This window comes from Meles meles, chromosome 7 (assembly GCF_922984935.1).
Source record: "Meles meles chromosome 7, mMelMel3.1 paternal haplotype, whole genome shotgun sequence".
Lineage (NCBI taxonomy): Eukaryota > Metazoa > Chordata > Mammalia > Carnivora > Mustelidae > Meles > Meles meles.
This window is the reverse complement of record NC_060072.1, coordinates 59294926-59583283: the sequence shown is the minus strand read 5'-3', so window position 1 is coordinate 59583283 and position 288358 is coordinate 59294926. Positions and strand designations below refer to the sequence as shown.

Genomic DNA, 288358 nt, shown 5'->3' with positions numbered 1-288358 from the left:
CATCCTTTTCCCAAGCCTCTCTTACATGAGTTAAAGCTCTCTGACCAGTTTCCACGGTGTCTCCAGAAATGCAGACTTTTGTTTCCTGTGCAGCTTGTGCAGCTCTGCCTTATTTCACTGCAGCCAACCGTGCCTGAAAGACAGGAGCAAACAAGATGGACAAGTGTGGCAGTGAATGAACCATTTTACTGCAATTAGAAGTTCACGGAGAATAAATTATCCTCTAGTTCAAGCTGTCCAGCAGTAATCCTCATTAATAATAACACTTCAACAACAGTCTGCTTCCCACCACGGCAGCGAGTGCTACAAACTTCAGCATTACTCTTGAAGCAGGAGTCACATCCCAGACGGCTAGCCCAGATCGCCATATGCAGCACACAAGAGAAGGCTTAAATTACAAAGAAGCTTGAATGCATAACTGTCCATGAAGTTCACTGGCTAGATGAGCAGGTGGAAAAAATCCAAGGGCTTCTCTCCTTCCAGCTTTCTCTTCTAATTCATGCTAAATTGTAAATGATTTTTCACATTAATGAGTAAATCTATCTAAAAGGATGCTTTCCTCTATTGTGGCTGCACTGAAGACATCTCTTTTACTACAGTATCCTTTTTTCCTACACACAGCCACAGGCTATAGGGAATATATGGTTCATGAAGGCAGAGATTTCTGTGCAGATATATTTTGTGGAGATATATTATCTCCACATATATACGTGCATACATATATGATTGCTATACATATGTACACATCATCTTTCTATATATTGTATCTTGATCTCTATATATCTGTATATAGAGAATATATAGAGAGACTATATATATATACACACATATATATGTCTGTGTGTATATATGTATACACAGAGAGAGAGAGAGAGAGAGAGAGAGATTGAGATCCAGCCCTCAGTGGATGCTAGCTATTGGCTAAGAGCCTCTCTTCCTCTCCATGTGGCCTTCTTCATATTATCTCTCTACATGGACTACTTTGGAGCCTGGTGATTGATATCCTAGAGCAAGTATCCCCCACCCCCAACAAATACACAAACAAAAGGAAAGCCAAGTGTAAACCCTATTGCCTTTTAAGACCCCAGGGTCTACACAGCATCACCTACGCTGCTTCAGTTTGTTGAGGATGTCAGCAAGTGATGTCTAGATTTAATAAGAAAAGTACTAGGCTCCATCTCTTGGTGAGAAGTAGAAAGATCCTAGAAATTCATTCTGGGACCAGAAATGTCACTGTGGACATTTTAAGTTTAAAAATGATCAGATATGCGTTAGACACACAAAGGGCAGTGGTTGGAGCATTTCAGGTAACATTAGAAAGTGGCACAAGCAAATTACCAAAGTGTGAAACAGCACAGCCTATTCTGGAAACTACAAGTCATTTGGATTTTGGCTGGAATAGTTGTTTGACTGGAGTGCAAGACTCAAGGGCAGAATCAGATGACAGATTTGTGATTAAAAAGAGTACTCAGAACCACTCTGGAAAGCAGTATGGAGGTTCTTGAAAAAATTGAAAATAGAGCTACTCTACGACCCAGCAATTGCACTACTGGGTAGCTAGCATCCACTGAGGGCTGGATCTCAATCTCTCTCTCTCTCTCTCTCTGTGTATACATATATGCACTACTGGGTATTTACCTTAAAGATACAAACGTAATGATCCAAAGGGTCACATGCACCGAATGTTTATAGCAGTAATGTCCACAATAGCCAAACTATGGAAAGAACCTAGATGTCTGTCAACAGAAGAATGGATAAAGAAGAGGTGGTACATATATACAATGGAAGACTATGTAGCCATCTAAAGAAACAAAATCTTGCCATTTGCAACGATGTGGATGGAACTAGAGGGTATTATGCTTATCGAAATAAGTCAATCAGAGAAAGATAATTTTCATATGATCTCCCTGATATGAAGAATTTGAGAGGTAATGTGGGAGGTTTGTGGGGTAGGGAAGGAAAAAATGAAACAAGATGGAATCAGGAGGGAGACAAACCATAAGAGACTCTTAATCTCACAAAACAAACTGAGGGAGAGGGTTGTTGGGTTATGGACATTGGGGAGGGTAGGTGCTATGGTGAGTTCTGTGAAGTTTGTAAACCTGGCAATTCATAGACCTGTACCCCTGAGGCTAATAATGCATTATATGTTAATTTTAAAAAAATTTAAAAAATACAGTGCTCAGTCAGAAATACAGAAGAAAATTGGTGGGAACGAGACAAGAGTTAGCCCAAATTGGTGACTACCTGTAAGTGAATATTGGTAAAGTAATGAGGTCTGAGGTTATAGTGGCAGTAGTGGGCATGGAGAAGAGGGCAAGAACAGAAGAAATTCAAAGGCGGTATACTAGGAAGAACCCGTTTATTGGATTTCTACCGTACATTTAATTATCTCATGTATTTTTGGCAAAAATTATATGAACTTGGAATTATTATTGTTCATTTTTATTACACAAGAAAACTGAGACACAGGGAAATAAAGTTACATGCCCATTTTCCTACAACCAGAACTGGGAGTTCTAGAGTCTAACACTGAAGCCCACACATTTAATTGCCACATTTAATACTGACTGGATGTGGTGATGACAAAGGAAAAGGAGTCCAGGATCATCAACAGGTTTCTGACAAGCAACTAAGTGACTATTAATGCCCCTTAATAAAATTGGGAAATAAAGAAATACAAGAGGATGGGAGAACAGGAAAGAAACATGTTTGTACATAATGAATTTTAGGAGTCCTGTAGAAAATTGAGTGGAGATTTCAGACACCATGCTGATGATCTACACAAGGCACAATGGATTTTGTTCCTGTTAGAAATGAATCAAAGTCATCAATCATTTATACTTTAAAAAGACCTTATGAAGTATCTGGACAATTTTTTATTTCATAAATGAGGAAATCCAGGCTCAAAGAGGTGATCCAACTTACCCATAGAAAAACACCTGGTTAACTAGTGAAGCTTCCATGACTTTTGATTCTTAACCTAGCTCAGTAAACTATGGATTCTCCAAATACTTATTATGAAAGAACAAAAGTGTCTACAGTCAAATGCTAGATTTAGCAAACAATTTAGTTTAATTTCCTCAGGACTTCTCAGAAGCTTTATTACTTACGTTGGGAATTGCTAAGAAACAAATTCCCTATCCAGAGTTTTCTAAATTCATGTAGTCACACAGTCTTTTACTCAGAGAATACTTCTTGGCATTGATCTTCTTTGCTACACACTTGAAATGCTGGTAGGGTAAAATATACATAGGCTTTGAAATCAGGACTGGAACTGAATTAAGTCTCCCCATGCTAGTAGCTGCACAGTCTTTGACAATTCATTTAATTCTCTGAGCCTTAGTTTCTACATCTGCAAAATAGGGTAAGAACATATTCTTCACAATACTTTGTACGTCAGCATGTATAATGCATGTGGCAAAGACCCTCAGACATAGAGATGATGGGTAAAAATGAGTCAGCTACTATTTTTTTTCTCCTCTTTAATCCGCAATTATTCACTGGACATCTTCTATATCCCCCCAAACCATTCACAGATATATATTAATTAATATGATTTTCCTCACCATTATTTCAGGAAAACTAAAAAGATTCTGTCCCTCCTATTTATTTGACTCCAGATAAAATTGTTACCTATTAATACTAATCACCTTGACACCAGACCCGGAATTCTTCCAATTTGAGGCTAGAAGAGATGGAGAAGTAGAAATCTCATTTATCAGAACAAAAAGTCCCTGTTGATTCATCATAACAAGACTTCACTTTATGGAATTTGGAATTTCTCCAGATACACAATTAGCAAGCCTTCACTTCCTTGGTACTCATAATTGAATTATAAATGGAGTTAGAAATTCATGCATAGGGGCACCTGGGTGGCTCAGTGGGTTAAAGCCTCTGCCTTCAGCTCAGGTCATGATCCCAGGGTCCTGGGATCGAGCCCCACATAGGGCTCTTTGCTCAGCAGGGAGCCTGCTTCCCCCTCTCTCTGTCTTTGCCTGCCTCTTTGCCCACTTGTGATCTCTGTCTGTCAAATAAATAAATAAAATCTTTAAAAAAAAAAAGAAATTCATACATATAATCAGTATATAAGATGGAAAGAAACTGTGATGGTTAATTTCATGTGTCAACTTGACTGGGCCACAAAGTGCCCAGATTAAACATTATTGCCAGGTGTGTCTATGAGGATGTCTCCAGATGAGATTAGCATTTAAATCAGTGGGCTCTGTAACGTATATTTTCTTCCCTGCATGAGCAGACATCATTCAATCCATGGAGGGCTTGCATAAAGCAAAAAGCAAAGGAAGGGAGGATTCCTTCCCTTCCTACCTGCCTGCTGAGCTGGGCCATTGGTCTTCTGCCCTCAGACAGAGATTTATACCATTGCTCCTCTGGTTCCCAGGACTTTGGACTTGGACTAGAATCATTCCACTGGCTTTCCTTGGTCTCCAACTTACGGACAACAGGTTGGGAGATTTCTCATCTTCCCTAATTGCGTGAGCCAGTTCTTCATAATAAATCTCCATATGAATATCCTATTGGTTCTGTTTCTCTAGAGAACCTTGACTAATACAGATTTTGGTACTAAAAGTGGTTCTAGAGGAACAGGATGTTAAGAATGAGTTTTCTGAATTGGTTCCAGAGTTTCTGGAATTGGCTCTCTAACCTGACTAGATGCAAAGATACTAATGACTCTGTTTCCAATAATAAAGAGAATACAGATAGTCCACAGCATGACCTAGCCAAAACATCTGCATGGGATATTCCTAATCAACCACTTACAAGAATCAAGAAACTAGGTAACTCTGTAATGATATTTTTGAGTATTTTTTAAAAACTAATGAATATAGTGACATTGGCTGGTTACTCCTAACATTGCTAGACAAAGTAGTGCAAGAAAAAGATGAGCCAAGGGCTTGAATTCCCATTCCAAGCACCCCATAAAGGACCTAAGAACTTCTTTATGTTCCCCAAAGGAGACCCCTATCTTCTGTACCTGCAAAGATGAAATTGCTGAAAATCAAATGCAGGACCATCCTGTGATTTTGGTGACTGAGTTATAATCCAGTTGAAATCAGAACCTTGCAGGGTATCCACTATTAAAGTGAGGACATTGATTGGAAAAGAATGGGATCCTGTAGGCTGAAAGAGGGACGTGTGGGAAGACTTTGATGAAACTGGGGACATTGATACTAAATTCTGAGGAGTCTTTGCCAGCTTGAAAAGTGTATGAAAACTCCATAAAAAACTTTTAGAACTGATAAACGAATTCAGTAAATTTGCAGGATACAAAATCAACAAATGAAAATTAGTTCTGTTTCCATATACTAACAACAAACTATCTGAAAAGGAAATTTAAAAAAAATCTCATTTACAATAACAAAAAGAGTAAGATACTTAGTAATAAACTTAATTAAGGAGTGAAAGACTTGTATACTAGAAACAAAACATTGATAAAAGAAATTAAATAAAACAAATGGACAGAAATGCCATATTTGTGGATTGAAGACTTAATATTATCAACTGTAATACCAATCAAAATTCCAATGGCAATCTTTTATAGAAATAGAGAAAAATTATAAAATGTACTAACACAAAAGACCATGAATAGCCAAATCAAGCTTGAAAAAGAACAAAGACAGAGACATCACACTTCCTGATTTCAAAATATATCACAAAACTACAGTAGTCCCACCAACAAAATTGAATAGAGAGGCCTGAAATAAATCCACAGATCTAGGGTCAACTGATCTTTGACAAGGGCGCCAATAACACATGATGGTAAAAGGATAGTGTCTTCAACAAATGATGTTAGGAAAACTGGGTATACATTCAAAAGAATGAAGTTAGACCCTTATCTAACACCATACACAAAAATCAGCTCAAAATGCATAAACATTTAAATGTAAGACCTGGATCTGTGAAATTCCTAAGAGAAAAACAGGATAACAGTTTAAATGTCTGTTTTGGCAATGATTTTATGGATATGACATGAACCACAGGCAACAAAAACAAAAATAAATAAGTAGGACCACATTCAACTAAAAAGTTTTCTACACAGCAAAAGAAACTATCAACAGAATGAAAAGGCAACCTACAGAATGGGAGAAAATATCAAAAATAGTCAAACTCATAGAATCAAAGAATGGAGTGGTGATGACCAGGGGCTGAGAGAAGGGGAAATGGGAAGTTACTAATCAGCATAAGGTTTCAGTTAGACACATGTATATGCTCTGGATATCTGCTATAAGACCGTGCCCCTATAGTCAACAATCATGTACTGTACACTCAAAAATTTGTCAAGAGGTTTGGTCTCGTGTAAATGTTCTTACTATAATGAAGTAAAAGTTTTTTTAAAAAAGTTAAAAATCATATCAATTCCAATGTTTGAACTTATTTAGATCCTGATTCAATATACAGATGTGGAGGGGGGATGAGGTATATTGAACACTGGTAATATTTAATAATATAGTAATTATTATTAATTTTTAAAGATAATTTGTATCATTTTGAATATCTATATAGAAATACAGATGGATGAAATGCTATGATGTCTAATATTCTCTTCAACATAATTTAAGGTGAGGGAAAATGGTAAAAATCGAGATCAGTCAAATTTGCCTGTGAGTTAATAAATTCTGGAGCTGGGATTGGGTGCATAAGATGTATATTGGAAGATCCACTAGCAAAACTAAGGGAAAGGAAATAAGAAAGAAAAATTGAATGCATGTTTGCCCCAGTGAAAGAAGCTCCAGATTTCAAAACCATAGTTCAATAATCTTTCACAAATTTAAGTTAGAGGACTGATGGCTTCTAACTCCCACCCTTCATGTTGGCTGTGCTGTCTCATTGTGATTAATCCAAGGTAACAAAGATGGGATACTGCATGCACAATGATAAATATTTGTCTTGACTCTGAGGATGCATAATAACTCTCTGTCTTTGGTAACTGATAAAAGGAAGGCATATGTCCAGAGGAAATCCTAGACGACTGGTATTTTTCTTGAAATGAATTCTTTAAACTTAAAGAATTTTAGTTCATATGTATGCACAGCTGAATTAGACACAGTTTAAATAAATGGAAATAAGCACTGTTCTCTCCCCCATATGTGCTGATCATAGTAGAATTACTTCTGTGCAAATATAGTTAACTATATTTGCACAGAATAAAGACAGGATGGCTAGAAATGTAAAAAGGGAAATAAAAATAAAGAACAAGGGAACAAACAAAAGAAGAAATGGAGAGAGGGAGGGAAGCAGGAAGAAAGGAAAGAAGAAAAAGAGAAGGAAGGAAGACAAAAGTTGACCCTTCTTAGCAGAATGCAGAACATTTCAATTTAGTAAGCTTGGTGCAGCTGTTCTCATAAACCCATGAAGAGTGGAGCCAATTGTCCATTAAAGATTTACCAGCCATTCCTAATCTTCACTGTGCAAAGTGTCCATTGGAGATTTCCCTGTACTAGTTGGTGAGGATTACTCTTCCTTTCAAAGTCATTTATGGTCACTGAGGAATCTAGAGTATAAGAAATGGATTGTTGGTTATATAACCAAAAATTTACATATGATTACTGACTTTGTCAAATCTCAAGTTGTCCCAAAGCATTCTAATAGGACCTTAAATGTGTGCAAAAATAATTTTTTTTTTATTTGACAGAGAGAAATCACAACTAGGCAGAGAGAGAGAAGGAAGCAGGCTCCCTGCGGAGCAGAGAGCCCGATGCGGGGCTCGATCCCAGGACCCTGGGATCATGTCATGAACAGAAGGCAGAGGCTTTAACCCACTGAGCCACCCAGGCGCCCCCAAAAATATATTTTTTAACTAACTATGTAAAAAGTTAAATAGGTGGTATCTTAAAACCAGATCGTGTCCTTGAGTTTTGGGCTCAATAAGTAGTATTAACTTGGAAATAGTGACATTTCCCTCTTAACCCACTATCTCCAGATTTGTAAAGATGCAGCCAGGACTAAGACAATAATTCCAGTCATCTGAGATAACTGAACCACCAAAACCCTCTGAAATGTCCAAATACACTGGTTCGGATGGCTCAGTTATTACACTCACATTAACTATTTCAAAGACACATATTGGCTGCATATATGACAAGTACATTACCTGGTAATACGAAGGTGATAGAAACAGAGAAGACTATTCATGGAACACACAGTCCAGAGGAGAGTTAAGGGTAGGTCTCATCTAGACCCTAAAAGATAAGTATAATTTAACCAAAGAAGGTGGGACATTCGGCAGCCTCCTCAAGTGACTACATTGATACACGAATCCTTGGAGATCTAGAAGTGTTCTTGCCAGGTTTCTTAGAATGCCCCTCATCCTTTTCCCTCCATTCCCACTTCAGGAATAGTTTCAAAGAGAGTGCAGAAAAGAAACTCTTTTCTTGGCTTGGGGAATCCAAAAGAGAAAACTATTCCCTACTTCCCTTCTGGAAGTCTGGGGAACAGTATCTGCATTCATTCAGTCTGTAGTTCAACAAATATTCATAGGGATCCTTTTTATGCACCAAACACATCTTTATATAGTTTTTTTTCCCCACACCACCAAAGCAAGGCAGCAAAGGAGCTGAATGGCTTTGTGAGATGCCTAGGGTACAGGGTCCAAGATTTTTCCCAGTCTGCAGCACTCCAAAAGGAATGGGAGGTACACTGACTCTTTCTCTTTCCTCACCTTTTCAGGATGCAGCTGTTAGCTCTGAAAGAGAGAAATAGAATAAGTGCCCAAATGGACCCTACAATCATGATGAGGGGGGCACAGAAGTATGAAGCAGCATAGAGGACCAAATGAGACAAGTACTTATCCCAGGAGAGACCAGTGCAGGACAGATAAAGACCAAGGAGTAGATACTGTCTCTTCACTATTGCTATGAGACTATGAAAACACCACAGCTTAGATTAGACCTAGGAAGAAGCAGAAATTTTGACTTGATGGTGCTTAAACCAGAAATTGAGAAAACTCAGAAGTGACTTAGTTTGTAATGTTTATAACCAGGGAGTAATGGTCTTGTGGAATGTATATTTTGCTGAATCATATAAAGTTATATATTTTTTACACGACCAAGACAACTGAAAATAGTACAACCTGTATGAAAGCTCTGTGCGTATTCGTATGTATACATATGTGTTTGCAAAAAGAACCAGATGTACTTGAATATGAGACCCTTCATAATAACCACCTTCAGAAGTTCTATTTAAGGTGCTGTCATTGTTCAACTCTTTCTTAACCCGTCAGCATCACTTTATAAACAATACAAGAAAATCAGTTCCATTAGTTCATATTGACTCTCCATGTTTGATTAGCAACTGTACAATAAAGGGAAAAAAAAAAAGAAGAAAGATGACTTGCTTAAAAAATGGCTTTATTCACCAAACTTGGCACTTCCAATCTTCTGGCAGTTTCCAGAAATCAGCAGACACATGTTTACTAGCTCTGAAAATAAAGGCAATCCCAAGATGTTTTAAGCAATGCCTACTGTATTGTAATACACGCATTGTCAAGGTGACTGTTTTGAATAAAAACATTTATTTGGATGTATTAGCATATTTGTGGAAACCAGAATAAAGCCAAAACAAACAAACAAAACAAAACAAAAAACAAAAACAAACAAACAAAAAAACCCACCCAGCCAAATTACTTTAAAGTCAGAGGTATTTAGGACAGTGACAAATATCTCAACTTTGACCAAATGGTCATTTCCCTTGAAATCACATTCTATCACTGTCTCAATTTCTACAATGCCTTATATTTTCCCCACACTTTAAAAATAGCTTTTTAAAGGAGGCCACAGCATCAGCTCTGTCATGCAAGAAGAGAGGGGAGCCTGAGAGAGTCCGTCACCCAGCCTCTACTGTCTCTCAAACAGGTATCTTAGCATTTTTACAAACATTACTCTTAATCTCATTTTTCATTCCCATCTTGCAACTTTATGCCTTCCTATTGATCTAAGTGCTGCTGCTTAGAGACACCAATGAGAAATGCTGAGAACATTCAATAAATAAAAAATATCCATCCACCCCGTACGTGATTCCTCTTTAGAAAATTGTGCAAGTAAAATAGTGTTTTTCTGCTCCCTGTTCGTTCTTGAGACCAAAGCCTATGCCCTGCATGTAGAATTAACTCCAGGGGATGAGTAGAGGATATTCTAAATTTCAAACCTCAATCCTGGTTCTGCAGCCCAATATTGCCTTAGAGAAGTTGCCTTCTATAATTATTGATTACCTTGCACATACTGTAATTGAAGTCACATCTACAAAGATCTCAGTTTAGATTGTAGCATTTGTGATTTTTCCTGAATGAGAAACGCATGCATTTGCATTACTTCTATAAAAGAAGTTGTTTGAAAATGAGAAAACACTCTTCTGTTGCACATATTTTGCTAGTTTGAATTTAGCCAGGGATCTTGGTACATTTTTGTACACTGCGTACATTTTTCATTCAAATGATCATTTGTTTAAAAAAAAATTGCAAAGACCACCTGAGAGATGAGGTTTTTATCAAACAAGTGAGCCAATTCAGGATCGGAATTGTGCACTTCATTTCAGTACCGGGTATGGGCATTGGGGGTAAGTATTACTGAATAGAATGGAAAGAATCCTGACCTTGATATCAGATGTGGGCTATCGTATTTGCTTACCCAGCTATCCAGATTTCATTTGACTTCCCCAAGCTCTCATTCTACCATCTACATTCTCATTCTCATGCTCATGTTCTACTATCTACAGAATGCAGGAGCTGATACCCGATCTCTTCTACCACTAATATTTTCTGAGCTTCATGCACAAAATGTGAAGGTATATTTTCACAAACAGCTGGTTGCATCTTATGGCAACATTGTCTGCCTTTCTTCCCTCATTCCCAAGTCTCTTAAGAGCATCAACAATATTTTGTCTGCAGAGAACAGAATACTAAGGTGTAGAAGCCGAGAGGTTGCACTGGGAAGCGGTCTCAATCAGACTCTTTCAAGTTCTAGGTGAAAAAAACCTCCTCACAGAAACCTCCATTGATGGGATGAGAAAACAGCTATTTTACTGCATTAGGCATTTACTGTATGACCTGCTAATGCTGAGAGTCTGGACATTCAGATTAAGGACCTGAACTTAGGATTCCCACCACAAGTTCTTGCTTTGGTTTTCCCAGGGCATCTGCTGAAATAACCACTGTGGTTGAGGCCACGAAAAGTTAGTGACCTCTGCCCTTACCACCTTAAAAGTAATAGGTGTTTGCTTCTCTGCTCTCTGTCTCCTGCTCGCTCAAGACCTGGGATGGAGGTCTGCCCTCCCCTGGGCTCATTACACTCTGCCCCATTTCTGGGATTTCTGTGGAATAAATCTTGTGACTTTATTTCTTTTGAATGAGTGTATTGAAACTGCACCTTAAATCAAAATGACTCTGGGGTTACTTCCCCCAACGTGGAAGCTGAAATGCTGAGGAAGTGAACTGCCACCCCACGTGTGTAGCTGATGCCCCCTCATTCGGCAGGTCATGTGCTCTATACATTTTTCATTTAATACACCAGCTAAAAGACTCCCAACACACTTGACATTTAAAAAAGGAAATTTATGCCTCATGCCATTGAAAAGCCTAGTTATGGACTAAATCATAGTCCCTCAAAATTCATATGTTGAAGCCTTCACCCTTGGTGTCTCAAAATGTGACTATATTTGGAGAGGTACTTTAAACAGGTAGTTAAGGTTAAATGAGGTCATTAAGTTAGTGGGTCTTAATACAGTTTGACTGGTGTCCTTATGAGAAGAGGAAACTTGGACAAAGAGACACACCAGGGGTACACATGAACAGAGAGCCAACAGTGTGTGTAGAGGCAGCAAGATGGTGGCCAACTGCAAGCCAAGGAGAAGGCCTCAGAAGAAGCCAATTGTGACAGCACCTTGACCTTGGCATTTAGCCCTCAGAACCAGGAGAAAATAACCTCTATTGTTTTAGCCACGGAGTCTGGAGTTTTGTTATAGGAGCCCTAATAAACTCATACCAGTCCCTCGCAAGGCTGGATATAATTTCCAAAGCCTAGTGAAAAATGAAACTGTGGTGCCCGTGGTTCAAAAAGTAACAACAACAATAAGAACAAAATACCACAAATGCTACTAGAACATTGGGTTTTTTTTTCCCTCTCTTAGTCTCCCTCCAACTTATCATGGTGGTTTTATTGTTTAGGTTTGGGGGGCATTTTTGCTTTTACTTTTTGCTATTTAAGTCATTCTAAGAGAAGAAAAATTAAATGCTAAATTATTAGCTTGAATTTTACCATTCATCTCTATATTGTGCAGTGCCCGTTTTAGATACAAATATAAGAGCATTGAACTCACATGCAGGATCACCACAATGGCACAACTCATATTTCATAGCCCGTATATGCATATCTGTATCAATCTTACAAGAACAGTGGGAAAAATGGAACATGGAACAATGGAACATGTGTGTGAACACAGGAATATACGTAAATATGTCTACTCTCCTTGCCACCCCACCTGCATATAGCATTCACGATGAACCAGAAACATGGAATTCCAGGAAACTCCACAACATGTAGAGGCTCTGGAAGATTCCAAGAGAGCACACGGAAAGCCTGCCGTGTCTGTGACTGAGTAGGCAGGGGTGTTGGCGGTCCAGAGAGGTGTGCCTTCCCTCTGAATCAGAATTGACTCGGAATGCAGCATTCTAAAAAAACCACAAAAAAACAAGCAGCCCGGTGAGGACTTTTCTTGCTTGTGTGTTACTTTCCTGCATTAGTTAACCATTAGTCTGAAAATGATCACTGGCAGGAAAGGGAAAGAAAGAGCAACTTTTAGTTGCTTTTCCTTTCAGTCGTTCCATGCTCATCAATAATTGTAGGATGGAGTGTTAGTAGAATTTATGTGTCTCAAGAAGTGAAATAGAAAGAGTTGAGTTAGTTTCTGCAGTGTTTCCACTATCCCAGAGCCCATCTCTGAAGCTGGAGTTTGCAAGTACTCAGAAGTGAAGGATGGGAACAGAAAGTCAGGAAAAGTGTAGTTTGCCAGAGGAAAATTGGGGTATAGTCACCCAAAATAGGGTAAATGGATGCAAAAAAGCAAAAATAAAATAAAGGTCAGAGATCATTTAGTTATGCTGATCCAAGATGTCAGGGTAGAGAGATCAGTGCAATTAAGAAATTGTACATGATTTTGAACATGGCAAAGTCACAAAAACTAGGCTGATGATTTTTCTGTTCCAAGCTAGGATCACCAGGTAAGGTTGTGTAGCTCACCATATGCTATGGCTTTCCAAGCATAACTTTCCAAGAAGTTATGGTATGTGTACAAGTTCTATTCCAGGATATTCCATTTGGATACTTCTTTTAGCATTTCCCCTGCATTTTACCATTATCATCTGAAATTTACAATCAAATGATCTTAACCCCCCTGAAGCATTTCTATTTCTGACTATTATATAAGAACTGCTTTCAAACATGCAGTAACTAGCACTGCAACTACTTAACTCAGTTCTGTTCAGACTTCCCATGAGATTTCACCTCCGACTGAGTGGTTTTCAGCACAGGGAACGGGGGTGGTTAGAGGGAGGAGGCTGGTGTGGATGGGTGCTGTCAGAGGAGGAAGAGGGTGAGTGAAAACAGGGGGTCACATTTACACTTATGCACCACGTTTGTCCAATTGTCCCCTGGACCTGTGATTGGTGGAGCTCCTGCCCCAATCAAAGTCCTCCAGAAGGGGATCTTCACAGGTTCTCATGGAAGAACCGTGTCCACCTCATGTGGACTACTCATTGGTGTGTGACATCTTCTCCATACACATATACTCCCTAGAAAGCCACTCAAGGGGATCTCACTGGCACAGCTGCAGCTTGTACCCACAGGGAGGCCACCAACCATAAGGATCGTCCTTCCCAGAGTCCCCAAGACCACTCCAGGTAGCACCACTGCTAATGCCCTCATCAGAGCCCCTGGGTACTTTGAGAGCTCCTGACTGTGTAACTCTGCTACAGCCTTCCAGATTCTGTATTCTGATGACCTCATTCTCAGAAGCCCCAGTTCTGTTCCCCACCAAAGTGTTTGCCCATTTTGTGTTCCACCCTGTCACACAAATACCAAAGCTGAGCAGCCAGGCACCCTTACATCTCATGGAATTGTTAGTGGGAACAGGAAGATGAAAATAACAGACACCACTCTGTATTTAAAACCTTTTCAACTACCAAGGCCAGGAGAGCAAGCGTGGGTGCCTACAACTCTGTTCTCCAAGAATTTCTACCATGGGCAGAGAATACATAATGTTGACAGGCCTCTAGGCAAATAAGCTTCTAGTGAGGCAGTGACCTCATTGGCTTGGTTTTGCCAAAAGGAAGGGATATGTCCTACTGCCTGGAGTGACAGCAGCTTAGACTCAAGCCTTGGACTCACTAGCAGTAAATAATTCTGATGATGACTTCAGCCAGGAGAAAGGCCAAACTGGAGATTTTGTTCAAAATTGGGGAGTCCCAGGGGTATGGATTACAGAAGTGTTATTCTATTTATCTTAGAAACTTCTCTCTCTCTGTTTTTAAAGATTTTATTTATTTATTTGTCCAAGAGAGTGGGAGAGAGAACACAAGCAGGGGTAATGGCAGGCAGAAGTACGCTCCTAGCTGAGCAAGGAGCCAGAGATGGGTCTCGATCCCAGTACCCTGGGATCATGACCTGAGCTGAAGGCAGAGGCTTAACTGACTCAGCCACGCAGGATACCTCTCACAGAAACGTCTGTCATAGAAAGTCATCTGGGATTTTTCTTGGCATAAAAAGAACTTTTTTTTTTTTCCCAGCTAGTGAGTGGCAAAGCTGGAACTAGAATCCAGACAATTCTTTCTTTTCTCTCCTCATGGAAAAATCACAAGAACAACAGGGCAAAGATTACTGACACTCTTACAGCTTTGGTATCTACCACATTTGTCCCAGATTATGGAAACCTTGCCCTAATACAATCCAGAGGACTTCTTATTCTCTACTCTCATGAGAAATGTTAGAAAGAAACTGTCAAAATTCTGTGAACTTTGATTGGCATCTATCCCCCACGTTTATATGACAAAGCCAAAGTCTTACATCTTATTTTCCATGGCAGGTACCCTGGTTCTTTCAGGGTTTTTTTTCCACTGAATTTTTCCTCATCTGTGATCCAATTAAAAGGATGTCCTCATCATCTGAATGATTTTATCTCCCACACTTACTCTATATCCCCCAGAAAACCGAGATAGGACTCTAGAATGCTAATGATTTCATGTCTCTGTAAACTTCACAGCTCTCTCTGATGTTAGCCTCCCCTCCAAACACCTCCAGAGATACAGGAGAGTTTTCACAGAACAGAAAACAATAAAGGTTTAGGTCATTTTAATAATAGAGAAACTGAAGGAAAGTTAAGGAAGAGTCACACAAAGACACTCTAGGGACAAGACTGGGACACATGTGATCTTGTCCCCAGGCTACTAGACAGAACCTATTTATTATTCAAAGAAAAATCCTGCTGACCCTCTGATCTCTGTGTATAATTAGGTAGAGCTCAGATTCTCCTTAAGTGTGTGTGTGTGTGTGTGTGTGTGTGTGTGTGCATGTCTGTGTGTTGTGTCGTGTTTGGCTCATGGCATTTAGTCCAAATAAACTGTTTTCCAATTGCTTACAATAAATGCAATGCTTCCTGAAAACTAACAATAATCTCATTCAATTCTGCCTTCCTCTTCTTCAATCATGTGACTAAACAAGGACCTATGAGACTATTCCCCAGGTCACCACCATGAGTGATTGAGTTGTCAGCCTTTCTACTAAAGCTCTTACCTGGATCTCAATTAGTGCTAATTATTATCGGGACTCCATTACCCAAGTAAGGAAATGCCTCCCCTGATAAAAGCAATGCTATATAAAAAAAAAAAAAGAAAAAGAAATTTAAATTTGCCTGCTTCTGAATCAGAAGTGATCCCAATACCTCACCTGTGAGCAGGGTAAGTGGTAAGACAACTTGGCAAGAGTGTACCCCAACAGTTCCAAGCCATGAAGACCCAAACAGAGTGTTGGTAGGAATATTCTGTAGATAAACAAAGATTACTGCCATTGGCATCTGGCACTGTGCTGATAGGAAGCCCATCCTATTGTTAAAGGAACAGCTCAAAAGGAAAGGAGTGGCGATCTCCCTTGTTCCCAACTCTGCTGCTTCTCACTTAGTACCCAGGTTTACCAGGCCTGCCTCCAGTCCCCAGCTGCACTTCTACGGATCTTACTTCTAGGACAAGATTTCTCCATCTTGACACAATTGATACTTCAGATCCTATAATTCTTTGTTGTGAGTGGCTGCCTATGCATTGTAGCATATTTTGCAACATTCCTGACTTCTACCCACTGGATGTTAGTAGCATCCACTACTCGTAAAATCAAAAATATCTCAAGACTTTGCCACATGCCCCCAGAGCAAGGAGCAAAGCTGCCCTTGACAACCACTCACCTAGGGTCATAGAGAGTGGGGTAAGGAAGAGGGCACAGATAAGTTTGTTCTCAGAGGATGAATTGTTAACCTTTCTGGTATCCCAGTACTCTCCCAGATTTTGTGGGGAACATTTCTTTTTTTTTTTTTTAAAAGATTGTATTTATTTGACACAGAGAGAGAGACACACACAGCAAGAGTGGGAACACAAGCAGGGGGAGTAAGAGAAGGGAAGCAGGCTTCCTGCCGAGCAGGAAGCCCGATGTGGGACTCGATCCTAGGACCCTGGGATCATGACCTGAGCAGAAGGCAGATGCCTAATGACTGAGCCATCCAGGCACCCCAAGTAGAGAAAAAATTCTTAACCAGTGTCCACCAAATCACGTAAGTATGTATAGGTAAAATTTTGTATCAGAGACTCCCTCAAGCCCAAGAATTAATCACTCTCTTTACATCAACATTAGAATCTTTTCATACAGGACTTTCCCAAAAAGCAAAGCAAAACCAAAATAAAAAACAAATACTGCAAATGTAGTTCAAATACAGACAAGTTTACAAGATAGAGATGTCTTATCTTAAAATAACTGAAATCTAGTCACAAAATGGTTTGGCACAATTTAAGAGCTCATAAGCTCTAGATTTTTTTTTTCTTCTATTCTGGGTCAGTTTGTTTTCCCAGCTCCACCTGCATCTCCTTTCCTTCCCAGAAAAGCACTGAATTAAAAGCAAGAGTAGTATTAGCTAACTTTTATCTAGCACTTACTAAGGGGCAGGCTTTAGCTCTGAGCACTATTCTGAGCACTTTTCCTGATACTTTTCCACGTCCTCTTATGGGATGAGTACTATCCTCCAAACTATGTGTGGTCCACAGTCCTAAGTGGACAGTGGGAGGTAGTTATCTAATGAAAAAGGAAAGCCATGCATTTCCAGGCTGTATGACTTTCACAGTCAATACTACGGACATCTAACCAACTACATTTCCTCTCTGTCCCCTTTCTCCCTCAGTTTTCCCGCCCTTAGGAGGGAGGTAAATCTTTGTTTCTTCATTACATCCTGACTAGTTTCCAGTGAATTCACATGATTTGGGTATCATCTATCATTGTTCCTCAAATTCTGGCCCAAGAACCATCTGAGGATGAATCACAGTAGTCCTTACTAAAAAATGCAAATTCTTGGGTCCTACCATAGATCCACTGAATTAAAATTTTGGAGGATGATGCCCAAGGCTGTGCTTTAAACAAGCTGTTTAGATGATTCTGATACATACAAAAGTTTGAGCTCAGTTTAGACTTTATGATTGGTTAGCTCAGCTAGTTAGAGCTAATTAGACTGCAGTTCAATTCTCAGACAGAAGAGCCAACTTCGCTTGGCAGTTCTACTTCTACCCTTGCCTTCTTTATTCAGCATTCTTCCCAACTAAAAACAGCTAAACAATATGGGGAATTGGGGGAAACAGTCTGGAGAGTTAAAGTCAAGTTTATTACCCAAACTGGAAAACTAATTACAAGGGCATCATTTGTATTCACAAAAGGCAATATATCCCCCCCCCCATTGGTATTTCTTGAATTCCTAACTAATAATCAAGACGTAGTACTAGTTTCCAAAAAAGGAAAACATCCGTGAGACTTCCCCTAGGTCTTGGTTAACGCATGTCTGGGTCTTAGGTTCGAAGATCTTAAGGGCAGCAGAGCCTGTAATTCATTCCGTGGAGCATTCTGCAAGGTTACATTGTAGATGGAGTCTTTCTATAAAATATGGTCCATAAAAGTTCTCAGTGGAGGGGCACCCGGATGGCTGCCTCTGTTGGTTCTGATCAGGTCATGATCTCAGTGTCCTAGGATCAAGCCCTGCTTCAGGTTCCCTTCTCGGTGGGGAGCTGCTTCTCTCACTGCCTGTGTTCTCTCTCTCTCTCTTTTTTTTAAGACTTTATTTATTTATTTGACAGATAGAGATCACAAGTAGGCAGAGAGGCTAGCAGAGAGAGAGAGGAGGAAACAGGCTTCCCGCTGAGCAGAGAGCCCGATGTGGGGCTTGATCCCAGGACCCTGGGACCATGACCTGAGCAGAAGGCAGAGGCTTCAACCCACTGAGCCACCCAGGCGCCCCCTGTGTTCTCTCTTTTGCCCACTCTCTCGCTCTCAAATAAATAAAATCTTAAAAAGAGAGAGAGAGAGAGAGAGAGAGCTCTCAATGGGATAACCAAAGGCAATTTACAAAGTTGTGCCATGGCCATAAACCCTGAGTAGTAGTATTTCTTCACCCACCTAACTCCTGAACTCCCAAACCTCTCAGCAGTTTACAATCACTCTCAACCAAACCAAAGCTAATAAAAGCCTTTGAATCTTACTTTCAGTCATTCAAATCAAACAGTATCTCTGAAATAACTTTTACTTACCGTGCCAATGACAGAAATACTATCTGATTTTTTTTTTTTTTGGCCAAACTATATAGAAACATTGGTATTATTGTAGAGAATACATAACCAAAAAAAGGAGTCAGCTTCTTCCTTTGAGAAATACTAATTAGTAGCCTGGTAGTCAGTGCTTGGAAGGGAGCACAAGGAAGTGTCTCCCAGTAGAGGAGCTCCAATCCTGTTTTCCCAGCAGGAACTGTGTGCCAGGACTGCTCCTTAGTTACAAGCAAGTTTTATTGTTTTCCCTAAACGAAAATAAAATAGTCTGGTGGTAGAATGGAATTAGAGAAACGGGACTTCATTTGGGAGCCTTACCAACACTGTTCAGAGAGGGGAAATTCCCAGCTTTCCATAATTCTCTGAATGTTTCAGACCACGGTTCCAAGACAAATGTCGCAAATTCCACCGCATTTCATCCCTTCAGTTTGACTTCGACACGGTCACGTGAGGAACGGTGCAAACTCCTTCCTTGACTGTTCTCAGCTTTCTGTGCTTAGGCTTCTCCTCAGTAAAAACGAAACAAAACGAAACAAAACAAAACACCTCATTTCACTTGCACGGCCCTTCCCTCTCTATAAAATCCTAAGAAGTAATGAAGTATTTACGGCACTTTTTTTTTTTTTTTTAAGAGGGTTCTACTTTCCAAAGCCCTTTTTTAGGTGAAGCATTAAGTAGCTTGCATTCGTCTCCCTCCCTGACACTTTAAAGGGAGAGTTGATGTGGTTAAACAAATTTTCATTAATTCCAAGTAGATCATAAAGTATATTGGAAGTAAAACTAAATCCTTCTCTTTTTCATTTTCGCTAGACCTAGATGTCTTGAAGATGTAAAGTCCTTTTTTAACTTTTAATTGCATCTCAGATTTCTAATATATTTGACATTTATTCTGTAACCATTATGTCCTGGGCTCCTTCATATATATGAAATATCATTTAAGTTTCTTAACAACTCTGAAGACAGGACTCCTGTATCCGTTTTACAAACAAGGGCCAGAGGTTTGGAGAAACAAAGCAAATTTGTCCAATGGCACAGAGCCAGATTCAAAGCCTGGTCTCTTAGCTCCAAATTTAAAGTTCAGTCCGTTGTCTGAGAGCCATTACCTGGGTAGGTACAACTGCTCAGGATAAATGAGTGATCAAAATTCAGTTTCCACTGCGCTAAAAAAAATCTCTTAATGCTTTCTATCCTGCACTCCCAGGAGTCAGTTTTTCATGTATTTCTCAAGGTTGACACACTCCCATGTTCTCGCCCTTCCCTCGTCATACCTGTTTCACCTGCGTGAATTATAAGAGAAGTATCCACAGACATACTTCTTTTTTAAAGATTTTTAGAAAAGCGAGTCGTTGGAGAGGATATGGAAGTAAATATGCATGACACAGTGACGTGACCCAGAGAATTCCTTCCACTCAACTCAGTCTCTAAGTCACCATTTCTAGGCCACCCTACTGTTGCCAGGGGCACACATTGCTGCGCTGAGCACACCAGAACTCTTGAGCGATCTTTCTAAAGGTTCCCCGAAAAATGCATTGTTTTTATAACTGCCCGTTAAGTGATGCCTTGGCCGCATTTGAGGAAGAGTGGGGACATCCAGTGGCCACCTAGGTTGATAACAACTGAATTATCACCACAATGATACGTTAGGATTTGACATAAACCCTTGTGCTGCGGAAATGCTGAAAGATTTTTGGTTTTAACAATTTTTAAACTATAGTGGGATTCTTTGGTACCCAGCTACTTGTGTTTAGAGCTCAATGGGCAAGTATATCTCCGTCAAATAAATTCATTTTTGGATACCGGGATCATAGTCCACTGCTCAAAATGACCTACCACATTAAACCAAAGTACATGATGACATTAACTGTCAAAAAAAAAAAAAAATTCTGAACATCGTAAGCTGTTGGACTCAATCCATTTACATGGATGACCTTTTGGCCTCAGGGTGTGCACGTTATACCAATATTGATGAAGTCTTCCTTTTGGCAGTAGGAAAAGGAATAAAAAAGTTGGAGGGGACAAGAGGTCTCATTGACCAGCTAGTGCAATTTGGGAATTGAAATGTTTTCAGTAAGGAAAGAACACATGTGTCTTTTAAGTTCTCCAGAATAATATTATTGAAAGGTGTTTGGTGTTACTCCGCCATGAGATGAAAGAGTTTGGCCAATAAAAAATATCATGTTATATTGTTCTCCTGGAATGTAGTTTAGTTATTTTTTTTAAAAGATTTTATTTATTTATTTGACAGACAGAGATCACAAGCAGACAGAGAGGCAGGCAGAGAGAGAGAGAGGGAAGCAGGCTCGCCGCCAAGCAGAGAGCCCGATGCGGGACTCGATCCCAGGACCCTGAGATCATGACCTGAGCCGAAGGCAGCGGCTTAAACCACTGAGCCACCCAGGCGCCCCTGTAGTTTAGTTATTATGCTTATAATTTTTCCTGCTGTCACATGCAAAATTTTAAAACCATTCAAAACTCAACATTCCTATCCTTATCTGAATAGAACAGGTAAAGTTGGAGGACAAGGTAGAGAGATCAAGGACAAGGACAAGGGAACTCCTAAGTCATAATCTTTGGAGCACACATCATTGTATCTGCCCTCCGAAGGGCTTAACGCAGGGGCAGTCACCCTCAAAAAAGCTGCAAATAGATGCATGTAGCTTTGGGGTTTCCTTAGTGTTGGTCCATCCCCTGGCTTTCCACAATAGTCTCTACAGGTTTTAACAGGCTTGGCCTGTAAGCAGTTCTCCAGCCTTCCTTAACTTTCTGATTGATCAACAACACAACCGTGGTGTACAATCACAGGACTCTGCTCCCAGTGAGATGTTCCTAATCAGGAAGGAAATTAATGAATCTTTGAAAATCTAAGGGTAAAAGACAGATGCTGGCTCACAGTGTTAGTGCTCCAAAAGATTTTTTCCCTAATAGAAGACAATGTTTTATTCCATAAAAATAACTTGCAGTGTTGGAATTTCAAACATAATGGCAGGTGTTCCAACTCTCCATCTCAGAGTTTTAGTTATCCTGCCATGTAGACTCTCAGCTATAAATAAAACCAATCCTAATTCTTATCCATTAAGAAGTAATGCAGTAAAAGTAAGCAGAAGAAATGCCAGAAGGTACCCTCATAAAGCTCTAGATTTTTGCTTGACAACAACAAAAAATACAGGTACACACTGTACTTAACCCCACGTCACCCACATTCACCTTAAATACAAAGCTCATGTACGCAGACCTAACGGCTCTTCCAGATACTCCCCTTTTGAAGTCTGTCATCTCTGCTTCATAGTAACACGGTTTTGTATTTTAGAATTGCCTTGCAAAGATTGAGGACCAAGAGTGTTCCCACTCAGACTCTCCCAATTTTATCCGTGACTCCACACTAGTCAGTGCACATTTCGAGCTCGGCTTTCCCATCTGTGAAATGAATGAAACATGAAACATCCTGTCCTACCATTTCCTTGTGTGTCACCGATCCATTTGTCCGGTGTCAGGAAGTTACAAAAATCATCAGACACCTTCAGGTGTCTTTGTAGAAATCTTTGTAGTAGATTTCCTCCTTCCAAAAGAAAGAAACCACCGAAGTCTCACTACCACATAGAAACTCTGACCTTGGTTAATTACATACCAACACTGAGACTGAGTGATGTGTGGCACAGAAACTCCCCTCAGATCCTCCTGCAAACTCCCAGAGTACTTTATTGCACCTCCTATTTCTGTGCCATGTAGCAAAGGGGAGGATGAAATGAGAACCCAGGACCCTTCCATCTCACTTTCTGCTCCAAACAATCATTATAATGATTTCTGAAGAAAGCAGAAAAAATGAGCAGTGTTGCCGCTCACGCCGTGGTTCTCAACAGTTGGCCATAAGCGCATTTGAAGATCTTTCTTATTTTTTTTTTTCTGCCAACACAGGAATAGGAGGCAGATCGGCGGTGAGGGATATCACAGGAATTCGCTTTCTCCGTCTTAAGAAGAGCCATTCCGTTTCTTGCCTGAAGTTTAACTTGATTATGCATTCATTAAGGACGAGTGATGGCAATGATTAAACAAAAACATCTTTAAAATGCAGAGTTCATTTCAGCCCATTTGGTTTTGTTACACACAAATTGGATTTGCCTTGCATCTAGCACAGCAGGTACTCCACTTGAAATCAAAGACAGATGCTTTTATGGGATTAAAAAGAAAACCTAGGGGGAGGGGAGAGGGGTAGATATTGAGATAGTTTGCATTTCGGTAATAATGGCTCCAAAATGAAATAGCGATCGCATTGCCGCTTTGTCCGTGTAAGTGTTTGGGCTATAATTAAAAGGAAACAGGAACCCCCCCATCATAACTTGAACTGTTGTCACAGAAGAACATTTAATTTGCAGGGAAAAAAATGATTTTTCCTATAAATGTCTAATAATACCTTAGCATATTTGAAATTTAATCATAAGTGGCTTAGAATTAAACCATTTGAATTATTACTGAAACATTTCAAGTGGTGACATTAAATGCTTTGTTTGAAATTAGCCATTAATTCAAAAGTCTTCTCTGGTGCTGCTGTGAGAGTTTAACTCCTTGTCTGTAAACAGAAGTCCCTGGTTCTCACACTGTGTAATTAATTGGCATACCTCTAGAACATTCGCATCGCTGGCTCTTTACTCTGGCACCTCCGGTTAAATTACTCTGGACACTCTAATTTTATAATTGATATCGTTTGCTGTTTTAACATTTTTAGGTATTTGTCAGCTTCTTGGACATCTGTTGGGAATGCTGTCTGAGTAAAATAATGTCAGGCAGGCAGAGCCCCAGTGTGGCTTACCTTTCCATTAGTTGTGAGAAGCTTTGTACAGTGAATATGGTTAATCTCTTACACTGTCTTGCAGAGTGTCTGACTCTATATCAGGGTTATAGTAACATTTCTCATCTATTTGATGGTTGCATCTTGTAGTGGGTTGTTTGCACAGATGGCCTGAATGACTGACCTCCCTTCTATCTATGCTCTTTGCAATGTGAATTTCTAGATCTGCCCATGAAGAGATGGGACCTGTTTCCTCAAGTCTTGAATCTGGACTGATCTTGGAATTTGCTTTGGTCGGTAGAATTTGGTGAAAAGGATGATGTTCTAAGCCGACTTTGGAGTCTTTCTCTTGAACCCCTGGTTCTGCAGGGAAAACAAGCCCAGGTTTGTCTGAAGAAAAATGAGAGATACCTGGCCCAGTCACCCACAGCTCCTGCCAACACCCAACAACAACCAGAAGCAGAGATATTCCTAGCCAAGACAAAGCTCACCCCAGTTACAAGAAGAACTGCTTGGCTGAGTCCAAGACAAAAAAAAAAAAAATCATTAATTTGGAGGTGCTTGGTAACACAGCCATGGGTAATGGCTACACATCTGGGTCAGATTTTTTATACGTAGTATTTAACTTGGACTTTAAATGATGTTTAACTTGGACTTTAAATGTGTTTCCAAAGCTTCACACAATGTTTATGTCATAGCATGCATTCTTACGTACTTACTAACTCATAGTTGAGTGGAGGTTTCTTTACTTTTTTAAAGATTTTATTTATTTATTTGACAGAGAGAAAGAGCACAAGTAGGCAGAGAGGCAGGCAGAGAGAGAGGAGGAAGCAGGCTCCCCACTGAGCAGAGAACCCAATGCAGGGCTCGATTCCAGGACCCTGAGATCACGACCTGAGATGAAGGCAGAGGCTTTAACTCACTGAGCCACCCAGGTGCCCCTATATTTTATTTTTTTAAAGATTTTATTTATTTGAGAGAGAGAGAGAGAGCACGAGCAAGAGGGAGGGTCAGAGGAAGAGGGAGAAGCAGGCTCTCTGCTGAGCCAAGAGACCCATGGAGGACTCGATCCCAGGATCTTGGGATCATGCCCTGAGCTGAAGGCAGGCAATTAACCAACTGAGCCACCCAGGTGCCCCAGATTTCTCTGTTTTAGATTGTTCGTCAATATGTTCTAATAAACTGTCATAGCATGGAACTATGCCCTTTTGTACAATGCTTGGGAAACAGCAGAAAGAGGCATTGTGTCCCACTTTTTTTCTCACACATGAAAAGTGACCCAGGAACAATAGATCAAGGAGTTGGAGAGAAAAGCCAGTCTCATGTGCAAGTATTTTAACTAGCCTAAAAAGTCATGCGAAATCGTACCAGATGGGCTTACTGTTTCAAAATCTTCGTGGAAGAGAATTCCACATTCAAGGCTGGATGTCATTTTCCAATGATATGTAAACCTCTAAAACAATGTGCTGAATCTACAGAAACACAGAATTGGAAGAAATTTTTGAGATCATCTTGCCCAGCCTCCTACTTCACACAGAAATCTCTACCTCAGTCCTCCAGAAATTATAATTATATAGTTATAATTAGTAGTTAGCATTTAGTTTACATTTACCAAATGCTAGATCCTGTTCTAAGTACCATTTGTGCATTAGTTCTTCACAAAAGTATTAGAAGGTAAGAGCCATATGAAAGTTGGGGAAAATGAGCTCCAGAAGATGAAGTAACATGTCCAAAGTCATATAGCTAGTACATGTCAGAGACAGAATTCAAACTCAAGAGTCTACTTTCTTAACTATGAACTGGTACTTTATGTTAACAACTAGAGCCATTCATTGAAGACTGAGCTACCCTGTGGTGAGGTGAGTTCTCTCCCTTCCCTAGAAATACCCCAGCAGAAGCAAAACATCTGAAAACTATGTAATGTAATGGTTTAAGCCCAAACTTCCCACACTGTAATTTCTACCCATTGGCTTTGCTTCCAGCCTTGAGTGCTACAAAGAAAAATTCTGTATTCTTTTCTACATGACAGACTTTCAAATATTTCTCTTATCTCTTTTCAAGCATTCTTCTCCCAAAATACTTTTCATGTTCTTCACTAACCTTTGAATGGAATTTCTATAGCTGTCCCAGTCATTTTAGTGCAGAAACTATTATCTTTGCAGTCTAAGATAGTATCTAGATTTTATATTGTGGTTGGCTGGTGTGTGGTTGATTAATTAAATGATTTTAACTAGAAAAATTAACTCAAAATATATCAAACATTGAACTATTAAAACTACAAATGTTTTTCAAGCCATCCTATAAACATTTTGTACATTTGTGCTCTTTGCCTAAATCTAGGATCTCAGTTGGTACTTGGAAAGGTACATGAGTCAAGTCCATTACCAGATTCAGAACAATTTTATTCTTAGCCTGTCATAAACATACAGAACCCAGAAGGTGGTACAGATCCATTACTCTATTTTTCTGGACAGACCTTTCTAATTCACTCAGAGGCTGTCTCAGAAATGTGTCCAGCATCACTTCCTACTACTGACCCACTTCCAGGTTTCCACCTTCATTTTGGTGGTCCATCTCTCCCTGAGGTAATAATACTCATTCACTTAATGTGGTTATGGCACCAATGCATAGTAAAGGATGTCTTCCAGATTCTTCAAAGTGAAGCATCTAACAGAAAAATAATATGATCAATTAATCTTCAACAAAGAAGAAAAGTACATCCAATGGGGAAAAGACAGTGTCTTCAACAAATGGTGTTGGGAAAACTGATCAGCAACATGCAAAAGAATGAAACTCAACACCTTCTTAAACCATACACAAAAATAAATTCAAAATGGATTAAAGACCTAAATGTGAGACCTGAAACCATAAATATCCTAGAAGAGAGCACTGGCAGAAATGTCTTTGACATCAGCTGTAGCATCATTTTTTAGATATGTTTCCTGAAGCAAAGGAACGAAAAGCAAAAAAAAAACTATTGGGACTACTTCAAAATAAAAAGCATCTTCACAGTGAAGGAAACAATCAATAAAAACTAACGGGCGACCTACCAAATGGGAGAAGATATTTGCGAATGACCTATCCAAAAAGGGTTAGTATCCAAAATATATAAAGAACTTATATAACTTAACATCTTTAAATAATCCAATTATGGATGGCTCAGATGGTTAAGTGTCTGACTCTTGGTTTCAGCTCAAGTCATGATCACAGGGTCATGAGAGCAAGCCCCAAAACAGGCTCCCTGCTCAGCAGGAATTCTGGTCGAGACTCTCGTCCTCTGTCCCTCCCTGCTATTCATGCATGCATGTTCTCTCTCAAATAAATAAATCTTTTTTAAAAATTCACAGAAAACATGAACAATATTTCCCCAAAGCAGACATCTGATGGACACATGAAAAGATACTCAACATCATTCATCAGAACAATGCAAATCAAAACTACAATGAGCTATCACCTCACACTTGTCAGAATGGCTAAAATAAAAAATACAAGAAACAACAAATGTTGACAGGGATGTGCAGAAAAAGGAACCCTCTTGCACTGTTGGTGAGAATGCAAACTGGGGCAACCACTGTGGAAAACAGTATCATGATCCCTCAAAAGGTAAAAACAAAACTACCCCATAATCCAGTAATCACACTATTGGGTATTTACAGAAAACACTAATTCAAAGGGATAGAGATACCCCTATATTTATAGCAGCATTATTTACAAATAGCCAAACTATGGAAGCAACACAAATGTCCAGCGACAGATGAATGGAAAAAGAAATTGTAGTGTGTCTGTGTGTGTGTGTGTGTGTGTGTGTGTGTACATGTACATATATACATACATGATGGGGATTAAGGAGATTAAGGAGTGCACCTGTTATGATGAGTACTGGGTGATGTGTGGAATTGTCGAGTCACTATACTGTACATCTGAAATTAATAATAATCTAAATTAATAATAATAATAATCTAAATTAATAATAATCTGTATGTTAACTTTACTGGAATAATATAAAATTTTAAAAGGGCAACTAAACTTTTTTTCTTGCTAATGTAGACCAACTTTCAGTGAAGAACTTAAATAAATATTGTTATCAAAAAGAAGTATCTGCTTCTTCATTTGTGTGGGGTTTTGTTTGTTTGTTTGTTTTACCAAAGGCTGTCTCTAAATTGCTGGCACTTTATAATGATCATAGCTTATATTCTTACATTTCATTCAGAGTGTCCTGATGACAACTGTTTGAGAATAGATGAAATATACTTCTATTTATTCATTTTTATATGCAAGACACTTGTTATATAATATATTTATATTATACTACATGTGTATAATTTTTTTCTCACAGCAATATGAGGCAGGCTTTTTTTGAAGTCAACTATTCTGAGATATAATTTTAAACAATAATATGCATTCATTTGAAGTATAGAGTTTGATATGTTTCAATAAATGAATACATTATGTAACCACCATCTAAATCAAAATACAGAACATCTCAAAATATTTCCTTGGACCCCTTTTAAGTCAATTCTTTCCCCCCTTCCCCATCCAAAGCAATTGCTGATCTGATTTTTGCTGCATGGGTCACTTTTTGCCTGTTCTAGAATTTCACTTAAATGGAAACATATAGTACAAACTCTTTTGTGTCTGTTTTCTTTTTCTCAGTATTATCTTTTAAGATTCATCAGTGTGGCTGTATGAGTAGTTTATTCCTTTTGGTTGTTGAGTACTAGCCCATTGTATGGCTGGAGCACAATTATTTTTCCATTCACCTGTGGAGAGGTATTTGAGTAGTTTCCAATTTGGGTCTGTTACCAAAAAAGCTAATATGAGCATTTATGATGAGCATTTTGTGGACATCTGTTTTTATTTTTCTTGGACATATACCTAGGAGTGAGCTTTTAGAGTATATGGTCAGTGTACATTTAACCTTGTAAAAAAAACATCAAACTGTTTTCCAAGGTGGATGTATCATTTTATATTCCCACAGCAAAATAAGAGGTTAGGGTTTTTAGTTTTGTTTTTGTTTTTGTTTCCTGGTTTTATTTTTTCTGTTGTTGCACATCCTCACGAACACTAGGAATTACCAGTCTTTTTAGCAGTCTTTACCCCCCATTTTTACCACTGGTATGGGTGTGAAATCATATTAATTTCAGTTTTAATTTGAATTTCCCTAATACATAACAATGTTCAGCACCTCTTCATGTGTTTATTGGCCATTCTACATCTTCCTTTTAAAAGCTTTTGTTCAGGGCCCCCTGGGTGGCTCAGTTGTTAAGCATCTGCCTTCAGCTCAGGTCATGATCCCAGGGTCCTGGGATCGAGCCCCCTTCAGCAAAAGGCAAGGCCTGTTTCTCCCTCTCCCATTCCCCCTGCTTGTATTCCCTCTCTCGCTGTCTCTGTCAAATAAATAAATAAGATCTTAAAAAAAAAAAAAAGCTTTCGTTCCAATCTTTTGCTCATTTTGGAGGGTTGTTTTTCTCTTAGTGAGTTTTATGAAAGTAATTGATCAATTCTGGATTCAAGTTCTTTGTTAGATATTACAAATATTTTCCCTCTTTTCATTGCTTTCCTCTTCACTCATTAATGTCTTTTGAAAAGCAGAAACTTTTAATTTTGATGTGGTCCAATTTATTAAATATTTTCTTATATTTTTAGTGTCCTAAGAAATCTTTGTCTACCCAATGTTTAAAAGATTTTTTTCTATGTTTTCTTCTAGGTGTTTTACAGTTTTACCACTTGTCTTTAGATCTATGCTCCATCTCCAGTTTATTTTACTATACGTTGTGAAATAAGAGCAGAGATTCATGTTTTCCCCCATACAGACAACCACCCTTTCCAGCACCATTTGTTAAAAAGACTGCCTTTCTCCCCATTGAATTATCTTGGCACCTTTGTCAAAAATCAATTGATAATATATGTCTGGACTCTATGCTGCTCCACTGATCTATATGGCCTTATGCCAAGATCACACTGTATTAGTTACTACAGTTTTATAGTAAGCCTTAAAATCAGGTAACGTAAATTCTCCATCTTCCTTTCTCTTTTTCAAAATTGTTTTTGCCTATTCCAGATCCTTTGCGTCTTCTTACAAATTCTAGAATCAATTTGTCATTTTCTATAAAAATCATACTCAAAATGAGATTTTTTTATTAACACTAGAGTGACTATATTAATTTGAGAAGAATTACTCTTAACTGCATAAAGCCTTCCACTCTATGGATGTGATATGTCTTTTCTCTTATTCAGGTTTTAATTTCTTTTATCAGTGTACTTTAGTTTTTACCAGACAGGTCTAGCACACATTTCAGCAAAATTTGTCTAAGTATTTCAGGAATTATTAACTACAGTTTTCAAATGAGGGAATAAAATGATCAGAGAGATAGGTTATATAGCTCAATCAAAGCCACAGATCTAGTTGGGTGCCTTCGTGCCTCCGTTGGGTAAGTGTCTGCCTTCAGCTCAGGTCATTGCCCCACTAGACATTCTGGTAACTCATTAGAGAGATGAAAAGTGGGCCAGATGGGTTGCAAAGCTCCCAAGATGTTTCTGTTATAATCTGCTGGTCAAGAACTACCAAGTCTTCAATCTTGGCATAGCCAGTTTCAGTTGGCCCCTTTTGAAGCCCATCCCACTTGGTTTCTAAAAAGATTAGGCCAGGGGAGAAAGAGTCTGGTATGACTGGAAAGCCAGATAGATCCTACACTACTACCAGAAGCAGATGCATATACAACAAAAATAGGCGTTGAACCTACATTTTGGTCTCACCTAAGCTTCCATTCTATGAACAAGTTTATAGTCTTTAATGATGAGACACACAATTTAATTTTAAATACAAGTAATGTTTTAAAATCTGACAATTATTTAATTTGTTTCACTTTACTCATTCCACTTTAACCTTCCACTTTCCATTTCTGTCTATCCTTCTTTAATAAGCTAAATATTTAGTTTTGAAATATGAATTTTGAAGAATATGAAGAATGGAGAAACTAACAAGAAAAAGAAATGGGATAGTGTATGGCAGATTAGATGAACCACAGGCTACGTAGAGAGAAAAGAGAATCATGGCCATGGGCAACAAGTCAGCAAGGAGCCACACTCAGGAACTTCCCTGCCTGAAGAGTTTTGCCATGATTCGCTGGTTGTAGGATCCAGCAGAGAGATCTAGCAGCATGAAAAAGATATGGGTTTAGTAGTGAAATCTGCATATGTCTATTAGAGAGGGAAGAAATGGCAGCAATTCATGAATTAGCTATTTGAATGGAAAGCAAATTTTAATAGATTTTAGTAGATATTTTTTACTGAAATACTAATAATGACTAAATGTACTTATCTCATCTAGCAGATATGAATACTATCCTTGGAGCTACAGCAATGAAAAGGGAGAATAAGTTTATTGCCTTCGAGGAGTTTTTCACTTCCTAAAGAAGAAAACACATATATGTAAAAAAAAATTCAAGGCATCCTGTAGTAAATGCTATTGACTATCCAGAAATAATTTCTGCTCCCCCAGACCACCCTGCACAGCACGCTGATATCGTGGGACCGTGACATAAAGGGTTAATCATCTTATATGAAGTGCCATCTGATGTGGATTCCCAGGAGCTGAGTCAATTTCCTTGAAATATGGCCTTAGACTAGTGACTTGATTCATCATCTTTTGTCTGTAAAATGGAATGAGAATCAGTGCTTTATAATTTTCTAATGAGTATTAACAGAGATAATGGGGAATACTCTGCAAACGATCAACATACACTTATTGGTGCTAGTGGTGGCAGTTCTTGTAGTCATAGTATCATCATCCCTGTCATTGAGCCCACCGTCTATGAGCCCAACCTCAATTCAATTACTTCTGTCTTCCCATATTTTTAGCAACATCCATGATAACCCTTTATCTGTACACTCACCCAGCTCCTTAGCTTCCATCCGATGAAGCTCCAAGCGTCGTCAGAATACCAGAACCAAAATTCAGATGCCTGAAATGTGACTGCTAGGACCATTCATTGACCTTGGAACAGGTGTGCTTGCTGCTGGTCAGATTTAGAACCCCATACCTTCAATTACAACTACTTGGGATCTGCCCTACCTCCAAGTCACAGTACTTCCACTCCCCTTTGGTTCACCTATCTATACAGAGGCTTCTGTCTCAACCTATGATTCTAGTCACTGGTGTAATTTGCCTCAGGGTACCTGGCATTTTGCCATGACTATCACTCTTGATTTACCCATTCTGGAAAGTCTATATTGCTTTACTCCTGATGGAGCCATTTATTGTTAAATGTTGCTCTATAATGTAGAATATTGGGATCATATTTGTAATAACGACTAGCATCTAAATAGCATTTAATATTAGAAACCACTTTCACATCCATCCCCATAGAAGCTTATAAGAGATATATTATTTATGCCCACAGTAAGAAAAATTGAGACTGGAAAGGTTAAGTGAATTTCCCAGTATCCTACTATATATCTAAGCTAAAAACTTAAAACCAGGGCTTCCGACTCCAGCCCTATGAATTTATCATGCCCAAACTTCTATTCAGTAAAGGAACTGTTTATTTGCCAACTTGACCAATACACACATTCATTTATTCATCAGCAAACATTTGCCAAACTATACACTATAAGCATATATATATATATGTATATATATATATATATATATATATATATGCTATAATACCTTTTCCTTCAAAAGTGTTTCCAGTCAAAGGAGGGCCACATGCACCCCAATGTTCATAGCAATAAGATCCACAATAGCCAAAATGTGGAAAGAGCCGAGAGGCTCTGCAACAGAAGAATGGATAATATATACAATGGAGTATTATGCCTCCATCAGAAAGGATGAATACCCAACTTTTGTATCAACATGGATGGGACTGGAGGAGATTATGCTGAGTGAAATAAGTCAAGCAGAGAGAGCCAATTATCATATGGTTTTGTTTACTTGTGGAACGTAAAGAATAACATGGGGGACATTAGGAACAGGAAGGGGAAAATGAAGGGGGGTGGAAACAGAGTGGAAGACAAACTTTGAGAGACTGTGGACTCCAAGAAACAAACTGAGGGTTTTAGAGGGAGAGGGATGGGGGGGGCGGTGAGCCTGGTGGGTATTAAGGAGGGCATGTATTGCATGGAGCACTGGGTGTTAATGCACAAACGATGAATCATGGAACACTACATCAAAAACTAATGATGTACTGTATGGGGACTAACGTAATAAAAATAAATAAATAAAATTAAATAGGTGTTCACAGTCTAGCAAGAATACAATTCTATGAACACAGAGGCAGTTCCTTATTCATCTTGGAATTATCAACCCCTGACAGAGTATCTGGCACAGAGCATATTTACTGAGTGAATGAATGGTATATGAATGAATATATTAAAAATTAAATTACCTTTTAAAGCAAATGCTAATACAATGAGAAATTACTCTGTAAAGCACAAAGTGTTACATAAATTTTAAGCATTATAACTGTAGTCAATTTTAGGTGGAATTTTAATTTCAATTAGAATGCCACAGTGAGTTCTTAGATAATGTTAATAATGTCTTTTTTTATCCTATTTAACATTATTTCCTTCATACTCAACATACCATCAGTAGGAAGACTGTTTTAAGTCCCTACTTCAAGAGTTCTTTCATTCTCTGACCTGATTGCAATCACTTCAGCAAATTCACCCACACCCTGATTCTGTCATTGCCAAAATTCCCATATGGAAGGGGAGGAGCCCTCTCAGAGGACTTGGCACAAATCCTTATAATAGCACTTATCACATTTTATTGTAATTATCTGTTGACATGTCTTTTTCGCCCTCAAATCAATGCCACTTGATTATTCACCTACTGAAAGTTTTCAAGATCTCAAAACACGACTCAGAATTTTTTGAGAGGAATTTTCTCCTTAAGAAATTAACCCCGAAGAGAGTTCCTTTATATTTAGAAAATATTTAAGAGTGCCCCACCGTGTGATTCAGTTTCCTTAATATGCGCCTTTCACTAAAGCCTTAAATTAATATGCAATATCCTAAAATGAATATTTAATTTTTGAAATACACACAAGCTAATTTGAGAGGGTAGTTTTGAACTAGAAGGTCCTCTGTTTCCAATTGACGGTCATGTTGGCCAGGTTGATAGGTTTCGTTATTAAAGGTCGGTCTACTCAGTTATTACTGAGTTGCTGGTTAAAATCAGTATTGTGTGGCTAAGAATTCCACAAGGCACTTCTCAAACAGAAGTCATGAACCTTGTGCAGATTTTTACGGTCAGATCAATTTAAAGCAGCTTCCTTTAGCTTAAGAAAAATGTTGAAAGATGGGTAAAATCACTGTTTTAATAACAGATGGTCATTACTTCAAATCCTTTTTCTCATGTGTTACATTTGCTTCTCATTTTATGTAATATTTGTGTACACATGCTCAGAGACTCCAAATTTTGCTAGGATCTGATTGCTATCAGTTCCTCAGAAGAGAAGTGGCAATGTTTTGGAAGCTCGGTATCTGAGATAGTTGGAAGAGTTCCTGGAGCGATCTGTTACTGAGACCCTTGGAAGGCCAAGATTTTTCTGCTTCACATAAATATGCCACAAGCAGAAGTTTAGAGTTTATGCTGTGTACTAGCACCACCAGACATTTAGATTTGCGTCAGGCCGATGAGAGGGACAAGACCAGAAACAGGGGCGCCTGGGTGGCTCAGAGGATTAAAGCCTCTGCCTTCTTCGGCTCAGGTCATGATCCCAGGATGGATCGAGCCCCACATATGGCTGTCTGCTCCTCAGGGAGCCTGCTTCCACCTCTCTCTCTCTCTCTCTCTCTGCCTGCCTCTCTGCCTACTTGTGATCTCTGTCTGTCAAATAAATAAATAAAATCTTTAAAAAAAAAAAAAAGACCAGAAACAACATTTGACTCCCAGAACTGAGCTAAGTCAGAGTGGATCATTAATTTTAAGGAAAACTTGGAACAGCATTTTACATAAGTTCCATTGTGCACTACCTATGTACTCTTTCTTTATAGAAATTCTAAAGCCTATTGCTTCAATACATTACTTCCCAAAATCATTTTCAGAAAAGGAAGTCATTCCGGGCTATGATGTGGAGAAAGTTTATCTTAATGTTAAAGACCATCATAGACGTAAAACGTTCACGTCCAAGTTAAGGACAAAATTTAGAGTTGGAATATTCTGTCAAAAGAATTCCAGCCACATTGGCGATAGCTCAGTGACAGCGGTGACTCCCGATAGCCTCCTGTCGAAGGCAGGGTTGCTGGGAAATGACTGACACATTTCATCAAAGCTTCCGCTCAGCTGCCTTAGCCAAATGTCTCTGGTAAATGACTTAATCTTTGCTAAACTTTCATGCTGCAAAAGCCGAGCAGTTGAAATGCACCCACATATAGACCTGAAACTCTAATGAGATCATTTGACATTCTGATTGATACGAAATCTACACTGTGTTTTGACTTGCCTGCCACCATTGATATGGTGTATTTCCAGTTTGAAAGGTTCCAAAGTGATAGTTATTTTACAATATATCCCGACTGGAAGGGAGAATGGAGAAATGTGGAAATGAATTAGTTAATTGCCAGTTATTTGTTACAAGGTAAATTTTTAATCACATTTCATATGTACTTTTTTTTTTCCGAAGGGAAAGTAATTGGTTAGGAGGACAGAGGGACATAAATATTTTATGTAATCTCCTCCAAATAAAGAGTCGTGTGGGTTCTTTTATGAAAGTGTGTTTATATTCCTTAGGTTGAGGGAATTTATCCATGACTGTTGAAATGCAAGATAATGCCAGTTGCCACATCTGCCGAACTCAAACGTGGATCAGCTCCCCCCACTCTAAGACATCCATGACTTTCTTAAGAGGACATCAGATCAGTTTGTATTTTAGGGTAAACCCAGAGGTGTTAGTGTGGCAGTGACTTTTTCCGATTCGTGCCGATCTTTTCTCCAGACCTATGCGGTAGTCTTCATGAGCCAGGGTGGGAATCCAAATGAATTCTGGTTCTGTGCTGCTAAGTCAGAGAAATCCTATTATAACATTTACATGTGAGGTGGGCAGAGAGGTCCGGCATCTGCATTCATGTACACTCCTCCGTTTCCACCATGGCTTGAAAAAGATAAATGACTATTACCAGGAGAATTAAGAGGGAAAATGTTTGGCTTATGTCATCCAAAGCTTCTTTACCAGGGGAAATCGGCCTAAGCTTGTTAGGCACCCAACATACGAAGGCTCCGTGATCAAAGGCAACAACCTCCAAATTGCATTCTGCCAATCACTGTTTTCCCTTTGTTTTCCCTTCCACCTCTGAAGACATCAGTCCATCTGTTTCTGATTCTTTACAGTTAACTCTGTGAGTTGGCGTGCTCTCCCCCTCCCCCCTTCCCCCCCTCCTTCTCTCAGTCTTGAGGACCGATTTTCCTTTAACTAGGAAATTTTATCTTGCCAGCAATCAGAGCTCAAATACAGACATACACAAGTTTCAGTTGAAACTCTCAATACGTAAAATTTGAATTGCTTCTAAATTTGGCAAAATGCCTTGCTTTCTCCAAATTCATAAGACAGATGAGACACAAAAGTGAGAGCTGTGATGCGGTCCTGCTATTTCAAATGCCATATTGATATAGTCATTATTTGTGCCAATAAGGCTCACTGTCATCTAATTTTAACCTGTTTCTGTGTTAATTATGCAGAATTTTTGTCTCTCCTCTCTTTTGATATATTATGTTCTTCATCGAGTAGAATCTAAGTTTGTGAACAACTGAATCTTTCCAACAACTCACTGAGTGCCTGTCAGGTGCAAAATACTTACTTGTTATCTTAGGCAGGGGTTGGGAAGTTTTAAAAAATGAACCAGACATGCCTGGCATGTATTATGGGCTCAATAAAACATGTGAAGAACAGAAAGAAGAAAAGGACAGCAAGAGAGATGGGGGGAGGAAAGATAAAACAGTCTAATAATTCATTCCATATAGGAAAGTGTATCCTCCGTCCCATCATTCCATTATAATTTCTTCATAGCAGATCTTATTACCTGATATTGTCTTGGTTACTTGTGTGGTTATCTTTCTCCCTTAGCCAAAAAGTAAGGACGATAAAAACAAACTTGTTGGTCCGGCTCACGGTTTCAAGAAAGTGTTTGAGCCTAGAACCTGACACATACCAAAGAAATGTGAAATTGAAGAAAAAAATGAATAAATCCCCTGCCTTTAGAATGGCAAGAACACTTTTCCATTTTGCCCATTTATCCCCAGTGAACAGCCTTCCTTCCGGAATCTGTCGTCCCCACCACAGTGAGGAAACTGACTCTGAGTGATCTTGGCGCAGTAATCAACCACAGTGTGTAAACAAATTAGCAGCTAAATTTGTCCCCATTGAGTGAGGGATTTTTTTTTTCTTTTTTTAATGAAGTCCAGCTTGGAAACTGATATCTTGGGATTAGATTCCCCTAGCATGTTAGAGATGGGATCCCTATCCCTCCTTTTTTAGCGCTGCTTTTCCACCTACCCTTTTCTCCCATTTCATTTTTATTTGGGTCTTTCTTTTCTTTAATTCTTCTCCATTTGGCTTCCAAAACTCCCCCACCTCTTCCTGGCTCAGGAATTCTTACAGCTACTTTCTTGGAGTCTTATCTCTCTTCTTTCCCACTCTGTTGTATGCCCCCCCTTTTTTTTTCATACACAGTTGATTTACCACAAATAGTAATCTATGTCCTCCTGGGGAAAGTGTGGTTGCCTCGGAGAACACACTGCTAGAATAATGGAAAGTTCATAGTTGATTATTTGTGCTTAATTTTAGTTCAGATACTTATGAAAATTTCTTTACTCCTCTTTGCAATTAGGTGTAGTGATTAGAAAACCCTATATATCACTCTCCAGTTATCCTTTAAAAGCCCTCCTCTGCTTGACGGTGGTATTATTGGCTCTTAATTTTATATCGCGTAGGTAGATTAAAAAGAGGCAGCTTACCCTTGAGAGATCTGGATGAATCAGTTAAAAAAAAAAAAGCGGATAAAGGAATTAAGACCACACTGCCTGTCGCCCCAAATAGGTCTGGGGTCTCCTAATGATGACTAAATAAATAGCTCCAAAGCAAACTTGAGCAAGTGCCTTTGGCAGTGTTCCTGACTGCAAGCTCATTAATTACAACCTCATTTACAGTCCTATAGGTGAAGAATGACGCTTATTATTATTATTTATTTATTTATTTGCCTAAATAAGATCCTATATCTTGCTGAAAACTGTCATTTTGTAAAAATATTGCCGTAAGGCGGGCCCCTCCTGAGAAATGGAAGGCTTGTGCACTTCACACATCGTTGTGAAATGCAAGTGCCTGTGAACTCTGACAGGCTGTAATTACTGGCAGGCAGAGTTGGCTGTCAGTTACCAGTAGGATTTTCGTGGGCTAAATGTTTCATGCCTCAGATCTCTTCCTGTGTGGCCTTCAGCAGATACCTGATGTGCCCCTATTAGGCATTTATATGTTTAGGTCAACGATTCCCAAGAAGGTGGGAGTGGGGAGGCATGGAGGCAAGGAGGGAGAAAGGCGAGACGAGAATCTTCATGTAGTTTGGGAAACATATCTAAAAGGTCATTGTTTGCTTGCACAGATACTAGAACTCAATCTCTTGGCTTTATCTTTCTGAGCTTAGAAAATAGAGAAGACCAGCGCTGAAAGACACTGGAATTTGACAATGTTGAAGGTAACAGTTGAGGTGGCAACTAAGAGTAAATGGGGGGGCGCGTGGGTGGCTCAGTGGATTAGGCCGCTGCCTTCGACTCAGGTCATGATCTCAGGGTCCTGGGATCGAGCCCCGCATCGGGCTCTCTGCTCCGCGGGGAGCCTGCTTCCTCCTCTCTCTCTGCCTGCCTCTCTGCCTACTTGTGATCTCTCTCTCTGTCAAATAAATAAATAAAATCTTTTAAAAAAAAAGAGAAAATGGGAATGCCTTGGGGTAATGAGTTTACGGGCTTACTTTCTGCAACAGGATCAGCTAGGAGAGCTTTAAAGGATTTGGGAAAGCGGCATCATCGCAGATCACATTTGCCGCACCTAGTACCTTCTCACGGCTCTTCTGCAGTCCCGCTCGGTCCTCTGGTGCATTCCAGGGCCTCGGCAAACAGTAGGGCAGGTCACGCCCTGCTCACCTCTGCATAGTCATTCCCCCCGCACCGCCTACAGTGTGCGATGGCCTTCATCCCACTTCTTTTTACTGTCCTCTCTTCCCTCCTTTTCCAGATGAGATTCCATGATTCATTATCGTAATCATTCTCTGGTGTACATTCTCTGATGTTCTCGCCCCCTCTCCGTCTGCCGTGGGTTCACTTGGCTGTGCCAGTTACTGCTGTTGCCTTCCAGCTCCAAACCCACCCTTCTTTGCTTAGCTTTGTGATACCGGAGCTTCATTCTGCAGACCTCATGTCCTCTTTGCTGGCTACTTGAGGATGGGCTTTGCCAGTTGAGGGTGCTGGAGGGAGACTGCAAGGCCAAGGTGAAAGAAGGTGCCTTTTCTTCTGGTGGTGTGCCTACCCACAGACACAAGTGGATTGGCATATTGGCGTCATGCAGCCTTTCTCGGTTCACCAGCAGGTGTCGCTGTTCAGCACACAACTGCGACGGCCAGGGGCCTCCCCAGAGACCAGACTCTCCCTCCTGCATGGCCCTCCTCCAAGTTTCCAGATACCTTCCCTTCTTCGTGTTTCCTTCCTCCAGAGAACTGGAAGCCACTCTCTGCAGTCGCTACCTCTGTGTACCTTAGAGAGTTGTCCTTTACCCCTTTTCAGTGGTTAGCCATCGTTCACCTCGGTATTTATATTGAATTTTCTCCATTCTAGTTCCACTTATGGTTTCTCTTCTGACTCAACGTTGACCCCAGTGCTGGTTAAACCAACTCTTGTCTACTTTGACCTAGAACCTCAAAGGTGAAGTAAAACATTGAATTCTTTTTATTACCTCACTCTAAATCCATACTCACTAATATTAAGCAACAATTCCACATTGGCAAGCTGCATGTACACCCCTCATCTTCTAGGGGACTATTTCACATCTTCCTATTTCTCCTCAACCTCCAATGTCTTTCTCCTGGTCCTCACTCTTAGCTGATGAGCCTGCTTCCTTCTCTGCTAAGGGAGAAGCTATCAGAAGAGAATGGCCACACACTTCTACTGTCATGTCCATCAGCTTACTTGCATCTAAACCCATTTAGATTCAGATGCAATCCTGCGTCTTTCCCTATTACAGTGGATGAATTTTTTTTCCATTTTTTCAGAGAGAGAGAGAGAGTTCCTGCAAGCAGCAGGGGGAGGGGCCAAGGAAGAGAGAGACAGAGAATCTTAAGCAGGCTCCCTCCCCAACATGCAGCCCAACACGGGGCTTGATCTCACAACCCTAAGATCATGGCCCTAGTCAAAATCAAGAGCCCAAAGCTTAACTGACTGAGCCACCCAGGCACCCCAAACTGCATTCCTACTTAAAACCAAGATCTAGGTCTCACCTTCTAGGGCTACTCCAACAATTCTCTCTCTTATCGTCCTGATAGTTTTCTTGCTCTACTGAACTGTTCCCACCAACATAAAACCTGTTTGAGTATCTCTCATATTACAAGATCCCTCTCATGTTCCCACAGTCTTCCTCCAGTTACTACTCCAGTTCACTACTCCCCTTTATATTCCAACTCCCTGAACTTTGTCCGTGTTTGGTCTTTGCTTCCACTTCTCTCATTCTCTCTTCAACTCACTCCAGTGCAATGAAACAGCTTTGTCAAGGTCACCAGTGCTCTCCACATTGCCAGTCAGTGTCAGTTTCCACTTCACTGATCTATCAGCAACATCTGACATAGTCTGCCACTTTTCCCTTTGCTTTAGCAGTAGGCATCATCCTTGTATCCGCTTGCTAGAGCTGCCATAATACAACACCACACTGAGTGACTTAAACCAAAGAAATTTCTTTTCTCACAGTCCTGGAGGTTAGAAGTTCAAGTTCAAAGTGGCATCAGAGTTGATTTTTGGTGAGGCCCCTCCCCCTGGCTTGTAGAAGCATGCCTTCTTGCTGTGTCCTCATATAGTCTTTCCACTATGCCCATGTGGAGACAGAGAGGTTTCGTGTGTCTCTTCCTCTTCTGATAAGAACACTCATCCTCAGCACCCACTCTTATGACCTCATTTAACTTTAATTACCTTCCTAAAAACCCTATCTCCAAATACAGTCACACTGGGGGCTAGGACTTCAGTGTATGAATTTGGAGTCCATAACAGCTTTAAAACTATAGTCTATTTTCCACAGACTTTTCAGAGTATTCCTTTAAGAAATTAGTCAGATTAATTCATTTCTTGGCTGGAAGTTCTCCGGTGGATTCTCATCTCACTCCAAAAAAGCCAAAACTTTACAGTGCTCTCCCCTGATCTGATCCCACCCTACCCCCTTATTTCCTCTGATCTCATTTTCTACCATTATGCCCCTTGCTCCCCCTACTCTAGCTGCAAGGGACTCCTTGTTATTCTTTGCACATACTCTCAGCTCTGTACTTCGTGGTAGTTCATAAATTTAATCTCATTTTACCCCAATATCTACATCACTGGCTCCTTCACGTCCTTAAACTCTTTGGTCAAATACTATTTTATTAAAGAAACTTTCAATGACTACCCTACAGAAAAAAGTAATTCCCCACTCCCAAATTTTATCAACCCTTTACTTGTCTTATTTACATGTGTGTGTATAAAGATAGATAGATAGATAGATAGATATAGATATAGTTTCTCTCTTCCCACTAAAACATAATCTTTATAAGAGAAGGACCTTTAAAAACAACAAAAAACAAAACAAATAAACAAAAAAGAGGGAGAGAGAGAGAGAGAGGGACCTTTGTTTTGTTCACTGTAGTATCCCCAGCACCACAAACAGACCTGGCACATAAAAGGTGACTTAAATAAATATTCAAGTAAGAAACCTATAAAAGATGGTTTGAAAGTTGCATGGAAATCAATAGGGGGAGGGGAGTTTATCACTTGAGTAATTGGGTTAATGATAGTATAGTAAACCAAGATAGAGAACACAGTAATAATGAATATAATGATTACAATATTAAAATAATGGGCTTGAGATGCCAGTAAAAATTAAATTATAGCTTGAATCTAGAAAATCAACCTCATCTGGAGAAAGATGTGAGTAATATCTATCCACATGTGGCTTTATTCGAAGTCTTAAAGAAAGAAGTCTTAGAAGTAGATGATCTCCTGTCACACAAAGACCAAGAAAGGGCTTTAGAAACCAATTGTTTAATGACATTGGTGCCAGATTAATGGTGTTTCTTGTGCCTAAAACTGGCTCTATGATGATATCATGCTTAACTTAGCTCCAACTCTGACTCTGAAACCAGGATAACTCACTCCAATGGACAACAACCCCGTAAGGTAATGCCAAGCCTTCAACTTTCATGATAACTACAAAACAAAAAGAAAAAAGGAAAAGTGGTTATAGGAAATGATAGTGTTTCATACATGCATTTCTTTTGAGGTCCGCAGCCCATTTCCCAGAGGAGAGATTTCTGTTTTCCAAGGGGCTGGCAAGGAAAGATCTTCCAATTACTGCCATGAGGTATGGGCACCAGTGAATAACTTAGTTGGCTAATTCCTATTCTAGTTAAATCTGTGTCTTTTGCCTTTCAAGGGAGCTGGGCTTCATGATCTTTTCAATAGGCCTACATAACTGTGTACTACACGTTGTAGACTTTTGGCCATGCATCATCTACTCTCTTTCTGTGATATCTGTGTATCCCCATTTCTTTTACTTCGTTCCCTTCTCTATTCTCTGAGTATGGAACTCAAAGTAGTTGACCTCACCCACCACGCCCAGGGATGAGCATGTGGATCAGACTACACAGGAAGAAAATTCCATTCTCCTGGCCACAGTGTTTCATTTGGGTATGAGATTATGACCCTATCTGGGCTGGTAAGTGATAGTCCCAACACTTGTGTCTAGTTTATTTAGTGAATGGAGTTCTATTTCTTCATGAGACATGAGCCTTAGAAGATGCTGAGCTACAGCTGCCAGTTTCCCACTGGCTTCCAAAAAGAACTGTGAATGAAGTCAACAAAGAAGGTAGAGTGAAGAAATGCTGGGAGAATCAGTCCTGGTGGCACTATTTTCGCTCCTGGATCAAGGCATATCAAGAGTTAATTTTAGCCTGACATTTTGTAGTTCCCAAGCCAATAAACTTTTTTTTTTCTTCTGTATAAGCTGACTTGAATTAGGTTTCCTGTTATTTATGTATCAAGGAGTCTGATACATAAAAGATGGTCGAATGCAGATACTCACAGGAAGAAAAATCCAGGCCCCAATCTGTAGGTGGTCTGTGGGGGGATCAAACCCCTGCATCATGCCCATAGGCCCATCTGTAACAGGGCTACCCGTGAACTCTGAATCTGCCTTCAGTCTCTTCAGGGTTAAGCTGATGGAGGAAGTCATCTTATTGTTTTTCAGGTGCAATTAGCCCTTCAGTCTGCCCTCATCTAGCAGAGGCAAGATTTGTTCAGCTCTCACAGGCCCAGGGAGTACAAGATCAGGATTTCCTTAGAGATGGGAAGACAATTTGAATCAGGTTGTCCAGCTCTGTTTTGCTCCTTAGAATAATTTGTAGCTATGAGCAATGCCATTGCAATTCCAAGACCTAGGTTTATCTAAGCAAACCTAATAAACTTCTCCCCAGGTTTCCTGCTTCTCAGCTTGGGGGTTTGATTAGTGTCATAATCAATTTATCAATGATCTGGGGCCAAAGGGATTCTGATCTCAATATTATCCTTCTTCAGCCTCCTCTTATTTAGGCAGAAAATTAAGGAAATGTATTGATTAAGTCGGCTTTTAAAATAAATCTATTATCTTTATATACAGATCAATTAATAGCAGGCCAACTGAACTTTTACTATACCCATATGGCAAACTACCAGAAGAGGTAACTTTTTTTTTTTTTTTTTTTGGCTTATTTGTTTGTTTTTGCTTTTTTGATGGGAATAGGAGCTGGCAGTGCCTATATAAACCTTGTTCTTTTCATCCTCTGACAAGGATTCCCAAAGGAAGACCCTGGGGGACACTATCTATCCCAGCCGGAAAACAAACAAAAGCCCATCCTGCTTTTGAAGATTATCACTTTTAAAATATTGCTATTATGATGATAAGCCCTTTTGAGATTGGCTTTTTTTTTTCTTTTTTCCCCTCATGGATATTCTGATAGTGCTCAAATCGGAGGCAAAACAAAGTCACCTTTGGATTTCTTTTTCTGAGGAGTGTACTTCACTGAAAACTAAACACCTCAGTTCAAGAAGAGACCAACGAGGTAGTCTAGCATTTAGCGCCGAAATCAGGTAGCCCTGGGTAGAGTTTGGTGGTCTCCATAATAAGGTCTGTCCAAACTTTAGTGTGCCGTTAGACACAATCCCAAGCATAATCTACCAGCAGTGCCTTCCCTCCACTCCGGCTCTTTAGAAAAACGTATGTTATAGCTCAGCCCACTGAGAAAATGTTCATTTTCTTCTGAGCCCTCCTGACTAATTTGAAAAGGAGAGATAATGCTTCAGGGGGAAGTTGGTAGAGAAGGAATTTCTTACTGCTATTGGAATGTACGTGGGATATTCCTAGCCTCGTCCTAGCAAAAGGCACCCAGAAGAATCAAAGTAGCCTTCTCATACATTGAACAAATAATTGTGGGAGACCCACAATGGTACACACATTCATTAGCCCTCATCCACAAGAAAGAACATCAGGAGTAGTATTATTGCCTGAATCTTATTTATCCCTTACAAATCCCGTTCCTGTGTGGACATGAGAAAAATCTGCTTTGTCCTGTTCCCATATAGCCCAGTTGCAATATTTCCATGTAAGATGTGAATGTCAGTGGAACAAGATCTGAGTGGATAATTCATGGAAGAAAAATTGAACAGCCAAAAAAATTAAAAACCATATGAAAAAATGTTCAGCCTCATAACTAATAAAAAAATCCAACTTTAAGCATCAATGATATATAACCCAATTTAGTCTTCACAGGGGAAAGCCTAAATCCTTCCTAATGCCTTTGAAATTCTTCAGAATCACTTACAATTCTTTATAAATCTCATTCCACTTTGGCTCCCTGAGTTTAGTGCATGGATGGAGCTTCTTGCTGTTTCATAATGCCGTCCTTTTTGCAAACAATGTGCCAGCCATAGATCGTATCCTCTTTTCTTAATTTTCACATAAAGAACAGATTTACCAAAGGTTTGTAGGACCAGAGAGGTTGTGAGTCACTATTTTTCTAAGCCTTACCTCCTCCCTTGATTTTCAGAATCCCTATCCGCAGACTCGACCCACCCCTCCCCTGCTCCTCAACCCATACCCCTCCACCCCTGCCCTGAATCTCCTACCTACATACATCAAAACTTAACTTCCCTCAATTTTTCCTGCAGTTGTTCATCCCCTACTCGGTTCAAGGCATCCTCAGTCACTGACTTTTTTCCTAAATAATAAATCTCTATTCTGTGTCCCCCGCCTTCAGCACAGAAAAACCGACTGCCAGAGACTTTGAAATTTCCTGCCTTGCCTTACAGTCAACTCCACAAGGTTCTTTGAAAAGAAGGAAAGATTTAGACATGCGTTTTCTCGTCAATTTGAATTATGCCACCCCTTTTAAAAAGCAAGACCTGCTGCAATCGGTTTTGGCTTTAAGTTACATTTTTTTTCTCTTTCATATTAAACTAAGTAAGATTTTCCCCATAATCTTCCCCAAAATACTCAGTTCCAGTGAGGGTACAGTGGTATGGTCACATTCACACATAGGTACTAGCTGTGCAAATTGATAAAAAAAATTTTTTTTCAGCCAAACAATATAAAAAGAATATTAAAGTCAAGATATTTTAAAGAATCCACACTTTTGAGCCTAGTAATTTCACTTCTAGAAATTTATGCTAGAAATAGCAATTAACAAATTAAGTCTTTTATGGAAGGATGTTTCTTGTGGTATGGTTTATAATAAGAAAAAAAGTCCAATGACAAACAAATAATCAAATAAATCACAGTATATTCATATAAAATACAACCACTAAACATTTTTCTTCTGAGGAAACTATAACGCAGGGGAAAATGTGTTATTCCTGTTGCCGGACTTGAGCTCTCTATAAACATGATTAGTTGATGACTAATTTACATTTGCACCTCCCCAATTCCAGCACAGAGCCTTCCGTGTGCTCCCTGCATGACAGATATTTGTGAAATGATGAATAAATGAATGAATAAACAAGTGAATTTCGACTTGGTGAAATTCCCTTTCTTTTCCTCTAACACTTTATGATTCTACATGATCTCTTCTGTTCCAGAGCATACAATTTAAATGCGGAGACAAGATAAACCCTGTGAGTGAACAGTGAACCAAAGAACACTCGGCAATGAAGTAAATCCTGACTCCTGGCTTCCATCCCCGCACGTAAACAGCTTGAAAGTTGCCAGCCCGTCAGAACACAAAGTAAAAAGCTGAACAGACTGAAAAATCAACAACTTTTCTCGAATCTGTTAGAGAGGGGAGGACACAGGGCAAACAGCTTTCCCAAGATTGCCAAGACAGATAGGTAAATAGAGGGGGTCACAGCTTCCCAGAACATAGGCTCACAAGCAGAAATCATGGGAATGAGTGCCAGGAAGCAAAATTTGAACTGTAATTGATAAATTGCTGGAGGCTCAGTGCAGACAACTCTGAGAGTTATAATAAAGTACTGAATTATGTTCGTACTGTGGGGAGATGGGAGGGGGCAAGAAAATGTCTTGGTGAAAACTCATAAACCCATCTCCACTGTTTGGATAAACAGACCCAAGTATATTAGCTACTAACCCTTCAATAGTTGTATCGTATTCGCAATCAAAGGATAGCACATTTGTCCAAAACTGTGATCACTGTCCTCCATTCCCATTCCTCTTCACTCCAACAGTTTGAGGAGTTACATAGCTAAGAAATCCATGAAGAAGTCAGACTTAACACCTGTAAGCCTCCACAAAGTCTTTTTGTTGTTGTTGTTCAGCTGTTAATGTTGAAACCAAGTTTTCAACAAAACATGGTCTTTGTGAAGTTACCTAGTTGAATGTCCTCAAATACAACTATTCAGCAAAGAAAAATTTCAATAGTTCAGGGGAAATTAAAATAAAAGGTAGACACTGGATATCTATGTAGGTCCGATAGCCCTTAGGAGGATCATAAACTATAATAAGATCCAATATTTTTTGGCCTCCCCCAAGACAATTCTGGCTCCCTTGGGGGTAATATCATCCCCACTGAGAATGAAAAGTGTGCACCATTCCTATGGAAAACAAACAAACAAACAAACGCAATTTAAAGTGAAATGCTCTTAAAATGCAATGCTGGATCTGTAGGGTTATCTTTGTACCGAAGATTTACAGCGTATATAAAAGGAAGCACGTTATTTTCTTAAGCTTTTGATTCAATCAGTTCATTGTTTTTTTCTTTTTTCCCCAATCGTTCCTATTTCTTTGAAACTTGGAGGAGGTGGAGTGACAAGTAACGCTTAAAAAGAAAACCAAACCTTGAGAACCGAAAAATAACAAATGATTAAATTAGAGATAAAATCCGCCATCTATGCTAGCACTCCTGACATGCCTTTGATAGACTGCTATTGGCAGTTCTATACATAGTGGCTTGCTTTCTCCCTCTGCCCCCTCCCCATCCTCTCTCCATCATTCATTCTGCATATAACATATACAGCCACATATCTATATTACTGAGAAAGGATCAATCATTTTTCCCCCTATGCTGTGGAGACATACAATATTTATCACAGGTTATAGAAAAGAAGAAAAGAAAATCTAAGAATATTCCCTTCAGCGGTGTTTCTGTTGTGGAACCAGGAGCGTCCCAGTCCTCCTCGTTTGGCTTAGTTGTCAGCTCGGTCCAGAACAATCTGTATTGCAACAAAGCTGATAAAGTTACGTACCCACTGGCCATTGGAAAGAAAAACAGACCTGGCTATTGGTGATCTTCCTCGCTATATTAAACACATCCCCCATTAGGCAAACTCTCTTCCATTGCTTTAAACCTCTCAATACCTTGTAAATCAAATATTTATCAACTGAGAACCTCTTTTCTAGCTGTCTGATGTTTCCACTCTGACAAAGTTGGACACTAGCCAATTGGTGAAGAAACCTGTGAAAGGGAATCAGCCACAAGAAAAAAGAAAACTCTATTTCATTTTTATTTCACGGGAACAAACCGCCAACAACTCTGTGCCCCCACTTTTTCCTTTAAAATTTCCCTTATAAAAATGCTTGCCTGAAATCAGCAGGACTGGCCATTCATTCAGTCAACACATATTTACTGAAGGTGGACTAGTTGGGCCATACATTTCCGGGCCCTTGTCCTCCATTTTAAGAAGTTGCTGAACTGCTAGGAAGGTAGACGTTGCGACTTGTAAGCAACTCACGGAAGCCTGAGCGCAAGACATGGCTACTTACAAAGGTCGATCAGGATCAGTGTGACAGACCATATGCTCAAGGAGCTATTTATGGAAATCTCTCTGAACAGGGCAAGTCCTGAACCCTGACTTAAAACAGGAGAAGAAATCCATATGGCGAGTGGGCAGAGAGAGGTGACAAATCGACATGAAGGCACAACTGGCCTACTTCCAGGAAAAGTAATCATTCCCACAAAGTTACCACGTAGATGGACCGCATTTAAAATAAGCCCAAACCATTCTCAGAACTGTTCTTTAGTCCATTTAGACCGGAGCCTAAAGTAACACTACCCGAGATTATCTACACAATATCTTCAATTAAGAAAGTTAAATAGTGGGCATAATCTTGCATCAATGGCAGTTACAGGCTTATTGGCTTTCCAGAGGACACACTCCACACACTGAACACAAATTTGGTTATCCAGGACCGAAGTTCTCTCCCTATTTTGTTCTAAATTCTGGTACGTGACAGAATGACAAGTGGCAATGTTTAAACATATAGACTCGAGGAACCCTCACGGGAGTTTCTGATCCAATGGCTCCAGGGTCAGAACCAGAATATCTCTGTTTTTCGAAAACTCGACAGGTGATCTTAAATTGCACAACAGCAGCAAACTAGGGCTCAGCACAGTTTCTTGTGCAACCAAGTTCCAAAATACCTGCCCTCAGCTTGTTACTTGAGCAATGTTTATATACTGTTTGCAAAGTCGGGTCTTTAGCTTACTGTGAGTTTTCCATTTTTGAAATCTACATTCCTATTGGGAGAGGAAGTACAGTGACTTCTACTTCCCAGATGCTCCAGCTAATGCTTTCGGCATAATTGTAGTAGTCTCTTGCCCCTAACACTAACATGAGAACTTCTATGTGGACTGAGTATTCAACACTATGAAAAACCTAACGGTCAAAGCCACCGAGGCTTTTAGGTAAACATTGTTGCTGGTTTATAGCAGGAATGTGTGTACGTGTGTGCATGCACACAACCACGTGTGTGTCTAACTAAAGAAGAAAAAAGAGAAAGTTCTGGCTCCAGCTGTTAGGGCGAGTGCCAACTTGGTATCAGACACCTTGCTGGGCACGGGGCACGGGGTGATCTCCAGTTCCATCCCCAACCTTGCCCTTGTGAGTCTTACCGTGCAGCAGAAAAGGCAGAAAATGAACATATAGTTCACTGCATATTACAACTCACCAGTAGGTACTGGGAAGAAAATCGAGAAGGTAACAGTCACGGGGGAAGGACAAAGAGCCTTCCCAGACACGAGAGTCAGAGAATGTCTTTTTAATGTGATGACATTTAACATTACAGCTTTCAGCTAACGGGTAACAGGACAATACCCATATAAAGAATGAGGGGGAAATGTTTCCAGCGTGTGAGAAAACATGAGGCTGGAAAGAACCTAACTGTCCTGGGCCATCTACAGAATGATGAAATTGAGCTACGTGGTTTTAAATGATACTTCCTGCTCTAAAATTCTATAAAGAACAGACTCAAGTAATTAGTGGGTAAGTAGGGAAATGAAAAGCATTAAACCAAGCATTTTATTCCAATCTGATAGACAGACTAAAGTTAGAGATGGAAAAGATCTGTTTGTCTAATTCCAATTCCACCAATTGGTTTAATGACCCAGAAATAAGGTTACTCACCCTTTCATATTAGTATAACCAGGAACCTCTACTCACAGATCATCTATATGGCATTTCTTGAAAACATCACTTTAAAAGGGAAAGCTTAATGGACAAAAATACATAAATGGATAATGTAAAAAGAAGACAGGAATCAATTATTCTCATTACTCAAGAAGACAGAACAAGAACTAATGGCTTTTAAGCTATAGTAGACAAAACTTGAGTTAAATAGAGCAGAACCTCACTAATTCTCACTTCAACAGTTTTCAACCCTATAATCTCCAGAAAGAAAACTAGTAGACTTAGTTATATTTCAATAAGCATTTAATAGCACAAAGGTAGATGGAACGTTCTTGTGAATTAGGTCCCATCACTCTCCAAAATCTGCCACAAAACCATTTGCTAGAGTTCCATGTAATAAGTCTAATAAACGAAGTCCTTTGTCAAAAGTAATAAGCTAAATATAAACTTGGTTATGGCAGTCTTCTGTTCTTAGAGAACTGTCCCTCTCGTTGAGATCTTATTCTCAAAATCAATAAATCATCAGGCAGTTTTCCATACAACAGTATGAATTAAAAATCAGATAGTCTTCTTTCCATGAGGACTTCCATGAGGAAGAATAAGGTTTGTTTCATCATGTTTTCCATTGCTTATTTTGTATTGCTACATAGTTCCCATAGAAAGATGAAAATCGTCCTACAAATGAAAATTGCCATCTTGCCTATACAGTCAGAATACAAAGAAAAACGCCAGCTAAAAATGAAACAAAAATTAAATAATTCATGTCTATTTTAGCACTGAAGAGGCTAACCAACTAGAAAGTTCTTGCCTACGTTGGGGCTGCGGGGTTATTCACCACGAGATCGGGGTTCCTGAGTCAGTCTTCCGCCACACACGGAGGGCCTGCCAACCCTCCATAGGCATAACAACAATCTGTGATCCCAGTGTTAGAAGCATCTGTGTTAAAACTGAGGTTATATACTGTTGTGTGACAAGCAATGTCTTGTCAGATAAAATGCCATAGTGAGGGGACTACTGGGAGTAAAAAAAAAACAAAAGGCACAGCATAATAGCAAAGTAGGTAATGCCAAACAAATACCACTAGTCACGTCGGCCAACATGTACTGAGCAATCACTGTGTGCCTGGTGCCCTTGAAACCCTTATTTACTTCCTTGAATCTTCACAATAATCCTCAGGGGGTTGTTTGTATTATTACTTTTTCAAGACCAGTGAATAGAGACTCATAACAAGCAACCTTCCCAAATTCAAAACAGAAAGTGGCAGAGCCAAGGATTGACCCCAGGCAGTCTCACACAAAAACCTATTCTTTTAACTTATACATTTTAATTCAAGTTATTAGCACGTAAGATTTTTTTGTCATATGAAGCCAGTCTACTTGGTTATCTTCGGTTATGCTCCATTCAAAGACATATTAAGACATATTAAGGCCCCCATGTTAAACCCATGTCTGGAAGACACAAATCCTTCTAAAATGGAAAGGGCATACACCTTTCTCCGTTCTCAACTGTCAGTAAGTCTTATTGTCCTAAGGTAGAAGGCTCATTTGACACACAAGAAAAACAAGGCCTGTCCCTTTCATCCTAAGGACCTGTGGGAAAAATTTGGAAGACTCTGGTAGAATAAGAAGACAGGTATCAAAACACTTTATTATATTCTTCCCCTACCCGTGCCTTCTCCAAACCCTGTAGAAGTAGCAGGCTAAGTTGAGGGAACAATGGAGAAACCTATAGTTAGCTATGTAAGAACACAAGCGTCTCCTATTTGTAAGTCTGGAAAGAAACTGCCTAAGCATTTCCTTTTATCTGTGAGTGGCTACAGTAATGTAATCTCCATGACTCATCATATTTCGGCAAAAGGAAAACCAGAATTCAGTTCTCCTGAGTGTTCTCAGTCTCTGATGACGAGACAGGGTTGAGAAGTTGGACAGCAAATTTCCCACATGCTCCCAAAGGAAGGCCAGGATATTAGTGGAGTTTTGACCACAGAGAGAATGGGTCACACCAATATCACACTTCAGCAGAGGACACCACTAGGACAAGAATAGGCAAAGTTGCTGGGGCGCCTGGGTGGCTCAGTGGGTTAAGCCACTGCCTTCGGCTCAGGTCATGATCTCAGGGTCCTGGGATCGAGTCCCTCATGGGGCTCTCTGCTCAGCAGGGAGCCTGCTTCCCTCTCCCTCTCTCTCTGCCTGCCTCTCTGCCTACTTGTGATCTCTCTGTCAAACAAATAAATAAAATCTTAAAAAAAAAAAAAAAGAATAGGCAAAGTTGCACATTAGCACACAGGCCCACAGGCAACTCAGGGTAGCCGCCTCTCAGCAGAGACCAGCAAGCATGCAAAAAATAGCGACCCAGGGCCAAGTAAACAATTACCTTGCTTCATACACCTCAGTTCCACCTTCAAGAAAAGATGGGTATTACGGTTTCCGTTGTGTGCCCCCCAAAAATATGTTGAATTCCTACCCCCCAGTACCCCAGAATATGACCTTACTTGGAAATAAGGTCATTGTAGATATAATTGGTTAAGATGAAATGATGCTGGGGGCGCCTGGTTGGCTCAGTCGGTTAAGTGTTCGACTCTTGATTTCAGTTCAGGTCATGATGCCAGGGGTGTGAGATCAAGCCCGGCGTGGGGCTCTGTGCTGAGCACAGAGTCTGCTTAAGATTCTCTCTCTCTCTCTGCCCTTTCCCCTGCTTGCAAGTGCGTGCTCTCTCTTCTGTCTCTTTTACTCTCTGTCTCTCGAAATAAATAAATAAAATCTTTAAAAAAAAAAAAAAGATGAAGTGCTATTGGCTAAGAATGGGCTCCTGTCACAATTTGACTGGTGATCGTGTAAGATGACAGCCACGGGATGACAGAGACACACAGGGAGAACACAATGTGATGGTGAAGCAGAGATGGGAATTATGCAGCTAAGCTAAGGAACACCAAAGGTTAACATAAGACCAGAAGTCAGGAGTAGGCAAGGAAGGAGTCCCCTAAAACTTCAGATGCCAGCCCCTCGAGTTTGGACTTCTGGACTTCAGAACTGTGAGCCAATACATCTCTATGTTTTAAACCACCCAGTTTGTGGTTATTTGTTATGGAAACTAACCCCACTGGGAAACTAATATTACAGGTACGGGGATGGGATTCCAAGACGGAGCTTTTTTTTTTTTAAGATTTTATTTATTTATTTGACAGAGATCAGAAGTAAGCAGGGGCAGGTGGGGGATGGGAGGGGCAGGCTCCCCACTGAGCAGAGAGTCCAATGTGGGACTCGATCACAGGACCCTGAGACTATGACCCAAGGTGAAGGCAGAGGCTTAACCCACTGAGTCACCCAGGGGCCCCAAGACTGAGCATTTTATTTGAGTCTCTACACAAAGGCCAACTTACATGAAGAGACTATTTAAAAGCACTAGACTAAAGTACATGTGGGTTTTTCAAAAAATAAATCTAAAAAAAAAAAGTGGCATGCCTGGGTGGCTCAGTCAGTTAAACGCCCAATTCTAAGTTTTGGCTCAGGTCATGATCTCAGGGTCATGAGATTGAGCCCTGGGTCAGGATCCGTGCTCAGCAGGGAGTCAGCTTGAGTTTCTCTCTCCCTCTGCCCTTTCTCTCCCCCTGTCCCTCCGCACCCTGTATCTCAAATAAATAAATAAATATTTTTTAAAAGATAAAACAAGATAAAAATAAAATATAGGTGGGTCCTCCTCCCCTATGAGGGTAGAAAGCTTGTGAGGAACAGATTACTATTGAAAAATTAAGGGGCGCTTGGGTGGCTCAGTTGGTTAAACGACTGCTTTCTGGCTCCGGTCATGATCCCAGGGTCCTAGGATTGAACCCTGTGTTGGGTTCCTTACTCAGCGGGGAACCTGCTTCTCCCTCTCTCTCTGCCTGCTCCTCTGCCCACTTGTGGTCTCTCTTCTGTCAAATAAATAAATTAAATATTTTTTAAAAATTTAAGAATTTACATTTTCTTTGCATATCTGAATATATCTGTGATCCCGCATCATGTGACTACTAAAATTGTCAGACATTGCTTCATAAATAAATAAACAAGAAAACATGGTCTGGGCAGTGAATAGTCAGTCCTGTGTTGTTGAATGGCAGCAAGGGAATAGCATGATCACAATGAACATTTTTTTCTCAGTTTTCCCAATTTGCTTATTTAACCAACTTTTGTGTTTTAATCCCTTTAAGTGTGTTGCCAGAAATTCTAGTGTTGCAAAAGGTGTTGACACACAGATATCTGAGAGCCTCTGCTCATTATTTTCTCCTCTGTCAACCAGACTCATTTATTAAACACACACTATGGGTTGGGCACTACAGATATAAAATCAGAAAGTTATAATCACTTTGTTCCAGAAACAGTCAAGCAAATCATAGACTATAGGAAAGTGTGTTAATCATATGGCAGGATATTACTTTTTTAAATAAATTCGCCAAACTGAAGCACAATGCAGGAGGAGAGAAGAGAGACAGTGAAATCCAGTAGAAATAAGAAAGATTTCCTACCTAGCAAGGCATGGTAGCAGCAGGGGCCTGAAGGGCCCACATGGTTGATGGAGTAGATCCATTTCCCAGGGACTCTATAACTATACACCACAAACTAGATGACTTAAAACAACGGAAATGCATTCTCTCATAATTCTGGAGACTAGAAGCCCAAAACCAAAGTCTCAGTAGGTCAATGGTTCCTCTGAAGGCTCTAAGGAAGGATCTGGTCTGTGTTCTCTCCTAGCTTCTGGTGGTTGCCAGCAATCCCATGTAGGCACATCACTACCATCTCTGCCTCTATCTTCACAGAGCTCTCCTTTCTGTGTCTTCAAATTTCTCTCTTTCTATAAAGGTACCAGTCATTGGATTTTAGGACCTATCCTAATTCAGTATGACCTCATTTTAATTGGCTTTATATTGGCAAAGATCCTATTGCCAAATAAGGTCATGCTTACAGGGACTGAAGGTTAGGACTTTGACATATTTTTTGAGGGCCACAACTCAACCCAGAACATGGGATGATAGAGATTTAGTAGATGCTGGTTTTTAGAGAAAACATCAAGGATCCTTTCTTCTCCCTCCCCAGGTTCTCCCCTCTGAAAGGATCCTTGATGTTTTCTCTAAAAACCAGCATCTACTAAATCTCTATCTTAGCACTATGCAAGCCCCTAAAATTCAGCCTCTGAATTTTACTCCAGAAAAAAACAAAAACCAAAAAACAAAAACAAAAACAGAATAAACCTCAACTTAACAGATATGAAGTGCCCATCTCCCTTGGAAGAACGGGGCTTAACATATAAATTAAGGTGTAGCAAAAAAGTTTATTTATACTTCTTCCTTCCCTAGGTTGGGAACAGAAATTCAGATTATGCAATACATGTGATGAGGTATAAAAAGTATTTTTGGACCACAATGATCAGGGAAACCAGAGCGATGGTCTAGGGAGTATTTATCAGAAGCAGTCTTGAGTTAAGCCCCACAGGAAGAATAAGAATTAATTACATAACAACAAAGGACACGAAAAATCCAAGAGGATTCCAGGCAGAGAACAACGTGAGCTTAGGCACAGAGGTAAGAAAGAGTATCCAGGGACTGGCATTCTTTTAGTGCGACTGATGGAAATGTTGTACGAGGAACAGTAGAAGGAGATGGGGTCCGAGAGCTGGGCTGGGGCCAGACCATGCGCCAGAAGGATGGCGCCAACAAATGCATGAAGGATGATGGGAGAAAAGCACCACTGGAGACAGAGACTAGTGGTAGGTTACTGCTGTAAATCTCAATAAAACAGTGGAGACCTGAATGAAAGCAGTAGTGGAAAGGACGGAAAGGAAATATATCTAATCAGAAGAAGAAAGTTAATGTGACTCCCAGATTTCTCAGCTGGATAACAACTAGATAAAGAAGAGCAGCTCTCAGAAAGTTTTTTTTGTTTTTGTTTTCTTTTGTTATACTGTGATCCACCAAGAAACACTTTACATTGAGACCCAGGGTATGCACATACATACACACGTATGTAGAACAGATACTGGAGTTTTCTGGAACAACATTTAACCTCACGACATGCAATGCGCTATGGTGTGTTCTTTCCTGGCTGTCTTTTTTCATGCTGGTCACAACCCACCCATTTGGTTTTACAGTCCATGAATGGGTCACAATTTAGAAAGTGCTTGGGAAAATACTTCCTGAGGGGTGGTGATGCTATCACAGGGAAGTAAATACGAGAAGAGGAGAAGTTGAAGGGAAAATGGGAAGGTGAAAAATCGAGTTTTAGATATGTTGCTTGTCAGGGACCAAGACTTGCCCAGGCTGTTCTTGTTGCAATACAGCTGTCTGATGGCCTAAACTATGGCTTCTATAGCTGACCTTCCAGGGAGGTCTATCTGTAGAGGGATGCCAAGAACATGCTGGCCCCAGTCAGCCAGCCATGCTGTAGCTCGGGTGCCCCGGAGACTCCCCCGGCCCCCTCAGCCCTACCCCAGAGGAAGCCCCGGAAGCAGTCAAAGCCCCACCCAGGCACTGAGAAAGTGGACCCCCGCTTCGAGGGGGTGACCCTGAAGTTTCAGCTAAAGCCGGATTGCAGCCTACAGATCACACCCAGCTACAGCCTGGCCTGCAGTAGCCGCTCTCAGGGTCCCTCTCCAGGCCCTGCAAGAGGTCCTGCGGCCAACTAGGGAGGCTGTGAGGCCCTCGGGCCCCAGTGCTGTGCTTCCTGTAGGACCCAAAGGACCCCCTCTGGAGAGATGCTGAAGATGGGACCCCTCTCTGCAATGTCTGTGGTATCAGGTACAAGAAATATGGCACCCGCTGCTCCAGCTACTGGCTGGTGCCCAGGAAAAGTGTGCAGCCCAAGAAGTTATGTGGCAGATGCGGGCTGTGCCTGGGCCCCCACCAAGGCCCGACTCAGGAAGGGGATCCCAGGTGGAAGACCCAGGCCTCGGGCTCCAGAGTCCCGTCTCAGGGGGCCACTGTCCCCCTCTCTGGCCCCTGGTCCCATCAGGTTGGGCTGAGCCTCCCCTCTGAAAATGTTCTCAGCAGTGACACTCCTACTGTGGACAGCAACAGCAATAAAGAACCAAACAACTCTGGAAAAAAAAAAAATTATTTCCTCCACTTGTTGCCCTACAAGTGGAGGAAATAATTTTCCCTGATCTTGTATATGTTTATATAAATGTTAGACAAAAGTGAAGTCAATTAATGTTTGATGAATACATTTGAAAATTAATAAATGAACCCAAGGAGACAATGCGCACTCATATTTTTGAATTTCTTAAATTGTAAATACACATTGTTGGCAGAGATTAACTGTTGGAAGCATAATTTTAAACTTCGTAGTAATGCTTTTCTTAGGTAGCGGATGCAGGTGGTCAAAGAGTCAAGTACATAATCAGTTATTTTTAGAGTACATTTCTGTTCACAGTATTAGCTCATTTATAAATGACTGCTAAACACAAGGATACTCACTGAATATTCGGCAGCTCAAACTGAGTACACGCGCGCACACACACACACACACACACCCCCCTCTGCATTGCCCTCCTTTTCAGCATCTTCTCTACCTCTCTCATTTCCCCACACTCTGATCTGCTGGCTCCCGCACACACAAATTTCTATGCATTCTTGGACTCTGAAAGATTCTGTGTTTTGCCACCAGCCACCCCTAATTGGACCATCCATCTCAGAGTATAATTTATGAAGACAGCTGAAAAGTTATCATCATGGCTTAGACCAGCAGAACATTTCCATTTCATTTCCAGTTGGGAACCATGTGTTCTGGTGCTGATTTTCTTTTTTTTTTTTTTTTTTTTAAAGATTTTATTTATTTGACAGAGAGAGATCATAAGTAGGCAGAGAGGCAGGCAGAGAGAGTGAGAGGGAAGCAGGCTCCCTGCCGAGCAGAGAGCCCGATGTGGGACTCGATCCCAGGACCCTGAGATCATGACCTGAGCCGAAGGCAGCGGCTTAAACCACTGAGCCACCCAGGCGCTCTCTGGTGCTGATTTTCTTGTAGTGATTTTCTTTTGAACACCACCACACAAGAATTCGGTATTGCCTCCACAGTCCCACCCTCGGTTCCATTTCTCATTTTATGCATCAGTGGCCATGACAGTGTCAATTACCAACTACGCCTATAAGAGCCACATCTCTATCTGTCGCCCATAGCTCTCTTCTGGGTTCCAGACCTATTTCTTAACCCATCTCTTAGGTATCTGTACATGGAGACCTTCAATTGTCCAGATAGAATTCATTTTTCATTCCCCTCTCCCAACCCACTCCTCCCTAAACTGGTTCCATCTTTGGCATTCTTCATCTTAGTTAATTGGAGGGGAGAGCTGTTTTACAGTAAAGAGATGGAAAGTCAAAATAGCCACTGTCCCAGAACTCTATTGTTCTAAAAGAAGAGCTGCTCATCCGCATATGAAATGGGGGGATTGGGGACTTTTTATCCAGAGAGTTGGCTGTATCAGACACTTAAAACAGCAGATCACGTGGACCACCATGCAAAAGCACCTCGCCATGCTTACTGAAGGAAATCCTGTTGACTGCCAAATTCAGCATGATCCCTGTCTTTGTTTCCCCTGTTTTTCTATGAGTTCTATGAATTGGTCTGCAAATTCCAGCAGGCCAGATGAATCAAGTCTCTCTGAAATGTGGAAAATGTAAAGTTTTACTGAAGACTTCAAATCCCCTTCACCTGAAGATAAGACTCTTAAAAAGAAAAAAGAAGGCAAGAAAGAAAAAAAAAAGCAAGTATTTCATCAACCCTGGAAAGAATCAGATCTGTAATCCCAGTGTGTTCACCTAAAAAACACACATTTTCAGCATGTATGTTCTCCACGAAACACCTTGTAGGCTGCACTCAAGGAAAGCTTTTGTTTGACTGTCACAGTCTGATTAGATAAGGCACATCTAGCCTGTTAATTGGTCTCTAGGCTTTATTCATCTGTCTCTTATCACTAAACTTGCTGTTCCTAAGGAGGCAACACAGAAAAATTCTCAAGAGCTAGTGAGTAGCTTCATCAGACTTTCAGCTTTCTGTCTGAGTCTATGACACTCAGCTGCCGGGCTGCACCATAGAGTACCAATGTCTGGCTTAAAAGTATAGGATTATGCCTGTCTATTTAGTGAGGCGGCAGGCATTTGTTTTTCCCCATCTGTTCCTGACTGAAAGTTTGTGACCCACCACCAATTCATATGTGGAAATCCTAGCTCCCCAACCTAATGGCTTAAGGAAGTAGGGCCTATGGGAGGTGATGTGTGGAACCTTCTAAAATGGGTTTACTGCTGAGAGAGAAGAGACCCCAAGGAGCTATCCCCTACTTCCACTTGTGAGGACACAGCAAGAAGATGGCTGCCCATGAGCCAGGAAGCAGGCTATCAGCAGATAACAAATCTACCAACTCCTTGATCTTAGACTTCTCTGGCTGCAGAACTGTGAGAAATGTGTTTGTTGTTAAAGCTATCTATTCTATGGTATTTTCATTGGAGCAGTCCAAACTGACTATAACACCACCTAAAGATACCACCTGGCTCAGGGGAATAAAAGTAGTTTTTCACCGAATCCTTACCACTTAATCTGGAAACAGTAACTTAGTCTCAATGTCCAATAGTCACTGGAGTTGGCAAAGAAAATACTAGACTATATGGTTTAATTTTCTAAAATGTAAAATGTCTGATGCAGTGTTTGACAAAGAGCAGATGCCCAATACACATTGGTCCTGTCCTTTCTCTCCCCTTCCTTTGCTGCTCCTTCTTTTTCCTCCCCTTCCCATCTGTTTCTTTTACCACCTTATTGTACATGTACATGTACAGGCATAAAAATAGGCAGATGTGTATCTTATAAACCCAATTACTTTAGTAAAATAGGAAATCCTATTCAAGACATGAATACTTAGAAGTCTTCATTTTTGGGTTCCCCCCCCCCAAAATGTTGGAAGGCTAAGGGAAGGGGCATGGTTTGCTGGCCAGGTAGTCCTTTATACATCCTACAGGAGAAAATATTTCTGTACCTCATGTAGATGCCACTCCTAAATCTGAAAACCCTAAGATCTGTTTTTGCTTCAATAGACTGAATGTAAATGGCCCTATCAGATGAGAGTAAGGATTAAATACTAGACAAAGCCTGAGCAAAACTGAAAGTGAGAAAAACTTATACTTTGCCTTTTTAACCCTCCTCTTAGAGTCACCTTACCCATTCCACCCACCTTATCCCATGATTCTATCCTGCTCCCTTTGTTCTCCATAAAATAACAACTGTCCTATCTTCATTCTTTAAAATCACTGATGTTTGGGGATACCTGGGTGGCTCGGTAGGTTAAGTTGGATCACCCAAGTTGGGCCTTATGCTCCGCATGGAGTCCACTTGGGATTCTTCCCCACCCCCCTCCCCTTCCACTCGTCCCTGCTCTGCCCCTCCCCCTCTGCATGCTCACGCACTAGCATTTGTGCACATGATCTCTCTCCCACCCCACCTCCCAGAATAAATAAATAAATAAAATCTTAACACACACACACACACACACACATACACACACACACACACACACTCTGATGTTTGCCACAGTACTACTGTCTTGCATCAGCATAAAAATTTGGGGTTTGACCAGGATTGTAACTAATATTTACCACCCTTAGGCTTCACAACTCTGCAAAGCAAATAAAGTGGTTGTCTCATTTTATGAATAAACTGAAACTCAGGGTTTCAAGGTCATATGGCCAGAAAGTAAAAATGTAAAGCAGCCTTCCTATTGACCTTAATCAAGACAACAGCATGAGAGGAGCTCTATTTGGAAGGGTCTCTACTGAACAGAGAGAAAGAATGAGACATGGCTCCAAAATGAAAGTTCTACTCTTTGAATATTAATCTTTCCTGGAACTTTCTGGTTGACCTTCATGACTTACCTGCACAGCACTAATGTACTGAATTTTGAAAAATTTTTAAACTGTTCCAAAAAATAGACTAGTCCGCGATTTAAGTTGGGAACTTGGATTTGTTTTGTTAAAATATCTTCTTAAGCTTTCTCTGAGGTTTATGCCCAGATTCTAACTGAGGAAGTTAATGAAAAGTGACTATTCAAATAAAATGACATTACTCACACATACGCTATCTCTTCTCGATCTCAACAATCTAGAAGGAAATCTGGAAGAGAAGAAGGAAAGGAGAGAGGGAGGGAGAGAATAAGAGAAGGAAAGAAAGAGGGAGATTGGGAGGGAGATACGGAGGGAAGGAAGGAAAGGAAAGAAAGAAATCTTCAGCCTTTATCTAAATACTCAGTATTAAATAAGCCATTTCAAGTACTAGATAGCAAAGTCAAATCGCTTTTTTGGGTCTTGAAGTAAATTATCAGCCTAGTACAGACCCAGGCTAAGACAGATACAGCATTTAACTTCACGGGTGGCTGTAATTTCTGGATTTGTGAGAGAGTGATTCCTGCTTAGTATATTCCAAAAAGGACATGAAGTTTCTTAAAGGCCCTGTATAAATCAATTCACAATCATACTGAGGTAGTTTGACTGTGACTCCAAAATGTCTGAGTTTCATTTTCTCCCTGTTAGAGATGAAACCACTGACATTCATCTTTTATGGACATTTCCAGCTAAAGACTTTTTTTGGTAAGTTAAAATTTGAAGAGCATGAAAGAGAAATTATTCTGATTTATGATGACTTCCAATCAGGACCAATTAAGAGAAAATGAACCAGGGAAATTGGAGTGGGAAAGGAAATAAGATCCAGCAAAGTGAAAGTATTTAAACCCAAGTTTTCTTTCACTCTGATCCCCTGGGTAGAATCAAGCAAAGGCAGCTCCAGGATCAAGGGTCCCTGTGCCCCCAGGCCTCGCCCACATCAGGCTTTTCTACTTGTAATCTTGCTCTAGGCACAAACAACTTTGCCTGGGATTAGTCTACACATGCTCTCCCCTTTACTCACGGGTCTATCAGATGTACAGAAATGCTTGTCCTTTATTACAGTATTCAAGTAAAAATGTAAAACAAAATTTAATATCACCGTAGGCTCCATTCATTTCTGACTAGGTTCTCACCTAAATACCTTGTGGTTTCAAGCTGAAAATCCAAGGCCTCAAATTCCACACTTTTTTTTTTTTTTTTTAAGTATTAATGCTAGTACTCCCCTTAGATGTGAACCTAAGGGTCTCTGTGCTGCACAGGTGCTTTAGAGGGTCCCCATAGCACACTGAGCTCACACACAAATAAATGTCTTAAGGACCACACAGGTACCTCTGTCCCTTGGGATCTGGCCCTGGCACAGAGCCTTTTATAGTCTAAACATCCAGCCTTATGACCAAGACTGTTAAGACCCCAGAGAAACACCCTTTTCCCCATGCCCCATATCCAGCACACATACAGTGACTTCATTCGCTTGCTGGAAAAGTTTGTGGGTGGTGTCACGCTGATGAATGGGACTTGCTCTGGCGTATGAAGAAGATCTCAGTGGCAGAGGTGCTCAAGAGACAAGACAAATTGATTAACCTGCCAAATGTTTCCTCAGAGGGAGCATGAACACCAAAGATTATTGCACAATTATTTCCCAGCCATGTAAATGTTTCCCAGCCATGTAAATGTTTCCTTGACTTTCTTTGTGTTCCAATTCATGGTACTCACAAATTAATACAATGGGTGCCGCCATTATGCTCAATCGCTAAGGAACATTTTACAATCTTAAATGATTCATACTACCCTTACATTTGTGTGTGTGCAACTAATACCCATAGGCACATACACACACATACACATACATAGAGTTACAGCAGGATTTCTCAACCCCTGAGCTATTTACATTTGGGGTAGGATAGTTCTTCACGTTGTTTTTGGTCTTCTGTTTTGTTTTTTGGTGGAGAGGGGGTGCCCCCCTGGACACTGCGAGATACACAGATTTGGCAGCATTGTAGGTTTCCACCCACTAGGAGTCAAGAGTTTCTCCCCAGCCCTGCTCGTGACAATCAAAAACGTCCGCAGACATTGTCAAATCTCCTCAGTTGAGAAGCCCTAGGCTAGACATTACATACGTGGAACAGGACACTGCTTCATTACATTTGCAACCTGATGGATACTGAACTCTCAGACTGTGAATAGTTCTGCCTAAAAATATTCAATAAGATTTAATTATCTTAAAAATTAAATTTAAAATGTCGGCCCTACTAAATAATATTTTAAATTTTGATATCCATTCATTATAATTTGTATTTTGCCTTTTAATTTTAATAGATTTTTTTAATATTTTAGGAGAATATAACTTTTTTTGCAAGCACATAAGAAAAAAGTTTTAATCTTTTGTTTTATATGTGCATTTGAATTTACATTTTTTGACAAAAATATATTGCAGTGTGCTTTATGGGGATTACATTTTTTTAATCTTTTAAATTAAGAGAATGATAGAAAATGCCAAAGCAAATCTCACAAAACAAAACAAAAAGCCTAAAAACATAAATAGAAAATCTTTAAAGAGTGGACTGCTAAAATTTTTAAAAACCAGGAACAATGAAAGTGAATAGACATCTGTTAAGTATCACTCACTGGTTTAACCATATCACCTTGAGGGAGATACAGTAAGACCAGACGCAGATCAAGAGAGAGAAATTGAAAAGAGCTTACAGTTTGGTTGTGCAGTTCCTTGAGGAGAACATAACAGGCCACAAAGGACCACAAAAGGGAAGCAACCAGGTCAATCATGAGACAAAAGAAGGATGTGGGGAACAAGCACCTTTATTGTGGTTTCTGTGGGAAGGAAAGCATGAGGCAGAGTAAGCAGGTTTGGTATTCACTAATTTGAATAAATTCTTCAGGCTGTGGGGCAAGTAGGCTGGCTGTCTCTGGTTGTCAGGCATTTGGCCCTGGGGTAATCAAAGCAGGCATATACTGTCCTCAAGTATGACTGGCCTATATAAAGCAAGTGGTTTTGAGTGTGAACTTAGCTCCTCAAGAGGGGGAAGGATCAGCCTCGAGCCAGGGCTTCAAACCAAAGTCAAGACAGAATTTTTAAAAACTATATTACACCACACATAGAATTCGGAAACAGGGGCTTACAAATTCTTTATTTGATAAAGATGTAATTACTGATCATAACAAGTAAATGAGCAAGAAAGTTTTTTTTTTTTTCTTCAAAAGACAATACATGGAACAGACCATATGAAATCCTTGCAACTTTATCTTCTTTAAGAAGTGAGGATTTCATTACTGGTTCAAACAATGTGAAAGAATGTAGGCCTCCTTATGAACTCTTGTTCTGGCTTGGAAAATGTTAGGTATGGATCTAATTTAACTAGATTCGAACAGGATTTGAAATGACTGACAGAAATGCATATATACTAGTGAATAAATGATAAATGAGGAAATCACGATAAAGGGAAAATGAAGACAGAAATATCTAGAGATAGATCCCTGTTCCCCAGATAACTGACTACCTAAAAGTTCATGTTTCCAGCGCTTAGGATTTGTGAGATGGACTACAAATGCGACTTTTTAGTGACCAAAATAAAGAGTGAATCATTATTTGTATAGGGGCCAAGGGTAGGCTGCCCCAAGATGGTCCACTTTGGCATGAACATTATTTTGAGTCGAAATTAATCAAAACCCAGAAGTTGCAGGAAAAGCTCTCTTCCTGGTCCTCAACTGCCTAAATTTACATTGGAAAGGAGAGCCTATACCAGGAAGAGAAGTATTAACAGATATATCCTCCCCCCACTCCCGCCTTTACCTAAAAAACTTACAGGCATAATGGGGCAACCTTGTTTTTCTAAACATCTCCTTCTACCTTCCTGCTAATGGTCTTCTTCCCCTTTGTATCCTCAGCCCTCTCCCCTTCTACTTAGCTCATATAAGTTTCCTGTGGCCTCATTGTCTTTAGGATTTCTGGGTTTGTGTGGATTTCTGATATATACACTTATTAAATTTGACTTTCTCCTTTCATCTGCCTCATGCCAATTTGATTTCACATCTAGCTAGAAGGACCTTGAAGGGCAGAGGAGTCTTCCTTCCTGACATCTGTTTCAAAGTTCACAAAATATCTATCAGAAAATAAAAACAACTAGTTGCTAAGAAATGCACTTTTGCTAAGAACTGGGAACATGAAAAGAATTGTCTAGATTCTTGGAGCTGAATATCATCTGTTATGTATTTATCACAACTAACATTTGTAGGGTTTTTTTTTTTTTCACTTTTTAAAAAATTTCTTTTCAGTGTAACAGTATTCATTGTTTTTGCACCACACCCAGTGCTCCATGCAATATGTGCCCTCCCTATTACCCACCACCTGGTTTCCCCAACCTCCCACGCCCCGCCCCTTCAAAACCCTCAGGTTGTTTTTCAGAGTCCATAGTCTCTCATGGTTCATCTCCCCTTCCAGTTTCCCTCAACTCCCTTCTCCTCTCCATCTCCCCATGTCCTCCATGTTCTTTGTTATGCTCCACAAATAAATGAAACCATATGATACTTGACTCCCTCTGCTTGACTTATTTCACTCAGCATAATCTCTTCCAGTCCCGTCCATGTTGTTACAAAAGTTGGGTATTCATCCTTTCTGATGGAGGCATAATACTCCATCGTGTATATGGACCACATCTTCCTTATCCATTCGTCCGTTGAAGGGCATCTTGGTTCTTTCCACAGTTTGGCAACTTTGTCCATTGCTGCTATAAACATTAGGGTAGAGGTGGCTCTTCTTTTCACTGCATCTGTATCTTTGGGATAAATACCCAGTAGTGCAATTGCAGGGTCATAGGGAAGCTCTATTTTTAATTTCTTGAGACATCTCCACACTGTTCTCCAAAGTGGCTGCACCAACTTGCATTCCCACCCACAGTGTGAGAGGGTTCCCCTTTTTCCACATCCTCTCCAACACGTGTTGTTTCCTGTCTTGCTAATTTTGGCCATTCTAACTGGTGTAAGGTGATATCCAATGTGGTTTTAATTTGAATCTCCCTGATGGCTAGTGATGATGAGCATTTTTTCATGTGTCTGATAGCCATTTGTATGTCTTCATTGGAGAAGTGTCTGTTCATATCTTCTGCCCATTTTTTGATTGTAGTAGGTTTTTTACAGTTAACATCAGCTAACTGATTCTTTTCACATTATGATTTTCTTTCACAGAAGACACTGGAGGCAACTGCCCATTGGCTCTCACCCATGTTTATTGTCAACACTACTGGACTTCCCAGGTGGTTTTGAGGAGAGAAGTGGGGGGAAGAGCTGAGCCAGGAAGGCAGGTACACAGATGCAATCACTAATCAGCAGGAATGTACCTCAACTGGCAACACTGCCTGAAGTACTATGTGATTTCTTTTGCAATATATGCACTATACCCAACTTTCTCTATCCTTTCCAGGTCTGGACACAGAAAATGACCTCTGTGTTGGCCTCTGTGTTTTAACAGGCATTTTATCCTTGAGCAAATGATGTTACTGTCATAAATTAGAGAAGGAGCCCTCACATGTGTACATTTCAAATCTTATATTCTGGTCAGTAAAATTAAATACTTCTATTATCTCTACAGCAAATGTCACAAAATAACAAACCTAGTGGGAGAGGGTAGGGTGTATTACCTTATCCAAAAAGAACCACATTTTTATATCCAGTTAAACTCATTGCAGGTGAATATTCCAACAATTCTCACCAATGCATATTTCAAGTTACCACTTCAGTATAATTTGTTTAAATTATCAGTGCTACAAATGGCTTTCCAAATCATGTCCTGGGGAGGCCTGACAAAGTTTTCTATCAAATACATACTGGTCCAGTGGGTCAATTTCCAATTTGGCCCCACAACATTACAGGAAGTCAATTTCCAAGTGATACCTGTTGGGGAGGAAGAAATCTTTCTTCCCTTTAAGGTCCTTCTAGCTGAATTTAGAATCAAATTGACATGAGACAAAATAAGAGGAAAAAGTCACATTTAATAGGTATACAAAGAGGGAATCCACACAGGCATGGAAATTCTAAAGACAAGGAGGCAATATGATGCCTATATGAGCTAAGGAGAGGGGTAGGGTCTAAGGTTACAAAGGGGAGAAAACTCATTAGCAAGAAGATGAAAGGAGATGTTTATAAAAGCAAAGATTACCCCATTGTGCAGATAAGTTTCTTAGGTAAAGGCTCTCTGTTAATAGCTCTCTTCCTGGTACAAACTCTCTTTTCAACGTAAATATAAGCAGTTGAGTTTTAATGTAATTCAAACTTAAATTTGAATTTACAAATTTAAATTTTGTAATTTAAATTTCAATGTAAATTTAAGCAGTTCCCTGCAACTTCTGGATTTTGTACTTTTGTACTTCTTGTTTCTGTACTTTCCACTCAATATAATGTTCATGCCAAAGTGGCCCATCTTGGGGCAGGCTGCCCTTGGCCCCTACACATCAAAGATCTCGACTGTACATGCTTTTTATGTCATGTATGAATGTGTAAGTCTACACTGGACCACCTTCTCTAAGGCTACTTGCTTAAACTCTTGTTTCTCCCAGTTGTGAGAAAATCTTTTAAAGGCATTCATTGATCTTTGATAACTAAAAATCCTCCCCTCTGAAACAAACAAGAAATCCATCTAAAAGCTTGATATGATACATAATTTATTTTCAGGATGGCTATAATCCTCCCTCTACTTCCCTTAACCAAGCCTAGTTTATTTATTGTTTTTTTGTGTTAACAACTATTCATATTTAGTGAGTGCTCTTTCTTTCTGGGCACTGTTGTGATTGCTTTGCTTCCTGTACATTACATCATTTTATATTCAGAACAACTATAGGAAATGATCCCCATTTTACATATAAGGAAATTGAATTTTGGGGCACCTGTGTGGCTCAGTTGTTAAACATCTGCCTTGGGCTTGTGTCCTGGGATTGAGCCCTGCATCAGGCTCCCTGCTTGGCAGGAAGCCTGCTTCTCCCTCTCCCACTCGGCCTCCTTGTGTTCCCTCTCTTGCTGTTTCTCTCTCTCTGTGTCAAATAAATAAATAAATCTTAAAAAAAAAAAAAGGAAACTGAATTTTGAATGGGCTGAAAAATTTGACCAAGGTAACTGAAATAAGATAAAGATTTAGAATTCAAACTGATGTTTCTCTGAACATAAATCTTATATCTTTGACCCTTATGCATCTAAATAATTATGCTAAAACTTAATATTGCAGATGCATGATTTGTTGCTTTAATCAAATGTGTGTATATATACATATTTATATATTTACATATACATGTATACACATATTTGCACTGTATTTCAGGTACATCATGGGTTAAGTAAACTTTTGAGACTAGCCAAGGAATCTTCAACTACGCTCATTTCGATTTTTAAAATAAAGTGTGTCAGAGTCTTTAATTTGAACATAATCTATACTCATTAGAGAAGTTTGGGGATGTACACAAAAGAAAAGGATTATCCCATTCTTATGCTTAAAGATGCACATTTTCCACTGTCAGGCCCTACAAAATATGCATGTTCTGATTTGACCAGGCTAACACTGCCACATGAAGTTTTAAAAGGAAGATTGTTGTAAAACACACATGTAAATCTTCCTTTCATTTGAAATATCCTCCAGGAACTAGTGGTGCTGCGGTATCATCTGGTGAACATCAATTGTTAAAAAGCTAGAATAAGACAGCAGGTGATCTGAATGTATTGATTGTGTTGATTATAGATGTTAAGACTTCAACAACAACAAAAAATTAGAAGGAAAATAATGTTTCTAATGACTTTCCACACTTTCCATGTGCCAATTACTGTTTAATATTTTAGACATGATTTTTTTATTTAATCTTCATAAAACTATGTGGTAGCTATTACCTCCATTAACGGTCTATGGATACTATATTTAAGAAAGCTGAAATATAGTATCTTTAAAATATCATACCATTTATAAGTCATAAACCCAGATTTCTCTGCCTCTAAAGTTATTTCCCTTCCGAAATAACTGACTGCCACCTCAGCACCTAATACAAATCATGTCCTTTTTTTTTTTTAAGATTTTATTTATTTATTTGACAGAGGGAAAGAGATCACAAGTAGGCAGAGTAGCAGGCAGAGAGAGGGGGAAGCAGGCTCCCTGCTGAGCAGAGAGCCCTATGCAGGGCTCCATCCCAGGACCCTGAGATCATGACCTGGGCCGAAGGCAGAGGCTTAACCCACTGAGCCACCCACGCACCCCACAGATCATGTTCTTAAGTTTAACAGGACTCCGTGTAGTTTAGATTTAAAGAATAATTCCAGAATTAAACTTGACTTGGATTTTGAATGTACTAAGAATAGTTAATGGGCATAAATAAACACCAAGACTATGAGATCAAAGATAACTAAGGCGAACTACCCAATTCCTCTTTGGGCAGAAATGTGAAAATGAGGAGCTGTGATGGAACTAGGGAAATAAATGGAGATATTGGGGACTGAAGAAATGGAGAGGGAAAAATATAGTGAAGAGGAAGCATTATATACTTCTATGCTGAATTTCTATGGCATATGGGGAATAACCCTGGGATTTGAAGGCTGAAGATTAAGGTTCAAGGGAAGTAATTGTGCTTTACCTAAGGTCCTGTTGTCCTCTCTGAGCCTGCTTCCTCTTTAGTATAATGGAAATGATACAAATTTCATAGACCAACCGTAAGGAGGTTTTAATGCTATTTGAATCGACCAACAAATGTTAGTTCTTCCTGCCTATGTAGATACAATTGCATTACTGTAGAATTAAATTTTATAAATTATTGTTGCTCAAAAAAAAAAGATGCAAATATTTTCTTAACCATTAATTACAACCACTTCATTAGGAAAACAGTCTATGGAAATGTATGTTTTAAATTTTAAAGAACCAATTTAAAAATCTTTTTTTTTTTTTTTTTTGACCTGACCTGAAGGCAGAGGCTTAACCCACTGAGCCACCCAGGCACCCCCAGTCTGAGTTTTCTTATGTGTGAAATAAGAAAAATAATTATTCCCACCTCACTGGGACATCCTGAAAATTGAATGAGTCAATATATATAGAGTGTTTGGCAAATGCTTAGTGCTAGGGAGTAGATGATGGTGGATGATATAGGAAAGGTGATGTTGGGGCTCAAAGTTGAAGGCCAAGAAAGAATTCTTGAGAGTCTTTTGTGCAAAAAGTGATTTTAGTAAAGCACGGGGACAGGACCCTTGTGCAGAAAGCATTGCACCGGGGTCATGAGGAGTGGTCCATTTTATGCTTTCAAGTTGCGAGGGGGTTAAGGATAGCATAAGTCTCTAAGGAATTTTGGAAGCAAGGTTTCAGGACCTTGAGAGGGCTAGCTATTGTTGAAAAAATGTCATTTATTACCATCTAGCAAAACCTTAGTCATGAGGCCCTTCAGATGTAAATTTGTGGACCATATGCTTAGGGGATGATTGCCAACACATATCTTGGAAGGGGTTAGAGATAAAGGAAATATCCAAAGCAATTTTTTATACATTAAAGTAGACTTACAGGTTCTTGGAGGGCCTTAGTCTAGGATTGTCTTTTACCCTTAGCAAAGTATTAACATTGAAACAGTTGAGGCCCTAGAGGGATGTCACTGTTTCAAGGACTGTCAATGGGCTGTAGGTAGTGAGGAAATTTAATAATTTTTATAAATTTTAATAATTTTTCTTCTGCCTTTGTATCCCACATCAGTGGACATCGTATATTTTTCTTTTATATCTACATTAAAACACATAAATCAATTAAATAGCAAACCAAAATGCATGGTCAACATTTACAATGAACTAGATGATTAGATTTCTTTATAAACCTCGGAATACCGGCCAGTGAGGATAAACTACCACAGTCACAACACCAGTAAGCCTACTATCAGGGTCTGTGCAGAAGAAAGTAGAGAGAAATAAAGACAAAGCACCATGTACCCATTTGGCAATAGCCACTGAATCTAAGGTTTTAGCTAATCCAGTAAGGGGTGAGTGCAAAGAGGGTTCTCAAGCTATCTTCCAGGACAAGTCTTCCTTTTGGGAAAGGGCTCTGTACTACAGAGAAATTGCTGGAATGCAATAAAAATTGAACAGAATAGGCCCAATAGAGACAAGAAAACAAAGATACAAATCAAAGTGCAGAAGGAAAACAGAAGCTTTGGGAAATACTTGGAAGTCTTAGAAAACAACAGAAAAGGGAACTCTCTTGAGTTAGAAAAGCTACCCTGAACCAGGCCTTTAAAATTTCAGAAACAGAAGTTCTGGAAAACAACAGAAGAGGAAACTCTGTGAAGTTAGAAAAGCTATTCTGAACCAGGCCTCTAAAATTTCAGCAATCTGATTTCACATAAAAATGAGCAGCAGAAAAGTATCGAAGTCAAGTCCTATGCAAAGTTATTAGAAGATAAAAGAGAATAAAGAGCAGAATAACATCACTACAGATAATAAAAGCATATCAAAAAGACAGGGACAGATCAAAACTGTAACCTATTTCAAAATGAGCTAAAACATTAAGAAATGATGCAAGATGTATAAGAACAATATAAATCAGAATTAGAAAAACTCAGAAATGAGGTGACAGAGCATAGGAAAGAATTATAAATAAATGAAAAGACGTTTCAGAAATGAAGACTACATTAGAAGAAACACAAAAGCAAATAAGCACAAAATACGCCTCCAGAAAATAGAAGGTGAAAAGTACAAAGATTTTAAAAATCAAATAGAAATAAAGAAAGAGATAAAAAGGATTAAAAAGAAGGTAACAAGGAAAAGAGAGGGAAAGAAGATTCAAATTCCATAATACAGAAATTCTCAAGGAAGAAAACCAAAGCAAGGAAGAGAACAGACACTAAAATAATAGTTCAAGAAAACTCCCCTAAAATTGAAAAAGAACTGAGAAAATATATTGGAAGAGCACACTACCCACCTGTGTGTATCAACTCAGAATGACCAATGCCAAAGCATATTTTAAAAAATGTATATGGTTTTAAAAAGAAAAAAAATTACTTGAACATCTAGGGGAGAGGTAAGTGATTTGTAAGGGAAAAAAATTAAGCTACCATCATACTTAACAACAGCAATGTTTTATGATAGAAAAAAATATACAGCAACCTAATTAACATACTCAAGGAATGTCTAAAGGAAACACAAAGAAAAAGATTTTTTATCCAGCAAAACTGACTTTCAGTTACGAAGAGCATAAACAAACTGTTATCAACATGTAAGAATTCAAGGAATGTTATTCCCATGAGCCCTTCCTGAGGAATCTACTGTAAATGGTCTTCAGAATATACTATAAAGGAGAATGAAAATCACTAGAAAGACATAGACACAAGGGCTGATGGTAAGAACTAAATATATAAAATATATAGTTCTTACAGAACTAAGATCAAATGAGCATTAAAAGGGGAAGTATAGGATTAATGGCTGCATTCTTAGGCAATGCAGATATAATACAGCTATTAAAATTAATATGAGATGAGGAAAGTATATGCAAAAAACATTTTAGTTACTTTCAGTGATCATATTGTCAGTATTTGTATATATAATATTGGAACTGCGTAAATGAACAACAGTGCGGTATTCTGATTCTGTCATCCCTTGTGTCCTCAAGAACTAAGATTTTTGGTATGGAAGAAAAAAATAGAAATGTAATTCAGAAGTTTAGTAAAAAAATAAAATCCTGAATCTAAATCAAGCCTATGGATAGGATCTCATAAAGTAACTCTGTCCACTGAGGAGACCTGGAAACAAGCACCGTTCCCAGCAAACACACTGTGGTTTTGAAGTCCTACCACCACCACTGCCACATCACCCCACACCACCCAATGCTTCCTAGAGAAATAACTATTTCCATGTCTGGGGCTGTAACATCAACAAGATGAGCCTGGAAACCTTGTTATACCAAATAACAAGGAAGTTATCAAGGAGCCACTTAAAAGGACTCAGAAGTCACATGTAGAGGCTCCTACTAGCCAAATACAGGGCAATCTGAGCTTCAATAAAGACATTTGAATGATGGAATGGGACTAAATTTCCTTTCTTTGCAAAAGGGATCAAACACAAATCTTGCCAAGTGTCTGGATCCAGCTGCCAATTTGTAGGGATACAGAGGAGAGACGGAATGTTAAAGGGAAAAACCTAGACCATGAGAAACTGCAGATCTGATGCCTCAGGTTCTCCAACAGAGAATTTGTGAGAAAAACAAAGGGATGGAAGGGGAACTGCAGATTTAAAGAGATTTAAAAGACCTACATTTGAAAAATAGGCAAGACAAAATTACAGTTTAGAGATGCATTACTTTTTGAGAAAACTATAAAGTAATGCAAAGAAGCCATTTTTATAGACTCAAGGTGGTGACTAGTTTGGGGAGAAGGAATGCTGAGATTGGGTTGGGGTACATGGAGGGGTTTCTGGCGAGCTGGAAAAGTCCTATTCCGTAGCTCACTAATCTACATATTTTTGTGTGATTTTCTGTATGTGTTTTCTTTTAAATAGAAATGCCACACAAATAAATAAGTGCTGAATAAATATTACCAATACTTAAAATTAGATGGAAACCATCTTTAATTGTCTTAACATTTTAATAAGCAACCAAGTGATAGAAAAAAGAGATTCAAAATTAAGGTGTTCTAAGAGTCTCAGGAAATACCTAGATTTGGCTCTAGTCTTGGGAAGAGACTCTAGTGAAGATAAGAAATTAAAGAGCTTTAGTTTTCTCCTGGATCAGAAAGAGAAGTTGCTTATTCACTCAGAATTAGAGCTCTCCTAAGAATAAAGAAATTAATTCTAACTGCTAAGAACAACCAAAACAAAAGGGGAATAACCTTTGGAGGAACTAGGATAAGGAAATGAGAACCCTAGCGAAGCATGTTCTGGTGCTGAATGGCACTGACGTATAGCTTCAAGCCGTTGTGCGCTACACGAGTGAGGAATTGACCTTCTCCACATAAGAAGGCAAGGACACTCATTCAGACCCATGCGAGCCAAATCAGCCCTCCCGGATTCTCTGGCCACCATTTTTAATTTTTCCAAACACCTGGGAGTCTAGCACTGAACCAGAACCCGGCACTTAGACCAGTTCTCCCTGGAACCTTACAGCTCTTCAAAGAGAGCCCTCTTCTCTATCCAGAAGCATAAAGTGACACAGAACGTATCCAGTCAGGCTCCACAGCAGGCCAACTCTGACAGAGAACTGCATGTACGAGGTTGATAGGTTGTGTTCATGGGGACCAATGGCTGAGAAGGAGTGAACCAACTGGGTAGAGCAAAGAATGGAACTGTGGCAAAACACAGGCCTCAGGCAATCTTAGGGAAAGCTCTAGAGCTGGGATAGCCATTCAGAGTTGTCTCACCTTGAGTCTAGGCAGGGGTGCTTGATCACCACCACCACTGCCCAGTTAGTGAATGTGGGCTGCTCCTGGAGAAGCAGTGGGGCCTTAGGCTAAATAGCTCTCTCTTCCCTGAGGGTCCCTCAGCTAAGAGCTGTCAGCCATCAAGGTTCCCACGTGTTAGGACTGGCATGCCTCAGTCTTCAGGGGAACTGGACAGGGCACCAGAGCCTCCACTACACCTCACTTCTCTTCCGTCAAGCCATGTATCAGGCAAACTTTGTTTCCACAGGCTTGCATCTCACCTTGTGCCTTCAGGACCTTTTGGTCTTTGGTGTTGAAGAAGAGTTTTGCATCAGAGTTCCAAAGATGCCTAGGAATTGGCCTTTGAGGAATTTTCTTTGTATGTTGAAATCCAATTTAAGTGAAGACTTCGAACACTTTTCTAAGATCACAACATTCTCATTCACTCATTCAACCAATATTTATTAAATGCCTTCTAGGTGCCAAGCCTTGGAAGACAGTGATGAATAGAAGAGAGTGCCCTTTTGGCTAAAGCTTACTGTCAGTCAGTCAATCAGTGTTGTTCAATCCTGCATAATGATGACATTCTGCATCTGTACAGAGTAATCTCTCATTTCACTTCCATTCTGGGGTTGAATGCTACAGAAGATAATTATGTCATTCTTGAAAAATCTCTAACACTTCAAGATTTTTCTGTGACATTTCTTCTCTGAGCTTAGTAGCTTCTTTGACTTGATATCTGTTTGAGATTATAGCCAGAGGAATTAGGCAGGGGCTTTTAGATAGCAATTCAAGATAGTGTTCCTGACACCTTTATAATGATCAGGTTTCACACCCTGGGGCAGTTGAAAAGAAAAATCCTACCACCTATGTTTGTAATCATTTGATAGTACTCATTTTCTTGCATAAATGCATGGAAGATGTATTGGGATATAACTCTATGGATCTTTCACATCTCTGAATGTTTAAAGCTTAAACCTAGTACTCGAGCAATGGAACGTGTTTCTCACTTTATATTATTATTATTATTATCATCATCATTGGGTTGCTTTATTTTCTAATTATTTGCATTTAAACCTTATTCTTTCTGGCCTTCCTCAATATTCTGCCCTATCAATTATTTCTTCTTTTCATGTGTCACTTCAATCATTTGCTCTTCACAAGTGCCTGTCTCAGCCAATAAATATTAAACACACTCAAATTTCCTTCACCTTAAGAAAAAAAAAAATCTCCTCAACTTATGTTCCTCTTGAATTTATAGCTTTTCTCTCTTTTCTTCCTTGTCCATCAGCTAACTTTCTTGGATGGGAAGTACACACTCCCCTGTTTATTTCTCAATCCTTTGATATCTAGATATCACTAGAGCCACTCAACTAGAATTCTTTTTGTAAGTTTGCTGGTCACTAGTTATTTTTCACTGCTGTGATAGTTAATTCTATGTATCGGCTTGCCTGGGCTATGAGGTGTCTGGATATTTGGTTCAACATTATCCTGGATATGTCTGTGAGGTCGTTTCTGGATAAGATTAACATCTGAATTTGTAGGCTGAGAGTAAAGCAGATTGCCCTCCCCAAGTGGCTGGGCCTCATCCAAACCACTGAAGGCCTGAATAGAACAAAAAGGCCCAGTAAGAAAGAACTCTCTCTCTTTCTCTGCCTGACTGTCTTTGAACTGGGACATCCATCTTCTCCTGCCTTCAGACTCAGACTGGATCTATACCATCAGCTGGCCTGGGTCTCCAGCTTGCTAATTACTGATCTTAGTACTTCTCAGCCTCTATAGCTACATCAACCAATTCAATATAACATATTTCTTCATACTTATTTATATATAAATGTTTTACATTTATTTATTTTTATTTATTTACAAATATCTTTATATATTTCCTAGTAGTTCTGTGTTTCTGGAGAACACCGACTAAGACAATCATTAGGTGCAACTTTTTTGTATTTCCCCTACTTATAGCATAGGTGGTTTTCACCAAACTCTTCCTCTTCAAACTCTTTCTTCCCTTAACCTTTCCACACACCTTTCTGCTAGTTCTCTTACCTTTCTGACTCTAATTCATCGGCTCTCCTCCTCTCAAGTGTTCACTAAATTTGATATTTTAAAGCAATTTTTTTCCATTCATCCCTACTAGATACCCCTGGGGAGTTTTACCCCCATATTCAGGGAGGTGTCTCTACCTGGACATTTTTACCTACTCCAGACTCAGTACATTCAAGGCTATGCACACTATTCTCGTAATTGTCATCATAATCATCCATCCAGTCACCTAACCCAAATCTCCAAGTGACTTCAACCCTTCTTTTCTTTACCATTACCCTACACTGAGTGGTTACCAAATCTCACTACTTCACTCAAAGGTATCAAATAGGTTCATCCCTTCTTCCCTACCCTTCTGCCTGATTTCTGATATTTTATGACAATAACCTCCTAGTATACCTTCTTACCTCCTCTCTCTCTCTAGTCACAACACTGCCAACAGAGGTGTTACTCTAAACAAACATATGAGAGTGTTCCTCCTCTGCTTGAATGTCTTCTAAATATTCCCCCCCAGTCAAAAGAACGAAAGATGCATTCTGACTCAAACTTGCTTTTCCAACTCAAGTCTTCTCACTCCACTCCACCAGAACCCCCACATGCAGCCATATCAGGTCCTCAGAACCATTGTTCTTTCATGGTGACTCTGGAATCCCTCTGCCAAGTTATTCCCCACTAGGTGAACATCTACTTATCCTTCAAGGTCCTCACTAAAATGTCATTTTATCTGAGTAGATTTTCTCAAGATCTTCAGGCATAAGCAGTCACTGCCTTCTTAACTGCTCACATACTTGATACACTCTCTGGCTCTTTTGTCACGATTGACTTACATGTCAGCCTCCTCCATTCTATTAGGTGCTCCTTCTTAGGGACTAACTACATTGTATTTACTTTTTTGCCTCCAACCTTAAAGTGGTCCTTTGAACCACAATTAATGGAAGGGCCTCAATAAGTGTGTTAAATTTTAGTGTGTTAAATAAGTGTGTGAAAATGAATTAAGCCTGAGGATCTGGAACTGCATTATAATGGTAACAGCTATAAGGTTTTTATATACTTCAACACAGCAAAGTCACATCTAAGAATTTATCTTAAATAGCCTTAATTGTATACAAATGTGTAGCCAAAATGATGTTTGAGTTTTTGCTTTTGTTTCTATCTTTAGTGCTCTTAGAAACTTGGATAATCCCTGTTCTCTTTAGTCACTGCTCTTCCTGTAATTTAGAGAATATATTTTATATAGAAAAGGGTTTCTAGGATGCCTCAAATTTCCTTGTCTAAACTCAAAAAGAAACAAAACAAAACAAAAAACTTGAACTTTTAGCAAAAAGGTTAGATATTTGTTTAAGTTACTTATGTGTTTTAGTTGTTATCAATACACAGAGATTTTAGGAATCGTAGTCACCGTGTTAATGAACACTTTAAGATGTAATTTTGATCCTTTATGGCACCGGTCTCCTAGTGTACCTAATATACCTTCCTGCATCCTGTCCTTCCCACCTCTAGTCATAACATCCTTAGGTGCACATTCTTATTTGGTCTGTATACCTGTTGGAAGATAAAATTTGTTCTCTTTGATAAGAAGCAAAAATTTTGTCAAACTTAAGGAGGTACAGGAGGTAGTCTGAAATTGTTCTGTGATACCACTTTACTAGAGCAAGATGGCAGGAGAGATGCAGAGTAGGGCCCCTTGGGGAGTCTCTCCGCACTAATGAGGGAGAGATGGAAGATTAGAAGAAGGATTGGACAAGCTGGGAATCTTTGTGGACTTCTTGGTGCTCTATGGGTGCCTACTGGCTGCTTTACTCTTCTAGCTGCCATCTAACTATAGAGAAGTGGATCAGCAAAGACTCTCCTAAGATTTCCTGGAAGAGTCCTCTTCCCCTTCCTGGCTTTCTATCCAGTGGATGCCAACAAGGCTATCTAAATATTTTGAATCTGAGTCAGGTTTAACTGTGTATCAACCCCAATCTCCATTACTACCACCACATGGAACACTTAACCCTAGGTAGAGCTTATGTGAAGACCACATTTGCCACACCCTCTGCATGCTTTAGTGGCATAGTCATAGCCCTAGTAGGAGTGGTGCACGGCTTTCGTGTCATCGGCTACTTCATGATTCTATGAGGCGGTCATCCTTAGTCTCACTTAAGAGCAAATTAGTCCAAATTTCAAAATGGCTTCCCATTGCAGAGAAGCAAAATTCTTCTAAGGAATTTATTTTAGAACAGTGTTAATTAATCTCTAGAGCTAGACAAGGGTGTTAGTTCATGCTATTCCTGAGAGACAGCCTAACTCAGGGCACTAGCATTTCCCTTCCAGCCTCTGAAATTCAAAGGCTTTCTGGAGGAGGCCTGCATGGTTGCGTGCTGACTTCCCCCTCTGGGCAGAGCCTGAGGAAGCATTCTCTCTACTTCTCTTAAGTAGCTCAGCAGATACCCCCAAAATGGATAGAAATGTAATAGGGGCAGAACAGAAGGTAGATAGAACAGTTTGGGAATTCTAGAACTTGAGAAAGGTGAACAATTTTACAGGCTCTGAATAAATCAATGCATGTATGCCTAACTTCGATTCTTTTTTCTTTATCCCATGGAACTAGGGGAGGACATTCTATAGTTACAGAGGGTACAAAATCTCACAGTCATAGCCTTAGGGATAAGTGCACAAGTTTCCTTTGTGTTTCACACTATTGCAGTACAGAGGCCCCCTGTAGTTATTGCCATATTCAGCTGGCCGGGGGTCTCTCTCGGGGAGGAGACAGAAGATAAGAATCGCTTAACATCGCTATTTGTAGGAAAAAGACAAGAGAACATGAGGAAAACTAATAAAGCCAAAAATATCAGCTCATGCCAACCAATACTATTTGCAAGTCAGAAAAAGAGGAAGTGGTCATGGAGTTAAATTTTGAGAGATGAACAGGTATGGAGATGAGGAAGAGCACTTGGGACCAAAAGAACAGCATGAGGGAAGGTGGAGAAGGGTGAGTGAACGAGCAGAGTTCAGGACACCAGGAGCACTCATACTCATATTGGTGAATAGGGACAGTTACTGAGAATGAGTTACCAGGGGAGACAAGCCAGGGCCAAGTCACCAAGGGTTTCTTTGCCATACTGAAGTCTTCCCTTTGCCTTGACAACTCAAACAGTGGGAACTCAGACCATCTATGACAGCCTGAGCTGAAACGGAACTAGTAGTTACAGAAATTTAAAAATAATCAAACTGGAGAAAGCCACATCCTCACAAGGGAGTGTACAAAAACCCACCTCTCCACTGCCTAAGCCCCAGCCTGTGTTCAGAGGCTCCAGTCCCAAAACTGACATTTATTCACTACACAAGCAAATCCCCTAATTTCTCTGAAACTTTTTCATCCTTCAAAGTGAGGCTATTTATATATGTTTTACAACATTATCATGACAATGAAATGAGCCTAAATCATAGGTAAAGTCATATATAACAAGACCTGGCATATAATTACACAGTAAATGCTATTTTCTTGTTTCCCTTCTTCTTTTCTCCTTGTACATTTTTATACGTTAGCATACCCCCACTAAAATGAATTTCTACTCCTCTGCCCATTCAAATCTTACTTGACTTGTTTATTCATTTATTCATTAGTCCATTCATTCAGCAATGGTTATTGAGTGCTTGTCATGTACTAAAAAATGTGATGAAGTTGAAGATGAATATGGCAGTGCATACTCTACTGGAAAGGAGAAATAAATAAATACACAAAGGCAATGTAAGAATAATATGAAATCTTCCTTGACTACTCCAGCTGTAAGTGATCAATCATTTCTCTGATTCCTTATGCCATTTTCATCACTTACGACAAAATTACCTTGTAATGTAGTTAACTTTTCAAATGGCTATGATTCATCTCCCCAACCAGATGTAAGTTCCATAAGGATGGGCACCGTATCTCATCATTTTTGCCATCTCTTCAGTGCCTTGGTCACAAGAATTTAATAAACACACATTAATGATGGTGAGGAGCTAGAGAGATGGGCCCTTACCCACTCACGCACTTGTACAGGTAAATTCCTATCATGAACACATTAACACTCTACTCCCTTTTTTTTTTTTGTCTTACCATGGAATTGACATGAAAGGAAACAAGGCACGCACTGTAAATTTTCATTCATAAGACTGTTGTGCCATTTCCCATCCCTTACAAATGGTCCTATTCCTAAACTTCAGCCTTTCTCAAAAGTCTTCAGTCCTGCAGTGCCCCATTTACAGTCGGCAGATGGATGATCTAGCTTTTTCTTTCACAGAAAAAGTAAAGCTCCTTGAATGAACATTTCTCAAACTTTCTCTCTCCTGTCCCCCACCTACATGCTTTTATATATCCCCACCAATTATCTCCTTCCCTGCCTATCTTCATTCTTGCTTAACATTACACTCTTCATCTCTTCACTAGATCTAATTTTCTCTCAATTTCAGGTGAATCTTGCTTCCCTGCTTATTCATCCCTAACCCATCCATGCCCAGTCCTCAGTACAGTAAGCCTTTCTCTACTGTCCCCTTCCTCTAAGCTAATAAGCATGTTCCAATGTCTCCAATTAAAGAGTAAGAAGGAGGATAGAGAGAGGATGATGAAGAAAACAAAACATTCCTTGACTGATCCTTCCACTAACTACCTTATCTCTGCCCTGCCTTCATAGCCAGACTTAGTTTGGATATAGATGGAAATTTTTTTCTTTCTTTTTTTTTTTAAGCATAACAGTATTCATTGTTTTTGCACCACACCCAGTGCTCCATGCAATATGTGCCCTCCCTATTACCCACCACCTGGTTCCCCCAAGCTCCCACGCCCCGCCCCTTCAAAACCCTCAGGTTGTTTTTCAGAGTCCATAGTCTCTCATGGTTCATCTCCCCTTCCAATTTCCCTCAACTCCCTTCTCCTCTCCATCTCCCCATGTCCTCCATGTTATTTCTTATGCTCCACAAATAAGTGAAACCATGATACTTGACTCTCTGCTTGACTTATTTCACTCAGCATAATCTCTTCCAGTCCCATCCATGTTGCTACAAAAGTTGGGTATTCATCCTTTCTGATGGAGGCATAATACTCCATCATGTATATAGACCACATCTTCCTTATCCATTCGTCCGTTGAAGGGCATATTGGTTCTTTCCACAGTTTGGTGACCATGGCCATTGCTGCTATAAACATTGGGGTACAGATGGCCCTTCTTTTCACTACATCTGTATCTTTGGGGTAAATGCACTGTAGTGCAATTGCAGGGTCATAGGGAAGCTCTATTTTTAATTTCTTGAGGCATCTCCACACTGCTCTCCAAAGTGGCTGCACCAACTTGCATTCCCACCAACAGTGTAAGAGGGTTCCCCCTTTCTCCACATCCTCTCCAACACGTGTTGTTTCCTGTCTTGTTAATTTTGGCCATTCTAACTGGTGTAAGGTGGTATCTCAATGTGGCTTTAATTTGAATCTCCCTGCTGGCTAGTGAAGATGAACATTTTTTCATGTGTCTGAATTTTTAATGACTTTCCCCAAAATTAAAAAAAATGAATGCTTAAGTCTTAGAAAACATACTATATAAGCTTTTTTTTTAATGTGTATGTATTTCCTTCAATATAACTTTAGGGGAGGAATTTTTTTTATCCTATGACTGAATCATGAATTACCTAACTAGTGCCTTATAACTGAACATCAAGGGTATTTCCAATTTTTTATCATTATAAATAATGTTGTGATTAGCATTCATATGTATACATTTTTGTGTATATCTCTGTTAATTTTTTTAGTAACAAAGTGTGATTTTGGGGGCCAGAGACCACATTTTGGAGGGACTTAATAGACTCACAGACAACTTGCCTTCAGAGAGTGCATTTAGCATTTACACTTCTCTCCCTGACATTCACCCTTCAACCCACTGAAGTCTGATTCATCCTCCAACTTCCAATTTCTAGATTGACTGCACTAACCCAAAGCATTTGACACCACTGTCAATTCCCTCCCACCTCCAAGAAATTTTCTCCTCTCTTGGTTTCTGTCACATCACATCCCTTGGTTTCTTTCTTGCCTTTCTGTGCCCCTACCTCCCAGTTCAGTTTTCTCTGCATTGCTTATGTTGCCCATTAAAGTTATCATACTGTTTTTGAAATTCTTTTCAGTGTATTTGATCTTCCTGGTCAATCCCATAAAACAACATATCCAACTTTAGAGACCGGTAACTCCAAAATCTCTACCTCTAGTTTAGAAATGTCTCTCCTTAGCTCCAGGCCTAGTATATCCAACCACCAACAGGATGTTGCCTTCAAACTTGATGGTTCCAAGATTGAACTAATGATCTTTCCCCAGATGTGCTCCTTTGTATGTCTTCTGTATCTCAGTTATGATGATTCTTTCTTGCCCAGACTAGAAATCTTAGGGCCATCCTCACGAAATCCTACAGTTTTTCCTAGAGTTCTCCTTTCTTCTGAACCGTGCCTGCTATAATCTGATACGTTCATTTATAGAGCACTTTGTACTTTGAACTATGGTCAGTCTTTTTTTTTTTCCTATAACTTGTTATTCTGTAGTTTTGGGGTCTATGTCATATCTCCATGGAGAACTGGCTTTGTGCTATGAGTCCCTAACACAAAAGTTCCTTTTCAGCAAGAAGGAGGGCAAAAAATAACAAATTGTTTACACTCAGTAAATGCTTGATAATTGGATAAGTAAACAAATGAATAAAGGCATTACTGCCCCTTACCAAAATGCTAAGGCAGGAGGTTTATCTTTGGATCCTGTCTCCCTCTCCTGCAACCCTTCTATTATTCCTTCCTTTCCCGAGGTTTTCAGATCTTTCATCTTGACAAATCTTTTCTGTGAAAGAGGGGGAAAAAATGATCTGATAAAAACTTTCACTGTGAGATGCATGATATCTCTCCCAGGAATATTTGCAAGTTGAGAGGTCAATGGGATAACACAGCTTAATAAAAGCAAACAAATGAGAAGTGGATGAAAATTTGGGATTCATCGGAGGATACTTGCAACCACGTCCTGTTGCTTGGGTATAACAGAGACAGAATTTTCACGTGATGTAGAATTTGGCTTGAAAAATATGTCAGTGTAGATTCTAGGATTTTTTACGCACCATATAGCAACCACAGTCTTAGCTCATCTTCCCAGTTGCCACCTTGGTGACCTAGGCTGTGTTGTGGAAGTCAGTGGAGAGGCAGCCTCCTCCCTGAGGGATAAAAACAAAGCCATATTCCCACTGTCTTAAATGGTCCCTGTGATACATGGTTTTTATGTCAATATGTCACATATCTCAATCTCAAAAACTATCATCCTTTATTCAAAAGTTTAAAGGAAAAAAAATTTAGACATGCTAATTCTATGCACAGTTCTTATATTAAGTCATTAAAAATCCCTTCTTAATGCTTTTTGGGATTTAAGTGTATTTAAAAGAAAAGTTCAGGGCAGTTTGTATCCCAAGATTTGTATAATACTGAGTTGGCTTAGTTTGCACCTCTTTTTTTTTTTCTTTTCAAACTACAGCAGCCCCCAGCTCTATGTGGGGAACAACGTGCTCACAGTAATGCTGGTAGGCACAGCGGTCTCCCATTTTTTCAGACTGCAGGATTCCTCATTACACACAGCTAAAATGATGTTTTACATTGACACACTGGGCTCTCCCAAACATGCCCACATTCACACAATCCATGGTTTCACTGGTGCAGAAGGAAGCAATTTCAGGGTGGGATCAGGACAGCAAGAGACTGGTCTTTGAAGAGCTTTGACATTATTTCACAAACTGCACATCTCAATCCAAAGATATTTTACACTGCCAACACTATAAATCTCAGCCCACTTCTTTTAGTATCTGCTAAAATAATATTTTCTTTTATTCCTATGAACATATTACCATGAAAAATTGAAGTGTTCCCATTCTGCTAAATAGTAATGCTTCATTTCACTGGCATCTACAGCTGCCACCATTGCTTTCTAAACCAGTAATACCTGACAAATGGCTCAACTGAAGGTTTATTTCTGTTATCCCCACCAACATGTGGTATGAAGAAAGCAAACATGATTCTGCTTCTTTTCCTCCTTTTTATTTCTCCTCAGAAGTATCTTTTCCAAACACAGTACTTCATTTATTTACCTGTGTAACATTGGTTAAGTATCAATTATGTGTAAGACATTTATGTCCTTCACCATTATTCAGTGTTCTGACAGGGCCTTTTTTTTTTTTCTTTTGGTGGTGATAGTAGGGGTGGTCATAGTGAAATTCTAAGGGGTGCTCAAGAATGACATAGAGATAGCCACTTCCAGCCAAGATGAACAGTGACCAGACTTACCCTTCTGCTTAAAACAATTTAAAAAAAAAAAGCCAGACAAAATATACTAAAGGAGTGGTTTTCAAGGAATCAACATCAGAAAATTAAGGACAAGGATCACTGAGAGACAAGAAAGAAATGAGGTGAGCCTTAGGAATGCCCCAGCTCGAATTCACAGGAAAGAGGGAGCTGTGAGGAGCATTATGGAGATCTACAGTGGGTCTTCCTGGAGTATAAAAGAATTAGACCCACAATAGAATTTGCCCCAGAAATCACACGGGTGATGGGATTAGTGGACAATGATACTGCAACAGTTATTGTAACCACTTGCTATGCTTACTACGTTAGAGAAAAGATTGAACATGTTAATTAGAGACATGAAAATATATAAAAGATGCAAATTCAAACTTCCAGGAATGAAACTACAGTGTCTGAAATGAAAAATGCCCCTTATGGGAACAGCAATGGATCAGATACTGCAGATTAAAATATTACTGAATTTTCAGACATAGAATTAGAAACCATCCAAAAAGAAATACAGAAAGAAAAACACTGGAAAAAATAAAGGAACAGATCTTCCATGAATTGTAGACATCTTCAAATGGTACCCATAAAAGAGAAGGGACAGATAAAATATCGAAAGGTATAATATCAATTCTTTTCCAAATTTGATGAAAGCTATAAACCCATAAATACTAGAAGCCAAACAAGTCCCAAGAACAATACAACACACAAAGAAAACTACACCAAGAAACATCATAACTAAAAGGCTTAAAACCAGTAGTAAACAGAAAAATTGTTTAGGGAGCAAGAAGAAAAAAGTCACATTATGTACAGAAGAACAAAGATAGGGTGGATAACGGACTTCTCATTGGAAACAAGACAACTGAGAAGACAGTGGAGCTGCTTCTTGAAAGTACTGGAAGCATAAAAGCATCAACCTCAAGTTTTATGTCCAGTAAAAACCCTTTCAAAAATGAAGTCAAAATATTTTTTAAAGGCACAAGCAGAAATAATGCATTAGAAACTATGAATAATAAAAGAATCTTTTTTCTTTTTTATTTAACTCCCCCCAAAGGATAATTAGTATGTAAAGCAAAAATAATACACATGTATTGAATAGATTTTAAACATCATTTGTAGTTAGGGAAATGTAAATTAAAACCCCAATGAAATACCATTACACATGTATTAAAATCTCTAAAATTAAAAATGATGATGGTATGAAGCAGCTAGAACTCTCATGTACTGCTGGAAGGAATGGAAAATGGAACAACCACTATAAAAAACAGTTCAACAATTTCTCAAAAACTTAAACACACATCTAGCAGCCCCCGTGAGCAGCCAATGTTTTGGTAAATGAAAATGTTCCAAACAATCATCCAGTAGACCTGCAACCATCCATAGTGGGACCTGAGTCATAGAAGTTGAGGAAAATTAGTCATTCTCTTCTGATGCAGAGTAAAATGCTTAGAGAGATACCAACTGAGAGAAATCCAGTTTTGCTCATAAAACAGATTCCATACCTGGCAGTAACATTACCTTTGGAAGATAAGCACAAATTCTCATGATAAAAAAAAAGATATTATTTTGGATTCTACTGTAAAAATCTTACAGAAATAGTTATAACACAACTGTATAATAATAAACCTAAAGTTGTATGATAATCATACATTGTATGGGAGGTCTTTCAAGTTCAACATCTGAAGCAATAATCATTTTTAATTACTATGACTTATTTTACATCTAAATAAGCAATTTTAACAGCAAAACATTTTTTTAACTAGTCACATACAGAACTATACAAATTAGCTTAAGCCCCTATTTCCCCAAACTCAAGAGATTTCTGAAAGCCTTGCCAAAGCTCAGACATGGCCTTTGATAGGTTCAACATTTTACCTTCCCTTTCCTCACATTGAAAAATCAGTCACTGGCCCTAGCAGAAACAAGCTGCTCTAAAATATCATTTCTTTGCTCTCTTTTAATTGTTTAAGCACAAGGTATATGGAAAACATTCACAAATAGGAAGTTCTCAATGGGAAAACAGTCATGTAACTACTTCCCAAGTTAAGAATTGGTACAGTCCTAGACCTCAGTTCACATGTGTCCCCACCCAATCATAATCCCTATGCAGCCCTTTCCTGAAGTAATGGATATCCTGACATCTAACACCATAAATTAGTTTTGTCTATTCTTGAACTTTATATAAACGGAAAATCATACCCTATGTTTTGTTTGTTCTCCCAACTTTTTATTTGAAAACTTTTAAACCTCCAGAAAAGTTATAAGAATGTATTAAAAAATACCCATATATCATTAACCTAGATTTATAAGGTGCAAATATTTGGCCACTCTTCTCAGTATATCTTTCTCTCTTTAAATAGATAGATCACTGATTAATAGATGGTAGATAGATAGATAGATAGATAGATAGATAAATGATTAGAAACTAAATTACAGACTATGGACAAGACCACTCATTTTTAAATACTTCACCATGGATGTCCTAAGAACAAAACCATTCTGCTATATAACCATAATATGATCACACTTAAGAAAATTAACATCCAGTTCATATTTAATTTTCCTCAATTTTGTCAAAAATGACTTTTGTAAACTCTTTTTCTAAGAAGTATTCAATCAGGTCTTACTTAGTACATTTGGTTGTTAATTATTTCTTTAGTCTCTCATAATCTCCGTGGCATTCCTTTTTTGGAAAATCCACATTTTTGGAAAATCTGTTTCTCTATGGCATCATTTAACTTATGTATCTATTGCCATATTTCTCCCAACCTTACAGATTAGATCTACAGCCTCACTGAATTCAGGTTAAATATTTTGGGCAAGAAGACTTCAGAGAAGTATACCCATCTACCCAATACACTCTCATATTCCTTCCTTGCATATAATTTGCCTCCCAATTCTCTGTGGCTATTTCCAAGAAGAGCAGCAGGTAAGCCCCAGGAACCACTCAGTAAAACTACAGAAGTTAACAGAAAATGTGGAAGAAAAGTAGGTCAATGTGCATGGCAGTTTGGCTTAGATGGCTGCAGCATCATTTTCATTGAGGTTCAGCTCCCTAACCCTCATGATGACAAAATCATATCTTAAATTTTCATGTGAAAGGGACAGTATACTTTTTCTTGCTATTATCTCAGAGAGGAGTAGCCAAGTCTGTTTTTGCAGATACCATTTATTACAGACAAATATTTCCTAGTGCACTTCATGTCTATCAGCATCAAAAAAGGCAGAGAGAGAGAAGTAAAATGGAATTAGAGACTCAGCAGGGGAACGATGATAGTATTAGAGAGTTGGCTTTGAAACATTTTAGATAATGACAACACCACATATACATAAGCAGATATAAAGTAAAAAAAAAATCATAAAACAATATTTACCCTTCCTATGTGTGAAGGAACCCCAATATTTTCTATCTTTGTCTAACTTTTTTTTTTTAAATACAAGGATTTGTGTCTTATCTATAAAATTTTTTTAACCCCCAATTGTTTGAGTCTTGGGGTTGATGGAAAATGCATTAGGTTAAGTGCTTAACAAAGAAATGAGGAGGGGAAGAGGAGCAAGATAACAGAGGTATAGGAGACCTCAATATCATCAGGTCCCAGGAGTTCAGCTAGAGAGTTATCAAATCATTCTGAACAGCTACAGACTCAACAGGAGAGAGAAGAGAAGAAGAGCAGCAATTCTAGGAACAGAAAATCGACCACCTTCCAGAAGGTAGGACCTGCGGAGAAGTGAATCTGAGACAACATATGGGAAGATAGACCACGGCAGGAGGAGCTGGCTCCCGGCAAGTGGTAGAGCCACGGAGCAGAAAATTGGAACTTTTAGAAATCTGCTAGACTGAGGAATGTCACTCCAGAGGCTAAGCAGGGAGTGGAGCCCTCAGGGGGACAGTGTGGTCTCAGGACCTGTGGGGTCACAAAAAGACCTGGGGTGTCTGAGTGTGGCAGAACTCCCAGGCATTGGAGAGGGGAAGCCAGCTGGAGAGACAGAATGGAGCAGTGGGCTCTCAGCTCAGGCTTACGTTAAACCATGATCCATGGCACAGCTGGGGCACTGCTCTTTGAGAAGAAACCCCACATGTGGCAGAACCAGGGAGACTCACCTTCCTCCTCCAGAGCAAGCCATGCAGGAGCACACTGGGGGAATCTGCTGGGTTTGGAGATGCCAAACAGGGCCATGTGCCAGAGATAGAAATGCTTAGTCACAGGCCGGGTGAGCTCGGAGCACAGCCAGAGACCAAGGAGAGGGGAGTGACTGACTGCTTTTCTCTGAGGGCACACTGAGGAACAGCCCCGCCCCAAGCTCTCAGGTCCTCTGGGCAGAGACTGGGCGGCCGCCATTTTCATTCCTGTCCTCCAGAGCTCTACGGAAAGCATTCAGGGAACAAAAGCTCCTGAGAGTGAACCCGAGCAGATTACTTAGCCTGGCTCCTGCCAAGGGAGGTGCAATTCCACCTAGGGCAAAGACATTTGAGAATCACAGCAACAGGCCCCTCTCCCAGAATGTCAGCAAGAACATCCAATCAAGATGAGGTTCACTGATCAATGAGAACTATGGAACTCCAGAGCTAGGGGAAAGCGACATACAGAATTCATGCCTTTTTCCCCATGATCCTTTAGTCTTTCAAAGTTAAATTTTTTTTTAATTTTATTTTTTTCTTATTCTCTTTTTTCATTTTTCCTCTTTCTAATTTTAATGTTTTTTAACTATTTTATCTTATCAATACCTTTTTAAAAATCTTTTAAAATTTTTACCATTATAGACATATTTGATCCCTGCATTGCATTTGACCTTATTTTTTGTATACATATAGGTTTGGGTTTTTTTTTTTAAATTTTGGGGTACACTTCTTCTAATAGATTAAAATATACCCGAAATCTAGTGCATGGTTTTGTCTTAGTCTCCAGCCTGATTACATTCTTTCCTCTTTTTTTTTTCCTTTTCTTTTTCAACCAACTTCTTATCCTATCAACTCCTTTTTTAGAATCTTTTTAAATTTTCATCTTTACAGTCATATTCCATCCCTTCATTGTGTTTACCTTATTTTTGTATATATATAAGGTTTTCTTTCTTTAAAATTTTGGGAGGTAGTTTCTTCTAATAGACCAAAATACACACAAATTCAAGTGTGTGGCTCTATTCTATTCACCAGTCTAATATATATATATATATATATATATATATATATATATATATATATTTCTTTTTTTTCCCCTTTTCTTCTCCCCCCAGTTTCAGGTCTCTTCTGATTTAGTTAGTGTATATTTCTCTGGGGTCATTGCTGCCCTTGAGTATTTTGTTCTCTCATTCATCTATTCTTACCTGGATAAAATGACAAGGTGGAAAATCACCACAAAAAAAAAAAAAAAAAAGAACAACAGGTAGGGCAAACAGCTAAAACCTAACCAATATGGATATTGGTAATATGTCAGAACTAGAATTCAGAATGATGATTATGGGGGTGCTAGTTGAACTCGAAAAAACCGTGGAAGATATTAGAGAATCCCCTTCTGGAGAAATAAAATCTCTTTCTGGAGAAATAAAAGAATTAAAATCTAACCAAGTTGAAATTTAAAAAAAAAACTATTAAGAGGTATAATAAAAAATGAAGGCTCTTACTGAAAGGATAAATGAGGCAGAATAGAGAATTAGTGATATAGAAGACCAAATGATGGAGAATAAAGAAGTTGAGCAAAAGAGAGACAAACAACTCCTGGACCATGTGGGGAGAATTTGAGAAATAAGGAATACCATAAGACGAAAAAATATTAGAAAAATTGGGATCCCAGAAGAAGAAGAAACAGAGAGAGGGGCAGATGGTATATTGGAGCAAATTATAACAGAGAATTTCCCTAATTTGGTGAAGGGAAAAAGCATCAAAATCCAGGAGGCACAGAGAATACTCCCAAAAATAAATAAAAATGGGTACACACCCCGTCATCTAATAGCAAAACTTACAAATCTCAGTGAGAAAGAGAAAATCCGGAAAGCAACTCAGGACAAGAGGTCTGTAACATATAATAGTAGAAAATTAAACTGGCAGCACACCTATCCACAGAGATCTGGCAGGCCAGAAAGAACTGGTGTGATATATTCAGAGCATTAAATGAGAAAAATAGGGGTGCTTGGGTGGCTCGGTGGGTTAAAGCCTCTGCCTTCAGCTCAGGTCATGATCCCAGGTTCCTGGGATTGAGCCCTGAATTGGGCTCTCTGCTCAGCGGAGAGCCTGCTTCCCCCCTTCTCTCTCTCTGCCTGCCTCTCTGCTTACTTGTGATCTCTGTATGTCAAATAAATAAATAAAATATTTAAAAAAAAAAAAGAAATGAGAAAAATATACAGCCAAGAATACTATATCCAGTGAGGCTGTCACTGAAAATAGGAGAGATAAAAAGCTTCCAGGACAATAAATAAATAAATAAATAAATAAATAAATAAATAAATAAAAATAAACTAGAAGAATTTGCAAACACCAAATCAACCTTACAGGAAATATTGAAAGGGGCCCTCTAAGCAAAGAGAGAGCCTAAAAGTCACAGAGCAGAAAGGAACAGAGACAATATACAGTAACAGTCACCTTACAGGCGATACAGTGATACTAAATTCATATCTTTCAATAGTTGCCCAGAATCTACACATTTAATGCAATCCCTATCAAAATACCATCATTTTTTTTTGAAGAAACAGAACAAATAATCCTAAAATTTATATGGTACCAGAAAAGACCATGAATAGCCAGAGGAATGTTGAAAAAGAAAATCAAAGTTGGCGACATCACAATTCTAGACTTCAAGCTCTATTACAAAGTTGTAATACATAAAGACATAAAGTCTTTTTTACATAAAGACATAAAATACATAAAGACATAAAGACAGCATGGTACTGCCACAAACACAAGCACATAGACCCATGGAATGGAATAGAAAGCCCAGAAATGGACCTTCAACTATATGGCTAACTAATCTTTGACAATGCAGGAAAGAATGTCCAATGGAAAAAAAGACAGTCTCTTCAACAAATGGCATTGATAAAACTGGACAGCCACATGCAGAAGAATGAAACTGGGCCATTTCCTTACACCATACACAAAAATAGACTCAAAATGGATGAAAGACCTCAGTGTGAGGCAGGAATCCGTCAAAATCCTTGAGGAGAACACAGGTAGCAACCTCTTCGACCTCAGCTGCAGCAACTTCTCCCCAAAAATATTACCAAAGCAAGGGAAGGAAGGGGAGAAATGAACTATTGGGACTTCAAGATCAAAAGCTTTTGCACAGCAAAGGAAACAATTAACAAAACCAAAATATGACTGACAGAATGGGAGAAGATATTTGCAAATGGCATACCCAAAATCTATAAAGAACTTCTCAAACTCAACACCCAAAGAACAAATAATCCAATCAAGAAATGGGCAGAAGACATGAACAGACATTTCTGCAAAAAAGACATCCAGATGGCCAACAGACACATGAAAAAGTGCTCAGTATCACTCGGAATCAGGGAAATACAAATCAAAACCACAGTGAGATACCACCTCTCACACCAGTCAGAGTGGCTAAAATTAACAAGTCATGAAATGACAGATGTTGGTGAGGATGTGGAGAAAGGGGAACCCTCTTACACTGTTGGTGGGAATGCAAGCTGGTGTAGCTACCCTGGGAAAGAGTATGGAGGTTCCTCAAAAAGTTGAAAATAGAGCTACCCTATGACCCAGCAATTGCACTACTGGGTATTTACCCTAAATATACAAATGTAGTGATTTGAAGGGGCACGTACATCTGAATGTTTACAGCAGCAATGTCCACAATAGCCAAACTATGGAAAGAACCTAGATGTCCATCAACAGATGAATGGGTAAAGAAGCTGTGATATATATACACACACACACACACACACACACATATATATATACACACACACAGAGAGACAGACAGACAGACAGACACACATACACACACACACTGGAATACTATGAAGGCATCAAAAAAACCTGAAAGCTTGCAACAACATGGATGGAACTAGAGGGTATTATGCTCTGCGAAATAAGTCAATCACAGAAAGACAATTATCATATGACCTCTCTGATATGAGGAATTTGAGAAGCAGGGCAGGGGGTTTTGGAGGGTGGGAGGGAAAAAAATGAAACAAGATGGGATTTGAGAGAGACACAACCTTAAGAGACTCTTAATCTCATGAAACAAACTGAGGGTTGTTGGGGTGAGGGGGTAGGGATAGGGTGGCTGGGTATTGGACATTGGGGAGAGTATGTGCTATGGTGAGTGCTGTGAAATATGTAAGCCTGATGATTCACAGACCTGAACCCCTGGGGCAAATAATACATTATATGCTAATATTTAAAAAAATTTTAAATAGTAGAAAAATAAAATAATTTTTTTTTAAAAAATGAGGAGGAATTGGATTAATGGTAACAGCCTACCAAAGTAGAGAATTGTCTTTTAAAGTTTAATTGTTCAAACCAATTGTCTCCTTCAGTGATAGAATTATATAAAGATCAATTGGAGTCAAAAAGCACTTGAGTTTGAATTCTTGCTTAACTATTTTCAGCCATATTACCTTGAGTAGGTCCCTTAGACTTTTCTGGGTCTATATTCATCCCCTGTGATAGGAAGGTAGTATCAACAAGTCCCCGGAGTCATTGTAGAGGTTGAGGGAGAGAGGGGATGTGAAAGACCTGGAACAAAGCAACAAGTGAACACCGTGTTATGGTTCCAGGGAGTGAGCACAAAGGCCACAGCACAATTTCCCTTTCGCTTGAAGAAATCAGAGTTAAGCAAATCACGTGAGCTTTTGGAATCATCTTAGAGTGCCCCCATTGCCCTGATAAACCATCAGTTCTATGTTTCAGATCCTCTGCAGAAGAGTAGGTCAGACAGTGAGAAGCATGGGACAAAAGAAAGATCTCAGTCTGTACCTACGTCCTTTCAGAGTGACACATTTTTTGGACCAAGAAATGGTGGAAATTGGCACAAATGACCAGCACAGATGATGCGAACTTCCTCCCAGGCAAAGAGTGCCTAAAAACCAGTAAAATGGTTTAAATTTGTGCTGGTTATTCCTCTAAGCGGATGTGTCTCGCTTATCATTTGTTTTAATTATTCCTGATGTGTTGCCTATCACATCACAGGCTTCTTCAAAGGGAAAGGAATAAGCAGTTGTCATAACAACAAAGCTCTTCATTACCCTGGGAACCTTCGACAGCTTTATTTAAAATGAAGGAGAAAAAAGAACCCTAACCAATTAGCTTTATCAGTCTGATTCATGTTCTTAAACTGATAACAGTGTTTCCTGAAGAACTTACAATTTGATGGGGAATGTGTCATGAATATTTATGGTAACATAAAACTCGGGAAAAAATTGGCTAGCTAATTATCACTTGGAAGGTGTTTCTGGTCAAATTCCTGCCCAGTGATCCATTTGATTTTTTTTTAAATGACTTTTATTAAACAAATCAAAGAATTAGTGGGACTTTTGCCAACAACTATCCATTGGTTCAAGAACAGCAGTGAGACCTATTTAGGTTTAAACTTTAAAGCCAAGGCTTCACCCTCAGCTAATTTGATTTGTGTTAATTTTGCATTCAGTTAAACCAGAAATGTTCTTGCCTGCCTCTACTCTTCCTTCTCTGTGCCAGAGATATAGCCCAAGTCCCTAGAGAGTTTTAATTCTGCCCTTCTCTGCAGAATTAAAAAAGCAGATATTTTCTTCTGGCTGCAGGAGATAAGACTGAGAAGTAATTATTGTTCTGGTCCCAAATCCCACAGGTGTTTTCATTCCTGCCCTGTGACCACAGGAAAAATAAACAGTAAATCTGAGAAGGTCTAGTTGGGGGTGCTCTTCAAGTTCAGATCTGAAGCCAAATGTCTGAATATCTCCTGCAAATGAAAAACTGCAGAAGTAGGCAAACTTTTTTGTAAAGAACTAAATATTAAGTATTTTTTACTTTGTGGGACCAAAGGTTTCTGTGGTGATTACTCAGCATTGCTACAGTTGAGCAAAGCAGCCATAAAACAAGAGGTAACAATTGGGCTTGGCCCGATTTGATCCAGCCATTGTTTGCTGTCTCAGAAGGGTTTCCAAGAAATTAAATATCTACCACCGAAGAAACAAATGCATAAGTCCTTTAAATAAACAAAAACGGAACACTTGGAAAGCATGTTCACAAAGGGTTTTAACATACAATATTTTCATTTAATCCTGAAATAAGGATTACACTAAGAGGCAGGCACATCATCATTTTATCTTACACATGAGAAAAGTAGACTGAGGGTGCTCAGGTAACTTGCTTGCTTTTCAAGATCAAACAGCTGATCTCTTGTTTTCAGTTTCAAGGATCTTTCTACCACATACCCAACTGTCTCATAAACAATGCACTCCAAACAGATCAAACAGGAAGAATTTTGAGTTGTAAAAATTTCTAAATAATGCTCTATGGGTAAGTGTAGTTAGTGCTCGAGATCCTGAAAAAAGAATTCATCAACACTCCTCGAGTTCTGTTGTGTCCTCCATGATACTCACTCGAGCATTATGCCAAGCTGTGAATAACCAAAAAGCCAGAAAATTCTGTGACCCAGGTCATTTCAGGAATTAACCGTACAGGCCCAGTTCACTCTAAACTGCCTGTTTTCCCAAACTGAAACCAAAAAGAACTTCATCAAAGAAGGATATCTCAATATCTCAAAGGATATTGAACTTGGTCAAAGAAGGATATCCAATCAGACACAGTCCATACTGAATCAAATGCAGGAGCAGTTATCGATCAAGACTGGAACATAATGGAAGTCCACATCTAGGAAAGGTTCTTGTTACCAAAGATTGTGCAGGCAGCTATTATTTAATTATGACAACTATACACAATCAGGGTACTGCATTAGGAAACACAGATGCACCATCTGTTAAGGAAACGTGATTTAACTGCTTTTTTTTTCACTAGACGCTAGCATTAGAAATATTAACTCTACATTGTTCAGCTCAAGTGAAAGTCTCCATGAAAAATACTATTGATGGGGCATCTCTAAATGATAGCCACCATCTCCAATTCAATTTAATTCTGTAAGCATTTACTGAACGTCTCCTAAGTGCCAAGAATACTAAAATAACCTGTGCCTTCAGGGAGTTTATACTGTTAGCAGTAATAATAAAAGACATTGAGATACAAGGCAGAATTTGGGGTAGAAAAGATTTATTATGACACAGATTCAGAGAAAAAAAGGAGATCTGAAGATAGAGGAGAGAGATCTCAAAGAAGAGGATCAAGGGAAGTTTCAGAGTGAAGTGATGGGAAAAGAGGGAAGGCAGTTCTTGGCTCACGAGATGTCATGAACAAGGAGACTGGGGCAGAAAATTGAATTAGGGGCTGGGGATTCAGTTGGTTTAGAGTTTGTCACAAAGGTTACAACTAGCAGTCCATAGGCCATATTTGGCCTGGAAACTTTTTTATTTTCTTTTGGGGTCTACAGCATTTTTAAAAAAATTCCAATCAATTCCCAAGTGGGAATTTTCATATTCTCAAGCGGGAGGTTTCACATGAGAGTCATTTCTGGCTCCTCTCAAAGAATTGGAAGAGCTGGCAACCAAGGACACCACTAATGCATGTCAACAATCAAAATTGTGTAGAGGCTGACCCTTAGGGTTTGTTTTATATCCATTGGTCTGTCTTCTCCAGATCCACTGACCTTATTTATGTTACCTTGGTAGACATTTGAGTTTGCAACAACCAATCCAGAAGAAACACACGAAATCTCTTCTAAGAACTTGAAACAATGTCAATATGATTAAGAAAGAGCTTAAAATCATTCTGTTCACTTCAAAAAGAAGTAACCAACTATTAAGTTATAAGTCATGAATTATGAGAACAGAAGAGTAGATTGAGTCATCCACACTGCGGAGAAGACTGGAAAAGATCATTGTTGCCCATAAGCTGAAAATTGTTCATTTAATTCAATAAACAATGGTGAGCAATCAGAATTTTTACATAGAGCAGTGATAGGATTGTAGCTACTTCTGGCTTTTTCAAAAGATGGTAATTCTGACTAAAATAAAATGTAAAATGTATATGCTTTATTTCAGGAAATAAACAGGTTATTTTATGAACTATGTTGGAAATAAATGTACTGTGAAGTACATTTATATTTTTATTTGTAACTTGGTTGACCTCAGCTTGAATCATTTGTCTTATAACTTGTTTTTTCAGTGCTCTATATGAATTTCAAAACACTTCTCATAAACTCCAGCATAAATATATGTGGAACCACAATCATTAAAATACTTTAGTTTTACAAATTGTGTGTTTGCCTATAATTTTCCTTTTCTTTATATCACTTACAGGCAATTATTTCCAAATGGAAAGTAATTCATAGTGAATATATTCTAGAGTCTATTTATAAATAAAAGGTAATCATTTCTGAGATCTATGTATACTAAAATTCGCCACGTTTTGCTATTGTTTTTTCTTTTTTTTTTTGCAGTTCACTTGAAAATGTCAAAACGTCAGTTGATTACATAAAGAATGTAAAGTTATTGCTTTTGTAACGTTTCTATATGTGTAGTCAGCCTTTTGAATAAATAGGATTTGCAACAAGGACGGTTTTTATCTTATAGTTAAAACATGCATGTGTTTTAATATATTCATATAATAATACATTCAGTAATTTGTGCCTTATAATATTGTTCTGTATAATTGTATAATATTCTGTATGACTTTGTTCTGTATAATTGTTCTGTATAATATTGTGCCTTATAATATTGTTCTCTCTTTTTTTTTTCAAGTGAACAAGATAAATTTATGCACTTCCTGGTGATAATTCAATTAGTTCAGACTCTCTCACCTTTTCTAAGAAACTATGTCACTGAATGGACACATCTCGGCCTTTGGCCTTTTTTATTTTCCCCCATTTCTTTCTTCCATTCTATTAGCTCTCCCCTCCCAAGGTTATTAGTCACCTCTGCCTTTAAGATAATATATTTATAAAATTTCAAACCCTGCATGTGGGCTTGGCCAGCAATAAGTTCAGCAGCGAGTACTAGTTATCTATCACCTAGGGTTATTTTTCATTTCTATTGCCACGAGAACCATTTGTTTTTAGAACATAGTCTCCTTAGTTTATTACAAATGAGCTTGAAAATGACAATTGTATGTGAATTGCACACATTTTTATTTCCTGGAGAGGGCTGGCCTGATGAGAAATTTTAAAATAATCTCCTTTTCAAGGTAATGGATTTTACTTAAGCCAACAAATGCTTATCCCTGACAATAGAACGACGAAAGGAGACTATAATTATTTTGATAATCATTGGGTTTCTGGAAGAGATACTCACATATATGCACATATTTAGGTGGTCGTTGTGCCATTCATCCCTCATAAATCAATCTGGCAGGTCCTTATAATCACTTGTGCTTTTCACATCTGAATCTCTTTTGTTTTTCAACGTCTTCCTTGTGTTGAAATCCAGAGATCTTGTGTATTATTCCAAAAGTGTTTCACCAAGAAGATATAAAAAGACTTGTCTACATTTTTCTTGATCTATAATGGGATTTCTTTGTCTAGTCTACCTAAAGTCATATTGCTTTTTTTTCCTGCACCCCCTTGCATTACATGCACATATAAATTTGCTGCTGGTTATCACCCAGTCCATTTAGCATTACTACTTTTCAAGTTTTTCCTCCTGTGTGAGTGTCTGTGTTTCATTGCACATTTCCCAAAGACTTTGGCTCCATTCATCAAAACATTTGATATGTTTGGAACAATTCTCTGTGTATCATTAGTCAGCAAATTTTCTTTTAATGTTTTATGCTCATACACACACACCCGTAGGAATTTGGTGATGATTTTGACAGCCGCTCTAAAAATAATGCATCAAATTTCAAAAATGTTACCGATAAACTGAATTTCTTTCGTATAGTCATCTGGATCTCTAACTTGCTCCTGCTTAAGGTACTAAGTTCATCCAGTATCATTGAAATAACATGATTTCACATTGTGATCTATAGACTAAAGCTATCTCTAGGTGAAAGAAGGAATAAAAAACTAAATCACAACAGAGATTGATAATGTGGTGTGCTAAATGTGTAAGGGATATATATCACTGATCACATATCATCAACAGCTTTAATATGTATCTCACGATAGTGTCTTGTATTGCCATTCACCTCTCTTGAGAGCAAGGACTCTGTGTGTGTGTGTGTGTGTGTGTGTGTGTGTGTGGTGTGTGTATTTGTTTCTTGGGACTTTCCACAGGTTCTAGCACTACACAATACACACGATAGAGGCTTAGAAATAAATTAAGAAGGAAAGAAGAGAAGGAAAGGGAGAGGAAGTGGACCATAAACATAAGAGTCCTTAAATAACACTCCCAGAATGGGAAAAGCAGGAGACCCAAGGCTTATTGATCATCCCACCAACTCACTTGTCACTAAAATCTCTTTAGGGAAGGGGAGAGGTAGCCCAATTATATACCGTTTATGCTTTTTGGAATGAAAAAATGGCTACTATGGTAGAGAAAGGGAAAATTATCAGCTCTTAAAGAGACTGAAATTAACCCGAAATATAAAGCATGATAGGACAGCGGTAGCAGGCTATTCCATGCATTTTCGACAGGCACTTAGTACACAGCAGGGACTCAGCACATGTTTGCAAGACCCATTAACAGTACTATCTCACCATTTGTATAAACTCAATCATATGCCAATCACAATGCAAGGGCTTTATGTGAATCATCTATTTCAGAAAATTCATCGGATTTATGTAAATGGGTAATAATTCATTTCATATACTTAGTGTGTATGATTCCCCTTATTGAATTCTTGCTACAGCTCTATGACGTAAGGACTATTACAGTCTATCTGTACTTGTACGTGTCTACAGATGAGGGCACTGAAGCTCAAAAGGATGAGTAACTAACCTGAGCTTTTACAACTAGCTAGTAAACGGCCCGGCAGAGTTCAAAACCAGGTGCTCCAACTCGTGCCTTATTCAGGCACTGCTCGGTTAGAACTCCAGGGATTCTCTTACTTAAGTAATATGTCTTATTAAGACAGGATTATGCGATTCTGTTTGGATGTTCTTATGCACACGAGGTGCCACGATCCTAACAGGAATAGTCAAGGGCTATATATAACAATGCCCCAAAGAATAATGCAGCCTGGGGACTTCATTAAGGGATTTCTGGAGAATGCCTGAAGCCATACATGGGAATGAGACCCACGTACATTTTACTATTCTTAGGTCTGGTTATAGACGACCGCACCATACACTGGAGAGGACATACCAATTCCTCGTAGGAACCTTAACCTCATTTGAGCAAAAGAATAGATCATCTCTGTTTTGTTCTGGTCCCAATTCTTTTTCTCTGTGCGTTGCCCCAGTTCTTCTACACTCTTGGGCTCTAGGACTGTCTTCTCTTTGTTTTGAAGTATCTGGGATAAAATCTTTGCCTTTTCCTTTGCAAATGCTTGTAGTTCTCTTTAGGTACTCCTAAAGCACCCCCAGGAGCTTACACTCCTCATTTGTGTTTGGCTAACGTCTGTCCAGCAGGAGGTCACTCTGCCAGTCACTGTCTGTTTCACAGACTGGATCAAAGTGTAGATTTGAAAGTACGCTTTTGTTGGCAACAAGAAGGGTTTCCTGTTTTGAAGACGCATTTCCCAGCATCCCATGCCACGATACTTTCTGTCAGTCTACACATCCTGTTAGAAACAGTGGCTCAGAGACATTACTCTTTGATTATTTCACACCCAGTATCCTGTGAGCTCCTTATCTCCTATGTGACCCACCTTTCGCATATTCAAATCCTTTCTTTGTGTTCCTTAGGACTAGTTTTTGCTACTGGCCCACAACAGAGTCCTTTGTTCCTTCTCCATCCTTTGAGAATTCCGGTACTGTGGTCCTAGGCTCAGGAACAAGCCTTAGACAAGCCTACATTCCAATCCCAGGCACAACATGCTGTCAATCTCCACTGTGAATAATTCAATGATTCCGTGGTTCCAGTCCTTTCATTTACATTGAGATCATCTTTCATTAATCTTTTGGGTGTTAGAAAAATAGGAAGTGCCCCAAATGCTTTATTCTAAGATGTGAGTGAGAATACAAATGATCTGAACTAGAGAAGCTGTAACTTCAGTCATTCCACAGATGTTTTTAAGAACCTCTATGTACGAGAGAAATGGCAGCGAATGAGACACAGAAGGACTCTGTTCTCACGGAATTTACATTTTATGACTTTGTCGTTATTTAATATTTATCAACTACATTTGATATGAAAAACATATGTTAGGTGTTTTGGCCAGCCAGTAAATAACATCTCTCTTCCCCAATTGAATTCAGAACCAATTTGAAGATCGAAGAGATAGACAGATGGAGATCAAACCACCAGCTTTACTACTGTTAAAGCTGATTGGAGAAGGTGGGTTTAGATCTGCCATTATCACTGAATTGAAAAGACTTGTTTCCTTATTCACTGGTATAGTTTGACAGCCACAGGCCATTTCCTTCCTAGAAACAGAGCCCTTACCACGTGGAAGAGGGGCCATAGGGTTGCATAAATTCGGTGGACATGCTCACTCTGAAAAAGAGAAGTCCAGAAGGTGCCGGGTCCAGCATGTTTGGTTTCTTCTCTTGAATTCACAAATCAGAGAGCTGAAGGGAGAGGCCGAGAGGCTCATTCTGGCAGAAATCCCATTGCATGGAAACAGAATGACTTTTTATACAAATAACAATTGAGACTCTGAAAACTAGTTGAGTCAGGGAAAACTTATTCTTCCTCAGAGCACTAAAGATTTATGGGGACTTAGGAAAACTCCCCCAAAGTCATGGATCCATGGGTTAATTAACACCGATTTTGAGAATTTGTACCATGTAATGGTTTCAGTAAAAAGTCATAGTGCTAATGATGACTTTCATTTTGAAAGCAAAAATTGCAGGTGAGATCAGGAATTGCAAGCTTTCCATTCACATCTGAATTAAAGTAAACAGCAACTTAAAATACAGTCTATGTAACAGTGAAGAGTAATTATGACAGTAATTGGAAGAAATATTTTTAAAGAAGCATTACATGTAGAGACAAGTTGTTTGAATAAGCTTATCATTGAAAATTCAGTATCACCTTCTTGCAGGTTTGGGCTTATTAAACTATTTTCCACTATAATCTAAGAAGAAACAAATGGTTTTGAGCCATAACAAGTAGAGTAATCTCCAGTAAGACCTCAAGTAACTTGGGACGATGGTTCTCTCACTCTGGAGGCTACTGCAAACACAACAGTCAGTCATATTCCAAAGCTGTTGCTTGTTCGGAAGAGATCAGGTCACACTGTTGAGTCTCCCAATTTATTTAAATCTGTTATTTTATTTCAAGTGCTAATTGTCTCTCACAACAAACAGAGACTCCTCTCAGCTGCAATTATTGGCATTACAATAGATAATCAACAGGAAAGCCTGAACACGAGCGGGAGGAGTTGCCTTGGTTACAAACCTGAGATGCTTTGGGAATTAAGAGTTCGAACTGTGTTTCGAAATTTCCTAAAACACCCCAAGAGCAAAGGGTTCCTTCTTTTCTTCTTTGTGGCCCCTGTAAATTAGTTTTAGCCAATATGGAGTCACAGTCTTATACAGATATTTTTATGAGGTCTCTTCAATAAATAACCTTGAAACACAGGGCTTTCATTCAGAACATTTGTATTGTGCGTTCATGCACTTAAAGAATAATGAGAAGGAATCAGTTATTATTTTGTGTTAGAGAAGCATATTATTATATTTGCTCTATCCACAATCACACAATGCAGCCATTACTCTACATTATACTCTCATCTCTCTTTTTTTTCTAAAGCAAACAGAAAAATAAATCACCTTACAGCCCATCAGTATTCCAGTCCCAAAGTGGTGTTTTCCCTCTTGAGTGCGGATTGAGTAGGGCTAGCAGGGCAGGCCGAAAGGTAGAGCTCCATAATAGGGCTCTGCTAGTAATTGCTCTGTTTTGTTGCTTCCTCATTTATTTAGGAAATTGAGATTTTAAAAGTTAAGACAATTTTTCTGATAATGATCTTAATATAAGTAGCCATTTAGAAAGTACATAATCAAATCCATGCTCTCCTTTATAGAACAGCTTGCTGTTTATCAGGCTGTATTAGTGGCCGGTGTGACTATTCCCTTCCCTCATTAATCTTGGTTTCAGGCGATATTTTTATTTGTTTCCAAAATATCACATGCACCCATAGACGACTTACAGTTCACCTCTCTCAATCATGATATTCAGAAGTACAAAGGATAGCTACCATGTATTATGGACTTAATGCATGACAGACCCTGTACTAATAGTTTTCTCAAATATTATACTATCTAATCTTTACACAAATCCCATTCTGCAGGAATGAATAACCATATTTACAGAGAAGGAAACTAAGGCTTATAATACAACTTGAAGGGATTTTTTAAATCTTTTTTTTTTTTTACTAACAATTCAGAATACTGGAATAAAATCCTGCTGTTTCTTCCCCTTAAGGCTATGGGATTATTGGCAAATAACTTCTCTCTATCACAGTTTTTTGTTGTTTTTGTTTTTTACTCTATAAAATGGGAAAATAAAAGAAATAGTTACAGTAAGAACTAAGTGAGTTAACACAGAGAAAGCACTTAAACTACTGCCAGTCACATGTTAATTATCCAGCGTTAACTCTTTAAATATTTGGAATGTTGTATGTAATTTCCTAAAGTGATCATGTTTCTAACAAGATTTTATTTATCTATTTTAGAGAGAGCAGGAGCTGGGGGAAGAGCAGAAGGAGAGAGAGAGAGAATCTTAAACCAACTCCGCGCTGAGCCCCGAGCCTGTTGCAGAGCTCCATCCCATCACCCAGAGATCATGACTTGAGCTGAAATCAAGAGCTTAATACTTGGAGTTCCTGGGTGGCTCAGTGGGTTAAGCCTCTGCCTTCAGCTCGGGTCATGATCTCAGAGTCCTGGGATCGAGCCCCACATTGAGCTCCCCAACAGGCTCTCTGCCCAGTAGGGAGCCTGCTTCCCTCTCTCTCTCTGCCTGCTTCTCTGCCTACTTGTGATCTCTCTCTGTGTCAAATAAATAAAATTAAAAAAAAAAAAAAGAGCCCAAAGCTTAACTGACTGAGCCACCCAGGCGCCCCGCAAAGTGATTATGTTTTAATGTTCAATTATGTTACTGCAGTTATTTCTTGTATCTATAATAAGTTTAATCACTTTTACAAGGTTATTGAAGATTACAAAATACCCATGTGGACATAAAGTGTTTCCATACCATGCCCTGCATAGTTGGATAGGCAATATAGATTATAAGCACAGATGTATATTATTATCTTGTTATTTACATACCTGCTAATATTTACAACTAGCTTTAACCTTTCCATGTTAACATTATTATCTAGAGACATCAAATATCTCAAAGCTGACACTACAAAAGGATAACTTCCTGTTCTCTGTTTACCCTGCTAGAAATTTCATTCATATTCCCTTCTACTTCCATTAGAATCTATCTCCCTAGGTTTTCTTCTCTATCAAAACCAGTTTTCAAATCTTTCTGTTCACAATAAACTTGCCGATTATTAAGCTACTGTCTTTTAGACCAAAACCCATCCCTCTCTACTCTGTAATGCTAGGGCTCAGTTGTGGCGAAAACTATCTACAGGGATGTGTTACAAGATCCCCAGTGAGTGCCCAAAAGCACAGATAGTACTGAACCCTATATGTACTATGTTGTTAGACATAAGTAACTATGATAAAGTTTCATTTATAAATTAGGCACAGTAAGAGACTAACAACAATGATAATAAAATAAAGCAATTATAAAAATATACTGTAATAAACGTTATATTATGTGGTCTCTCACTGTCTCAAAATATCTTATTGAACTGTACTCATCCTTCCTTTTTGTGATGATGTCAGGTAATAAAACACCTACATTATGAGATGAAGTGAGGCAAATGACGTAGGCATTGTGACATAACTGTAGGCTACCACTGACCTTCTGATGATAAGAAGAATATCTACTCCCAAACCAAGGCTGACCACAGGTAACTGAAACCACAGAAAACAAAACCGAAACCCGAGACAATGGGGGACTAGTACTATAGTTCTCTTAGCTCTGTTAGAGATGACCAATAGAGGGCAGTAGAGAGAAAGAGCATGGAGACGGGCTTTTTATACGCCAGTTGTTCCCATCTTGGCAACAATAGCCTAGTGGTAGCAGTGGTCCCCTTTCCAGCTCTCTTCCTCACTCCCAGATACCTAGAAGCACCAGCTGGGAATCATCTTTCCTCCAAGCTCTGAGTCCTAAATACAGGGGGCCACTCCTCTGATTTCCCGAAGTGCTAGAAGCTGCTGAATAGCTCCCCTTTCTGAGAAGCCTGAATTCTAACCTTGCAAAGGCCTCTTCCTTAAGCTTCTGGGTTTAAATAACTCCAATCTCTTTCCTTTGTTCCAGGGCCCAGAGTGGTGGCTACTTCCTGTAATTACTGTCTCTGTGTTACCTAATGTTCACATTTGGCTTTTTCATTTTTCCAGCATTTGTTTAAGTAATGCTTTATTTTAAATTCCTTCTGCGGAAATACCTAATGTGGTTTCTGATTTCCTCTCAGGATCCCAGCTGATTCAAAAATGCTAAAAAATAACTGTTTGAAATGTTGTATTCTTTTCTTTTTAAGATTTTATTTATTTATTTATTTGAGAGAGAGAGAGAGCAGGAGCAGGGAGGAGAGGCAGAGGGAGAAGGAGAAGCAGACTCTCTAATGAGCAGAGAGCCCCAAACAGGGCTCAGTCCCAGGACCCTGAGATCATGACCTGAGCCAAGGGTTGATATTTAACCCCTGAGCCCCCCAGGGACCCCTGAAAATGCTAGAAATATATCAAGAAAAAAAGAATGAGGGAGGGGGCGCCTGGGTGGCTCAGTGGTTTAAGCCGCTGCCTTCGGCTCAGGTCATGATCTCAGGGTCCTGGGATCGAGTTCCGCATCGGGTTCTCTGTTCAGCAGGGAGCCTGCTTCCCTCTCACTCTCTCTGCCTGCCTCTCTGCCTACTTGTGATCTCTCTCTGTCAAATAAATAAATAAATAATCTTTAAAAAAAAAAAAAAGAATGAGGGAGAATTTTGAGCACCTTCCATGAAATAGAGAAGACTTTTGTAACGTTAGAAAGAGACGTTTTTCCTGTCCCATCCCGCCCCAAAATAATTATACTCTACCGAGGCAGCCAGTTCTGCCCACAAGCAGAAGGAATTTTCTTTTACTTGGGAGACGGTCAGCCTTTTTGGTCTAGTCAGGCCTTCAATTGACTGGATGAGTCCCACCCATATTAAGGAGGAAAATCTGCTTTACTCATTCTACCAACTTAAATGTTAATCTTATCCAAAAACACCTTCATAGAAATATTCAGAATAATGCTTGACTACGTATCTGTGCCAGTTAAGTCGACCCACCAAATTAACTATTGGATTTGCTAACAAACTAACTGACCAACTGAGATTTTGTCCACAGTCAACTCAAATAGCTGGAACTGAGGAAGAGAACTTTGGGGTCAGTTAGCACCCTCTATCCTGCCCTTGCCTTGTGAACTCTGCTGCCTCTCTCCTGTTTGGGGGTTCTGCCCCAGTCAGCCAGGGTTTCCTGTATCTCTATCAGCTGCTGGGAAGGTTCCTCAGTGCTTGGACCTCTACAGATCATGAGTGGTAAAAGTCAGTAGCAAAGCACTGAGAAAACATATAAGGAACCAAGAAATATCTCAGAGTAGACTGAATAAGGAGGTAGAAGGTTCCAAGGTAAACTCTAAAAATAGATTTTATTTCTTTTAAATGGATGATGAATTTTAAAAGTGTATGAGCATTTCCTAAGAGCTATACTTGTTCAGTTATGGAACTTCTGGGAAAAAATTAGGCCAGGAATCAGCAATATGGACTTCCTCTTCATTAAGAGTTTTTTAATGACTCTTCCCTTTGTTATCTAACTATGCCAGTAGCAAGCAAAACACAGGGTTTAGTAGTACACTAAATTTTAAATTATTCAGAGACTGATTATATATCTTGTGATTTACTATATCTCTTTTCATATCTCACACTCCCCACATCCATTAGCATCTCCAATAAGAGTACAGCTTTGAAAAGTGAAATTTATAAAATGGGATCTTTTCAATGTGCCAGAGACGTAAAGGCTACCATGCCTATTCCTTAGCTTGGTGGGTTAGCCAATGGTCTTAAGAAAGGAAGGCAAAGCACCAAGGCATGGGAATGAGTGCATGGAAGAGACTAAAATTAGGCCATTTCTTACATGCAAACTGACTTGCTTACACCTCTGAAGTTTGTCAAGAGAAGAATATTACAGTAGTAATAAAAAGTAAGATTGGAGTATCATGTAAGGATTTTAATTTTCTGTCTTATTCCTATTCCTTCTTTTATGGAAAGCTGGAAATTAGATTTAACAGATTGGTTCTGTTCCTGGAAGAGACAGATAATGCTTCCTAATCCAGGGTCCCAGGACTGGTGTGTGTGTGTGTGTGTGTGTGTGTGTGTGTGTGTGTGGTGTGTGTGTGTGTTTGCATAGTTGTCTTTCACCTTTGAAAATGCTAATGTTGGGGTTCCTGGGTGGCTTAGTCAGTAATCATCCAATTCTTGATTTCAGTTCAGGTCATGATCTCAGGGTCATGGGATCAAGCCCCGAGTCAGGCTCTATGCTTAGCATGGAGTTTGCTTAAGATTCTCTCTCCCTCTCCTCTGCCCCTCCTTCCCGCTCACTCACTCTCTCTCTCTCTCAAAAACATAAAATAAAATTTTAAAAATCAAAACAAAGAAAATGCTAATGTCAACAGCATTATTTTTCTTGCTTATGATTATAGCTGAAAAACCTGCCACATTGACACATATAAAATGTCCTTCAAAGCAATGATGTCGGGGTGCCTGGGTGGCTCAGTGGGTTAGAGCCTCTTCCTTCGGCTCAGGTCATGATCCCAGGGTCCTGGGATCGAGCCCTGCATCGGGCTCTCTGCTCAGTGGGGAGCCTGCTTCCACCTCTCTCTCTACCTGCCTCTCTGCCTACTTGTGGTCTCTGTCTGTCAAATAAATAAATAAAATCTTTAAAAAAAAAAGTCTTAAAAAAAAAAAAGCAATGATGTCCCTTGGCTCAACCACTGTCACTGACTAAGGCTGATCTCTCTTGATGTATTTTCAACCAGAGTCCCTTGCAACACCCACAGCTCAGTAGCAGGTCTTTTTTTTTTTTTTAAGATTTTATTTTTATTTATTTGACAGAGAGAAAGAGATCACAGGTAGGCAAAGAGACAGACAGAGAGAGGGCGAAGCAGGCTCCCCACTGAAAAGAGAGCCCGATGCGGGGCTTGATCCCAGGACCCTGAGATCATGGCCTGAGCCAAAGGCAGAGGCTTAACCCACTGAGCTGCCCAGGCGCCCCTCAGCAGCAGGTCTTTAAAGGAAACTTCCGAGGATTGATGGAGAAATCTGAAATACAACTTCTCAATTTATCCTGGCCATACCCCTTATGCTTCAGATGTGTTTAAGGAGAAGAACACTGGAGAAGGAACAAAGAAGAAAGCAGGAAGTCCACACTGAAGGCATCTGACTCTCCTCCTAAGAAGAGTTGGAAATTAACACTGTATTAGAATCTGGGTGCCTTCCTTCTGAGATACACATATTTGGAAACATAATGCTGATTAAAACTGGCTCATAATTACCCATCTCCTCTGAGCAAAATGTCAAACAGTTCCTTCGTGATTTTACCGATGGTTTATCCAGACTCATTTCTCCCTGTATTTGCCCAGTACCACCCTCCTAATCTCAAAACACTGAATCCTACCGCAGAGTGGTACTAGAACACCTGCCATTACCTTTTCATCTTGTCATACCCTTACACACACTCATAGCTCTGCCCGGAAAACCCTTCTACTCTACATCCTTGCTAGCAAAGCCCTTCAAACTCAGCTCCAGTGTTCTCTCCCGCAGGAAGCTTTCTGCCCCCCAGCTTGTTCTGAGAAATCTGCAGTAGCCAGAGGGTATGATGGCCCACAGTGATCTTACCTCCTGACCCTCATACTCCTGTGTGCTCCTTCTGACTGAATAAAGTTGTCCTGTGTAACATGGAGGGCATGGCTAAATGTGTGACTTTTGAGGCTAAGTCATTATAAAAATAATCAATCCCACTTTGCTCTCTTTTATCACTTACTCTGGTGGAAGCCCATTTTTACATCTTGAAATCATTCAACCGGCCCTCAGAAAGCTCAGTGTGGTGAAGCCCTGTGCCAACAGCTGTGTCAGCTGCTCATCATGCGAGTGAGCGATCTTCAAAGCCTGTCCTGCAGCCCTAGGTGCCCCTTCCAATGTCTGACCCCGGCTGACACCTTGACCATAACCTTGGAGATCCCAAGCCGGAATCAATCCACTAAGCTACTCCTAAATTCCTGACGTATAGATGCTATGTAAGACAATAAATATTTATTGTTTTTTCGTGTTTTGGACAAATTAGTTATGCAGCAATAGAAACAGGGTCTCTGTCCTACACTTCTCCACGGTACCCTGTGTTGCTGCCCAACAAAGCCTACTCCCCATTGTCTATTTACCTGTCTGTCTCTTCCCGTATCCTGAGGACATCTTGAGAGCTGAGACAACACAGCAATTCATCTTCATCTCAGATGGAGTTCCAGTATCACTAGCAGGGCGATGAAGAGGGGATTTGTGGTTGAGGGGCCAGAGATGATTAACGGGCCCAACCAACTAGAAAGCAGCCTTCTTCTCATGTGTCCACCTATAGGAACGCTTTGTTCACTCTCACAAAGGCATTCTGTGGACGTGGTTGTTTGTTAGGGTCATGAAAACCTGGTTTGAAGTACTTATTTAGTATTCAAGGGTCATTATTAGTCTGGTTTGCTTTTGGCAACCGTTGTGTTCCCATGGCTGCTTCTCAGAAACAATTCGTACTACTGTAATCTTGGAGTGATTTGCACTGGCCATGCCTTCAAGCTGAACTTGGTAGCTTCCTGGCACTCCTTTATGTCTCACACCAGACTACGTTCCCCTGCGAGGCCATCGATGCCCTATCCCAGTGGCTTCCTTCCCCACGATGCAGCAGCCCATATCCTCAGAGCATTATGTCAGTCGAACACCTACACACCTTGTTATTAAAAATGTGGGCCCTGCAATTGATGTTACGTCCATCAATTAAGTGTGACAGATGAAAGATGAAACTTTTCTTAACACTGGATCTGATGGGACACAGGACTTCTGTCATTTTGAGGCTGACTGGCTCTTGTAAGCAGCTTGGCTTATAATATCTGTCAGAGAAGGGTAATGTTTTGTGACATCGAATCACAATAGCATCTCTACTAATAAGGATATAATAGTAATAGATAATTGCCTAGAGTTACCCAGCATGAAACTACGACTTACCTTCTCCTTCTCTTTGTATTATTTCTCTATAAAATGAAATGATAGCATTGTTATAAACACCTAGCAGTCTCTGTTTATCCTGCTGCTCTGAAGAAATACGCTAATTATATGTTGAAGGAAAAGTTCTGTTTCTAATGTATGAAGGGCAGAATCCATGACTGTTAGTTCAGTCAACATTTATTAAGTCTGGTGAAGCTACAAAGAATGAAGAAGATATTATAACCTTGCCCTAAAGTAACATACAATCTAATATTTCCTGTCATGATTTTCTGCTGGATTCTGTATACCACACTTTTTTTTTTTTTTACATTATTTCTCCTTTTTTCTATGATACTTTGATATTAAATGAAAGCAGAACACTGGAGAGCTGCACCGTATGACTATCTGGATTTTGTTGAGCATTAATATCAACAGCCATCTCCTTTATCTCAAGATGTATACCCTCATTTACGAAAGAAACTTGGAAACGGTAAACAGTTGGGAAGTAAATTTAAATCTAGTTCTATTAAAATGTCTTCGGTAAGCAATTCTTTATCTGCTCGGAAGGTGTCACACAAAACAAAAATCTATAGAGGCTTTGAATGTTTTGCCATATTTCTTGGAGAAGTACGGAAAAACTAAAATTTGCAAGCAAATAAGATGGAGTGGGCCTAATAACCATTACTTTTAAGAAAAGAAACAGACAGCTTCTATAAATCAAATTTACTCACCAGTGATGTCTTTCTACAGAATTTTGAAAATAACTTGGTTAGTACTAATCCAAAGATTGTAGGAATGATGCCACTGGTAAAGGAAAGGTGTCAGAGGTATAATGATGATAATAAAAATGACAATGTGAACATTCCCGGAACTCTTTTGGTGAGCCAGGCACTGTTCTAAGCCCTTAGGTAGTGTATTTAATCAGAGTTCCCCAGAGAAACAGAACCAACATGATGACTGATAAATAGGTAGGTAGGAAGGTAGAGATTTATTCTAGGAATTAGCTCACATGGTTAATGAGACTCAGAAATTGCACGCCAGCTGTCTACAAGCTGGAGACCCAAAAAAGCTGGTGGTCGAGTTCAATCCTAGTTTGGAGGCATCATTTTAAGTCACTCACACTTCTTCTGCACTCTTGAGGCATGCAATTAAATTAAAACTTTGTGGCTGGTAACAGGAAATGTTTTTGAATTCCAAGGAAGAGTATGGGGCAGTGGTCCTCAGGGCAGCTGGCTGAACTACTGTGATGGAACCGGCCAGTCGATCACTTCCAGTAACAAATCTCACTGGCTTTTCATGTCACTGACTGGTGGCTTCAGCATTGTGTAGAAACGCTGTGGGATGTGAACTTTATGGAACACAGCAAAACTAAGGGACCCATTAATTCAGGCTACAATGAAGACCTGGGATTCTGCCACAGGCTGGTCTTAAGTAAGCTGCCCCATTTTGAATGGCAGAGGTTTTCCTTTCAAATCTTTATCATTTGGAGTTATTTTGTACTTTCCGGTGTAGCTATAATTTCGGCACCATTCTCTATCCCTTGAAACAATCTCCCCTCCATTTCTAAGCTTCTGTGTGGCCGAGTTGACGACTATTCTAATTCCAGTCAGTTTCTTAATTCTTATTCTTGCTCTGAAATCTGACATTATCCACTCTGTTTTAAGAATTTAGATAACTTCCTGGTTTGTTCTATAAAAGGGAAAACAGCTTCTTTTTTTTTTCCCCTTTGCTAGATGGGTGCCTTTATCCCACCACCTCCCTGAATTAACTTAGCATTCACTTTGTACTGCTTTCTCACTGTCCAAAAAAAAAAAGAAAAAGAAGCTATTTTTTTTAGTCATTTCCCTCTGTACTGTCACTTCACATTCACAGTTGCTAAGTGTTCCAGGAGCCCACCAGAGGGACTTTCTCATGGTGTGATTTGCAAACTTTGAAATCACACCCACCAGCAGAAGTACCATATGCTCTGGAGTTATACAGTAAACTGACAGGAGCATCTCATTTGTCATTTGAAATTCAGAAAATGTCAGCAATTTTCATACCCAGCAATTGCCTAAATGCCTCTCTGGTTAGCAAAGGGTAACATTTACTATAAATGTACATAAAAATATGAAATTTTATATTGTGATTCTAGAGGAATAATAATAGCAAAGCCAGTATGAAAGACCCACACAAGTCAGTGAGCAAAGGGACAGACAGATCAAATTTCTGCACTCATTCTGTATCATCTGTGTGATCTCTAGGTGAATGGCTTTATCTATAAAGTTTATGGCATTTGTACATTTCACATTCTATGACACTGGTGATTCAAATGTGCCTTTTTATGATAAAATATAGTACCAAAGCACGTCTTTTAGTCCATCGAAGGCAAATTTAACACAAGACATGAGATATTCCCTTTGTGATTAAGTGGAATTTTCATCTAGCTGCCCAAAGCCAAGAGAGAAAACTACTTGGCAATTCTTCCTCATTAAAAGATGTTAATTACTGCTAAATACTCTATACTTTCTATGTTATAAAGGTTCATCTAAATCAATGTTATTACAATATTAAAGAAATTAATAATGATTTCAAATCTAGTAAGGGTGGTCAAATTAGACATTAGTGAGTACACATTAGTTCATATTTTTAAATGACTTGCAATGAAATTTCTGAACTGGTATCATACAAAGACTGGGATGTCCATAGTCTTGCACATTAAGCATATCTTTAATGCATTAACCACAGACATGGTGGTGTGTCTTCCTCATACCTAAATAATGATGACATGATACATTCAGAGTCAGAGATCATGGGAAGGTGAAGAATGGAACCTAAGACTCTAGGTGTTTTTCATTTTGAACTCATCTCTGACCAGAATAACCTCCTCGAAATAAAAGGATATTGGACTGAGTTCTCTGTATCTGTAGAGTAGTAGATTCTGAGTGGTAGGGACAGAAAAACTAACTGTTACTGAACTCCAGAAGTTTTCTTATTTGATACAATAGTCTTCTGATGTCCTATAAATACCTTTTTTTTGCAAATGAGAATCTGGGGGCTTAGAAGTGGAAATTTCCAAGTTTCTTCAATTAATAAGTGGCAGCCATGAAGTCCAGCCTCTCTGAGCTCAGTTCACAGGTTTGCCCACTAAATCATGCTCCCCGTTATGTAAAGGAAATCTGAAAACCTCATTTTGTTTTTTGAGCCAATATTTTCCCTTCCTTTACCATCTGTCCACAGTCTTGTTACGTTTGAGTTTTAACTCAAGAGGTGACTTGGAAAGGGAAGAACTCCAGCCTTGATAGAAAGAGTAGCCTAAAAAAGTCATTTCATATATTTGAGCCCTGATTTCCTCACCTACAAAGTGAGTAACAACTCCAAGTCATTCTTGGGATTGTGGTGACGATAAAATAAGGTAATGTATTGGGAAAGAATGTATTTAGAAAATACAAAGTACAATAGGAGGTAAGGTACTTTGGCTAAGTGCTACATGGGAGAAAGAGTAGAGAGGGTTCACCAGTTTGGGACTCTTCATAGCCCACACAGTGATCATTATTTTTAGATTTCTAAAATCCACAAATGGTTATAGGAAGTTGCATAGCTGAGTTTTTAGAGTACGAATAGTTAGAAATATGAGCTCTAGGATTAGACAGATAAGCCAGAGTTCCAATCAAGGCTCTTCCTGTTTCTGTTTGTTTGAACTGAATTATATTACTTTTTTTTTAAGATTTTATTTATCTGATAGAGAGAGAGAGTGCACGAGGCAGAGGGAAGGACAGAAGAAGAGAGAATCTCAAGCAGATTGTCTGCAGTGTGTGGAACCCGATCTCACGACCCTGAGATCATGACCTGACCCAGAGGCTTAACTGATGAAATCAAAGTTGGAGGCTTAACTGACGGAGCCATCCAAGTGCCCCTTAAGAATGAATATTACTTCTCCCACCATCACTATCTCATCTGAAAATTATTTTAAAAAATTAGGTACTATCTCATAGCCAGGGCCAACTTCATGAACATGCAACCAGAGAACTAACACAGAAGGGCCCCACACTTGGCGGAAAGTTCTGCTGTCACTAACTTGAAATTCTTCATCGTTTCATCACAGAGTTCGTGTGTTGTCAGTGAAGCGCAGTGTGACAGTGGCGCCTGCGCGGGGGGAGGCGATGTGCACAGTATGCGCCTCGGTGAGTTCCTTGTTCACTCCACAAGAAGATAATATTCAGGATGCCCATGAGCACAGGATTCCAGGGGACCCATCGTGTACAAGGGCGCAGTCAGATTCAAAGCAAGAATCAGGTACACGCAATAGGTCTCTAACTGAGTAAATGGGGGCATGGACGGACGGACTGAGAGGTATTCCTTCCCTTCGCAACCAGAACCTGTCAGAAAGAAAGAAAATAGATGTTCTAGTTGCAAGGAAAAAAAATGTAATTATGTATGGTGATGGGTTTTGACTTATTGTGGTGATCATTTCACAATATATTCAAACACTGAATCATTATGTTGCCCATCTGAAACTACTGGAATGTTATAGGTCGGCTCTCTCTCCATTAAAGGAAAGAAGGCGGGTTTGCAAAGAGCAGGAACAACCAAGGAACCCACCACACCCTTTCTTACTGCATGTCACTTCCTGCATTAGGCAACCACTTACGCTGAAAATTATGAGGGTAAAGGAAAGGGAAATATAGGGTAGCCCCAGTTCTTCTTGCAGCCCTTCCTTACTCAGCAATCAACCAAATGTAAAGAGTATTGGTAGAATGTGCACTTCTCAAGAAGTGAAATAGAACCCTTGAGCGAGTTTCTCACAGCATTCCACTACGCCGACAGGAACAAAAACGACAAAATAAAAAGCACAAAAGACACAAGCAACCTGAGTCGTGTAATTTTAGTGGTTTGGCAGGTAAGTTAAATATTATGTTTCTGCTTAAAATCAGCACACATAAATATGAAGATAAAAGATAAATTTCACACTAGTAATCAGTAAAAAAAATTGAACCACAAATAAGGAGCAAAGGGAAAAACACTGTGACCAAGTCAAGAGAGAGACCACGGAAGAAAGGGAAAAAGCTTTATATTTTAGTACCTTTTTGAATAAAGGAATCCCCCCCAATTTTGTTTTGCACTCAGTCACACAAATTGTGTAGCCAATCTTTGTGAAATCATTTGGCAGAATATCTCAGCCATATTCAATACCCAGCAGAGATTGGCTACTAAAGTTGTGATCTTTCCTGAAGTTTTAGGCTGTTAATAGTGTAAAGAGGATGCTGTGGAGGGCCCAGATTAATGCTTGGTGATACATGGTAACTAGACTTCTTGTGAGGATTATTTCTTAACATATAAAAATGCTGAATCTCTATGATGTACACCTGAAACTAACAAGATACTGTAACAAATACACTTCAACAAAAAAATATTAACAGGGGTGCCTGGGTGGCTCAGTGGATTAAAGCCTCTGCCTTCAGCTCGGGTCGTGGTCTCGGGGTCCTGGGATCAAGCCCCAAGTCGGGCTTTCTGCTCAGCGGGGAGCCTGCTTCCCCCTACCCCTTCTCTCTGCCGGCCCCTCTGCCTACTTGTGATCTCTGTCAAATAAATAAATAAAATCTTTAAAAAAAATAACAACAGGGGCGCCTGGGTGGCTCAGTGGATTAAGCCGCTGCCTTCGGTTCAGGTCATGATCTCAGGGTCCTGGGATCGAGCCCCGCATTGGGCTCTCTGCTCTGCGGGGAGCCTGCTTCCTCCTCTCTCTCTGCCTGCCTCTCTGCCTGCTTGTGATCTCTCTCTGTCAAATAAATAAATAAAATCTTTAAAAAAAATAACAACAATAAAAAAATAAAGTCTGGAGGCACACTGCTGCTGTATAGGTTAAAATTCACATTCTTCAACTTTGTAGCTGTGTGATCCTGGTCAAGTCATGCAACTGGTCTGGGTATCAGAACATGACAGTGCAGACATCACAAGGTTGTTGTAGGGAATCGGTGGGTCAATGAATAATGCCAAGAGAACATGTAAATGTTCATGAAACTTTTGCAACTATTTTGTTGTTGTTGGGATACAAAGGAGGGAGAAATTAACTCATTCTTGCCAAAATTCAGGAAAGCTTTACAGAGAAGATATTTGAGATTTCCCTTATGAACTGCCCATTTCTAAGTAAAGTGAGTAGAAAAAAAAGGCCAGCCATGTAGACAGCTTGGAAGGGTCTACCCCATTTAACGACTTTGGTGGCCAAGCCACATTACTCAGAGCCATCTCCACACTCTCAAACAACTTCTGTAGAGCTATTTAGGCTAGCATGCTATTCTCTTTACATGTTGATTTATACTCCTAGAAAGACCACAATAAGAAAAAATAAAACTTTAAAACACATAGTTGTCAGAAACAATCCAAGAGCCCCTCACTGGAAGACTGCGTAAGAGAATCTCTTAGCAGAATCAAATTGCTCCTAATGTACAGGCGAACCCGGGAATCAATCAGCAGCAGCTCCTGTCTGTTCACTTTATATAGTTGCCCAGTTTGACAAGAAATCCAGAGAAGGGCTGAGGAGTGTTGTCAGCATAAAGATGGGGGAGAAGTGATGTACTAGGCTAATAAAAGGACTCACAAAGGTCCCTGAAGTCATAAATCCTTCTTGCGGCTTTTAAAATCTGTTTCCTTTGTAGGATTTCGATGATGGAGCTTTGACAGAGTGCCTTTTCTATCCTCTCCCCTGCATGTCGGGAACCGAACTATGTGCGTGGACAGAAGACAAAATGCAATATAACTTCCCGCCTTAACTACTCTGCTTCTCTTCCATGAGGAGATGTGGCAGTCTCGCTTATGGAGACAAGAACAGAGAGGCGCTGGCCTCCCCTCCCCCGCAGACCCCTTCCTGGGTTCCCCTGCCCTCCTCTCCGCATAAACTCCTGACTACTTCCTTCCCACGCGTGCTTACAGACAGATTCTCTTAGGCACAATCTATATCCTGACACGAATCCGTAGTGCCTTCAATAAGTAGGTGGGTTTCTTTTTAGTTTTAAGTCAGACTCGTCAGGTAAATCTGGCATGGGAAATATCGCCAAGTACGCACTGGGTTTTGACTTACCCCATCCTATGAGCAGTATCTACGGATTCCACAAACTGGTCATCTTGGAGCAGGAGCCATGACCGCAGTGTTGGAGGAGGCCCTTGAAGGGCACAGGATGTCCGGCTGCCCTGAGCACTGTCCCTGGGCAATCGGGCAATCAGAGGCTCCCCAGACCCTTCTCTATCTTTGGAATGTACGCTCCGCCCACCATTCTCAGGGCCCTGGAGATTTCAAGGATACAACATTGGCTGTAAAGTGTAGCCGAGTCCACACGGGCCATCTACCTGACCGAGCCTCATTAAGACCGCTATGTAAAGTTTTGCAAGCCCCCTCCTTTTTTTTTTTTTTTTTTGAATTTGTTTATTTGACAGAGATCACAAGTAGGCAGAGCAGCAGGCAGAGAGGAGGAAGCAGGCTCCCTGCTGAGCAGAGCAGCAGAGAGCTGGATGCGGGACTCTATCCCAAGAGACTGGGATCATGAACTGAGCGCGAAGGCAGAGGCTTTAACCCAGTGAGCCCCTTGCGCCCCTCCTTGCAAGCCTCTTGTGTAAGTTTCCTTGCTTATCAAAGCTGCTACCCGCTGGGAGGCCTGGGGCGGGGGGGACTCCCTCAGTTAAGTGGTCAACTCTTGATTTCAGCTCAGGTGGTGATCTCTGGGTGATGAGATCAATCGAGCCCCTCTTTGGTCTCTGTGCTGGGCCTGGTGCCTCCTTGAAATTCTTTCTCTCCTTCTCCTTCAGCCCCTTCCTCCCACCACCCCCACAAACAGAAACTGTCCCCTACCAATTGGGAATGGTTTCCCTCTTTCTTTGGTCTCTCCTTGCCCTCTGGGTCTGGGGCCAGTTTCATATTTCTCTTTGAGAACTCCCGGAGTTGCCAACAAATAGAGCATCCCTGTTTCTGTATTTGAGATAATCTGCTTTCCTGCAATTTGAAAATACTTCCTGTGTTTATATTAATTCAGGTAAAATGCAATTAGGAAAATAAACTGGTAAATGCCACTATAAACTGTACTATCCAAAAGAAAATACTAATGTACTTTTATTGTTGGTGTTTCCATTTACCTATCTGTTGCTTTTGCTTGTACAGTGTAAATAGTTTCAAGTTGCTGGAAATATATAGGAACATAAATGCCCTCCCCACAATAAAGATATTTAAAACAAACAATAATAAATACAATATAATAAAATAATAAAAAAAATTTAAAAATTCTACCTTTAAAAAATAAATCTGAATTAGTTTTCCCTTCAACCAACAACAGCAAGCAGTACATTTATTGTAATCCTGCTGTCAGCACCCTGAATGTGAGGGCATGTTTCACTATGTTTCATTTTCCTGTATCAAGAGACGGGTCTCATCAGTGCAGGTCCCAGAGAGAAGGCATGGAGCAGAGCCACAGCTCAACCCAATATGGTGGGAGCCAGACACGAACTCGAGCTTCCCCTGAAAGCAGCATTCCTTCTTCTAGTGGGAGAGTCAATGTAGCATTCAGATTTATAGCATAAATCCCGTCCCACCACTTCATAGCCATTTTGCAACTTTTATTTTCCTGATGCATCTTGAACCTACATGGCATCCACTATATGTCTGTCATTGGTACCAAATGACTGTGGGCCATTTTACCAGGTTAGTTTTGCTCTTAGAGGATGAGAATTACTGCCACTAGATCTCTGTCTACTGCTCCTGGGAATGACGGGGGCATTGGATGTGTGTTCCTATATACCTTGGGGTTGGGCAAGAAAATTGTTCCTGGTGTGAGGCTGGACCAAGAGAGTTTTTACATGGAACTACTACTTGTAGCAACTCAGGCAGAAAAAAAAAAAAAAAAAGAATCCAGATCGTGGTCAAGAAGAGAAGTGAGGGTTGCAGTTAAAATTGTGGAGCTAACTGTCATGTCTGAATGTCAAGATGCTTAACAGGAGACCCAAGATAAGGAGCCTAAGACTTAAGACAATAAAGTGTGAAAGAATATTTGAGGGGTGCTTTTTTTTACAGGGCCACAGAATCCCAAAGACATTCAAAAGAATGTTCCTAAGGCTCTGAAGACAATTCCAAAATAGCAATTCCAAAAATGTTTTCATCAGTGACAAAGTGACATTGAAGAAAGTGTATAAACATCCCTAGATGCCTACTTTGGAGAAAAAAGCGCCTATTTGGGTGTGTGGATTCTGGCATATTTGTTAAACATCACACATATTACTTTAGAGTGACTCTTTAAATATGCAATATGTTCAGATGTTGGAAAAACCAACCCGGAACACTGGTGTGTTTTATTTCTTTATTGCTAGAGGTCCAATCCTTTTCTTTGTTGTTTTTTTCAAAACAGTCTTCTTATTTGAAAATATTTATGTGCGTACGAGAGGATAGGAGATTTTTGTACATTGTTCTTTGAAACTTTTTTTTCCTACATTACTGCATTCTCACACATCTTTTTCCATGGGGCAGAATGACTCTGGTTTTCTTTATAACCATCAGCTCACAAATCCACAGGGACTCTCCATGGCACGGCTTATGATAACTTTCCAGTTCTCAAAGATTTGGGGGGAAAACTATATTAACTTTATATCAGCAGATGAAGCAACTTGACTTTATTTGAAATCTTTTTTTTTTTTAAGATTTTTATTTATTTATTTGACAGAGAGAGAGATCTCAAGTAGGCAGAGAGGCTGGCAGAGAGAAAGGGGGAAGCAGGGGAGCAGAAAGCCCAATTTGGGGCTTGATCCCAGGACTCTGAGATCATGACCTGAGCCGAAGGCAGAGACTTAACCCACTGAGAAACCCAGATACCCCTATTCGAAACCTTTATCAGCCTGACCCCATAAGGAGACATAATAACTTGGTTTATGGGGTGTCAGTAGATCTGGCGATAGAGCTGACGACTGTGATTCAAGTTACAGCCTAAATTTCACCAGTTCGCTTGGAGATTTGGGCTAAGTCTCTTTGCCTTCTGAAATTTCAGTTTCTTTTCCCAGTGCTTCCCACCCACTTCATAAAGATGCTGTGAATATTAACTTCAAAGGGCTTTGAGCACTCCTGAAGAAAGGGACGCCTCCAAATACAAGGTATTAAGTAATCTGAAAGGCTCCACTTCATGATTATCATATAGATAATCAGGAGGCTTTTACCAAGAGAACAGTTACTTTGTGCTAAAACTGGCTAGATAACAATAGTAATAATAAAAATGCACAGAAAATGCAGAAACTAACACATGTTCTAGAGGTGGATACATGGTAACCACTTCATTCAGCTGGGGTATGAATAAAGGTTAATCAATAAGCAAACTGTAGGAGGTATTTTATACTGCGGTGTGATTGATCTTTGATTATTGTCATTTCCATTTGACTGAGAACACAAAATTAGCACAGAGGACAAAAATCTGGCAAAATGCTCAACATTGTCATTCAACAGAGAAACGCAAACAAAACCACAAAGAGATAGGTACACAATCAGTCAGATGAATAAAAGTAAAAAGATTGGTGTTACCAAAGATTGGTGAAGATTTAAAGCAATCAGAACACAAATAAATTGCTGGGGTGGGGGGTGTTCAGTGGTGGAACTCCTTTGGAAATGGGTATGGGAGTTTCTTAAAAAGTTAAACATAACTTGTACAATAACCCCACAATTCCACTTCTAGGTATCTACCCAATAAAAGTGAAAACAGATGTGTACTACAATGTATAAGAAAGTTCATAGCAAGTTTATTCATAGAAATTTAATCTGGAAATAACCCAGATGTCCATCCATAGGTGAAAATACTGTGGTATAGTCATAGAATTGGATAAAATAACCCAGATGTCCATCCATAGGTGAAAATACTGTGGTATAGTCATAGAATTGGATACCACTTCTCAGTAAAAAGGAGAAAAGTCCTGATATAGCACCAATATGGATATATCTCACAGACATTATCTTGCATGAAAGAAACCAGATGGCAGGCATATCAACAGCTTGGCAATGACTCTTCTGCTATTATATCCACAAAGACTGGTTCTCATTTCCATAGCACGATTATTGTCACACAAACGCACGCATTCACACACACGCGTGCAGACACAATTTCTGGCTCGCAAGAATGTAAAATCATTACATTAAGTCCATAAAAATAATTATAAATTTAGGGGCACCTGGGTAGCACAACTGGTTAAGAGACCGACTTTTGGTTTAGGTTCAGGTGGTGATCTCAGGGTTGTGAGATGAGCCCTGTATTGGGTTCCATGCTCATGGCGTCTGTTTGAGATTCTCTCTCCCTCTCCCTCTGCCCACCCCCAGCCAACCCTGCTAGCTTGTGCTCTTTCTCTCTCAAAAATAAATTAATTAATGCAAAAAATAATTTTAAATTTTTGAATGCTTTCTGTATGTGGTAGGTGTTTATATTCATTGTATCATTTAATGGGTATGGTTCTATTATTATCCCCAATTTATGGACAAGAAAACTAAGGTCTGGTGAGGGCAACTGCTATCACATGGCTAAAAATGAAGAGTTGAGACTTGCACTCCCACCCATCTGAGTCCAAATCCTGTAGAAGAAACCAGTGACCTCAGCTGTTAAGTGCTAGGCTTTGCTTTGACAAAATATGAAACCTAATTCATCAGCACTTACTAACCTAGGGTGATTTATCACACTGTAATAAAGAAGAAATGAATCATGGAGCATGGATTATTTACTATATGTCTACATTTATCAGGACCTTGTTGTCAAGAAGGAAGAGAAAACCTTATCCAACCTGGAAGCAAGAACACAGGTCACTTGCAAGGAAGGGTCCACTGCATAGAGGCGGGCACAGGACAGTTTCCTGCCGTAGTCACACATAGGGACTGGATTCAGGTCATGGACTTCCAGTTTCCAGGATTCATGCGCTTACTTCTGTTCCTGACTTCTGCCTGCCCCAGAATCCCCAAGTTAAACATTTCTCTTATTCCTCACACCATACCGCCAAGTCACATCATCTTTGCTCCCACATCACACACAAGGACTCAGATCTCACTTCTTCCGGGAATGAAGGCAAGATGTGAGTATTTAAATAGTCTCAACTCACTCCTCCCACAACACATACACATGCCTATTCATGTACACACGTGTGTACATGTGCGTACACGTATGTTGAGGAGGACTTAATATCAGTCATTCTCCCATGTACTCTGATGCTGACCAACGGGCTTCCTGAGTCCCTTCCCTGATACCAAGTCCGGGGGTCTGGTGGCCAAAAGGTGATCACTGGCATCCCCCATACTACAGCCTGGGATATATCAGCTCTCAGGAATAGGTTGCCACTTGGATCACACCTGTTCCATTCTGCTCTTCCTGGTCCCCCTTCTTGGGGGGACTAACACCTTGCCTCTTAGCCTCATAAAGGGGCCCAAGCCCTGCTCTACCACAGAGACACCCCTAGTTAGCCACACCTTCTGCTCCCTGACCATAAACCTCACAAACCAGATTCTTTCCCAGGGATCTTTATGCATGGTAGGATACTCTCTTTGATTGAGGGTACTCAATCAAAATGTTCTTATAAGCTTTAAAAATGGATTCTTCTGGGGGGACTGGCTGGCTCAGTCAGCAGAGCATGTGACTCTTGATCTCAGGGTTGTGGGTTGGAGCCCCATATTGGGTGTAGAGATTATATAAAAATAAAATCTTAAAGAATAATAAAATATTTAAAAAGCAAAAAAAAAAAAAAAAAATCAACCGGGGGCAGGGGGGACAACTACCCTGATTTATGGTGTTTATTGACTTCTGTGGTAAAGACACTTCCACCAGGACCAAACTCAGGCTACCAACACAACAGTCACTTATTGGAAGCTGGAACAGATGGGCAGCGGTGCTGGGTATGAATATTTCTACTGTGCGGACACCAAGGGATAAAGAACCTCCAAAGCATCCATGATGGTAAAATGCAAGGGAATTGGGAAGTGATATATTTGAGTGTTTATTACCTTTATTTGTCATATAATTTATTTTATTCATAAAGTCATATAATTTAACTTTTTGCAATGGCTCTGCTTAACGAGATTCCTAAAAACTTAACAGTTAACTCTCACAAGTAACGGTGGCTAGCTCCAGCCCACTGCTGCTGGAGGACAGGGCTCACCCTGTTATTCATGACTGTAGGCCAACTTTCAGGCACATGTAGGCATCGAGTAACTCTATTATAGTCAATGAGTGAAAACAATGAATAAATACCGTACTTCTGACCCGGGCAATAAAAAGAAGAAGTTGTATGAACAAGCACTCCACATGAATAAATACTGTAATATAACATTTGTTGGTTCCATAAATATTCAGTGAGCACCTACCAGGGGCCAAGCACTGTTCTAGGAGCTAAGATAGAAGAGGAACTGGACGGACATGTGGCTGTCCTCAAGAAGCATAAATCTAGGGGGACAGTAAGAAATATTTTAGCGGGTTTCCCATTTCCCCTTCCACTACGATCCCTCCCCACCCCCAATCAGAAGCAGCACTTCGCTCAGGGGGTAGCTCTCTTCTCTTTCCGTCTTTGTGGGTGCCTTCTTTCTCCCCCACAGCCCCGCCCCACCCTATCTAACTCCACCGGAATAATCTAGGACCTCTCCGCTCTTCGCTGTGTTTTTACTTTTCTCTTTACAAACTTTCCGAGACCTACTTCTTTTATTACCACAGCTCTCTTTGGGAAAAGAAACTCCTAATATTCTTTATGTTAGGCATCTATGTATCGATTACTTCTCATTATAGCTCAGATGATGTAATATTACTATCCTCATTCTTAGATGAGAAAACTGAGCTATTTGGTTTTTTCTTTCAAATCATAAAGGTAGGACCTAAAGCTGGATCTAAGTGCCAAGTTCACGTTCTTTTCTTTACAGATTTCCTCTTAGCTCTCCAAAGAGCGTTACTTGACTTATGCTTGTTTAGGTGTTCCTACCATCTTAGCTTAGCTTAGCTTTGAGATTATAAGCTTTAAAAATATAAAAGAGTATTGTTCCTGTATACTTAGAGTTATCAGAGTTTAATAAATTTGGTTGACAAATTTTATTTAAGTCTGTTTGATTTTATAAAAGTAATACATGATTGGGGTACCTGGCTGGCTCAGTCAGTACAGCATGTGATTCTTGGTCTCCGGGTTGTGAGTTCAAGTCCCATATTGGATGTAGACATTGCTTAAAAACAAAATCTTAAAAAGAATAAATGATCAATATTTTAAAATACAACTTATACAACTGCAAGGAAGAAAACAAATCATCTATGCTTCTACTACCCTGGGACATTCAATTATTACTATTTATTTCCACGTTTTTCTCTCTATGTATAACCTTTGTAAATATAATTGACATAATACTTTATATATACTTTGATTTTCTTACACTATTAATAGTACCAAACTAGTAACAGTACAAATATATGGATACTACATTTTATTATATGCATACGATTAAATACAGCTATGAAAATTAATATATTATTTTTGCATGCAACATGGATAAAATGCAAAACTATAAATTTGAATGATGAAAACCATACACAGTTATATGTATATAGTTTGAATGTATTTAAAGTTTAGCAAAACTAAGATATACTATTAGAAGATAGTGGTTGCATTTGGGGAAGAGGTGTTGGTAGTGACCTAATGGAGGCATGAAAGGAGCCTTTGGAAAATATCCTCTCATGTTTTTAAATTTGGTTTTTTGTAGCAGACATCATTTTCCCATACCATTTAACACTCTTCCACAATGATGAGAGCCCTTGTATTTAATCATTTTCTTGTTATTGTTCCTTAAGATTTCTTATTATAAATAAGGCTTGAGGAACACATTTTAAGATTTAAAAAAAATTTTTTTTATTTATTCATTTGAGAGAGAGGGAGCATGAGAGCAGGGGAAGGAGCAGAGGGTAAGGAAGAGTCCCAAACAGACTTCCCACTGAGCACGGAGCCCAACACAGGGATTGATACTAGGACCCCAGGATCACAACCTGAGCCAAAATCAAGAGCCAGACACTCAACCGACTGAGCCACCCAGGTGCCCCCCAAAATATTCTTACTAATGTATCTGTATATATCCTTACTTCCTTAAATAAATCCCTGTATATTAATTTCAACTTTTTGTGGCTGCGTGTGTTATCAAATTGGCTTCCTACAAAATTGTGCCAACTTACCTTTCTACTAGCCGTAGATGGAGTGCCCACCTACCCAGACAGCTGGCACATTTGGTATTATTACACCCACTGTTAACATTACTAGGCTGATCAATAGAAAGTGGTAAGTCTTCCATTTGCTGTTTCTTGACTATTAGTGAGTTTGAACAACTTTTTAAAAATTTAGCTACCTATGTTTTGCAAAATACCTCTTTATGACTTTTATCCACTTTTCTACTAGAATGTATTTTTTCATTGGTAAGCTTTTTATATATCAAGGCTTTGAATTTTTTCTCTTCTTGTGCTAACTTCGTTTTACTTTAAGAACTTTATTTTCAAATATTTATGGATTCACAGGAAGTTGCAAAATACACTACAGAGTTCCGGTGTCCAAGTTTCCTGCATTGATAACATCTTTACATTAACTGTAATGTATTATCAAAACCAAGAAACTGCAGTTGGTAGAAAAATGGTTAAATGGGTTACAGACCTATATGGATTTCTTCATTTATTTTTAAATCTATTAATGTAGATCTTAAACATCAATTTGAATGCATTCCTTCTTTTAGTCATTTACACTTCTAGTTTCTAGTTCCACATATAAGAGCTTGGATGTTATCACTCCACCTTAAGAACAAGGAAGAAGCTGGAGAGACTGAAAAAATCGATAACTTCTTGGATCTGCAAGAGAAAGGAGGACCCAGGGCAAACCACCACCTCCAATACTGGAGAGACAGACAGGCAAAAACAAAGAGCTGTAGTTTAGGAGAGCAGAGACTCACAAGCAGAAACCACTATGGGAAGCAGTGCCAGGGTAGGAAAATCCGAACTTAACTGATGAACTGCCAGAGGCTCAGTGCAGACAAGTCTGACTAAGTTAAAAATTCCAAAGGGACCCAGTCAGAGGGGAGCCCTAACAATATTGTGAAATTCACCCCTTAGGAGCGCAACCACATTCCCACAGTAAATATAAGAGAAAAATCCCCCTGGGCTTCCGGAGGGGGAGAGGAAAGGAATTACTTTGAAGTACCTCAGAGGATTCCCCTTTTAATAAGACCTACCGTCAGGGGAAAGAGTTAACCAGATTCTAACCTAGTCAGGTATTATCAAAGTGTAACTAACCTGAGGAAGGGAAATACCCAACTCCAGCTCGCTCTAGCGATCCTGTCCTACTTAAGGAGGGAGAGAAAAACTTAGAAACACTTGTGAAGTTCGCAGTCCACAGTCACAGTCTCACTAAAAAACTGAGACCTAATCATAGGACCATAGAAGGCTTCCCTGCCCCTACACCTCATCACAGCATTACTAATTACTATTCATAACAGTTCCTTTTACCCAGTAGATCATGTTTAGTTATCAAGAAACAATTAGAGGGCATCAGAAAAGGCAAAAATCACAATATGAAGAGACAGATTAAGCATCAGAAGCAGACAAGGCAGAGATGTTAGAACTGAATTATTATAGATGGGGAATTTAAAACAACTATGAGGGGTGCCTTGGTGGTTCAGTTGATGAAGCCTCTGCCTTCAGCTCAGGTCATGATCCTGGGGTCCTGGGATCAAGCTCCATGTTAGGCTCCCTGCTCAGTGGGGCGTTTGCTTCTCCTTCTGCCCCTCTCCCTGCTTGTGCATGCTCTGTCTCTCAAATAAATAATTCTTTTAAAAAATAAATAAAACAATATGATTGGTATGCTAAGGGTGCTAATAGATAAAGTAGACAACATGAAAGAATAGATGGGCAATATAAGCAGAGAGAAATACCAAGGGGGGGGGACAAAATAAAATGCTAGAGATAAAAAAACACTGCAACAGAAATGAGGTATGACTTTGAGGGTATTGTTCTGGACACCACTGAAGAAAGAACTTCTGAGCACCTGAGTACTATTGGTATATATTGAAATAGCCTCTAATATTGATGACATTTTGAGGATTAAAATGCTGAAAGATGTATTAAACTAATAAAAACCCAACAACTGGATTTCAACATTCAATGTATTGTAATGAAGAGACAAAAATCAAAGTATTTCTAAGCCACCTGTCACAACATGTAAAAATGGTAAAAGAAAAATTGGGCTAGAATTAGAAACCTGAAATGTGCACTTTCTCAGAAAGGATATCTACAAATGTGGATTTCTGATTGTAATAGGGAGGTAACACTCTGTGCTTTCCTTTCTATACGGGAGTGAAAAATTGCAGGTTAGAATTAGGGGAAAATATTAAAACCTATCAACCATCTGCAAAAGGATTAGGATAAGGAAAAATAAAAAATATTACCCTATCCCCCATCTGTAAAATGGGGCAGTAAACTGGACTTCGTAAGACTGTTTGAATACAGGTGTTTGCACATTATCCACCCACCTTCACCGACACTGCCACCCCTCTAGCCCTAAGCACTAATATTCCTTAGTGGTCAGTTGATTGCAATGGTCCCTTAACTGGCTGCCCTTGCTGCAGCCTGCTCCACTACAATCCACTCTCAATACAGGAAGAGTAATCATCTTAAAAACCTAATTCGGATTGTGTCACTCCTCTGCTTAAGTTCTTATGGGCTTCCCATTCCCTTACCTACTTGAGATAGGTAGAAGAGTCCAACCCCCATACTATAGCCTACAAGGTCCTCCACTCACCTCTTCAATCTCCTTTCTCTCTCAAAACCCTTTCTCCCTTATCCTCCTGCTCCAGTTAAAGCCCTACGCAGGGGCTTTGTTTGCTGTTCTTTCTGGAACACCTTTCCTGTGGACCTTCTAGGCCACCTCCTTCTTTTCATCCAGGTCTTTAGATAATATACCAATAGCATCCTTGAAAACCAAACAGCAGAGAGCATAAAGTCTGAGAAAAACAACAGAATATCCAAGACAACTATACACAGTGTAAAATACACATAATGAGAATACCAGAGGAGAAGAAAGAGGAAGGAACAAATGAAATATTTGAAATAATAATGACTGAGAATATCCTCAAGTGATTATCAGACAGCAAACCACATATCCAGGAAGCTCAGAGAATACCAAACAGGATAAATTCCAAAAACAGAATGCCTAGGCATATCAATTTCAAACCAGAGAAAGTCAAAGGAAAAAAATTCCGAAAGAAACCAAAGGGTTTCTGGGGCACTTGGGTTGCTCAGTCGTTAAGTGGCTGCCTTCAGCCCAGCTCAGGTCATGATCCCAAGGTACTGGGATCAAGCCCCACATTGGGCTCCCAGCTCAGCGGGAAGCCTTCTCCCTCTCCTGATCCCCCTGCTGGTGTTCCCTCTCTTGCTGTGTCTGTCAAATAAATAAATAAAATCTTAAAAAAAGAAAAGAAAGAAAGGAAGGAAGGAAGGAAGGAAGGAAGGAAGGAAGGAAGGAAGGAGCCAAAGGGTTTCCAAAACCAAAATCTTACCTATAGAGGCACAAAGATAAGAAGTACATCTTACTTGGGGTGCCTGGGTGGCTCAGCCAGTTGAGGCACCAACTCTTGCTTTTGGCCGAGGGCATGAACTCATGGTTAATGGGATTGAGAACAACAACAGGCTCCACGCTCAGAAAGGAGACTGCTTAAGATTCTCTCCCTCTGCCCCTCCCCCGACTCCTGTGTCTGTGCGCTCTCATATTCTATCTCTAAAAGAAATAAATCTTTAAAAAAAAAAAAACCAGAAGTACATCTTTCTTCATTCTTGAGGTTACTAGTAGTCTTTCCATACCAGAATTTTACAAATTGCATATTGTAGGATTACTGCTGGGTTTTCTTTTCTTTTTTTTTTTTTTTAAGATTATTTATTTATTTATTTGACAGAGAGAGAGAGATCACAAGTAGGCAGAGAGGCAGGCAGAGAGAGAGGAGGAAGCAGGCTCCCTGCAGAGCATAGAGCCCAATGTGGGGCTTGATCCCAGGACCCCAAGATCATGACCCGAGCAGAAGGCAGTGGCTCAATCCACTGAGCTATCCGGGCACCCCACTGCTGGGATTTCTTAAGGAAATTCTAAATGGGCTTGAAAATTCTGGTGTCAACCATGCACGTTTCCTTTTCTTCTTGTGAGAGCAAATCTAATATTGTCAAGGGTCATTATACTCTCACACTAAGAAATCTGTGTATTTGCACTGTTGTAAACGGGGTCACATCAGTGAATCCTTTGATTAGAACTTGTGTAGTCTATGAACTGTGTTCCTTTATTAAAAAAAAAAAAGTACTTTGTGAAAAACTCATATTTGGGGGCACGTAGGTGGCTCAGATGGTTAAGCATCTGTCTTCAGCTCAGGTCACATTCTCCAGGTCCTGGGATTGAGTCCCATGTCCCATGTCAGGCTCCCAGCTCAGCAGGGAGTCTGCTACTCCCTCTCCCTCTGCTACTCCCCTTGCTTATGCTCTGTCTCTCTCTCTCTCTCTCTCAAATGAATAAATACAATCTTAAAAAACAACAACAACAACAAAAAAATCTCGTATTTTTACATCCTACACAGGGCAACAGGAAGATGTAAAATAATTTTATTGTGGGTTTACACAATATTTTGCCCTAGAAAAGGTAGCCCAGTAAAATCTGTGGATGTAGAACTGTGTACTATTTCTATTCCTGCTGCCTTGCGGCCCTGGGGAAATGATGCCAGCCCTGATTGTCTGGACTCCCTGGACTTCTAAGTCTCTCTCTCACCTCGGGGGGAGATGGCTGAAGGCAGTGCAGTTGCATTTGGAACATTATTTGAGCACCGAGTTTGACTGAGGATAAAGGGCACATGCAAACTTTTCATGAGCCTCTGCCTCTTGAAATGTAGAAGTCTCCATCTCATTATAATTAAAAAAGGAATCAAGGCTTCGTCTGGCCCATGCAGTGGAGATTTCCAAAATTGGCAGAACCTAAAACATGAGCACTTAAATAGTTTTATTTACTTTTTAAAAAGATTTTATTTATTTATTTGAGAGAGAGAGTGAGCATGTGCACAAGCAGGGGGAGGGGCAGAGGGAGAAGCAGACTCTCTGCTGAGCTGGGAGCCCGATGTGGGGCTTGATCCCAGGACCCTGGGATCATGACCTGAGCTGAAGGCAGACACTTAACTGACTGAGCCACCCAAGTGCCCGTTTTTTAAAAAAATTTTTTAATCATTATAAATGATACTACAATATTAATATATGGTGTTTCTATCTTTAACATTTGTTCAGTTATTTCCTTAGGATAAATCGCTAAAAGTAGAATTTCTAAGCCAAAGAATGTGCTCATTTACAATCATTAGGTATATATTGCCAAAATTTTGAAGGCTGCACCAATTCATATTCTTACCAATGGAACATAAGAATATTCATTTCCTACATCTTTACCAACACTGGTCATGGACATCCTTTGTAACTATTGAAGAATTTAATGTCTAATATAAAACAGATCATGTTGCTCCTCTATTTTAAAACCTCCAAAATTTCTTCAATGTCCATAGGAGTCACTCTCAACCTTTTTGGTAGCAGGACCTCTTCATGGTTGGAAAAAATTATTAAGGGCCCCAAAGAGCTTGTATTTACACGGGTTACACTTATTAATATTTGCTGCATTATAAATTAATGTTACTGTAAGTTAACATAAACAAAAACTTGAATTTTTTATTTAATACATTAAAAAAATAAACCCATTATGTGTTAACACAAATAACATGTTTATGAGAGATAAACTATTTAAAAAAAAAAACCCACTAGTGAGACATATGGCATTGCTTTACATTTTTGCAAATCTCTTTAATTACTGGCTTAAAAGATATTCTATTATAGTAGAAGCAGAAGTCTCGTATCTGTTTTGGCATATAATTTGTTGCAATACTGCACATCATGTAGCCTTTGGAAAACTATCCTGTACACTCAGGAGAGAAACAGAATGAAACAAGTAAACAATGTCTTAGTATTATTGTGAATGTAGTTTTGGCCTCTTGGACTCCCTGAAAGGTTCTTGGAGACCTCAGAGGTCTGCAGACAGTACTTAGACAACCATAAAGTCCAAAGGATCAAGTCCAACTCTAGCATGACATGAGTCCTTTCTTGATTCAACCCTAAACTTTCATCAGTTATTCTATCATGCTCATTCTTACAGCCATACAGAAGTCCCAAATATATTATGCATTTTCAGTCCTATATGCTTTTATAAATACTATTCTCACTTCCAGGAATGCCTGTCCCTGGTGACTATATTGAGATTTGAGGGAACTCAATAAATTATTACCCTCTCCAAGCTCTGAATAAACTGAGAAAACAAAAAAACAAGCAGAGAGAGAACCAAGTATCACTTTCATTACCGACCTGGCTGATTGTGAAGGACAGAGCTAGCTTATATTTGGCAGCAATGGGCTTACAGGGGGTAGGGGCAGAGGGAGAAGCAGACTTCCTGCCGAGCAGGGAGCCCAATGTGAGACTAGATCCCAGGACCTTGGGATCATGACCTCAGCTGACGACAGACGCTCAACCAACTGAGCCACCCAAGTGCCCCTCCATTATTAAATTTTGAGAAAGAGGAAAAGGGCTTACTCCCAAGAGGAGAAAGGAGGAGAGACTTGAGCTACACGCAATCCTGAGTTCTTTATCCCAGAGTCAACAAGTAGGTACATCGCGCCATCTTTCCGGAAGGCAGATGACTGCGGGGAAAAGCCAGGAGAAACTGAGGGGAATGGTTTTCCCCTCAGTGGCTTTCATTCCCATGACAGAAAACAGGAATGGGAATGTAACATACCCTCCATCCCACTTCCACACACACACACACACACACACACACACACACACACCCCACAAACAAGATCCCTTATCTACAAACCTCCTTATCATACTCAAATGTTACCTATTGGATGACACTTTAACTTCCTGATGTATTCTCCCCTCTGCTTACATAACATTTGTACACTTAAGTTCAACAAGTGATACTCAGACTATTACATGAAGACATGAAGAACACAAATACAAATAATGGACTATTTCTGCCTTCCAAAACTTGGGGAAATGATATTTATGACAGCGTCTCTGATATAGCTCTCAGATTCTTAGTCCCTACGTTTATTCCAAATAAACATATTTGGAAGCACTAAGGACACAGGCTCCCTTTTTCTATGAAATAATTTATGTGTGTCATTGCACCATCTGAAATCTGTCTACATCATTTGACCCTCACAAATCTGTACTCAACTTGTGTGATGCCCCTGAAATCTTTCCAAATGACTCTCATTTCCTATCAAGATCTAGCCAGACCAGTGCCACCAGTAATAATCCCTCCAACCTAACAATTCATTTTTTTTTTATCCTTCCCATTTCCCTAGTAATTTTATACTTGGGTGCATGCCTTTGTGTGTTTGTGTGTTTTGTATTTATAGCTATAATGGTAGAAACCTGCAGTAGCACAGCTCATTATATAAGGATTTGGAAATAACATGGGCCAAATCCCAGATCCTAAGACCCAGCAGTAAATATAATAAAAGCTTGATATAACATGTTTAACCTATAAGGAGGGCAATGTTTCTGTCCCTGAACAGCTCATTATAGAGATTCCACTGTATTGTTATTTCTCCCCATCTCCATGGCAGCCTGCAGACTCCTTGAGAGCACAATCATCAGCAGAACGGTTAGATTAAATGACCTTTTGGCGGGGGGGGGGGGGGGTCTGGTTTTACCCCTGATATACTATAATTCTGGTGAGTTTCCCCTTCTTGGAAATATGGCACAAAGGCTCCATTTTACCAAGCTCCTGGCACGTAGTCTGTCACAGTGGTTAGAAGTACAGATGTTGAAACCAAGAGTAACTGGCCTCAAGCCCTGGCTATCTGTGTGGCTTTAAAACAAATTACTTCCTTTCTTTTATTTTATTTTTATATATTTTTTAAATATTTTATTTATTTGCCAGAGAGAGGGAGAGAGAGCACAAGCAGTGGGGAGCAGCAGGCAGAGGAAGAAGCAGGCTCCCCCTCAAGCAGAGAGCCCAATCTGGGACTGGATCCCAGGACCCTGGGATCATACCTGAGTGAAAGGCAGACAGACGCCCAACTGACTGAGCCACCCAGATGTCCCAAATCACTTCCTTTCTCTATGCCTCCATCAACTCATCTATAAAATGATAAGAATCATACCTGTCTCATAGGCATGTTGTGAAGGCTGAACAGTTAATATACATAATGTACTTAGAACAGTAGCCGCGACATACTTAGTGTATGATGAAGTATCAATTACTAGTTACTACTGGCAAGTATGTGTTTAGAGAATGCTACAACAGCATGAATTCTCGTAACTTAAAATATACATTGAATAGGCACTCAGAAAGTTCTATAGACTGATCTTGGCTCTGATTTTATAGGCTTATCCAAATCCTTTAAAATACCTTGTCTCATCAAAATAAAAGCATTTCAAATTAGAAAGGCAGTTAGTCTTTACTGAGAACTAATTCCCTGTATATATACAGGTATATACATGCTGAGTCTACCAACAAAATCCTATTTTAAGACCATGTTTGTATAGTTCTATTATATTTAAAAATACTCCTATCCATTTTTAGAGCTTCAGCCAAGCCTTTACACAATATTTGTAGTATCTCTTCTTTGCAAAATCTTGCTATAAGTGTGTCAGATGGTCTAATCACAGGTACAGACACTGACTGCAGTTTAAAAGATACTATCAAGGAACATATTAAATAGTTCCATAAAACTCAGGAAGCAAAGCTAACTTTCATCCACAGGACGGCTCAAGAAGTGGGTAAATTTGGTACATTTGCTCTTAAGTCATTTTAAAAGCATTAAAACATATTTCAAAGGTTTCAAACATGCAATTATTTTTTCTGCCACTCAAAACACGAAATAAACATTGCTTTAGAAAGATGTGTGCTTTTTTATCTATCAAAACAAACAACTTAATGAATAAAAATTGTTTTCCCAAACCATTTTTCATACATTTGCAACTCATCCAGCAAATCCCAGGTCTGAAATTACAGAAACCATTGGTGAAATGTATCATTGTTCCCCCAGATTAAAATGCATCAAACTCAAGGTGTGGTTATTCTATGAAAAACTACTCTAAAAACATTTACTTTAAAATTGCATTCACTAGCGAAATTGCACTTTTGTCTCCTTGGATAGCACTGATATTTTGTTATCTTATAGATGGGTATTATTTTATAATCACATCTTCCCCCATATTTATCCGAAGTGATAATTATCTTTTAAATTAGTAAATAACTCTGGGTCACCTATTCTTTATGCGGTATTTAGCTGGATATTATAAAGGGGGGATCCAGCTGGTGACAACGGGCTTATCCCTCAGGGTTCCCAATTAGAGAAGGCAGAAAGGTAATGCAAAGGAATAAATGAAATATAAGATTATCTGCTCTGTCCCTGTCCTTTACAAGTTCTAGGCCTACTGTGTCATCATGATGAAGATCGAGAACTCTGTCCTAGACCACTTCTGCTTGACTTGTTTGCCATTTGCTTCCAACTTCTTATTCTATGATCTCTTAGTTTATGCCCACCCCAGGTTGATGCATTTGTTAACAGACACATTTGGAGCCTCCTTGCTGACTTGGAGCTTTCTCCACTCTTGAGCCCCATACTTGCACAGCCCCAGGTAAGAGATCTGCCTGCTGGTCCTGCAGTGTAAGACTGGCCCTACTTAGCTGAGACCCCCCTCCATCACTTGCTTCCACTTCTCCTCACAACCTGCCTGCCACAGAGGGGAAATCAGAAAAAAATACTAGACAATAATTTTAGTATAACAATGACATACAGAATGATAGAAACCAGTCATTACATTAAGTTGGAAGAGTGAGAAAGGGCTTCTGATTTTGAATCTTCTTTTTTGATGCTGCTTAGGGATGGGCTTCAAGGATCCCAGTAGGACAAACTAGAGCAGAGGCCTGTTTACACTCATAAAATGATTAGATTTTTATTACCAAATAGTACAGTTTTACATGTGTGATTTCTCTACCTTCTTAAAAATAATGTCATGATGATGGTGGAAAGAACTAGAACTTTTTGAACAGTTTCTACATGCCAGGCACTTTCCAAGTCCAGTTTTATTTATTATTCCTCTCCATATTCAAATTGGGAAGATGGTTTTGTTTTTGTTTGTTTGTTTGTTTAAGATTTTATTTGTTAATTTGACAGAGATCACAAATAGGCAGAGAGGCAGGCAGAGAGAGTGGGGAAGCAGGCTCCCTGCCGAGCAGAGAGCACGATGCGGGGCTCTCTCCCAGGACCCTGGGATCATGCCCTGAGCTGAAGGCAGAGGCTTAACCCACTGAGCCACCCAGGCACCCCAGCAAGATGTTTTATCTGAGAGTGAGATACTGAGTAATGTCAGCTGCCTTGGGCACTACAACCTCAGCCCCCATTTCTTGGCACTTGTTATTTTGGAATTGCTGTTGCTTCTGCTCCTGATTTCAAAGTAAGTCAGAATTTATATTCACCCCAAACACAATTAACAACTTTTCCTATTTAAATGGAAAATTGTTACAAATTCCAACTAGTGGCCTCAGACAAAGGCAGCAGATCAAAGCAGGTGGCCCACCTTACAAGGAGAGAACCAGAATTTCTGTGGATTGACTGGGATAGGTGGTGCATGGACTGGCAGCAGCGGTTTCCCTGTGCCCAGTTTGGCATCAAAGAAAAGCAGGGAAGATAAGGTTAAAAGAAAAATCATGTAGCAACCTAAAATTTGCAAGCAGTAGCCTGTGGTTGAGAGAGGGCCAGATGACAAGACTGCTCTGTGAGTAGCCCTAAAGCCAGTGATCTCTGGTTGTGAGGGAAAAAGAATTCAAACACAGAGTTTTGTGTCATAAGGAACTTAGGCATCTGGAAACAGCAAGAACACCTGCTAGTGGAAAACATGGACGTGGCATCTCTCCCTCACAAAGCTCCCGCCAGTAGCTGGTCCAGAAAAAAAAGTGACCTCATTCAAAAATATGCATCCGTGCAAACTTACTATAGGAAAATAAAAGAAATAGAGATAAAATGGAAGTCAAAAAATATACAACAGAAATGTTTTCTTCCCATAGAACAAATGAACATTTGGGCCAAAAATATTGCCAAAAACTTGAAAGGTAAAAGACCTAAATAGAGCTCCTGTACCTATAAAGCAAGAGCTCATATCGGATATACAAGAGCTTGGGGAAGATACTGCAAGTCAATTGGAAATGAAATACAATTTGGCAGGGCCCAGGAATCAAACATTTCATTGGCAGCAACCAGATTCTGTTAAAAACATGGAAAGAAACAAGTATGTGAGGAATAGAAAAAGAGTGTAATTCAATGAAGTAGAAAAAAAATTCGAAAGAATTATGACAGAAGAATAGCTAGACAAGACAGATAAAAAAAGGCCTTAACATATGCAGTAACTAATATCCTGAAGAGATTGAAAAATAATAAAATAGGAAAAAATTTAAAGATATGCTTCAAAGTAGCTTTTCAGAAATATAATTCATGACTCTATAGACTGAGAGGATTCACTGAACCCTGGGGAAAATGTATGCAAAACATTCAACCCTGAATCATGTTTTAATAAAGTTGCTGGAATTCCAAGAAAAAAAGCTGTTGTACATTAAGGCAAAAAGTTTAAGTCTGATAGTTACTTTGCACAAAAATGTTGAGTGCCGGAAGACACCGGAGCAATAGTATAATGGCAAAGTCTGCAGGAAATAAAGTACATGATCCAAGAATTATACACAGCCAAAAAGTCATTCAAGTATAATGAAAATGCACATTTTTTGAGCTTGCAAAAACTCAGGCAAAATACACCAAGCCCTTCCTGAAGAAACTAATACAGGCCAAATTCTGAAAAGTAAAGAGATAAGTGGTGTACTGATCCTAAGTATTGACTTCATTTAACTGTAGGACTAAAACTAAAATAATTGTGGAGGTTATGGTCACAGAGCAGAATTTAAATGTGATAAACTCTAATGATGTAGAAATAATCTAGCAAAGGTTTGGAGGGGAAGAGGACAGATGGTGGGTAGTAATGTCAATATGCTGATTTTCTCATCTGCTAGAGCAGAGGATAGAAAGATTATTGAAGCTGATAAATCATGTAAAAAAGCTATAAGTACATTTCAAAGTGCAAAGAATATGATATGAAAAATTATATGATCATCAAGAATCAGGTGTGCTGGGGAGGAAGATAGGGGGAGGAAGTGGAAAAACTAATTTCATCATTACTCATGGTAGGAAATCATGGATATGCTATCTATGCATATGCATAGCTATCATAGCTATCATAGATAGCTATCTAGCTATCCAGAGATATAGAAGTTTAAATATAAGGGTATAAATATAAGATATAGAAGTTTAATATAAGGGTATAAATATAAATATAAATATAAGGGTATAAATATAAATATAAGGGGCACTGTCATATATAGCTAATGAGAGTGACTAGAGGAAGGACTTCATAGGACTTCTCCAGCCCTGTTGTGTGGGATCAAGAGAGAAAGGGCAGCTCTTGCAGAAGTCAACTGGAGGGACTCATAAGAAGTGGAAAGACAGCTGAGGGGCAATGAACTCTTTCCTAGCACAAAACATGAACAATCTCTCCAGTACTACCTTATTATATTGTGGTTGAGAACCGCCATGATGAGTAACCACCCAGCACCTTTGGAATACCATGTGTCACTTTCCCCCAAGAAGGCCAAACTTGCTTTCCAAGATTCCTTTATAGCTAGAGTGCAGGCATGTAACTGAGGTTCCAACAATCAGACATAACCACACAGGACTTTGACACCCAAGAGAGCAATGGGAAGAATCCATATTTGGCTACCATGGTAAGTCAGGGCTCCAACTTCCAGGGACAGCAAAGGCAGAGCTTCTGGTATCAAGCACCCAGCGATGGTAACATTGTCAGAAGAGGGGAGCAGCTCTCAAGAATGGTTTGGGCATTATTCCTAGCTGGCTGCCTTGTAGATAGAGGGGAGTTCTGTTATTTGCAACAATGAACCATGCCTGATAACGCATCATGGGGGCAGAACACACACTTAAAAAGCCAGAAACAAATTTAAAACATCCTTTCATGTTCAAAAGACCAAGCACCTAATGTTTTCATTAGCTCTGAGCTTAGAGATCACTTACACAGTAGCTTCAAATTAAGAAGCCAAGTATCTGTGAAAAGTCCCTTCCCTACAACATGTTATCTACTTTAAATATAAGTTAAAGAATGGGCTCTGTTACAATAGGTCTTAGTTTTAAGTGCAATTATACTGGAATCACCGAAGTCAAAGCATTCCAAATAGGGAAGATCGAATACAGCTGAAATTTACTCTTAGCTTGCTAAAAGCCTTGGGAAGACTTTATGGATAATGATCCTAAACTCATCAAAATGTTTATTTGAGGCTCCAAAGTTTGCATTTGAGTCCCCAAGTGTGGTCAAGTTCACTGCCTACTGTGAATGGGTTAAGGGATAATGTCATTTCCATTGCTCCCTCTCTGGTCCGTGGCTATGAAAAGCAGCAAAATACACACATTCACTCTGCAGGTTCAAGATAAAGAAGTACCATAGCTTGCAGATTTTACCAACAAAGAGATGCACTTAGTTTATAGACTAGGTATTGAGTACAAGGCATTCTAGTCCAGTGGTTCTCACAGTGTGGTTCCTAAGCATCAACATCATTTGGGAACTTCCTGGGAATGCAAATTCTTAAGACCCACAGACAATTTACTAACTTTGAGGCCCAGAATTCAGTGTTTTATTAAAACAAACAAACAAACAAAACTCGGGTGCCTGGGTGGCTCAGTCGGTTAAGTGTCCACTCTTGGTTTTGGCTCAGGTCATGATCTCCGAGTCCTGGGATTGAGCCCCACATTAGACTCCATGGTCAGCGGGGTCTGCTTGAGGATTCTCTGCCTCTCTCTCCCTGCCTCTCTCCTGCCTCCTGTCCGTCTCTTTCTAAAATAAATACATAAATCTTCAAAAAAAAAAAAAAACCCTCCTGGTGATTTTCATGTACACTAAAGTTTGAGAACCACTTTCTTTGGAAGCACAACCAAACCACTCTAATCAAAGGACAATCTACTTCTGAGAATGGAAGAGAAAGATGTACCTATTAAAGGAGTTCTGCCCTAGAATTAACCTAATTCTTATATAACATACACTCATTTCTTCTGCTACAGAGGGGATATAGGACTCTTGGTTACTATGAGCCAACAGAAAACTTTTCTTGAACCATTAGACATCAAGTACTCTTCAATCTTCTCCTTGGGATAAATAATCCTAGTTCTTCTTACCTTTATTAATAATCACTTAAAAGTCTTTGTAATCCTTGTCAATCTCCAGAATAAAGTATGACCTCATTTTACCATTCAAATAGATTAAAACACGCTTTCTTTCATTGGACCATAGAAAATAATGCCCCCAAATCTGGGTCTCTTATATTCCATCTGTTTTAAAGTACAACATGTACTTCTAAAAAAAAAAAAAAATCAAATTTTAGGTCTGTCACTTCAAGATATTCTGATTCTTCCCTTTCATCCCTGCTCTTCCTTAAAAAAAAAAAAAAAAAGTTTTAGTTCATTGTAAGGTCACTAAGTGTTTCACATACATTGCATTAAACATTCTGATCCTCATTTGCCCTATTAAGTAAGAATTGACCAGATGGATATTCCTCTGACTCTCTCTCCTGAGCAGGTTTTAGTTAATTAAAAATGATTATTTTTACTACATGTATTATATATTGGCCAGATGTTACCAGTGGTCATTTCTGGAAAGGATCATTTGGTGGTGGTTATAAAATACATATTTTCCTTTGGGAAGCCAGACTCTTGAGCACAATCAGGAAAACAAATGTAGAAATTGATTTCCCCTCATACCTTTTTCTCAGTGCCAAAATGGCCATAATGCTTCATTTCCTTTGAAAGTATGGTCTATTCAAATTCTTTCTTCTGTCTCCACTCTGGCCCTATTTATGTTGCATCAAAAAATTATCAGGTCAGTAGAAGGAAAATTAATATTGGTTTCTCTCTATACTAGAACTATAAGTTGTTTTTTCCCCAAAAAAACTAATTTGATTTCTCTAGATGTGGTTTATGTAGGATATCTATGTATGGCCTGGCAAACTGTTCTGCTCTGTCAAGACAGAGACTCTGGGCACAGAGAATGAGACTTCCAGATAGGATGTCTAACAGTTCCTGCTTTTATACAGGTCTCCTTAGAAGCTATTTTTCATGCAAACTAATTTGCCTAAATTTCCTGTTAGTACTGAAATAAACTAAAATGAGGCAAAGATACTGTAATTATGAAATTGTTTTGTGATTGCACTAGTCATTTTTTCTACATTTGTAGACAAACCAGAATCCAAACAAGCCCCTTCTCATTTTTGTCCTTAAAAAAATAACAAACACAATAAAGCAACATTCAACTTTCTCTTTTTTAAAAAAAATCAGTTTTTGAGGTCACCCCAAATTTGCGAAGTCTAATGGATGGAATTAACCACACCATCATCTGGGCTAGATTTAGATGTTTGGTCTCTAAAACACCACTTAGAAGACTTTCTTTTTTTCTTTTTTTTAAGATTTTATTTATTTATTTATTTTGAGAGAGAGAGAGCATGAGCTGGAGGCAGGGGTGGGCAGAGGGAGAGGGACAGACTCTGTGCTGAGTGTAGAGCCCAACACAGGGCTTGATTCCACGACCCTGAGACCGAGACCTGAGCCATAATCAAGAGTCAGACACTTAACTGACTAAGCCACCCAGGCGCCCCCGAATACTCATAAGAGGCCAAAGTGGGTCTTTTTCAAAGTCTGAATTTCACACACTGACAATTTTAATGTTAGATGTGATGGAGTGTATGAACAAGAAAGAAACTTCCAATTCCAAAGCCCTGGCTGCTTTGTAAACTGTTTCACAGCCAAAATATGGACCCAAGTTCTGGTCTCAGCTCTGACTTTCTACATGGTCTTACATAAGTGACCTCCCCATTTGACTCTCTTCTTTCATAAAGAGTGATAGTGATAGTTAGAAATACATATTCTCTAAAGTCTCTTTAAGCCTCCAAATTATATGATTTGTTTAAAAAGTAACTTTAAGGCCTCATATACTTTAACGAGCAATGGGGACAACTGGTATGGGGTTGCTTTACTGACTCAGCTTTAAACACAGGACACGGACCTCATTTTCAGATGGCCTAGGCATTTGCTGCTTATGTTCTGAAGTACACAGATCGGCTTGTAGTAAATCACAGTCACCTCAAAAATGACCTCTTCCTCTTATGTTTTCATAGCAATCAACATTTACTAGGGTCTTCCTATTAGAGCCATCTGTGTTACATTTGATTTCAAGAGTCAGGTAAGGGGCAGACATTCCTGATGAAGAGCCTGATAGTCCTTGAATAAATTGTCCCCCAAAATATAAGATTGCATACCTTCAGATCAGGCCATGCTCATCAGCCTCTAATAGGTTGGAAGGACTCAGAGTCTTAATTTCCTATGTGAATCTATAATTGTCCGCAGGGGTCAATTTCAGTGGATGCCTCATATAAATCAGAATTGAAGATAATGATGCCTGTTCACTTGATCAACTAAAATGACCAGCTGGGTTTAATGGGAGGAAAACAGAAACCCCTGTGAAATTGGAATTGCTTCAAAGGTGATAGAATGCAATTATTTTTCTGCAAAGTTTCTTCTCTAAAGGTGACTGGCCATTGTGCTGTGGGCACCTGGGCTGCCATGTTATGAGGGTGGAGGTGGCATTCGGAGCTACTGACCGTATCCAAAGGTGTAAGTCAAGAGTCAGCTTTCTACCAAGGCAATGGGGGAAAGCAGGATTTCTTCTCCTTTCTTATTTTAGTCATTTCCTTTACAGTTGGAGAGGAACTTTGGGGACTTGCCTAATTGATTCCCGAGAGGCAAATTCTAATTTAGATTGCTACAAAAGTGTTTCTCTTTATAGCCATAAAACATTTTCTAGAATTTGCTATAATTATCCTTAGGGTAATATAATTTTAGGTCTGAAAGGACCTTGATAGCACCTGCCCAACCTCTCTCTTCTACAGATGAAGCAGCTGAGGTTCAGAGATGTGAATTGACTGGACCAAGGTCATAGGGCTAGAATGAGGGAGAGGCTGGCTACCATCCCACAATCAGAAGGTGAAACCAAAATGGACGCCCAGGCTGGGGTTTCCTGCTTAGAAGTAGCTGGAGACTCGCTCCACGAAAATCCCCACTTAAGAAAACGTGGGTTCTATCACACAGGAGAGGGGCTAGCAAGCAAAAAATGGCAGACGGGGAAAACTGGGAGGGACAGGGAGCCAAGAAACAAGAAGCCACAAAGCAGATGACCCTTCCTCAGAGTAGACAGTGAGCGCTGATGATGAGCCTGTGTGTGCTGAGGGACAGTGGTTCCCCCCACCAGGTGACGGTACACACTCGGGAGTCCGACTGTCAGCCTGGGCTCAATTCTTGACTCTGCCGATCGTGAGCTCTGTGATCTCTGACCAGTTGCTTCAACTCTCTGTGCCTCAGTCCCTCGTCTGTATAAAAGGGCGATAACATCAGCACTGACTGTCACAAAGATTAAATAAGGATTAAATATATTGATTTATGTAAAGAGCTTAGCATGTATTAAGTGCTATATTAGTGTTGGCTATTTTTGCCCCTATTCACTATGCCAGAAAATCTTAAAAGTTTCAGGATATCGTTGTATTCATTAATAGTGTTACTGAGGTGCCTTTTGATATAAATACGCAGACTCTATTAGACAGATTCAGAAAGACATTGCTAAAATCTCTATGTTTAATGGATTCATTTTTTAGTAGGTATTGTTACAATTCAAAGTGGTTTTTTTTTCAAAAAAATAAACTACAGAGATTTTATACTTTAAAAATGCAATAGCCATAATATCATGAAACGACGACAGAGGTTTCATTAGCAAAACAATTAATAAAAGAGTGTATCTGTTGCAAAAATCAAAAGACAGATTTTCTTGGCAGGAAATTAGTGCCAAGTCAGTGACCCCTGAATTATTAGAGTACGGCCAGCAGCTCAGGATGCCATGCTTTTTTTCACTAAGGCACGTTTCTTGGGCAGTTTAACATTTTTTTCTCCTTAGAATTTAATGTTGTCAAAGCTATCGTTAATATTTCACTCCAAATTTTTAAGAGAAAATCTTCACAAAATTAACAATACAGATCTTCAAGTAATATAGGACTACTTCAGTGTTGCCTGAAAAGAATACCATGTACGGATTAGTTGTTGTTTTTTTTTCTTTCACTCTTTGAATTAAATTCAGTGAAAGTTTTAAGGGAAAAAAAGTCAGTTACCTATCCATTCCCTCACATTTTAATCAAACAATTTTCGCAATTACATAGAAAAACACATTTTAAACATTACTATAAAGAACTTTCCTGGAACTGGTCACTGATTTAGGACATGGGAAGATCATGATAGGCCGCATATCTTCCAGTCACGTGATGGTAAATCTGTGAGGAAAATCAGAGTTTGGCTAATTAATAATTATCATGCGTCATATATATCAATTAATAATTATACTATTAAATAATCAATAATTGTAATTCATGCTTCATTATAAAGCCCCATATTACTTTGCATTTCAGCAGATTCTCCATTCAACCTGCTTCCGGTGGAAGTTTGCTTGGATGAAAGCAGACGTTTGGGTGCAATGAGGTAAATCAGATGAGTTTTTTTTCTCTAGTTCTCATAGCCCAACAGGGAATTTTTCATTTCTTTCTCAAAAACACACTTCTTGATTTCTCACAAGGACAATGGATTACTACACACCTGTCTCTCAATGTCCGAAAGGAGAGTACTGGCACCTATTCGAAAGAGTTCTGGCGTCAGCCATTCATCGCCCAGCTCTTCCTTCACGAGAGAGAGCCAAGCCAGGGAATCCTTGGCATTGCGGATGCCTCCCGCTGGTTTAAAGCCTACCTACAAGGGAAGGTGGGAAAGAGAACAAGGTTTATTATCACTAGAATACTTCAAAAAATCGTACTGCCTGGGTGCACCTGGGTGGCTTAGTTGGTTGAGCTTCCGACTCTTTGTTTCGGCTCAGGTCATGATCTCAGGGTTCTGGGATCCATACCCTCGTCAGGCTCCACACTCAGCAAAGAGTTTGCAGGAGATTCTCTCCCTCTGCTCCTCCCTCTGCTCATGCACACTCTTGCTTTCACTCCCTATCAAAACTAAACAAAATCCTTAACAACAAAAGAAATGGTACTGCGTTAATACAGGATCTCAATTCTCTCTCTCTCTTTTCAAAGATTTTATTTATTTATTTGACAGAGAGAGAGACATAGCAAGAGAGGGAACACAAGTAAGGGGAGTGGGAGATGGAGAAGCACATTTCCTGCGGAGCAGGGAGCCCGATGCGGGGCTCAATCCCAGGACCCTGGGATCATGACCTGAGCCGAAGGCAGACGCTTAATAAGTGAGTCACCCAGGCACCCCAACTCTCCCTTTTTTTAAAGTCTATTTCACTTCACCCAGCACAAGAGCTTAGATCACTGACTCACGCCCATTCACACTACAAAATGACTTTTCCAAGATTAATGGAAAGAATGTCACTGCTTCTAAGGAGACATTAATGAGCGTTAATAACCCTCATTAACATTGCACTTATTGGAAAGTCATAAACTTCAACCATCTAGACTATAGCTGTGAACTGGGGATAAACAAGAGAGGTGTCAATAAATAAGGAAAACAGAGATCACAAAAGCCCATTCATCCTACATTTCTACAAGTAAGCCTGTCTAGTCACCTCTCAGCCCTTCATCCCGAGATGCAAAAGACACACTCATGTACTGAAAATAAGAGAAGAGAATCAGGGGCGCCTGGGTGGCTCAGTGGGTTAAGCCGCTGCCTTCGGCTCAGGTCATGATCTCAGGATCCTGGATCGAGTCCCGCATCGGGCTCTCTGCTCGGCAGCAAGCCTGCTTTCCTCTCTCTCTGCCTGCCTCTCTGTCTACTTGTGCTCTCTCTCTGTCAAGTAAATAAATAAAATCTTTAAAAAAAAAAAAAAAAAGAGAGAAGAGAATCAGGGAGACCACACGAACCAAACTGGCAGCAATCAGGAAGGAGAGTTGACAGTTATTTTCACCAACTTCAGTGTAGCGACTTTTTTCTAAGTCGTAAGTGGAAAGAGTTCTATGAAGCAGCCAGAGCAGTCAAATAAGCACAGTAGAAAAAGACAGTGTAGGAGCTCTTCACAGTTCAGTAGTCTTTGAAGGTGAACATAAAACAGCACGACTCAGCCAATATCTGATGTTTACAAATGATGTCCCTGAGTCCATTAGAAATGGATAAATGTGTTCTATAAACAGTAAAACCTGCTTATCTGGATTTACTGGTCTCAAGAACTTGAATCCAGTAGAGGAGAGAATCTACAGACAGGAACAATCGAGAAAACACAGCATAGCCCAAGAACTAAAGCTCAGGCTTTAGTTGAACCCTGAGAGCCATTGATTTGATAGGTAGCTCCAACACAGGGTTAATGGCTAAAAGAATGCTAAATAAGAGAGACAATAAATGAACGGTCCCATACATGCTGGAAAACTCAGGGTTAACCTGGATGCAGCCATTTTCCCCACCACACCACACCCAATCAATCAACGGTCAAGTCCTCCCAATCTTTCCTCCTTAACTTCTGTATGTTGCCCCACCCCCCACACACTTCCTTCATCCTCTCACTTCTGCTGATTTAGTTTAGACCCTCATTAGTTCTCACTGACATTGGTCAGTCTCTCGTTTGGTCTCCCTGCCTCCGTCACTCATTGCCACACATCTAAGCAGCAGCCGTCCACTGATCCTAACCCTATCTGCCTATTACCGAGGAGCCCAGGAGGTTCTGAAAGACTGCAGGGACATGGGGTGAGTAGGGGAGATATATAGGATGAGACTAGTGCAAAGAGGCCCCAAAAATCAATTAGCTGGCATTAGCATACATGTTAATCATAAGAGCATTTCTGTCAATTAGGCTGTGCTGTATATAGATTTTTCCATACAGTTCAGTTTTGTCAGCAAGTCTGTTTGACAACATTTCTAAAGAGAGGTTCTAGCACAAGTTTATCTTTTTTTTTTTTTTTTAATGGAGAGAATATGGAAAACATAAATCTGCAATGAAATCAGTTATGAAATATTAAGCCTCTGCTGCTCAGAGTGACACTAATCATGGTCTGGAAGACGGCCCATCACATTTTAAAACACCCCTTAAATCAATGATGTAGAAAGTTTACATTGTAAGTGCTGCCCAGGCAACTTGTCAACAACCTGAGAGGATGCTCCTGATTTGCAGATACATACACAGGTCCTCACTGTGTGAAATCAAATGTTGACTCAAATGAATGGGATTTGACTTGCATCTGTCTGTTTCCTAATAAAACTGGGATGAACTTTGTTTATTACCTGAAGAAAAGGCCCATACAATTAAAAACAAGCACTTAGAGGCAGCAAAGAGTCCCTTCTTACTACACTCTGGCCTAGAACATGGAGCACTTAAAACTTTTATTGAAATTCTTTGCTTGTTGTTATGAGCTCTCCTGGGAAGGGCCTTGTTCATTTTGCATCCCTGTTAACAGAGGGTAACACGGCACACAGTTAACTACTCAGAACATGTTTTGCTGAGAACACAGCAGGACTGTGTCTCCAATGGTGAGTTTTAACCCTGACTACAGAGCTTCTGAAACATATAGATGCCTGAGGATTACTTCTCTTCTGGAAGTGCGAGGGATGAGGGGCCCAGGCATCTACAAGCATAAAAAGCTTTAATTTATTTCATTGTACTTTCTCAGAAAATAAGAACCACCAGTCTAAACGAATGGTGGTGGTCTCAGCTAAGGGGACCAAAGATAGAGTCTCTTTTTTAATGGTTAAACATTTTTTTACTTGGGTCAGTGCAGAAAGGCTAACCGAAAGAAGAGGTTACTCAAATGGAGTCAACTGTCATATGTAAGATCACAGTAGCTATCTTCCTATTTGTGCTTTTTAAAGATAGGACGTTTTTCTGAAGGAGAAAATTCTGGAAGGAGTTCACTTCCTCTCAAACCCAGTACATTCTAAAAACGGTCTCCAGTTCCAAAACGAACCGAAGATAGTGTCACATATGAAGTCATCACATCTAGTTGGCAAAGGATTAAAGGTCTTTTTCGGGTTTCCATTTGGCAGAAATCCAGACTGGTTTTAAAAGATGCCTTCCGAGGAAGGACAGTCTCATTAAACAAAACAAAACAAAAACAAAAACAAAAGAAAACTAAACTACCTTTCTCACCAGTGATGTTTAAAAAAAAAAAAATCCTTTGAGATAATTTGCAGCTAAACAAGCAACTTGAAGTGAAAAGGAAAATCCAAACTCACTTTTTAAAAAACCTCATACGCATTTTTCTTTTTACCTTCATATGTTTCAAAAAATATGTATTATTTTTCGAAAAGCTGACAAAAGCTAGCACATACCCTCCTCAGCTTAACAGTCTTCCAAAGAGCACATCCAACTGCCATAAAACGCAAAAATGGATATTTAATTCAAGAGCTATATAACGTCTAGCTACCTTTTCCCTGCTGTTTCACAGCATTTCATTATTTTGTTTAATAAGTTCATCTCCTCGAGAATTTTCTCTTCACCTCATATTATTAAAAGTAATAAGTTTTTCTGGACCGGGGGTTTCCCAACAGAAAAACCAATTTATGTGTGTCCTTCAATAATGACAGGAAAAGATTATTTCCCATTATATTGCATACTTTTCATATCACCACCACAGCTTATCATTCAATAAATGTTACTCTGCAATTCTTTCCATTCCTCAAGGAAGTTTAATTTCTGCATTAACCTGTTTTCGCTGGCCAACGCCTTACCAGAAAGCCTCTGTGTTGTAGCAGAATTAGTTCGTTAAAGAACCCATTTAGGAATCTCTTGTCAGTGATAAAATTGTCTTCAGTTAATAAAAGCACATAAAGTGAGTTTACATCTTGATCACACATACTTACTCCCACACTCACACTCACTTTCTGTTAATCGCACATTTTTCTCCAGTGAATGTGTTCTTTTGTAATAAAAGGTAAATTAAACATTTATCTTCATAAAGGTAACTCATTCACACCTTCTGCATATAAAGACAGTTTTTGTGGCTGTAACTAGTATTATAAATAACATTCTCTTTACTCTAAAGAAAGATTTGCTGGCAATAATATACCTTGTTTCCAGTTTTCCAGAAGAAATCTCTAATGGCCCGTAGCATTACTATAGCTACCGGGAAAGTGGCATTTACTGTTTCTTTTCCAGTAGAGGTCTTAATAAAATCTGATCCTAAAACAAAAGGGAAGAAGAAAAAAACCCTCCATGTTAATTAAAAACTTATTTTTACACTTTTTAGTCAGTGAACGAAATGAGTTATGTAAATTTTTTTTCCTGAGGAACACAACTTTATTTTTTGTTAGTTATTTGAAAAAGGAAAAACAAAATCTCTTTGAAATAATTCTGTCCACACTTCCCACCCCCCCATTACTAGAAAATGAATGAAATTAAGTACCAATCGGGTTCTCACAGATTCTTGGGGCCCCTGCCTCCATACTTCCATATCATCAATGAAAATCAAGGTAGTTTATTTAATGCATAACTGAGATGAATAGAACAATGTTATGCTCTATGCTTAATATCATATATCATGACACTTTACCACAAAACCAGTGCCCACACATTTTCCCCTCATTTTCTTGCGCTTGATGGGAAGTAAGAGTCCAGCTGTGACAACACCAGAAGAATGATTTGTACTGCACTGTTCATTAAGGAAAGCACTGTCTTCCAATGAGATTAGGAGTTTCACGAAAGACATCATGCTATTTCATAACCCCCAAACAGCTTAAACAACTTTCTGTCTCTTGTCTCTCACATGTGTTCTAAACCTATTGATGTAGTTTAACAGAACAGCACAAGGAGACAAAGAAATGAAGATAACCATGTGCTATGCTCTGTTCTAGGTGCTTAACAAGTAATAACTCAGCCACTCCTCACATCTGTATAAGGTAAGTACTAATATCCCCATTTTAAAGGATGAAATGGAGATACAGAGAGGTTAAATAACCTGCTTGGGGTAACGGGTAAGTGAGGGAGGTAGAATTCTAACCAAAGTAATACAGCTGAACAAACAAGCTATAGTGTCTCCAAGAAACTTACCTAGGATGACAAAGTCAGGTAGCCAAACAGAAATTCCATCTTCTATGTGGTTACCTATCCCTGAAACATTCCAAAATGCGGACCACAGAGCACAGTATGGGCACCACCAGGCTACCTGCTAAAAATGCAGACTGTCGGGTCCTATACTAGTCCACTGAATCAGAATCTGAATATAAACAAGGTTCCCAAGTGAGTCCTGTGCAATTCACAGCCCTAGCCCACTGACTCTGTGGGACTATAGGTAAGGCTGACCTCTGAGATTCTCCCCAGAGCCATCAAAGAAGTGGCCAATAGAAGTGGGGGAAAGACGTGGCTAAAACTTTCCCCATTAGTTTCAAATGGAAAAAATACTTCCACAGTTATTCTGTGGATGGAAGATTCAAATCAACCTACCTTTAAGTAAATACACTGTGTGTAAGGCACAGTGGAAAATAAAAGGACAAATAAGCCAGGCCCTTAACCTCGAAAGCATATATTCTGGGTGCAGGTGGAGAAGGAACATAAATCCCGAGCAATCACTTGATGAGCTAGAAGTCAGAAGATCTGGTTTCATCTCCCAAACTTTCATGTCTGTAAAATTCATCTGAAAATTCTTAGTTGCTTCATAGCTTTAATTCCTATAGGGAATTAAAAGCTACAATCTATGTGAAAGCACTTTGAAAACTCTCAAGCATTCATAAATATAAATGGATTGAGGACCTAGGTGGGGTTTCAATCTGTAAATACATGACAGAAATTAGGATTTATGAAAGCAAGTCAGCAGAAGCCTTGGGAGGAGGGGCGTCTGCAGGCCCGCTGAAGAATTGGAGACGTTATCTGTCTCACATACATCCACTGAGTGCTTACTATGTCCTAGACTGTTGTTGATATTGAGAAGAGACCACTAAACAAAATAATAAAGCCCCCACCCTTGTAAGCAGATTTTCTAGAAGAGAAAGACAATGAAGAAATAAATACATAATAAATGTCAGGCGGAGAGAAGTGTTATGGAAAAAAGCAATGCAATGAGTTAGAGAGTGATGGAGTTGGGGATAGGGTAGCTACAGTTAAACAGTTACCAAAAAGGCATCTCTCAAGACAAATTCAAATAGAGACTGAATGAAAGGCATCTATGAAAATAACCACAAGCAGGGAAATGCCAAGTACAAAGGCCCTGAAGTAGGCATGTGCTAAACTGATTGAGGAATGAATGAGTGAATGAATGAGACCACAGAAGCAAGGCCTGATCCCCACAGCACCAGAAATAACACAATCAAGGGGATGAGAGCAAAGCCTCCAAACAGATGTTAAGAGGGAGGGGAACATCCCCAAAGAATTCACAATGAGACCAAGATGTGCTTTCCTAAGGTGTGACACTGTCTTCTGAATCATTAGAAAGCTTTTGGGTACAATACCAGCTATCATCTAAATTCTTCCACGCATCTTAGAAGATTATTACAAGACTAAGGCTACATTTGGAGGCCACGAAAAAGGTACGGTCACTTAAAAAACCACACAATTTAAAGTTAACCAAAAGAGCCAAACTCCTTTCAAAGAGTCCAAAGTTAGGGTAAGAGAGGAGACTCACCTAACATATTTGGGAGGAGCAGAGCAGAACCCCTATCGTGAGAGCAATAAGAGCCCGGGGTAGTAACAACAGCCTGCACATCATGTGCTTGTCCTCCCTTCTTAATGTATTTTAAGAACATTTCAGGGCAGGTTCTTTCTAGGAACCACGTATCTTTCTAGGAACTCTGCATCCCCAGAGCATGACATACATTCAAGCCTCAATATATGAATTCTGGATGGATGGGTGGATGGATGGATGGATGGGATGGATGGATGCATCAAGTCGATAGATGGATGGCCACAGTTACCAAGAAAAAGCAAACTACAATATTTCCCATCTTTAACTGACCAATGAGAAAGGGAAGGCAGTTTTGAGTTTCATTCCAGTTCAGGTAACAAAACTGGACAGGTGGCTCAGAAGAATATATCATTTTACTTTTCTTAAAATAAATTGTAAATTTTAGAACAGATGTAAAGCTACAGAAACATCAAGCAAGTACAGTTTGCACATGCCCTACACCCAGTTTCCCCTATTATTAACAACATTTGTACATTTGTTACGATTAATGAGCCAAGATAGAAATATTACTATTAACCCAAATCCATACTTTATTTAGATTTCCTTAGTTTTACTTAGAAGCCAATCGCATCCAGGATACTCTGATATGTACATTTATAATACTGCCATGGGTTCCTCTTGGTTGTGTCAGTTTCTTGGACGGGCCTTATTTTTATGACCTTAACCGTTTGAGGAGTACCAGTCAAGTATTTTGTAAAAGCTCCCTCAGTTGGGACTTGTCTGACATTTTTCTCATGATTTAACTGGGGTTTGGGGTTTCTGGGGAGGAAGACCATAGAGGGAAAGTGCCATTCTCACCATATCATATCAAGCATACCTTCCATCAACATGAGTTACCACTAGTGATGTTGACTGTAAGCACCTGGGAGGTCGTGTTTGCTGGGTTTCTCTATTGCAAAGTCACTCTCTTTTCCCTACTTTTTACACTGTCCGCCTTGGGAAGAAGCCCTTATGTGTATCCTACACTTAAGGAATGAGGAATTATAATTTACCACCTTTTAGGGGGAATAACATCATAAATTATGTGGGCTTTTTTTGCATGGAGATTTGTCTCCTCTCATTTGCTTATTTACAATCATTTATATCAGTACAGACTCAAAGATATTTATTTTATACTTGGCTTTATAATCCAATATTACTTTATCTCATTGCTCAAATTGTTCTAGCTTTGACCACTCGGGGCTCTTTCAGTTCCTTCCTATATCCCTTTGACAGATCTCCATCACGTAGAATTTTTGTTTTTTAAAGCACTTCCTTTGGTATTGCCAAATGCTCTGGGTTTATCTTTCATGCTTTCAGCTCTAGTCCTAGAAAAAGCCATTTCTCTAAGGAGTCCTAGTTCCTCTTCTTAGAGGATGGTATTAGAACCCAAAATCTTGGTACTAGGTGGACTCACTGCTACTGTGGGGTCCTGTTTCCAGCGCTCTCTGCTGCCTAGCAAGGAATCCACGTACGTACACTAACCCATTTATACACACGCATCTTTTAATAATTCCACATTTAGCAACCTATATTTGTATTAAACTAAACATGCATAATACTGACGACTCCAACTCTAACCCATTACCGCACGGATCATTCCAGCTCCCTCCCCTTCTTTGCCTGTAAACTTCCACTTCAACAATGAGAAACCAAGCACCGATATCTGTTACCCATTTCATTGTTCACATTCAGTATCCACACATAGCGCTCTCAGAACTGTTACCTACACCATGGGAAACAACTTTATCAACGCTTATACAGTGCTCATGTGCATCTTCCTGTGTCTTTAGCTTTACAGCCTACGCTCGCTTACAGATTATTTTTTTGAGAGAGAGAGAGAGAGAGGGAGCAAGGTAAGGAGCAGAGGAGGGGGAGAAGCAGACTCCCCGCTGAGCAGGGAGCCTGACTTGGGGATCAATCCCAAGACCCTGGGATCATGACCCCAGCCGAAGGCAGATGTTTAACCAACTGAGCTACCCAAACACCCAGCCGACCCTCATTTATAATGTTATGTAGGTCAGCACCTTTCTTCCTACCTCCCTCAGGGAGGCTGTTTCATATATTTGTAATACAGTTAAAGATTTTTATTAAAAATAAAGGGATGGAAAAAGATATAACGTTAATCAAAGTAAAGCAGAGTACCCATATTAATTTCGGACAAAGCAGACTTCAGAAAAAGGAATATTATCAGGGATAAAAAAGGGTCTTTACATTATCATAAAGGGGTCATTTCTCCAAGGAGACACAACAATCCTAAACATGTAGGCAACTAATAATAGAGCATCAAAATACGTGAGGCAAAATTTGATAGAACTGAAAAAAGAAACAGACAAATCTATCACTATAGCTAGAGACTTCAAAACCCCTCTCTCAGTAATTGATAAACAGGTAGAACATGAGCAAAGATATATTTAACTTTAACAGAATTATCAGTTATCAAGATCAAACTGGTATTTATAGAAAGTTTTAAAAACAAAAACAACAGGGGCACCTGGGTGGCTCAGTGGGTTAAACCTCTGCCTTCAGCTCAGGTCATGATCTTAGGGTCCTGGGACCGAGCCCCGCATCGGGCTCTCTGCTCAGCAGGGAGCCTGCTTCCCCCCCTCTCTCTCTGCCTGCCTCTCTGCCTACTTGTGATCTCTCTCTGTTAAATAAATAAATAAAATCTTTAAAAAAAAAAAACACAACAGCAAACTACATATTCTCAAGTTCACAGGGGACATTCACCAAGATAGGGCTTTTTGTCTTATTTTTCTTTCTTAGTATTTATACCTCTTTTTCTGGTTTCCCTGGCTTTAACTGAACATTTTACATGGTTTCATTTTATCTCCTCTCAGCATATCAATTATACTTTCTTCTTTACATTTTCTTTACTGGTTGCCCTAGAGTTTTCAAAATACATTTTTAACAAATTTAAGTCTACCTTCAAATAATACTCTACCACAACACAGGTACTGCAGGTACCTTGAACAAAGTATTCCCAATTCTTCCCTCCTAATCCCATCCATGTGGTATTAATTACCCAGTACACTATTGCTATTATTTTAAACAGTTATCTTTTAGGTCAATTGAAAAAGAAAAGTAATTTATTTTTATTCTTCATGTATTCCTTCTCTGATATTCTTCCTTTTTTAATGAGATGAGAGTTTCTGATATACATCATTTTCCTGCTCCTTACAGAACTTTTTTTTAACATTTCTTAGAGGGCAGGTCTGCTGGCAACATATTCCCTGAGTTACATAAGTCCGAGTGCTTTCACTTTTGAAGGATAATTTCACTGGATATAGATCTTTTGCTTGGGATTTTTTTTTCTTTGAACATTTAAGTACTTCATTCTACTCACTCCTTGCTGACATGGTTTCCAGTGAAAAGTCTATTGTAATTACTTCCTTTGTTTTCTATAGGTACGGTGTTTTCTTTCTCTGGCTTTTTTCAAGATTTTCTATTTGTCTTTGGTTTCCTTCAGGTTGATTTTATATATTTAGGTGTAGTTTTTTTTTTTTTGCTTGGCTTGGTTTTTTCCATATTTATCCTGTGGTGTTCTCTGAGCTTCCTGGATCCATGGTTTGGTTTTCTGTCATTAATTTTGGAAAATTCTCAGCTATTAATTCAAACATGTTGTCTGTTCCATTTTCTCTTTCTTCTTCTGCTATTTCAATTACCCATGTGTTACACCTTTTGAAACTGTCCCTCAGTTTTTGTTCTGTTTTTCTCATCCTTTTATCTCTTTATTTATGTTTCAGTTTTGGAGGTTTCTTTGGATTTCTCTTCATGGTCACTGATTCTATCCAGTCTTCTAATGAGCCTGTCAAGGCATTCTTCAGTTCTGCTGCAGTGTTTTTGATTTCTAGCTTTTCCTATTGTGTATTTCTTAGAATTTCTATCTCTCTACTTACCTGGCCTATCATCCTTTCATGTTGTCTATTTTTTCCATTAGAATTATTAACATATTAGTCACAATTATTTTAATTTTCTCTTTCTGATAATACCAACATCTATGTCATGTCTGAACCTGGTTCTGATGCTTGTTTTGTCTCCACAGACTGTGTTTTTTCTTGCCTTTTAACATCTCTTGTAACTTGTTGTTGGAAGCCAGACATGACATATTAGGAACAGAGATAAAAAGGCCTTTTGTGTGACATTTTATGCTAATCTGGCCAGGAGCTTGGCTGTGTTTTATATTTGCTATAGTCACCAGTGCCAAAGTCTTCAAGGCTATAGTATCCTTATTTTTTGTCTGCCCTGTTTACTCTAGGCTTCCTACGTCTTCCTCCTGAGAGAGAGTCCCTGTGTTTAAGCTTTGTTAGCTGTAATCCCTTAGATTACTGGAGTCCTGTTGGTGTGGTATTAACGTATAGGGGAGAAAAAGCATTTCATTAATTCTATGATTAAACTTCAGTCTTTCAGTGGACCCATATCTTTAGGTTATAATCTTCACAAATGTGTCTTAGCTTTTCTATCCCACCTTGATGAGGCAGGAAGAGTGAAAGGGAAATGCTCTCCCAGGCGAGATATGATTCTAGCAAGTTCTTTTGCCTTGGGGAGCAGGCCTTTGTTAAGGAGAAGGTGCTTTGTACGTATTTTGCAAAGATTATCCCCCCCCCCCCCGCCCCCGCTAGAGAGCCAAGAGAAGATCTTTCTCGGCTCTTCACTGTGAGAACCTGGGGTACCTGGAGGTAAGACCCGCAAAAGTGCTGGCATCACACTCAGCTTCCAACAAGTTGCTACAATTATCACTTAAGTGTTTTTACCAGTTTGTGGCTCCAGCAGATCTTGGTTGACTCTCGGGAGTCACCATCTCTCCAGACTTCGATGTGGCAGCTTGCCCTGAGACCTAAGTTCTTGAGGAAACATAAAGTCTGACCACTTGATATTAGTGTTTAAAGACAGTAAATTTGGTGTGTTTTGGATTGGCTGAAGATAACTGAGAGCCAGGGACCACACAAGGGATTAAAACAGCCGTTCAGACATACAGCTATTTCTTTATGTCCAGGAATAAAACTTAGCTTTAATTACTTCAGAAAGTACATTAGTAGTTTACTACTGTCAAAAGAACAATGGATTTTCCAGTGGGACTAAGTGGGCACACATTTTGTTTTACTTCTTATCTTAATATTGCTTCGCTTGCCCCTCTGCTAAAACAAAATTACCTTAGAGAAATAAATGCTAGATTTCAAATTACCAATATCACAGAGCACTATAAACTCTCCTCAGAGGTCATGTAAATCCAACACTGACCAAGCTCACCTCTGCTCAGCTTCGAAAAAAACCTTCTGAGAAAATATCTCACAATTAAAACAACTATCCATATAAATGTTCCTCCATCAGTGCCCACAATCTCAAGGAAATGACTAAACTAGGAGATAAAAGGCCTGAAAAGTCCAAAGTAACACATTAAATGGACCAGAATTCAAATGTGGTTAGTGGAAATTAACATGAATAATAAATTTATAGTATTATATTCAATTGTATGTTTTTAATTTTCTTAATCTGAAATCTCTAGCACAATACTTTTTTTGTGGTCTAAAGCAACTCAAAGCTTTTCTAAGGCCTATAATTACAAGTCTCCATGGTACAGTTTCATTAAAAACTTTCATTAAACAACAGCTGCCCTTGTATATGGTCTTCTAATCAATTTGGTCAAACAGAATGACTTCTAATCAGCTGTTGATAAAAATAGAAGATGAAATTTTAATTCTAATAGATTAACCACAAACTCAAGACAGTCTTCAAAATCCATCTAGCTCTATTCTCCAGTGGATTTAATGACTATTCAGCAACTCATTACTAAATAGAACAAGATGAACATTTTCCAGTTCATTAAAGAAATGTACTATGTATTTTTGCATTGTCCTCATGATTCGTTACAGGGAGTCTTAATTACAAGATAATGGATAATGGTTATTAAATGCAGACTGCAGTAATGAAGCTCTATTCATTTGCGAACCTCAGAGACTGCAAAGGGAGGAAAATAAAATTACTAGCTTCAAAAGATTAACGGATCAAATTATTATTCAATTTTGAAAATCTCATTCAGACTTCATAGAAACAAGAAGAGATTAAAAACTAGTATTAAGACCACAGTAGTACATTAAAAAAAATAATATCTTAAGGCTATTACTGCATAATAAGCTTCAGATGTGATTATTAGAAAAACATATAGCTAACAATGGGAAAACATACATTTTTATTTCCCGAACAAATCTTATTTATGAGATAGGAAGTTACTAGCAGGATCTTAAAGACGGTTGTGGCGAACATGGAAGATCCATGTGCCTCTAGTACAAAAGAACAGCACAATGGAAGGTATTATTAACATTTTATACTTTGCTAATGAAAAATAGGATTTAAAATCAACTGCTGCTTGAGAAAGCTTGTCATTAAGCGGAATTCATGCCAACCCTATAATAAGAGCTTCTGGGCACATTATTCATTAGCACCATGTTTTCTATCGCTCTCTAAGAAATTACCGATTAAAGTTAGCAAGAGAGTTTTGCTTGGTGATTCTGATACTAATTTATACTTGCAATCAGCAATGGGCCACTTTTTTTTTTAAACAAATATAATGCGCAGAAATATGAAGCCCCAGATGAAAACATTTTCTTTGAGACTATGTTCTTCCACTCAACATAGACTTGACAATAATTTGGGGTGAGATAGAAAGATCCAGTGTTAGGGCTGAAGAACTGGCCAGACTAAAGATGGAAGCAGAGGACCCCGGGGGAGGTACTGGTATGGTGCTAATACTCAATCTAGAGACAATTAAACCACAACGACATCCTTACATGGTCCAGGGATAACAACTAACCTTGTGAAAGGGGAAGTTTTTTAAAAGAGGGAGGAAAAGCTTAAGAAGGAAAGAAAAAACCAAAACACCTGCTTTCTCCGTTCTTTCCTTCAATCTAGAGCGTGAGCTCTGAAAATACTCCTCAGTTGGTCTAGTCCGTCGTGTGAGCAAGGCAACAGAGCATCATAATTAAGCAGCAAGGCATGTTCAAGCAGAATGGCAATCAGAAAGCAATCACAATCTCGGAGTTAGAAAATATCTCAAATACCCCAAGGGTAAGATTAGTTCATGATAACCACATTCCTTGCAGTTGCCTTCCCCTCAATAAAAATAAAAACGTGGCCATTTAAAATAATGCAGAACAGTATGATTCAAATGGAAAACAAGGTGGGGACTCTGACTATGTAATCCTTGGTAATTGACAGTAATGACCCTGGAAGAATATTCTAAACCATTACGCTAACCATACAAAGATATGTGTTAGAACTGCTTGATGCAAACAAGAGTCTCTGAGTTATGTCCAATGTGACAAGTTTCCCTTCACTTCTAAAACTCAGGTGATTTGAAATGAGTTTCAGAACTGTAATAATGCTAGAGATGGGAGTTTCCAGTCAATGCAAACAACATCTCTTCTAGAGGAGATGTAAATTGTTTACTCTTTCAAACAACTCTAAATGTTTTGTTTTTCATTTGTTTTTTTTTTTAACAAATTTGGAAAAAGAAAAGGATTATTGAACTCAACTGTTTACAAGGCCATACCATCATCAAACTGAGACGCAAAAGAATGTTTCCTAAACCTCGCTCGTCTCTTCCTCTAATTTTAAAACCCCCTGAACTGCACACTTTCAAGGTGAACTTTATCTTATGGGAATTACATCTCAACTTAAAATAAAAAAGCAAAAGAGAATGTATTCATGAGAAAGAGGGAGAAAAAAAAAACTATCTAATAAAATTAACTCTAGAGGCACCTGGGTGGCTCAGTCGTTAAGAGGCTGCCTCCAGCTTGCACCACGATCCTGGGGATCCTGGGATAGAGCCCCACACTGGGCTCCCTGCTCAGCAGGAAGCCTGCTTCTCCCTCTCTCTCTGTCCCGGCTTGTGTTCCCTCTCTCGCTGTCTCTGTTGAATAAATAAATAAAATCTATAAAAAATAAAACAAAATAATAAAACTAACTCTAAGTAAAATTATCAATAAGTTGACAAATCAAGTATGTATAATCAACTGTATCCTCACCCCTTTCTTGAACTCATGTTTAAAGGTAACGCCTAGTCCTCTCTGTAAGTGGTTCCCACCAGCTCCCAAATAGGACATCCACAATCCAGGCTTCCTCTCTAATTGTCATCAACCATTACAACATAACATGTAGCTGTCATTGCTTGAAATAGATATGCTACCTATTGGCAATGTTTTGCTCAGTAGATAGAAGTTAACAAATGAACAGCACTCATATTCAAAGCACTAACCAACTTGAAGCACTACTTTTGAAGAAAAAATACTTCAACACACTTAACATTATCGTTCCTTGAAAAGGTTCTGAAAGAGTGGCACCAACGCTGATAATTTCATGCTGGTCAAAGAGAGAGAATTTTAATGAAAGGACCTTTGAGGACCAACTCAATGATGCCTTCTGTGATTCAGAGAGCACCCTGGGCACAGTCTGGGGCCACACTGTTCAAGATGGTAGTCACTCACCAATACAGCTACTGAGTGTTGTTGTTCCCAACTGGGATGTGCCAGAAGAGCAAAAGGCACAAAGGGATTTAAAGATTTAGCATAAAAAATGTAATGTCAAATTCTTCAGGGGCACCTGGGTGGCTCAATGGGTTAAAGCTTCTGCCTTCGGCTCAGGTCATGATCCCAGGGTCCTGGGATGGAGCCTCACGTCGGGCTCTCTGCTCAGCAGGGAGCCTGCTCCCTCCTCTCTCTCTGCCTGCTTGTGATCTCTGTCAAATAAATAAATAAAATCTTAGAAAAAAGTTTCATAAATAAGTTTAGATTGATTACGCACTGAAATGATATATATTAGGTTAAATAACATACATTATTATAATTACTTCCACCTGTTTCTTTTTACTTTACTAATGTAGTTATTACAATTTTTTAAATTATATATCTCTATTAGACAGCACTAGTCTAGAGCTTCAATGAGACACCAAAGTCTGTAATCACTTTGTGTAAGCTACAATTTGATGTCCTTTTAAATTAACATCCTTTACATGTTGGTTTAAATTTATTTAGGAAAAAAAGGTTTAATTCTGCCTTAGAGGGAGAGTAAGAAGGTCCCTGGTGATAGCACTTAACTATTCGCTTATCCAAGCAATTCAGCTCTGCCCCCAAATCTGAATCCTTCACTCAGCCAAACAAAAGCTCTGTAATTAACCAGACCCGCCTTTCTTGAAAAGTGTAGACTATCCATCTGGAGAACTAAGAGCATGTCCCTGGAATGTCTCATACCCAATCCCATTCATATACTGTAGAGGAATTCTAGTAACTGCAGAGAAAACCACCATTTTCAATGGTTTCGAAATGTTTTAAGGCTTAGCACCCTAGGAAATTGGCCAGCTGACCATCCCTTAATCCTGTCTAGAATTGGCCTTGCTTTCAGTTTTCAAACAGACAGGACTAAGCCTAAAACTGCATTGACCATATATGCCTTGTGCTTACAGCTCTGTGCTCAACCCAACCACTCTCCTTCTCAACCCTTCCATATCCACTCAACTAATACTTACTGACCATCTACTAAGTACCAGTATCATTGTTCCACATGTAGACACAGCAGCGTGTATAAGCCAAGGCTTTCCTTTACAGGACTCTGTACCATTAGAGGCAACAATGACTTAGTTATAGACGTTATATTCACTTTCTCTTAGTCTGGCTACTTAAATTAAAAAAAAAAAAAATCTTTATCTGTCTCCATCACATTATCCTCAGTTTTTCAGAGAGCACTGTGGCAGTGCTGAGAAGAAAAAAATGAGATTCTTGAGATTAGGCTAGTACCCTATGATCAAACAAAAATGCCAGAAATACCCACAGGCATTGTTATTGTATAGGTGTAATGGTTTGGATAAAGTAGTAAAGTGTTTCAGATGCAATATAAAGTGAAAACATCAATCTGTACATCAAGTTACTGATGCCAAATGCCTCAAAATCAAAATGCTTTCCTTTTTAGCCAGCCCCTGCAGCCGAACTTACTGATGTAGGGATTTACTATGTTAAGCAAATGTCCTCTATTGATATGTAGTTTTAAAGTCATCTTATCTTAAAATGACACAAGCATATCTAACATATTCTTTTTTTCCTCCGCATTTGATGGGAGGAAAAAGGGAGATGGAACCCCAGTACAAGGTAAAATGTGATTTGGTATCACTATACTTTGGCAAAGAAGAGTATAATGAAGAAGCATTTTAACAAAATAACAAGCCAGATATGCTTCAAACAACTGAATTTCATTTTGATTGTGCTTTCTATTGTCACTAGCAAGTTTGGAATGTATAGTATATATTAACATTAAAAGTCAGGTATGCTTGTGTGGAATCTATTAACTTGAGAGAAAATTACTCAAATTGAAGAAATAGCTGCTTAAAATGAATTTAGAAATACATTTTACTGAACAAAGCAAGCTAGAAAATTAGGCTACTTTATCAGGATTAGAAAGTGCTATGAATTTTAAACACAAAGCTTTTAAAAACAATGCAGAGTATATTTGAGATTATCATACCTCAATGTCATCATAAATCTTTTTTTTTTTCCCAACAATGGATGCTAAGTGTGTAGAGTTACTTTCGACAGTGACCTGTCTTTCATAAAAGAAGTTGTGTTAGTTTTTCTGTGGGGAGTTTATCTCTAGGTGATTGTTTCACTGTACCTGGAGACTCCTATCGTATGCTTCTCATTAGCAGATCTACAGATGGGTACACCTTGAAAAGGCTCAGAGCAGAAAGTATTTGCCATGTGGAGCCTTGGAGTTGGCCCCTGGGGTCACCACAGTTAGCACTCGCCAACCCCTTCCAAAGACAATGCTGCCTCTTTCATATGGTTCACAGTTTCCACGTTAGAATTCTGTCTCTATTTCTCAAGGAGGCATGCCTTCATTTTTAGCTTTCTTCCTCCTTTTCACTCCGCCAACACCAGAGGCCTTGAGTCCTCCACCAAAAGAGGTATGTATGTGCTGGAGAAGGAGAAAGTGCTAGAAACCCACACAGTTCCTCTACGGGGGGAGGGGAGAGCATCTCTAATCAGAAAGTGTCACCACCATTTCTGCCAAGTCGTGTGCCTCACTGGGATATCAGAATCCCTCACGAATTCCTGAAAACACAGGAGGCAAGGAGAAAGGAGGGAAAGGGAAGTCTGTGAACTAGGCAGGGAGAACGGTCCCGACCTAGACTCTGCAAAAGTCATGGACTAATACAACAGGCGTGCAAGCTAGATCCATTTTGCATATTCACTCAAACTCATCTAGGATCTCCCTGGATGTCACACATTTTTTTTTTTTTTTAAAGCACTGCCTTGCCAATGAATATATATGCCTGAATTTCCCTCATAGCAGAAAGGCTATGGGTTCCTTTCCCGGAACTAAATAGAAATAGAAATAACATATAACCATACTGTAATGATGTATATTTCAGACAAATAGCTTACACTACACACTTAATAAGGAGGTTTTATCTGTCTCTCACAGAACTTCCTATTACAAAACTAATAGGTTTGATTAAAAGGCTATTCATTTTTAGGAGATTTCCCCCTACCAGAAAACAGAATATAAATAGTTTCTTAACGTGTATAAGTTAGGTCTTTACCTACCTCCCTTTTAAACCTACATTTAAAATTCTCGATACATATTTAATATTTTTAATATTACCTATATAATTGCTTTGACTGTGGCATTTACTTCCTTCCTCGGAAGTACACGTTATATCACAGATATAATTTCTCCCAGGTATTTCAGGGAGCCATTAAATGTCAAAATCCAAAGTGAACACAGAGGTAACTAAAAAATGTAAAACCTCAGTGAAGAAAAAATTTCAACTGTTAAGTTTATTACCAAAAATAGGAAATGGGATTCACAACGATAACCTATAAGGTAAAATAGCATTTAAAAAACTGGGTTAGAGACAGTTCACAGTGTCAACTTAAGTTGGAGATCCATTTACTTGTGTTTCTGTCAGAAATACCATAAATTTACTCTTGAGAAAGAAGATTTTCTGAGTTGAGCTGGCCCACTTTTTTTTTTATATCTTACACATGGAAACTCAAGAGCACAACATTTTTTAAGTATGAGAAGCTAAAAAGTGTTGTAATATGGAAAGGACAGATAAGACAGGTTTGATCATGGCATTTTTTTCATCTCCAACCTTCAACTGCTTAAAGAAAAACACTTTAGGATTTCCACTTGCTAGGATCTGAATCTAATCTAGTATTCCACTGTTCTCCTGCTACTCACTCACAAGCGTCTCAGACGCCAGGCAACTCTGATGCGGATGATGCCACAGCAGTAACAGTGGTAGGAGTGAAGGAGTAGGTCCCCCTTTCTGAGAACCCACCAGGTGCTTGGCTCCAGCTAAACCCTTCATACATCTACCCTCATTTAATCTTTAGGATAACTTCAAAGACAGGTGCTTTTAGGATCTCCACTGACTAATGAAAAAAACAGGGTTACAGATATTGACCTATGACCACAGTTTTTAAATGTCATGAATGGAATGTAACACAGCTTTTTCTAAGTCCAGCCTCTTAACCACAACACACCCCTGCCTCCTAACCTAGATGAGTTACTGTTTGGCAAAACACCCTCTGACTTATCAACTTTCTACTCTTTATTCTTTCTCTCTCAGTCAAAATCTTGTCTGGCCGAGTTGAAATGTTCCCTTCAATAGGAAGTGGCACCATCATTGCTTTCTTCCTGTTTTGAATGTAATGTGATGACTGGAGCTTGGCAGCCATTTTCAACCATGAGGGAAACGCCAAGAGAATAACAGGCATCAATCCTGGTCTGATGATGAGCTAATAGCTAATAGCAGGTGACTGGTTACACCTCCAGACTTCTTATGTAAGAAAAATAATTCCATATTTATTTAAGTCACTGTTGTCAAGTTCCATGTAATTTGCAGCTATATGCAAACCTAATTGATGCGGTCTCTGATTATTCACTTTCTGCTGATCTAGAAATCCAGTGGTACACAACATCTGTTAATTTCCCAGGGCATCCCTCTCTACAACCATGACACAAAGTATCATTCCCCCCCCACACTCTCTCACACACATGTTCTGCTCTACCCAGCTGAGACCCCTACAATACTACCAACTACGCTTATCCAGGCCTCTAACTCCCCACTCCACCCACGTTCGTTAATCAGACAGGAGTCTGAGTCCAGCTAAATAAAATGTGGATGGAAAAGTAGCAAATGAAAGGCGATCCAAGAAAGCTGTCAGGAATCATTAGGAAAAGCTAAAAGTGAAACGCCACAGAATAACAGAGATTTCTGCTAGAATCTGAGCTACAGTCAATGAAGCATCTACATACCAGTTGTATGAACAAGTTACGGAAGAAACTGAGAGAAAGGAACTGTCTTACCAACGAACAGAGAATATGGAGAGCTCTAGCAATAGTAGAAAATGCAGGAAGAAACTGAGGCACAAGTCTTAAAAAAAAAAAAAGCAAGTTGGAGAAGATACGGGGCCTGAATAAGTTGAGAAATTTCTATGTATATCTGCCCTCACTCCTCAGCCAGTGAAGACATACTCTTTGAGGGCCATAACTAGCTCATTCATCTTCATGATATTGGTCATATACAACTAGCACAATGGTCAGAACATAAACTCAATAATGACACAATCCACATGAATTCCCTATCAGTCAAGCTTTAGTGAAACTTCATGATCATACTGAACACAAATGAACTCTTCAATGATTCCACAGCTGCCTACTTGTATAAACAAATGATTTTTATTTCATTAATTCTCTTTAATCAACACTTAACACCGCACTTAGCATGTGCCGGACACTGCCCTAAGAGCTTTAAAAATAACCTGACAAATCATTACAAATAAAGCAGTTGTTGGACGCTTCCGGCTGGGAGTGACAGAGGGGGAAGACATATCTTTAAGGCTAACGTGCTCAAGAGGAAATCTTGAGAAATCCTTGATGGCAACGCAGGATGATGCTTCCTGGCTGTGGGGGATCTTTCCTCGACTTATTCTGTCCTAACACAAGTATTTGTGGATGACTGCTGTGTGCTCTGCAATGACTAAGAAGCTTCCCTGACTGGAAGTGGCTCCATTTTGAGAGCTAAGTGCCTGCACAGAGTGCTGGAGGGGGAGAGACAGTTGGCAAGTACAACTGGGTGCAACGACAGATTGGAGTCCACAAGATGTGATGTGAGGGTGTGAGTGGCTGAGGTTTCTCCTAAGCCAGAGGAACCGGAGGAACAGTGGATGGAGAAAGAACAATTGAGTTCCAGGACATCTTAAATTAGGGTTCCCACTAATTGGTACAGTTTGGGTTTCAATTATCTGATTTTAGTCCTCGTTTCTGTCAGTTTAATACAGCAAATTTATACTAAATTTCTTCTGTTCTCCTTTTCTTTTTTTGTTTTTTAAGATTTTATTTATTTATTTCACAGACAGAGATCACAAGTAGGCAGAGAGGCAAGCAGAGAGAGGGGGGAAGCAGGCTCCCTGCTGAGCAGAGAGCCTGATATGGAGCTCAATCCCAGGATCCTGGGATCATGACCTGAGGCAAAGGCAGAGGCTTTAACCCACTGAGCCACCCAGGCGCCCCCTGTTCTCCTTTTCTGAGTTACTTAATTATAACATGAACTTAAAATATCTTGATTGGCAAGGCTGCTTTCAGCCTAGAGAGAAATTTTTCTCTTCTTTTGGAAGAGTTTCTGATTAGGGTTGGGCAAACGTCCTAACTTCAGTGGTGCGGAGGGAGGACAGGGTGAGGAAGTGTTTGTAACCTATGGTTTCAGCTCAACGGATTTTCTTTAATCAAATATTTTCAAGAAGTCCACACCTAGTTCTTGTCACCTATCAACTAGTTTCGCACAAGTAATGTCACAAAGTTACTGAAGGTACTACTTTCACAGAGATTTAAATTTTAAAAGGCTTAAACTAAAGAATGAGGATCTAACAGTGGAATTTCATATAGTATTTTTTTAAAGATTTTATTTATTCATTTGACAGACAGAGATCACAAGTAGGCAGAGAGGCAGGTGGTGGTCGGGGGGAAGCAGGCTCCTGCTGAGCAGAGAGCCCAATGTGGGGCTTGATCCCAGGACCCCGAGATCATGACCAAGCCAAAGGCAGAGGCCCCAACACACTGAGCCACCCAGGTGCCCCTGGAATTTCAGATATGAGCCACAGGAACGGGAACGTGGGGGCAGTGTTAACAGAGATCGCAAGGGAGGTTTTCTGCAAATGGTCCCTTACAATGAATGGCATGCTTATGCCTCTGTAGCTGTGTGTTGACTGTAATCTTGCCTGCTTCAAAAGTTACATTTCCACAGACCGCAATCCTCTATGTCTACAGGACGTGACAGAAGCTAATGAGTATTCTTTTACTCTATTCTTTGGTTCAATATTAATAATGGTACATGAGAAAAACTTGGCCTTACTTTGAAATGTTGGCTATGATGGGCTTAAACAAAAATACACAATTTTCCTTTTTGTAAGCCTTCAGGGTCTTTTCTAAATACATGTGCACTAGGAGTGTCTTACTGGAGTATACATGACACAGTATCCCCAAAGCTGTATGACCAGGAGACCCTTTTGTCAGAGAAGTTTTCACTGAAACATTGTTTCACAGAACATAATTTTGAAATCACAGTTGTAGCTGAAAAACTGTCCCCTAATACACAACCTTCCTTTATTCATTTGGTGGGAGGCAAGCCAGTCTTTAGAATAACCTTTCAGTTCTGACTCTACTTTTCCGGTATTCCAAATCATCCAAGGCCATGTGTTGTCAAGTTCGTTATCTGCTTAGCTAATGAAAATGTGCTTTGAAGTAGACTGCATGAAAAGAAAGAAAATAATCTTTCAAACTTCTAAAACTCTTTTTTTTTTTTTTTTTTTTTAGTAAAATTTTACTTGAGCTCTATAGGACATGAAACCAAATCATCATTGCTGTTTCTTCTTTATCTAGTTATTCACAGACTAATTCTTAAAACACAGTCCTAAATCCCCTTAAATTACCAAAAGGTTTCTAACTCGTTGCACCAAGTCACACACATACGCAGATGATCTTTATAAATCAGTAGTTCCTAACTTTGATTTGAAAACTCCCAAGGGGGGCTCCTGGGTGGCTCAGTGGGTTAAAGGCTCTGCCTTTGACTCGGGTCATGATCCCAGGGTCCTGGGATTGAGCCCCGTATCGGGCTCTCTGCTCAGCAGAGGGCCTGCTTCCTCTTCTCTCTCTGCCTGCCTCTCTGCCTACTTGTGATCTCTGTCTGTCAAATAAATAAATAAAATCTTAAAAAAAAAAAAAAAAGAAAACTCCCAAGGTATCGCCATCTTAATTTATAGTAGGATTTTCTTTAATTCCTAAAAAACATTTTTCATAAATATAACCAATGTTAATTTGGGGGCGGGGAAGAATGCAACAAAGAACCAAAGTCCCACTAAGTGATTTGTTGCCATTGTATAAAGACTACATTTGCAAACACCTTCTTTTTTTTTTTTAAGAAGACAGCATACAATTTCATAAGTTACAGTGATTGCTAATAAAAATTTAAGAAGGTGGCTCGTTCTCTTCTTATATCAGAAAATAATGCTCCCCTCTTCCTCATTAGCTTCATTTTTTTTCATTTCATTAACAAAAATTGAGAATTGTTGCACTTAAAAGTTATCTTTTATTATTCTAGATTGATACATTAAAGAAAAGAAACAAGATTTGGTTGGGGAACGGCTATCAGGGAGCGGATAAAGCTTTTTTGGTTTAGTTTTGCCTCATGTAAGGTCTCTGGAGGAAGTATGAGTGTTTTTAATTTTTTTTTCTCTGTATTTGTATTGTGAATGGCTGGTTTTAGATTTTAATGGCTGGTTTCAGATTTAAATGATCTGCATACATAAACAGTTAGTTGACTACACTGATAAACCAGTTATACTTTTCTACCTTTTAGTAAATTGAAAGGTTTCATACACAATTCTCCAATCTAGATATGGATTACATTCCATAAAGTTTGTAAATTCATGGCTGCCTGGAAATCAATCCATGCTTCTCCATATAAACAATGTTTTCCCTGATAGTAAGTCCCAGGTCAGCCCCCAAAAGCATGAACCTGAGTTCTACTAACCCCTCCTAAGCATTCTGCAGAGCAATTCCTCTAAGAAGGAAAGGCTTGGGTACCTCTGACTGTCCATCTCTATAACCAAGCCCATATATCATCAGCCAGCTGGGGATGAGTCACTCAAAGCTTTAAATTACCAACAGGGTTTGCATTTTCACAAGGAATCTCACGATGACAAGGCAGAGAAGGGCTGGGTATCCAGGTCTGTGGGGGAGTGGGTAGTGAGGGCAGCTCTGAGGAGCATGGGCATTCCCAAGTTCTCTGCCAATGTTCTTCCTAGTCCCTAGTCATGAAGAAGAGTCACATTTAAGTCAAGGTTATTAACATTGGGTCCTACCTGGTATTTCTTTCTACACCTGCAATTTCTCTAACAGTTTATGCAGTTTATAATCTTGCTGTTTAAAGTGCCTAGTAAACCATCCTAATTTTATTTAATTGGACCTATTTGGGGCACTAAGGAAAGGGATGTTTGGGCTGAAAAGTCCACATTGAGATCTCCTTTCTAAGCTCCCAGAACACCTACACTCTCAACAACTTTGTAGCCAAATGCCTCCCCCTCCAACGTCCCAGCCATGACCTTCTCTGGGGCCTACAGGCAGAGCGGTCAGCATTATGTTCTCTCATGACCCTGCCCTCTTAGGAAGTTCTTCCTCTAATACCATTGCATTCCTCACTGCATTCCCCACCCAACAGACAGAAACTCAGGCAGAGCCTCCAGTGACCGCATCCCTGTCTGGATTACTTGAACACAGCATCCCTTAGGAGCAGCAAACACAACATCGCACAAGACCGTGAGCCTATGGTTTCACAAGCGCCTGTCACTCTCTTTGTTTCTGAGCATGACTCTCGTTCCCGTCCCTATGGAGTCACTCTTTTCTCTGAGCCAATTGTCTGGAATTAAAACCCTCAACTTTTCCAGTCTAGCCCTGAAAGACCAAACAAAGAAAACAGTTACTGGAAAGGGATGGGTTTAACTGAAAATTGTACTGTGTTATAAGGAGTACTGAATCACTTCACAGGAGTCTGGTTAAAAAGCCAGCAGGAAGAAATCCAGCATCAGCCATGGCTGGGCGTGTGCTTACGGACAGGAGATGAAAATGAGAAACATACTTCAAAAATACTTTCAGTAGGAGAATATACTTAATAACCACTCAATTTAGAGAATACCATCTATAATGAAAATGTCTCAGCTGTTTTAAGGATTTTTTGGTTTATGTTTTTGAAAGGCCTTATAATATTGAATGCTCTAAAATGAGAACACCAAGAAAGGAAGAGGAAAATCTGCTTTTTAATTGCCTAAATTACCTAATCTACAATCCTGGGCAGAAACCGCAAAGTCTGCGAATGCAACTAGAGGTAACACTATAAACTCTGAGGTAATTTATATGCTTTTGCTTTTTATTAAAAAATAAACAGGAATATTTTAATTATTCACTAGAATGTTAATATCAAACCAGTGTGATAGCAGCTAACATTCTACAAACAGCCTTTTGCAGGCTTTGTGTGACATGGATGATCTAAATTCTTTCCAATTTCATTGACTATTCAGTGCCTCTTCTGTTGTCCCTGCCCAATTTAGCAGTTTTGTAGCACAGGAAACTTCCTTTCGATGCCCCAGCTGATGATAAATTTTTTACAAAAAGCATACTATAACATTCATTCTTGTGCCACTAGCAAAACAAAGTATCACCCCAATAATTCAAGTAAAAGCACGAATTTCCTTTTTTCTCCTCTCCGTTTCACTTTATATGCCCTGTCTTGTTCATGTGTTCTCAATAGAAAAATAGCCTCTCTCTTTTTCACCGCCACAGCCTTAATCAGATTTCCTTAAAAACACCAAATATTTTTCTCCTCGTTACAAGAACAGAAAAGTAGAGGAAAAGGGGTAAGACTTTTGTGCATTCTGCAGTAAGCCAGCAAAGCAATGAACCGGTGGAGGTCTTATCAAAGGGCAGCCAAGACTCGGGTTCCAGGGCTAGGAAGAAGCCTCATTTGTCTTGAACTCCCTGCCCTGGGGAAATGGCACACCATTAGGAGTGACTACAGTGAAGGTGTGGACAAATGGAACCATCATGAGTTGGTTTGTCCTGTCCCTCCCCTGCTCAGCCTAGAATCATTCATCAAACCCTAGTCGTGCTGTCCCCTGAGTATCTCCCCTAGCTGTCCACTCCTCTTCATCCTCACCCTACTCCCCTAACTCAGCCCCACATGATGTCAACTAGCCTGCAATAACAGCTTCCCAACAGGTTCCCTGTTCTCCATTCTAAACACATGGCGCAAAGGCCATTCCTAAAATGAAAACTGGGTACTGCTCCACTACCATAAAGTATCTGGAGTAAGGGTATCTTACTGGTCTTTACCCTGGGGGTGGGGGGAGGGAGGCTAACCCAGAAAGCCTTCAATAAACCCCAGTGATGAAGAGCTGGATGCATGAGTTTCTCAGGCTAGAAACTTTCAAGGGTTGAAAAACTTTCCCTACCTGCAAACAGGAAACCCAAATTCTTTGGTGGGGCGGTAAGCCACCAGCAACCTAGCAACTTCCCCTCCGCCCCTCCTGCCATTTATCCATTGATCCTCCATCCCAACCATCGCTTCCTCTACATCTATGTGCACCCAAGGACACCTCCACAAATGTCACTTGCTTTGCGAACCCTTCTGTGCCTCTCCAGAGGGTAGCCCTGCTCGTGCAGCACTTGGCCAAAGTGTCGCTGTGGCTCCTAACATGTTGCCAATGAGGCGAGCGTAAATCTGACCTTTCACTCTCTCATCAGACGAAGAGGTACAGTCAGTGTTTTAAAGGGAGGGGTTCTGTCTGATTTTTCTTTCCCCTTTCTCTCCTCTTACACCTCTCCCATGTGCAGAACAGCATCTGATAAACATTAGATGCTCACTAAATACTTGCCTATAGCATAAGCATATTCAAAAGAAAGGAATGTCCCCGGCATCAAGATGGCAGAACACCTTGGCCCTTCTTGACTAGCCTCCTTCCCTCTCCTCTGGCTCCTCAGTCCTCACTGCAGCCTCACCACCCCCCCCCCCCCAGCCCTCTTTTTCCTTCCTGGCACAACCTGGAACTGGGGGAGTCCCCACTCAAACCCTACATCTAATATGTTAAAGGCAGAAGGAGGAGAAACCAAGATATTTCTATCGAGGAGATGAAAGGGTTAAACATCTTTAATCCTTAAGTTCTTGGAGACTTAATTAAAAATATGAATTCATGTCTTTCCAAAACCACTATTTCATGTGTTGGTTAGGACCTACAGAACTACCGATGTACAGCTGACCATTTACGATCTTGTTTCTATGGGCGTGCAGGCTTAGTGTTCCAAACAAGCAATCTGGAATGAACCAATCACCAGGACAATCAGATTTGTTAACTGTGAGCTGTCTAGGCTCACGAAATTTTGGAAACCCCTAGAATTTGAAATTCTCTCTCTAAATAATTTCGAAAATACCAGGGTGAGTGGGAAGAACTCTTGTCTTAACCTTAGGAAACCTGGATTCCGAACCTCCTCCCTAGAAAGTAGGAACACTCAAGAAAGTTTTTAAAAGTACCAACTCTCTTGGCTCCAGTTAGTACCAATTAAAATCAGGATCTTTGGCGGTGGGATCTTTTAAACAGGTAATTTAAAAAGCTCTTCAGGAAATCCTAACATGCAGCCTGGGCTGAGAACCTCCTTCTAGACTGTTTTGACTTTAGAATATTTGTCCCTGGGTAAATTCCTTGTGAATTTGACCCTTCTGGATCTTGGTTTTCTCACCTGTAAAATGAAAGCTTTGAAGTTAATGAGGCTTCTTTATACCTTATAAGCCTTTCTGGGTTTCAAAGCATTTGCAACTTTTATAAGTTAACTTTTTAAATGTTTAGTGGCTCTGTTTCTCTCGGCTCCTCTGACAATGTACAAATCAAGAAAAAACAGAGATGAATTTGTAAAGACCTTTTCATGACTGAGACAAAAGGAGCTGCAAGCAAAATTCCAATTTTACAAGTGTGCTTTCCACCTACTTAACTAGTTCCTGGGAGGACACAAGTTACCTACACAATCACTGAATTTTATGGATTGTTTTGAGCCATTATGTTAAAAATTTTTAAATGGAAATGAAGAGAGGAACGTTCCATACTAGAATATTTCACTGCCTCAGATACATAGCTTCTCATCATCCTAACAATGACTTTTTTGTATATGCTTCCATTAAAGTCATGACTGCAGAATAAGCTGATGATTTCCAGAACGCCCCCTCACTCCTTAAGTCTTTTTACTGAATAGCTTGCTGAGCAATTTAACACACAGGGTCCCTAATTTCTTTATACTAGTGATGGCAATATAACCTTTGTCTTGCTTCAACCAATTTTTCTCTCAGCTAGCACATCTTCCCAAGTTTAAAAAATATATTTTTTTCATTTATTTGGCTTATAAAGTAAACCTAGAAATCTGCAAATACTTTTTTAAAAGCAAATAAAGAAATATTCACCCATGCAGAAGAAAACAGAACACAGGAGAATCGCTTGCTCCATTTTATAATATTATGGTACATTGTGTAGTCTTGTGTCAGTATTTATTATCAGTCATTTAGTTTATGATAGAGAATAACTTTTGATTACTGATGCTTGTAGTATTACTCACTCTGTCTTGGACTGTTTGAAGATCTGTATTTTTATTACAAAGTCCAATAAAAATAAAGTGAAAAACCCATAGGTCCCAAAACTGATTCCTGGCTTGTGCTGTATGTCACTCCTTTCCAATCTAAAAAGTATTTCCTTCTACTGTTAGTCTCTGTCTCTTGCTCATAAGCAAATTTATCTCCTAATGCCTCATTCTTTATTTTAGCCATTAATCTCCCATTGAGAACCTTACCAAATGCTTTTTGCAGATAAAAATATTTAATATCTACTAGATTTCCCCTATCCACAAAACCATCCAACATTGCTTAGAGGGAAAAATCAATCTTTTGCACCTGAATTTAAGTTTGCTGGTTTGACTCAAAGTATTTTTTCTAACATCTTCAGGTCTTTACAGGAAACAACAGAAACACAGCACAAGAACCCTATTTCTCTTTGTTATGGGTTGAATCTTGCCCCCTGAAAAGGTATGTTGAAATTCCAATCCCTGGTGCCTTAGAAAGTGACCTGTATGGAAACAGGGTCATTGCAGACATAATTAGTTGAATAAAGACAAGGTCTTGCTGAGTAAAGTGGGGCCATTAAGTGACTTGTGTCCTTGTAAAGAAGGAAGAGACACAGACGGAAATGCACAGGACCACGTGTTGATGGAAACAGAGAATGGAGTGTTACATCTACAAGCCAAGGAATGCCAAGGATTGCCAGCAAACGCCAGAAGCTAGAAAAGGCAGGCAAGGATTCTATCCTGCAGATTACAATAGGAGAGTGGCCCTGCAGGTACCTGGATTTCAGGCCTCTACCCTCCAGAACCATAATACATCTCTGTTGTTTCAAGTCACCCAACTTGAGGTGGAAACTGAGGAAACTAATACACCCCTCTTTTCTCATTATTTCCATATTTGGGGCCCTGCCTACACTGGATTATAATCTACACTGAAATATCTCACGTACATGTAACGGTGTGTGTGTGTGTGTGTGTGTGTGTGTGTGTGTGTGTGTGTGTGTGAGTGATGTGTGTGTGAGAGAGAGAGAAAGAGAGAGAGAGAGATGATTTTTCTCTCCCGTAGAGGATCCCACCGCGCTGTGAAAGGGCCAGTCTCTCTAGTGCACGCTGAGTGTCACGTAGAACAGCAGCTCCATCGGGCTACTATCCAGCCTGTGCTTCCAACACCTCCCATCTCCTGTGGCAGCCCATCCAATTTCTGGAAAATCTGGACCCTCACTGAACTCTGCCTTATAGCAAGGCCAAAATCCATCCTCCCGTAACTTCTACGAGCTGGGTCCCAGTCCTCCTACCATGGGTTCATCAAGAACAATCATCCTTTTTCATCCTTTTTGGATGCGTGTATACAAGTATTTGAATACAACACCACAACCCCAGCGACTGCCATTTTCCCAACTAAGGTGTCTACTTTCTTCCCGATCGCTCTTCACAGGAAGTTTTCCATGCCCCTCATCCTATGCTAGGACATTCCTCCACATAGGTTCCAATGCCATTACCATGGTCCCAAACCCTTTTATGTCACCCCTGTGCTCCTTCATTCTCAGACTGCCCCCATCAGGTGGATAAGAGAAAAGTCCACTTTCCAGATCACTTCCTAGCTATCCTCTCAGCACTCAGGAAGGGAATCTGGAAAAAACCCAAGAACTTCAGTGCAGAAATCAAGCAGCGACTGTGAAGTCATGACCCCACAGAAGTTCCCAGAGTGTCATCATGGGATCGTCAGCAGAGCAGGTAAACACCACACACACACAAACAGTGCGATCTACCTGAGGCGAGGGTGCTCTTGGCACCCTTCCTTTTCATTCCAACAAGGATTTACTGCAAGCCTATCACACATGGGCCCCTGGCCTTGCTTTCACTATTCTCTTTCATGTTTATTTCAAGTCTGCCACTCCCTATAGTTTTTCTCCAAATACCGTGTCTCTCTATTGTCCTTACTTCCTCTATATTGTCCCCACTTTGCTTGTCAATAAAAAATTATAGGTCAACATATAAATCTCATTCAGAGACTCTAGAAATACATCTGTGCCCCCAAAGATTACACAAAGCTTATATAATATTTTAAATACAGAGCAATTACAGGGTGAAGAACAAGACTGTGTATAGAATCTAGAGTCAAGGGGCGCCTGGGTGGCTCAGATGGTTAGGCGTCCACCTTCAGCTCAGGTCATGATCCCAGGGTCCTGGGATCAAACCCTGCATCGGGCTCCCTGCTCAGCGAGGAGCCTGCTTCTCCCTCTCTTTCTCCACTGTTCCCTCTGCTTGTGCTCTCTCGCTCTCTCTGTTGAATAAATAAATAAAATCTTAAAAAAAAAAAAAAAAGAATTTAGAGTCAAGAAGTGCTTCACAATGTTGCCACTTCCTCAGTGCACAGCCTTGGTCTCACTTGGTCACTTAACTTCCGAGCGTCAGGTTTTCATCCCTTTGAAGGTGATAAGGTACCTCCCCTAGTTCCCTCATAAGACAGTAGCAAGAAGAATCCATGAACTAGTAACCTCACGTGATTTATTAATCTTATTCATTTGCTCATTCAACAAAATGTGTATCAAGTATCCACCCCGTGCGATATGCTGAGAGACCCATTCAAGGATTCCACTTTCCCAGCATTTAAGAGTTTGCTAATAGATCTGTAACTATCCAGCACAGACATTAAAGAATAAATAATGAACATGTTAGAAATCAAAGACAAATGAGTCACAGAATCTCAGAAACATGACCCAATAGCTAACAGGTCTGGCCTCTATGTCACGTATCAGAATTTCACCGAGACATGAAAATAAAAAGTCCCTTAATGTTTCTTTTAAAGCAAAATATTCATTTAAAAAACTGAATTTTACATATGTTGTTTATGAATATATCTGTTGATGCCCCATACCTGACAATTGAACACTTCAACAAGCACTTCCTAGGCCCTTACATGTGTTAGCCTCTGTGCCCATAAATTCCTCTGAGCAATCTAGGTCTGGAGAAGGTGTTGAAAGATTTTAGAATAAGGTGGGTTATATTTTCAAAAATCTCACACAGTAAAATTTTATGCATACTAGTACACACCACATACAAAACTATGTTTACAAGCTGCTTCTTTTTTTCCCTGGAAGTCCAGCCATGAAGAGGCAAAGAAAACACTCTGTGTTTAAATGTATAATGATTTTCTTAAGAACAATATACTAGGGGCACCTGGGTGGCTCAGTGGCTTAAAGCCTCTGCCTTCAGCTCAGGTCATGATCCCAGGGTCCTGGGATCGAGCCCCACATCGGGCTCTCTGCTCAGCGGGGAACCTCCTTCCCCCTCTCTCTCTTCCTGCCTCTCTGCCTACTTGTGATCTCTCTCTGTCAAATAAATAAATAAAATCTTTAAAAAAAAAAAAAAAGAACAATATACCATATACCAAAATGGACCATCAGAGGTTCCTGTAGGGCTGGGAGGCCAGAAAACATGGCAGCTTCTCTCTCCAACTAAGCCCTCTATTTTGCACAAAACAAAGGATGGGCAAGAGGGTAGATGAGGACTGCAGGTTGGGTGGGTGTGACGGGGTAAATTTTCTGAAAGTTTTGCTCCCATGGTGGTGGGCAGGGGCTAAATTTAAATTTGCTCCCTGAATGAAATGGCAAGTTAATTAGTTTTTACCCTAGAAGTGGTTTGATTCTCAGGGCTAGTTTAAGGAACTGTAAATCAATTTATGCTTTAGATCCATTAACTCTTACCCCAATACACATCTGTATTCTTATGCCTTCCCCAGTGGTGAACTTCCAACTGTAACATACCTTTTCATAAATTAAATGTTCTTCCTATGAAAGGTAAGATCTTATTTTTAAACTCCCCCCAAATGAGAAAAACCAGGCTGGATCACCACAGGGGTCTAGATGTGCCATCTGGATCACTACTTCTTCAGTATACAAAGATTCGAGCCCAAGATGAAGGATTCAGTGTGACTGGTGACAATCTTTTGAAAAATAAATCTACACTGTCATTTACTCTACCATTTGACTCCTATTTAAATTTTTAAAAATGGTTTTTTAAAAGTCTTAGATGTTAATTTGCTACTAATCACAGCATTTCTTTTAGACCTTTATTTCCTTCAGTCACAACATTTTCCCACTGTTTATTTTCTGCCCTTTGTTTTATTGTTTTTAATGGCTTCCCTTCTATTTTCTTTTATTTCTCTGCTTCATCTTACTGTTTCTGAATTACTCGGATCTTATTGGGTTGAATTTCAAATATCCCCTCCCCGGGTTCCTACTTTTTTCATTTTTGATTTCCTATACATTACAAAATTCCAGCCAAGTTCAAAACTCATTTTGCATTCCTTCAAGGTCTGCTTTTCTCAAGCCCCATATTTTTGTGTTCGTACTCTACCCACAGATCTTCATCAGCAATTCAAACCTGATGACATTATGATTGCATCTTTAGTGCTTTTCTACTCCAACCTTATTTATCATGCCTGCATTATTTCCAAAGATAAGGTCTAGAATAACTTCAGAGTGGAGCTTGTTAGCTGTTGCGTGTGTGTGAACAGTCCACCGCTACTGAAAGATAAGGCCACTTTTCTACATTCTGGCATTATTCTTAATGTGTGCGTTTGCGGGGCTAAAATCCCTTAGCAGGAGATGGACCTGCCTTAGACTTCTCTTTTCTCTAAGCATGTTTTCCGTTCTATCTTACTTCCTATCACCTTGTTCTTGGATTGTGTGATGAAAAAATATGGCTCTCGTTTCTCTCTCCCGATTATATTCCCTTCAAATTGCTTACCCCTACCTGTTCCTTACAGGAACATGAAAGTCAGATCCATTTTCTTTAACCGAAAAGCCAAGGCAGAAAGTTTTCTTTAGTTCCTTCTTAGCCCTAGAGCCACTTCAGAATTCTCACAAACCTTTTATATGCCATACCACTGCTTAGGTTATCCAAACAATGCCTCAATACATAATCTCCTTGGCAATGGTATAAACTATCTATCGTTTTGTTCAACTGAAATAAAATTTTGCTCTCAACATAACAGTCCAAACTCTACAAGTTCGTGACTCATTTGGAAAGATGAGTCTAGGTCTTCACCATTTACTTTGCCTGTTTTTGCTTTTCTTTATCTCTTTCTTTCTCATTTATCCATCCATCCTTCCATCCACTCATTCATTCACTTGTGTATTTCAAGATATTTTCTTAGGCTCTCTTAGATAGCAAGCGTAGTAGTAATTACAGAGAAATATAAATAAGTTAGATACAGTCCTTGGCTCAGAGAGGTTCACAGTTTCGCAAAAGACTCAACAGGTAAAACAGTGAATGATGATACTGTATGACAAATGCTAGGTATTTACAACTGTCCTAGGAGCACAACAGTATGAACAATTAACTAAGTCTGCCTCTGGAAGATCATGGAGAGATTTGACAAAGGATGAAAATTATATTTAAATCTTTAAGAACAGCTAAGAGGAGAAAAAGCTGTAACAGACAGAGGAAATGATGTAACAAAGACAAAAGTATCTAGAATGTTTCCAAATATCAATAATGACCATGGAGAATTGCAGCAAAATATCCTTTTTAACTGATGTCCTCACTTTGTAGTAGGAAAGTACCCACCTCAGACAGTCACTATGAAGGTTAAATGTAAATATACATGAAGCCCTAAAAATAGCACCTGTCACATAGTAAATACTCAAGAAATGTTATGGTCTATCACTACTGTTTACTATAGATTATATTATGTATACTTCACCTCTTTGAAATGTTTCCTTACTTTTTTTCCTCCTGGTTCCTGGCTTGGTTCCGGATCACTATGGTTGCTGAGTAAGTGATCTCCAGTTAAATATTTTATTCTGATACCCATCTAAAGAGCTAAGGTGGCTGCAATACTTTCCAGAGTAAAAGAACTAGGAGATATAACAAATAACCATAGCTGAGAAGTGTGGCATAAAAAAATTAACTGGGCCACATCTAACGTGATTCTCAACTAATCAACTAAAGATTCTTTTGAAACTTTTATTTTTTTAAGACAGCCAAAAGTTGGCAAAAACAGTTCCTAAGATTCACAAAACAATCCTACTAACATATTAATAAGCTTTGAGATCAGTACGGAAAGGAATCCAGCTCAATATAGTCTATCTCCTGGGGCGCCTGGGTGGCTCAGGGGTTTAAGCTGCTGCCTTCGGCTCAGGTCATGATCTGAGGGTCCTGGGATCGAGTCCCACATTGGGCTCTCTGCTCAGCAGGGAGCCTGCTTCCCTCTCACTCTCTCTGTCTGCCTCTCTGCCTGCTTGTGATCTCACTCTGTCAAATAAATAAAATAAAATCTTAAAAAAAAATATATAGTCTATCTCCTGCAGCTACACCAGATGGTTCTAAAAAGTGATAGTCTGAATAATGCCTTGTAATAGTCTAGAAAAAAAAAAGATTCAATTATGGATCCTTCCTGACTGAGGTAGGATGGCGTAGGAAGGTATGCGATGTTTTTTAATAACTTGCAGAGTACTTATTTTATACTTTATAAATAAGCCACACACATTACTTCTTTGAATTGATAACCAGATTAACTCATCCACTTAAAGTCATAAACTGTGCAAGAGTGAATAGGAATCCTAGTCTTCTAATGCCCATGACCTATGGCTCCTTCCCCTAAAACATTCTGAAAGATTCCTAAAGAAAATTAAACCAAAAGTAAGCTAGCTAGTAAACATTTAGTTGACCAAAAAATGCAAATACCTAGGTTAACTTTTTACTTACAATGATATGTGATATCAGACTAATACTAGCTTACTCTCCAGAGAATTGTCTTGCAATAACCTAAATGCCTATCAATATTACAAGACAGCTATTATGAATGTAAATGTAAAACACTTTCCTTTTCAGATTTTCATGCTAAATTAATAAGAAAACAAAAGCCACAAAGACACAACAGAATAAATGCACCAGATTTACCCTCCTGCTACAAACAACCATAGAGCTGAACAAAATATAAAAGGCAACTGTTTTCAGGCACTTGAAAACTGGCAGCTCAAGAGACAGACCCCAAGGTAATCCAGATATATAAATGAGCAGATAAAGACTTTTAATCAACTACGATAGACACGTTCAAAGACTTATAAGAAATATGAGCTCAATGAGTGAAAAATGTTGATCAGCAGAGAAATAAAAAAACTGTAAAAAAAGAATCAAATGGAAATTCTAAAACTAAAAATGTATAATAGCATAAATATAATAGCATAATATATAATAAATAGATGGGCTTAAGAGCAAATTTGAGATGGAAAATAAGGGTCAATGAACTTGAAGATCCGTGTAAATTAACCAATCAGAAGAACAGAGAGAGGAAAAGTGATTAAAATTAAAATGAACAGGGGATGCCTGTGTAGTGCAGTCGGTTGAGCATCAGACCCTTGGTTTCAACTCAGGTCGTGAGATCAAGCCTGGTGTCAGGGTCCGCACTCAGGGAGGAGTCTGCTTGAAATTCTCTCTCCCTCTCCCTCTGCTCCTTGCACTGACGCTCTCTCTCTCCCTCTCCCTCTGCTCCTTGCACTTACATGCTCTCCCTCTCTCTCTCTCTTCAATCAACAAATAAATCTTTAAAAAAAAATAAAAAAATAAACAGGACCTCAGTAACCTGTGGGACATTATCTAACACTCATGTACTTGGAATCCTAGAAAGGACAGATAAAATGTGGTAGAAAATATATTTGAAAAAATAGTTATAAAATGTCCCAAACTGGAAAACATCAACCTACAAATCCAAGAAGCTCAGCAAACTCAAAGCAGAATAAATACAAAGAAAACCATGGTTCAGCAAATCATGGTCAAATTAGTGAAAAACAAAGATAAAGAGAAATATTGATTGACCACAGCCAGAGTAAGATGAAACATTACTTATAGGAAAACAAGAACAAGCAGAATTCCAAGAAATGGAATAACATGTTTAAAGTACTGAAATAAGAATAAAACTATTACCTAGAACACCATATTCAGCAAACAATACTTGAAACATGAGTGTAAAATGAAGACATTTTCAGATGAACAAAATCTAAGAGAATTAGTCGCCAGCAGACTTACAAGAGGGAATAAAGAAGGAAATGATGTACATGTGAGAAAATACAGACGACTAGTTTTGCTTAGTTTTCTTTCAATTTCTTTAAAAGACAAATGACTGTTAAAACAAAAATCACCTCATATTAAGGAGTTTATACATAGGTAGAAAAAAACAGTAAAATAATTCAAAGGTCTAAGAAAGACGTAAATGCAACTGTTGTTAAGGTTTTTACTTTCATGACACATGAATAATATGAAATCTATGTAAATCATGGTAAGCTAAAGATGCATATTATAACTGAGAAACTTCTTGAAAAGTACAAAGAGGCTGTAGATAAAAAGTCAACGGACAAAAAAAATAAAATGAAGTGCTCTCAAATATTTAATGAACCCAAAGGGTAGCAGGAAAAAACAAAACAAAAAATGGATCAGAACAAATAGGGAACTAACTATAAGATGACAGACTTAACTTCTATCATATCAAAAACTGTGTGAAATGAAAATGAACAAAACATTCTAATTAAAAAGTACAGATTCTCACAATTTGATTTTAAAAAGCCTACGAGAGAGCTTTAAATATACAAACAAAGATGGGTTATAGACTGCATATATATATGTATATATATATATATATATATATATATATATTCATAAAAAGGGATGGAAAAAAGATATGCCAAGTGTACATACTTAAAAATCAAAGCTCCAAAATACATTTAGAAAAAACTGACAAAACTAAAGGGATAAGGAGACAAATCTACAATCATTTTTGGAGACTTTAACATTCTTGTCTCTTGGTAATAAATAGAACAAGTAGACCAAAACAAAATAAAACAAAACCGGATCTAAAAAATATGATCAACCAACTTGACCTACTTGATATTCGCAGAATACTACCACTAATATCTTACATGACAGTCTAAGATGTCAAATACTAACATGACGTTCTTTTTTTTTTTTTTTTAAGATTTTATTTATTTATTTGAGAGAAGAGAGTATGAGAAGGGGAGGGTCAGAGGGAGAAGCAGACTCCCTGCCAAGCAGGGGGCCCGATGCGTGACTCAATCCCGGGACTCCAGGATCATGACCTGAGCCGAAGGCAGTCACTCAACTAACTGAGCCACCCAGGCACCCTAATATGACATTCTTTTCAAGTGCCCCTGAAGTGTATACTTAAAGATAGCATAAAAATGGGCTACAAATCTCTTTAATTTCAAAAGACAAAATATTCTTACAGTGGATATTCCCTGAGCTTAACAGAATTTTAAATTATAAGTCAATAGTAATAAGATATCCAAGAAGCAAAGAATACTTTGAAATTAAACATTCTGTTGATTTCTCTTTATGTCCATTAACATTTGCTTTATGTATTTAGGTGCTCCAGTGTAAAGGTTTATTCTAAATAATACTCTAATAACATTCTAAACATCAAGAGATATTACAAGGGAAATTGAAAGTATTTTTTAACTCAATGACAATGAAAAAACAACCAAGCAAAAAATTGGCTCTTTGAAAAGATTAATAAAATTGGCAGACTTCTAACAAAACTCTTTCCACAGAAAGAAAGAAAGAAAGAAAGAAAGAACAGGAAACAAAACAAAAATGACCACAGAAGTAAAAAAAAGGAGGTATAACTACAGACCCTATAGACATCAGAATATTACAAACTTTTTATAAGTAAGTTTGGCAACTCAGTATATTTGTACAATAGAATACCCCTAAGCAAACTCCTTATACATAGAACAACATGGATAGATCTCACAGCTATTATCTTGGGGGTAGAGGGAAAACAAACACAAAAGAGTATCTACTGTATAACTTAAAAACTGGTAAAGCCAATCTATGGTGATAAAATCAGAGCACTGATTGCAGCTGGGGCAGAAGTTAAAAACAGTAGAACTAAAAGCAAAGGGACACAAAGGATGGTTCATGGGATGATGGAAAATACACATTGTAAAAAGTCATCACATTGGACACTTAACACCTCAATGTGTATAAATTTACCTCAATGAAGTTGATTTTTAAGGAATAAAATCAATAAAAATGCCAAAGTAGAGCTGTAACTTATATTGTAAGTGTAAACATAGTTCAAAATTTTAAAACAATTCTTCAAAACATACCTTATTTCTATTATATACCTTCTTAAGAGAATAGGAACCAGAAACTATGGGTCAGGAAGTATGCTGGATGCTTTCACTTATTATACCTTGCACAGACTGTGTATGCCTTTAACTCATTATAAGGTCAAGCACAGTGCCCTGGGAGACAGTGGTGTTACAGCTGAGAAAGCAATAAATAACTCTGGAGCCAGAAGGCTTGGGTTCAAATAATGACTCTATGTGATCCATTAGCTTTGTGACCTTACAAAAGTCACCTTTTAAGTTTCTTCGTCAACCACAGGATTGATGTGAAGATTAAGGAATATTATTTTAAAGAATCTGGGAAAGCACACCACAAAAACAAATTTTATTATCCAGAGCATGTACTCAACAGACACTGCTTAAGTGAAGAAACGCAAGAGGTAAGCATGGACAGGGATACAAGCAGATAGGAGAGATGGGGAGAGCATGTTCCTACTCACATTTTTCTTCTGCGGATGGATGGGGTGGAGGATAGAACAGGGGCTTCTTGGCATGATGACTTAATACCATGTTCCTATGATGAGCAGTAGGTGCAGTGAGGACGATAGGGTTGGCCGACCTCCCAGAATGAATGTACTTTCACTGTGATCTGGATCACAGCACTCTAGGCTAACAATCCCTTGTCCTGGAGAGGAGCATGAAAAGGGAATTACCCGGGTACTTAGGACTCCAAGGGGCTTCGCCCAGGCTCGTAAGAGCTACAGCGAGGCTTCTATTATTGCAGGACTTTGAAATGCCAACATAACAGATGACCCGCTGTTTAATGTGTTCCATTCCTCCTTATCCTCAGGTTTTCAGAGATTATGCTTGAAAAGAGACAACCAGAGCAGAGATCATCTGGATACAGGAGCAATGAGCAGAGCAATAGCTCCATGAATGCCTAGCCGGCTGAATTTCAGTAGAGCTCCAGGGACTGATGCTCGGTCTGACAATACTCAAAAAGTACACGAGTCTAAAAATCTAGACGGGAGGGAGTGCTTGTCTAAAAATCTAGAGGGAGTGCTTGCTTCAGCAGCACATACACTAAAAGTCTAGAGGGGGGACTACACTAGAGGCCCAGACTGAAGATCCGACAAGTCATCTATCTTCAGCCACGTATGGAGCCACTGGTAGGACACCTCAAAATTCAATACTTGATCACACGATGGTGTGCTACGTTACCTGACAGAGGTTACAACAGAATGCTGTGGGGGCACACAGAAGAGAAATGGAACCAAGTGGTGAGGAGGGGAGCTGTATTGGGGAAATACTCTTGAAAGAAGTGCTGAAGCCAAAGAGGTGAAGGAATTACTCAGGCAAAAGGTATTCCAGGCAGGGGGCGCAGCAGGTAGCAAGCCCTGAAAGGTCCGGATGGTGCCATCTGCAGAGAACTACAGGGAATTCCATAGAGCTGGAGCATATGGTAAGAAGGGAAAATGGGGAGACACAGGCAGGGTGTTAAGAAGGACCTTTTCTTAACATCAGGCTGAAGGAATTTACATTTTACCTTGACGATGAAGGGAAGCCACTTAAGGATATATATATATATATATATATATATATATTTTTTTTTTTTTTTTGAGTGGGCAGGCCCTGAGAGAGAGGGGGTGACCCGGACTCTGACAGTGATGGGAGTATGGGGGGTATTGGAGGGTGGAGAGTGCAGCTTCTGGTGAAGACTTTGTGTGTGTGTTTTGTTTCTTGTTCATGGAAATGAATTATATTTCCCTCACATCTTGCTGAAGAGAAGGTCACTCCCTCCGTCACCTCTCTCCTCATAGGTCCTATGCCTTCACATTTTCTTATGTTTTAAAAGAATCATTAGGTGGCAAGATTACATAAAGCCCACCTGCTTCTGAGGTGCCCTGCTGGCAAATATCAGCTCGAGTGGACAGATGCACAGGTATGTTCCCTTGTTTCCGACTGGGTCTGGAGGCAGGGTAAGCCACCAAAGGATTTTAAACAAGCAGGACCAAAACCCAATTAGCATTTTTAAGGGACCATTCTGGCAACAGTATGGGAAACAGACTGGAAGGGGACAAAAGTGGAGACAGGGAGAGTAGCGAGGAGACTGAAGTGATCCGTGTGGGGTACGGCAATGGCCGGAGACGGCTGTACGCAGGACGGAGAGATGCGTTAGAGACAGTAAAGAGGAGGTAGAGTTCTCTGGACTCGTTCACTGGTTTACAGGAAGGTGAGGAAAAGAAGGAATCCAGCCTGACTCCCAGGTTTCAGGCTTGGATGTCTGAATGGACAGGTCTGCTGTTCAAGGAGATGAAGAGGAAGTCAACTGCTTTTGAAAGCATAAAAAGCAACATACAGCGCTACCGTTAAAAAGAAAAATTAACACAAACAAAAGCACAGGCTGCCTGAGCCGGTACAGATGCACATCTCTGAGAAAAATCAAACACTTAAATTCACAGAGAGGAATAAGTCAGAGTTAAAGAAATTCCTGTCTAACATATGTTGATGAATGAATAATCAAAGAAGAAGAAGGCAATTCGCTAACAAGAGAGCCATCTACTGCCTTACAAGGATAGTGCAGCGAGGAAATGCCACCAAAAACGTGCGAGGAAGCCAAGTTTGTGACCAATGCACACTGCAGTATATTCACAAAATAGCTGAGTCCTCCCACCCAAATTTCCAAGTGGTTAGCCCGTTTTCACTAAAAGCCAAATCTTTTAGCTTACTTATTTCTCCAAAAAACATCAATTCCATAGCTATCATCATGTGAATATAAACACTTACCTGCCATCATTGCTATCATACTGGCTTTATAGACATTAGTAAGAGATCCAAGTTCTCCTGTTGCTAAGATGGTTTTCAGATGAGCCTCCCCACAGGCCTTGCGAAACTGACGGATCTCATCATACAGGGCTGGGGGAGGAAATAATTGAAGCAGTTACAAAGCAGGCAAGTGATAACATAACTTGGCAGCCATGTGCAGCTGATAGAACCCATCTCGGATTTAGGAAACATAAAACATTTGTCACTTTCTAAAAATCACCCCAATTTAATATCGCCTAAAGCGTTCTGCTGCCGTTCGCATCCTGTTACAAGAAGTGCTTGGTTAGCTACCGTGGAACTTTCCACACCCCTGCCCAAGGTCCAGAGCCACGCAGCTTTTTAAATATCATTATAATGAAATGCAAATGACGAATAATTTCTACCTCTCCCATATGTTGGTTACTTACAAGAAAAAAGACATTTATCTACCATATACGGGGGTGTACCATTTTGCAAACTAAAGAAGAAAAATCCTCAGGTCCTTATTAGTTCTTCCATTCACACATAGTAAGTTCTCTTGCGAGATTATAAAGCAGGCCCTTCCTGAGAGCTCTGCTAATGACAATAAAGACATAACCACCTTCCCCAAGATCTGTCAGGGCATGTCTCTAAATACCTGACAAGAAAGCGTTGAGCCCAGTCTGGTATGCTGGATGTACGTGCACAAAGCCAGTTGGAGAGAGACTCACAGGTGCAGTCTTGACTCTATTAACCCCTGAACCCAGTGGCAAATCTGGTTTTTGAGGGCTCCAAACAGCACCCCGAAAGCAGCTTGGTTAAAAATACACATATACAGGGGCACCTGGGTGGCTCAGTGGGTCAAACCTCTGCCTTCGGCTCGGGTCTGGGATCGAGCTCCGCATCGGGCTCTCTGATAGGCAGGGAGCCTGCTTCCCCCTCTCTCTCTGCCTGCCTCTCTGCCTACTTGTGATTTCTCTGTCAAATAAGTAAATACAATCTTTAAAAAAAAAAACAAAACTCTGGTCATTTAAAAATATATATACATATACAAAAAAAAAAACCGAAAAACCATAAACCTACACTCAACAACAAAAGAATCAAGGGGGGAGAAACATTTCATATTGAATTGACAGACTTTTAATAAACAAAATTCCTATAATGAGTATGAAATTTTTGAAAAATTACATAACACAGTCTTCTGTCATGATACCAGTGATTTTGGCTTTGACTCTGCATCAGGCCAGCTGCTCTTACTCCTTGAACTTGGGCTATTACCACATTAACAGGACTATGGGGCTTTTTTGCTCCTCCACATACATGTGTATTTTGTAGGATATAAACATATGGACAAAACCAAGCAGGAAAGAAACATTCATAATAAGGGTTAGGGTTAGGGTAAGGAGTTTTCAATGCAGACATGAGACTTCCTGAATTCATACGCTTCCTAAAGTACATGTAAAAGACGAAAAATTAGTTACAAGTCAGCAAATGCAGGCAAAACCATGAAAACTGTAACAAGGTGAAGAAAACCTGGCTTCCCAATCCTGGAAAACCTGAACGTAACTTGCAGCTCAAAGTGAAAACACAAATAAAAGCAAATATTCTCTTACAGGATGCTTGGTAAATTTTAGTGTTTGTCACTGTCATGAGCTGGCACCCACAGAAAGTTTTTCAAGAAAGGACTGAATATTTTCACAAATCCCTAATAATCAGTGGTTTGGAACATTAGAGATGATCTGAGATCCTACACTGCCTACCTCACCCTGCCCATCCTCCAAAAATCGTGAGAAGTCATCTCACCCATATATCCAATAAGACAACATGTGTGGGAATGGTATAGACAGCAAAGACGAAGTGGCAATAGCAATTTATATTCTTTTAACTCAGGGAACGAATCTTGGATGGAATGACATTTCTCAAGTTACTGAATCTAAAAACAGAAAGTTGTTTGCTAAGAACCAGTGACAAGGAAATCTCTTGATCTGAAAATTCAAGAATGCTAACCCAGAGTTAACTCGCGACTTAATTAATGATTTTTCTTGCACAGAACGGCGTTGCCATCAAAATCAGGCTCGAGCGTCAGACAAATGCAGATTTAAAACCCAGCTCCACCCCTTCCCGCACAACCTTGGGCAAGTTAGTCTCTCAGCCTCAGTTCCCTCCTTGAAGTGTCAATAATAATACTTACTTTGTAGGGTTATTACGGTAATTAAAAGGGAAGATATATACAAAATACTCTACACATTGTCTGGCTGATTGTAAGCGCTCAGAAAGTTAACCATGATACTTAAGCTCAGAAGTCTAGTAAAGTGAGTTTCAAGTAAGTGTAATAAAAGCCAAATCTTAATCATGGCCTGACCCAACTTCTTCTTTTTTGAAATTTCAGGTAGACTTTTATTTTTTTTATAATTTTTTTATTAACATATAATGTATCATTAGCCCCAGGGGTACAGGTCTGTGAATCTCCAGGTTTACACACTTCACAGCACTCACCATAGCACATACCTTCCCCAATGTCCATAAACCCACCACCCTCTCCCTATCCCCCTCCCCTGACCCAACTTCTTGTACTGTACCAAAACCTCCTTCTATGGATTAGTGCTCACAACCAGTGTGTCATCATATAAGGCTCGAAAATGTTTTATTACAACATTTGTTGAGGTGAAGTCTGATCTCTACAAAATTCTTAAAACAGTGATCCCGACCATATTTATGAATGAAATTACCAGCGTTTTTCTAAAGAGTATTACCTTTAATATCTGGTCAATTTTTTCCCCTACTGTGAAAATAACCCTCCCCCCCCCAAAGAAAAAAGAAAGAAAGAAAGAAAGAGGAAAGGAAAGGAAAGGAAAAGAAGAGATGAATTTTATGACTCAATCATCAGCCTCCTGGAAGTGATGTTCTGTAATCCATGATCCAAACTGGCCACTCAGAGCATAATTGGATTTAAATGAATACATAACCCAGTGCCTTCTCATTCTCTAACTGCCAACTCCTTAAATCATTTTACTGACCTATTTCACCACATAACAGTATCCAGTTTTTCTGAGCAAGTACTTTAATCTTCAGGATTCCACACTGGGAAGTTGGTCATTTTTTTTTCTGTTACTATTCTGCCTAGAATATAATATGCCAGAGCAATTTAATCAAAGAGCATACCAAACCTGTCCTTTGTATAATGTGACCTGGGCTCCATCAAGCAAATGCTTCTACCTGGGCCTCTGGATCTTCCCAAGCAATGCAAAGGTGACAATGTAGGCAGCATGTTCCTTAGTGTTACTACTTAAGCATCACCAATGGCAGCACATCCAAGAGCCCCATGACCCAGGGCCACCCACCATCAGTGGCAGCACCAGAAGTGGCCCCAGAAGTCCTCTTCCCATGGCACATCTGGCTGTATTCTCTGCTTCCCACTCTTTCATGGTCCTGCTGGTTTACCAAGCCTGGTTCTCCAGGCTTCTTTTTTTTTTTTTTTTCCAGTGTTCCAAGATTGATTGTTTATGCACCACACCCAGTGCTCCATGCAATACATACCCTTCTTCATACCCACCACCAGGCTCACCCATCCCCCCCCCCCCCCCCAACGCCTCTCCTCTAAAACCCTCAGTTTGATTCCTGGAGTCCACGATCTCTCATGGTTTGTCTTCCCCTCCGACTTCCCTCCCTTCACTTTTCCTCTTCTTCTCCTAATGTCCTCCGTGTTATTCATTATGCTCCACAAGTAAGTGAAACTGTATGATAATTGACTTTCTCTGCTTGACTTATTTCACTCAGCATAATCCCCTCCAGTCCCATGCAAAAGTTGGGTATTCACCCTTTCCGATGGCTGCGTAATATTCCACTGTATATATGTCCAGGCTTCTTACCGACTCAGGGAGCTACTCTATGTCCTCCCAACAGATGCCTTTCCCATTTAACTTAATCTGAATAGGTTTCATTAGTTTCCAGCTCAGAATTTTAATATAAAAAATATTTACTGAGAAGTCTGCTACAGTGTGGGACAACAGTAAGGGTGCCCCACCACCTGAGTTCATACCTCAGTGCCAAAACTCATTTGTTGTTTGATCTAGACAATTAACTCTTAAACTTTGTCTCTGTCTCCTCTTCAATAAAATGGGGATGATAGAGGTATGCACACCTCAAGGAGTTATTCGAAGGATTAAATAGGCTCATACGTATAAAGTGCTAAGGACAGTTTCTGGTACATAGGTTAATGCTCAAGGAATGTCAGCTACTAGCTTTCCTGCTGCTGGCCTTGGTGGTCATTACTGCTGAGTGCTTCTTATGTTCCAACAGAGAGGGACTTACAAAAGCAAGGGATACTGTGACTTACGTTTCTTGAAGAATATAAACACAACCTCTTTGGGGCCTAGAAAGCAGGCTGGGGGGAAAATGTTTACTAAATTGAAACATTTTTAACTTGGAGCCCATGTTCCCAGATTTCTGGGATAAAAGTTTTGCTATTTGCTAGTTATGCAAATTTATAAGAATCATTCAATTTTCCTAAGCCTGATCACTTAGAGAGCCTCAGTTTGCTCACATATTTTTGTGAAAATTAGATACAATAATATATATGGCTAGAACAGAACAAGGCAGTTAGTAGGTATTAATCCTTCAATACTAGATTTCCAAACTTTTCCTTATATACTTCCAGAAATGCAAAAGTAACTTTGAAAAACAAAATGGAACAAGCACTATCTTAATACTCATGAAAGCATAATTAGAATTGACAAATTTAACATGTAAGGAAAACAGACCACTTCACTCCACCACAAACCATGAAAGCCACAAATAAGCATTATTAGTGTCCAGGTAGTTTTAAGCACCTTGATATCACAGTGATAAATGACATATGCAAATCCAAGTGACCTGGTGGCTGAAATGTAACCTAGACAATCTCAGATCATAATGTCCTCTAATGTACTCAACTGTCACTTTCCTTCCGATATAGATGAGCAAAACAATAGAAAAACAAATGGATGAATTTTCCTCCACATCTGTAGGAAAGGACAGCAGCGGGATGTGGATTTATATCATTGCTACTGGAATACACATGTGAAGGAAATTACGTGGAATCAACAGGTTCAACAGATCCTCTTTCCAAAAAACTCTTCATAAGGAGCAACTACTGAAAAGAATGAGAAACCCCCTAAGTCTTCAAAGCATCTTCCTTCAAAAATGCTCAGTGTTTTCTATGCCTCAGTTAAATATCCCCGTGGGGTGGCTGGCACTTACCTCCACATTTCATAAGCAAAAAGGTGAAATGTAGAGAGATGAATGACTTGCCTAAAATTTCCTCACACTTTTCTCTCTCTATCCCACCACAAACATACATGCAGGCAGGCACACACATGCTGTCGTTAAAATACATTCTCAAGAAAATAAACTGAAGAACTTAGTATAATAGTATAATCGAAACCTAGAACCTAAAGGGATATCAACTCCCATTGAGTTCAAATCACTAGCATCACAGATGAGCATCACAACCCTAGCACCTGATTTTCATTCTTCCAGGGAAAACAAAGCAGAGGAAATTGAGATGTTCCAGAATAATTCAGAAACATAAAATAACTTAATTTTGTATGATTTGATAAACTAAAAAAAAAAAATCTATGAATTGTTCTATGAGCCTTCTGGATGGGATGAGAAGAGCACATTTGTTGTAGTGAAGTTCACTTGTCTGAATCAGGACTTTCAGCACTTGTTTGCCCAATAATTAGTTGTGTGTCACTTGGGAAAGTTACTGAACTTCACCAAGCATCATTTTTCTACTCAAGATTGGATAGGAGATCTTTACTTTTGGAGCTCAAAGACATCTCAAATCCAGGGGATAAATGTAAAAATTATTTAAATGATAATGAAGGTAATCAATTAACTTTTTCTCTTGGATCCACCTTTAATAAGAAGCAGTTATAAAAATGAAGGTAAACTTTGATTGGTTATAAAACATTACGTTGGTACAATTAAGACCAAACAGCTTCTTGTTATTGGTTTAGAAAGACAATTTGGAACTCTACTTTGTGGGAGCTCTCAGCCAGAGAGAGGTGGGGGAGCTGAAATACTCCCAGGTGCACACTGCCATGAAGAGGGAGGTAAACTTTGAAATGGCATGTCACGGGGACCTTGGGAAACTCTGGACTCACGTGCTGCCAGATTAGGGTTGGGGGTGATATCCTCATCAGTGAGGGTTGGGAGTTCTGGAGGACTTGTGAGCTCAACCAGCCTGAGTGCACAGTACTAGACCAGGGAGACAGGCTGTCTGGTCAAGAGACTGTTACATACAAGACAACTGATCAAATAAATAAGTATATTGAGGATAATGGGGAAAAGATTTCTTGTGGGGGAAAAAATTCCACATACAAGTGAAATTATAAAAAAAAAATTTCTTGTGACAAGAAAGAGGGGCATATAGAAAGAGAAAGGGCAAGAATAACCATGTGATATCAGCTTGTAAGGAAGTCATCAGTGTGAACTCATAGTTTCTGATACAGATAGATGACAGAAAGACAGATGGACAAACAGATATAAATGCATGTGTGTTTATGTGTTCATCGTGTATTTGTGAACGTGCATCTGTTTCCTAGATCTATCCATTGAGAAGGTCGAGAAACCACATCCTTGCAGCAATGAGCACACTGAGAGCCCAGATCTTGGTTTCTAAATACCAGTCTTCAATAAAAGGAAGCAGAGCTCCATGGAAAAATGGCTGATTCCAGAGCTCGGGCAGAAAAATTCAAGGAAGTTCTCAATGAATACTGCAAACATGTTAGAAGGGCAGAAGAGCCATCCGAAGCAGCTCCCACTAGCCAAATCTGGAATAATCTGAGTACCAAAATAATAATGATAGCAATAGATTATAACCAACTGAGTAAAAAAGAACTCCAGGAGTTCTTACAGAGAGGAAGAAAGTGGGGGAGGAGAACGTAATGCTAACTAATAAGTATGGAAGAAATAAAAGAATTAGAAAAATCACTATTTGACAACTACCAGAGTAATAACAGAAGAATTAGGAATGAATGCTAAAACTACTGAATAAAAATTAGATGAGGAACAGGATATTAACATAATCTTGAGATACCTTCATTCATATACTGTATTAATTACTTCTTAAAACACAAAATACTTACTAATTTTACAATGAAGAAACTTGCCAGACAGCATTTTAGCCATTTAAAAATTAACATCATCCATAATGGGAAAAGTCAAGATCTTATAACTCCTAAAATAATGCACTGAGGAAAACAGAGAAATATTTCCGTGGTATTTCTCCCCCAAATATATAACTTAAATCTAATCATGAGAAAAACACCAAACAAACCCAAATGAAGCATGTTTTACAAAATAATAGGCATCTACTCTTCAAACTAAAGGAAAGATTGAGGACTGTTTCAGATTGAAGAAGACTACAGAGACTTGTAGCAACTGATCCCAAAACTAATAAACAACATTACTGAGACAATCTGGAGAATGAACAAAGTCTATGGATTTAATGGTAGTATGGTATCAATGTTAATTTCCTGATTTTGATGGTGTACTGTGGCTTGGTACAACTGTTCTTGTTTTTAGAAAATACATACTGAAATGTTTATGAGTAATGGATTGAGAGGCCAGCAACTTAATCTCAAATAATTAAACAATTACATGTACATAATTTTATATGTATGCACATGCACACACACACATATATACATACACACAAAGAGACAATGAAAAGGCAAACGGTAAATGGGGCAGAATTTAATAACTATGGAATCTCAGTGAAGAGTAAACTGTTGAATATATGATTTTTGCAACTTCTCCATAAGTTTAAAATTATTCAAAATGTTAAAAAGACACATTTCACATACGCTGCTATAATTTATTTAGCATCTAGGAATTTTCTTACAAAAGGGTTTTTGAGATTATCATCATTCTGTTTTTTAAGCAAAAAAAAATGTGACTGTATATGGTACATACTATTTGGTAACCTGCTTTTTTCCCTTCAAAATATCACAGATATCTTTCCATATTAATAAACACACGCTTGTAACACAATTTTTAATGGCTGCACAATCTCCCACTACATGGTTATAAATATTCAATCATGTGTATCCAATAATACTTAAGGTTTCAGATTTTTTGCTATTACAAACAATACTTCAGTAAACGTCCTACCCTTACAGCTTTTCGTACATCATGACCTTATTCCCTAGAACCTTTATTAATTTTTCTGCTCCCATACTCACGTTGTCCATGTTCACCGTTAAAAATTCAAACATTACAGAAACTAAAAACTCCATTTAAAAAAAAGAAAGACGAATTCTTGCACATAACAGAAAAATAATAATCTGGAAGGCCATTATAAAAATGACTGACAAACGAAAATGGAATTCAAACACCATGACCGCAAATTAGTCAGAATAATGCAAAATATAACAAAACACATACACCAGAGAAGTGGCTGGCATCGTGATGTCACATTAAAAACCTGATAATAAATGTTTTGACTTATAATGAGGTTTTCAGGAGTAGCAAAAGTGGGTGTACTAGAAACCCAGGATACATGACATGGTAGATGCGTAATCAATAGGGTAGCAGCCAGCAGAGGAGCTGTCTCCTGTCTCTCCCCCTAGCATCCCTCCTACTAGTGCCACACTGAGCAGGAGAAATGGAGGTCATAGCCTGACCTTCTGCTCGTCATTCCCAGCTAAAAAACAAGGGAGGCTGTATTTATGGAGTGTGTTCACTGACATGAATCAGAGAACCTAGCCACACTGGGAAAGACCTGTGTGATGAGTATGTAGATCCAAGAAGCAGAGGGGGCCACACTGCCCCTGTTCTGGACAGCATCCCAAACGGTTGACAACCGGCCCTACCTTCTGCCTCCCTGTGTCAGCAGACACTTGCTTCTATAGCGTCTCACTTTTCTCTATTCAAAATTATCTTATTTCTTTCCAGCTTCCACCCCTAAAGAAAGTATATTCTTAATTGTGAGGCTCCTGGCAATCAGTTAGGTTTTTCTGGAAAAGCACTGCTGTAGACAAAGAAAACTATGTAATTAGTAAAGCTTTCATGAATACAAATTATGATTTTAGTAAAAATTCCAGTGTTTAAAGACCATGTTTCCTATCTAAAAGTCAAAAAGTAGATTTCCTTTTTATATTTCATGCTATTCAAAGACACTTAAAAAATAACTGTTAATGAATATATCTAAGCAATTATTTTTTGAGTACCAGAAAGATGTTCAACACTGCACAAGAATGGCCTGAAAAGATAATTATATGTACAGTAAAACACTTAATATAAATTGTACAGCAACCTTTGAAACTTAAAAAGTCACAAAATGTTCAAGAACGGTTTTCATCCACCATGGTAACTAATTAATCTTGTAAGACTAAAACAGAGAAGAGCTAAAACACCAGGTAGTAAAATAACCTACAAGAGATAAAACACACACATTTTGGTCAATAGTATTTGAAGTTTTAAAGAATCATAGCCTAAAAACAAAAACTACAAAAGCCTACAGCTGCCATAAGTATCTCCAGAATTTTTCTGTTATAAACAACCCCCCAAACAGAGAAAGCACAGATTATAGATTATGTGATTCCTCCCCAAACAGTGTCTATAGATTTAGAGTTTGCTTTTCTCATATTATGAGTAACAGCTCTACAAAATAAAGAAAAATTCTAATTTCTTTTAAGAGATGTTCCTTCTACCATCCTTCCTATGCAAAAATAAGCAAACAAGAAAAATAAACTTTTGCCCAGATGCAAGATTTTCAGGATCCACTTCCTAAGACACAATAACAGACACGGTTGCATTGGCCCAAATATTTCATTCTCTCACCCTGAAACTCTTAATAGTGTGAGGCACGTACTCCACAAACGAAGTTTAGGAGAGCAAGTCAGGGCTGAGGAACTGAAGAGGATAAACTAGGGCTCTGGATACAGGACACAAACAATATTCCCAAGTGTGACACGGAACACACTATGCTGGAAAATGTCACAGAAGAAGCCACCTTTGGGGTCACGTCTGATGGCGCTCCGGTACGGAATGGGTTTCCAAAGACTAGTAAAGTCAGTTCTAGGTCCTGAGCTCGAAGAACTGGGAGAATCTTCATTTTTTTTTTTTTTAAGATTTTATTTATTTATTTGAGAGAGAGAAAGCATAAGAGGGGAGAAAGTCAAGAGGGAGAAGCAGACTCTCCAAGGAGCAGGGAGCCCGATGTGGGACTCGATCCCAGGACTCTGGGATCATGACCTGAGCTGAAGGCAGTTGCTTAACCAACTGAGCCACCCAGGCGCCCCAGAACTGGGAGAATCTTGAACGAGGCAGAATCTGATACCATTTCCATGTCACTGGTAATATATTAAGGTAAATGTATGCAGCAGAGAGAGGTCATAAAAAAGTAGGAAACGAACACCTCTGTATTTACAGAGCATGGGATGTATTTAATTTTCAAAACCTGTTCAATAAGATTTATGAGATGATGAACCCCTTCTGGTGAATGCTTTCTTCAAAGAGCTGTTTAAGAAATGCAACTCAGATGTCGACTTTAATATCATCATGAAAAAATACTGTATTACAGGTCCTTATCAAGGGAATAATACTCCCACACAATGAAAACACCAAATATAAAATCACAGGCCATTATAGCTCTAAAGGACTATAGAAATCATTAAGTTTTATTCCCTCACTGGTAGCTTATTTAAATGGAGGCAGAGAGAAGTGAAGTGTTTGCCCAAGGACTAGGTATAAATTATCAAAATTACAAAGACTAAAATCCAAGTCTTTTAGAGTTCTACTTCATTTACTCAATACATGTCCTATTATGCTTACTTCCCTTGACAACATACTATCGCACCAGAAGGAGGAGAGGGAAAGAGAAGAAACTGCAGCTGGCATGGAGGGATTCATCTGAGCCAAGCAACAGGATGATCGATTTACATATATTATCTAATTGAATCCCCATTATAACCCTGGGAAGCGGATGCCATTATTCTTATTTTGCAGAGAAGGAACAGAAGACACAGAGAAACTTGCCTAAGAGAAAACAGCTACTAATGGTAGCACCTGGATTCCAACCAAGGTCTGTCTGATGCAAAGATGTGCTTTCAGCCTTCTAGTTTCCCAGAGTTATGCTCCCTTCTAATAATGGTGTACATTTCTGTGCCCAAATAGAAAAGACGGAGGGAAGTACAGGCAGGGAAGGACAGTGTGCCATAATGAGCAAATCAGGATCTGGTGGTAAAAAGCTTAACAGCAAAGGGCCAGGCAAAACAACACTAACAAAAATGCTTAAATAAAAAGGCATATGAAGTCAAAAGGCACAGCAGCCTGAACTGTTAGCCGGGGGCGGGTCATGTCAGAGATTTCCGCAGCCCGGGGAGCGTTACTGTGCTCCAGAATAATGCCGTCGCTGATACCACGGTTCTGAAATTAAACTGTATTTAAGAGAAAGTGTTCAAGTCAAATATTTTTTTAATTTTTTTAAATTTTTATTTATTATTTGACAGAGAGAGATCACAAGTAGGCAGAGAAGCAGGCAGAGAGACAGAAGAGGAAGCAGAGAGCTGAGCAGAGAGCCCTATGTGGGGCTCGATCCCAGAACCCTGAGATCATGACCTGAGCCGAAGGCAGAGGCTTTAACCCACTGAGCCACCCAGGCGCCCTAATCAAATATTTTTTTTATAGATTTCCTTCTAAAATGGCTAGATTCTCTGATTTGATCAAGAGTCACCGGTCTATGTACGTAAAAATGATGCATGAGGGGCACATGGGTGGCTCAGTCGGTTAAGCAATTGCTTTCCAGCTCAGGTCATGAGCTTGGGGTCCTGGGACCCAGCCCTGCATTGGCTCGGGTTCCAGGCTCAGCGGAGAGTCTGCTTCTTTCTCCCTCTCCCTCTCCTCCTCCCCACTGCTTGTGCTTGCTCTCTCAAATAAATAAAAAAAACCTTTTTAAAAAATTATAAAATGATGCATGAAAAAGCAACATGGTTTAGCGGGGAAACAGAGCACGCATTCCGGAGTCTGGTGGATGTTGGTTCCGGTGCTCAGGAGGTTTTGTAGTCATTAGCACACGGTGTGGCTGAAATCGGTGAAGACAGAACATTACCAAGGGAGAATGTGCAGGGTCTGAGGAGAAGTTTGAGAGTTTGCTGGGACAGGAGCTAAGGACAACCAACACTTCAGGGATGTTGGGGGAGGCAGAATAGCTTACAAACAAGACACAGGGACATAGGAGTAATGAGAAACATGGAGGAAAACCTCCATGAAATGAAAATTTAGGGTCACCAACGCCATGACAGGAAAGTATCTCTAGAAGGAAGACAGTGCACTGTGTCAAATGCTGAACAGTAAAGCTAAACAAAGAAATGAAGAAAATTCCCTGGGCACAGAAAAATAAGAGGTCATTAGCATCCTGGTTAGTGCAGATTCAGGAGAAAAAGTAAATATGACTCTTTTAAGAACTTTAGCCATGAAAGAAAGAACAGAAAGGGAGACTTAGCTGGAGATGAGGGGGAATGTTGGCGTGTGAGTTTGTGTGTGTGTGTGTGTGTGTGTGTGTGTTTAATGGATAAGAAGAGCTTACATATGTTTAGATGCTGATGGGAATGAGCTAGTAGAGACAGAAACTAAAGACACAGCAGAAAAAAACGGCCGACAAATGGAGTAAGGTCTCTGGAAATGTGGGAGGAGATGGGAGCTGCCGCAAAGGGACCAGACTTAGGAGGAAGGAGAAAAGAAGAAACAAAGGAAAACAGAGCCTGCTGTAAGGACCCTGAGGGAGTTCCCGTCTAGTGGTATCTGTTTTCTCTGAGAAGTAGCAGCTCCGTCTTCCACTAAAAGGGAAGGAGCATCCAGGTGGGTGGGCAGAAGATTTAGAAGCTCAAGTAGTAGAGATTTCAAAATTGTCACCACGGAGAATTCAAGAAGAGGAGTACAAGCCCCTCTTCCAGTCTTCTCTTTGAGTTCACCCCTGAAATTGTGGACCCTGTGACCACGAGACATGGTTAGGATACACTCTGAATGGTCAGTTTTAAAACTGGGATCCTTTCTTTCATGCTTTAGCCACTGTTCTACACTCCTCAGTGCACAGATGAGAGGGACCTGCATTTGGATGTGTATTAGCCTGACGGACATTTCTGTCTGCACATTCCAAGAAATCAATTTTAGGCTCGTATTTTAGTAAACAGCTAATATGAAAGCGTGACACTGAAAAATGTAATATGTAATCAAATTGAGACAAATTAGGAAAAATACTGCAGTGAAAAAAAAAGGCTTCAGTCATTTCAGGTTTCTATTTAGAATTAAATTTCTAGTATTAAATGTTCCTTTTCAATTTGTTTTGGGTCAAGAGGTTATTAACACCATAAAAAAGTTAATAGAAAAGTATGGTCTACGACAAAGATGTGTTATTATATTTTGCATGAATGTCTGTTATTAGGAAATTATCAGTTCCTAAAAACAACCATTCCTAGTTCATTAAGGGACAATTACATCAAAACCCATCTCTTATTATATTTTATTTCCCAATTAGTATTCTAGAGACAAGTGCACAAGTTATAATAGAAACTATACTTCTATGTCTACAACTGTTTAATAAAAGACATACAGGGCATATAGATTTTTTTTTAATTTAACTAAATCACATAGTCTATTTCCAAATTTGTTTTCAATATCATGCATATTCATTTTTTCCCTTTAATTCTGGCCTGAAATCCTAACTGAAATCTATGACTGGAAGGAAACAAGAATCAATATATAGGGATAAAGGGTACCCATTTAAAATACGCCTTTTAAGAATGATTGCAATCAGCCAAAGCTCACATGAACCATAAAAAAAAGGGAACAAAAATCAAAAGCACAAAAAGATATTTGTGGACTGTCAAGAATTTAAACTGGGTAAGGATTAAAAATGCTGCTGAGTACAGTTGGGAGTGGGGCAACAGGAACGGCTTCAACATTTTCTTCTAGATCATTCAGAACTGTGGTATCGGTGATCGTGATGCTCTCAGAGCTGCTGAAATCTCTGGGGTGACCCGCCCCACAGCTAACAGCTGGGCCTTCTGACTTCCTAGCTCTTCTCACTTAAATACTTCTGTTATTGTGGCTTCACAAGGCCCTTTGCTATTAAGCTTTTTACTGTCAGACCCCACTTAGCTCTTTATGGCACACTGTCCTTCCGTGCAAGAACTCCCCTCAGTCCTTTTCATCTGGGCACAGATATGTACACCATCTAATTTACTGAGAATGTACAGGAACATAGTTAATATTCTAAACTAAAAAACTACATTTTCTGGCCTTACTTGCAGCCACGGTGGCCACATAACTTAGTCTGAGCCAAAGAGGTGGAAGCAAAAATACTGTGGGAGGTTTTTAGGATAGGATAGCCCTTCTTTCCTGTTATTTGGGAGATGGCTGGAAAGGCTGGAGCATCAGAAGCGACCTCAGACAATGGAGTGCCTGTAAGTACAGGGACAGAAGCCACACACTTTGGGAGTGGAAGATCCAAGTAGTGTAAGTGACCAAGGACTTTGTGGGGCTGCCAAAGTACCCCTGAAATATCTACCTCCAGACTTAGTAGAAGAACATAAATCCTTGAGGTTTAAACTACTGACTAAATAAATAAACTACTGACTAAATCGTTGCTATTCTGTAACCAAAAGCAATTCTTAATGGATAAACAATGGAATTAGGATTTATATTTGACAATCTAGATGGATTGATGAATGAGAGTCACAGAAAGATACCTATGAAATATTGGCAAGTGCAATAAATAGATGAAGAAAAAAAATACATTAAGCATAATCTTACTTTTTATTTAAACTTTTAAAAAGGGGCATCAGTTGCATGTGTGTGTATATGAAGAGAAAAAAGTCTGAAAAGTTGTGTATTATATTGTTATTGAGGTTATTTCTAGCTGATGAGTTTATGTGGGACATCTACTTCCTTTATTACTGATTAGAATTTTTGTTTTTAACAGCAAGCAGGTATAACATCTGTAATTAGAATAAAATATACCATGCATTTGACATTCACATGTCTAAAGAGATAACATATTATTCTGGCTTTATCTTATGATTTGATTAAAAAATTTTTAGTTGAACTACTTTTATACTGATTTTTTAAAGTAGAAAATTGTACTTATTTTAGCTATCAACAATCTCTAATATACAAAATATATTTAAGGCACCAGTCGAATCTATTTTTTAATATCTAATTATAAAACAATAGCTAGTTATTGAAATGGGTAATGTTTTCTCATAATCAGTATGATAGTAAATCATGAATCTCAAAGGTAAATATAAAATAGTATCCATAGGAATTATGTGTAAGAACGGCAGGAGTAAAAATAGACTTAGCAGACTTATTACTAATCCCACATTCTCAAAATCCACAAAGATTAACATTAAAAAGGGGAAGTTTCCTCCACCTATTAAAATAAACTTTGCATAAATGACTTGCCTAGAGTGATTTATGCATTGAGTCATAAAATAGTAGAGAACAGAAAAATTAATAATCTAGTGCGTAGAAATAGCCACTCACCTAAGCACTCAAAGGGATCTAAAAAGTTCACGTGTGTGGACAACTGCCAAGGATTGATGAGGGGAACAAGCCATGATCAATAACAGCCACGTTTTCTCTGAAATTTACCCTCTGATCTGGTGACGTGTAACCTAGAACAATGACTTCCAAAACATACTGCCTATTTTCCAGTCCTCGCCATTGATTCACACAGGTAGCACGACGTCCCCCTTTTAAGTAAGGACTTGCACATACCTTCCCACTGGCCTGTCAGCACCAACGTCCTGTTAATCACCACATCGATTTCTGTAGCTCCATCTTCCACAGCCAATCTGATCTCTTCTAATCGTGTTTTTAAACGAGTCTGTCCAGCTGGAAAGCCAGTGGCCACTAGTAGAGAGAAAAGAAAGGAGGGAAGGAAAGAAGAAAAGGACAGGGGGAGGGAAGGAGGAAGACAAATTTCAGTCGGTGAGTATCTCAATAAGGAACCTCATACAAAAAAACAAAAATGAAAACAAAAACAAAACAGCATTTTGACCAAAGCATTAATGACACTAAAGAGCTTCATGCCTGTCTTACAGAGTGAAGTGTGAAGAAACAGAATGTCACCTCATATGGTCTTGGTGTTAGGACGAATATTAGTATTTTATAGTTTGAAAACTTGAAATTAAGTTTCTGCAGAGATGCTCATAAGAGGGCTTTAAGTAAACAGAAACTAAGAAAATATGTATCATCACAGTGACAGTCCTAAAACAGTAGCTAGAGCCCTGTCTTGATGGACTGGTTAATTACGGACTCTGCTCTTAATCAAATTGGTTACCACTGTAGCCTTGATTTACTCACTCACATTTATGGCCGTTGCAACCAAATTGCAATATAGGTTCTTCCCATTGCCTATCTTAAAATGAAGAGCCAGGCAGATGAGAATAAAGGGAGGAGACTGCAGGAGGAAAAAGGACCTAATATGGTCCACAAAACTAGGGCAGGGGCAAGTTGGGAAGAGCAAGGCCAAGTGGAAATTTAAAAAAAAAAATTACAGCTAGGGGCGCCTGGGTGGCTCAGTGGTTTAAGTCACTGCCTTCGGCTCAGGTCATGATCTCAGGGTCCTAGGATCGAGTCCCGCATCGGGCTCTCTGCTCAGCAGGGAACCTGCTTCCCTCTCACTCTCTCTGCCTGCCTCTCTGCCTACTTGTGATCTCTCTCTGTCAAATAAATAAATAAAATCTTTTAAAAAAAATTACAGCTATACTTCTGAAAAATCATTAATATTTTTTCCACTTGCATCATTAATTCCATTTCCATTACTAAAGATAACCTTTTGTATTTCCTTGATGTTATCAAATTCCTTGGGTCTGCTATCTTAGAGGAAAGATGTTTCTCTGTTGTGCAAAAGAAAAGCTGAACTGAATGAGGCTGATGAAAAATTTAAGGTAGCTGCCAAACACTTTCGGAATCTTCACAAATAGCTTGTATATCAAACTATGTGTTTCTTTGATGTCTCCCTAACAAAATAAATTAATCTTCTTTTTAGACTCCTCTTCTAAAGCACCAAGATATTCTTCTTAACATCTTCTAAAAGTACAATCTAGTTTTATATCTATCCCTCCACATACACACACACTCACTCACTCACATTACACACATTCACACCCTCACTTATACAGAAGCTTTAAATACTCTTCTTTCTTTCATGCCCAGTCCAGTCCTCCTGAGTCTATCTCAAGTGAATGACTCCTGACATACCCTCTCGTCTTTACTAAACTCCCAGGTTTTAGGGTGGCACTCCTCACCTCTCATGTGGACTGTGGTAAGTCTTCCTAACTCCCTGTCACCCCACCCTACTGGACCCACAACCACCCCCCAACTCCCAATATCATGCAGCTGATCATGACATGTCTCTGCTAAAAACCTTGCAGTATGTTCCCCAACACCAGCATAGACCCTGAATGCCCTCACCGGGCCATTTTCCCCTATGGGATCTGGCCCAGATCTACCATCTCTAGCTTCAACTCCCAGGGCACCCCCTGCCCCAACTTCATCCCAATTTAGATCTGACAATGACAAACCACTTGTGGTTCGGTTCCCTGAACGTGCTTCTGTGCCTTCCCACAGGCTCGTTCCTCTGTTTAAAAGGTCATTCCCTGTCTCAACACCACCACCAACTCCCCCTTCCCCACTAAGACCCCCCCCAACAGTATCATCTCCCCTGTGAATACCGTTACTCTCTGAGCATCACCAACCTCTGCAAAATAAATCACTCTCCACTCTGAGTTACAACTGTACCTTCTGTGTGTCTTTATTATCATCTTTTACATATATATACTACTACATATCCTGCATTATGACATTTTAAACTTGCTTATTCCTCCTAAACAACCAAGTTTCTGTAAGGGCAGAGACACGGTTTTGTATTCTGGGGGATGAATGTGGTCTGCTACTTAGGAGGCAAGTAGATATGGAGAGAATGAGTAAATAGAAATCATTAAATATATAACGCTAATTAAAATCATAGTATAAAACTGTATACAAAACCCTCAGGTGTCTGAGTTGAAAACTAGAAACAGGCTGCAAGGCAAGAGCAAAAGCCACAATAATCTTACCTGAAGCCACAGGGATGGTACAGCCTGCCGCCTTCAGCGCTTTAACCGCATCACACACCCTCGCGGGATAAACACAAACAGCCGCTGTCGTGAGGCCTGGGAAAAAAGAGATAGTAACAGCCTGCTTCATAGGAAGTTCAACTTGCACAATAGGCTTTTCATGATTTACACCACACCCTGGCAGAACTCAAAATGAGAGGAGAAATAACTGCCCTAAGACAATGCACCAAATGAAAAAGTTTTGACTCCCCACATTCCCTTCCAGTCCTTGACAACAGGAATCATTTGCTCCTTGTTCAAGTCACGGAATAAAATAATTGTGACGCACCGGTCTTTGAGGTCAACATAATGCCACTCTTTAAAGATTCCTAAGCGGTGAACATAATGGGCTTGACTCAATGAGAATATCTTATTTCATATAGGTTACATAATCCAGATTTGTACAGCTAACAGACAGTGGATGAAGAAAGTGGATGAGAACCTGACAGGATAGTATAGCAAAATGATATTTAACTAATCCTCTTCCCTCTCTTACAAGAAATAATACAATCTGGATCTGGAACCCTCATTCAGAGGAATAAGCTCTTAAATTTAAAGAAATCAAATAAAAATCAAACAGCCACTATAAAACAAAGCAAGAACATAGACTCCTACACAGTGGCCCCATTTTTCCCCAGCCTCTCTTCCAAAGTTGTTACTTGAAACAATTTTGTATAACAATGCCTATACGTAGGTGGTGTTTTTATTGTCAACCCCAAAGACACATATTTTCCAAAAGCTGTGGAGTTGTTTAGGTCTATAAATTATCTTCAAATTATTTGGGATAAAATACCTGCATTGGGCCGATGCCACGTTTCCAGTTGTATATTCATTACCGATAGGCACTTTGGAATCATGAAGCATCCCTCCGCCAAAAGATGTGGCTCCTAAAATCAGCCCAGTGAGTACTACGGCACATGGTCTTAGAAATACCCTTTAGGGGGCGCCTGGGTGGCTCAGTGGATTAAGCCGCTGCCTTCGGCTCAGGTCATGATCTCAGGGTCCTGGGATCGAGCCCCGCATCAGGCTCTCTGCTCCACAGGGAGCCTGCTTCCTCCTCTCTCTCTGCCTGCCTCTCTGCCTGCTTGTGATCTCTCTCTCCGTCAAATAAATAAATAAAATCTTTAAAAAAAAAAAAAAAGAAATACCCTTTAGCCTTCCAGACCTTGGTTTCCTCATTTAGAAAAAGGGGATCAACTCTCAAAGGTCTCCTCCATTCCTAAGATGTTAAGATTCTAAACTTATGGCAACTTTAGAAAGTCCTTTCTTTCATGTGTACTAAGAGAGTGAATATAACTTTTTTTCAAAAGATCTAACCTAATATACAGCATGCAATATTCCCCATTTGCATTTTATTCTCAAAAGTATTTCATTTACTCACAGAAAATACTTTATGTATGAGATGTGATTATTAAGTAATGAGACTGGCTTTTGCACGTGTGGCTAGGGAATGAGAATCAGTATTTTAGAGTCACTAGACAGAAAATTTCCCACACTGAAGAACTGGAAAGAAAAATAAAGAAACTCTCTACCAGCAACTTTAATCCAGGATGGGAAGAACTGACCTAAAAATGAGACTCAGATTCTCTCCCTGCTGTTTTTCAGAGAAGAATCTCAATTATTTGCCTATGTATACAATTCTCCCGTGGGTTTTATTGCTGTTATCATTTTAGCAGCTGAATCTTGTCTTAAGTCCTCTTAGATTTAGTAATTAGTAATGTAAAGAGGTAAACAGAGACAGATTATACACAACAATGTTACCTTTATCATGCATGTTTAAAGTTTTTAAGAGATCTTCCCGGATTGGATACTTGGCTTTATAACAGAGCCTTTGAACGTTGGAAGACGTGTCGTCGCCTGCAAGTGTAGTAAGATCTATAAAGGTAACAGCTTTCAGGAGCCAAGCAGCCTGGTTTAAGAAAAGTAAAAACAAGATTAAAAAAAAATCATCTCCAACCCAGTTAACTAGTAGGAAATCATTAGACAAACATAGGTGCTGAAGTCTGACATCTATACTGTTCTAAGGCATGTCCTTCTCACATGTGATAGAAACATTGCTTAAGAGTGACCAACAAGAGGAACACTGCGTAGAACAAAATAAAAGAGGATTACAGAGTAGCCTTAAAAATTATTTTTCCCAGGGGCGCCTGGGTGGCTCAGTGGGTTAAAGCCTCTGCCTTCGGCTCGGGTCATGATCCCAGAGTCCTGGGATGGAGCCCTGCATCAGGCTCTCTGCTCCGCAGGGAGCCTGCTTCCTTCTCTCTCTCTGCCTGCCTCTCTGCCTAGTTGTGATTTCTCTCTGTCAAATAAATAAAATATTAAAAAAAAAAAATTATTTTTCCCGGGTGCCCAGGTGGCTCAGTCAGTTAAGCATCCCACTCTTGATTTCAGCTCAGGTCATGATCTCAGGGTTGTGAGACTGAGCCCCAAGCTGGGCTCTGGCTCAGGACAGATTCTGCTTGAGATTCTCTCTTTCCCTCTGCCCCTCCCCCATGCACGTGCGTGTGGGCTCTCTCTCAAATAAATAAAATCTTTTAAAAAAAATGTTTTTCCTTCCGTTGGTATCCCAAAGTGAAATCCTAATAGATTAAGCCTCCCCACACCAGACCTCTCCATCTCCTCCACTAGGAGCCCCTGAAAGCTACCATATGACAGAACTTGGGAAGAAGAGGATTTCTGTCTGATATTTTACCTCCAGCCTTGGGATCTGGGATAAGACATTTAAAAAAGAGTCTTTAATTTCTTTGATGTTGTTTTCACTCTAATTCAATTCCATTTCTAAAATAATACTCATACTTCCTAACTCATTCTAATGAATCTCCTTTTATCTTTCCATTGGAATATTCCCAAGGATGAGCAAAATGTAAAATGTCATCCTAAAGGATTCAATCACACTATTTTGCTTCACTTGTGACATGAACTCTGAATTCCTCTTAGTCCTGTGACGCACAGCTCACCGTTGGTCAGTATACACTGAAGGGTATGCTGACCACTAGTCCCTATGAAACATCACTTTTCGAGTTTTGGAAAATGCTTTGTGAAAATTAATAGTAAGATAAACACAATGGTCAAAGAAGGTCAACGCTTACGCCTAAGGGTCTCAACAGCAGACACATCAGGTTTCGATGTTACGGCTTAAAAATTAAAATAGAAGACAACCAAATAAGGTATGTCTAAGGAGCTGAATAAATGTGTTGAGGAAATGTGCCATTTAATTCACTCATGAATAAAGATGCCTCAAATTCATTTGCGGCTTTGCCACTCAAGAGTGATAAGATTTTTAACTTGTTTGGATAAATGTGTTATCTTTCTCCAACCCATCATCATCATATATGAATTATTAAAATAAGTCATGGACAGCTGCAATCTTTTAAGTTTAGATGCATCTTGAGCGAAATTCAATATTGTGGCCTTGAGGGAAGAGACCAGGCATTGTACACTACAGGGACAGAATGCTCAAGAAGAAACCTTACTTGCCACTCCTTTTTCACGGTTCTGCGAGCCTGGATTTGGTCTGCACGCCTCAGAACTGCGGGTTGATTCACCTGTACTTTGGAGATCCAGCTAAGGTCTAAAGGGGAAAGAAAAACACTTCTTATTAAATATATTCACCTATACATGGTCCTTGAAAAGATACATCATTTTGCATCAAAGCTCTTTTTTAAAGCTTATGCTTCTTTTTTGCACAATTACAAATAAAGAACCTTGTTGAAAGAAACCCAGTCATAGAAAGGCACTCTTCATGTAAAACCGAGTAGTACACTGGGAACCAGAAGCATACATAGCTATGTCTAATGGGAGGAAAATATTATATTACCTGTGCTGTGTGCCTCACTTCTGACAGCAAAGACTTATTTGTAAGTGTCCAGCCCAGGAAAACAAATGATTAATAAATACTTAAGTGAATTAATGTTGGGGCTTAAAGGAATCCTTGATCACTACCCCCCTTACTGACAAGATTTATATCTACTAGAAGCGAGTATGATGTAGCCCATTCTTTCCTCAAAGGGGACATTTCAGAATGTATTAGAAGTTACAACATTTCAACTTGAGTTGTAATATATTTTGGGGAATCAGTTCACTACAAACTGTGACTGTAAACATTGTACGGTAAATGTTTTGTAGTTTTCCCCCAATAAAATTTTTGGGAAAAAGAAAAAAAAAAAAGGAAGAAGAAGAAGAAGTTACAACATTGACAGAAGTTAGAAAAAAGGGAACGGAAAAAAAAAAAAACCACAAGGTGTTCAAAATTCTGGGAGACATCTCGATTGCTTCTGTTTTGAAATGCTCTTCCCTACCCTGATCCTACCCTCCATCTCTCTGAGCTAACTGTAATTTCTATTTTAAACCCAGCCCTTAGCTTTTGTGAAAAACACTGCCAGCTCCCCAGATAGAGCTAACATCTGGATACAGCTATACTACACAAATTGGATTTAGTTCATCAAGGAGTCCTGGTAGAATGGTCTCCTGTCCTCCTGTCCTATATTGTGAGTCATGATCTTATCTGTGAGTTACTAACGCCAAACACAGGATGTATCTCCATCAGAATTCAGTTTTATCCCCCAATGCTCTACCACATAGGTGACTTCACAGTAAACTGAGCACCTAGCCATTTACCTCTTATAACTTCATTTTTATATCCTTCTAGCACCTTCTTTTTAGAAGAGGCTTAAAGAACTACTGTGGAAGAGGAACAGACCCGTTATCCACGACGTTGCTTTCCACGGTTTCGGTGACCTGGGGTCAGGTGCAGTCCAACAAGGGATGATCCTCCTTCTGGGGTATCACAAGGTCAATAGCAGCCTAATGCTGCATCACAATGCCTACATCATTCACCTCATTTCCTCTCATCAGAGAGGCATTTTATCATCACGCCTCATCACAAGAAAGGTGACGGCAATACGATCAAGTATTCCGAGAGAGAGATCATGTTCGTGTAACTTTTATTATACCATATTGTTATAGTTATTCTAGTTTATTAGTTACTGTTGTTAATCTCTTCCTGTGCCCCATGTATGAATTAAAATTTATCATCGGTGTGTATGAATAGGAAAAAAACATAGTATGTATGTAGGGTCCAGCACTGTCCAAAGTCTCGGACAACCCCTGGAGTGCTCTTGGAACACATTCCCCACAGATAACAGGGGACCACCGTACACATTTCTCTCTAATATGGGGGGGGGGAACTGCTGATTGCCTACTGCACTATGTAACAACACAAATAATAACAATAATAATAATAATACAGTATTTGCATCCACCACAAAAATAAGACCATGTTTCTACAAAGACATTCTCTCTCATTTCCAAATGATTCTTCTTATCAATATTAATATGTAGAAATTCCAAGTCAGAGTCTGAGTGATTAATAATGATACACTTATTTAAGTATCACTGAATAAGGAGCAGAGTCTGGGAGCTGTTTTTTTCCTAATTAAATTATTTTGTTAGCCGAAATCATTTAACAAAACAGATTTTTTTTAAAGATTTTATTTTTATTTATTTGACAGAGATCACAAGCAGGCAGAGAGGCAGGCAGAGAGAGAGAGGAGGAAGCAGGCTCCCTGCTGAGCAGAAAGCCTGATGCATGGATGCATGGCTTGATCCCAGGACCCTGGGATCATGACCTGAGCCGAAGGCAGAGGCTTTAACCCACTGAGCCACCTAGGCGCCCCAACAAAACAGATTTTTAACATTTCAATCCATCTGATCCTCCAAGACACTATATGGTTTCCTGCTCATCTGCTGAGCCAACATCACAGTCTAAGGTCAAGCAAACAATATCTGCCTCTTCTTCCCCATCCAAAGATGGGTTCTAGATAAAGCCCAAAGAAATAAGACCAGACTCAGCCTAATTTATAAGACCTATAAGAACCCCTCTCTCCAAGAAAGGGGAGATTTTGTTGTTTTTCTTTTATAAGAAACTACTAATAAGTGTGATCAGGTTTATGGTAAAGATCATTTCAGATAGACAGTAAAAATCAGTGAGGCAGAGTCGTGTGAAATATAAGACTCACCACCAAGCAACTGTTGACAGCGGCCAAGAGAGGGACGCCTATGCTGCGGGGGGCCAGGGCTCTGAGGGGCCATCCTTGATCCATCACACGACCCTTTCTGGAAGCCCCTCTCCATCTCCTCTCTACTCCCCACCCACACGACCACCACAGGAAGCACGGCTACTGGAGAGACATCTCTGGCAATCGTAAGACCTCACCACCTGGCTCCCTTTGACCTGAAAGGACCCCTCTTCTCCCTCTCTGCCCCTCCAAGCCTGTGCTGCAGCCTTTCTAATCTACCAGGAGTTCACGGGCAATTATGTCACATTCTGTCTCTGGATCTATGCATGCTGGTCGTTCCTGCTGCCCTTCGTTATCCTGCCAATAGAGTGAACTCCCACCACCCTTTAAGACTTAATTCAAATGCCGCCTTCTCTGTAAACTTTTTCTGAATCATACAGGTTGAGCTAATCCTTTGCTTTGTTGTACTTAATTCAACTTTATAGTCTACCTTTAGGGTAGCCCCCTTATTCTGAAGAAACTGATTGGTCAAAATGTTAAGAGTCCCAACAGATTTTTTTTTCCATTTTATTTATTTTTTCAGCGTAACAGTATTCATTGTTTTTGCACAACACCCAGTGCTCCATGCAATACGTGCCCTCCCTATTACCCACCACCTGTTCCCCCAACCTCCCACCCCTGACCCTTCAAAACCCTCAGGTTGTTTTTCAGAGTCCATAGTCTCTTATGGTTCGCCTCCCCTTCCAAATTTTTTTTTTAATAAACATATAATGTATTTTTATCCCCAGGGGTACAGGTCTGTGAATCCCAACAGATTTTTAAAACTCCAAGCAAAGTGCCCGACTTGTGGGTGGCATTCAATAAATAAAATAAATGGGTCCTCAAGACCAGAAATGATCAAATTCTGGGTAATATCGCTCCCAACTGCTTTTTCTAAAAAAAAAAAAAAATTTGTGTGTTTACTTCTGTCATCCTAGCATTACTGAGGTATAACTGACAAACTGTATATGTTCAAGATATACGTCTTGAGGGGAGGTCTGGGTGGCTCAGTTGGTTAAGCATCTGCCTGCCCTGACCTGCTCAGGTCAGGATCCCAGGGCCTGGGACTAAGCCCTGCATAAGGCTTCCTGCTCAGCAGGAAGTCTGCTTCTCCCTCTCCCTCTGCTGTTCCCCTGCTTGTACTCTCTCTCTCTCTCTCTCTCAAAAAAAAGAAAAAAAAAAAGGTATACATCTGTACGGTGGATGAAATAATCACCACAATCAAGCTAATTAACATATCTACCACTTCACCCATTATCCACTTTATTTTTTTCCTTTTTTTGAGTGGGTTGAGAACATTTAAAGTCTACTCTCTTGGCAGATTTCAAACATACAATACAGTATTGTTAACAACAGTCACACTGGGGGCGCCTGGATGGCTCAGTCGGTTGAGTGTCCAACTCTTGATTTCAGCTCAGGTTGTGATCTCAAGGTCATGAGTTAGGTTCCATGCTCAGCACGGAGTCTGCTTGTCCCTCTCCCTCTGCTCCTCCCTGGGCTCACTTTCACTTGCTCTCTAATAAGATCTTTAAAAAAACATAAAACAACAGTCACAGTGCTGTACATTAGATCTCTGGAACTTATTCATCCTGAATGATGGAACTTCGCACCCCAACTGCTTCTGATTAAAGAACTTATGGATCTCCACAGGAGAAGCTGGAACTCAAGCATGAATGGAAAACCTGAGGGCATCCACCTTAAAAACTAATTTTTAGTACAGTTCCCCACCAAAGGTTAGAACCCACCAGGCTGGCTCTCACACTTCTCAGACACTACTTGCCAGAGGTCCCCGCGAACCACCTCCTGGAGGATGTAATAGGATTACTTCTCTTGCAATATCAGCCTCCACTGTTAAAAATATCATTGGCGGTCATAAAATTATCCGGCCCCATATTTAATCCAGCCACAGAATTTGCCTCTGTGACCTCCCATGGTAATGAATTATATAAGTGACTATCTCATTTTATTAGCACTTAATTTGCTACTCTTTAATTTCATCAAATAACCCTTGTTCTCATATTATGGGATCTGGGGAAAAGAAAGGACTGATTGGCCTTTGTTATGTCCTTCATAATTTTTAATATTTTATTCGAGTACCCTTTAGTGTCTCCTTTCCAGGAGAAGTGATTCTAATATACACAATCTCGTCAGTACCATAGAATCTTCTCTTACAGGGGCCAGGAAGGGTTTCAAGTATACGTGCCTTTGGGGAAAAGAGATATGAAGCCATAATCGGAAGGCGATAATACTCTATTCTCAAAACTGTCTCAGGAAACAATATCCTATTGTGTCTCTTAGTATGTCGTTTAGATGGCTTTTGGGCTCTTCTGTCAGTTACAAATTTGTTCTCAAATACTCTTCTCACAATTTATTATTATTATTATTGTTCCTATGTCTCAGTAGAGACAAATCACTTTCCCTACAAATCCACCACATGGTCTTTCAGTCACATCCATTGATGCTTCCATGGATGTTCTCGTGCTTCCTCACAATATTCCTAAAATGTGTAACACCAAACGATAACTCCATGAAAGGTTTATTTTGTATTTTGATTTCACCTTTGTTCTTAATGGAGAAAGACAAATTGTGATACGTTATCAGAGATTTTTTTCTCCCAAATTTGGGGAAAGAAAGGTTAAACTTCCCATGTTTTCTCTTTTCATTTTTTCTGCTTATTTTCAATTCTAATTTGCAGCGTCCAGCCACAACTTCCCATATACGCAAGTGCCCAGCATAGAAACAGTTGCTCAATAAGCCCCCTGCATCAGAGTTTTTTAAAAAAAAAAATTTATTTTTTACCTCAGACACTGAAACCAGTGAAATATCAACCCGATCATGTCTGACCTTTCAGTCTTAGCCTGGGAAAAGGTTAGCTTGGCGAGAGAAAAGAGCACTGGACGCTACTGCATGCCTGATCCCTCCAGGCTCAAAAGATACTCAACTTCTATAAATGAGCAGACTCAGCCTTGTCCAGTTCCAACCAAAGATACAACCAGACAGAGACCATGCCTGGAGCTTCATCCTTACTAACTGGTAGAAACAAGACTTCGTTTTCTTCCCCAAGTCTAGTCTACCACCCAGTAAGCCCTGGGTGAGCTCTCAAGGGCATGCATGCCCCCATGGACACGAGCCAACTCTTCCCACATGCTACTGTGTAAGTCCAATCCTTACAACCCAGACAGATGGTCTAGAAACCAAGATACCAACAACTAGATAGCATAAATTACCGCTGCTCAAAGAGCCTTACTACTATGATATCTCCCCACAGCTACTCTGACCCTGATCTCCAGTTCCCATCCCACATACATTCACCATCCTAACCATTATTTAGAATACCAATCCGATGGAACTAGAGGGTATTATGCTTAGCGAAATAAGTCAATCAGAGAAAGACAAATATCATATGATCTCCCTGATATGAGAAAGTTGAGAGGCAATGTGGGGGGGAGGGGTTGGGGGGCAGGAAAAGAATAAATGAAACAAGATGGGATCGGGAGAAAGACAAACCATAGAGACTCTGATTTTAGTATATGTGCTGCCGAAGCAAGCACGTATAAGAGACTATTAATCTCACAAAACAAACTGAGGGTTACCGGGGGGAGGAGGTAGGGAGAGGGTGGTGGGGTTATGGACATTGGGGAAGGTATGTGCTATGAAGCATGTAAACCTGGTGAGTCACAGACCTGTACCCCTGGAGCTAATAATACATTATATGTTAATAAAAAAAAAAAAAGAATACCAATCCAAGTCCAGGTGAGCGATGAGTTTACTACGCCCTCTAAAATACTTCAGCGCAGATAATCTGGCACCAAGCTGAAGGCCAGCGGGATCTGCTCACTTGTTCCTTCGGTGCCAACCTTGAATATTCTCTCCTTACACTCCTCTTCCCTCTGGTGGCATTTCCAGTACATCTTGTACCCACAGCCACAAGGGGTACAACATTCTCTCAGAACACATCGCCACAGTGGAGGAGAGTCTGAGTTCACGTTACAAGACACGTGTGCTCTTGAACCTGGCTTCCCCAGCAGCATCGCGTGGGGACTTTAAGGCCTCCCTCCTTTCTCTTACCCTTCATCCCTCCTTGAGCCACGAGCCCTTTCCCAGCTATTGCTGCTCGCTGCTCTTTACCATTCAATTTCTGTCGATTATTCTCCTTCTCGATCATCTGCTGTCTGTGGATTGATCGAGGCCCTAGAACGAGAACCTCATCACTTATTCTGGCTTCCACATACTGTCCGTTGTGGTGCCCAGGTTGCCTGTTTCTGTCCCCAGCCTCCAAGGTTCAGCAGGCACAGTGAGGGACACAGTGGCCTGACATAGATGTTGCTGTCCTGACAAAGCTTGGGAATAATGCCCCAGACTGGGGAGAGCTGAAAAATAGAAAATATAAGCCAACACAGGGGGACACAAAGCAGTGCGTCTAACCAACGTTTCCAACCAGTTCCACTGGTCACATCAGTCAGGAATCGATCAGTTAAAAATGAGGAAAACTGACTTTGGTGATTGGAACAAAACAGGAAGGATGTTTGTAAAAGCTCAGAGAACTGAGAGGAGATTGGAAGAACAAGCTCAGGCAACAGACAGGAACTAAAGACCAGGACCTGGACAGAGCTAGAAGAACAAGGCCAGCAAGGAATAGCAACAGACTGGCCAAGATTTCACAGCCCAGCTGTAGACATCATCACTGCCGCCCACCCCAGCTCACTCAGAACCTCACGTTCCAGAGGAAAGCATTGGACGCCTGACCCATGCATGCCTGAGCAGGGCAGGGAAGAGGGAAGACCCACTCCTTCCTCTGTAGCGCCTTCCACCTGATCTACGTAGGACAGATAGAATGACCCAACTCTACGAGGACATGTGTTCGTTACTGGCCAGCCAGAAAAATGAAAGGTTTCCACTACAATGAGCAGTGAGCTTGGGACATGCAAGACGGGTTAGCTTCTCTTGGAGATGCATAAAGCATTGAGCACATGAGACTATGACAAATTCCCACAGGAAAGAAATCTCTTGAATAGTCTTTAAAAAAATTTTTTTTTAGATTTTTTTTTTTTAATTTGTCAGAGAGAGAGAGCGAGCTGAGGCAGACAGAGTGGCAGGCAGAGGCAGAGGGAGAAGCAGGCTCCCCGCCAAGCAAGGAGCCCGATGTGGGACTCGATCCCAGGACGCTGGGATCATGACCTGGGCCGAAGGCAGCTGCTGAACCAACTGAGCCACCCAGGCATCCCGAAGTCTTCAATTCAGCATTTCTCAAACACTTGACCATAAATGGCTTTTTCCCCAGAACATACGCTTACCACACTGGCTGGGCAGTAGTAAGTCAAGTTCAGAGAAAGGGAAGGTCAGAGGAGGCTCATCCAGTTGGCTAAAAAAAAATCTCTTAGTAGATGAAGTGGAGATGTGAGACTGACGCTACGGCAGAGGTTCTCAGTCTTTGGCTGACGCAGCTGGTGGTGGGAGAGGGCCAGTCGCACCTGGTGGGCAGAGGCCATGGATGCAGCTAAACACCCTGCAATGTACAGGTCAGTCTCTCAACAGTGTAAGTGCCTGACATTAAGCTTTGGATTGCTGATGCATACATTTCAAAGGACATCCACCCTGAATAAACACATGGCCAGCGGTATGACACAGTTACTTACAAATCAACCAACAAGGAACTAGACAGCCCCACGCACGAAGGTTCCTCTTTCAGAAAGCCCTGGGTAACCGAAAGAACTGCCTGCTTGAGTGACCCTGCTTCCCCTTCACATGCCCCAACCCCTGCTCTTCTGCTTTAAATTAGCCAATAAAGAGTTCACCCCCAAAACCCTAGACATCCCACTCTCAGACCCTAAGAAATACTCAGGTGTTTGCGTGTGTGCGCTCGCTGGCTCTTTCTACCCGAAACCTCACAGCACAGCCCTCGGGCATGTCAAGCACTCTCCAGGACATGTGAGTAGGAAACCCTGACCTTCAGAGTTCCGTGATGGTTTTTGCTGAACTGTGTGTCCTAGAGTCACACTAAAAACCGGAAGAGACGGCATACCCATAAATAGGAGCCTCAGTAGCGGAACTGTCTATTGAATTTGCCACAAACGACATGCCCAAGTGAGCACCACAGGCATTCCTAATCAAGGGCGCTGCCTTCACCTGGCCCCCAATGTCAACAGTGCCACGGCTGAGAAACCCTACCTAGAGGATGGGCAGGATTCAGGAAAAATAAAGAGGAAGCTCTGAAGGTTTATGGGGAGCAGGAGTGTCAGAGGCAGAGGCAAGTTGGCTCTATTTGATTCACTGTGGCTTATTTGTTAAAATTCTGAAGCACTAGGCAGGAGAGTCTAGATCTGTGCTATCCATCAGTAGCCTCTGGACACATGTGGCCATCTGAGCATCTGAAATGTGGAACAGTCCAATTTGAGACGTGCTTTAAGTGTAAAGTACTCCGCAGATTTCAAAGATTTAGTACAAAAAAAGAACAAAATATCTCTGTAATTATGTTTTTTCATTTTGGGGGTTCTTAAAGCCCAGCATCGTACCCAATGCAAGGCTTGAACTCACAACCCTGAGATCAAGACCTGCGTTGAGATCAAGAGTCAGACGTTCAGCTGACTGGGCCTCCCAGGCACCCCTCTCTAATTTGTTTTGATACTGATTATACACTGAAAATATAATATCTGGGATATATTTGGTCAAATAAAAAGCTAATAAAATTATTTTCACCCGTTTCTTTTTATCTTTTATAACGTGCACTCTAGGAGTTCTTAAATTACTTTGTGTTGCACATTATATTTCTTTTAGACAGCACTGTTCTAGACTTTATCCTGTAAGTGAGCAGAGCCACTGAAGATTTCCAAACTGGGCTGTAACAGAATTAAAGAAGTATTTTCTAAAAATAATCAGCATACAGAATATGTCCCACAGAAATGCTTACACAAATATGCAAATGCAAATATGAAAAGGTATTTATGGTATCACTGTTGTAAGTGACACCAAGATCCATGATTGCTTCAAATAGAGCAGATCCATAATACAGAATATGATCCAGCTATTTAAAAGAATGAGGTACATCAGTAAGTACTGTCATGGAAAACCGATTATGATACTTTACTCAGTGCAAACAAGTAGCCTGCACACCAGTGAATTTCTAAAATAAAACTGTTTATAAAAACAAAAATACAAGTATAAAACATAAAATACATAAAACATAAAACATAAAATACATAAAAATACATAAAACATAAAATACATAAAAAACATAAAATACATACAAATACGTAAAACATGTATTTGTTGGTACCGGTGCAAAAAATAATAGAATATATACCAAATTGACAGAAGAGTTTCTCTTCAGAGCTAGAATTACATAAGATTTCTACTTTCTTTCTTTCTTTATATAGTTCCATAACACTGAAAATTTTTACCAAGAGCATGCATCACCTTATTGAGCAGTAAAAACAAAATATACTTAACTCTTTTAAATTGAGAGGCATTGCCAAGCAGCAATGTGCAGGACAGATGGAAAGAGACTACAGTAGGTAGACCAGCAAGATGGCTGTCGCTATGGTCCAGGCATCAGCATCCTACAACACTTTCCTTGGGCACTTCACACCCTAAACCTGTCATGATCAAACTCTGCCACTGAGTCCTTCCATGAGTCCAGCCTGACTTAAATGCATGATGCCAGGCAGAAATGACAACCTCAGAATACCACCATCATTGCTCCCATAGAAAAGATCACTAAAACATTAGCACCCCAGGCCACCAGACAGAAACTATTATATAATTCCTAGAAACAAAGATCACACCTGGGAGAGATAGGCCCACACTGTCCTACCCACAGCAATGCCCTTCCCCATAGTTAGGGAGTCCATGGAGCCAAAGGTCCACTTTCCCTGAGATTACACTCTCCTTCCAGTCCAAGCGCAAGGTGCACAGGACCCCAGAATTCCCAGACCAAATGGCGTTAGGTCTGCTCACAGAGTCTATGCGGGTCTTCAACCCAAAGTCAGTACCTTACACTTAAAATATAAGAAAGGTTAGGGACTTTGCTCCTAGAAAGTTTGGTCAATACACATCTATCTATGAATTTATTCGTTCATTCAACTAATAAAAAAAGGGATATCTACAATGGTGACAGCAATGCTCTAGGCTCAGTGGGTTCAGCAATGAATGAAAAACCAAAATCCTTACTTTCACGAGCTTTTTCTCATGAAATGAGACAAATAAACATGTAAATATGTGTTGAATCTATTATGCAATACATATAGGCTATATGTATATATAACTGAAAAGTTATATAGGATAAGAGAATGGAGAATGTAGGAATGGGCATGGTCAGGGAGTCTCCGATAAGAAAACTGAACAGAGCCCCATATAAAATAAAGAAGTGAGGGGCACTTGCTGGCTCAGTTGGTTAAGCATCTGCCTTCGGCTCAGGTCATGATTAGGGGGTCCTGGGATGGAGCCCCAGCTCAGGCTCCCTGCTCAGTGGGGAGTCTGCTTGTCCCTCTCCCTCTGCCCTTTCTCCCCCATCACATGCTCTCTCTCTCCCTCAAATAAATAAATAAAATATTTAAAACAAAAAATAAGGAGGGGTGCCTGGGTAGCTCAGGTGGTTGAGTGTCTGCCTTCAGTTCAGGTCATGACTGCGGAGTCCTGGGATCAAGTTCCACATCAGGCTCCCTGCTCAGCAGGAAGCCTGCTTCTCCCTCACGCTCTGCCATTCACTCTGCTTGTGCTCTCTGGCTGTCTCTGTCAAATAAGTAAAAGAAAATCTTCAAAAAAATAAGGAAGTGAGCAATGAGACCATCAACCTGTGTTCTAGGCAGAAAGAAGAGCAAATGCAAAAGCCCTAAACTCAGAGTGAACATGTGATATTCGCAGCCAAGCAGGGACACAGGTGTAACTGGAGGACAGTAAGCAAGGAGGACTGGGAGTGGTAGAGATCAAGTCAGAGAGGCAGGGACCAATCAGATAGGAAAACGCTCTCCAAACTCTGAGTCATAACCCATGGACATGTCATGGAATCAAGTTTGTCAGCTGCAACTACTACTTTTCAAAAAGAAGAAGAAAGAATAAAATGGAATATATCAGGGCACCTTATATATAATACAAGTAAGGGTCACTTACAAAAATTTTGTTTCAATTATATATACGTAGGCCTGTATGGTGTTGCAATATAAAATACACGGCCTGTTGTGAGGCATGGCCCTTAAGGTTTGAAAGCCCCTCAAGAAGGACTTTTTTAGCGTGGAAAGGACATCAGATGTGAGACAGGAAGTCTTCAGAGAACCTGTGCAGAGGAATGAAATGATCTGATTTAGATTTACATTTTAAAAAGTCCCTCTGGCTGCTAAGGGGAAGCCAATTAGGAAGCCAAGCGGTAGCTTGAACCAGAACAAAAGTAGTGGGGAGGGGAGGACGGTCAGAACCTCATCAGGACACTGACTGCAGCATTTGTACTCTGCCTTCAAACAAATACGAGCTGCTCATTCTCTGGTCTGGAGAGTAAGCAGTCCGAGAAAAGCTGATATTCCAGAAGCAGCTTCAAGGTTCACAGAGCACAAAATTCAAGCAAGAGCCCCTTCTGCTCAGGACCCACAAATATGCTCAGATAAGTCTCTGTGTGGAAGAGTCCACAGACTGGGTCAAACCATTAGGGCCGATCCATCTGCCTCCAGGCCCTGACCACTACAGTAAAATCGACCACTCTTCCCAATCTGGTCCCATCTGCTGAGCTTCTGGTCCTCACTACAATGACCCCCATCACTCTGGTTTGCCCAGGTCGTGCCCCACTTGCCCTCCCCTGTCCCATCCAGTTTAGCATTTGCTTCTATATTTCATTTTTTAATAAACAACATAAATCAGGCTGGGTTTCATAGACATTTCTACCACATTCTCCAGTCAGTGTAAGAGGAAAGTGCAGTGAACAGAGACTTCATTTGAACATGTGGTTCACTCAGTAAGGAGAAAACACAATTCTTCCCCATCTCCCAGACATAGCAAAGCTAATGCTTCGCATGGAGGGCCACTCACTGACACCTGAGGGTACTTGCAGTATTTGTGGCTAGCGATGGCTGACTCCTCCCGGTCTTGGGTGATGGTAGCAGTACGCAATATGTCTCTGAAGTCATTTGAATATCCCAGCCAGTCATGCCCCGGCCTGGGCCCAAGCCCCCAAGAGACCACGTTGGCACCACACCACCAGGTAGGGCATGAGAAGTGGGAGAACTTGTAGTAAGGTGACTAAGCAGTACGTGTGGGGAATATCTAGATTCCTAGAGGGGAACTAACTGAAAGCAATGCTTTTATCATTTTTATATCTTATAAATCTAAACCTATTTAGGGTTACCCTTTCATTTTAAGGGGGGAAAAAAAATCCATTAGCAACAATGAGCTCCAAAAAAGGGAACTTAATGAAATATTAAATTCTGAATTTCCATTCTCAGAAAAGTTGATGATCTGTAATTTCCACAAAATGCTTTTCAACATTTATCACGTGCCAAAATAGCTCTACAGAGATATCACTGACTCCAAGACCCAAAGCTGCTAACAAGCATCTTTATACACTGCAAAAATTAGCAGTTAAGAAGCCTGCGCTTCAAGATGGCAATTTAACACAGCCTCAGAAGATGTAGTTACAGAAGGCTCTGAAGCATGACTTTCCGGTTAGATAAAATGAGCATGGATGGTCCCCAACTTATCATGATTCAATTGACAACTGTTCAGTTTTACAATGGTATAAAAGCAATACACATTCAGTAGAAACCAGAATTCCAGTTTGGAATTTTGACCTTTTCCCGGGCTAGCAACATGTAGTGGGATCCTCCCTCATAATGTTGGGCAGCGGCAGTCCCAGCTCCCGGCCAGCCATGGGGTCATTGTGGTCCAGTGACCATGGGGTCACTGATCCAGTGACAACCATCCTGTACCCACAACCACCATTCTGTTTCTCACCATCAGTACAGTATTTAATATTATATGTGTGTGTGTGTGTGTGTATATACATATATATATATATATATATATATATATATATATAATATATGAGCTACTCAACACTTTACTATAAACTAGGCTTTGTGCTAGATAATCCTGCCCACTTGCTAAGGTAAGTGTTCTGAGCATGTTTAAGGTAGACTTGGCGAAGCTATGATGTTTGGTGGGTTACTGTACTAATTACATTTTCGACTCACAATATGTTCAACTTATGACAGGTTTATTAGGATGTGACCCCACCATTAAGTCGAGGAAGATCTGTCCTCTAAATACAGCTCATTTTTACATCCAAATTTCCAAGTATATGTATACTAAAGATTACCACTTTTCTATCAGAGCCACAGGTGCTTCAAAGAGAAAATCTGTTAAATTAACTCAAATACTGGCTCATTTTAACACTCTAATTTATCAAATCAAAAAAAATTTTAGAAGTCTATTTTGTTGGAGGTGAACATCTGACATCATTTTAACTTCCCCTGTAAATTCAGCTAAAGAGGTTGGTGTTGAACATATAATTATTTGATTTTGCAATGATAGCATGGATATGAATTTTGTTGGAAGATAGTATCATGATAAAAACAATTTTTTTATTAAGAAACTTACAGAGCAGAAATATACTTGGATATGGTTGTGACAGACACATAATTTATCATTTCATCCAAATAAACTTCCATATTGTAACAAAGTGCAAGCTGTAGCTGTCAAATTTTAAATATTTTAGATATACACAGAATAAGTGAACTACCTGATCTTTGTCAGAAGGCTGATGTCTAATTAAAACTAAATACTTCTTCCTGGCAGTAGGTACTATCTCTTTACTGATCATCATCAGTTGAGTATTGGAAAGACTCGACTCTTGGAAGAACCATTTTGTCAGTCAATCTAAGCTGATGTACAACTAGTCCTGAACTATTTGGTAAATCAGACCTTTAAAGTTGGCTTTATTGTTTTTGAAAATCTTTTTTTAAAAAAAACCTGTTATGTAAATAAAACACCAAAAGCCTCCAGCTTTTGAAACTTCATGAACCACAATTACTGATGACAACTGTTTGTAAACACTGCAAACAGGAAGACACTAAAATGTATCCCCACAGAAGTAAAGGCAAGATTTCAACAAATTAAATGAGGGCATTTCAACCAGTCAACAAGGCTTAGTTTCAAAATTCTAAAATTGCACTTTGGAACACCACAACTTACCTGTTTTGATGATCCACTGCTGTACAACAAATCACCACAGAATGTCCCGGCTAAAATCAGCAACCCCTTTATCGTTTGTCCTGATTCTGTGGGTTGCCGTAGGCTGGAACATGCAATATGGCTTCACTCTCATACCCAGTGCCTTGGAGAAAGCAGCTCAATGACTGGGCTCTGCTGGGACACTAGGTGTCCTTCTCCTTCTCCATGGAGGACCAGAAACTCTTGAGTTTCAGGTACCTTCTTCAACAAGGTAGCTGAACCTCTTACAAGGCAGCTCAGGGCTCCCAAAATCATACAAACAGCTGTTAGAGCCTCACCTCTGCTGTACTCTATTGGTCAAAGTGAGTCAAGGGCAGCCTGATGCTGTCAGGGACGACAGTCCTAGAGACCTGGTCCATCTCTGGAGGCTAGTTACCACCAACTTCTATTTTAAATGGGATACATTTATATTCTGTACTGAGAAGAAATGAAATTCAGAAGGCTTGAGATTTTACAGTATTTGGATTTCGCAAAACATTCAAAAGAACCTTAAATGGAGACATTTTATTTGACAAGTTTCATCTTATAAAAATACATATTATTTTGCCTTGGCATAGAGAAGAAATACATTAGCTGTGAAACAAGTTGTGCCAAAATAATTTATACATTTCAATCTTTTAAAAAATGAGAACTAAGAACAACCTCTACTTAGAGAATTAGGTCTAAGCTTACCGGATACCACAGCATCCGTAGAGAAAATATTTTCTCAATTAGAAATAGTATGTTCCATAGAGAAGAATTGATTGAAAGTGTCAAGAATTTCAAATTCAGGGGTACCTGGGTGGCTCAGTGGGTTAAAGCCTCTGCCTTTGGCTCAGGTCATGATCCCGGGGTCCTGGGATCAAGCCCCGCATCAGGTTCTCTGCTCAGCAGGGAGCCTACTTCCTCCTCTCTCTCTCTGCCTGCATTTCTGCCTACTTGTGATCTCTGTCTAATAAATAAATAAAATCTTTAAAAAAAAAGAATTTCAAATTTAAGAAACATAAAATGCAACTTTAAAAAATTGACAAACATTTTAATTATTTAAAGAATTTTTTCAATGTTCTTCAAAAAGATACCAATGACATAACATTGATAACAGCTCAGAAACCGGTAAAAGCAGAGCAATGACTCAACTTATGTTGTTTTATGTGTTGAAATAAATTAAGACAAATACATTATTTTGGCTTTGATGTACATGACTGTATTTTTAGAATGAAGCGGGTTTTTTTAAAGTTTTTTTTTTTTTTTTAAGATTTTATTTATTTGACAGATAGAGATCATAAGTAGGGAGAGAGGCAGGCAGAGAGAGAGAGAGAGAGGCGGAAGCAGGCTCCCTGCCAAGCAGAGAGCCCGACGCGGGGCTCGATCCTAGGACCCTGGGATCATGACCTGAGCTAAAGGCAGAGGCCTTAACCCACTGAGCCACCCAGGCGCCCCTTTTTTAAAGTTTTTGAATAGAACTATTTTCTCTTGAATAGGTCACTACAAATATAAAAACAATTTGTCAGTCAATAAATAAATATTTTTGATTATATCATTTTAAGTATTTTAACTCTTCTTTTTACTGTCCAAAGTATTCTAGTTTGCATGCTAGGTCACTCCTATCAAAACTCCTACTTTATGTCACCCTGAGCAACTTACCCAAGCCTTTCAAACATAAAACCTTCCTCTGGGCTCTGCTGGAAGCTTAACAGATAATGCACAGTTTCAATTCTTACCTGAAACAGTCGCCAAATATTTAGGTGTTTACTATGTATCACACACCAGCCCATAATCTAGTGGTTAGGTTGCACTGTTTGTTGAACTATTCTGATGCTGCCAACATGAGAAGCTTCCGCAAAGCTAAGAGACTCAGACCATTTCATTAGCATACAAATTTCTACCTCCCCCAGCCCAGCTCTCCATTACTGCACATAAGTGACATGCAAAAAATCATCTATAAACATTTGAGGAACCAACGATAAAAACATATACATTATAGGGGCGCCTGTGTGGCAAGTCAGATGAGGGGCCAATTCTGGGTTTCAGCTCAGGTCATGGTCTCAGGGTTGTGAGATCGAGCCCTGTGCTGGGCTCTGCACTCAGCACAGAGTCTGTATATGATTCTCTCTCCCTCTTCCTCCTGCCCTCCCCACTGTATTGTAGCTTTCTCTCTCAAATAAATAAATCTTTTTTAAAAATGCACATAGATTATAGAGAAAGGGGACTGACAGTTTGAGGAAGCCTTGATATAATAGAACAAAAGAATTACAACCATTCATTTAACCAAGATTCATCACAGCTACTATCTGTTGAGAAAACCTCAGAAGGAAGAGACCTCTGGGGATAAGGAAGAAGGATTTTAAAACAGCAAAGACTGGCATCTGAGGGGAAGGGAGAAGAAAAATGTGGGACTTAACACCAAGAATCAAATTAAAACAAACTACATTATTTTGCCACACTTAATGAAATAATTGATACAGGCAGTATCTGCTGGGACAATAAATCTCTATATAGGACCAGAACCTCTCCTTTTCCAAGTGCCTTCTCCAGCAGGGTATGTGAACCTCTTACAAGGCAGCTCAGGGCTCCTGAAATCATACAAACAGCTACTGAAGCCTCATTTCTGCTGCATTCTATTGGTTAAAATGAGCCAAGGGCAGCCCGAATCAATGCTGCAGGCGAAATTAATCCCAGAGACCCAGATGCAAAAGACCCTGAGTGAAAAGTTTGTGGGGACCCAGATATTCACAGGGTATGGAAGTATGACCGCATACATTACTTGCAGGTCAAAAGGGGTAAACTGGAGGGGCGCCTGGATGGCTCAGTTGGTTAAGTATCTGCCTTTGGCTCAGGTCATGATCTCAGGGGTCCTGGGACTAAGCCCGGCATCCAGCTTCCTGCTCAGCAGGCAGCCTGCTTCTCCCTTTCCCTCTGCTGCTCCCCTGCTTATGCATTCTCACTTGCTCTCTCTCTTTCTCTCTCAAATAAATAAATAAAATCTTTAAAATAGGGGGCGTAAACTGGAATTACACGATTGGCAGATGCAGCTATAATCTCCTTAAACAAATGATCAAACTTCATATTACAAATAGTGGGATAACCAGACCCTCATTATAAGCCTCATGATATAAAATACACAGCATCACTTATGAAGTACTCGTACCAAAACTGTTTAATCTGAATCTAATCAGGTTTTAAATATGTGATAGCTAATTTTATATGTCAACTTTGGGCCACAGGATGCCCAGGCATTTGTTTAAACATAATTTCCATGTGTGTCTTACAAGAGTGTTTCTGGACGGGATCGACACTTCAATCAGTAGATTGGGTAAAGGAGGTTGTCTTCCACAAAGTGGCTGGGCATCATCCAATCTGCTGGAGGCCTGAATAGAATAAAAGGCTGAGTAAGAAAGCATTCTTTCTGCCTCACTGTCTTTGAGCTGGGACATTGGTCTTCTCTTGCCTTCGGACTTGGACTTGGACCAGAAGTTAGACCATTGGCTCTCTGGTTCCCAGGCTCTCAGACTCAGACTGGACCTTACACCATCTGCTCACCTGTATCTTAGACCTTTGGAGTAGGACTAGAACTGATACCATTTCCTGGCTCTCTGTCCTTCATACTTGGACTAGAACTGTAGCATTGGCTCTCCCAAGTATCTAGCTCACCAATGGCAGAGCTTGGACTTCTCAGACTCCATCATCACATGAGCTAATTCCTTATATTAACTCTCTTCCTATATGTCTCTCTATTTGTCTCTCTATTCATATATGTACTGATTCTAGAGAACCCAAATTAAGATACGACTTCCAAATTAAAGGAAATGCAGAAGAAGAGGAAAAAAAATGAGTTAAATGACATCTCGAGGCAATAATCAGATAAATCCTAAAGTTGGGGCAAGCTACAAGTTAGATAACTCCTAATCATCAAATGATGGCAGTGAAAGAAATGAGTGTTATTCCCGATGAAGGGAGACAAATACAACAATTGGATATAATGCATAGTCTTTACTTAGATTCTGGCTTGAACAAACCAGGTACAAAATACACTTTGGGGACAAGTGAAGAAATGTAAATAAAGACTTGGTATTAGATAATATCAGGGGATTATTTCAGATTTGGTTATTGTGACAATGATATGATAGTGTAAGAAAATATCTTTACTCCCTGAAGATACAAACAAGTATTTATAAATGAAATGTCATGATGTCTCTAATTTTAATTTAAAATATCTCAGAAAAGAACTGCCAAAGCAAACTGAAAACCACTAACAGCTATTACATCTAGGTGACTGGTATCTATTGGTGATTTTCCATGAGTCCCCACTTTTCAGACTGCTTGAAATTTTTAGTGACTAAAGGAAATGGTAAACAAAGGCAAGCTAAAATAAGTAACATAATGAATAAGGGAAACTGAGAGTCTCCAAAACTGCCCACGGTGATCCTCATCTCCCGCATTCATGCTCCTTCCACAATGAAGAGGACTGACCTAGGTGACCATGAAGATACTCGGGAAATACCCATGTGTGACTTCCAACATTTGGTGATAAAAGACATGCCTTTATCTTTCCTTCTGTTCTGTATCAGTCTCTTTGGGAGAAGCCAGGTGCCACGTCACAGGGACACTCGGGTAGCTCTAGCATGAGGGCCACATAATGAAGAGCAGAGGGCTCTGACCAGGCGCCAGCACTAACCTGCCAACCACAGGAGGGAGCCACTTCGAAAGCGGAGCTCCAGCATCAGGCAAACCTTCAGATAACTACGGCCTTGGCTGATAACCTGACTACACCCTGGTGAGAGACCCCAAACCAGAACCACACAGCTAAACCATTCCCAAGTTGGATCCCCCCAAACTGTGAGGTAATACATGGTTATTGTTTTAGTTGACACAGTTAGGTTTTAGGTAATACACGGTTATTGTTTAGGTTGCAAAGTTTTGGGGCCACTTATTTCATCGTAATACGTAACATACAAAACCAATATGAAAAGGTGCCAATAGCAAATAGTGTCACAAGTATAAAATGGCAGACTAAGAGTTATTTTTCCCTCAAACCTTTTTTTTAAGGATTTTATTTATTTATTTGAGAGAGAGCAAGAACGAGAGAGAGAGAGACCATGAGCAGTTGAGAGGCAGAGGGCAGGCTCCCCGCTGAGCTCCATCCCGGCACTCCAGGATTACAACCTGAGCCAAAGGAAGATGCTTAATGACTAAGCCACCCAGGCACCCCTTTTGCCCCAACTTTAAAATGTAAATATTTAACCCTCCATTACAGAAATGTATACATCAAATTACACTGAAACTAGTTTGTACAGGAATCCATACATTTAGATTAGTACATCTCACTATATATATATATATATACACACACACACAGTATGAATGCATGTTTATGCATTTCCCCTGACACACACACATACACACACACAGACACCCCTACAAAAAAATTCATATGTTGAAACCTAATCCCCAGTGTGACAGTATTTAAAGGTAGGACACTTAGGAACTGATTAGTCATGAGAATGAAGCCCTTAGAATGGGATTAGTGCTCCTATTAAAGAGGCCCCTGAGAGATCCCTTGGCTGTTTACCATGTGGGGTTATAGAGAAAAGACAGCCATCGACAAGGAAGTCAGTCCTCATCAGAAGCCAGATCTGCTGGCACCTTTATCTTGGACTCGCCAGCCTCCAGAACTGTGAGAAATAAATTTCTGTTGCTTATAAGCCACTCAGTCTATGGTATTTCTGTTACAGCAGCCTAGACAGGCTAAGACATACTTCAATTAAATTTCCTTTCAAACACTAATGAAACTCTAGATGTGGTGGACACACATGTTTTTAAATTCAGCCTAATTTATTTACGAGGCTTTATTTATTTTTTTAGCTTTTCAAAACTTGATATCCATCCACTGTTTTTCTAAACTGTCTTCCAAAGGATTCTATTAGCACTGAAAATATCATGCACTGTAATACAACTGGCGTCAACCAATGACTGACCTCTCTGGGGAATGAAGAGCAGCTTTTTCACGGGCATTTTTTTTTTTTAACTATTGATTAAATATGTTCAAATCTATGAAAAAAAGCAATACTTTTTACTCTGTTGGCATTTTTCTTAAACTCTTAAGGGAAGCATTATCAAAAGGTTTTTCGGAAACTAAGTATTTCTACTAGGTTCCCAGTATGAAGCATTTCATTAACTATTTCAAAGAACTCTTAACCTGCCAGGTTGGAACACTATATAGTTTTCCTCAGCAATTCACATATCAAAGCTGTTTCAGAAATATACTCTTGGCTTGAATCAAGAAGTGAAAGAAAGAGACAGTTAAACTGTCCAATAGTTTCCCACCTGTTTCTTTTTTAATTTATTATAGTTCCAAGTGAGTTTACAGTAAAACTTCAATAGTACAGTGGTAATAACCCAAACCCATCGGCTATCTGCAGGGGCCTAATGCTGGACTGGCAACGATGGAGATTCACAGGCTCTTGGGGGTGTCAGCTCTGGGTACAAAGCACTACCCTGAAAAAAAGGAATTCCACATTCTGGCTCTGGGATATGCATCATCATTGAATTTAGAATTGGAAAACCAGGGACAACTGTTAATGATGCACCAATCCCATGCCAGGCACTCAGTAGGTATCCTACAATGTCTTCTCCAATTGAACTAATTTAACAATGTAGGTCTTCTCTGATTGCTTTAACCACAGGCATCATTTAATCAATTGAACAGCAGGCATGACAGTACAGAGGGCAAGACAGTGCCGAACAAGGCAGGAGACTGGGTGCTAGCTCCAACTCTGTCATTACAAGAACTCTCGGCTGGCCAGAGGTTTCAACAAGCCAACTTGCCCTGAGAGATTAGTAGAAATTAACCACAGGTCAAGGAGAAGGAAGACGTTTGAACTACTGGGTATAGTCTGAAGGAAGACCAATACAGGAATGGTTATAGCCCGTTCCCAGAACACTAATAATGGCAAAAAAGTGTGAGAGTAAATATATAGTCGCCCAGGTAAGGTGGTACCAGGTCACGGAGAATACTGAAATTCAGACACAAGACACTCCAGACTTGAAATAGCAGACCAGTATTAATTTATTTGAGTAGTTGGTATATATGGTAGAATGGAAAAAGGGAAAAACTGTAGTCAAATTTCTCCCAGTTCTGTATAATGAAAACTTAATTCTTTAAAAACATGGAAGGGAAAAACTAAAGCTTAATTTAAAATGGTTAAAAGAGGGGTGCCTGGGTGCCTCAGTGGGTTAAGCCTCTGCCTTTGGCTCAGGTCACAATCTTGGGGCCCTGGGATCGAGCCCCGCATTGGGCTCTCTGCTCGGCAGGGAGCCTGCTTCCCCCTCTCTCTCTGCCTGCTTCTCTGCCTACTTGTGATCTCTCTCTGTCAAATAAACAAATAAAATCTTTTTTTAAAAAAATAATAAAATAAAATAAAATGGTTAAAAGAAGAGCACCCGGCTGTCTCGGTCAGAAGAGCATGCAACTCTTGATCTCCGGGTTGTGAGTTTGAGCCCCACGCTAGCTATAGAGATTACTTAAATAAATAAAACTTTAAAATAAATTAATTAATTAAATGGTTAAGAGAAAAAGTTAACAGGGTAAAAAGGTAAACCAAATGGGTAGGCTCTTTTGCCTTTGACATCAAATCATAATGTCAAATGAAGATGTAAATAAAATGGGGATATCCTGAAGGGATATTCTGAACAAGTGTAACTTAGAAACCTTACATGAATTCTCTAAGGTAAGGATGTGGCTGAGAAGGCAAGAGCAGCATTCTAAGCAAAACATTGAGGGGAAGTAACTCAAATTTAGTTCAAGAATAATAAAAAAAATTTTTTTTAACATAGAGAGAGAACAAAGGCTGAAAGACAGGCTAGGAACATATCATGAAAGGTGAAGACTGGAAGATTAACACTAGATTGAATTTAACACAATAGACAAATGGAAGACATTGAAAGTTTTAAACCTGGAAAGTATAATACTAGTGCCTTAGTATTCTAAAGGTAAATTCAAAAGTTCTTCAAGCCATCTAAATACTTAGGTAGAAGCAATAGCTAATCTAAGTTTCACTGTCTACTTAAAACTACTCTAGTTAGCCAGATTACCATTATGAAACCAAAAACTCATGATATCTGGAAGGCAAAGCCAACAAAGAACTCAATACAGATTAACAAGAAAATATATAACTTATCTAAATATTCAACTTTTCATGAGAAGTCAAACTTCACATACCCAGTGTGGTAAGTTTAAATCTGATTTCTAAACAAAAATTTACTCTAGGTCCTCAATGCCTTTATTACATATCTGAAAAAGATATGGTATTGGCTAGTTAACATAACCACACAGAGGTATTTCCTTCAATCTACAAACTATCTATGGTATTATATCCCTGGTACTACTTTTCTGATTATATGGACAATTTTAACAAACTGATTCCTTCCTTGCTCCCCCTTCCCAAGTAAAACTGACACATCTATTCAAATTAATTTACAAGCCCTCTGCCTAGAATACCATTCCGTCCATTCTCACCTAGCTAGCTTCCTCTGCCCACCTATGGGGATCCATTTAAACATTCTCTATGAATACTTCCTTGATGCCCATACACATTAGGTATCCCTATTAATGTGCTCACTCAACACCCTGTATTGCTTCTGCCGTCAAGACTATTACAGAGAAAAATAAAAGGAATAAATGAAAGTCGGTATTCAGTGCTACTACCCTCCCCCTACTCAACTCTGAACACACCAGCAGTTAGGTTTATGCTCGCCTAAGCAAAAGACCAGAGGATTCAGTTCTGCAAAAACTGCCCAGGCCGAGAAAAAAAAGATTCACAGACACTGAACTTGGAGTCTTTCAATGAAACGGCCCAGCAAGATCACTCTACGGTTTATAAGTCCCATCAATGTACAGAAAGGTTCAAATGAGCTTCTTACTGCTACAGAGCTTGGAGGAAATGTACAAGACAAGGTTCACTCTGGATACCAACTGCAAACTTGTGGGGGACGGATCCCCAAACCCACCTCAGATTTGGTCATTTATAAGAAGGCTTACAGAACTCACCAAAAGCTAGAAAACTGTTATCCTCATGATGATAGTTTATCTCAACAAAAGGATATGGATTTGGGGCGCCTGGGTGGCTTAGTGGGTTGAGGCCTCTACCTTCAGCTCAGGTCATGATCCCAGGGTCCTGGGTTCGAGCCCCACATCGGGCTTTCTGCTCTGCAGGGAGCCTGCTTCCTCCTCTCTCTCTGCCTGCCTCTCTGCCTAGTTGTGATTTCTCTGTGTCAAATAAATATTAAAAAAAAAAAAAAAAAAAGGATATGGATTAGATTCAGCTAAGGAAAGAGACATATGAGGCAGAGTCCAGGAGAGCTCCAAATGCAGAGCTTCCAGCTGTCTTGGTGGAGCAACGGACAGCATTAACTCCTCCTGGTAGCAACGTGTGAGAATATGAAGAGCACTGCCAACCAAGGAAGCCCACCTGAGCCTTGGTGTCCCAAATTTTTGTTGGGGATTGGCCACAAAAATGCTGTCTCCAGCATTTTTTTTATATTTTTTTATTTTTTATTTTATTATTTTTATTTTTATTTTTTTAAATTATATTTATATTTTTTATATTATATATATATATAATGGAATATTATTCAACCATAAAAAAGAATGAAACCGTTCCATTTTCTACAACATGGATGGAGTTAGTATAATCTATGGTCAATAAATACATATAGATTTATATATATACATACATATACACATACTCACATATATACATGATCAATAAAAATAAAATAATATTTTAGAAGGGAGGAGAGGGGAAGCATTTTATAATTAATCAAGACAATTCCAACAGACTTTATGTCGTACAACGGAAGGGTGTGGAGAATACTGTTTACATTTTTCTTGTTCTCTGAAAGGGATCTTCCTGAGATCTTGAGAGTTTGAGCCCAAGATTAAAACCAAAGAGCCAATCTCTCCTTGGTGTTTATAAACTACTGGATATTTACAAATTCCTTTATGACTCTAATAATTCCCCAAGAGATTTGTTGCCAGGGACACATCCAACATTAAGGGTCACTGATTGTCTCCCAATAATTCTCTACGTTCTGTTCTGCTACTTAATTTTCCCTCTATTTTAGCAATGTTGTTAGAAACCATTATATGCCTAAATGAGGCAGCTTTTCCTTTCTTACCTAAGACAACGAGGACTTACATTTTAAGACTTAACATATGAACTTACACCATGACTGAAATATCATTGCATTTCAGATGATTTGCCTTATAAGGGTAAGAGAAAGTATCTCAGAAGCAAGAAGACAAAAAGTTCTTTACAGTTTCTTTTTTTTTTTTTTAAGATTTTATTTATTTGAGAGAGGGAGAGAGGCCATGGCGGGAGGGGCAGAGGCAGAGGGAGAAGCAGACTCCTTGCTGAGCAGGGGACCTGATTCAGGGCTCTATCTCAGGATCCAGGTATCATCATGACCTGAGCCAAAGGCAGACGCTTAACTGACTGAGCCACCTACGTGCCTCTCAACAGTTTCTTTTACTGTCTAACTGGCCTATCCTTCACCTTTAAGAAATGAATTCACTCTGTCCACCTAAGTCAAGTAGTGGTTATTCAGCTTCTATCTATGCCTGTGACTCTGCCAGGCAAAGCAAGTTGGGATCTACATGGATTTCATACATGCTTGTCAAATTTGAAACACACACACTCACACACACACACACATCTATATACCAAACACTGCTGGGAATTAATCCTTAAACTGACAATACCCTTCAAAACTGTCACCTAAAAATCACTTCTTCCATGTTTTTGGTCAAATTAACATCTTAAATAAAATTGCTAATAGACAAAATTTCCCACATCACAAGGCATTTCATTGCCCAGATCTTGGTTTTACTCATTTACACTTTCATGAAGATACACCACGTCTGGATTTCCAAATACACAGTCTTTCAATTTAATGTACTCCAGGAAAACTTCTGATGAGAATTCCCCCAAGCCCCTAAATGTGCCTAGTGTTCAGAAAGAATCATTAGACCTCAGAGAAATTCACCAAGAAGCTAGACAACTGTGGCCCCCTGTTGGGTAAAGATCTAACTCTCAGTCCTTTGAGAAGATTTGATCAATTATTCCAGGAGCTAAGAGCTGCCAAGAAAATCTATTTAACTCTTTCCTCTCAATGAGAGAGTTGATGACAGACCTTCTTTTTTTTTTTTTTTTTAAAGATTTATTTATTTGACAGAGAGAGATCACGAGTAAGCAGAGAGGCAGGCAGAGAGAGAGGAGGAAGCAGGCTCCCCGCTGAGCAGAGAGCCCAATGTGGGGCTCGATCCCAGGACCCTGAGATCATGACCCGAGCTGAAGGCAGAGACTTAACCCACTGAGCCACCCAGGCGCCCCTGATGACAGACCTTCTTAAATTAAAATTTGAAAATGTCCAAAAATGTGGATACTAAATACATTCATATCATAAGGCAATTGAAAAGTTTATTCATAAAGCTACTATCTGTGCCAGATGCTGTGCAGTCATACAAGTTAGAGTCTGCAGGGATACTGACATGCTACAATGAACCTGCACACAGTTCACCCATTGAAATATCAGAAACGTAATTTAAATGCTACAGAATAGAACTAACAATAATAAAATCTATTTCATTTAAATTTAACTAAGTACATTAAGCTCAAGAAAATAAAGAATAAACATGTTAATGCAACCTAGAAGAATTTATATAAAACCTATTCTTATTTTTACAGCATGGTACTGGCACAAAAACAGATACATAGATCAATGGAACAGAGAGCCCAGATATGGACCCACAACACTATGGTCAAATAATCTTCGAAAAGGCAGGAAAAAATATCCAGTGGAAAAAAGACAGTGTCTTCAATAAATGGTGCTGGGAAAGTTGGACAGCTATGTGTAGAAGAATGAAATTCGACCATTCTCTTACACCATACACAAGATAAACTCTAAATGGATAAAAGACCTCAACATGAGACAAGAATCTATCAAAATCCTAGAGGAGATATAGACAGTAACTTCTTCAACATCAGCCACAGCAACTTCTTTCAAGACATGTCTCCAAAGGCAAAGGAAACAAAAGCAAAAATGAACTTTTGGGACTTCATCAAGATCAAAAGCTTCTGCACAGCAAAGAAAACAGTCAACAAAACAAAGAGGCAACCCAGGGAATGGAAGAAGATATTCGCAAATGACACTACAGACAAGGGCTGATATCCAAAATCTATAAAGAACTCCTCAAACTCAACACACACAAAACAGATACTCACGTCAAAAAATGGGCAGAAGACATGAACAGACACTTCTCCAAAGAAGACATACAAATGGCTATTAGACACATGAAAAAATGTTCATCATCATTAGCCATCAGGGAGATTCAAATCAAAACCACACCGAGATACCACCTTACACCAGTTAGAATGGCCAAAATCAATAAGACAGTAAACAACAAGTGTTGGAGAGGATGTGGAGAAAGGGGAACCCTCTTATACTGTTGGTGGGAATTCAAGTTGGTGCAGCCACTTTGGAAAACAATGTGGAGATTCCTTAAGAAATTAAAAATAGAGCTACCCTATGACCCTGCAATTGCACTACTGGGTATTTACCCCAAAGATACAGATGTAGTGAAAAGAAGGGCCATATGTACCCCAATATTCACAGCAGCAATAGCCACAATCGCCAAACTGTGGAAAGAGCCAAGATGCCCTTCAACAGATGAACAGATAAAGATGATATGGTCCATATATGTAATGGAATATTACACAGCCATCACAAAGGATGAATACCCAACATTTTTTATCAACATGGACAGGACTGGAGGAGATTATGCTGAGTGAAATAAGTCAAGAAGAGAAGGTCAATTATCATATGGTTTCACTTACTTATGGAGCATAAGGAATAACATGGAGGACATTAGGAGAAGGAAAGGAAAAGTGAATTGGGGAAAATCAGAGGGAGCAATGAAGCATGACAGACTGTGGACTCTGAGAAACAAACTGAGGGTTTTGGAGGGGAGGAGAGTGAGGGGTTGGGTGAGCCTGGTGGTGGGTATTGTGGAGGGCATGTATTGCATGGAGCACTGGGTGTGGTGCATAAACGATGAATCTTGGAACACTGAAAAAATAAAATAAAATAAATAAAACAAAAACAAAACAAAGCAAAACAACAACAAAAAAAAACCTAGTCTTTTTTTTCCTGAAACCTATTGCCCCATTTCTATTACCTAGTACCTCAATGTCCTTCTTACCATACACTATCCTACCTAAATCTCATATTATTGGCCATTTGCACTTTATTCATGATTTTAAGGTAACAGATGACCTTTCCCAGGAACATTTACTTTTAAGTTTCACCTCTATGGTAAGATATAGTAAGCTATGAATGAAAAGTTGTATAAAGGATGTTAAATTATTTCCAAAAGTTTGTGAATTTATATTACTTCCAATATTGAACCTTTTAGGCAAATATTTTTTAAATGACCTACTGAGAATCACTACAATTCTGCTACTAAAACTTGTATATTTGGGGCACTCGGGTGGGGTGGCTTAGTCATTTGAGCAACTGCCTTCTGTTCAGGTCGTGATCCTGGAGTCCCAGGATTGGTCCTGCATCGGGCTCCCTGCCCAGTGGGAGTCTGCTTCTCCTCTGACCCTCCCCCATCTCATGTCTCTCTCTCTCTCTCAAATAAATAAAATCTTAAAAAATAAAAATAAAATTTGTATATCTGAATTTTGAAACCCATGCCTACTTTTACCAAAAAAATTTGCTATTCTAGTTGAATGGCATAGAAGTACTTGTCTAGGGGCGCCTGGGTGGCTCAGTGGGTTAAAGCCTCTGCCTTCGGCTCAGGTCATGATCCCAGGGTTCTGGGATCGAGCCCCACATCAGGCTCTCTGCTCTGCGGACAGCCTGCTTCCTCCTCTCTCTCTCTGCCTGCCTCTCTGCCTACTTGTGATCTCTGTCTGTCAAATAAATAAATAAAATCTTTAAAAAAAAAAAAAAAAGAAGTACTTGTCTATGATTATTTACCTAACATGGTCATAGAGTGGCACCAAGGAGACTGACCTGACTGAACACCTACTCCAAAGTCTGGGTGTGGATCAGTTTCCACAGATGCTGATGGCAGAAAAAAAAATTAGGAAAATAATATGGGATGAATAAATTACCACCTGGCCAAAAACAAACAAACAAACAAACAAAAAACAAACACCCCAGTGATACCTACCTTCTATCATATTTTGATATGAAGGAAAGTGAATCACTGTAAAGGTATTGGGTACATCTCTAGTTTTAACCTCATTACATTCCCACAAACACTGGGGTTCCAACTGCCCTAGGTCCTTTGAATCTCTTCCTCATAACCACATGTTACAGTCTAGTCAACAAATATCCTTGTTCACAATCAGTTATTCGTTGGCTTTAAGGTCAGAACTTTCCACCATCCCTACTGAATTTGTGTAAAGGGAAGAGTAAATAATTCTCATTGTGGCTTACCACGTTCCAGGCACCACGTCAGCTGCTCTACTTGTAATACCTCATTTAATCTTCACAATCATTCTACGACCTAGCCTTTATCTATCACCTTATTTTAAGTGTACAAATTCAAAAATCACAGATGGACGAATCAGGATCTGAATCCCAGGCAGTCTGACTTCAAAGTCCAACTTCCTTTCACCCCAAAAAGCTCTATGTAATTAAATGGGTAACCATCTCAAGCACAGATCTATTTGCAGAAAATTTTAATCTGGGTCATCTAGAACTACAGAACCAAATTCTCAAACTTGAACCAAGAGTTCATCCTTTAAACTATGTGAATTGAGCGAACAGCCAAAGTGAAATAAGTTTGGAAAGAAAAAGAAAAATTTAAAAAGAGAAACATTTCTGGTAGAGCTACCATATGTATTACACAAGCCTTAAATCACCTCCTCCGTACCCTTTGATTTGCAGAAAATATCAAATGCTTTCCAGATCCCTACTTACCACCGTCTCATGCTCTCTGGTAATGCCTTTATCTGTGTTCAAAAATATATTTAAACACACGCAGAAGGAGCTTGGCATGTAGGTGTACCCCTTGAGCAGCAGGCATCTAACATGTGCTAAATACCCTGCCTGTAAGCAGACAGGGCTCGAGTTGATATTGTCTTCCAAAACAAACAAACAAACCCCCGCTACATTATGGAGCACAGTGATTGCCAACACTGCCTGGGAATATTTGTTCCAAACTGAATCTGAGTGGTATTCACCACCTGCTGGGTGCTGATTCAAAACACGGCTTCCCCCAGCACCTCATCTCTTTCTGCGGTGTCTCCTCAGCAAGTTCTTTCATGGCACAGGTTTTGACAAGGCGGCTGATTTTCCCGGTGCTTTCAGATGCTCTGTGACAAGTCATCAGAAACTTTAAGCCCCACCGCCCCTCCTTACACAAAGTCATTAGATGTGCCAACTCCAAAGCTGGTCTGAGTGAGCTCCAGGATAACAACACGGCGGCCACGTTCATCTGGAAGCATTTCCCCCTGGAGGTACACCCCAGGTACCCTGGGCTTCCCGCAGCCAGCTCCTCGGGGTCGGGGGAACCCGAAGCAGCTGTGGAAATCATGCAACTGTGTCAGCTCTCTAGGGGAGCTGGGTGTTGTCCTGTTTTCACAGAGAAGGCTACTCCTGTCTGCAGGCAGAATTTAACAGCTGGAGAAGGCTGAGAGACTTGACTTAAGGTCGACTCGACAAAACAGAGTGGCCAGAAGAGAAAACGGTGGGATTTCAGGTATAGCAAGAAGGACCCCCCCACCCCTGCCATCACCCAATATTCCCTATGGGTAAATATTTCAAATTACACAATTAAAGTATCATTCCTTGGTACTTATTAAAGCTAGCTTTCCCAGAAACACGTATCTCCTCATGCCATCAGTCTCTCAATCATGAGTGGGAAGTGTATTTTCTGTTCTCCCAGTGTTTAAACAAGGAGAAGGGTACCCTGAAAGTAGACCCCTCAGAGGTGTGTAAGGTGTGCAACAAGAGGCTTGTGCACCCAGAGGCAAAACGTCCCCTGCTTCATAAGGAGTATCCCCGACATCAGCTGACTCTCAGTTACTCAGGGACTAATGATCCAAACAGGTAGATCTAGGCCCCTGGCCTTTTCCCGTTCTCATTGCTTGCCCATGGCATGTCCAGCATATAGCCCAAACTGTAGTTCTGTAACAACAGAATGTTTTTCTACAGATACACATCAAAGTTGTAGGGGCAAAACGGCTTGATGTCATTTTGAGTTTAAGTTACTACAGCAAAAAAGGAGGGCGAGTAGAGCAAGTGTGGCAACATTGATTTCTGTTGTAACTGGGGGACAGGTATATGAGTTCATTGCACTAATCTCTCCACTTCTGTGAATGTTTGAAAACCTTCATAATTAAAAGGTTAAAAAGAATCAATTGGTCCATCAATATATATTTATTAAGAATCCTCTAGGAGCCCAATATAGAACTGGTGACATGAGATAACAGTAAACCACTGCTTAGAAAGAAAAGCAGGCAGGCTTCAAATTTACCTTTCGGGCATGTTGCCAGGAACCAAAGAGCAAGGAAAGGAAAGGGCTCTGATCCGTGTGTGAATAGGGATTTCACAGCATCCGCAGATGGTGTTCATGCACACGACTCGTTAGAAGAGCCCAGCAGCATTTCCCAGACAAGGCTCCTCATCTGGACCAGAGAATTAAAAAATGATCTGAATGACTATTTTCTCATTCTGCCCCATGGAGAATACCCTTCTGGATGCACCAGAGAGAACTTAATTCGTGATATATAATGGATGCCTTAGGGCAGTAAGGCTCAATTCTCATGCAGAACCCCAACTGCAGAAGGCTACTACTAGAACCTCCTCCAGAACCCTCCTGCTCTTAGTTTATTTATTCACATTTCTAGTAACCCTGAGGCTCTTGTCTCAAGCACATTAGAAACAGCAAACAAATCAGAAGGTAGGAACCTCTACAGAAGAGTGATCACAGGAAAGAAAATTTTAAAGTTTATTAAAAATGCACTCAGTGAGCCAAAAAAGCAAAGCAGCCTCACCACCTAATTAGAGGAAAGTAACTCTAAAAGCCTCATGAGTCCATTTATGCCTTTTATATTAGAAGTTAGTATTTACTGAGTACTTAGAATCTGAGAACTTACAAGGAGTTACATGCTTGCAACAATGATCCTCTAAGCCCCCCAAAACTCTTAAATTCTACTCAGTGTACTCTCCATCAGACAGGAACTAAACCTTCAGAGTTCTAGTGCTCCATGGGATAAATCTGGGGAATTTTTATTTCCTTCTTTATATTTAAGAATTTTTAAAAATTTGTATAATGACTGTGTATTGCCCTTGTAAGTAGACCAAAACATCTTTTAAAGATACTTAATTTTTACAAAAAAAAAAAAAAAATTTTACAAAAAACTTTAGGTCATCCCAGGTGACCTAAGTTTTAAACATGTTAAGTACTCCACAGTGATCCATTCTCCAAAGTTCACAGATAGGTATGCATCTTATACAGTAGTTATTGTCCTTGGTGTTAAGGAAAATGTGATAAAAATGGTGAGAAGAAAACTTATAGAGAAAAAAAATCAAAATAATTAAGGGTTAAAAGACAGCTCTCAAACAAGAGGAGTAAGTTTCCATAGAAGGTGGCAGAGGATCGGGCTTGACCTGGGCCGGGGCGGGTAGAGGTAACAGGAACAGGCCAAATGACCCAGGATCCTCAAAGAAAGAACAGAAGCGTTGAAATTTGCACACCAGGCAATAAAAAACCACAGTAAGTTCCTAGAAAAGGCAACATTGCCTCTTCATTCATTCCATTTAATAAACGCTGATTAAAAACAAATTACTTACGTCATGAAAAGTACTGTTCTAAGTGCAAGGAAGGACACGGAGACCTAACAAACACAGATCCTACCCTCAAGCAGCTTATTAATAAAGTATCATGATAACATACAAACACAAGATGGAAATCAGTAGGTACTGGAAGAGAAGGCAGAGGACCTCAGCAGACGGTGATGAACAGTCCAATAGAGGAAACAAAGACTCTTCAGAGAGAAGATAAAATAATGAAAACAGTATTTTAGGGCTGCCTGGGTGGCTCAGTCATTGAGCGTCTGCCTTAGGTCATGATCCCAGGGTCCTGGGACAGAATCCTGCATTGGGCTCGCTGCTCAGTGGTAAGCCTGTTTCTCCCTCTCCTTCTCTTACTGCTTGTGTTCCCTCTCTCTCTCTGTCAAATAAATTAATACAATCTTAAAAAACAAACAAACAGGGGCGCCTGGGTGGCTCAGTGGATTAAGCCGCTGCCTTCGGCTCGGGTCATGATCTCAGGGTCCTGGGATCGAGCCCCGCATCAGGCTCTCTGCTCCGCAGGGAGCCTGCTTCCTCCTCTCTTTCTGCCTGCCTCTCTGCTTACTTGTGATCTCTCTCTCTGTCAAATGAATAAATAAAATCTTTAAAAAAAATATTAAAAACAAACAAACAAACAAACAAACAGTATTTTAGGAAGATTACTGGAATAATGGCTACCATCTATCAGTCACTTACCAAGTTAAGGGTGATCCAATAGTATTTCTCATTGAATACTGACACTAACTCTGCCACTCAGGCATTCGTTCCATTTGACAGATGAGGAAACTGACACTCAGAGATGAAATCACTTGTCCAAGGTCACTCAGGACACATCAGGGCTAAGATTCAAACACAGGTCTCTATGATTTTATACCCAACTTACTTCTAGAATGCTATACATACAATCAGTAGAGTCAGGAACACATTTACTTAATTTCAACTATTCGACATGTAACTTTAACAGAATTTAACAGACATTTCTATTTCCAGTCTTATGAGAAGTCCTCTCTAGCTAAACCCATTCACTACTTCCTGAGAGCACTATTTTGCTGTCCCCACTAACTCAAGTATTTCCTTTGACTAAAGACAGTGGTTATGTTAATTTGATTAAGTAGGGGTATATACTTCTCATGAAATGGAAGTACATCTCAAAGAAAGCAAATAATCAAAATAGAAAATCTAAGAAGACAAATGTATGTCTTCTGTGTGAACAAACGAGAAAAAGTTGAGCCGAATATAGATTTTTCCTGGGGCCGATAAGACAGACCAGACATGGAGAAATCAGCTATAAGGCCACCATTGTGATTTAGATATGTCACAGAACAAGCCAAGCATAGGAATAAAAGAGAGGAAAAAAGGGTGAATCCACAAGATATTTTTTATGGAAGATACAGTAAGACTATAATCAATATTCTGCCATGCAGAGGAATAAATACAAAATAAAAGGCTCTGCCTACATAAAGATTTATGAAGTCAAGATGTACACTCATGAAACATCTAGAGAGAAAGAAAATATATATTCAGTCATGTTCAATCATCAGAGAAGAGGGGGAAGGGGAATGTAAAACAATCACTGGAACTTAGAGCCTCAAAAGCCAGAGAGGTCTGTGATGGCCAGGGGAAGAATAAAAACGTATGAACTCCAAGCACAGGGAATATCATAGACCTATGATTCCACAGAATAGTAATTCTAAGTAATGACCAGAAGATTCAAAAGTTCAGAACTGGAAAGATTCTCAGAGATATGTCTGATTTTTTGTTTAATTTTTTAAACAGACTTCATTCTTTTTTAAATTTAAACTTTATTTTTTCAGTGTTCCAAAATTCACCATTTGTGCATCACACCCAGTGCTCCATTTGTTAGGGAAGTTTAGGTTCACAGTAAAATTGAGCAGAAGGTACAGAGACTGCCCATCTCCCTCGGCCTCATACATGCACAGCCTACCCCCATTATCAATATCCCCCACCAGAGCGGGACAGAGGTACAACCGAGGAGCCTCCATCATGTAAGCCAGTACACTGACATCCCCTGCCCGAGATCACAGGACCAGATGCAGAGGTAGGACAAAATGCTGAAGTCCCAATCCTACATTCTTCCCAAATAAACCAAAATGCATTCAGTGAGGCATACATGGCCAAGTAGATTCCCACCATTCATCCCACAGGATACCAAATTTCAACTTGGTCTGTAGAAGTAACCACGGTCATTTGCAAAAACAACTTTGTTTTGGGAGCACTGTTAGCATCGATGCCTGTTGCCAAGAAGCTTCATGCTAATCACTATGCCCCTACCCCCACCGTTTCTCTATATTATGTAACTACCAAGGGAATACCACAACCAATTAAACACAGTATCCATCTATAGATTGAAACAGATTTTTTTTCCTCCTGAAGCCAGATCTATGGAGGTGTTTTCACTCACAGAAATCTGGATCAGATCTTTGCCTATGTGAATAAATTTCCCACAGTATTTTAAAATGATAATCTAAAGGTTAATAAGCCAACGTTGACTGGTTCATCATTTGAAAGAGGGCAGCTGCATACAGTGATGACGAGCAAAGCCGCTATGGGTATAGCAGTGAGCTTCCCCAGTGACTGTAGTTTGATTAAGGGAAGTTTCTCAAGGGCAGGGACTCCTAATTTCTACTGCTCTTGTGCCTTTCACAAAGACATGGAAAGTACAGAATATATAGTAGGTACTCTCCCTCTATATATATACACATATATGTACATATATATGTGTGTGTGTGTATACACCTGCTGAATAAAAGAATTTGAATTATAATAATGACTGTATCCTGAAGAGTCAAAGTTGGGAAATAAAGAAAAAAGAAAATAGGGGCACCTGGGTGGCATAGTCGGTTAAGCATCCAACTTTTGATCTCAGCTCAGGTCTTGATCTCAGGGTCCTGAGTTCAAGCGTAGCATGGGGTGCATGCTGGGTGTGGAGCTTACCTTAAAAAAAAAAAAAGGAAAATAAACTCTGCTTATAAAGACAGAAGACTAAGATATGTTTCTTGTTTCTTCTTTGGAAAACTATCAAAAGCACTGAAGTTTCTCCCTATGCACTAAAGAGAAAAAAATCTCCCTCAACACATCAAAACGTACAGAGCTTGAGCTACTTGGCCAAATACAAATATAACAAGAACTGTCACAACCTACCTTCCCACCAAATTCACAATACAAACTTAATCTCCAAGGAAACATCAATATTTTTTTTTTCACCAAAAAATTAACTAAATCACCCTTCCTGGTAGATCACCTTGCATCTCCAGGTAATGAGAAATGTCTGTCTGCTCCAGTGCCTGAGAACACGGAGAAGATACACTCAGGTCAATTTCCAAAATCACCATGAAAAACACTTATATTTCCCATTAGTCATTGGCATTATTTGAATAAAACATGCTCCTTTTCAGACACAATGAACTTTCAGTTAGGTGCAACCAGGTACCTGCCTAACCCCCTTGATTTTTCCAAAATGCCTTCATGCTCATTTCTTCACTTCCTGCAATCAAAAAATAAAAGGCTAATTTCTGCTCAAACTTGCTTACAGAAATGTTGCTAGCCAAATATAAAAAATATGATAAAGTAATTACATGTAAAAAAGTGACAGGCAGAGGATTTGTCAGAAATGATTTAGAGTAACTGAAGATTCTCTGACCCTATAATTAATCTGGGTTACTCTACAATTTCCTTAAGGGTTCTGAATCTGAAGTGTTCACAGGAACCCCCTGGGGAGCTGGGGAAAATGCAGATTCCTAGGCTTCTCCCCCTGCTATGGCTTCTTAAAGCTACTGAGGGGCTCAGAAATGTTCATTCAAGGATCTCAATATCTGAGATGAGGGGTCTGCATACCTTGAGTACTCTGGACACCTAGTTTAGTATCAAATATTAAATCTGAATGAAACTTCACACACACACACACACACACACACACACACACACTCCTACCCTGTGACCATGGGGACAGGAGTGTGTCCAATAGGTGTTCAGTTGAAAAGTTTATCCAAATCTGTATTACAAGAGTAGTTAATTCCGATATTCTTACCAGACTCCAAAGACAGCAATCTTGACCTCATTAACCACATTCCAAAAGAACCAAAGCACCAGTTAAGTGGCAGTCTTTCAGGAAGTAATTACCAGAAGCTACTCTTATCTCAGACTTTGCTTTAGGGGAGAAGACCTGACTATACAAAGAGAGTCAGAAGTTGCAGACAGTGTCTCAACATTTTAAAATTCTGTAGAGTTTGCTGGAGCTGAGATGAAACATTTATCCTTCTCTTGCAACCACTTTGGTTTCCAGGGGACTGACTTACAGCTGAGGCAAGCTGACGAGAGGTACAACCGTTAGACACACACACAACACGCACCAAAGTTAACTGAAAAATTTCAAAGTGCCTTTTTATGCCTTTAACTCAAAGACGAACACATTTCAAGGTGACCCAATCCTCAAGTGACAGACAGTGTTTTAAAAGGGCAGAGCTCTCCACTTAAACAATTTCGAGTGACATGTTTAAATCACATCCTCAAGGGTTCTATCTGCTGTCCTATTTACTAGTCTTTCTTTCCTGGCAGAGGCATCCCATTTTAAGTGAGAGCCTGAAGTTCATCTTCCTTCCTAACAATTAAAATCTACGGGGCTTAGATGCTTAAAAAAATTTTTTTTAACTTAAGAGGCACCACAGAGGACTTTCAATTATTTAATTATACGACCAACCCCAATTATTACTTTATAGCTTTTTTTCCCATTTATCAGAACAGTATCAGAATAATAAGAGACAGCTTCATCAACACTCACAAACAATAGAAGACTTATAGGGTAAAAAAGCGTTCATAAAAGGATGCCCAATTTAAAATCTAAGAATGTACATAATCGTTATATTGACTGTGTATGTATTTCATACATAGAAGAGGAAGATTGTTTTCTTTCTTCACTAAAATATTACTCTTAGTCCTTATAAGAGAATGAGAAGATTACACTAGAAATCTAAAAATTGGGCTCCTATGGTTAACGAAACACACCATACCGGTTTTACTTAATCCCTCTGCAGAAACTACCCCCTGTCAAAAATATCCCCTCCCCTAAACTGTCTGTGAATTCCTCTGTATCTCTGCAAACTGACTACTTCTCCGTAATGATTTACAAGACTATCTCCCTTAGTTGACTGGGAGCTCCACGGAGAACAGAGAACAAGTAATGCTTACTTTGAAATCCAGCCATTACTATAAGCATCCAGAAACAAGTGCCATGAACACCAGGCACTCCACATAATTTGTTTTTTTAAAAAACTGTAGAAATTTATAATATATAAGAATAAATTTTAAATAAATAAATAAATTTTTAAAATGTATTCTGGTCCCCCCTTCCCTTTCTGACCATTGTTTAGAGAGGGCGGGCGGGGGAGGATAAGCAAGGTTTTTATTATAGAGAGAGATATAGATAGATGATAATTAGATAAATATACAGTAAATGTGTGTGTGTGTGTGTGTGTGTGTGTGTGTGTGTGGTGTACAGTAAATACATTCTCTAGCTCTGCCAAGTGGGAGGCTTAGGAAAAGAGACACTCCATTTACCATGAGCAGACCAACTGCCCAGATCTTGGCTTCTAAATACCATTATCCATCAGAAGAAACACTCCTTGGAGAAATGGTTGGCTTTGGTGCTAGGGCAGGGAAAGTATAAAATAAGCCTGATGTGAAGCTGAAAAATGAGAAAGTACTTGAAAGTAACGGTCATGGGGCGACTGAGTGGCTCAGTGGGTTAAACCTCTGCCTTTGGCTCAAGTCATGATCTCAGGGTCCTGGGATCAAGCCCCGCATCGGGCTCTCTGCTCAGCAGGGAGCCTGCTTCCCCCTCTCTCTCTGTCTGCCTCTCTGCCTACTTGTGATCTCTCTCTCTGTCAAATAAATAAATTTATAAAAAAGTAACAATCATGTCAAAAAGAGAAACCAAGCTAAAGGGGCCCCCATTACCAGAATTGGAAACAATCTGAATATTAAATAATAAGAGTAATAATTATGACCCTTTGGGAAGATATGAAGCCTCAATTGGAAGTTTGCAGAGACAGGATATTTAAATAGTTGCAAAGCATCACCCCACAGGGAAGCCTGGGTGGCTCAGCAAGTTAACTCTTGGTCTCAGCTAAGGTCTTGATCTCAGGGTTATAAGTTGAAGCCCTCCATTGGTTAAAAAAGAACAACAACAACAACAAAAAGTACACCCCCACAAAGGTTAAAAACTAACTTTACTGTGGGAGGGCTAGCAGATACCACCTTAACCGAGTGATCAAAATGAGCATCATCCATAATGAGACAAATCAAAATCGTGTGCTTACCTAAGAGGATGCAACAAGAAGAACACAGATCTGTTCTGTGATATTCCTACCAAAAATGCATAACCTGCATCTAACCTCAAAACAACAAATGCAGGGGCGCCTGGGTGGCTCAGTGGATTAAGCCGCTGCCTTCGGCTCGGGTCATGATCTCAGGGTCCTGGGATCGAGCCCCGCATCAGGCTCTCTGCTCCGCGGGGAGCCTGCTTCCTCCTCTCTCTCTGCCTGCCTCTCTGCCTACTTGTGATCTCTCTCTCTGTCAAATAAATAAATAAAATCTTTAAAAAAAAAATGCAGACAGAAACTGAGGAACATTCTACAAAGCAGCTGGCCTATAGACTGCAAAAGTGTGAAGACCCTGCAAGTCAATCAAAGACTACTGATTCCTTACTGAAGAAGAATAAAGGCACAGGACAAAGGCAACATGTGATTCTGAGCTGGATTTTTTTTTTTTAATAAAGTACATTATTTGAACAACTGGCTACACTTGAGTGAAATTCATGGATTGGATGGTAATAATGCATCAATGTTAATGTTCTCATTTTAATGGCTGCAATGCCATTGTAGCCATTGAGAAAAGGATCCTTGATGAAATACTCAAACATCCAGAAGTAGTGACACATCATGTCAGTCAGCCATTTTTCTCAAATGGTTCAGAGGAAAAAGATCTTTCTACTATCCTTACAACTTTACTAAAAGTTTGAAACTGTTTTAAAGTTAAAAGAAAAAAGTATAGCAAAAAAAAAAAATTTTTTTTGTTATTCTGGTTTATATTCCATATTTAATGAGATAATAAATTCATCATTACCAATATCATAATTACATAAGAATAATTACTTTCATGTTATCTTTCTTTCCTAGAACCTAGAATATTGTGAACATGTGCATAAGCACACACGCACATGCGTGCATACAGACGACTCCCCCCCACACACATGTAGCTATGGTACAAAGAACTTTCAACCAGAAGTTCTGGGTTTGAATCATGACCTCAACTCTTACTATGAAACATTAAACAACTTACTTATGCTCTCAATGCTTTAGTCTTCTCATCAATGAGATAATTAATACTTTTCCACAAAGGATTACCAGAATTAAAAGAGAAAATGTTTGGAAAATTACCCTATTAAACCTAAAAAATATATACATATGTTAAGTATTAAGGAGAAAAAGTAACTGGATTCAGATATAAAATTCACACTAACTTAAAATATTGTACAAATCAATTTTAATGTTAAAAAAATCACAAGTTAACTCCACTTGGGCCACTCTCTGCAGAAATCTATAAATTTTTAAATTCCATTCTTACTTAACCTGAGCTACAGCCAAATTTTCACATGCCATCTAATAAAGAATATGCTATCCTACTGTTTTTAAGCAGGGATTGACTTTTGTAACTCAAAGACAGATTTTAATATCCTTCTGTCTCACTAACTAGCTAAATGGAATTCTTCAAGGGTGATTTATGTCATTTCTCCCCTAAAATCTATAGATGCCTTAAACTGTTTGCCTTGTTTACAACTAAAGAGATTTCAGTTCTCAGGAAACTACAGAGGTCTCAGAAATCCAAAAACAAAATGAACAAAATTCATCTCAAATGAACAAAATAAAATAATTACAAATTTTCAGTATTTTTTTTTAAAGATTGTATTAATTTGACAGAGAGAGAGCAAGCAAGCATAAGCAAGGGGAGCGGCAGAGGGAGAGGGAGAAGCGGATTCCTCGCTGAGCAGGAAGCCAGAAGTGGGACTGGGTCCCAGGACCCTGGGATCATGACTGGAGCTGAAGGCAGATGCTTAACCAACTGAGCCACCCAGATGCCCCAAATTCTCAGTATTTATTTTCTTTCCTTCTTATTTTTTTTTTTAATCTTAAGATGACATCAAGAGACAGGATTGGTTCTTAAACCCAGCAAGCCAAGGTAAACCTAAAGAAAGCTGGAGTTTTATAAAAATACAGAGACAAGAAAAAGAAATAAAAAAACCTAAAACCCCTTTACTCTGATCACTTGGCAATTACTCCCAGGTCCTCACCCCATGATGCCCTGAGGCACATCAGCATATCTACATAAAGAATTCCCAGGAGCACCTGGGTGGCCCAGTTGGTTGAGCATCCAACTCTTGGTTTCAGCTCATGTCATTATACAATGGGTGGTGAGATCCAGCCCCACCCTGGGCTCCAAGGTCAGTGGGGAATCTGAGATTCTCTCCCTCTGCCCCTTCCCCTGCTCTCTCTCTCTTGCTCTCTCTCTCAAATGAATAAATAAATCTTAAAAAAAAAAAAAAAGTTCCCAGAGAAAGGCTGGTTTTAACATGTCATCCCAGAAAATTTCTTACTCAGTAACACATAAACCTACTCTCCTAACGTGCCAAAGAGTGGGTATTTCCATTCTCTCTGAAGATAAACTTCATCTTCTCTGAAATAAACTGCAGTGGTTAAGATGTGGATTACTGGGGGGCGGTGAGGGGCACCTGGCAGGCTCAGTTGTACAGCACTTGAGTCTTCATCTTGGCATCATGAGTTCAAGCCCCACATTGGGCACAGAGTTTACTTTTTTAAAAAAGGGAAAAAAGAAGAAAGAAAGAAAAAAGTTAAAAAAAAAAAAAAAAAGCTGTGGCTTATTGTAAGAAAAGACACAGGGCAAAACCTAAGAGAGTCACCAGCTGTTGACTTGCCTTCTCTTGTATTACAGATTGAGTGCCCCCAACTAGCACCCAGAGACCACATGTGGTGGTGAAGCAGGCAGCGTCAGCACCAAATCACCTAGGTTTGAAATCTGGCTCTGCTGCATCACCACTGCCTAAACTCTGCCTAACTGGTTTTCGGCAAGTTACTTAAAACCCTCTGTGCCTCAGTTTGCCCATCTGTAAAAAGGGCATCATAATAGACTCTTCACAGGGCCGTTGTGAAGAGTAATTGAGATAACAAAAAAACGTATTTAACACAAGGCCCGGGCACATAGCTGGAACTCTGTGTTAACTACTATCTTTGTACCTAGCATCCAGGCACAGTGTCTGGCATATGGCTGGTGTTAAGGAATTATTCTCAAGCATCCTGTGCTTGGCCTAACTTTAAGATTTAAAATTTCATCCCAAATTATTTTTTTAAAAATTGTTTAAAGATAACTTTGTAGTGGAAAAATCACTATTACCAAAATCTGCATTCTACATTAAAGTTATGCTTTAGCAGGAGGGGCAAAAACGAGCTCCCTATATTCTTGGTTCTTATCTAAGTTCCTCAAGGGAAAATAAAAAGTTATAACGTAAGAAGACAGAACACTTGGTTATCACAACCCATTTAAGGTACGGTTTAGGCATATCTATCTGATTTCTTAGACAGACAAAAAAAAAAAAATAACTGCTTATCACATTTGCAATCATTTTAATTGTAGCTCTAGCATGATGCCCAGCTTCTGAATCAGACCCAGGTCTGTGAAAGCAGGTACTATCCTTGTCCATTTTGTATCCAAGGTAACACTACCCGGGGCACAACTGGTACTCAATAACTACCTTTAGAATGAATAAATGTGCTTCCTAAAACACAAAATCCATCATGGTTCTTGGTTTGGCAACTAGCCAAGGCTAATCTCCTTTATTTGTGTTTTAAACAAATAAGCTACCCTTTCTGTTTGTTCTGACCTGCACTACAGAGAGTACCTCCACAGAGTAAAATAATCCTTATATTCCTCAGGAATCATGGTCCCTGATCATTTCAATTGAGGACATATGCCTAAACCCATCTCTTATTAATGCTATACAAGAAAGCCAGAGAATTGTCTCTATCCCTCCAAACTAAAATTCAGCTTGCAATTACTTTTTTTTGTTACTGTTTTTCAGAGAACTTTGAAATTTTTCTTTCTGTACATAAGAGCTTACAGATATACAGATACTGGGTAGGGAGATCCTTAGAAGTCACCTAATACAATAGCCCCATTCTCCAGATGCCTCCAAAGAAAATCACATTTGAAAGGAAGCCACATAGTCAACATCCTTCATAAGCTTCTTGACACAAAAGTAACAAATTTAAATTTTAATAATATTCAGAAAAGAGGAAGGTGTTCATCCACCAGCACCTGCCTACACAGAAGGTCTAGGTGGATGCCCCAGTTCTCCTAAGCAAGGAGTAGTTCTAAATTCATTTGTTCATCAACAGACATGTTTGAGGGCCTCTGGTGTGGTAGACATTATTCTAGGTGCCTGAGACACCTCCGTGAGCAAAAAGAAAGATCACTGCCTGTGTTGTAGCTACATTTTAGGAGATGCCTAGGAAAATAAAGAACATCGGTCCATTTTAATAGAATACATAGGGCAGGAAGCGTTCCATAGCACCATAAGATCATTAAGCTAGTGGTTTTCAAACTCGGGTGTGCTTCAGAACCCCTCAGAGGACTGATCAATACTCAGAAGGCCCAACCCCACCCCAGAGCTTCCGATTCATTAAGATCTCAACAGGGCCTGAGAATTTACATTTCTAATATGCTTTCATACACTGCCAACACCGCTAGTCCAGGAAGTAAACTTTGACAACCACTGACCTACTTGGAAACAAATCAAGTAGCTTGGCCAGAGCCATAGGCTACTCAATACCATGCTCAGATTTAGGGGGTTTTTCCCCTTCTGACTCCAAACTGATTAAGCTTTTATGAGGATACAGCTGTCATTTATCCACTCAAGGCAAACACAGCCCAAAGAAAAAGATTTTTTAGCTTTATGCTTGATTTGGAGAAAATCAGAAAAGAATGTTCTAAGTATAAAACACCTTAAGCATACAGCACTGATCACTAAACACGGACATAAAAATTAACATTAAAGTTAGAGGATTTGGGCGCCTGGGTGGCTCAGTGGGTTAAGCCTCTGTCTTTAGCTCAGATCATGATCTCAGGGTCCTGGGATCGAGTCCGGTGTCGGGCTCTCTGCTCAGCGGGGAGCCTGCTTCCCCCTCTCTCTCTGCCTGCCTCTCTTTCTACTTGTGATCTCTGTCTGTTAAATAAAATAAAATATATTTTTTTAAAAAGTTAGAGGATTTGTTCTTTCTTTCACATATCAAAATGCCATGATAAAAGAATGTTTTCCCTAACGGGTCTTATCATGAGGGTGAGGTTCAGTCTCAAATGAGCCTATTTATTTTTAAAAAGTCTATTAATTAGAACTATATACACTAAAATATAAACAACTGATTGAATTAGTAATAATTTTAGTCTTTTTGTGCTAATTGTATTTTCTAACATTTTTACAATAAACATGAATTCTTTTGTAACAAGGGAATACAAGTTAATTTCTTTAAAAAAGCAGTGACCGTGTTTATTCAAAAAGACTTTTAATTAGAAAATTATAAAAGGCATCAGTTAGTATACTGCATAAATTAATACTGAATGATTTTTCCCCCAGTACATAAATAATTCAAATAACTTATTTTACATTTTAGGCTAAACCTCTGTCTGGACTAATGATTAATACCAGAGAAGGAAAAAATCCTTGAAATTTATCTGATTTTATTTAAACAAAGAGAATAAAACAAAACTATGATCCTTTAAATAGTTGCATAAAAATCAAATTTACTATTATTCTATATAGCAATTGTTTTTTATCTTTACTGTTACTTTAACAAATGTAGGGATGTAATGCTAATTCTAATAAAGAAAGCAAAATGTCATGTGTCGATTATGCCAATTAAAAAAAAGAAAGTAAATATGGGGGCACCTGAGTGGCTCAGTGGGTTGAAGCCTCTGCCTTCAGCTGGGGTCATGATCTCATGGTCCAGGGATCAAGCCCTGCATCCGGCTCTCTGCTCAGCGGGGAGCCTGCTTCCCCCTCTCTCTGCCTGCGTCTCTGCCTACTTGTGATCTTTGTCAAATAAACAAATAAAATCTTTAAAAATAATAATAATAATAAAAAATTTAAAAAGAAAGTAAAAATGGCTTCAATTGTATTTCTTGAAAAACAATAAACAAATGTTTAAGTTTTGAAAGAAGAGTGGAGTGTCCTCAATCTGTACAAAGTTAGCCATATCCCTGATAATACCAAGGTAAGACCTACACTCAATTCCTGTACCCCAATGACTATCTTTTTGGACCTCCTAATCTAAGGAATACTCATTTATTTTTTTTTTAAGATTTTTTATTTATTTATTTGACAGATCACAAGCAGGCAGAGAGGCAGGCAGAGAGAGAGGAGGAAGCAGGCTCCCTGCAGAGCAGAGAGCCCGATGCGGGGCTCGATCCCAGGACCCTGGAATCATGACCTGAGCCGAAGGCAGAGGCTTTAACCCACTGAGCCACCCAGGCGCCCCGGAATACTCATTTATTACCAAAGTCCACATTTCAGGGATACTCATTTATTACCAAAGTCCACATTTCAGGGATACAACTAGAATTTAAAACATAATCTGCTAAAGGGCAATGACTAAAGGAGAATCAATTTGGTGAAGAAATCAAGTGTATTTATAAAGACACATGGTCACCATTTAACAAAAGTTCTGGACTACCTCTAAGTGTAGACGATTTCATCAGGATGGTCACCTTCAAAGGAAAAAAAAAGTGCCTTGTATGTATTATATAGAATCATAACTAATTTTCTGAAAATCAGGCCTAAAACCAGAATTCTATACCATACTATTATTAACTCTTCCTAGGTACCCACAAAGTACCAAACACTTTAAATCCTCTCATTTGATCTCCAAATCGCCCTTAGAAGTACAACCATTTTACAGACTGAGAAACTTAAGCACAGAGTGATCAAGTAATTTGCCCAAAGTCACACAGCTAAAATGAAGATCCAGGATACAGATATCCCCAGCTGTAATACTTAAACTGAGAGCCTCTGATTATGGGTCTCATGTTTGAATTACAAAATTTTTACATTTTAGGAAATCAGAACTAAATTTTTCTTGCCAGTCATATTTGATAATATCAGTAAAAATGAAAAATGATAAAATAATCCAGGCGCTTTCACAAATCTCTGTAATTCTAAAATCATACACAATTTACAATGAGTTATACAGCACAGCGATCTGACAACTTTTCCACCAGCACGGACGTTTTAGGGGTATGGCTGTGGTAAAATTATCTACGGAAATCCAGCATTCTATCGCACAGGGGTTCCATTGAGCGGGTAAAGAGGGTTTTTATCCTGTTTTATTTGGGTTGGGGGTTTTGTTTGTTTTGGGATTCGAGGGTTTTGGGGGTTTGTTTTTGGAGTTTGTTCTTTGCAACCAGGGAGCTAGAAGGTGAACGACTTAAGCTGGAAAATGAGAAGTCGAGTCCTTTCCTACGTCTTCCGCTCACCACACAAGGCCTGGGTGACAATGTGCACAAGAGTTCCTAAGTCTCGGCGGACTGGCCTTTGCTCGGGGTGCGGGCGGACCGAACTGGTGCCGCAGCTTCCCGCCAGGGCGAGTACGCCTGGCAGCGGACCCCAGGGCACCGGGCGGCGGCGGCGAAAGGCGAGGGAGACGGGCGGGGACGACCCGCGGGGCCCTTACCCAGCTCAGTGCCCCGGTTGCGCGCGGACATGGTGCGGGTCGCTGCAGCAGTCGCCGGCTCCTCTCCGCCCAGCCACCCTACGCCCAGTCCTTCCTGCTTCCCGCCCGCCTCTCGGCGTCGTTGCGCTCGCCCCGCCCCGCTCGCTCTGGGGGCAGGGCCGCGGACCTCGGTCCCCACGTCCGACCTCGGTCTCCCGGTGCGACCTCGGTCCGCGGCCCTGCGGGGAGGTCCTGCCGCCCCTCTCCTGCCCTCTGCTCCCAGCTGTGGGACTCCAGCACTGGCTCCCGAAATAATGCTACCAAAACCCGTTTTATTTTTATTTTATTTTTTAAGATTTTACTTATTTATTTGACAGAGATCACAAGTAGGCAGAGAGGCAGGCGGGGGCGTGCGGGGGGGTGGTGGTGGTGAAACAGGCTCACTACTGAGCAGAGAGCCTGATGGGGGGTTTGATCCCAGAACCCTAGGATCTTGACCTGAGCCAAAGGCAGAGGCTTTAACCCACTGAGCCACCCAGGCACCCGTTTTAAAATGTTTGAAGTGCAAAATGCACTGAATAAATATGTTTAGAAACTTTATAATGTGAGATTAAATAACGAGAGGGGAGAGGATCCCTCCCAGTTCTGTCCAAGCGCAGAGCTCTGCAGCCCCATACCTGAAGGGCAGCAGTGTAAGGGCGGCCAGCAAGCAAACAAGGGCCCAGAGCACACTCTGACTTCCAAACTAGACAGGAGCAGCAGTTCTGTTGCCTGGCAGCGGGAGCCCTGGGCGGGGGTACGACACCAAGGTGCGAGAAGTCAGGTTTCTCAGCATAGCACTGATAGTAATTAAGTGGGACACTGGGCACATCAATTACCTAAGCTTCACTTTCCTAATCTCTAAGAAATGACCTTGACAATTTCTTGGAGTTCTAACTTCTGAATCTGTGACACTAACATTTTTTTCAGCCTAACTTCTCTGTAACCAGAAGGTTAAAATTGTCTAGAGTCAATCAGAGGCACCTCCACTTTGTTGGGAGAAGGAAAACTTGGTTGTGGCTTGTCCACAAGCCAGTCACTGTGCTAGGTGTTTTTAGATACATGATAGCATTTGAGTCTCAAAACAATCCTGCCAAGTATGCATTATGTCTCTATTGCTACACCTGCAGACACCAAGGTTCTGAATAAAGAGGCATCCTGGTATAGTGGAAACTGAGTAGGTTCCAAAAGGTTCAAATCCCTTGATGTACCAGCAATTCCACCTAATAGGTGGTTCTAGGAATGTTACTACTTGTCTGTAAAATGGGGAGATCAAAATCCATATGCCTTGCAAAGCTGTTGAATGTGTGTAAAGTGCCTAAGAAACATTATTACATGCAGTAGATGCTCAACAAATGGAAGCTGTTACTGTTATTGTCAGGTTCACACAACAACTATGGGGCTAAATAGAAAAAGTAATCCCAGTCTTACTCCCCTACACTGAGTTGCCTCTCTGCTTTCTCAAGACACAGCTATTGCTCAGTATTCTGAATGTGTCTAGATTCTACTCATTCTTATAATAGCATTTTTCCTTTATTTTTATTTTAACCTGGAAAAAGTGAAAAACAGGCCTTGGCAGACTGGAGCCCTTGCAGCTAGACCACGGTGCTCCCAAGTAGAACATCAACAACTTCACAGAATATCAACATCATCCAAGGTCACTGTAACCATGATTGATCAACAAAAATAAGACCACGCGTACTCCAAATAAACATGAACTTGTCCAAACCACAAAAATGAAAAAAACAAAACAAAACAAAACAAAAAACAGTTCCTATCCTGGCTAATGTAAGTAACTGTCACTTCTTTATCCATCAGCTTTAACATAACCCTATAATTCTTGTATTTTAAATAAGAATTAAGATGCCCTGTCATGGAATTATCACTCCTCCCAGCATCCAATCTAGAGTAATGTTCTGCTTCCTTGAACCTTCTCCAGATCATGTAACAGGAGCTCAAATCCTATGTCATTTCAACCACTGTCTTACTGAGAGACCTCACATTTCCACATGAGTGTCCACATGAGAACACATGAGTGTTCTTTCATGTCCCAATAAATCCAATAAATCCAATAAACCCATGTATCCAACTATAGGATGGTTCCTGTGGTCTTCAGCTAGAAAGCACTGACGCCCCTAAAAGATACAAAGACAATAAATTTTGCTTTTAGGGGCAGGTACAACTCTAAGCCAAATTATAAGCCATTTCTTATATATCCACATATAAACTTACTAAAACATAAGCAGTGAAATCCTAACTTAGTTGAAACACCAGAATCAGGGCAGCCTCCTACAGCAGACATTTTAGCAATGTATCTGACAAACATTTCTCAAGGACATTTTCTAAAATTGACCTGTTGCTAATACTAATCTGGAATTAATCTCTGTAGTTTGAAAATAAGTTAAATTGTCAGGATTCAGGATAGTAGGGATAGAATGCAAAAGGTGAGGGGTTTTTTGTTGTTGTTGACTTATTCAAAGTAAGCTCTGCCCAACATGGGGCTTGAACTCACAACCCTGAGATGAAGAGTCACATGCTCTACCAACTGAGCCAGCCATGAACCCCACGGAAAAAAATTTAATGGAGAAGGGCAAGTTTCATTTTGTGAATTTTGCTTTTAAACTTACTGTGTTCTGAAACTTTTGGATTATCCCTAGGCCAAGGCTTCTCAAAGAATGATCTGTGGACTACCACTGCTACACTGGAACCTCCCAAGAGTTTTTTCTAATGCAGATTCTAGGCTTACCACCAGCCCTACTCAATCGGAATCTCTAGGATCCTGGAATCCATATTTTTAAGGATTTCCTTCACAAGATGTTAATGTAACCTAAATGTAAGGAATCATCAACCTAGGGGCAGAGAAGACTAAACTATGCATGCCAGTCTGGAGTTATGGCCCAAACTGGTTCTTACAAGAGTAAAATCCTTTCAAGTACTAAGTATTATTTCTCTAATCCATGCAAATTTTGTTCTCTTAAATATAACTTTTAAATTGACAGATAGATTACTTGCCTTCCCATTCCCATTCCTTCAGTTGAAATTAAAGCTCTAAGAATATATCACATTTATCTTGAAGCCTCAAGAAACTGCAAGACCTGGGAGTTAGGAGTAATTCAACTGGTAACTTCCAAAGGGCATGGACCTTCTGTGTTTGGCTCTTGATAGGCCTAGGGTCTAGTGGAGTCATTGCCCCACAGTAGTCACAAGTGTTTTGTTAGATGAACGACTGCATATTTCTAGCTGGGTTATTTTTCTTACAGTGGTAACAGTTTTATCCAGTCCAATTCCATTTGCCTATGATTTCTAAAAGCATGCACAGATTCCTTAGGTAAATACTGACTTGGATTATGGATTGTAACCAGTTTTTCTAAGTCAAGAGGGAAGGTGTAGAAGTAGGCAAAAGTATGAATGTCAGAATTGACACACTTCAGAACTGGAAGGACACTTAGAGAGTATCTAACTCCTACCTCACTGTGAAATAAGAGATTAAGAATTATATTGAGTCTTTTATAGAAGCTAAATTTATTCAATTTAAGTAACAGTTCTTTATCCTGAGACTAGCTCTTTCGCTACCAACTTGGATTTTTAAAAATCTTTTCTCTTATGAAGACTATGGTTGTAGGAAAAAAAAATGTGTTAACCACCTCACTTGCCAAGATTAGAAGCAAACCATTCTATCTTACCCTGATCTATTCCTTTTTTTGATTGGTCCCAAAATCCCAAAGTTAGAGAATCATTTATAGAATAAATATATAATACTAAGTGCTTCCTACAAGTTAAGTTCTTACACTAATTATCAGTGTTTCAAAAAAATCTGTTAAGTATTTCAAAAGAAAATCTATGTGTGAGACCTACCATCTCCTTTTACAGAAAGAAATTAAGGCTCAGAGAAATTAGTCTAAGTTCTAGAGGGTGGTTTAAAACCCAGGCAATATAACCCTACAGACCATACAAGTGCTGTTCCCACTATCTTGTTGAAGCAAAACTCATTAGACCAACCATTTAACCTCTGAAAGTCAGGTTCTCTGTATATAAAATGGGTAATATCTTACCTTCATTGGGTTATTGGAGATATTCTGATGTTCTATTCTATTATATAAAGTGACTCAACCTGCAAAGTATTATCACTGTTCATTAGCTATCATTTAGAGGCTTTGGCCTTGTTTCCACAGGTGAATTTGTTAGATGCCTCCTTTGTGCTTTCAGGAACTCTGTTGATTCTCAACTGGTCTACGTTGCACTCTACCCACTGGCAATTGTGCATGCATTCTTGTAAAGAAAGAAGAGATAAGCCACCTGAGAATGGTCTTGCTCCAGTAATTTTTTTTCCCTTAGGAATCCCCCTAGTATAAGAGTCAACAGGTACAGTAACTTATATGGCAACCCAACAGGAATCACTTGTTTCAAAATATTAATCCTGATGTAAAACATAGGTAGCTACTAAAGAAATGTTCTTCCCTAGTCTGCATTTTCAATTCCCATTTTGTTGTTGCTCCTCCTGGAAAATTACATCTATGTGCCCCACCCCTCTGCCCTTAGTCTCAAAGAAGAAAAGGCAGCTCAATTAATAATTCTACTGAAGTTGAGCTATTAAAAATGTAACATCTTAAATTATAAATCATGGCACATATTTACTATACTATTTTATAGCCATTAAAAAGAATGCATTGAACTTTACTGATTGGAAAAATTCTCAAGACAATTTACTGACCACACTCAATCCTGGGTGAAACCTCTGGATAATACTACAACTGAGAAGTAGTGCTCTCTCTCTCTCTCTCTCAAGTAAATAAAATCTTTAAAAACAAGCCAGCAGACGACTATTAAATGCTGCTGAAGGTTTAGTAAAACAAGAACAGAAAAGTGATTAGGTTAGAAACATAAAGAACAGTGGAGACTTTGACAAGTGCAACTTAAGTAGATATGTGCTTGACCTTTTTGCTGAAGTTAATTCTACTAGAAAATTCTACCATTACATAGTGTGATAGGGCAGACTAATGGCTTCCAAAAGATGTCCATGTCCCACATGCACACACGAAAAGATTGTCCATGTCCTAATTCCTACAAATATGATCTTATATGGCAAAAAAAAGTTTGCAGATGTCATTAAGAATCTTGAACTGGGAAATTATCCAGGTAAGTCCAATGTAGTCACACATGTACTTTTAAGTGAAAGAGGGTACACGAGAGTCCAAGATTTGAAGATACTAAGCTGCTGGCTTTGAAGACAGAGGAAACTTTTCTTAGAAGAAAGAACCAAGCAAACAATAAGTTATCAAGGGTCATTCACAGATGAATAAGGAGACAAAAGGAAATTTGACAGAGATGTTATTCATTGGTCTAAAGTATTTCCACTACTAGTTTAATATACTCCTCATGTGTTAAAAAACAAGTACAAGTCTAAACCCAGTTGACCCACTTTATTAGAAGGTTGGTAAAAAGGTTTTTTGAATGCCATCTGCACTTGAAAGATAAAGTAAAATAAACATTGCAGATCTACAATTATCCCAGTTTTATAAAATATTTTCTAACTGCATACAGACATACAGATACACAAAAGTGCCATTAATGCTCACTGAATTTTAACAGACTTGGGGGATTGTGTGATTTTAAGTGATTTTCCTGCTTTCGGCCAATTCTGACTCACCTTTTTTTCTTATAACTAGACATGTGTCACTTAAATAAGTCATTACTCTGAAAAATTTTTTAAGAAGCAGGTCAAGCATTTCTGTCCAATGTTGGAGGAAGGTTAAGTGCAAACCCAGTGAAAAACATGGAAATTTCAAAAATCCAGTACAAGTAACTGAATTTCAAAATTAGGAAACAATATGTTTACTAAAGATCGTTTAACCATATTGTCTTTTGATATAGTTATAATGAAAAAAAACTTTTCTGGCAATTTCCATTTATAAACTCAAGTCTGCATTTTTCCCAGGAAACAAACATTGTTTTGTTTTAGAGGCATTTTATTTAGACAACTAAAACAATTAGATGTTCAGAAGCAGTGTACAATGAAAGAGAAATCAAACCAATTACTTTATCAAGTATTCCCTCTTCTTTACAATTAAAGCAAAAAAAAAAAAAAAAGGCTTTCTGCTTTAAGGGAAAAGTCAGAAAAATAGGCCAATATATTTTTCTTCTCCATAATAACATAAACAGCTACAAGAACTCTAACTGTAATAAGAGAAATTGGATGTTGGCTCGCACATATTCATTAAAAAGACAACAGGCCATCATCATACCACAAGAGCCTCATTCTACCTGCCTTCATCTGATACTCTTGCCTTTTCACGTCCAGGTAACACCAAGTTAGTTCCAGCACTGGAGCTAATTCATATTCCCCATTATTTACTGCTCATGTTTGCCTTAAGCAGAGAGTAACTCTGGGAGGCTGATGCTTTTCTCTGCTTGTTTGTTTTAGTCCATAACTTGTACATTATCTGTGGCACATGCCCAATGCTCAGGCCTTCACTTCAGGAGTTGAACTATAGATGGAATCTGAATTCTCTGAAGCAATTTCTTCTGTAATGAAAAAATAACAACCACCACCACATTAGTCAACTTAATAAAGAAAATTTCTGTGTAAATTTGTGTTAACCACATTTCTGTGTAATGAAGGAATTAAAAGATTTTTTTCAGTGTGCTGGTGAAGAGCGGCAAGAGAGAACAAGGGCACATACCATTCATGACTAGACTCATGCCACTGAAAATGCAATGGAAAATAGTTCATCTATTTCACCCCTCGAACTCTTTTACACCATAACTTCCCAGGGCCCCCTCTTCTGGGCTAAGCTTTCAGTGATTCCAACTATCTAATAAGCACTGAATTGAAGTCATATCTTGAAAGATTTGGCCCCCTCCTTTATTTATTCAAGTTTCAAACAATATTATAGGATTGATGCATCTTACAATCTGTAATTCTAGATCTGGGAAACAGTATTTGGTACACAGTAAGTGCTTAATGAATGTTAAATAACAAATATAACTGTAACAATTTGCTTTTTTATTTTAGCAACTGCCTCCTTAAGTTAGACTCCAAGTAATAGAACAGTAACCACCTCAGATCCACACTACATCTTGACCACTACTATGCAGTGGATACTTATTTCATAAACATGTATATAAGAATATACATATATAAGCTTCCCATTGTTTAAGCATGTTCATATTTAATAAATTTCCTTTGTCAACAAGTAAAACTCACCTAACACTTCAATTTTTAAACCCTCCAGGACTCTACAAAAGTTAATTCATTAGTATTTACCTAGCTCCTCTTCTGTTGTCTCTGGAAAACTGATCTTTGGCTTTGCCAGCTCACCACTATCTTCTTCTATGAAATGAAAAGCAACCATGATTATGTCAATTACGATATTATCAATAACTTCCAGTATTTAATTAGTAAGAAGAGTACACCAACACTATTCTAAGCAAGGAGCTACCAAACCTAATAGGAATCTCCTCTTTTTTAATAACTGTGATTCTAAATGAGTATCTCTTCCCTCAAAGTTCACTTTTAAGTTCATACCAAACTACTTTGGGATCAATAACTAAGTATTTTTATTAAAAACATGTCCACCTTATTAGTAAGAATCAGTGAGTAATACCAGAGATTAAATACATTTACTAAGAAATTCTTTATACTGTCCTCCAGCAAATTTTGAAATAGGTCCACATCATTCATCAAATGATCTAGTATAAAAAATTCAGGAATAGAAAATACACATACACACAAAGAACAGAAAACACAACAAAAAAAATTTAACCAAACAAAGTAACACAGTAGCCAATTTATAATTACGGGGTTCTATGTTTAAACCGTTATTACATAATCTAAATTAAAATCTATACAGGACAGAAACATAGAAATAAAATTAATGATGAAAAATGACATAAAATCATGAAGGTTAACTTGATACTTCGTCATCTTTTTTTTTTTTTTTTTTTTTTAAGTAAACTCTGCCAGCATTAGGCTTGAACTCCCACCCTGAGATCAAAAGTCACATGCTCCATCAACTAAACCAGCCAGGCCCCCCCCAACTTGATAACTTTGAATACAAATTCTTACCAGGAAGTACACATTTCCAAAGGCCGTATGTTTTTCCTACCACAGTTTGCCATAGTCTCAATGTTCCATCTTCAGAACCACTGGCATAGAGTTCTCCATCAGGACTAAATCTCACACAGTGAATAGGACCAAAGTGTCCTTTGTAGGATTCTGAAAAAGAGAAGGGCTATTATATAATTTAATACTTAACATAAATGTTAAGTATTGATTGATACACTAAGGAAAATATTGTCTGTATTCTTCGGAAAATGTGAAATTCTTAAGTGCAAACTCAAAGAACTGAACTTCATTAAAAATAAAGTGATTCTTATCACAAGGTGGTACATAACATTTCTCTGTAAAATTACCCTCTTCCAATTCCAGCACATATTACGGTGTCATACTGTCCCTCTTTAAAAAAAAAAAAAAAAAGAGGCTTCATGTCCCAAAAAGGGTGAAGGAAGGGAATAAATTCTACAGAAAGCAGATCTAAAGTCTGTCAGTTCAATCCCAATTTCCACATCCTAAAATCAAGGCCTATTTACCAGGGAACCAATTCTTATTATGACCACAGAGAGCCACCAGATGGAGCTCTTTTACACACTCTGCCTCTTAATTTCCTACCAGACTATCTAGAGTCTACTAGTCATTCTGTCACACAGAACATGAAGATACAAGATCAATGCCTTAAATATTTTATTCTGGGGAATCAAATGAGAAAATGTACATATCAGTCATAGTGTTCTGTTTAAGTCATATCTTTATTTATAAACTTTCCTCTTCTATTTTCTAATACCTCATCACCTTTGTAGTTTTCCAAGTATTTACTATTTACTAGACCAATGCTTGCTTCTATTCTGTTTTCAGGCCCATTCAACTCAAGGACCCTCATCTTTCCAAACCTCTGTCCAACCAGTGCACATCAAGAGAGTGTTATCATGAGAGTACAAATTTTCATGAGAGTACAAAGAATGAGAGGTTTGGTATAGTGTTCACTGTGACCATAGAGCTCAAGCAAATAATTTACTTCTTTTTCAAAAAGGATAAAAAAATGGCCAAAACATTCTGAAACTTTGAAAACTGACATTAAATAAAAATAATAAAACAGATCTCTCATTTAAAAGTCACATATTCGGAGCGCCTGGGTGGCTCAGTGGGTTAAAGCCTCTGCCTTTCGCTCAGGTCATGATCCCAGGGTCCTGGGATCGAGCCCCGCATCGGGCTCTCTGCTTGGCAGGGAGCCTGCTTCCTCCTCTCTCTCTCTCTCTCTCTCTGCCCGCCTCTCTCCCTACTTGTGATCTCTATCTGTCAAATAAATAAATAAAAGCTTTAAATAAATAAATAAATAAAAGTCACATATTCAAACAACAAAGGATGAACCATAAGCAATTATAATAGATTCTATATGGTCCATTCACCAAACTTCCACTTCTCCAACCCAAATGCATTAGTTTCCCAAAGAAACAAAACATAAGGTTGCCTTTTGTTTTTTTGTATGTAATTCTAACAAGCTAAATTTCATTGGGTGGTAAAGCAGGACAGCTAGACAAAGCAGCAGCTTACAAAAAAAGAAATTATAAAAACTAAATATACTAGTTCAAAAGCAAATTTTGTGAAGGGTAAAAGTAGATACCAAGAACCATGATTATGACATACCGAGTCAATCAGAAAAATGTAAAATTAGGATGTACATTCACTTCAAATTCATCTTACATGTACTTCCCCTCCCTTTATGAAGGACTATTATGAAAGTGGAAACAAAAGTCAGATTCCAAAAAAACCCAAACAAAAATCCTCTCCAATTCAGATGCCTAAGGTGCCCCTGTAATATACCATAGCTGTTACATACATACCACTGTTACATACATGTCCACACTATTCTCTACAGAACTTAGAGATTCTTATATTGGCAAAAGGGGGAGCCAGGTAGATGGGCTACATACCAGCACTACATTTCAGAAAGAACAAATACCCTTATAGCTGTTTAACAAGATTTTGATGTAAGAATGCCTCCTCCTACCACCAATAAATATACTGCATCATTGTACAGACTATCAGAATACAATGAACTTACATTAAAAGGACAAGGGTCTGGCATTGAGGGTCTGGCATACTTTGTTTACAGCTCTATAAATACTTCTACCGAAAGTGGAAAAAAATCCTCTCCTTTTTTCACTTAGAAATAGCAAGCTTTAGTTAGCTGAAAAATTTGCTAGGTGTTAATTACTGAAACCCAGCATTTGATAAATGTAACCCGTATCATTTTAAAGAAGGAAAAGGAGAACTCACCTAATTCTTCTCCACTATTATAATCATACTTATAAAGTTTAAAGTCTTCACCACCTGCAACAAGAAATTCTTTCTCAGGGTGAAGAGATGCAGAATTGATGGTTGCAGGAGCTTCAAAGGACTTAATTGGGTCCAAACTGGAAAATAATTTAAATAATATTTATAAATTTTGAATACTACATAAATACCAGAAAATAATCAGTTACTTTTAAACTCTTCCTAATTTCTGAAACCCAAGAAATAATTGTATCTTCATCTAGTCAAACATAAATAGTGATGTTTGAAAAGCAAAAACAGAGGGACGCCTGGGTGGCTCAGTTGGTTAATCCACTGCCTTCGGCTCAGGTCATGATCCCACCGTCCTGGGATCCCTGGGATCGCTTCCCCCATCGGGCTCCTTGCTCAGCAGGGAGCCTGCTTCTCTCTCTGCCTCTGCCTGCCACTCTGACTGCTTGTGTGCTCTCTCTCTGATAAATAAATACATACATAAATAAAATCTTTTTTTTAAAAAAAAAAAAGCAAAAACAGAGACCAAAACAAAACAAAAAAACCTCTAAATAATATTAGCAAATAAAGTCCAGAAGGATACTATGCCCAAGTGGAGTTCATTTCAGGAATACAAAGACACTTTGTGCAGTGAGTGCTTTCCTGGAAATGACGATGCTGGCTAATTAACAACAGTTTGGCTAATACATTCAGATTTTTGCATTTTAAGAAATTTAATTCTGTATTGTTTGATTTTTCCATGACAACCACACATTATCTTTCAGAACAGAAAATGTTTTATAGTAAGTAACATAATGGATTATTTATACATAATTCTCAATTGCTAAGAATTTATAAGCTTCTACAACAAAATCATCAATACCACAAAAATATAAAACTGCTAAAGATGGTTGTTTTTACAATTGAACTTTCGAAAGAATAACCAAATCTGAAACTATAGCTATATAATAAAAATCAATGCATACAAACAGCTTCACATGAACATCAATGAGTTTGGACATCAGCTCTTTTCAGAGAATTTGATACATAATTTAGTAAAACCGATAATGCAATATGCCAAGCAAAAATATTTTCAAACAACTTTTATAGCTAAGGATAGTTTAAAAAAAAAAAATCAAAGTTACACTCAAAGTCCCTAGTAACTGAAAAAAAAAAATACCCACACAAATACACACATATAATGTTACACATGTGCAACAAAGAAAAAAAGACTAAAGGAAAACACAACTACCATTAACATTCTGGCATCTATAGTTGAAGAACAGTGGGTAAATTTTTTTGAATTATCTTTTCCCAATTTTCAACAAAGGCATTTAACTATATTTGTAGTCACAAACCAAATTAAACCTGCTTTTAAAAAACATCATTAGGTCTACACAAACTTCGGAATAGAAGAAAAAGTCACTATTTCTCTGAAATTGTAAAGGGAAAATTAAGAAGAGAATCAAGATCACTGTGGCTTTATAAAGTGATGAACATTAATTATAACACCAGTCTAGGGATTCTTTTAAGAAAAATATAATTTAAAAAAAGAAAATTTTAAAGTTACTAAATTTACTATTAACATCCCCTAAATATTGGAAATTAACTGGATTAATTTCTCAGTATATCAAATTCTTAAAATATACATTATTAATGGTATGGAACCATTTCCCCCATATTATACAGTATAGGCCAAGATTTGCCTTGTTAAAGAGTTAAATACCTTTCACGTGTGCCTTCCTATTTTTAAGTTACCAAAAAAACAAACAAAAAAAGGTATTTCTTGGACATACCTTACTGCACTATGAAAAGCAATAGATCGTCCATAAGTTATTACCAAGATTTCTCCCTCAGGAATATATTCCATACTGCTAACAGACATATTAAAATTTAGAGATTTCACTTCTGTCATGGTAGCATGATCCCAAAGGCTGCAAAAAAGGAAGAGGAAAATGTGGTGGTATTTACTCATTCAAGAAAAAAAGCTTAATTCCTAATTATATCTATAGATTAAACAATGAAGAATAATCACAGTTGTAGTAAAATCTCCTCTATTCCAACTCATGTGCTGTAGATGACACAGAAAAATTTGCGGTTCTATACAATATTAAATTACTTGGTATCTTAGTGGTGAAGTTAACTTTAATACTTAAATATACCTTCCTTAAAAAAACTATGCTATAAGACATTAAGTCCTAATCTTACCAATTTTAGCATCACTCTAAGTAACAGTTCTTAACACTCTGTGAATCTGATGATGGCTATATATATGCCCACGGGAAAAAATATCAGGTGTCAGCACACAGAATTGTGTATACAATTTCGAGAATTTCGTGGACCTCTCTGTAGCCAGCTTGTTCACTGAGTCAGGTTAAGAGCACAGGCTTATCAAGATGTAATTTTAATTGTCTTGTGGATTCTGCTCCAGGTTTTCAACAGTAAATGGTCAGCATCTGAAAAATGCAACCTAACTGCAGCTTAAGTTTCTAGATTTAGAGATAATTCTTCCTACACACAGTTATGAGAAATATTTAAAATATAAGCACTAAGGTCAAATATTTTTCAACTTTAAAATTACTAAAGAAAAATTACTTACCGGACAGTTTTATCATCAGCTGAAAGAATCTGTTTATCCTCGCTGCACCACAAAGCTTTCTTAATACCAGAGGTGTGACCACTGATTTCCTTAGGTTCTTAAAATGAAACAATTTAAAATACATTTTGTTAATATTTGTTTTTTTTTTAAACCGAGCAATACTGGAACAACTAAATATGTAAAAAGAAAAGCACACTTTAAACTGTAACTTTTCAAAGCTCAACACAATAAAAACCTACTGTTTCCAAAGAATACAGTAAGTTTTTCTACACTGGAACAAAAATTTATCTGCATGACAAAGAACCCAAGAACAATGCTGCTATATGTATCTGGGAGTAAATACATCACTCCCTCCAGGCTCTGTTTCTGCTTTCAAAAGCATTATGGTAGCACAATGAAATAAAAGAAGCTAATCCAACATTATCACTAACACTGGGACCCTTGTCCAAGCCACTGTTGGTAGAAACAGGAAAAAAGAGGGAAGTAGAGGCTGAGAGGAGAAAACAAGAATAAAATGCAATGCAGTAATTCCCAAAAATACTTCTACATTGACAGCAAAGAATTAAAACAAACAAACAAAACAGGAACTTGTCTCTGTTGGAGACTTTCCCTTCAAAGGATTAAAAAAAAAAAAAAAAAAAATGACCCACCATTCTGTGTTATCTTTGGGCAAAAGCAGATGCTGGAGGCAAAGCCCATTCAATAACTACATTGATTTTGGGCAAGTTACTAAATCTGCTGAAGCAAAGGTTACTTAACCCTTCCATTACTTCATCTGTAAAATGGGATGACAACAATTACTACACCTCATAGTCTGAGTATGAGGATCAAATGAGAATACACATTGAAGGGTTCTAACCTGGAGTCTGACATACAGTAAAAGCAGTTAATGGCTATTATTTCCATTGCCAGCACAGTGGAAGAGCCACTTTTAGAAAGTAGCTGAGAAAGGCAAAAAATGAAAAATGTCTGCCCAAGGCCTGAACTGCCTTGCTGAGTCAGAAAGACACACTGATTGATGTCTAAGGACTCTGTTATGTTCTGGCATAAAAAGTTATCAAAGAGAATGAAGAGAAATAGCTCCAGGTGCCAATGAAGAATCATCTATAAATGTAGTCTGTTTGCTCATCTCAGAAATGCTTTTAGGAAAGAGCCTATCTTGAGAATAACTGCTTAATATCCAATTTTAGTATATGTGCTGCCGAAGCGAGCACAAGAATAACTGCTTAATATCCAATATAGCTTTAACATTCCTACAAACTTCTGAAGTTCAGATTCATGAATAAATAATACCCACGATACAAAATGTAAGAACACAAAATAAAAAAGACAAAATCCTGCTCATCATAATCTGGTAGCTTCTGAAATATGTATTATATGTTATGTGGCTAGAAAAGCATTTAAGATATCACAAAAGAGATGAATATCTGGACCAGGAAAGAAAAGGCATCTTTTCCAACTTCTGTGCAATAAGAGAATTCATAAAGGAAATAAATTTCACCACCAAAAACTTACTAACAAAATTTAAAAGCAAACAACAAATTAGAATATAATAAAGAATCTTAAAACCAGAAGATGATGATGAACATCACAACAGATAAATTGGCAAAGGGCATAAACAGACTATTACTCACAAAGAACACACTAAAACAGTAATCAACAGTGTTTTAATCTCATGAATAATTTTTTTTCAAGTTCACATTAACAACACAGAATCATTTTTCTCCAATTAAATTGGAAAAGACAAAGTTAGTTACCAGTGTTTGCCAGAACAGGTTAGGTACAGATATTTATTTTTATACTTTGGTATTACACTTTGGTAATACCTACCAATGTCTTCCAAGTACACCTCCTTTTTGTCCCAAGAATTCTATTTCTATGTAGTTATTCTATAGAAATAATCATGGAAATATCTGCAACTATAAGGATGTTAAGCATAACACCACTTATATTTAAAATTTGTAAACAGCCCAAGCAGGCTACAGTAAGAGACTGGTTAATTCACTTGACAAAATATTTAAAGACATGAAAAAACTGTAATTTTAAAAACTCTTCTGATTAGCTAATATATTCATATGGTTCAAAAATCTGAACAAAATATGCACACACTAAAATTCTCACCCTTCTCACCTTCTACAGACAACCATTCCTTCTTACCAAAAAGTAGTAACAGTGTCATGCACCTTTTTCAACTTAAATGATAAAAACTTAGCAAGATAAATTTTGCATTTTTAAGAAAATGATACAGGCACAATGTAGTAACATTAGAAAAAGATAACTGCACAGAAAAAAAGACTGGAAGACTATGAACCAAAAATTAAAAGATATTAACAGTGATTAATAATGGATGATAAACTGTTTTCATTTTTCTTTGTGACTATCTTCAATTTCAAATTTGAGTACTGAACATGATTCCTTTAATCAAGAAAACCTATTTAAATTAAAAGAAAATATAATATAACACATATAAATTACACTTACCTGCTTCAGGCTTGTTCAAATCATATATGCGTAACAGTTTATCCTGTCCCCCGGTTAACAAGTAATTACTATCCTGAAAACACACACAAGCCAACTGTTAACAAAGTAAGCCATTTTAATAGCTATTCTCTCTTTGAAACTTCAACACCAACTAAAATCCAAATAAAGTTTGCAGACATCACAAAGAGACGCAATATTGCCAATTACTTCTGAGAGAATACTAGAGAACATTTATCTTTCTTATAACTGCCAAACCTTTTAAGCTTTACGGTTTGAATGTATTACCCACCTACCACAAGAATTCTCTCCATCTGCCCTGCTCCTGCCCTGATCCCCTTCCTTCTAAGTAACACATCTGTGATGATCTCAAATATATCCTCTCTCTTCTTAAAGTAGTAAGGAAACATTATTTGCACATTTTAGATGTTTGCTGCTACTTATGGAGAAGTGATCCAAGAGTTCCATGGTATCTTAGGAGTAACCAAATAAATTAATTTGTACAGCTTAATCTGCAATTAAATCATATACAAGTCACCATACACTTTCTATCCCCCACCAAATATACAAACCAATCAAATACACAACCATTATTACGTCCTATAATAACAGCAATTTAACTCCCTAAAATAAATTCTATTTTCTGATACCTGTGTAAAATCCACAGTCTTGACAATGTGTTTATGAGCCAGGGTCATCAATTCATCTCCTGAGACCGCATCCCACACTTTGCTGAAAGTAAAATGTAAAATTAAAAGATAAATATAATGGCAATATTGATAACCAAATAAAGTTAGGTATGAGAAATGTTATGCAAATGAATTGTAAGTCTCCCATTATCTCTAACATCCCTCATTGCTAAGATACATTTGATTAAATATTTCAATGATTCTAAAGGAAATTTACCTGTAGAAGCCATATAACAAATCTTATTTTGACAATGGAAAAGACCTACAAATTTAAGTAAATGAGAACCATGAACCAGCCCCTCCTTACTTTTAGCCTACAGCCATAATATCCTTTTAGCAAGACTGTAAAACATTTTTTTAAAGATTTCTATTTATTTATTAGGCAAAGAGAGAGATCACAAGTAGACACAGGGGCAGGCAGAGAGAGAGGATGAAAGCAGGCTCTCTGCTGAGCAGAGAGCCCGAAGACGAGCTGATCCCAGGATCCCAGGATCATGACCTGAGCCAAGGGCAGAGGCTTAACTGACTGAGCCACTCAGGCGCCCCAAGACTGTAAAACATTTTAATCAATTTTAAATTTCATCTTTCCAATTTGTTTCTCTATTCTCTATTCTCATATACATGCAAAACAAAAGAAAAAAATGAGAAACAAAAAATCCTAAAAAGAATTTATAGGAGAATGAAGGCCCTGATACAGGTTACATAAAATTTTAAGTCAAGGCAGTAAAGAAAAAAATATTCTCCCCATCTCTTCCTCAAAGTTGACTCTTAAAATTCTCAAATTCTAATCCAATTAACTTACCCCCAAAATATCAGCTTTTGATTCTATAATACTAACACGGGATTTTTAACCTTTCAACTGTTTTTCTGACCCCCTCAACCCCAAATCTATGTGTGTCTATACACATACATATGTATGCATTACATCAGGGGATAATGATTAAATAATACATTAGAAAAATACTGTAAGGGGTTCTCCCAATAAAAAAGACTAAAGAAGGAAAAAAAAGTTCATTTTATAACAGAAGAGGTCACTGAAAAATAAACAAGAAAACTTCACTTACTGGGAAAAGAACTGTTAAGAGTGAACAAGCTATACGCCATGAATATTTTCATTTTAATATAATTGGCATTTATTTTTTAAAATAAAAGGAATAATAAACAGGGGTGGGGGAGCACACGATCAAAGTAGTATCATCCAGGAGGGCCCAACAGATCTATAGCCTTTTCCCTCCTATTTAGAAGCACTACTAAAACTGAAGATAACATTCTCTGACACAGCATGCTCCAATCGCTTGTACTAACTTTGACATATATTATTCACACTTAAACACTTAAGAGTCCTAAAAAGGGCTTACAGCCCCAAAAATATTCTGGAATAACCTAAATGTTTTCAATCTCCAGGCATGAAACTGCTACTACCTAACTGGCTGCAGGGCTCAAATCAGGACAGTGAGGCATCATTAACAGTATCCTTTCCTTAGGTAACCCCGCAGCATTTATCTTCTGCACAACTCATGAAGTATTTGTCACCTCCCTAAACTACTGACCCATCTTATATCCGGTTTCATGCATGTAATGATTAATGCTATCTGTTCAATAGTTTTCATATTCTGAGAACAGACTTATCTCAAGTCTCAAAAGAGGGGCTGCTTCTGGGTGAAAAACATTGCCTAGCTATTGTAACATGTTGACTAAGTCATCAAAAACACCACCTTCAATTTATCGACAACCTTATTCAGAGAAAAATGGATCTTTCTATTGTCTTTTAAAAGAAAGAAAAGTGATCATACACTTTGGTTACCTATAGACTTCAGGGCCCAACTCCAGATCTATTTAATTATCCTCTGGAAGAGCACAATAATCTCTAATTTTGGCACTCCCTCTAGATGATTTTAATGAGATGAAAGTGGAGATGCTAAGAATAAGATCATGGGAAATAAAGCTTATATTAGCTTCATGAATTTAAAGATAATAAGAGCAGGGAGTTTCATACAATAGTGTACTACTCATCACCTGACTCAACTGCCTGAATTTACCTCAAGACAGCATTCCCAACTGACCCACAGACCAGCTCTGAATGTATTTGCTCCACAAGAGCAAAATTCACTTCTTCATAAACATAACATTCATGAATTTTCTGGGAAACATAAGAATGGGGGAGGGGAAAGAACTTCCTAAAAATTATTTATACCAACTATAATTAATCAGGTAAGTTGAGGAAGTTATTCTTTAGCTGGTTCAAGGTCCGTAAGAGCAAGCTCTATACAAATCATTTTAAGAGAATATACATAACACTCCCACTCCTAAAAGAGAGACACTGGACAAGTGAGAAGTAAGACTCCGCTACTATTTACTGAGCAGCTACTATGCAAAGATGCTATGGTAGACTCCAAGGACCTAAGTGGAGAAAGAACTCTCAAATCCTCTCAATAACCATGTGGTCTTACACCCATTTTAAGATACCAAAGCTGAAGTTTTAAGAAGCAACCCATGACCAAACTAGAAACACAAAGCATAGCTAGCACATCAACTCAGGCCTAACCAAAGTGAATGCTTACATACATCTTTTCACCATGATAAAGCAGGAAATGGGGGGTACAGGGGGGGAGGTGGAGACCAAAAGCATTTCCTCTTAATATTTAAATCTACTCAACCTTCCTTGCACAAAATGAGAACGTTTCATGGCCTTAGCCACAGAAGTTCCAAAATAACAACTACAAATTTGGTCTAGTGGGAATGATAGCTATCATCCTTACCTTACACACATAACACTTACATACTCATTAGATTTTAGGCAATGTTCTAAATATTAGAAATATTTTAATTCATTTAATATTCACAACTGACATAAAAGTACTATTTCTTTTTTTTTGATAAGTATTATTTATATTATTATTTTTACAGATGATGACACTGAGAAAGAGGTTAGATGAATTCCCAAGGTCATAGGATTCGAGTACAGAATCAGGATACAGGGCTCACTTATTAACGTAGACACTGAGACTTGAAATGTTAAGTATAAAAACAACACTGAATACCTACCCAGAGTCATGTCCTGGAATGTGGGACTTGGGTTATTAATGTTCTGTAAGTGACCTAAATAAAGATAACTGTTCCTCTGGCAGTAAGATACAACCCTGACTACTCTTTCCAAGACTCAATATATTAAGTATTTAAAGAGCCATATTTTGGGGCGTCTGGGTGGCTCAGTGGGTTAAGCCTCTGCCTTCAGCTCAGATCATGATCTCGGGGTCCTGGGATTGAGCCCCACATCAGGCTCTCTGCTCGGCAGGGAGCCGGCTTTCCCCCTCTCTCTTTGCCTGCCTCTCTGCCTACTTGTGATCTCTCTGTCAAATAAATAAAAAAAAAATAAAAAATAAAAAATAAAGTGCCATATTTTTCCACGCCTTTTTCACTCTCCATTTCAGAGGCCATTATCACATGCAGTAATTTCTGTCTACTTCTTTATCTTCCCAAGGACTGGTATTATCACTTGATCAAACGTACAAACCAAAAGTCTTCACAGATTTTACAGACATAGGCATCTTTCCCAACATGCGTTTGCACAAGTCTCTTAAAAATCAGGGCAAGACCATGAGGCAGGAGGTGACAGAGCATTCTGCTCAAGTAATTAACATTGACAGGACCCAGAATTAAGGTTAACAAAAATGTATCCTTTCAGAATTGCAATTCAAAGCTTGTCTTTTTTTAATGCTGTTTATAGTGTCTAACATCTTGTTACATTTAAAACCTAAGTATATTTAATTTTAAATACTACTTTATTAACTACTAACTTATCACAGCAGACTGGGACCTAGTTTCAATAATGATCAATTCATTTTTAAAACCTACCTACCAAATAAATAAGTAAGTAAGTAAGTAAATAAATAAATAAAATCAACCTACCAAACCTCTGAAATCTAGAGTTGAAAATCCCGATTTCTACCTTTGTTAGAGAATCAATGACATTCATTCCCAATGATAATGTTCCTACTAGACTGAGCAAAAAATAAACTTTGGAGGAGATGAAGGGGGGGAAAAAAGCTAAACTCATGGGTATCAGATGCAAGTGTTCCAGAAGCAAAATTAAGATCGATCATTCACCCATTTTTTGCCCTGTAGTTTAGAAAACTTCCTCTAGTTATTTACTCAACAAACATAAGGTATTAAATAAGCCAGAGAATATAAAAAATAGAACCTGATCTCAAAAAGAAGGACACATAAATTATTATAAAAGTGCTAGAAGTTTGAACACAAGTAAAGTGAGCACAATATGCCTTCCATCTGAGAATCACTTTTGCCAAATTAACAAAGGAGAACACCACATTACAAGTAGCATGCGGACATCTAAAGCAATATTCGACCTGAAGCCACTGTCATTAAAGGATTTATATAAATTCAAGCAGCTTCTTATTTCATCAGTATTACATACAATCACGACAAGGCACAGGACAAAGCCTTACAGTGACTATGCATGAAGACATACTAAGAAATCCATTCACTGAAGGCACAGAAAAAAGTTCAGGCTGCTTACACTTAAAAACTTTTCTTACAGATCTCTTATCATCTCAAATTTAATCCCAGGCGAGCATTACATCTCCCTCTCCTTATTTAAAAAATTTTAACTTATTTTTAAAATTTTATATACAGTAAAATTCATTTTGTGCTACAGAAATCTACATGTTTCAACAAATGCATAGAGCCACATATCCATCATCACAATCAATCTGCCTTCATTTTTTTAATAAACTTCGTATATTTGATTTGCTTAAAACAAAGAAGCAACACATTTACAATTGCTCCTAGTCTGGAATTCTGTGAAAGAAAAGAAAGAAAAACAAGACTACATTTACTTTCCAGACTCTAGTCTAACAAGGTTTACTATCATATACAACAGCTCTTGACATTGCCTTCACCAGTTTAAACATTTAAGGGTCTATCAAGTCATAAACAGAATTAGGAACTAGAATACCAAGATTATGTAAAATATGAAAATGCCCTGAAGGGGAAAGTGGGTCATCGCAAGTCACTCTAACGTATGCAAAAGCCAAAAACCGAAATAGTTAAGGTGTATTCTGGCAACAGTAAGTTTAGTATAACTAGACTGTAGAGCATTTGGTGTGCAGATTCAGATATACTGATAAACTAGGATGAGGTCAAATTTTAAACTGGCCAACAACTGAAATTTAACCTTTAGGCTAGTGAATCTCCTTTTTTTTTTTTTAAGGTTTTATTTATTTGACACAGAGAGAGAGAGAGCAAGGACGCGCACACAAGCAGGCAGACTGGCAGGTGGAGGGAGAAGGAGAAGCAGGCTCCCCACTGAGCAGGGAGCCTGACGTGGGGCTTGATCCCAGGACCCTGGGATCATGATCTAAGCCAAAGGAAGCTGCTTAACCAACTGAGCCAACCAGCCCCTTAGGTCAGTGATTCTGAGGCTTAACATCAGAACCAACCAAAAGAACTTTAGGAAAGAAAAAATGATGTTGGGGATTCCATCCCCAGGCCAATTAAATCAGAATTTGTCACACACACGCATCTGAGTATTTTCAAACTTCTCAGGTTATATTTGGGTTCACTCGAGGTAATGAACCACTGAAACTGCAGAGGGAGGCCAGGAAGATCATTAGAGAAGTGACATGAAATTTGTTTTTAGGAAGATTTAGGAAATTAATTTTATTCAAGATGAAAAGACAGGAAAGGTACTAGTGGTAGAGACATAAAAAACATCATAGGAGACACTCTGCTGGTAGAATCAACGTAGACATTAAGGGAAAAAAATCAAGAATATTTAAATTTCAACCTTAAAAAAAACTTAGAAAATGAAGAGTAATTGAGTTTAGGAGTTTTAAATATGGGTAAAGCCAGTTAACAAAACCGGAGTGAGAGAGGCCTAAAATCTAGGCCATCAGCACTAGGGCATCACAGAAGAGTGTGATACCACTCAGGAAGCACATGTAGAGCATTTTTAAGCATGACCTCCAAGATTCATTATGTAGACTGCTTGTCAATAATACAGATTCCTCGGTCCCAATCCAGACATACAGATTAAGTCATTTAAGTCTCTGAAAATTAATGACAACCACAGAAGAGGAACAAAAGCAAGAAAGACCAGAGTAGAATTTTAGTGAGGTCAAACATCATGTACTCTATATGGCAGGCATCGGTGCAGAATTTTATGAATAACTAAGGCTGAAGTTCTGAGGACTTCACAACACAATCCGTGGAGATCTTCCAAACTGGCCCATTTGGCTATACTTACGCAGTGAAATCTGCAGCTGCTGTAGCTGCTTTAGTGGCATCCTTATTCAATGTTGCGCCCCAAACAGCACCCTTATGACCCAAAAATGTTCCAATCCAGTCTCCTGTATCTCCCTGGCGGAGCATAGGTTTCCCATCTAAAACACATTTAAAAAGACGTGTGATTTAGAAGTTCAAATCACTTAAAATCTAAGGCTCAAACATAAAGTGATTGTGTTAAATAACAAAGTGTTAAAATGCTTTTGTTGTGTAACTGTTCTCATCCACTGGGGTCACTAAAAAACGACCAGAAATAAATTAACTGAAGAGCTGAGCCAGACATTCTCACTGGAGCATTTGTAATTCGGTGGGAAGAATACTGATCTGCATCAAAATAACCTAGATTTGAGTCTTATTTTGGACAAACTTCTTAACCTGAACCTCGGTTTCCAACTGAAAAAATGGGGTTAATACCAGAAAGGAATGTCCAGCAAAATAAAGGCAATAACGTCTGTAAATAAGGTAAGACATTACTTCGCCTGAACTATTTTCTCCATTCCCCATATCCTTGAAAGATTATTTACAGTATGTGATGGCTGCGGCGTCTAGGCAAGGGTACAGTCCCGCTTCTCCAGACACAGCAATAAAAGTAAAATGAGAGGCTTAAGTTGGGGGCAGTACTTAGCCTCGTCAGACAATCAAAAAAGCCCCCCTTGGCTCCAGCTGCAGAATTCCCTAATACACCGTTTTCCCCAAAAGACCCCTATTGGCCCGGATCTCAAAGACTGAGGTCCCGCTTCCGCACCGGGAGTACCCTACCTTCCGGCCCAGTCCTAGCCTTCAGAAACCCGGATCCAGGGGCCCAGCTCACCTTTGCAAGCGCTGATTAAGAAATAGCCATAGGGTGTGATGCCACTGAAGGCCAAATCAACCACAGGCCGCGTGTGGCCCGAGCAGGTGAGCGGCGTCTGCCTCATTGCCATGGCGGCGGCGAACCGAGCGATCCCGCTGCGGAGCCGAGGGTCGTCTTGTCTTTTCTTTCCTCCGCCGCAGCCTCTGGCTCAAGGCCCCCGCCCTGACACTGGCGGCTGGGGCTGGGCCGAAAAACAGGAAAAAGAGGCCAATCGGGTAGGAGCGAGATCAGGAAAAGGTTGGGGATGGGTCAGGGAGTCTGTGACGGGCGACCGACAGCCGCCAAGGGAGGGAGAGGGAAGGAAGGAGGAAAGTAGGGGAGGGGGAGAACCGGAGAACCGGCGGCCGCGACCCGCACGGTCCACACCGGTACTGGCAGGAAATGACGATCCCAATGACGCCAAGCGTCCGTCGGAAGTGACGATCTAGCGAGGAGGCAAGTTTGCCCGGTCGCAGAACGCATAAGGACAGCAGCGCGCAGGCGCGAAGCCGGCACAAGTTGGGCACGTGACGCTAGCCCCACGCCGGGTACGTCTGCCTGGAGGTATTCTAGACTCTTGGGTGGCCGCCCGTGTGCCCAGCTCTGACCAGCCAGAAATGTTCTTTCTGTCTCCGGGCGGAGTTTGGTGAGTGGGGAGCTGTGACTGCGCGTCTCAGACCCTGGACCTCGCGGCCCCTATGGCTTAGGCGCCAAGCAATCCAACCAGCTGGACGGTGCTTGTTATCTGAACATCTAGACAGAACAAGGGGAGCTGTGCCCAGCGGCGGCCCAAACCAGCAAACATCGTTTGAGAATTTTTTTTTTTTTTTTCAGTTCTTATTAACAACTACAAAGGCAACCTCTCGGGTTGTCTACAAGTTAAGGCCCGTAAGAAAACAGTATTTCCAGGCACTCTATATAAAAATTCCTGTACTGCTCGCGTTTTAGACGTGTTCCGTGACTGTAAATACAGTTAAATTTAAATCACTTTCCCTTTTAAGGACTTCGAAGGACTCTAGAACAATGGTCCCCAAACTTTTTTGATAAAATACTCGCATCAGTAAAATTGAGTCTGCACTCTATTATGTAGATAATAATGTGTATAGTAAGTACACGTACTTTATAATTAGGAAAAAACACACTAGGAGAATCTAAAAATTAAGTATAAATAGAAACTTTGGTATTATCTTCCTGCAGCCAGCCCACGTACAGTATGGGTATTGCTGTTCTGTGTAACAACGGGACCTCTCGGCTGTCTTTTCATACAAAACCTTTGTAAGCAGGAAATGTCCTTTCTGGGGCAAGTTATTTCTTTCCTTTAATGTTAGAATGTAAACCAGAGACAGAGATTTTTGTGATTCCTTCACTACTTTAGCCGTAAGACTGTAATATTTTAGTACATCTAATAAATCAGCACAAATGTTTGAATGTTTCCTTCTCCCTCATCTTTTTTGTAATAAATGTATCATATTTTAAAACTCAAGTCTTGAGTGGGGACTTGAAGTTCTTCCACATTCTTTTTTTCTTAGCATTTTGGTCATCTGTATAGACTTGCCATACGCGTTTTCCATTATCTTTGGTTCTACTTCCTCTGGGCCAACCTCACCCTGTGCTCCTAAAACATACAGAGAGTCCATTCACTCACAAAATTATGAGCTTCTTAATGGCAATGGTTATGGCTTTGGCATCTTTGTACTCTAGTACTGAAGAGTGAATGGCATTTAGTGGAAGCTCAACCAATGTTTGTTTACTGATTGAATAACTGCATTACTGAATAAAATAAGACAAAACAACTAATCAGTAAAATACTATATATCCATTTGTTGTTCATTGTGTGTAGGTAAGCATTTAAATGATAAACTACCTTATCTCTAAAGAATGTATACGACTTTATATAGTGACAGATGGTAACTATCCTTATGGTGGTGAGCATTGCATAATTTATAGAATTGTCATATCACTATGTTGTACACCTGAAGCTAAGATAACATTGTATGTCAATGATATTTCAATTTTTAAAAAAAAAGAAAATAGAGGGAAAAACTGGTTTTGAAAAAGTGTACTTCCTCCTCGTTTGGATTCTGATTTTTGAGAGTATTATGTATCCTGATCAATGGTGTGGACTTCAAGGGGAGTTTAATATTAGAAGACAGATTAATGCAATTAGTGTAATATCACTCCAACACAATATTCTTCTTATTAGATGTTTAGAAAACCCAAGAAGGCATAAGTGTTGCAAAGGAAGTTATAAATCTATACTGATTTAAAGATTATTTATGGAAATTATATATAAAGAAAAATGTTTTAAAGATCTAACATATATTATTGGAACTAATGAAAGTTTAGCAAGATTGCTGGATTTTTTTTTAAAGTATTGTAAAACCGATTACATTTCTATAACTAGCAACAAACAAAATGTAATTTAAAAATGTGCCGTATAGCTCTCTGCTTGGCAGGGAGCCTGCTTCCTCCCCTCTCTGGCTGCTGCTCTGCCTACTTGTAATCTCTCTCTCTCTCTCTCTCTCTCAATCTGTAAAAAAGAAAAAGAAAAAAAAATTAAAAAAAAATGTGCCGTATAAAATAACATCAGGACATAAAAAGTACTTGAAATTAAATCTGACCAAGTATGTTTCCCAGCAAAAAAAAATCTGGCACACTGAAATGTAGAAATTGAGGAGAGGTTAATGAATGGATCAGTTTACTAAGATAGAGTCAGGATCAAAAGTAACCAATAAGGGAACACCTGGGTGGCTGAGTCGCTTAAGCCTCTGACTCTTGATTTCGGCTCAGGTCATGACTTCAGTGTCTTGAGAACAAGCCCAGTGTGGAGCTCCACACTGATTTTGGAGCTTACTTAAGGTTCCCTCTCTCCCTCCTCTACTTTATCCCTTATGTGTTCATTTACTCTCACTCTCAAAAAAAGAAGGAAAAAAAAAAAGTAACCAACAATGAATGGTGAAACCCAGGGAGAAGATGGGGTTCTAACCATAAATTTGAGTGGGCAATTAATTGATAGGGAGCTGTTATCTGAACCTGGATTCCCAGAGCTAGGGCTGCAAGAGAAGGCTAGAACTGCAAGACTCAGGAGAGGAACACAGCTACATCCAACCATGGTGAGTTCAGTAGTAGACAAGCAGTGAGAGAATACTCAGATCTCCTATCCATGCTTCTCACTAGCTAAACCTATTCAGAAGTCAGGAGACAAGGAAACCTTTTGATGGAGTCTAAAATGTCAACATTCTAAGACACGAAACATAGTGCAAAATGAAGGAGTGAGGATCTGATGAAGTAAATTGAGAATATTCAACAAAAATTTTAAGACCTCTATGGGGAAAGATAAATTTTACTGAAAAGCATTAAAGAATATAAAAATAAATAGATGGATACATTGTGTTTATGAATTGGAAGATTCAATATTGCAAAAATGTCAGTGCTTCCCTATTACAAGCTAAATTATGTCTCTCAAATTCATACCTTCAAGTCTAACAACAGAATGTGACTATATTTGGAGATTTGGAGGTAGGGCCTCCAAATAAAATATTTTTTATCCAAAGATAAAATGAGATATGGGTGGGCTCTATTCCAGTGTAATAGGTGACTTTATTAGATGAGTATACAGACACAGACCAATGGATGACCACATAGGGGCAGGCAGCCATCTGCAAGCCAAGGAGAAAGGCCCAGAAGAAATCAAACCTGTAACACCTTGATCTTGGACTTTAATCCTCCAGAACAATGAAAAAGATAAATTTCTGTTGTTTTAGCCACCCAATCTGTGGTATTTTGTTACGGCAAACCTTACAAACTAAAACATTTCCAAATTGATAGACAGATTCAATAGAATTCCATTTAATAGTCCCAATTGTTTAAAATGAACCTTTACATACTAATGCTAATAGAATAGCAAAAGACCAGAACTAGCTGACACACTCTAAAAGAAGAAAAACTGGCGCCTGGGTGGCATAGTCTGTTAAGCATCCAACCCTGGGTTTCAGCTCAGGGCTTGATCTCATGACCCCAGGGTCATGATCTCAGGGTCATGAGATCAAGCCCTGGGACAGGCTCTGTGCTCAGCATGGCAGAGTTGGCTTGAGATTCTCTCCTTCCTCTGCCCCTCCCCTCTCCCTTGTACACTTTTTTTTCTCTCTCTCTCTAAAATAAATACAATCTTTTAAAAAATGAAGAAAAACAAGGGAGAAGACTTCTCTAGATATCATGATTTTTTTTTTTCAATTTTCAGTGTAGTAAACATTGTGGCAGGACACCTGGTGGTGACCTATCTGCCTTCGGCTCAGGTCAAGATCCCAGGGCCCTGGGATCGAGTGCTGCATTGGGCTCCTTGCTCAGTGAAGAGCCTGCTTCTCCCTCTGGCTTCTGCTCCCCCTGCTTGTGCTCTCTCTCTCTCTGACAAAGAAAGAAATAAAATCTTAAAACCCCGCAAACACTGTGGCAATGGCACTGGATAAAAATAGAAAAAAGGAACAAAATAATAGTCCATATATAGAAAAATCTAATTAATGACAGAGTGACACTGTGGATTGGGGGGGGAATAATATTAATAAAGTTATTGAGGGAGACTTGAGGCAGATATGTCTCTAGTTCAGCTTCCAGATGAGTAAACAGTGGGCCCACAACCTGATTTCAGCCTTTAAAATAGTGACCAGAAGTCCCAGTTAAAACATGCTGGACTCCTAACACATAGAAACTGTGGGATAGCAAATTTGTGATATTTCAAGCTATTAATTTTTAAAAAGATTTTATTTATTTGATACAGAGAGTGACAGTGAGAGCCAGAACACAGAGGAAGAGGAAAAAGCAGACTCCCTGCTGAGCAGGGAGCCCCATGTGGGGCTCGATCCCAGCACCCCAGGATCATGACCTGAGCCAAAGGCAGATGCTTAATGACTAAGCCACCCAGGCACCCCTCAAGCTGTTAATTTTTAAAAAATTGAGGTATAACTGAAATATAATAATTTCAGGTATACAACATAATGTTTCGATATTTGTGTATATTGCAAAATGATCACAACTTTTGAGTATGTAATACAGTATTATTAACTATAGTTGCCATACTGTACATCACATCCCCATGCCTTATTTATTTTAGAAGTGGAATTTTGTACCTTTTGACCCCATTTGGCTCCCTCCCCCTTTCCTCACTCTCCCCCTCACCATCTTTGGACACCACCAATCTGTTCTCAGTATCTATCAGCTTGTTTTGCTTTGTTAAATTTAGATTCCACATATAAGTGAGATCATAGAGTATCTTTCTCTGCCTGACTTAGTTAGCATAATGCCCTCGAATTCCATCCATGTTGTTACAAAATGCAAGATTTCATTTTTTATGGCTGAATAATATTCCATTATACATATCTACCGCATTACATATATATCACATTTTGTTTATCCATTGATCCATGGATGGACACTTTGGTTGGTTCCATATCTTGGCCATTGAAATAATGCTGCAATGAATATGGGAGTACAGATATCTCTTCAAAATACTTATTTCATTTTCCTTGAATATATACTCAGACATGGGCTTACTGGATCATAAACTAGCTCAATTTTTTTTTTTTCTTTTGGAAAACTCCATACTGTTTTCCATAGTGGCTATACCAATTTACATTTCCATCAACAAGGCACAAATGTTCCATTTCTTCCACATCCACACAAACACTTTTTATTTTTTTCTCTTTTTGATTATAGCCATTCTAATATCTTTTTTTTCAAGATTTTATTTATTTGACAGAGAGAGCAAGTGCATGCACAAGCAGGGAGAGTAGCAGAAGGAAAGGGAGAAGCAGGCTTTCTGCTGAGCAGGGAGCCCATTGTGGGGCTTAATCCCAGGACCCTTGGATCATGACCTGACTTGAAAGCAGGCACTTAACAGACTGGACCGCCGAGGCGTCCCAATTCTATCAGATTTGGGAAATGATATCTTATGGTCTTGATTTGCATTTTCTTGGTGATTAGTGTTGTTGAGTACCTTTTCATGTACCTGTTGGCCATTGTATTCCTTCTTTGAAAAAATGTTTATTCAGTTTCTCTGCCGATTTTTAAATTGGGTTGATTTTTTTGCTATTGAATTTATGAGTTTTTATATATTTGGAGTATTAACTCCTTATCTGATATATGGTTTGCAAATATGTCTTGCATTCCATAGCTTGCTTTTTCATTTTGTTATTTCTTTTGCTGTGCTGATGTGTTCTAGTTTGATGTAGTCTCACATATTGACTTTTGCTTTTGTTGCTTGTGCCTTTGGTGTCATATCCCAAAAATCATTGCCAAGACCAAAGTCCAGGAGCTTTGTCCTTCTTTTTTCTGGTATTTTTTTAAAAGATTTTATTTATTTATTTAAGAGAGAGAAAGTGAGTGGGGGGTAGAGAGGGAGAAGCAGACTCCCCGCTGAGCAGGAACTGAACTTGGGGCTATATCCTAGGACTTTGGGATCATGTCCTGAACCAAAGGCAGATGCTCAACTGAATGATCCACCCAGGCACCCCTGTTTTGTTTTGGTTTTTTTTTAAGTTTTATCACTTTCGTTCTTATGTTTAAGTCTTTAACCCATCTCAAATTAATTTCATTATTCTGCATAGGATTACTCAGTTTTCCCAACATCATTTATTGAATTATCTGTCTTTCCCCCATTGTCTATTCTCAACTCCCTCATCAAGTATTAGTTGACACTATATACAAAGGTTTATTTCTGGGCTTTTGATTTTGTTCCATTAATTTATATACCTGTTTTTATGCTGGTACCATACTATTTTGATTACCATAGCTTTGTAGTATAGTTTTAAATCTGGAAGTTCAATGTCTCCACCTTTGTTCTTATTTCTCAAGACTGTTACCTGTATTGGGGGTCTTTTGTGATTACATACAAATTTTAGGATTTTTTTTTTCTATTTCTGTGAAAAATGCCATTGGAAATTTGATAACAATTACGTTCAATCTATAGATGGTTTTGGGCATTATGGACATTTTAATCATATTAATTTTCCCAATCTGTGATTACGAAATATCTTTTCACTAGTTTGTGTCTTCTGCAACTTTTTTTAAAGATTTTATTTATTTATTTGACACAGAGAGAGGGAGATGACAAATAGGCAAAGAGGCAGGCAGAGAGGGGGAAGCAGGCTCCCCACTGAGCGGAGAGCCCGATGCAGGACTTGATGCCAGGATCCTGAGATCATGACCTGAGCCAAAGGCAGAGGCTTAACCCACTGAGCCACCCAGGCGCCCCTTCTGTAACTTCTTTAATCAAGGTATTTAGTATCTAGATCTTTTACTTCCTTGGTTAAATAAATACTCAATTCCTAAGTATCCCTAATGGGATTATTTTCTTTATTTTTTTTTCAGATGTTTTATTGTTAATGTATAGAAAAGCAAATGATTTCTGTATGTCGTTTTTGTATCTTGCAACTCTACTGAATTTATTAATTAGTCCTATCAGTTTTTTGTGGAGTCTTTAGGATTTTCTACATATGAAACCATATCATCCCCCACAAAGATGATTTTATTTCTTCTTTTCTGTTTTGAATGACTTTTTTAAAAAAGATTTTTATTTGTTTATTTGACAGATAGAGATCACCAGTAGGCAGAGAGGCAGGCAGAGAGAGAGGAAGGGAAGCAGGCACCCTGCTGAGCAGAGAGCCCGATGTGGGACTCGATCCCAGGACTCTGGGATCATGACCTGAGCTGAATGCAGAGGCTTTAACCCACTGAGCCACCCAGATGCCCCTTGAATGGGTTTTATTTCTTCTTTTTTATCAAAACTCTGCTATTTTATTTTATTTATTTATTTAAGTTAAATTAGCCAACATACATTACATCATTAGTCTTTGAAGTAGTGTTCATTGATTCATTAGCCTTTTATTTCTTCTTATCTGAGTGCTCAGGCTAGGACTTCCAGTACTGTGTTGAATAGGAATGGTGAGATTGCACACCCTAGTTTTGTTCTGATTGTAGAGGGAAAAGTTTTCAACCTTTCATCATGTGGGCTTGTCATATGAAGCCTTTGTTATGTTGAAATAGTATCCTTTATACCCAAATTGAACATTTTTATCATGAAACGATATTGTATTTTGTTAAATGCTTTTCCTGCGTTTATTGAGACTATCATATGATTTTGTTCTTCATTCTATTAATGTGATATATCACAATTATTGGTTTGTGTATGTTGAACTATATTTCCATCTCAGCAATAATCCCACTGAATCATGATCTATGATCCTTTTTTTCTTTTTAAGATTTTATTTATTTATTTGAAAGAAAGACAGTGAGAGAGAGCATGAGAGAGGAGAAGGTCGAAGGGAGAAGCAGACTGTCCATGGAGCTGGGAGCCCGATGCGGGACTTGATCCTGGTACTCCGGGATCATGATCTGAGCCGGAGTCAGTCGCTTGACCAACTGAGCCACCCAGGTGCCCAATGTATAATCCTTTTAATGTGCTATTGAATTTTATTGCTAATATTTTGTTAAGAATTTTGCATATATATATTTATCAGGGATATTTATCTATAGTTTTCTTGTAGTGTCCTTATTTGGCTTTCATATTAGAGTAATGCTGGCCTCATAAAATGGCTTTATGAGTGTCTCCTCCTCTCCAATTTTTGAATGATGTTTTTAAAAAGAGTTTATTTATTTATTTGACAGACAGAGATCGCAAGTAGGCAGAGAGGCAGACAGAGAGAGAAGGGGGAAGCAGGCTCCCCGATGAGCAAAGAGCCTGATTCAGGACTCGATCCCAGGACTCTGGGATTATGACCTGAGCTGAAGGCAGAGGCCTTCAGGCCTTCAGGCCTTAGCCCACTGAGCCACCCAAGCACCCCTTGAATGATTTTGAAAGGGATTCATGTTAATTCTTACTTAAATATTTGGGGGGCACCTGGGTGGTTCAGGGGTTTAAGCCTCTGCCTTCAGCTCAGGTCATGATCTCAGGGTCCTGGGATTGAGCCCCGCATCAGGCTCTCTGCTCAGTGGGAAGCCTGCTTCCCCCTCTCTCTCTGCTTGCCTGTCTGTCTGCTTGTGATCTCTCTCTCCTTCTCTCTCTCTCTGTCAAATAAATAAATAAAGTCTTTAAAAAAAGTATTCATTAAAAAAAAATTTGGTATAACTCACAAGTGAAGCCATCTGGCAGTAGGCTTTTTGTTGGGAGGTTTTTGAATACTGATTCAATCTCCTTGCTCCTAATATGTCTATTGCAATTTTATTATTTCTTCATGATTCAGTCTTGGTAGGTATGTTTTAGGAATTTATCTGTTTCTTCTGGGTCATCCAGTTTGTTGACATATAAATGGATAAATGTTCAAAATCTCTTATGATCTTTTTAATTTATGTGGTATATTGCAATGTCTCCTCTTTTATTTCTGATTTTATTTATTTGAGTCTTCTCTCATTTTTCTTAGTCTACTTAAGATTTGTCAGTTTTGTGTGTCTTTCAAAAAAATCAGTTCTTTGCTTGGTCTTTTCAGCTTGCTTGCTTGCTTGCTTTCTCTCTTTCTTTCCTTCTTTTCCCCACTGGGATCTTTGTTATTTCCTTTCTTCTGCTAACTTTGGACTTATTTTGTCTTTTTTTTTAGTTCCTTGATGTACAAAGTTAGGTTTTTTGTTGTTGTTTTTACTTGATACCTTTCTTTTTCCTTTTTCTTTCAAAGACTTTGTTTAGTTATTTATTTAGAGAGAGCATGCAAGCAGGGGGAAGAGCAGAGGGGAGAGAGGGAGAGAATTTCATGCGGACTCTGTACCAAAGTATGTAGCCCAATGAGGGGCTTGATCTTATAACCCTGAGATCATGACCTGTGCTGAAATCAAGAGTCAGAAGCCTAATCAACTGAGCCACCAAGGTGTCCCAAGATTTTTTTTAAGTAATCTCTGTACACAGCATGGGGCTCGAACTCACAATCCAGAGATCAGGAGTCATGTTCTACTGACTTTGCCAGCCAGGTGCCCTTTTATCTTTCTTTTGTTTTCATGTTTTTATAAACTTCCCTCTTAGAACTGCTTTTGCTGTGTCTCATAAATTTTGGTCCAGCTTTTCTCCTATTATTTATTTCCAGTTTCATACAATTGTGGTTGGAAAAGACACTTGGCACAATTTTAATCTTCTTTAATTCACTCTGATTTGTTTTGTGACTTATGTGATCTCTCCTGGAGAATGTTCCATGTGCTCTCTGAGAAGACTGTTTATTTTGTTGCTCTTGGATAAAATGTAAATGTTCTGTATATGTCTGTTAGGTCCATTTGGTTTAAAATATGGGTCAAGTCCAACGATTCTTTGTTGATTTTCTGTCTGGATGATCTATCATTTGTTGAAAGTAGGACACTGAAGTCCTCTACTAGTTCTGCATTGTTTCCCGTTTCTACCCACAGATTGGTTGGTATTTGCTTAATGTATTTAAGTGCTCTGAGTTGAGTGTATATATATTTATAACTTTATTTCCTCTTGATGAATTTACCCCTTTATCATTATATAATGACCTCCTTTGTCTCTCATTATTATTTTTGGCTTAAAGTCTGCTTTGTCTGATATAAGTTTAGCTACTATTGCCTCTTTTGGTTTTCCTTGCATGGGACACTTTTTTTTTTTTAAGATTTTATTTTTTTTTAAGATTTTATTTATTTATTTGACAGAGAGAGAGATCACAAGTAGGCAGAGAGGCAGGCAGAGAGAGAGACAGAGAGAGAGGAGGAAGCAGGCTTCCTGCGGAGCAGAGAGCCCGATGCGGGGCTCGATCCCAGGACCCTGAGATCATGACCCGAGCCAAAGGCAGCAGCTTAATCCACTGAGCCACCCAGGCGCCCCAAGATTTTATTTATTTGACAGACAGAGATCACAAGTAGGCAGAGAGCCAGGCAGAGATAGAGAGGAGGAAGCAGGCTCCCCGCTGAGCAGAGAGCCCGATGCGGGGCTCGATCCCAGGATCCTAGGATCATGACCTGAGCCGAAGGCAGGGGCTTTAACCCACTGAGCCACCAAGGCGCCCCGGGACACATTTTTAATATTCACTTTGAGCCTGTATGTATGTAAGGACTTACTGATGCCATCTTATTGTTTTGGAACTGTTCTGTAAGTCTGTGTTCTTTTCTTCCTCTCTTGCTGCTTTCTTTTGAAATTGATGATTTTTCCTAATTTTTTCCTTTGCCATTACCACAAGGCTTACAGAAAACATAAATATAACAGTCTATTTTAAGCTGATAACCATTTAAATTCGATTGCATACAAAACTCTCCCATTTTATGTTTTTAGTGTCACAGTTTCTCTCACCTTTGTGATATGTATCCATTAACAAATTATTGTAGCTATACTTATTTTTTAATGCCCTGATACGTTAACCTTTATCTTAGGGTTAAGTGGTAAACAGTCCCTCATATTCCTGACTGAGGCACTAACACACCTCTACCAGGGTTGTATGTTTTTAATGTCTGTTGGCTAATTAGCATCTTTTCGTTTCAGCTTGAAGAACTCTTAAGCATCTTTTGTAAGGTGGGTCTAGTGGAAGCAGGTGTAGGCCTGAAGGAACAAAGAGAAAAACTTAGAGAAGGAGCCCTGGGGGTTGAAACCTAGACTTCTGGGGAGCAGACACCAGCCAGTTAGTGCTGTGTCTGTGGAGGCTGGTGATGAGGCTGGTTCTGTGAGTGTAAAAATTGCGAACTGGATTCGGCGGCAGCTACAGAATAGCGTGACTGCTACAGGAGTGAACAAGTACAGCCAGAGAGATTTTTAGTAGAACCCTTAGCAGATAGGAAGCCCCCCAAGAATCAAACAGGGAAGAGCGAATCCTTTCTTCCTCCCCTATTGTAGATTTCCTTTCTTGCCCCTGCAGGAAGAGCCTAATGTGCGATTTGTGGAGTCTGGGTGTCCCCCACTGCATAGGAGTTAAAGGGTTAAAGGGTGGGTGGAGCGAAGAGAAATA

The 288358-nt window shown here is 39.3% G+C and overlaps 2 protein-coding genes and 1 long non-coding RNA gene across 3 annotated transcripts; all 3 read right to left on the bottom strand.

Moving 5' to 3' along the window:
• Positions 1-111179: 111179 nt before the first annotated feature.
• LOC123946558 lies at positions 111180-124650 on the bottom strand. Its single transcript, XR_006819628.1, has 2 exons — positions 123823-124650; positions 111180-114090 (listed from the first exon to the last, which is right to left on the bottom strand). It is a non-coding gene; the product is annotated as an uncharacterized LOC123946558 (long non-coding RNA).
• Positions 124651-142548: 17898 nt separating this feature from the next.
• DERA (deoxyribose-phosphate aldolase) lies at positions 142549-253321 on the bottom strand. Its single transcript, XM_046011957.1, has 9 exons — positions 253204-253321; positions 206753-206850; positions 205041-205188; positions 203241-203336; positions 200896-201030; positions 185134-185262; positions 147971-148083; positions 143568-143717; positions 142549-143248 (listed from the first exon to the last, which is right to left on the bottom strand). The coding sequence occupies exons 1-9, from the start codon at positions 253232-253234 to the stop codon at positions 143192-143194; spliced, it is 957 nt and encodes a 318-aa protein (XP_045867913.1). The 5' UTR covers positions 253235-253321; the 3' UTR covers positions 142549-143191.
• A 5305-nt stretch (positions 253322-258626) lies between these two features.
• Positions 258627-276841, bottom strand: LOC123947411 (serine/threonine kinase receptor associated protein). Its single transcript, XM_046013601.1, has 10 exons — positions 276420-276841; positions 275571-275706; positions 269267-269348; positions 268620-268692; positions 266139-266235; positions 265336-265473; positions 263555-263691; positions 261287-261436; positions 260486-260551; positions 258627-259743 (listed from the first exon to the last, which is right to left on the bottom strand). Exons 1-10 carry the CDS (start codon positions 276529-276531, stop codon positions 259682-259684), a joined length of 1053 nt encoding a protein of 350 aa, XP_045869557.1. The 5' UTR covers positions 276532-276841; the 3' UTR covers positions 258627-259681.
• Positions 276842-288358: the final 11517 nt, after the last annotated feature.

What these genes read in the sequence shown, in the direction of transcription:
- DERA (XM_046011957.1), bottom strand. Translation starts at nt 253,234, where the DNA reads ATGTCCGCGCGCAACCGGGGCACTGAGCTGG. An exon ending in GCTGACAGGCCAGTGGGAAG is followed by an intron (nt 185,263 to 200,895) that starts GTATGTGCAAGT and finishes TTCCTCCCCCAG; the next exon opens with CCCTGTATGATGAGATCCGT. An exon ending in TCTGGAAAACTGGAAACAAG is followed by an intron (nt 143,718 to 147,970) that starts GTATATTATTGC and finishes CTTCCCTTGTAG; the next exon opens with GTAGGCTTTAAACCAGCGGG.
- LOC123947411 (XM_046013601.1), bottom strand. Translation starts at nt 276,531, where the DNA reads ATGGCAATGAGGCAGACGCCGCTCACCTGCTCGGGCCACACGCGGCCT. An exon ending in CTTAATCAGCGCTTGCAAAG is followed by an intron (nt 275,707 to 276,419) that starts GTGAGCTGGGCC and finishes AATGTGTTTTAG; the next exon opens with ATGGGAAACCTATGCTCCGC. An exon ending in GCTTTTCATAGTGCAGTAAG is followed by an intron (nt 263,692 to 265,335) that starts GTATGTCCAAGA and finishes ATTATTTTCCAG; the next exon opens with TTTGGACCCAATTAAGTCCT.